This window comes from Heterodontus francisci, chromosome 1, assembly GCF_036365525.1.
Source record: "Heterodontus francisci isolate sHetFra1 chromosome 1, sHetFra1.hap1, whole genome shotgun sequence".
NCBI classification, from domain to species: Eukaryota; Metazoa; Chordata; class Chondrichthyes; order Heterodontiformes; family Heterodontidae; genus Heterodontus; species Heterodontus francisci.
The window spans coordinates 54049063-54279575 of NC_090371.1; the positions used below are offsets into that span (position 1 = coordinate 54049063).

The window sequence follows — 230513 nt, forward strand, 5'->3', positions numbered from 1 at the left end:
ATATCTCCCCAAACTGCTTCTCCAGTGTGGTTTCCTGAACTTAGGTCATCCCTCCCTATTGGGCTAATACCATCCTTAATTAACAGATCCACCTCTGGTATACAAAATTATGAGGGGCATTGATAGGATAGATAGGAAGAAACTTTTTCCCATAGCGGAAGGATCAATAACCAGGGGGCATAGATCTAAGGTAAGGGGCAGGAGGTTTAGAGGGGATTTCAGAAAAATATTTTTCACCCAGAGGGTGGTTGGAATTTGGAACACACTGCCTGAAGGGATGGTAGAGGCAGGAACCCTCACAACATTTAAGAAGTATTTAGATATGCACTTGAAACGCCATAGCATACAAGGCTACAGGCCAAGTGCTGGAAAATGGGATTAGAATTAGGTGCTTGATGGCCGGCATTGACACGGTGGGCCGAAGGGCCTGTGTCTGTGCTGTATAACTTTATGACTCTATGACTCTCCAACTTTGCCTAGCTTCCTTTCCTTCCTAAATGTTATGTACCCTTCAATATTCAGGTCCCAATCTATGTCATCTTGCAGCCATGTCTCTGTAATGGCTGTCAGATCACATTTATTTATTTCTATTTGCACTATCAGTTTATCTGTTTTGTTTTGAATGCCTCATGCACTCAGATACAGAGCCTTTAGTTTGTCCTTTTATTATTTTTGTAACCCCTAGCCTTATCTGCTGAGTTACTCTTAGATTTATACTGTGTCCCTTCCTGTCACAGTCTGTTTATCATTTCCCATATTAATACTTTTCTCTCCTGTTTGTAAAGCCTGGCTACTCGACCCGAACCTGACTAGACTCGACTACATGAGTCGGGTTTGGGTCGGTTCAGGTCGAAATTCCTAGCCCAGCATTCAGGGTCGGGTCGGGCTGCAGTCTACTTCTGGGAAGTCACGGGATCAGGCTTACCCATGATTCCCCACAACTCCAGTTGCAGGAATAGCCTGCTGCCGGAACAGATGAAGGAGATTCGTGTCGGGTTGGCTTGGGCATGAAAAAAATTAAAGGGCTCGGGCTCGGTTCGGGTTCAGGTTGGCTGTGGTCGGGCCGGGCCTGGGTCGAATTTTAATTTTATACCCGAGCCAGACTCTACCTGCTTGTCTCTACTCTTTCATTTACCACATCTTCCCAAATTTGATCCCTTGCCCCCACTATTGGGATTAAAACCCGTTCTATTTCCCTCGTTATGTGGCTTACTAGAACACCGGTCCCAGCATGGTTCAGGTGAAGACCATCCCAACTGTATAGCCCCCACTTTTCCCGGTACTGGTGCTAGTGCCCCATGATCCAGAACCCACTTCTACTACACCAGGCTTTCAGCCACGTATTCATTTCTCTAATCTTTATTTGCCCTATGCCAATTTGCACGTGGCTCAGGTAATAATCCAGAGATTATTATCTTTGAGGATCTGCTTCTTACTTTAGTGCTTAGCTGCTCATACTGACTAAGCAGAACCTTTTTCCTTGTCCTGCCTATGTCATTGGTACCTACATGGACCATGATGACTGGATCCTCCCCCTCCCACTGTAAGTTCCTCTCCAGATGGCCCAAACCCTGGCACCAGGCAGGCAACACAGCCTTCTGGACGCTCGCTCTTTGCTGCAAAGAACAGTGTCAATCCCCCTCACTATACTGTCCCCTACTACCATTACTTTCCTTTTTGCTGCCCCACTTGAACGGCTTCCTGTATCATGGTGTCATGGTGAGTTTGCTCATCCATCCTGCAGACCTCGCTTTCGTCCACACAAGTTGCAAGCACCTCAAACCTGTTTGACAATTGCAAAGGCTGAGGCTCCTCCACTACTGTCTGCTCAGTCCCTTTACCTGCCTCACTCACAGCTGGCCAAAACAGATGACCCTATTCTAAGCGGTGTGACCGTCTTCTGGTACAAAGTGTCAGGTATCTCTCCCCCTCCCTGATGTTGCACTGTTTGGCTTCTAGATCAATAATCCTGATGCGGAAGGCAGTCTGAAATAAAAGCAGAAAGTGCTGGAAATACTCAGCAGGTCTAGCAGCATCTATGGAGAGAGAAGCAGAGTTAACATTTCAGACCTGAAATGATAACTCTGGTGATTTTTAAAATATGTTCCTAGGATGTGGGCTATGCTGGTTAGGCCAGCATTTATTGCCCATCCCTAATCGCCCTTGAGAAGTTGGTGTTGAGCTGCCTTCTTGAACCACTTCAGTCCATGTGGGGTAGGTACACCCACAGTGCGATTAGGAAGGACGTTCAAGAATTTTGACCCTGTGACAGTGAAGGAACTGCGATATAGTTCCAAGTCAGGATGGTGTGTGGCTTGGAGGGGAACTTGCAGGTAGTGATGTTCCCATGCATCTGCTACCCTTGTCCTTCCAGGTGGTAGAAGTCGCAGGTTTGGAAGATGCTGTCTAAGCAGCCTTGGTGCGTTGCTGCAGTGCATCTCTCCACAGATGCTGTCAGACCTGTTGTGTATTTCCAGCACTTGATTTTAATTTCAGATTTCCAGCATCTGCAGTATTTTGCTTTTATTTAAAGGCAATCTGTTCCTCTTAATGAAAGGAGGTTATTGCTGACTGTCACTGCTGCAATTGGAGAGAAAGGAAATGGAGAACCAGAAAAGAGAGAGGGCTGCATGGTTCACAGATGCAGCACTGAAGGTGAATAGGAGCAGAGACACCATGTTTCTGCAGGGTGCCAGGAAGCCCTCGAGGCAAACCCACAGAAGAGAATGGGAACGGGAAGTCAGGGAGTCTGGCCCCAAGGACGTAGCAGCAGTGCTACAAGACGTTTAATGACTTCACCTGAGTGTTCAAGGACAGTGAATGCATCTCCACAGGTCGTCTCATACCCACTGTACCACCAACCTCTCAAGCTGCTCAATGCACCACAACCCTCACTCACTCACAAGCAGTCCCTGGCACTCAGGACTCATGCCTAACATTCATATACTCCAACTCACCCTCACACACATTTCAATGATGCCAGCTTCATGGCAACCTCTCGCTGCCGTCACATACCTCCAGCTATTCAACTGTGGCAGGCACATCAACCACGGTGCAACACAATCACTGACATTCTGCCCTCTCTCTTGCTGGACTCGATAGCATTCATCACCAACTTCTCAAGAGCAATTAGGGCTAGGCAATAAATGCTGGTCTTTCCATCAACGCCCACTCCCTGAGAATGAATTAAAGGTCCCAACGCTCAACATGTCCAGTCAATGTACAGCAACAAACAAAGCCAAAAGTTCTTTGAGGCAGTTACATGTGCTGTGGATAGTTCTTTGAGGGAGTTACATGTGCTGTGGATAAAGGGAAACTGGTGGATGTATTGTACTTAGATTTCCAGAAGGCATTTGATAAGGTGCCACATCAAAGGTTATTGCAGAAAATAAAAGCTTATGGTGTAGTGGGTAACATATTGGCATGGATAGAAGATTGGTTAGCTAACAGGAAACAGAGTAGGCATAAATGGGTAATTTTCTGGTTGGCAAGATGTAACGAGTGGTGTGCCACAGAGATCTGTGCTGGGGCCTCAACTTTTTACAATTTATATAAATAACTTAGAAGAAGGGACCAAAGGTATGGTTGCTAAATTTGCTGATGACACAAAGATATGTAGGAAAGTAACTTGTGAAAAGGATATAAGGAGGGTACAAAGGGATATAGATAGGTTAAGTGAGTGGCAAAGATCTGGCAAATGGAGTACAATGCGGGAAAATGGGAAATTGTCCACTTTGGCAGGAAGAATAAAAAAGAATATTATCTAAATGGTGAGACATTACAGAGCTCTGAGGTGCAGAGGGATCTGGGTGTGCTAGTGCATGAATTGCAAAAGGTTAGTATGCAGTACAACACGTAATTAGGAAAGCTAATAAAATGTTATCGTTTATCACGAGGGGAATTGAATACAAAAGTAGGGAGGTTATGGTTCAGCTATACAGGGTATTGGTGAGACCACATCTGGAGTACTATGTACTGTACTGGTCATCTTATTTAAGGAAGGATGTAAATGCGTGGGAGGCAGTACAGAGAAGGTTTACTAGACTAATACCTGGAATGGGTGGGCTGTCTTATGAGGAAAGATTGGACAGGCTAGGCTAGTATCCGCTGGAATTTAGAAGAGTAAGAGGCCACTTGATTGAAACATATAAGATCCTGAGGGGATAAAAGCAAAATACTGCAGATGCTGGAAATCTGAAATAAAAACAAGAAATGCTGGAAATACTCAGCAGGTCTGGCAGCATCTGTGGAGAAAGAAGCAGAGCTAACGTGACCCTTCATCAGAACTGCTGAGGCGTCCTGAGTGGTCTTGACAGGGTGGATGTGGAAAGGATGTTACCTCCTGTGGGAGAATCCCGAACTAGGGGTCACTGTTTAAAAATTTAAGACAGAGATGAGAAGAAATGTTTTCTCTCAGAGGGTCGTGAGTCTTTGGAATTCTCTTCCACAAAAGGCAGTGGAAGCAGGGTCCTTGAATATTTTTAAGACAGAGGTAGATAGATTCTTGATAAGCAAGGGGGTAGAAGGTTATCAGGGGTAGGCGGAAATGTGGAGCAATCAGTTCAGCCATGAACTTATTGAATGGCGGAGGAGGCTCGAGAGGTCGAGTGGCCTACTCCTGCTCCTAATTTGTATGTTCGTATATATGTTCGTAACATTGAGTTAAATAGACAGTAGAATACAGGTCCAGGGAAGTCTGTGCAGTGCTCTGGCCTAATGCAGGCAGAAGCAGGCTTGATTGCATTTCTTGGTGAATTATTAGCGTCCATTAACCTGTGCAAAAGTTTGCCCTGAGACTTTGGCCAGAATGGATCAGGATAGTTGTGAGGTGATAATGTTTTGAAAAGGAGTAGGATTGAGGGCAGGGAGAAAGCCAGGAGTAGATCTGTAGAGAAGACTCAAGTCAATTGTATGATGGAATATTCACCAATTGCTTGGATTGCTGCAGCTGCAACAGCATTTAAGTACATCAATGCTATTCATTTCACTTGATAAGTGCTCCTGCCATTGGACTCAATATCCACCTCCTCCAGCAGTTGTATGTTGTAGGCAGGATGTTAAAATCTACAGGGCTATTGTAGGAACTCTCCAAACTTACATTGACAGCCCTTCCCAGTCCTATGGTCTCTACCAACAAAAGGACAGGAGCTGTAAGATCATGGGAATACCATCATCTCCATTTTCCCCTCTAAGTAATGCACCATTCCGACCAGGACACATATCACCGTTCTTTCATTGTCACAAAGTCAAAATCCTCAAATTCCCTACCTAGCACCATTATGAATGCACTATCAGTACAAGGAATGCAGTGGTTCAAGAGGACTCCAGCAGAAATGCGCTGGGGTTGCAACGGTTGGCCTGCAATACCTACAACCATCTTCCTTTGTGCCAAGCATGAATCCAGCTTACCATAACTGGGTTGCAAAGAAGCAAACATTTGCTGTTTAAAGTGCACGTTATTTGATGGTCCATGTCCAAGCTGGGGGCAAAAGCTTGATGTGCATTCATATTATGGTGAGGTATGTTGCTTTTAAGAATATTTGCTTCCCACAGTTATTAGTTGCCTAATGAGCAAAAGATGTCAAATAATCTCCTGGGGCAATAGTGAAAAGTTAGTAGCAATACTTTGGAGGTTTCATGGCTCCAAGGTGACGTGCCCGATGATGGATCATTTCAATAAATGTGGTTACCTATTAACAGAATACGTTCACAGTAGTTCAGGGTAAAGGCCTGCTCGATTCTGCAATTTAAACCCGGCCCAAGCCTGACAAAACCACATCCGACCCCGCCCGAGTCCTTTTTTTCCCGTGCCTGACCCGACCACCGGAATGAAGTTGATTATATTAAAGAGGTGGTGCTCTACCATGGATGGAATCGCTCAATGCAGACTAGTGCGGAGTCCGGATGCACATTTCCCGCCTTAAAGTCCTGGCTGTCGCTGTGTCCGATCCAGCCCGACCCGAGCTCGAATGTCAGACCCGGAAGAGCGACGTGACCCGAACCTGACATATGTCGTCGGGCCTGGTCAGGTAGCTGTGCTGTAGTTCAGTGCACTATTAACTAACTAAACAGCCTGGCTTGTTAATGGGACTTGAAGACGTAGATCTGTCCTCAAATTGGGATTCTTTCCACTTGGCTTAATAACCTTGCAAGCCAATGGCTGAATATGCAAGGGTGGGATGGTGAAGGGAACCTCCTATCTGGACAAGCAGTAGTAATCCTCCCAGTTCTCTGTACTGGTAAACCCCACAGATTTAGCTGGTTAAACTTCTTCAGTACTCCAGTGCACATTTCGGATCTCTAAGCCTTGGCTGTTACCAACATATGCAAAGTCTCTCTGAACTTAGGTAAGCAGGATGTGTTCCTCCAGGGCGAAGGAATGCATACTCTATTGGACAATCGGAAATATTATCTGCGTAGATTTCGCAGTAGCTTGATTTGAAGACTAAGTACGGTCGTAAGCTTCTGCTGTGAGTCAGACTGTTAAACAAAATAAAATGTTGCCAAAGGGTCAATGTATTCTATTTTCAATAACTCAAGATTGTTATTCACTTTAAAATTAACACAAATTAATGAAAATGAAACAACTCAACCGGCCCCTCCACTCCACACCCCCTCCACCATTCAAATCACAGCTACAATGGCCCTGACAATAGGTCATTGTCCTGAAATACTAACTGTTTCTCTCTCCACAGATGCTGCCAGATCTACTTCCAGCATGTTTATATTGCAAATTTCCAGCTTCCTTAGTATTTTGCTTTTGTAGTTAGCTACGATGCTTTGGAAAATTATCTTTTAATTTGAGAAAGCTAGATGAATTGTCAAGTGGGAGGACACCACGAAGGTTAAAATCAGTAGGAGAGATAAATCTAGTAATAGTTTGGTGATGCCAAGCTTTAGTTTTAGAAGGCTGAAAGATTTTAGGAAGAAGCAAAGATGGAGGAAATAACTTTTTTTTCTTATTCTTTCTTGAGATAGAAGCATTGCTGGCAAGGCCAGTATTTATTGCCCATTCCTAATTGCCCTTGAACTGAGTGGCTAGCTAAGACATTTCAGAGGGCAGTTAAGAGTCAACCACATTGCTGTGGTCTGGAGTCACATGTAGGGCATACCAGGTAAGGACGGCAGATTTCATCCCCTGAAGGACATTAGTGAATGAGTTTTTACAACATGACCACCATTACTGAGGCTAACTTTTTAATTCAGATTTATTAATTAATTGAATTTAAATTCCCCAAGCTGTCATGGTGGGATGTGAACCTATGCCTCCAAAGCATTAATCCAGGCCTCTGGATTACTATTCAAGTAACATTACCACTATGCTACCATCTCCCTTGAGTTCCAACTTTTGAAGTGCTCTGACGGATCATCGGCCCAAAATGTTAACACCGTTTCCCTTCACAGATGCTGCCAGACTTGATGAGTATTTCTAGCATTTTCTATTTTTATTTCAGTTTTCTATCATCTGCAGTATTTTGATTTTGTTCCAACTCTTGAGGTCCAGATAAAAAATGAGATAGGACACAGCACAATGAGCTATGATGTGAAATGCAGTCAACATGAAGAGGAAGAACATATTTTTACCTCAGTAAGTGCAAGAGCTTAAGTTTAGAGGAGCACTCATCATAATATGATTTATAAAAAGAGAAACACACAAGACTGTGAAGAAGAAAGCATGCTTGAAGGCTACAAACTGTTCAGGAGCGCCATCAAGAATTTATGATAAAGAACTACTTAGATGTATGCATGTCCAACATTCTCTGCAGAATGGGAAACAAAGCAGTTTTCCATTAACAGCAAACTATATAAGTAAACTCCCAAGTGTAAACTAAATTTCTTTATTTTATGGTAATAGATTGTTCAGGTGCTTTCAGTAAATAATTATAAAAAATCTGTTTAAATATATATCTTTTTAGCTTTACTCTCAGTAATAAAGCCATAGGTTATTGAATCCTAGGCCACATGATAAACAAGCAAATCATTTATGTACAGCACAAAAAAATAGTTTTTTAAATCTAGTAGAGAATATTACATTGCAGTGTCACAGAATGTGATTATTTTTACAAAGATATTAATGACTGAAGAAAAACAGCTTTTTAAAAATATATTTAACACATATTTGAAAACAAACAAAATCTGGTGCCCCAAAGTGTTGTTGAACTAAATTCAACCTGCTAACTTTGAAACTTTTCCACCTTTCGAGATCCCTTTGCCGTCGTTTATGAAATACACAGTATTGTGTGCCTGTCCATGCTGTGGTCCTAAGAATTATTCATTGAGTTGTGCTGCTCACCAGTTCATTTATAACAATATGCTAATCTGTTGTCCTCACACTGACCAACTTGCAGCTAATTCTCTTGGTAGGAGAAAAGGGGGGGGAGGGGGGGCGCGGCGGCACCAGAGAGAAAGGGAGGGCGGCGCCAGAGAGAAAGGGAGGGCAGTCAAAGATATAGGGAGGGGGGGGTCCAAAGATATAGGGAGGGGGGGGGGGTCCAAAGATATAGGGAGGGGGGGGGTCCAAAGATATAGGGAGGGGGGGGGTCCAAAGATATAGGGAGTGGGGGTCAAAGATATAGGGAGTGGGGGGTCAAAGATATAGGGAGTGGGGGGTCAAAGATATAGGGAGTGGGGGGTCAAAGATATAGGGAGTGGGGGGTCAAAGATATAGGGAGTGGGGGGTCAAAGATATAGGGAGTGGGGGGTCAAAGATATAGGGAGGGGGGGTCAGGGAGTAAGGGAGGGCAAAGCTGAATGAGAATGTAATTCAGAAGGAGGCTCTGATTACATATTGAAACCACTTTTTTCTTTAAAAGAAAATGCGGCTGCTTAAACTGTTTGATTCGAGCAGTATTTAACAAAAATAAGATTTCCTATATTTGACATATCTGCATTGTTTAGACAATCTCAACATTTTCTGGTAAACTTTACTGCTCTGTAGAAGCACAATCCTTTCTAAGTGCAAATATTCTGCCCTCTCCAACAGGATGGTCAAAGTGAAAAAGATTTTGGTACAGGCTGGATTTGTCCACAACATATTTCAATGAAATCAACAACTAAGCGGATACACGAGTATTACTGCCCTTTTGCCCCTTTCCCCCCCATTTAAAAATCCGATAAAAGATCAAGTTATACACTGATGCTTTCTCAGCACTATCATTGAAGTCTTTGCCCATGTTGGACTGATTTCTTTTCGATCCTATGTGCTAGGTCGTAGTCTTCCATTTTATGGGTTTGGGATTATCAAGTGCGAAACTGAATACAATTACCTGTAAAGGTAGAAAAAGAAATTAGCAATCGTAAAGAACAACTTATTACAAAACATAACAGTGAAGTAGTGGAAAGAAAATTGTTGATATTGTTAAAACAGTGAAATAGGATTCTTAACAATACCAACAATTTTCTTTCCACTATCCCCAATGAACAAGCATCTTTTTCTTAACTGTATCCCGACTGTAAATCATTGATTTGCAGTAGTGTCCAATTATGGGCATCACACCTTAGGAAAGATGTCAAAGTCTTAGAGAGGGTGCAGAGGATACTTACTAGAGTAGAATTGAATGAGGGACTTCAGTTACGTGGAGAGACCAGAGAAATGGGTTCTCCTTCGAGCAGAAAAGATTAAGAGGTGATTTAATAGAGGCTTTCAAAATCATGAAGAGTTTTGATTAAGTAAATAAGGAGAAACTGTTTCTACTAGCAAACGGGTCAGTAACCAGAGAACACAGATTCAAGATGATTGGCAAAAGAGCCTGGGTGAGAGGAGGAGAACTTTTTAATGCAGCCAATTATGATCTGGAATGCCCTGCCTAAAAGGGTAGTGGAAGCAGAATCAATAACAACTTGCAAAAGAGAACTGGATAAACACCTGAAGAGCAGGAAGTTATGCGGAAAGAGAAGGGGAGTAGGAATAATTGGACAACTCTTGCAAAGAGCTGGCACAGGCATGATGAGCCAAATGGCCTCCTCCTATGCTGCAAGATTTTATGATTCCACGACTTATTCACAAGAAATGAGAATTTTTGGAATGTCACTAAGCATCTTGAGTTAAGTAACTTAACTTAAGTTACACTGAATGACGAAGCAAATACAACTGACCATAAATAATTCAGTATTTGGATATAGTAAGTTATTCCTGCCTTAACTCATATTGATGCACCCATCATCTGGTCTAATAGTATCTTAACTAGCATCCTATTGTAGAACTTGCCAAGAGACTTTAAGAGACTCTGTTAAAAAGGAAACTCAACAAATTATTCAATTTCTTTTTCTATTTCCTGCAGCTAGTGCTTTTGTCAAATGCAAAGCAATAAAAAAGAAATTCTAAATAACGGATTACTACTGCAAACAATCCCATCTGAAAGATTAGTCTGTTATGCTCTACTCCCCCATACATCACAGGCAAAATCCATTATTAGTGGATTCTGGAATCAAAAACTAAGTTTTATTTTGGCTCCCTACAGATTTACACAAAATATTTATAAGTTGCAAACTCCTTATTGTGGCAGACACTCAAGTAATGGGAGGAAGGAAAAATTACATCTAAAAGCTGCCTTTTCAAACTCACAGAATACCCAGTCTTAGTATTACAAATTAGTATGAGCAAAGAACTAATCCAACTTCTCAAGGGCAACTAGAAATGGGAAATAAATGCTGGCATTGCCAGTGGTGCCCAAATCCCATGAATGAAGAATTGATATTGCACACTCCTCTTCCTTAATGGCCCTCAAAAATTCTACTGTTAACTGGTATGATTCTGGCTCCTGTATATTTCAATGACTTTTATATTTATCAAGATTCGGACATTAAACAGAAATTTTTTTTATTGACTACCATGCACAACGTGCTAAACTGCACTCTTGAATCAGACAAGTGTTCAGATAGACAGATAAAATTACACAAGTACAGCACCAAAATGGCAGTTGGTTGAAAAGAGATAGACGATCCATTAGATCAGCATACATTTTCAAGGAGCTTGTCATTCAAAGATGCTTCCCAAATCGAGGGTGAATTTGAACCATTTCTTGGTTCTGATTCTAAACATGACCAAAAAATATTCTATACATTAGAGACTGCAATTCCAAGGCTGACTATTACCAGACCTAGAGTGATTGCTTTTAAAAAGCAGCATCAAGAGATTAAGTCTGTACCACCCCAGGGTATGAAAAGATACGAGAGAAAATTGCAGATGCATTAGTCATAATATGCCAAAGCTCTCTAGATTTCAAGAATTGTGCCTATGGATTCAAAAAGTAAAAATTGTTAAATTATTTAAGAAGTGGGGGTGTGGGGGGGGGCGAAATACTAGGTAACCACAAACTTGTCAATTTATAAATTGTGGGGAAGTTCTTGGAATCTGTAAGTGTGTGAGTGAGCATTTGGTCATGTGATCCGTTTTGAGAGAGTCGCTTTGGATGTCAAGGATAGGTGGTGCCTGACTAAATGTTAAACCCATTCTCTCAAAAGGTTGTGGATGTGGTGTCAATTAAAATTTTCAAGACAGAACGGCAGGTTTGTGTTAGAAAACATATGGAACAAAGGCAGGTAAATGTAGTTGAGGTACAGAAAGGCCATGATCTGGTTGAATGACGGAACAAACTTGATAGGCTGAATGCCCTGCTCCTGTTCCTAAATTTTTCATGTTTTAAAAGTTTCATCATTCTGCGGTTGAAGGCAGCAGGGGTCGTGGGGGGGGGGGGGGGCGAATGAGAAAAGAGAAGGATGGGAGAATGCACTAGAAAATGTCATCACTAGCAACTATACAATTAGTTTGTATACAAGATTAAGAGAAAAAAAATGAAAAGTGTCACCTAGGTAATTTAATTCCTCAATTTATCATGGTAGAAAAACATTAACAAAGAAATTGAGACACACCTCGGAAATTAAATGGAGTTTAATTTCTATTTGATTGCAAACGTGTGAAAGCAACCTAAGATATTATTATAGTGTTGCTGAATAAGTAAAAGTAGTTTTCCTTTAATGAATAGCAAACCTGTTGACATACAGGTTCCAGTACATGTTTGCAGTTTTGTTTTGTTAGTTTTAAAAGAAAGTAATCACAGGTAAGCTTTCTTAGATCATCCTATTAAAACAAAAACATGGTGTTAAGACTATGTTGACTTGGAAATGTCAGGTCCCTGAGGCTCTGACATTAAAGGTTAGCAATAGCAGATTTCCCAGTATGTGTTGTAACTGGATAAATTGCATTAATTTGCCACAATCCTTTCAGTGACAAAACCCCAATTTATGACGACAATGGTGCCTTTCTTCAGCCAGTTCGACCATCTTTCAGCCTTTTGTGCAGAATGTGCCAGTTTATGAGGGACTTCAGTTATGAGGATAGATTGGGGAAGCTGGGTTGTTCTTAGAGAAAATTGAGAGGAGATTTGATAGTGGCGTTCAAAATCATGAGGAATCTAGACCAAGTAGTTAGAGAGAAACCGTTCCCAATGGCAAAGGGTCAAGAACCAGAGGACACTGATATAAGGTGAATGGTAAAAGAACTAACAGCGATAAGAAGGGAAACTTCCTTGTGCAGCAAGTCATTAGGATCTGGAATGTATTGTGTGTGTGTAGTGGAAGCAGATTCCATCTTACAAAAGGGAATTGTATAAGTATCTGAAGAGAAAAAATTTGAAAAGTTATGGGGGAAGGACAGGGAATGGGACTAGCTGAGTTGCAGACAGCCAGCAAGGACACCATGGTCCGAATGGCCTCCTTCTGTACTGTAACCGTTCCATAATTTGTTTGCTAGTTACAAAGCTAACCAAAGAGTCATTAACACCTGATTTCAACCCCTCATTCCTATAACAATGGAAGGTAAAATTTCTCAACCTTACCTAAACTAACACTCTTTAGCTGCTTTGCAAATGAAGTGCCCTGCAAGCAGATCATCAGTGCTGCTTTTAAGAAGAAAAATCTTAGCAAATCACAGAATGGGCTTAATAACTATCACCATGTTACAAGTGTCTGAAAGAACCACCACTGTAGCTTGAGAAGATGGTAGCATCTACAAACACACCCCGTTAACCAGAAAGTAGCTTCAGTGCATTACGAGAAGGAAATAATGAGTAATGGGAAATCAAACTTCCAGAAAAAGACAATTCATTTTCAATTCCAACTATGCTTAATTTTTGTTCCAGATAGAATAAACCTAATTTTCCACACTCAGTGAGCCAATGTCATGTTTGAGAATTTTTTTTTAAAGGAAGGATAAAATTGTGTTTCTTCACTTTTGTAAATGTTGTGATCGAGGTGAGATTTAGTAGTGCTTTTTGCTGTTAACATACAGTACCTCCTGGTCAAATGTATTAAAATTGGATTGTGAGCAAAGCCGCCAATATAATGCTCCAACAATATGCCTCATGTCTGCTGCATCAGTCTGATATTTTGATTTGGGAGGAGTTAGAAGAAAAATCAAAGCACAGAATTTATAGTAATTGAATAAAAGCTTCAAGGTTAAATTCCCCCTCCGATGTTTTACAGAATTAGACAAAGATGATAAAACGAGTCTTCGACAAAAATTACATATATTCCAAGAGAGAATATTTGGGAGTCCCTGATCTCTGGACAACCCACTGTGCTTTGCTGATTTCCTCTGTTGTGAACATACAATAGGAATGAACTTTCTCCGAGTACGACCACAGCAGGAGACTAAGACTTCCCACAATGATATGATGAAGCAGGTTTCTTAAAAGGAGTTTTAAAGACCACTCACAAAAATAATTTACAAGGAAGGAAAGCGATTAAAACATAACGTTTCCAACATTCTTTTCTCTACCAGGTCAAATATACAGTACTTGCCATGTCCATTTTCACACACAACCCAACAGGAGTTAGGATTCTTTGTTTAAGTTTAGAGGGATTACTAGATTTGCTGCTAATTAAAATGCTCCTTGTATTTCAGATTTTCCATAGTGCCAGTTAGATGGTCTTGAACTCCTGCTGAGCAGTAATTTCTATTGATCATCATGAGGAATAAATGTACTTTATGCCTTCTACTTCTAGCAGCTATTTAACCATTAAACTGGATATTGGCAGAGAGATTCAGGTTAAATAATGAGGGTTTATTAAATCCCCAGTGGCAGGAACATTTACACTTGGTGCTTGGCCACAAAGCAGGTGCGAATATCTGAACAACGTACACAGTGATTCAGAGTTAATAGCCACTGATGTTATGCAGTGCAACAGAGGTATCACAAAATCATGACATATATAATCACCTCAATTTTAAATTATTAAAATTTTCATACCTTTGCTTAGTGCCGCGCCAGCAAAATAATCAATTTACCTCTGGCTGTAACAGATATGTGGTGTCATGCACCTGCCAAATATGAGCCACATTGGTTTTGTCATATGAACATTAATCTTTAGCTGTTGCTGGAGTGAGGAAATGACTTGTTAAACAGATCAGACAGTGCTTGGAAGGACAAAAGACCATTCCCTGACACATTCAACCCACAATGGACCTTGATCACCAGGTATTGTGTGCAAGAGGAGCATTCCAAAGACTTCTAAGCAGGATACAATCCACAAGGGCCAGGACTGGTTAGCCCTGCTGGTCACATGACTAAGTGGCTGTTCCAGGGTTTTCTTTTGAACTGGCCACAGAGAGTTTGAACTCAAAGACTGTCTGCTCCTGAACTGAGAAGATCTCTCCTGTCTGCTCCCATCTCTTTCTCACAAGCCTCTGAATCGACTGAAGACACAAAGCCCAAAACAGAAAAGTCTCCTAAAGTGAACAAAGTTTAAGAATACTGGGCCCCAACAAAAATCATGATCTACCTACAATTAAGGACTCTACAGTGAGCTGGAAGAACCATAACAAAAACTCTTCAGATATTGACAAATGTTTCCACTTCATTTTCCTTCTGCTCTTTTTTGTCTCTATTTGCATGTGTGTATCATGTATGCGTGCTAGCGTGGGCATGTCGTGTATCCATAAGCATCAAACGGATTAGGGTTTACGTTCAAGTTTAATAAATTTCAACTTTTCTTCTTTAAACCTAAGAAAACCTGTTTGTGCTGGTTTCTTTGTCTTATAATTGAATGAGGATTCACCAAAAAACATGGTGTGTCTAAAGTTAAACCCTGTTACGGTAAGACCAGGTGAAGGCTGAGAGGGATCCCTAGACACCTTTCTCACCTGGTTACAGTGGTTTAACCCAATTTATAATACTGCGTGTCTGGAAAAAAACCGGAAATCTCATCACATGACCATCAGTACTAGACTAGTTTTTAAAAACATTTTTAAAAATTCTTTTTAGAATTTATGGCAGAAATTGTAACTCAAAGCAAAGCATGATGTTATAACTGAGTAACTATAAATATCACTTTATGATACTTGTAAGGAGTACCTTCAAAATTCACTCGGAATAAAGAACCATGAGAAAAGCCATTTAGTCATGCAGTGGAAGAAGAGGACAGCCAGGAGGAGAAAGTTTGCTGTAAAAGGCATGGGCATAACTGCAGATTGTGCAGTTGATTGCCAACCACTCTGTTACATTATTATAACACCTTCCTTCATTTCTACTGAACCAAATTACAGAATCACAGAACTGTTACAGCACAGAAGGAGGCCATTCAGCCCATCATGTCTGCACCGGCTCTCTGAATGAGCAATTCACCTGGTGCCACTCCCACACCTTCTCCCTGTAACCCTGAACATTCTTCCTTTTGAGATAACAGTCTAATTCCCTTTTGAATGCCTCAATTTAATCTGCCTGCACCACACACTCAGGCAGTGCATTACTAATTATTAAATTTTATGAAGCAATCCATATTTAGACTAAAGGTTCTAAGGATAGAATGAAGCAATGAAGGGGAGCATTGTGGAGCTAATGGTGTGCAGATTTCAATTGCATCAATCAACTTAGAACTCTCATTGGTGCTCACCTGAAGGATCCTGTGTAGCAGATATGAAACTATACTGTGCAACAAGTAATTTGTGGACTGAGCCAAACAAAAACAAAAGAGGCATGCACAATGTGAAATTTCCAAAAAGTGGCAGAGTCAAACACAAGAATGAGACAGATTTTGAGACAGCACACAAGTGATGGTAAGCGTGAGAGACCCACAGATCTATCTGGATGTTCCAAGAAAGAGCGAAACAGAATGGAACAATAAATGTGAAAGGTTAGGCAGAAGACAAAAAAGTGAGAAGACAAAACAGAAGTACATCAGGCATCAGCAATAAAGCCTTAACAGAAATAAAATGGCAGTACTTTATAATGAGTGCACCATATAATGAGCTCCATTGATTTCATATACAAATGTCATCCATTTATTATACATTCACAGAATTAGTGAGAATTCAAGCCTTATCCCCATCACTATCTGAAGAATTTCTTTTACTTTTTAAAGATTAAAAATCTATTGACTCTCATGTTGCAATGACAGATAATTTTACCGACGGGTAACACTTTTGTTTTGGAGTCAGAAGGTTCCAGGTTCATGTCCTAGTCCACAACCTGAGCACACAATGTAGACTAACACTTCACTGCAGTACTGAAGCAGTGTGGCACTGAGTGTTACTCTTTTGCATAAAACATTAAACGGAGGTCCTGCCTGCCTATTCACTAGCTTAAAAACGATCCTGCAGCACTACCTGAAGAACAGGAAGTGCTCTTATAACCATGATTACCAAAAACAGATCAACAGCCAATTCATCTCAACAGTTTGAGATGCTCTGAGGTGGTGATCAAACACCATGTAATTACAATTTTTTTCTTTATATCTTAGGCAAGTGTTTAGTAACAGTATGCTAAGATGAACAAACACTGAGCTCAGAATATTGTAAGCATTATTAAGGTAGGCAGAGGGGAAAAACTGACTAGGCGAAAAAAGGCAAAGTAAGTACACTGACAAAAATGAAAACTAAAAAGCAGATAGATGTGTGTGGGGGTGAGGGAGGGAGTGAGAAAAACAAATTAATGAGCAGATATGGGGGAAAAAATGAAAGTTGAAAGATTGAAAGAACTGCATGAGGTCACCTGCCAGAATGGAGGAGAGTGCATTATGGAACAAATAAAAGGAAAGCAGAGAGCAAAACAAAATGTAAATCACCGAAGAGACTGAGGAAAAAACAGAAAAAAAGAAAATAAAACCAAGAAAGTAAATTCATTTTATGCAAAGTGCTGATATTTTTAAAATTTGAAATGCAGTCAAGATTAGGCCCGGTAGCAAGAGGAAAGTAGAAACTGGAGCACTTCAACATTTTTTCGTCGCTGCATCAAAGAGTTCAAATTAATATTGGAGCAATTATTCCCGCACATTACAATGTGAGGTCCACAAGTAAACATCTAAATGCACAGTTTAATAACATGCTTACAAGGCACAAAGACACTTGACAATTTACAATGTTGATGTATGCATAGTCTATGAATAGGATCCAAAAGGATGGCCAACATATTCTTAAAAACAAAACACACAATCTAATATAATTCATAAAACAGCACATTAGCAGTGTGATGTGCTGCATCATACAGTGGCAAGGCCCTAGTTCTTGCCTGTTATTTCCCACATAGCACGTTATCGATCTTAGCTGGAGGCAATGTCAACCCCCCACCAAGCTCACTTATCCTCTGACAGCTGATTCTGGTAGAGCCAGTCTGATCATCCACTAAGCTCCATAAATCTAGCTATGCATTAGCATTCACCTTCTGGTTGGCAGGATGGGGGTGAGTGGGGTGGGAGAGAGAATGAGAGGAAAAATGAACTAAATTAAGGGGGAACTGGATAAAATTTTCAAAATGGCACAGTATATTCACTTCTACTAAAAGAATCCATCTTTCTAATTTACAATGTAATAACAGCACCTGGAAAGTGAAAGCAAGTATCCCCTAAGTAGAAGTTTAAAGGCCACACAGAAGTAATTACGGTGACTTTATGGCATGTCTGAATGTGTGACATTAAGATATGAAAATAATCAAGCTGAGAGCAGAAGTTTTAAATCTGTGGCGGCTTTGTTACATGGCAGAAAAACCAACCGAGGTCCTGAGCTGTCAGCTGTGGCTCAGTGGAGCCTTCTCGCCTCTGAGTCAGAAGGCCGTGGGCTTAAGCCCCGTTCAACAGATTGGAGTATGTACTCTAGGCAGACACCAGTACACTACTGAGGGAATGCTGCACTGTTGGAGATGCCGTCTTTCGGATGAGATGCTAAACCAAGGCCCTGTCTGCCCCCTCAGGTGGACACGCAACACTACGGCACTACTTCAAAGAAGAGCAGGGAAGTCTCCTGGTTTTCAGGTCAACATTTAGCCCTCAACCAACACTGCTAAGGACACATCATCTCGCCATTATCGCACTGCTGTTTGTAGAACCTTGCTGCGTGCAAATAGGCTGCCGCATTTCTGACATTATAACAGTGACGGCACTTCAAAAAGTACTTCATTGGCTGTAAAGCAAATGGGAATTGCCCTGAGACCATGAATGGTGCCATATAAATGCAAATTCTTTTTTACTTTAGGCACATGAACATGTCAAGGAATGGAAAAGGGAACTCAGCACATTACAGCAAAGACAGAACTATAGACAGAGCCAATTGTACAGGTCTAAAAAGAAACGGCGACAGAACTGGCATTGCATTACAGAAAAGTAGTTCGAAATCAGAGTCCTTCCTAAATGTGACCTCTAATTTGAGAGTACAAACTGCAGTTGTCCCACAACTATTAAACCATTAGCGGCGGTCTCACACCACTTGAGTATGCATTTTATTACAAATATAAATGCAGACTGGGCTGTGAGTAATACAGCAACTCTGTAATTTACTTTAGAGGATCACCTACCAACAAAATAAAACTAGTTTATGGACTTCACAACTGGCCCAAGTAAAATATGGCTTTTACTATTTTTAATGTACATTATGTACACCAGAAAGGGGAGGCAGTGGCATATTGGTAATGTCACTGCACTAGTAATCCAGAGGCCCAGGCTAATGTCTGGTGGAATTTAAATTCATTTAATTAATAAATAAAAATCTGGAATTGAAAGCGAGTCTCAGTAACAGGAACATAGGAGCAGGAGTAGGCCATTCAGCCCATCGAGCCTGCTCCGCCATTCAATACAATCATGGCTGATCAACCACTTCAATGCCTTTTTCCCCACACTATCCTCATATCCCCTTATGTCATTTCTATTTAGAAATCTGTCAATCTCTGCTTTAAACATACTCAATGACTGAGCTTCCACAGCTCTCTGGGCTAGAGAATTCCAAAGATTCACAACCCTCTGAGCAAAGAAATTTCTCCTCATCTCTGTCCTAAGTGGATTCCCCCTTATTTTGAAATTGTGTCCCCTAGTTCTCGACTCCCCAACCAGGGGAAACATCTTAGCTGCATCCACCCTGTCCATCCCTTTAAGTATTTTGTAGTTTTCAATGAGATCACCTTTGATTCTTCGAAACTCTAGAGAATACAGGCCCAGTTTCCCCAATCTCTCTTCATAGGACAGTCCTGCCATCCTGGAAACAAGTCTGGTAAACCATCATGCACTCCCTCTATGGCAATATTATCCTTCTGAAGGTAAGGGGACCAAAACTGCACACAGTACTTCAGGTGCAATCTAACCAAGGTTCTATACAATTGAAGCAAAACTTCACTACTCCTGTACTCAAATCCTCTTGTGATAAAGGCTAACATACCATTAGCCTTCTTAACTGCTTGCTGTACCTGCATGTTAGCTTTCAGTGACTTATTGACAAGGACACCCAGGTCCCTTTGTACATCTACATTTTCTAATCTCTTACCATTTAAGAAATACTCTGCACATCCATTCCTCCTACCAAAGTGGATAACCTCACATTTTTCCACATTATATACCATCTACCACATTCTTGCCCAATCACCAAGTCAGTTCAAATCCCCTTGAAGCCGCTTTACATGTTCCTCACAACACACATTCCCACCTAGTTTTGTGTCATCCACGAACTTGGAAATACTACATTTGGTCCCCACATCCAAATCATTGATATATATTGTAGCAGCTGGGGCCCAAGCACTAATCCATACAGTACCCCACTAGTCACAGCCTGCCAACGCAAGAACGACCCGTTTATTCCTACTCTGTTTTCTGTCCATTAACGGTACGGGCGGCACAGTGGCGCAGTGGTTAGCACCGCAGCCTCACAGCTCCAGCAACCCGGGTTCAATTCTGGGCACTGCCTGTGTGGAGTTTGCAAGTTCTCCCTGTGTCTGCGTGGGTTTCCTCCGGGTGCTCCGGTTTCCTCCCACATGCCAAAGACTTGCAGGTTGGTAGGTTAATTGGCCATTATAAATTGCCCCTAGTATAGGTAGGTGGTAGGGAAATATAGGGACAGGTGGGGATGTGGTAGGAATATGGGATTAGTGTAGGATTAGTATAAATGGGTGGTTGATGGTCGGCACAGACTCGGTGGGCCAAAGGGCCTGTTTCAGTGCTGTATCTCTAAACTAAACTAAACTAACCAATCCTTAATCCATGCCAGTATATTACCACCTATCCCATGTGCTTTAATTTTGCTAACCAACTTCCTGTGGGGGACTTTATCAAGGACTTTATCAAAGACTTTATAAAACCCAAGTATACCCCTTTATCAATTCTGTTAGCAGCATCCTCAAAAAACTCCAACAGGTTCATCAAACATGATTTCCCATTCATAAATCCATGTTAACCATGCCCAATCAGATTATTATCCAAGTGTCCATTCATCACATCCTTTAGAATAGATTCTAGCATTTTCCCAACGACTGATGCAAGGTTAACAGGTCTGTAATTCTCTGTTTTCTCTCTCCCTCCCTTCTTAAATAGTGGGGTGACATTTGCGAGCTTCCAATCTGCAGAAACCGCTCCAAAATCTATAGAATTTTGGAAGATGATCACCAATGCATCCACCATCTCCATAGCTACCTCTTTCAACACTCTGGGATGTAAAATATCAGGTCCTGGGGACTGATCAACCTTCAGCCCCCATTAGTTTCTCCAATACAACCTTCTTACTAAAACTAATTTCCTTCAATTCCTCATTCTCCCTAATCCCTTGGATCTCTAATTCTGGGATATTTCTTTTATCTTCCTCAGTGAAGACAGACACAGAGTAATAATTTAGCTTCTCTGCCATTTCTCTATTCCCCATTATAAATTCTCCCAACTCTGCCTGTAATGGACCCACATTTGTCTTAGTCAAACATTTCCTTTTTACATACCTATAGAAGCTTTTACAGTCTGTTTTTATATTTTTTGCTAGCTTATTCTATTCTCCCTTTATCAGTTTCTTCATCCTCCTTTGCTGTATTCTAAAATCCTCCCAATCCTCAGGTTTACTACTATTTCTGCCAACTTTATAGGCCTTTTCTTTTAATCTTATACAATCCTTAACTTCCTTTGTTATCCACGGTCGACTGCCTTTACTTTTGGGGTTTTTGTGCCTTGAAGGAATGTATAGTTACTGTAAACTATGTAATATTTCTTAAAAGACTATCCATTGCCTATGTACTGTCATACTTTTTAAACATATTTTCCCAATCCCCTTCAGCCAATTTGCCCCTCATACCTTCATAATTTCCTTCGTTCAAATTCAACACCCTGGCTTCAGATTGAACTACCTCACTTTCAAACATAATGTAAAATTGCATCATATTATGGTCACTCATCCCTAAAGGTTCTTTTACAACAAGATTAATTAGCCCTTTCTCATTACATATTAGATCTAAAATAGCCTGCTGTCCAGTCGGTTCCTCAACATACTGCTCTAGAAAACCATCCCTAACACACTCCAGAAACTCGTCCTCCACAGCATTAGTGCTCATTACGTTTACCCAGTCTATATACAGACTGAAGTCACCCATGATTACAATTATTACTCATGCCACATACTTCTCTAATTTCCTGATTTAATGCCATGCCCCACATTACCACTACTGTTTGGTGGCCTATAAACAACTTCTACCAATGTTTGCTGCTCCTTGTTATTTCTTAGCTCCACCCAAACAGATTCCACATTTTGTTCTTCCGATCTAAGATCCTCCCTTACTAATGTACTGATCCCATCCCCTATAATCAGCGCAACACCACCTCCTTTTCCTTTTTGCCCGTCCTTCCTAAATGTCGGATATCCTTGAATATTCAGTTCCCAGTCTTGGTCATCCTGTAGCCACGTTTCTGTTCGGGCAATTAGATCATACCCATTTATTTCTATTTGGGCCTTTAAGACATCTACCTTGTTGCAAATGCTGAGTGCATTCAGGTAGAGTGCCCTTAATCTTGTCTTCTTGACATTCTGCATTCTAAGCCTAGTTGATGCTCGCCTTTGTTTCGCCTGCCTTGTAATGTCACTTGCTATTTTTCTACCTCCTGTTACCAGCTTTACTTCCTTCCAATTTGAGGTACCCTTCAAGTTTCCATCCCCCTGACAAGCTAGTTAAACCCTCCCCAACAGCACTAGCAAATCGCTCTGCGAGGATGTTAGTTCCGGACTTAAGGTGTAGCCCGTCCACCTTGACAAGGTCCCACCTGCTCCAAAACTAGTCCCAATGCTCAGAAATCTGATGCCCTCCCTCCTACACCAATTCTCCAGCCATGTGCTCAACCGATCAATCCTCCTATTCCTATGCTCACTAGCACTTGGCACTGGGAGTAATCCTGAGATTACTGCTTTGGAGGTCCTGCTTTTTAATTTCCTCCGTAACTCCCTAAAATCTGCTTTCAGCACCTCATCCCTCTTCCTACCTATGTCATTGGTACAAATATGGACCATGACCTCTGGCTGTTCACACTCCCCCAGAAGGATGTCCTGCAGCCGCTTCGTGACATCCTTGACCCTGGCACCAAGGAAGGCAACACACCATCCTGCAGTCATGCTTACTGCCACAGAAATGCCTGTTTGATCCCTAACTAACGTATCCCCTATCACTATTGCTCTTCCACTCTTCTTCCTCCTCTCTCGTGCAGCAGAGCCACCTGTGGTGCCACGGACTTTGCTCTAGCTGCACTCTCCCAAGGAACAAGCTCTCACCAGTGTCCAAAATGGAAAATCGATTAGCAAGCAAGATAGACTCAGGGAACTGCTGCACTGCCTGTTTGGTTCTCTTAGACTGCCTAGTGGTCACCTCTCTGCCTGCATGCTCCTGACTTGTGCTGTGACCACCTCCCTAAATGTGCTATTCACGTAGTCCTCTACTTCGCGGATGCACTACAGTGACTCCAGCTGCCGCTTGAGTTCCGAAACCCAGAGCTCAAGCTTCTGCAGCCGGTGTCACTTCCTGCAGATGTGTTCGTCTAGAACACATGTTGCATCCATGACTTCCCACATACCCCAGGATGTACATTCCACTTGGCCGAGCTGACCTGCCATAACGTAACTATAAAAACTTATTACAATGAGAAGTAAAACAACTTACCAGTTACTCACCAATCAACTTCTTTCCCTGTACCGAAGAGAGGGGCAGTTACTGGAGGCTGAAAAAAGGTAGAAGAAAGAAAGGAGCCCCTCCGTCACGCACCAAAGTCCGACTTTACACTCTGTGCACTCAAATTTATTTTCTTCTTAATTTATAGCTCCCCTCCTTACCAAACTCTCGTCTTCGCACTCTGTGCCCTCCAGCTGCACTCAATGCAGACAAGCAGCACTGAGTCTCTCCTGAATTTATACTCTGAAAACAATACTGTCAGCTCTGCTAGAGCTCTGCTGAAACTCAGAAGCCAGTTTAAGCTAGTTACCTAATTAATTAGCTGCAGCTACTCTTGGTGTTAGTATACCCCTGTTTAAAACTGCAAGAAACCTAACTTACCTCTTAACTGAAACAGGAATTTCAATTAATTGCTAGATGTGAACAAAACAAAAACTAGTCTCGAGAAACTAACACTTTAAATTCACTCACTTACCAAACTCCCTTCTTTACACTCAGTGCAGAATGGTGCCATGAGGCTATCCCTGATTGTTGTAAAAACTCATCTGGTTCACTAATGCCCATAGAACATAGAACAGTACAGCACAGTATAGGCCCTTCGGCCCACGATGTTGTGCCGAACCTTTAACCTACTCTAAGATCAAACTAACTACCTACCCTTCATTCTACTATCATCCATGTACCTATCCAAGAGTCGCTTAAATGCCCCTAACGTATCTGCTTCTACTACCACCGCTGGCAGCACATTCCACGCACCCACCACTCTCTGTGTAAAGAACCTACCTCTGACATCTCCCCGAAACCTTCCTCCAATCACCTTAAAATTATGCCCCCTGGTGATAGCCCTTTCCACCCTGGGAAAAAGTCTCTGACTATCCACTCTATCTATGCCTCTCATCATCTTGTACCCCTCTATCAAGTCACCTCTCATCCTTCTGCGCTCCAATGAGAAAAGCCCTAGCTCCCTCAATCTTTCTTCGTAGGACATGCCCTCCAGTCCAGGCAGCATCCTGGTAAATCTCCTCTGCACCCTCTCTAAAGCTTCCACATCCTTCCTATAATGAGGCGACCAGAACTGAACACAATATTCCAAGTGTGGTCGAACCAGGGCCTTATAGAGCTGCAGCATAACCTCGCGGCTCTTAAACCCAATCCCCCATTCGGGAAGGAAATCTGCCATCCTCTTTGGTCTGGCCGACATGTGACTCCAGACCCACAGCAATGTGCTTGACTCAACTGCTCACTGAAATGGCCTAGAAAAAAATTTCAGCTGTCAAGGGATATTAGGGACTGGCAACAGATGCTGGCCTTGCCAACAACACCCAAATCCAATGCAAGAATTTTTAAAAATTCAGTCATGCTGTCAGAAACACACCTCAAACTACACGATTGAGAAAGACTATTCTGATGCACAATAATGTGGTTCCTTGATTTGCAGCAGCATCTCGTAAGCTATTTCGTACCAGCAAAGTAAAATTATAACTAAGAAACAAATGAATATTGCATAGATTCAAGACTTCATTACCAGTGAGAGGAGAGCCTGAAAATTCATAATATGCTTTTCAGATAGATGGTCTAATTCCTAAATTAAAAAGCATAGAAATTGACATATTAATTTTGGAACCATCTTTTACTGAAAATATAACTTTTGAACATGGTTTTCCAATTTATTTCATAAACTATATGGCCTTGAAAAACAAGGCTTGGTAAAGTGCAGTTACACTTGAGCCTAACAGAGTGAATAAAAAATGAAGATAAAACACCTTCAAGTTGCCTGCAAAGTTTATTACAACTTGAACTTGCACAATTTAAATGCATTACAATATGCCACATGTGCTGCACATGAAGCTGCCAAGTGACGCTGAGAGTTTTTTTTTGACATTGGCGCCTGTTGCAAATTGCTGTATCCACTGGTCATCATGGTAGTGCACACCAGTCCACAGGACGTGTCGCCATTTCCCTCTTTCGCCAGCTTGTGACTCCCAGGTGTGACAGTCGACATTTAGGGCCTTCATGTCACGCTTGCAAGCATCCTTGTAGTGGAGCAAATTATTGAGTTTCTTCTCCTGGTAGCTCTAAGTCGCCCATGTTTCACAGCCATACAGCAAGGTGCTGAGAACACAGGTCTTATAAACCATCAGCTTGGTCCGAAGGGTCATTTTGGTGTTATCCTATGTGCATTTTGTGAGTTGAGCTCTGCATCTAGGGACAGGTTGTCACCATGGACCCAAGGTAGCAGAATTTACTAACCACTTCCAGTGGGGTGCTATTTAGTGTGATCAGGGGAGGAGATGTAACACCACGTCCCATGATCACAATTTTCTTGGCACTTATAGTCAAGGAGAACAAGTTATAGGCATGTGAGGGACAGTCCATGAGTTTTTGTAGCTGTGTTGCTGTGTGAGTGACAGGCGCAGCATCATCAGCATAGAGGAGTTCTGTGAGCAGGATGCAATGTGTTTTTGTCTTCGCTTTCAACCTCAATAGATTGCAGATTTTGCGGTCTGACCTTGTGTGTGAGTGGACTCCTCCCATATCTACACCAAGGCGATGGTCAGGAGCATGGTGAAGAAGATGCCAAACAGAGTGGGGGCTAGGACACAACCCTGTTTCACTCCATCTTCACTCCAAAACGGTCAGAAGTGCAGCCATCAAACTGTACAGTGAAGTGCATGTTGTCCTGGTAGGAGCAGATGAGACTGAGGAGCTTCGGTGGACAGCCAATTTTCTCAAAATGCATTACTATATTCAGTGATTAGTACAAAATATATGTGCTAAAACTAAACAGATTGTAGAGTAATGCTGGAAAATACAGTATTTATGACAGTGTCACAGCAGGCTAAGAAATGTCAAAATTCCATTTCAATTTATTTTAGCTTTACTTATAAAGAAGCAAGTGTGTGTTTTTTTTTTAATTCTCTGATTTTCAGCTCTCACCCTCTCTCCTAAAGGTTCATTATGTGGTATGGCAGTCTCAACAGTACCACAGTCACTGATCCTGCGAGACCCTCGAGTGTCAGTCAGCAATTATCCAACTGTAGGGACCATCACAGCAAAGCCTAGTCTCATCTCCACATGCAAATTGCTACAGTCACTGAATAGTGATCTGAACCAAAAATCCTGACCGGCTTTGCATCCCACTAACCCAAGTAGAGGGAACTGTTATACCTCCAAATACAACAGAACCTGGAAAATATATTTACTAATTTATATTTTAATAGCACAAATGAAAACTAAGACAAAATTTAATGACAAGTAAAAGACCATACACACAATTTTAAAAGGCAAGATGGTGAGAGTGCGGGCGCGAGAGAGCGGGGGGGGGGGGGGTGGAAAAGGAGAGAGAGCAGGGGGGGGCGGGGAAAGGAGAGAGAGCAGGGGGGGGGTGGAAAAGGAGAGAGAGCAGGGGGGGGGGGAGAAAAGGAGAGAGAGCAGGGGGGGGGGGGGGAAAAGGAGAGAGAGCAGGGGGGGGGGGAAAAGGAGAGAGAGAGAGCAGGGGGGGGGGAAAAGGAGAGAGAGAGAGCAGGGGGGGGGGAAAAGGAGAGAGAGAGAGCAGGGGGGGGGGAAAAGGAGAGAGAGAGAGCAGGGGGGGGGGAAAAGGAGAGAGAGAGAGCAGGGGGGGGGGAAAAGGAGAGAGAGAGAGCAGGGGGGGGGGAAAAGGAGAGAGAGAGAGCAGGGGGGGGGGAAAAGGAGAGAGAGAGAGCAGGGGGGGGGGAAAAGGAGAGAGAGAGAGCAGGGGGGGGGGAAAAGGAGAGAGAGAGAGCAGGGGGGGGGGAAAAGGAGAGAGAGAGAGCGGGGGGAAAAGGAGAGAGAGAGAGCGGGGGGAAAAGGAGAGAGAGAGAGCGGGGGGAAAAGGAGAGAGAGAGAGCGGGGGGAAAAGGAGAGAGAGAGAGCGGGGGGAAAAGGAGAGAGAGAGAGCGGGGGGAAAAGGAGAGAGAGAGAGCGGGGGGAAAAGGAGAGAGAGAGAGCGGGGGGAAAAGGAGAGAGAGAGAGCGGGGGGAAAAGGAGAGAGAGAGAGCGGGGGGAAAAGGAGAGAGAGAGAGCGGGGGGAAAAGGAGAGAGAGAGAGCGGGGGGAAAAGGAGAGAGAGAGAGCGGGGGGAAAAGGAGAGAGAGAGAGCGGGGGGAAAAGGAGAGAGAGAGAGCGGGGGGAAAAGGAGAGAGAGAGAGCGGGGGGAAAAGGAGAGAGAGAGAGCGGGGGGAAAAGGAGAGAGAGAGAGCGGGGGGAAAAGGAGAGAGAGAGAGCGGGGGGAAAAGGAGAGAGAGAGAGCGGGGGGAAAAGGAGAGAGAGAGAGCGGGGGGAAAAGGAGAGAGAGAGAGCGGGGGGAAAAGGAGAGAGAGAGAGCGGGGGGAAAAGGAGAGAGAGAGAGCGGGGGGAAAAGGAGAGAGAGAGAGCGGGGGGAAAAGGAGAGAGAGAGAGCGGGGGGAAAAGGAGAGAGAGAGAGCGGGGGGAAAAGGAGAGAGAGAGAGCGGGGGGAAAAGGAGAGAGAGAGAGCGGGGGGAAAAGGAGAGAGAGAGAGCGGGGGGAAAAGGAGAGAGAGAGAGCGGGGGGAAAAGGAGAGAGAGAGAGCGGGGGGAAAAGGAGAGAGAGAGAGCGGGGGGAAAAGGAGAGAGAGAGAGCGGGGGGAAAAGGAGAGAGAGAGAGCGGGGGGAAAAGGAGAGAGAGAGAGCGGGGGGAAAAGGAGAGAGAGAGAGCGGGGGGAAAAGGAGAGAGAGAGAGCGGGGGGAAAAGGAGAGAGAGAGAGCGGGGGGAAAAGGAGAGAGAGAGAGCGGGGGGAAAAGGAGAGAGAGAGAGCGGGGGGAAAAGGAGAGAGAGAGAGCGGGGGGAAAAGGAGAGAGAGAGAGCGGGGGGAAAAGGAGAGAGAGAGAGCGGGGGGAAAAGGAGAGAGAGAGAGCGGGGGGAAAAGGAGAGAGAGAGAGCGGGGGGAAAAGGAGAGAGAGAGAGCGGGGGGAAAAGGAGAGAGAGAGAGCGGGGGGAAAAGGAGAGAGAGAGAGCGGGGGGAAAAGGAGAGAGAGAGAGCGGGGGGAAAAGGAGAGAGAGAGAGCGGGGGGAAAAGGAGAGAGAGAGAGCGGGGGGAAAAGGAGAGAGAGAGAGCGGGGGGAAAAGGAGAGAGAGAGAGCGGGGGGAAAAGGAGAGAGAGAGAGCGGGGGGAAAAGGAGAGAGAGAGCGCGGGGGGAAAAGGAGAGAGAGAGCGGGGGGAAAAGGAGATAGAGAGCGCGGGGGGAAAAGGAGATAGAGAGAGCGGGGGGAAAAGGAGATAGAGAGAGCGGGGGGAAAAGGAGATAGAGAGAGCGGGGGGAAAAGGAGATAGAGAGAGCGGGGGGAAAAGGAGATAGAGAGAGCGGGGGAAAAAGGAGAGCGCAAGAGACAAGGGGGAAAGGCGAGCGAGAGAGAGAAGGGGGAAAGGCGAGCGAGAGAGAGAAGGGGGAAAGGCGAGCGAGAGAGAGAAGGGGGAAAGGCAGGCGAGAGAGAGAAGGGGGAAAAGGCAGGCGAGAGAGAGAAGGGGGAAAAGGCAGGCAATAGAAAAGGGAATAGAAGGGGATGGAGAGAGAGACAGAGAAAAGGGGAAGGAGAGAGCAAGAAAGGGAGGAGAGCGCGAAAGAGAAATAACATAAGATCATAAAAAAAAGCAGGCGGCCATTTGGCACTTCGGGCGTGTTCAGACAATCAGTAAGGTCATGGCTGACCTGATTGTGGCCTTAACTCTACTTTCCTGCCTGCCCCCAATAACCCTCGACTACCTTGTAAATCAAAAATCTGTCCAACTCAGCCTTGAATATATTCAATGACCCAGTATCCACTGCTCGCTGGGGAGGAGAATTCTAAGCACTAACAAACCTGAGAAGAAATTCCTTATCTTCGTCTGAAATGGATGACCCCCTTAATTTGAAACTGTGCCCCCTAGTTCTAGATTCTGCCACAAAGGGGAACATCCTCTCAGCATCTACCCTGTCAAGCCCCCACTAAATCTTATAGTTTCAATAAGATCACCTCTCAACCTTCTAAACTCCAATGAGCATAGACCCAACCTGCTCAAGCTTTCCCAATAAGACCTTATCCTAGGAATCCGCCTAGTGAACCTTATCTGAACTGCTGCCAATGCAATTATATCCCTCCTTCAATAAGGTGACCTAAATCGTACACAGTACTCTAAGTGCAGTCTCATCAATGCCCTTGAAAGTTTTAGCAAGACTTCCCTACTTTTATACTCCATTCCCATTGTAATAAAGGTCATCATTCCATTTGCCTTCCTAACTCCCTGCTGTGACTGCATGTTAACTTTTGTGATTCATGTACAAGGACACCCAGGACCCTGTGTATTGCAGCATTCTACAAGGAAGGTGGGGGGGGGGGGAAGGAGAGAGAGAGAGAGAGAAATGGAAGGGGGGGGGGCGAGGAGGGAGAGAGAGAAAGGGGGGGGGAAACAGAGAGAGAGAGAGAAAGGGGGGAAGAGAAAGAGAGAGAGAGAGACAAAGGGGAAGAGGAGGGAGAGAGAGACAAAGGGGAAGAGGAGGGAGAGAGAGACAAAGGGGAAGAGGAGGGAGAGAGAGACAAAGGGGAAGAGGAGGGAGAGAGAGACAAAGGGGAAGAGGAGGGAGAGAGAGACAAGGGGAAGAGGAGGGAGAGAGAGACAAGGGGAAGAGGAGAGAGACAGAGACAAGGGGAAGAGGAGAGAGAGAGAGACAAGGGGAAGAGGAGAGAGAGAGAGACAAGGGGAAGAGGAGAGAGAGAGAGACAAGGGGAAAAGGAGAGCGCGCGAAAGGGGGAAGAAGGGAGAGAGAGAACGAAAGGGGGACGGAGAGAGAGAGAGAGAGAGAGAGAGAGAGAACGAAAGGGGGACGGAGAGAGAGAGAGAGAGAGAGAACGAAAGGGGGACGGAGAGAGAGAGAGAGAACGAAAGGGGGACAGGGAGAGAGAGTGAGACAGAGAGAGAGAGAGAGAGAACGAAAGGGGGACGGAGAGAGAGAGAGAGAGAGAACGAAAGGAGGACGGAGAGAGAGAGAGAGAACGAAAGGGGGACAGGGAGAGAGAGTGAGAGAGAGAGAGAGAGAACGAAAGGGGGACGGAGAGAGAGAGAGAGAGAACGAAAGGGGGACGGAGAGAGAGAGAGAGAGAACGAAAGGGGGACGGAGAGAGAGAGAGAGAGAGAGAACGAAAGGGGGACGGAGAGAGAGAGAGAGAGAGAGAACGAAAGGGGGACGGAGAGAGAGAGAGAGAGAGAGAACGAAAGGGGGACGGAGAGAGAGAGAGAGAGAGAGAACGAAAGGGGGACGGAGAGAGAGAGAGAGAGAGAGAACGAAAGGGGGACGGAGAGAGAGAGAGAGAGAGAGAGAACGAAAGGGGGACGGAGAGAGAGAGAGAGAGAGAACGAAAGGGGGACGGAGAGAGAGAGAGAGAGAACGAAAGGGGGACGGAGAGAGAGAGAGAGAGAACGAAAGGGGGACGGAGAGAGAGAGAGAGAACGAAAGGGGGACGGAGAGAGAGAGAGAACGAAAGGGGGACGGAGAGAGAGAGAGAACGAAAGGGGGACGGAGAGAGAGAGAGAACGAAAGGGGGACGGAGAGAGAGAGAGAACGAAAGGGGGACGGAGAGAGAGAGAGAACGAAAGGGGGACGGAGAGAGAGAGAGAACGAAAGGGGGACGGGGAGAGAGAGGAGAGAAAGGGGTCGAGAGAGAGGAGAGAAAGGGGTCGAGAGAGAGGAGAGAAAGGGGTCGAGAGAGAGAGAGCGGGGAGCAAGGAAGAGAGATTTCAACTAAGTGGATCTCTATCTGCTAGAACATTATTTTCATTTATTTAATTTTAATTTACTTTTTTTCTGCAAGGAGGAGGAAATTTTGTAGCTTTACATCATAGTGGGCAGCAATAGTTTTATACATTGTACAGACTACCACACTAGTTTACAACCTAACAGAAAAGTCTACACATTTTTAAATTAAGCTATGAATTGTTTTTTAAACTGTTGGATCTTGCCTTGGTTTTCCTTTGTACAATGAACATATTTAAACAAAGTGAAAGATAATTTTTAACGTTAGTATTGAATCTAAAAATAGGTCTAAGCATAAAATGCACATATCCCACTGATTTAATAATCCAATGGAGAAGATATTCAAAGACACATTTATTTTTAAATTAGTGAGAATGTCAGAAATTTCATTGCATTTTGTGACTATAACACAAATCGTGGTTATGACCTTTATAATTACAGACCAGCTCATTATCATGATAGACCAAGGATTAATCTTCAAGCCAATGTACAAATTTGAACAGTCCTGCTGCATTTTCACAAACTCAATCACACAAAAATTTAAAATAATATTTATAATTCTTTTCCCTCTATTATATGATTCAATCTTATTTAAATATTGATGAGACCACCGCAGGGAAACTATTCGAAGTGATGTGCCACATTTGTTCTCAAGGCTGAAGCTTAAATATAGCTTTGAAGGCAACAACTCTTGAAGGTGTAATAGCTAGGGGAGAAAACCACAGCTGTCAGCTTCTCATAGCAACCCTGTTTTCCTTCTTCAGTTTTAATCAATCTTACCTTAAGCTATCCTTTCCTTTTAGTCATTTTAAAATGTGTAAAAAGTTCATACAATGTGCAATATGCATATGAACTCAGCTGGCAAAGTTTAAAATGCAAACACAATATTTCTCATAAATATATCTCTTAGTTTAGTTTAGTTTAGAGATACAGCACTGAAACAGGCCCTTCGGCCCACCGAGTCTGTGCCGACCATCAACCACCCATTTATACTAATCCTACACTAATCCCATATTCCTACCACATCCCCACCTGTCCCTATATTTCCCTACCACCTACCTATACTAGGGGCAATTTATAATGGCCAATTTACCTACCAACCTGCAAGTCTTTTGGCTGTGGGAGGAAACCGGAGCACCCGTAGAAAACCCATGCAGACACAGGGAGAACTTGCAAACTCCACACAGGCAGTACCCAGAATTGAACCCAGGTCGCTGGAGCTGTGAGGCTGCGGTGCTAACCACTGCGCCGCCCTAAGCCCCGAATGGCAAATTCCTTTTCAGAATCAATGAAAACAGACATGGTAAACAAAAAAGTTAATGAAAACACTGTGTACCTGTTCAGCTTTTCTTATAAGTAGTGATAATACTTCCTTTTTAAGAGGTACTGACATGCCTGCAGATCAGTCCAGAGGGATTTGATTCTATGGACCTGGTGATATAGCCAAGCTGCCCTAACCAACTGCTTTTATTTGGTCCAATCAGGTGATAATCCTAAAATAACTGTCAGATGGTCCCTTCCTATTCCACTCAATTGTGTTACCCAGACTGCAATGAAATCTCACCCCTGTGCATCATACTGCTCTCGATCCACACGTCTTTCTTTGGTGGCTTCCTCTGCTCGTGCTAACTCATCTGCCATTAGGGCTTCCTCCAGTTTCTTCCGCACTTGCCGGACTCGCTCTTCCTGCTTCCTGCAACATAGAATACAATTTTACATTTGTTTTAGAGATGGTTTGCTATTTTGCATTTAACAGTACAGAGACTTAGCAGCAGCAAAATCAATTTTAACCTGTGCAATGTGTATTAGAAGTTACATCTAAAATTAATTTTAAAAAGTTCAGTACGTTGTTTTTGTATGCTGCTAAAATGCAGGTTGCACTCCTAAAATTAAGAGGTTATAAGAGCCCCATGAAAGTTCAATCAACACATTGAATTTTATGATAGTTCAAGACAGGCACATGATGATAAACCTAGTGATTGCAGCTACTGAGCATATGGTCAGATTCCAGACTATATATAATAGTGCTGAGGACAAGTTAAGAAAGATTCCTCACTTCCAATGTTCTGAGGAAAATGGTAATGGAGCTCTGTAGGAATCTGTTATAAGTGCTCTGCTGATTATACTATTTACAAATAATGAGTAGGTTATTAATCGTATTTAAACCAGGCACAAGTCAGGAGTGTGATGGAATACTCTCCACTTGCCTGGATGGCTGAAGTTCCAACAACACTCAAGAAGCTCGACACTATCCAGGACAAAGCAGTTCGCGTGATTGGCACCCCATCCACTACCTTCAACATTCACTCCCATCACCACTGATGCACAGTGGCAGCAGTGTCTATCAACTACAAGATGCACTGCAGCAACTCATCAGGACTCCAACAACACCTCCCAAACCCGCGACCTCTACCACCTAGAAGGACAAGGGCAGCAAATGCATGGGAACACCACCACCTGCAACCTCCCTGCCAAGCCACACACCATCCTGACTTGGCACTATATCGCCACTCCTTCACTGTCGCTGGGTCAAAATCCTGGAACTCTCTTCCTAACAGCACTGTGGGTGTACCTACCCATATCTCACCAGTTTCTCAAGGGCAATTCGGGATGGGAAATAAATGCTGGCCTAGCCAGTGACACCCATAATCCCAAGAACAAATAAAAAAGATACACAGCAAAACTGCTGCACCAAGCACAGAACATACAGGAGGAAAATCTGCAGGCAGATACATAATAGACCAGTGGCACACAGCTACTCGACATTTTCTTGCCACCACACAAAATCTTTGGACATCTGAACTAGTCTGAATGCTAGTAGGCAATCTCTGACACAAAGTAAAACGTACCTAACCAGAGAAAACTGCTCATTATTCCAGGATCACCCGCAATAAAAATAACCCCTGGCTTCTTTGCTCCACTACCAAATGTTTCCTTAAACCCCTCTCCATCCCTACCTCTAACGAGCATTAGGAGTTCATGGACTTGTCACTAAGATTGATTCCATCTTTTCAGCTGCTTCCCTCCCTTCCCCTCACCCATCAATATAAACTTCCCAATGTTCCACCATGCCCTAGCCAGGAACTCACATCTTTCATTCAGAGATCAGGAAGTTATTTTTCTATCCTCTTTACATTTCTCTGAAAGGTCACAATTGCAAGCAAATGTCCCTTCCATAACTATTTAAACCACAATCACTATCACCCAGTTGTTCTTCCACTGAAACACACTCCATTTGCCCAAAACTAGATCCAGCACCACCACCTTCCTCATTGGGCGAGAAACACACTGATTAAAAAGCAACAATGATTAAGAATCATATCCTACTTATCTACAGAAGCAGATTATGAACACACTAACCTGCTGTGTCAATTAACGTCTCACCAAAAAAAGCAAAGCTGACTCAGGTCATGCAATAGGTGCTGTAGACAGCTTTATTTAATTAAATACACAATTTAAATGCTCAATAGGTCTGCAATTTAATATATATTGAAGTGAACAGCTTCTTACTTTTTAAAACAAGATTTAGAAGTAAATGAGTCTGCGAAGTTATTAAAAAGACAGCAAGATTGAAAATCAGCAGCCTCGCCTATAGTAAAACTTCTTAGCAGATGCTCCATAACATTAACAGCTTTCAACAAATTGTATGTGTATTTTCTGCTCAATGCAAGGGTGTTCCTTTCATTCCCAGTGTCAGTAAAAAGCAATCCCAAGAGGCATACATTATCAATACATGCAAACCAGAGTTCCATTAACTCCACTTTAAGAATATGCCGAAACCCAACTCTAATTTAACAATGCGCCAGAATTTGCTATCTAAATAACAGTCAGGCTAATCCTGACTTGGAACTATATCGCCCGTTCCTTCACTGTCGCTGGGTCAAAATCCTGGAACTCGCTCCCCAACTGCACTGTGGGTATACCTACACCATATGGACTGCAGCTGTTTAAACTTCTCAAGGGCAATTAGGGATGGGCAATAAATGCTGGCCTTGGCAGCAATGTGCATATCGTATGAACGAATAAAAGAAAGTAAATTTAAACATAATGGGCCCACGTCGAACGGCAGACACCATTAGATGCCCTGCTACAGACAAGTATGGTCCATTGTGGCTAAACCCAACTTCAGAAGACCTGACCTACAGATGAAGGAAAAAGGACTCAGCAGAAAAACAGTAAAGGAAAGAAGGAATTTTTTTTTTAATTTGTTTTTGGGATGTAGCCGACAGTGACGGCAGTATTTATTGCCCATCGCTAGTTGTCCTCAGGGCATTGTGAGTCAAAGACATCAGGAGGAATTTTATGCTCTCCCATGTGGTGGCTTTGGAGGTGGGGAAAGCATATAATTGGGCGGGATGGTGGGGGCCCTGCCACCTTCCCACCTCCGCCAAAAATTAACACTGTGTGGGAAGGCTGGTGAACAGACTTCCTGCCCCACCACCAATTGAGGCCCTTAACCGGGCAATTAATGCCCAATTAAGGGCCTCATCCCTCTGCTGCAATTAGCTGAAAAATTGTACGGGCTGCTTGCTGGCTCAGGGAGTGGGGGGGGGGGGGGGGGGGCATTGTTTAAAGGCACTTAACCTGAATGAGGGACCTCGCATTGGGAAGGGTGGAAAAAGCCAACCCCCGCCCTTGCTACTGACCCACCCTCCCCTCCCCGTGATTCCTCCCGCCCTGACCTGACCTACCCGTGACCTGGGTCCAGCGACGTTCCTGGGCCTCAGGTAGGTGCTCCACCAGTAGAAGCCACTGCCTTTGTGGTGGTGCTGCTCAGTTAAAGAGGTGGCAGCCTCTGATTGGCCATCAGCTCTCAGTGGGTGGGACTTGTCACCAGGGTCCTTGATCCTGTGGAAAGCCCGCCACTGTCCACTTAAATGCCTTATTGGCAATAGATTTGGCAGGCTTCCCACAGAAGAGGCAACAGAAGGTTCATGGCACCACTTTTTCCAGATGTCGAGACCCCTGTCATACGGATAAAATCCCGACCATAGTGTCTGGAGTCAAATGTAGTCCATACCATACAAGGGTATCAGGTTCTCTCCTGCAAACTCCCATCTCCCTCACCCTGCCCAAGGACACTAGTGAACCAGTTGGAGATTTTATAACAATTTAGAACATAGAACATAGAAAATACAGCACAGAACAGGCCCTTCGGCCCACGATGTTGTGCCGATCCTTTGTCCTCTGTCAAGGACAATTTAATCTATACCCCATCATTCTCCTTTATCCATATACCTATCTAAAAGCCGTTTGAAAGTCCCTAAAGTTTCTGACTCAACAACTTCCCCAGGCAAGGCATTCCATGCCCCGACCACTCTCTGGGTAAAGAACCTTCCCCTGACATCCCCCTTATATCTCCCACCCTTCACCTTAAATTTATGACCCCTTGTAACGCTTTGCTCCACCCGGGGAAAAAGTTTCTGACTGTCTACCCTATCTATTCCCCTGATCATCTTATAAACCTCTATCATGTCACCCCTCATCCTTCTCCGTTCTAATGAGAAGAGGCCTAGAATGTTCAGCCTTTCCTCGTAAGACTTATTCTCCATTCCAGGCAACATCCTGGTAAATCTCCTCTGCACCCTCTCCAAGGCTTCCACATCCTTCCTAAAATGAGGCGACCAGAACTGCACACAGTACTCCAAATGAGGCCTTACCAAGGTCCTGTACAGCTGCATCATCACCTCACGGCTCTTAAATTCAATCCCTCTGCTAATGAACGCTAACACCCCATATGCCTTCTTCACAGCCCTATCCACTTGAGTTGCAACTTTCAACGATCTATGCACATAGACCCCAAGGTCTCTCTGCTCCTCCACATGCCCAAGAACCCTACCGTTAACCCAGTATTTTGCATTCGTGTTTGTCCTTCCAAAATGGACGACCTCACACTTTTCAGGGTTAAACTCCATCTGCCACTTTTCAGCCCAGCACTGCAACCTATCCAAGTCCCTTTGCAGACGACAATAGCCCTCCTCGGTATCCACAACTCCACCAACCTTTGTATCATCTGCAAATTTACTGACCCACCCTTCGACTTCCTCATCCAAGTCGTTAATAAAAATCACAAACAGGAGAGGACCCAGAACTGATCCCTGTGGCACGCCACTGGTAACTGGGCTCCAGGCTGAGTATTTACCATCTAAGACCACTCTCTGCCTTCTATCAGTTAGCCAATTCTTAATCCAACTGGCCACATTCCCCACTATCCCATGCCTCCTGACTTTCTCCATAAGTCTACCATGGGGGACCTTATCAAATGCCTTACTAAAATCCATGTACACCACATCCACTGGTTTACCCTCATCCACTTGCTTGGTCACCTGCTCAAAGAATTCAATCAGGCTTGTGAGGCAAGACCTACCCCTCACAAAACCGTGCTGACTGTCCCGAATCAAGCAGTGTCTTTCCAGATGCTCAGAAATCCTATCCCTCAGCACCTTTTCCATCAACTTGCCTACCACCGAAGTAAGACTAACTGGCCTGTAATTCCCAGGGTTGTTCCTATTCCCTTTCTTGAACAGGGGCACAACATTTGCCACCCTCCAATCACCTGGTACCACCCCCGTCAACAGAGAAGATGAAAAGATCATTGCCAGCGGCTCTGCAATTTCATCCCTTGCTTCCCATAACATCCTTGGATATACCCCGTCAGGCCCGGGAGACTTGTCTATCTTCAAGTTATTTGACTGCTTTCATGGCGATTTTCCTGGTGCCAGCCCACAAATTGCTAGAATACTAGACTACCAAACTAATGGGAAAGAATGGTGGAAGACTGGAGAGAGGGAGGGTTGACAGAAGGTTGGTCAATTGGGAGAGTAGCAATTGAGGAAAAACAGGAGCAAGGGAAAAGAGAGCTGGAAACAAGGACATTGAGTTAGTTTGGGTTAAAGACAACAGAGAGAAGAGTGAAGGGCACAGGGAAGGTAATAGTGGGGAATAACAAGTGAAGTGGTAGGATTAGTGGATAGGGCGAAAGTGGATCAAGACAGAGAGAAGGTGGAGGAGGGAAGGGATCGTAGAAAAGGTGAAGGAGGGCAAGTGTGGATAGGGGAGGTCACTTGAAGCAGTGTTGGAGGAGGTGGGGGTGGGAAGTAAATTGGGCACAGATATAGCTCAAGTTTGAGTCACCTCACTTTCTCAGTATCTTCATGCTGCACTGCAGAAGCTTATTGGGTGCAGAACTTTCACTCCCTAACCACAGAACATTGCATAATTTTCTAGAAGGAATGGTGAAGTAGGACCTGGATTTTATGGTGGTAATAACAGTAAAACTGTCAGCACACATCGTCATTACTCTACTGCAACTGGAGTCCACACATGCGCAGAATAATGTGGAAATGCAGAAGCTGTTGTCAGTGATTCTACACTCCTCCAGAAGACACGCTGTTGAGACCCCACCCACCACCACCCACCTCTCCTCCCCACCCCCAATGCAATCCTGAGAAAATCAGTGAGTTAGCAAAAACTTCCACTTTTATGCTATTATTTCACTGTAAAACCCCTTTAAAAAGTTACAACTTGTTGAGTGAGGTATAACTGGGTTTTTAAACAGCGTTCCAACTTCATAATTACTGCTGAACACCCTCGCTGACCGGGTAAAGCAAATTTTTATATTTGTGGAATGTCAAATTTCTCGATAATAAAATTACAAATATTTTTGATTTTATGGTTTTTTTTTATATTTCCAGCTTCTATCTTAAATCAATTAAATTTACATTTTCAGATAGTGAAATCAAAGTGAAGGGATTCAGTGCTTTTAACTTCCTAGTTTGCCATCTTTGAGAATACCTCAATGTGATTGGCTGCTTACTCTGCTTGCTGACATCACTGCTAGACATCCGGAGATCCCTTGACTTGGTGCTAGATTTAAATTGCCATCAGGGAAAAGGGAATTCTGCGCCACAGAGATCACTAGATCTTTATGGACCACTTTCTTTGAGGTCAGCGGCGAATGTCATTGCTTCGCTACTGACTGTAAAATCCAACCCAAGGGCAAAAGATCTTGTCATTGGAGAGAAACTGAGATTACTATGCTTCATTCAGCAAGATATATTGAAACATACATAAAATGTCTAGTGTTGTGAAATGTTAAAAGTAATCATAGTAGGAAATGTCATGTTGCCGCCTGCTTACATCAATCACGCAAAATATGAAGTCTGGCTGGTGACTCCTTTCTTTTAACCTTTTAGTACCTAGTAAAATATGATTTATTGACCTTTAAGCATTGCTCAGATACCGAGAATGGAATGGCATTACTGATTTTGAATTCCTTCCTTCTCTCCTCATTCTTCAGCCTTTTCCTTCTTACACTTTGTCTGCACATGTTTTTAATATATTTCCCAAAGAAGCTCTTCAGTCTGAGAAAACTGGAGAGCAGTCTGAGCAATCTATAGGCACAGCCCTATTAATGCACGATTTTCATACTGAAAAACTTTTTTTTTTACAATGCCCATGTATTTCTAAGTGATGTATTTTCAACAATTGACATTTTAAAAAGTAGCCTGTGCTTTTAAACTAATGCAGTGTTATTCTACTACAAAACTGACAAAACAAGCAGAAAAGAAACAAGATCTCACGCTACAATCTTGTCATAGCAAAAATAATGATTAAATGTGGAAAAAAGAGGGAAGATAGCAGTATGATTTTTCATGTATTTAAAAATATATACATCAATTTACTCAACATCACTGTCTTGATAACTTGGATCAAACAGAAACCTTACATATAAACCTTTGCAAACTTATAGTGCTGATGTCCATGATAAAGAACAGACTCATGAATCAGCTGTGAATATGTGGTCAAAAATTGAAGGGCATATTTCGTTTTTAGTCTCAAGTCCTTTATCAAAAGTTTTTTTGCCCCATTTTCCCCAAACAGTCCTTGTATGGACAGAGCTGTACTGGGATTAAGCTTTGAGAACAGAAATGAATACCACAGTTTTTTTTTCTCCATTCCTTATGAAAGAAACATGAACTAGTAACAAAGCCAACTGAATTCCCCACACATATGCACTTTAAGCAAGGAGTATTGTAGGAAAGCTTCCACGACATATATGGAAGTAGCTAGTTATCAATAGACTTTAGTTTGGAATTAAATCAATTGCTACCAAAGCTTTTTGTTTATAGTTGACATACAGTGATTTTATTGCCCTGCAATGTTACAGGAGTTTTAAGGATTCATTAGATTAACTTTCTCGCATTTGAATGCCCAAGCACTTCAAAGTACAAATGGTCTGTTTCCTACAGTTGACAGTCCAGAACAAGGGGACATAGACATAATATATGAGATGAGAGAGATTTAGGAGTCAGAGCAGGAAAAACCTTTCTTTTTTAAAAAGCAGATGATTGTGAAGCTGTGGAATGCACAAATAGCATTAATGATTGAAGCAGAAACCATGTCAATATTTAGGAACAGGTTAGATAGATGCCTATGGGATTAAACATGCAGCAGCAAACTGGATATGAAATTAGCTGAGACACATAAAACAGAGTGTAATAGTGAACAGTTCCTTTCCCATACTGGAGGGAAGTGTATACTGAAGTCCTCCAGGGGTCAGCATTGAGGCCACTGTTCTTTTTGATATATATTAATAACCCTGGGCTTGGGTATATAGAGTTCATAATTTCAAATTTTGCAGATGACACAGGCTTGGAAATGTAGTAAACGGGAGAGATCGATAGATTGACGAAATGGGCAGACACCAGACAGATGAAATTTAATGCAGATAAGTATGAAGCGATATTATCTTGGAAAGAAAATTGAGGAGAAGCAATGTAAACCAAATGGTACAATTTTAAGGGTGGCGCAGAAACAGAGTGACTTGAGGGTTCACATACACAAATCTTTGACGGTGGTCACATATTTTTAGGACTACTGCTAATGTGGAGGATAAACAGCAACACTGACAGCCTGCTTCTGTGTTGTAATTTCTCTAACAGATTCAGAGACAAAAGGCACATCATAGCTACCATACATGGGTAATTGCACAATAATTGTGAGAAATCAATTAATGGCTGTGTTTAGAACATAGAACAGTACAGCACAGGACAGGCCCTTCGGCCCACGATGTTGTGCCGAACCTTTAACCTACTCTAAGATCTAAGTAACTACCTACCCTTCATTCTACTATCATCCATGTACCTATCCAAGAGTTGCTTAAATGCCCCTAATGTATCTGCTTCTACTACCACCGCTGGCAGCGCATTTCACGCACCCACCACTCTCTGTGTAAAGAACCTACCTCTGACATCTCCCCGAAACCTTCCTCCAATCACCCTAAAATTATGCCCCCTGGTGATAGCCCTTTCCACCCTGGGAAAGAGTCTCTGACTATCCACTCTATCTATGCCTCTCATCATCTTGTACCCCTCTATCAAGTCACCTCTCATCCCTCTTCGCTCCAATGAGAAAAGCCCCAGCTCCCTCAATCTTTCTTCGTAGGACATGCCCTCCAGTCCAGGCAGCATCCTGGTAAATCTCCTCTGCACCCTCTCTAAAGCTTCCACATCCTTCCTATAATGAGGCGACGAGAACTGAACACAATATTCCAAATGTGGTTGAACCAGGGCCTTATAGAGCTGCAGCATAACCTCATGGCTCTTAAACTCAATCCCCCTGTTAATGAAAGCCAACACACCATACGCCTTCTTAACAACCCTATCAACTTGGGTGGTAACTTTGAGCGATCTATGGACATGGACCCCAAGATCCCTCTGTTCCTCCACACTACCAAGAATCCTGTCTTTAAGCCTGTATTCCGCATTCAAATTCGACCTTCCAAAATGAATCACTTCACACTTGTCCAGGTTGAACTCCATCTGCCACTTATCAGCCCAGCTCTGCATCCTGTCAATGTCCCGTTGAAACCTACAACAGCCTTGCACACTATCCACAACTCCAGCAACCTTCATGTCATCGGCAAACTTGCTAACCCAGCCTTCCACTTCCTCATCCAAGTCATTTATAAAAATCACAAAGAGCAGAGGTCCCAGAACAGATCCTTGTGGAACACCACTGGTCACCGAGCTCCATGCTGAATACTTTCCATCTACTACCACCCTCTGACTTCTATGGGCCAGCCAATTTTGTATCCAGACAGCCAACTTCCCCTGTATCCCATGCCTCCTTACTTTCTGAATGAGCCTACCATGGGGAACCTTATCAAACGCCTTGCTAAAATCCATATACACCACATCCACTGCTCTTCCTTCATCAATGTGTTTTGTCACATCTACAAAGAATTCAATAAGGCTTGTGAGGCATGACCTGCCCCTCACAAAGCCATGCTGACGGTCTCTAATCAAACCATGCTTTACCAAGTAATCATAAATCCTGTCTCTCAGAATCCTCTCCAATAATTTGCCCACTACCGACGTAAGACTGACTGGTCTATAATTCTCAGGGTTATCCCTATTCCCTTTCTTGAACAAGGGAACAACATTTGCCACCCTCCAATCATCTGGTACTACTCCAGTGGACAGTGAAGACGCAAAGATCATCGCCAAAGGCGCGGCAATCTCTTCCCCCGCTTCCCGTAATATCCTTGGGTATATCCCGTCTGACCCCGGGGACTTATCTGTCCTCATATCATTCAAAATTTCCAGCACATCCTCCCTCTTAACCTCAACCTGTTCGAGTATATCAGCCTGTTCCACGCTGTCCTCACAAATGACCTGGTCCCTCTCACTAGTGAATACTGAAGCAAAGTAGTCATTTAGGACCTCCCCTACCTCCTCCGACTCCAGGCACAAGTTCCCTCCACTATCCCTGATCAGCCCTACCCTCATTCTGGCCATCCTCTTGTTCCTCACATAAGTGTAGAACGCCTTGGGATTTTCCTTAATCCTACCCGCCAAGACTTTTTCATGTCCCCTTCTAGCTCTCCTAAGTCCATTCTTCAGTTCCTTCCTGGCTACCTTGTAACCCTCTAGAGCCTTGTCTGATCCTCGCTTCCTCAACCTTAAGTAAGCTTCCTTCTTCCTCTTGACTAGCTGTTCCACATCTCTTTTCATCTAAGGTTCCTTCACCCTACCATCCCTTCCTTGCCTCATCAGGACAAACCTATCCAGCGGTCGCAGCAAGTGCTCCCTAAACAACCTCCACATTTCTGTCGTGCATTTCCCTGAGAACATCTGTTCCCAATTTATGCTCCCCAGTGCCTGCCTAATAGCATTGTAATTCCCCCTCCCCCAATTAAATATTTTCCCATCCCGTCTGCTCCCGTCCCTCTCCATGACTATAGTAAAGGTCAGGGAGTTGTGATCACTATCACCGAAATGCTCTCCCACCGAGAGATCTGCCACCTGGCCTGGTTTGTTGCCAAGCACCAAGTCCAACATAGTCTCCCCTCTAGTCAGCCTATCTACATATTGAGTCAGGAAACCTTCCTGGACACACCTGACAAAAACTGCTCCATCCAAACTATTTGTACTAAGGAGGTTCCAATCAATAGTAGGGAAGTTGAAGTCACCCATGACAACAACCCTGTTACTTCTGCACCTTTCCAAAATCTGCCTCCCAATCTGTTCCTCCATGTCTCTGCTGCTATTGGGGGGTCTATAGAAAACTCCCAACAAAGAGACTGCTCCTTTCCTGTTTCTGACTTCTGTTTGTCAAGCAAAATTTCTGGTCACTTTCCTGTTCTTACATTGAGGTAAGGTATATGATGACAATGGCACCATGTAGCTTGTTGACCTCTATAAGCAATGAACAGAACCAACTTGTGATGTGGTGATGTTCTACACCCCTGGATGCGTATATGGTGCCTCCAATGACAGGACTGTGGTAATACTAGTCCAAACTTAAGGACCTATTTCCTCCTGCAGTGCCATGCCTTCATGCTGATTAGGTCCCAGAACCAATATCCAGGGCTTATCAAACCTCACCATTAGTGCATGGGAATAACACTGTGCTAGGCCAGGCCGGGCCGGGGGGGAAGGGGAGGGCGGGGCGGCCGTTGGTGAATTTAACCCCTTGTGCCCTTATGTGTGAACAAAAAGATGTTTGTAATTTGATATTGGCAATGATATTGATCGGATTGCACAGAAGTTAAGTCAAATTCCTAATTATTCTGGAAAAATGATCAGAAAACAGGCTACCTATTGAGAGGGCACATCAACTATCACTACAGGTCATCACATAATGGCCAAAAAAGTCTTCAATTCACAGACAGCACAGTTAGATACCACAGAAAAACACAGCAGCATAGATGTATAAGTTCTTTACGAGTCTCTTGAGGGAGCTTAAAGTAGTGCTGCTACATGAATATTTAATTTCTCTTCATTATTATACTCTACTGTTGAAAAAACACACTCCAAGCAAATGTCATTATTAAGGAAAGGTAAAGTAAATAATGCTATGGTCATAGAGTGCTCAAATAGAACACTGGTTATATGTTGCCATCATAGTACACTGGGAGACAATCAGTACTCTAGGTAGCATCTGTACTATGAGAACTTGTACACGTGGTCAGCCTAGATAATACAGTCAATCCAGTAAAAGGTCAAGGAGTTAAAGTGCTACTTTGTCAATTGCATTCCAATACCAATTATTCATATGAAACAGGAACTATAACTAAACTTATAATAGACTGTCTACATAACTGAATATAAGAGAAAAGATTGGTCAGCTGTAATATCCTTGATTACTGAACAACCTGAAGGCTTATATGTGAGAATAGCCTGATATATGAGGTGTCAGAAGGCTAGTGGTGCTACGTCACTGTTCTCCACAAAGGAGGGGTGATGGAGAAAACTGGTTGGAAGTAAAAGTCAGTATTAGAAACTTTGTTCCCCATTTAATATAAACATTTCAAGACTAGATGTTATTTATAGTCTTATCTGGTGAAATTGTCAAACTAAAATGGCACATGTTGAAAATGAAACTTTCTTGCTGTTTTAAAAGAAGTCAGAAGTTTTTAATCTTCACCTGATATCCTTATCTGTGACGACAAATGCTCTGCACAGTGGCTGGTAAGTATTGAGCCAAACTGCTGGGTTCTTCTCCACAGCTGCAGACAGTTGCCCTGTAATGGGTCCAGAACTGGTATGTAAAGCGCTTGCTATTGCAGATAATAGTGCCTCATTTGTGTTACCAGGACCAATACCTTTTTAAAAAGAAAAGGAAGATATTACTGTTTTCATAAACATAAGAGTCATTTTTCCCAATAACTTAGATTCTGACAGCCAAATTGCTTTAATGTACACATAAGTACTTGACATTAACACTATCTTCATCATTTTCCTGCAAGATGGTCCTAGTAATGCAGCAGAAATGCCTCAATCCTGCTCGTTTGATAAATTTGACATAGATTTGACCAGTTCAGGAAGGGGTGGGGAAAATGCTGATGGCAAGTATTTTCATTTTGTTTGGATAACTACTTATTTTTTATGATAATTTAAGTTTTAACCGAAGCTTAAGGTTATTCGTCCTGCCAGGTACAAAGGGTATCGTTCCGATTTCTCTGTTAACTAGCCTTGCCAAATAATGTTACTCATGCAATATGCTCAAATCGCCTCCTGCAGGTGCAATACTGTTGGAACATCGAGACCACTCACCACTTATATGTGTAAAACAGTTAATGGGGTGCTCTTGTGAGTTGTGCACGCTTTTGAGTGCGGCTGGCGGGGGTGGGGGTTGTGGTCACCGAGAGGGTGAGTGAAGAGGAGTGTATCTTGTCTACTGAGGAGACTTTACAATAGAAACATAGAAAATAGGAGCAGGAGTAGGCCATTCGGCCCTTCGAACCTGCACCGCCATTCATTATGATCATGGCTGATCATCCAACTCAGTAGGTCTGTTCCCACTTTCACCCCATACCCTTTGATCCCTTTAGACCCAAGAGCTATATCTAACTCCTTCTTGAAAACATACAATGTTTTGGCTTCATCTGCTTTCTGTGGTAGCAAATTCCACAGGTTCACCACTCTCTGGGTGAAGAAATTTCTCCTCATCTCAGTCCTGAAAGGTTTGCCCCGTATCCTTAGACTACGACCCCTCGTTCTGGACTCTCCCACCATCAGGAACATCCTTCCTGCATCTACCCTGTCAAGTCCTGTTAGAATTTTATAAGTTTCTATGAGATCCCCCCTCACTCTTCTGAATTCCAGTGAATATTAATCCTAACCGACTCAATCTCGCCTCATATGTCAGACCCACCATCCCAGCAATCAGTCTGGTAAACCTTCGCTGCACTCCCTCTATAGCAAAAACATCCTTCCTCAGATAAGGAGACCAAAACTGCATACAATATTGCAGCTGTGGCCTCACCAAGGCCCTGTATAAGTGCAGCAAGACATCCCTGCTCCTGTATTTGAATCCTCTCGCTATGAAGGCCAACGCATCATTTGCCTTTTTTTAACGCCTGTTGCACCTGCATGCTTACCTTCAGCAACTGATGTACGAGAACACCCAGGTCTTGCTGCATATTCCCCTCTCTCAGTTTATAGCCATTCAGATAATAATCTGCCTTCCTGTTTTTGCTACCGAAGTGGATAACCTCACATTTATCCACATTATACTGCATCTGTCATGCATTAGCCCACTCACTCAACTTGTCCAAATGATCCTGAAGCCTCTCTGCATCCTCCTCACAACTCACCCTCCCACCCAGTTTGGTGTCATCTGCAAATTTGGAGATATTTCATTTAGTTCCCACATCTAAATCATTAATATATATTGTGAATAGCTGGGGTCCTAGCACCGATCCCTGCGGTACCCCACTAGTCACTGCCTGCCATTCGGAAAAAGACCCATTTATCCCTACTCTTTGTTTCCTGTCTGCCAACCAATTTTCTATCCATCGCAATACACTACCCCCAATCCCATGCGCTTTAATTTTACATGCTAATCTCTTATGTGGGACTTTGTCGAAAACCTTCTGAAAGTCCAAATCAACCACACTGGCTCCCCTCATCAACTCTACTAGTTACATCCTCGAAGAATTCTAGTAGATTTGTCAAGCATGATTTCCCTTTCGTAAATCCATGCTGACTCTGCCCGATTCTACCACTGTTCTCTAAGTGCTCTGCTATAAAGTCTTTGATAATGGACTCCAGAATTTTCCCCACTACCGACGTCAGGCTGAAAGGTCTATAATTCCCTGCTTTCTCTCTACCTCCCTTTTTAAATAGTGGGGTTACATTAGCTACCCTCCAATCTGCTGGAACTGTTCCAGAGTCTATATAATCTTGGAAGATGACCACCAAAGCATCCACTATTTCTAGGGCCACTTCCGTAAGTACTCTGGGATGCATACCATCAGGCCCTGGGGATTTATTGGCCTTCAATCCCATCAATTTCCCCAACGCCATTTCTCTACTAATACTGATTTCTTTCAGTTCTTCTCTCTCACGAAGCCTTGTGTTCCCCAACATTTCTGGTATGATATTTGTGTCCTCCTTTCTGAAGACAGAACCAAAGTATGCATTTAGTTGGACAGCCATTTCTTTGTTCCCCATAATAAATTCCCCTGTTTCTGACTGTAAGGGACTTACATTTGTCTTCACCAATCTTTTTCTCTTCACATACCTATAGAAACTCTTCCAGACAGTTTTTATGTTCCCCAAAGCTTGCTCTCGTACTCTATTTCCCCCTTCTTAATCAATCCCTTGGTCCTCCTTTGCTGAATTCTAAACTGCTCCCAATCCTCAAGTCTGTTGTTTCTCCTGGCAAATTTATATGCCTCTTCCTTAGATCTAATGCGATCTCTAATTTCCCTTGTAAGCCATGGTTTGGCTACCTTTCCTATTTTACTTTTGCGCCAGATAGGGATAAACAACTGTTGCAGTTCATCCATGCACTCTTGAAATGTTTGCCATTGCCTATCCACCGTCATCCCTTTAAGTAACATTTCCCAATCAGTCATGGCCAACTCGCGCCACATACCTTTGTAGTTTCCTTTTCTAAGATTCAGGACCCTTGTCTCAGAATCAACTACGTCACTCTCCAGCTTGATGAAGAATTCTATCATATTATGGTCGCTCGTCCCCAAGGGGTCTCGCACCACTAGATTGTCAATTAGTCCTCTCTCATTACACAATACCTAGTCTAGGATGGCCTGTTCTCTAGTTGGTTCCTCAACGTATTGGTCCAGAAAACCATCCCGTATACACTCCAAGAATTCCTCCTCTACAGTATTGTGACTAATTTGATTTGCCCAATCTATATGCAGATGAAAGTCACCCATAATTACAGATGTTCCTTTATCGCATGCATCTCCAACTTCCTGTTTAATGCTATTGCCAACATCACCACTACAGTTTGGGGGTCTATATACAACCCCCACTAAAGTTTTTTGCCCGTTAGTGTTTCTCCTGGGCTCACTTGTATTGATCTTGTGAATGGAGACAACAGCAAGAACAGTATCAGGTTTGCCAGTGATGTTTCTAAGTGTTGCTGCCTACCAACACTCAATATCTAAGCTGGATCAGGATGTCTGCACCTGTAGAAACATATGCTCAGGTTAACTACTTTCAGAAGACACAAAGGGGAAAAAAAGCAATTTACTGCCAACTGAGCAGAAAATAGCTTCCACCACAGTTCACTTTTAGAAATCCAGTGCCCGAGACAGATTACCTTAGAAGTTAATATAGAATTTAAAAGAACTCAACTTATTGATGTCTCAAATCAAGATTTCTAGGCATTTATAGTATATTGTCAATCTCAGTTTTAAGACTAAATCTGCATTGGGCACAACTGCGAATGCATGATAGTAACAGCAGCCAAGAGTTTGTAATGGTTGGTAAGGATCCATTAAAAACCAGATAGTGTGCCAAGATCAGAAACTATGCATAAAAGTAATAGGCAATCCTGGGACAAACTGTTTACTTGCATTGCTTTATCCTATTATTTGGTTACCATATCATCAGCAGAACATACCTTGCAATCCTTTGGGAAGTTCCATTGATTTAATAATTTGTTCGGCTATGTCACAGGCACTCAAACCTTGCAGTCGTTTCTCCCAAAACAGCTGTTTAGAAAAAAAGTGCAATTAAAATGCTTTAAAATAAATGGACCTTTCTCCTCCTCTACCAGGGTAACAAAAGGGTAAATGTGAAACACTGTGGGGACACAATGCCAATTAGATGGATTTTAAATACTTGGAAAGGAAGATTTTTTGTAAATAGAGGGGGAAAAAAAGTAATTTAACTGAACCAGCCTGATCCTTTTTGATCGATCTTAAGCCCACCTTCACGCCTTTACTATCACTCAATTCCCTTGCACTCTCTAAACAAAAACAAACTAACTCATCTCTTAAACCCATTTCTAGGGGGTGGATTTTCCTCCATTTTGCAAGACAGATTGCATTAGATTACGATTGTCAGACTGCAGGCAGAACATGACAGCAGGTGTGGCAGTGGACCAAGTTATTTCTGTGAAGCCAGGACAAGCACCTCTACACTTATTGAATGGACAGACCGTCTGGATCCCTCCACAGCTGAATCACCAGCTAAAACTGTACAAAGCAGTTCAGGGAGAAAACTGGATCCCAGGGAGGGAGAAATAAAGAAAAGAGCAGAGGGGAGAAGCGTAAGGTGGCAGGACACGGGCCGGGCAATGGGATAGGGGCAAGGAGGCAAATTTTGAATACGGTCAGTGAATGGCGGCCAGAGTTGGAGGGGAGAATCTCTGCTTGCCTAACACCCAGGCCCTGATTTGCTTCTCAGTTTGTGTGTTGTGGTGAGCTCCAGTCTTTGGCTCGAGTTTCAGACTGCATTTCACAAACCCGAGATCTGCAATTTGATTTAGGGTGGGTGGGGGGGATAAGAGAGAGCCATGGTTTGTTCGGTGCAGAGGGTGTTACAGTCTGAAGAAGTTGCCAGTCCATTGTGTTGGCTGCTCTTCATTATGATTAGATTAGGTTTTATGATTAGAGATACAGCACTGAAACAGGCCCTTCGGCCCACCGAGTCTGTGCCGAACATCAACCACCCATTTATACTAATCCTACACTAATCCCATATTCCTACCAAACATCCCCACCTGTCCCTATATTTCCCTACCACCTACCTATACTAGTGACAATTTATAATGGCCTATTTACCTATCAACCTGCAAGTCTTTTGGCTTGTGGGAGGAAACCGGAGCACCCGGAGAAAACCCACGCAGACACAGGGAGAACTTGCAAACTCCACACAGGCAGTACCCGGAATCGAACCCAGGTCCCTGGAGCTGTGAGGCTGCGGTGCTAACCACTGCGTCACTGTGCCGCCCTAATGTTAAGTAATCATGGCATACAAGTACATGCAGACATGCTTAAAAAAATGCAACATTAGTTGCTCCACAGCTAACATTTAGCATTGAGAAATAGCACAAATTGGTGTAACAATGAATAAATGTGCCAAGTATTAATCTACTCAAAGATTAAGGTGTCATCGTTAAAATGAAGGGTTGCTGGAAGGAAAGCTCACGGGAAAGGCTTTGATAAATAACAGGCATTAAAACAGAAAAAGCTGGAAATACTCGGCAGCTCTCGGTCTGGCAGCATCTGTGGATCTCTCCAGACCTGATGAGTATTTTCAGCATTTTCTGTCTTTATTTCAGATTCCCAGCATCTGCAGTATTTTGCTTTTGTCGGAAAGAGGGAGCAAAGATCATGAAGGCCAGGGATCACAGCAGAATGAAGGATCAGAGTCACCGACAAAAGAATCCACTATACCATAAGGGCAACAATACCTCCAGTGAAAGCTAGGATTTGACAGGATCCTTTTTTTTATTTTTATGTGCACGTCATATAAACAAAATAATTCCCAGGGTCCGCATGTCACTCATTATGCACTGATGTAGGTTCTCACTTGGCTTGTTTAACCCTTGATTCAGCCTTGATTTGTGAAGAGTACAATGTTATCTTTTCTTTCTGTAGCAACATCCCAACTACATTTTTTAAGAACAATTTTAATTTACCTTAATCATTAACATTAAACAAACATAAGCACTATCATTTAAATTGATGGAGTGTTTAAAATCAGATATCTATTGTGAATTGCTTTTTGTATAGTCAATTTATTCCCAATGGTTATAAAGTCTTTTAAATTTTCTTCTCTATATAGTGCCATTAACAATGAGCTTGTATAGGTCTAGCTACCTCACATCACTTGTTTTACAAAAATGATACTCTGCGTATACAAAGATTTCAACACAAAGGACAAAATTACATTTGGTAAAAATGAAAATTGCTTCCCAAACTGTCTGCCACGTTTGCCTATAAAACATCAGTGACCATACTTCAAAAGTAATTTATTAGCTGTGAAGCACTCTGGGATATCCTGAAGCTGTGAAAGGTGCTATATAAATGCAAGTTTTTAAAAAAATACCTTTGTGGAGGAACCACTAGTACAAGTACTGTAGCAATTCAAGATGACCTACCATCACCTGATCAGGGCAACTGAGGGTAGATAATAAATGCAGCTTTGCCCATATCAAAAAATGTTTAAAAATGATAAATGCAATCAGCGCTTTATGTAAGGCTATGTGCCTCCTTCCTAAAGTTATCGCATTTAATCCAGGGCATCAAAAAAGGGTGTAAAGATAAGCCCAACAACTACAGGTCTGTCAGTTTAACTTCAGTGGTGGGAAAGCTTCTAGAAAAAATAATTCAGGACAAAATCAATAGTCACATGGACAAATGAGAGTTAATTAAGGAAAGCCAGCATGGATTTCTTAAGTGAAAATCATATCCAACTAACTTGAAGTTTTTTTTTGAGGAGGTAACAGAGGGTTGATGAGGACAAGGCTGTTGATGTGGTGTACATAGATTTTCAAAAGGCATCTAATACAGTGCCACACAACAGATTTGTGAACAAATTTGTAGCTTATGGAATAAAAGGGATGGTAGCAACATGGATATGAAATTGGCTGAGTGACAGGAAACAAAGAGTAGCGGTTAATGGATGTTTTTTGGGCTGGAGGAAGGTTTGTAGTGGAGTTCCCCAGGGATCAGTGTTGGGACCCTTGCTTTCCCTGATATATATTAGTGACCTAGACCTTGGTGTTCAGGGCACAATTTCAAAGTTTGCAGATGATACGAAACTTAGAAGCATTGTGAACTGTGAGGAGGATAGTGTAGAACTTCAGAAGGACATAGACAAGTTGGTGGAATGGGCAGACAGGTGGCAGATGACGTTCAATGCGGAGAAATGTGAAGCGATTCATTCTGGTAGGAAGGACATGGAGCGACAATACAGAATAAAGGGTACAATTCTAAAGGTGTAGGAGGAGCAGAGGAACCTAGGTGTATATGTGCATAAGTTATTAAAGGTGGTAGGACAGGTTGAGAGAGTGGTTAATAAAGCATACAGTATCCTGGGCTTTATTAATAGGGGCATAGAGTACAAAAGCAAGGAAGTTGTATAAGACACTAGTGCAGCCTCAGCTGGAGTACTGTGCCCAATTCTGGGCGCCAAACTTGAGCAAAGACATGAGGGCTTTGGACAGAGTACAGAAAAGATTCACAAGAATGGTTCCAGGGATGAGGAATTTCAGTTATGAAGATAGATTGGAGATGTTGGGACTGTTTTCCTTGAAGAGAAGGCTGAGAGGTGATTTGGTAGAGGTATTCAAAATCATGAGGGGTCTGGACAGAGTAGACAGAGAGAAACTGTTCCCACTCGTGAAAGGATCGAGAATGAGAGGGCACAGATTTAAAGTATTTGGTAAGAGAAGCAAAAGTGACATGAGGAAAAACCTTTCCACGCAGCGAGTTGTTAAGGTCTGGAATGTACTGCCTGAGAACATGGTGGAGGCAGGCTCAACTGAAGCATTCAAAAGGGAATTAGACAGTTATATGAAAAGAAAGAATGTGCAGGGTTATAGGGAGAAGGCAGGAGAATGGTACTGAGGAAATTGCTCTTTCAGAGAGCCAGTGCGGACACGATGAGCCGAATGGCCTCCTTCTGCACTGCAACAATTCTGTGATTCTGTGAACAACTGAAACACTGCAATTGGTCTCAGTGTCCATGGGCTAAGGAGGCAGGAAACAAAATTAGCCTACCCAAGTTCTTGCTCCTGACCTATATCCAGTGACTTCTCCTGGAAGTATATGTGCAGATGTTGGGTAAGGCTAGGATCAAGCTGAGCTGTTGTTGACTCAAGATGAAAGGCTCTGGGTACCAAAGCATTACAGATATGCCTGAATCCCACCATAGTACAAGTTAAGCACCTGCAGGAGAGAAGAAAACTAGAGGGTCGGGGAGAAAAAGTGTAGGATCAATTAACAAAATGTTGCTGAACAACAGATCATTGTAGACCCAGAGTACAGCATGTTACAGGTTACCACAATGTATTACTTATATGGAATATTCGATGTGTGAGTTACCAATCTTAGAGTTATAAAATGCATTAAATGCATCACTTGGCAAGAGGGCTGGGGACAGTGTAAGCGTGGAGATTATTTCACATGATGATTTCATGCAGTTTGCTCTACTTGCAAGTTGTTGTAATTCTGCAATAGAGAGAACTGCAAAATCGTTTATATTCGGTTAGTGTCATGCAGGCCCCCACCTGCCAAGAATAAGGCATACATTATTTCGTCACATGAACATTAAAACTTAAAATTGGTGCTGGGACGAAAACAGGGCCTATCACAAGGAATTGCCCGGCCCCTCACCAGAAAGACCTTTTTTGCATGCTAGCAGACGGTGTTGGAACACTGAACCCAGTCCTTGCTTCTCCAATACACAGAAGACCTGGTCAGACCAGTTTAGTCAAATGACTGTTTGAATTTGAACTTGCTACAGTGTGTCTGAAACTCAGAAAGCTCTTTGCTCCTGGACTGAGAACATCTCTCTCCTGTCTGCTTTCATCTCTTTCTCACAGAACTGAAGATCCATTGAAGACACATGAACCCCAAGAGAGAAAAGTCTCCTACAGTGAACAAGGTTCAAGAATAATACTGGACCCCAACAAAAAGCAAGACTACTTACTAAAAGGACTACAGTGAGCTTGAAGCACAGTAAATAAGAAACTCTTCTGATATTGCCTCAAACCTCTCTATTTTATTTTTCTTCTCTTTTCTGTCCCTATTTGCATGTATCGCGTGTGCAAGCTAGCGTGGGCACGTCATATATCTGTAGGCGTTGACCAAGTTAGAGTTTAAGTTTGAGTTTTAATAAATTCCACTTTTCTTCTTTAAACCTAAGCAGGCCTGTTTATGCTCATTTCTTTGCCTTATAATTGGAAAGTGGTGAACAAGGATTCACCAAGAGGGAGCTGAAAACAGTGTGTTTAAAATTAAACCCTGTTACAATAAGACCAGGTGAAGACAGTAAAAGACCCCTCGACACCTTTCTCACCTGGTCGTAACAGGTATAAGCAACATTTTAAAATATAATCAGGCAGACGACAATTTCATTCTGTTGCACAGTATGGTGTAGTACATGTGGAATTTCTACCTGGATTTCAACACTTCACCCTAACATTTACTGTCATCAGTCATGGAACATTTGAAAGAAAACTAATGGACACGGTCAGGTAGGCACATAAAATTCACAATCTAATCAAACATTTGGCCAATCTTTCCAACAGCAATGCCAGAATTTCATATATGCCTCTATTGTGCACCAGTCTAAAATTACATCAGCTGGTAGCTGAAAACTCTCAGAATTTGAGGTGTTTTGGTACAGAAAGTAGCCATTGTGTCTGTGCCAATTCAGTGCTTCCACCAGACATTACTACTGCAATTCCATTTCCCTGATCTTCCCTGATAGCCTATAATATCATCACATATTCATCTAATTCTTAATTGATCTGATCGGCTTGCCTTCAATAGCCATTTATTGTAAAGTGTTCCTAATAACATTTTGGAAAAAAATAACCCTTCTCATATTTTGTAATAATCCTGAGTTTCTAACCCTTTGTTATTGATCTCCAACCACTGATCGAAGTTTATTACCAAAAGCTTCTACTCTATGAGCAGCCAAACATATATTTAAAAACATTCTTCCCTTAGTAATGACCCGGAGCAGACTGTGCCTTTGCTTCATCAGCTTGTAATTCTCTAAGCATCAGGGTTATTAACAAAAAATGGCAAAAACCCTGTTTCATTTATGAAATGCAAATCTGGGAATACCTGAATGCCAGAGATAATTAAAGCTAACAGATTTAACTTTTGTTCTATATACTGAAAAGGCGCAATTACATTTTTCTTCAATTTCACAACCTAAGTGGCTGTTAGAGCTATTGCAACATGGCAGGGAGTTGGAAGCAAACCAAGTTCATTCTTGTGTAATTTCAGCTTCCTACAGCTTGCTGCTCAACTGCAAAGCTTATATCTTGTACTTGATCTTATTTCCAACTTCTGTTCCTCCAGTTTACAATTAAACCTTTCTTCTTGCACATCTTTTGTTCAGCTGGGACCACTTTTGTTTTAAGACTCAGGTGGTGATGGGTTCAAGCCCCATACCAGAACTTATGTACATATACTAACCTGACCCTTCAATGCTGTACTGAGGGACTGGTGCATCATTGGAGGCATTATCCTTTAGCTAAAACTTAAGTTGAGACCCAAACTGCATGTTCTAGTGTTTTAAGGGAACAAGAAAGAACTTAGAGTATTAACCAAAGAAGAGCAAGGAGTTCTGTGTCATGGTTAATTTTCCTCCCTTATCCATCCATCCCCAAAAACTTGTCATTTCACCACTGCTTTTGGGACCTCATCAAATGCAAGATGTTGGCAAACAACAGCCACTGCATATCAAAGCACTGGCCAGGATTTTTTGGTTGTTAATGACAGCGAAACTATCAGCAATCAGTGTTATTACTGTGAAACTGACAAAAACTTCTGGAGTTCATACATGAACAGTTAAATGTGGAAATCCAGAAGTTGCTATCAATGATTCCTTGCTACTCCACAGGATGCATTATTGAAGTCCTCACAGACAGAAATCTTATAAATCACTTCATTTGACATGAATTTCCACCTTTTACGTTATTGGTCTCGCTATAAAATCCTTTGAAAAGTTACACGTTGTTGAAAGAGGTGTAACTGGGTTTTTAAATGGCCTTCTGAGTCACAAATTACTGAACAACTTGTTATGCCAAGGTGTTCTGTTGAATGATCATTTTCTTTAATCCACTGACTGGAGATCGAATTTACATTTTTTTTTTAAAAGACATTTTTGAAAGACATTTATAACAGAATGACTGCTAGCAGCTTAAGATGATCACCTAGTTTGCTACACTGTATCCTACATTGCATAGGAAGGTGAGGAGGGAGACGAAATGTCTGTGCATTTCCCAGCAAGAACCAAGACCCAAGATGTTTAAAGGAACTACCTGTTCTTTTCAGTAAGCAGAGAAATATTGCTAACTATGTTTGAATCACTGAGTGGTTGTCATGTATCTGTGGTTTTTATTTTATTTATTTATTTATTATTTAGCGATACAGCACTGAAACAGGCCTTCGGCCCACCAAGTCTGTGCCGACCATCAACCACCCATTTACACTAATCCTACATTAACCCCATATTCCTACCACATTCCCACCTTCCCTCAATTCCCCTACCACCTACCTATACTAGGGGCAATTTATAATGGCCAATTTACCTATCAACCTGCAAGTCTTTGGCTGTGGGCGGAAACCGGAGCACCCGGCGAAAACCCACGCGGTCACAAGGAGAACTTGCAAACTCCGCACAGGCAGTACCCAGAATTGAACCCGGGTCACTGGAGCTGTGAGGCTGCGGTGCTAACTACTGCGTCACTGTGCCGCCCAAGCTGGTGTTTTTCTCTGCAGCAGTGGAGAAGCAACGGACTCTGACATGAGCAGACCCGAAGTGGGGGTTTCTCTCTCTCTCTCTCTTTTTCTCTCCCTTCCAGTTTGAAAGCTTTCATATGCTGCTGTTAACTGACCACCTTTGCATACTCCAGCTACAATTAGAAACCCCATTGGAGGAAATCATCTGCATTGCTATCTCCACTCACCAAACCAGTCATCTACCTCTTCAAACTAAAAGCTTCAGGGACCACTGAATTCAGCTGGAAGTCAGCTGAACCACCAAACTCCAAGACTGTATACCATTTTTATGGACTCTAACTCAACCAATCTACCTTTCCCTACTCTGTAACCTATTTGTGTGTGTAAACCTCTAGTGTGTGTGAGAGAGTGAAAGTTGGCACGTTGTTTATTATTCTATTTGTTTGGTTTAGGTACAATAAAGTTAACCTCTTTTTGTTAACTCTCACAATCTTTGAGCCACACGTTTAACTCTCTCTTATTTACCCTCTGCCAATTTGCTCATGGTTCAGGTAATAATCCAGAGATTACCACCTCTAAGGTTCTTAGACCCTAGCTGCCCCATACTCCCTTAGCAGAACCTCTTTCCTAGTTCTACCTGTGTCATTGGTTACTACGTGGACCACGATCATTGCACCCATCCCCTCCCACTGCAAGTGCCTCTCCAGCCCAGAGCAGATGTCAGGAACCCTGGCACCAGGCAGGCAACACAGCTGTCTAGACTCTCACTCTCACTGTGAGAACTGTGTCTATCACTCTGACTATGCTATCCCTACTACCACCACATTCCTATTAACTCTCCCCCGCTTGAATGACTTCCTGTACCAAGGTGCCATGGTCAGTTCACTCACCCACCTTGCAGCCCCTGCTTTCATCCATACAGGCTGTAAGAACCTCAAACCTGTTAGAAAACTGCAAAGGCTAAGGCTCCTCCACTAATATGTTCTGGGTTCCCTTACCTGCCTCACTCGCAGTCACACACTCCTATCCCTGACCATGGGCCAAATCAGAAGACCCTATCCTAAGGGGTGTTACTGCCTCCTGGTACAAAGTGTCCAGGTAATTTCCCGCTTCCTGATGTAACGCAGTGTCTGCAGCTCGGCCGCCAGCTCAAACTTTATGATATTTCAGCTTCTAACTTGATCCCAATGCATATATCCCAATCATTATTTCGCTCTCTGTAAAATAATTAAAAAGTAAAGCATAATCAGTGCGAATTCTTTAATGTGGCTGACTGCTTAGCCTGCTTTATGATTTCACTGCTGCTGCCCCTTTAGATGACACGGATATGAAATCAACATCAGGAAAAATGAAATCCACACCACAGAGTTCGCTAGATCGTGCTACTGGGGGTATTCTATAGACCTCCAAACAGCGAGAGGGAGGAGTAAATCTGCAACAAAATAACAGATGTGCAAGAACTATAGAATGGCGATTTAAAAAAAAACAGAAAATGCAGGTCTGGCAGCATCTGTGGAGAGAGAAACAGGGTTAACGTTTCAGGTTCATGATCCTTCATCAGAACTGGGAAAAGTTAGAAATGTAATAGGTTTTAAGTAGGTCAAATAGGGAAGGGTGTAAAAAGAACAAAAGGGAAGTTCAGTGATGGGGCAAAAGTTGAGGGTCATTAAATGGCTGGTGGGGAAGAGCCAAAGACACATGATAATGGAACAATTAAGTAGATAAAAGATGTGTCCAGGAGGAGGTGTGAATGGCAGAATAACGAACAGCTCCTATCCAAAAGCAAAACAGAGAAAACAAGATTAAGACCGAAACACACAAAGAACAGGAAACAACACGGGCTGAAATTGTTGAGCTCAATGTTGAGTCCAGAAGACTGTAAAATGCCTAACTGAAAGATGAAGCGCTGTTACTTGAGCTTCATTGGAACACTGCAGTAGGCTGAGGAAAGAGATGGCAGCGTGACAGCTAGGTGGACAATTAAAAACTCAGGATTATGCTTGCAGACTGAAGAGAGATGTTCTGCAAAGCGGTCACCCGTGCATTTAGTTTTCCCAAAAGTAGAGCAGACTGCATTGTGAGCAGCAAACACAGTATATTAAAATTGAGAAAGGTACACGTACATCGCTGTTTCACCTGGAAGGAGTGTTTGGGACCTTGGATAGAGGTGTACAAGATTATGACAGGTTTAGATAAGGTAGACAAAGAAAAACTGTTCCAATTAACTGATGGTACAAAGATTAGGGGGCACAGATTTAAGGTTTGGGCAAGGCATACAGGGGGATGCGAGGGTGAACTTTTTTTTTAAACTTTTTTTTAAAAAACACAGCAAGTGCTAATGACCTGGAACTCTCTGCCTACGAGGGTGGTGGAAGAGAAGAGTATCAATGATTTCAAATGGAAATTCCATAGGCACTTGAGGGAAATAAACTTGCAGGGCTAGAGATAGCATGGGGGAGTGGGACTGACTGGATTGCTCGATAGACAGCCTATCCAATTTCCTTTTTTAATTTCCAACATCTTGATCCAAGTAACTCGTTCCAGCTGTCTAAGAAATCCTTCCTGGCATTGAACCTAAACTTGCCCTCGTGATTGGCCAGGAAGGTTTTTGGTTTGTTTTGCTACCTCAATATTCAGTGCAGTCCATATAGTCTTCAGAGTCCCTAGTTGGTAGCTGAGAGGGGATGCTATCTAGTGGCCTTGGTAGAAGTGTGTGAATGTAGATATCAGGTGATGGTAGGATTGGGCTCAGCTCTGATGCCACCACAGTTAGATTGCCTGCCACTAATCTCCGTCAAGGCACGTACATAAATACTGGCTATTTGATGAGATATTGAAGGATGACCAAACCTCATGAAACTACCCAATAAAGACTCAACATCTTGACAGAGAGGGAATTAGTGAATAAAACTAAAATTATGTAGCCAAAATGAACTGGTTATCTATTTACTCTCGCAAAGGACTAGAATGATGCTGTGTAACGCTCTTTTGAAGGATTTAAGACATTTCAGTTTACGTCCCAAAAAATAAGAGGCAACTGAGACAATCGTGAGCAATTGCCTTGGAAGAGATAACAGAACAGAGCTTTGTTTGCACCAGTAAACCACAAAGATTTACCAGGCATTTAACAGCAGAACATTTGATTTCCTGCTTTAGAGACCAACTTCTTTCTCCAATAGAATATTTAAAAAATTACATGATAAAAATCACACTTGTGGTTACAGTTAAACATAAATGTTACCCTCCATTACAGAAGGAAAAAAAACACAATTAGTTTTGAATGATCAAAGCAACAGCAGATGCACTTTCTTTCATGGTGCATAATGCAATGCCGTCAAGCCCACAAATATGGAATTCTGACGTACATTGATCGACTAAATTCCAATTCCTGAAACAGTCTACACTAGAATGTTCAATCCGAGAGCACAGCCTCTGATAATAGTTTTCAACACGATAGATGTTTTCATATTCATTCATGATCACCTGTTTCATATAAGTATACATGTCCCAAGTATATATTTCCACAATAAATGGATGAGGAAGTTGAGTTTTTCCACTTTGATAAGAAGAAAATATTATGGAAATTCATAAAGCTGATTCAGAAAAATTGTTCATAGAATCACAGAATAGTACAGCATAAGAGAAGGCCATTCAACCCATTGATTCTAAGCTGGCTTTTTCGAAAAGTAATCCAGTTTTTTTAAAATTTATTCATTGGATGTGGATGCCGCTGGCTAGGCCAGCATATTAGTGCCCATCCCTAATTGCCCTCGAGAAGGTGGTGGTGAGCTGCCTTCTTGAACCGCTGCAGTCCTTGAGGTGTAGGTACAGAGTTCCAGGATTTTGAGCCAGCGACAGTGAAGGAACAGCGATATAGTTCCAAGTTAGGATGGTGTGTGACTTGCAGAGGAACCTGCAGGTGGTGGTGTTCCCATACATCTACTGCCTTTGTCCTTCTAGGTGGAAGAGGCCACGGGTATGGAAGGTGCTGTTGAAGAAACCTTGGTGAGTTGCTGCAGTGCATCTTGTAGATAGTACACACTGCTGCCACTGTGCGTCGGTGGTGAAGGGAGAGAATGTTGAAGGTGGTGGATAGGGTGTCAATCAAGCAGGCTGCTGTGTCCTGGATGGTGTTGAGCTTTTTGTGTGCTGTTGGAAGTGCACCCATCCAGGCAAGTGGGAGAGTATTTCTTCACACTCCTGACTTGTGCCTTGTAGATGGTGGACAAGCATTAGGGAGTCAGGAGGTGAATTACTCACCGCAGAATTCCTAGCCTCTGACGTGCTCTTGTAGCCACAGTATTTATGTGGCTGGTCCAATTCAGTTTCTGATGTTGCTAGTGGGGGATTCAGCGATAGTAATGCCATTGAACATCAAGGGCAGATGGCTGAATTCTCTCTGGTTTGGGATGGACATTACCTGGCACTTGTGTGGCACAATGTCACTTGCCATTTATCAGCCCAAGCTTGGATGTTGTCCAGGTCTTGCTGCATCTGGACATGGACTTCTTCAGTATCTGAGGAGTCATGAATGGTGCTGAACATTGTGCAATCATCAGCAAACATCCCCACTTCTGACCTTATGATGGAGCAGATGAAGATGGTTGGGCCTAGGACACTACCCTGAGGAACTCCTGCAGTGATGTCCTGGAACTGAGATGATTGACCTCCAACCATCTTCCTTTGCGCTAGGTATGATTCCAGCCAGCAGAGTGTTTCCCCTGATTCCCATTGACTCCAGTTTTACTAGGACTCCTTGATGCCATACTCAAGTCAAATGCTGCCTTGATGTCAAGGGCAGTCACTCTCACCTCACCTAGAGTTCAGTTCTTTTGTCCATGTTTCGACAAAGGCTGTAATGAGTTCAGGAGCTGAGTGGCCCTGACGGAACCCAAACTGAGCGTCACTGAGCAGCTTATTGCTGAGCAAGTGCCACCTGATCACACTATCGACGACCCCTTCCATCACCAGTCAGTGCCACTCCTCCATCCTTTTCCCATAGTAATGCAGTATTTCAAGTATTTATCCAATTAATTTGTGGCTACTATTGAGTCTGTATTCACCACCCTTTCAGGCAGTGCATTTCAAATCCTAACCACTCGTTTTTCTCATGTCACCTCTGGTTCTTTTGCCAATCACCTTAAATCTGTTATCTGGTATTGTCCCACAAGCCACTGGAAACAGCTTCTATTTGTTTAGGGTCTAAACCTTTCATGATATTAAACACCTCTATCAAATCTCCTCTTTGCCTTCTCTGCTCCAAGAACAAACCCAGCTTCACCAGTCTATCCACATAACTAATCCTTCATTCCGGAAACCATTGCAGTCTCTCCTGTACCCTCTCCAAAAACCTTTACGTCCTTGAAGGGAAGTTCAAAAACCAGAGACAAACATATTAAGGGAGCTTACTCGATTTGCACAGTGGCAATTTATTACTTTTGGGATCTAACATCAAATCCACCCCAGATTTAGAGGATGAAGAGTTCAATATAAAATCACACTTGAACATGCTTGGGAGGAACAGGATCCATGGTTCCCAAAGCTTTTCACCACCAAGGTTTTCCTTGTCTCATGCCTGGGTCTTTTGCAGACTAATTCATAGAGACTGACTGCTATGATTAGGCAACAACTCCTATTATATTATGTGACTACCAGGATGGTGGAAGGCAAATTAGATGGACCTTGGTCTTTTTCATAAGAAATTCATATGTTCCCAGCTTATTATACATTTTAACTTGGTCATTACCCATTTCTAGCATGCGACTGAGAGAAACTGCTGATGGGATGTACAGTGGTAGAACATTTATCAACATCACTGTCAGTTTAAAGAGGTTTCCTGCAAGGGAAATGGTGCGTCCAGTACATATTAATAGTGAATGTATTCTGAGACATAATTGAATTTGTGTGCTATTCTAAATGTATTTTTTTTGTGGTAGAACCATCAGAAACAACGTAATGAATGGGAACAAAAACAAGAAATGCTGGAATCACTCAGCAGGTCTGGCAGCATCTGTGGAAAGAGAAGCAGAGTTAACGTTTCGGGTCAGTGATCCTTCTTCGGAATGGGAAAACTGGGAAATGAAATTCCTTTCCACTTTTAACTGTTAGAATTTCTAGGTCAGCTATGGTCCAGATGTGAGGCTAAAGATCCTTCTGCTCTGCCCTAACACACCTTATTTCCAAACTTAGATTATCACTACTTAACCACTTATGAACGTTTCCAGTTCTCATGTCAAACATTTTTTTTTATTCAGCCATTGCTCATTTAACGTCAATTATTGCTAAATTATGCAGTTTCATCCTTTGGGATAGCGGCTGTTGGAAACCAGATTGTGAATGAAAATGATTTTGTTTGCGCCTCCTGCAATTATGAAAGGATTGGTCCAAGTTCAATTAACCAACCATATAAATACTGTGGCTACAAGAGCAGGTCAAAGGCTGGGAATTCTGTGGTGAGTAACTCACCTCCTGACTCCCCAAAGGCTGTCCACCATCTACAAGGCACAAGGCAGGAGCGTGATGGAATACTCCACACGTGTCTGGAAAAGTGCAGCTCCAACTCTCAAGAAGCTCAACACCATCCAAGACAAAGCGGCCAGCTTGATCAGCACCCCATCCACCGCCTTCAACATTCATTCCCTCCACCATCAGCACACTGTGGCTGCAGTGCGCACCAGCTACAAGATGCACTACGACATGCCAAGGGTCCTCAGACAACACCTTCCAAATCAACGGCCTCTATCACCGAGAAGAACAGGGGTAGAAAACTACCATCACTGATAAGGCCAGCACTTATTGCCAATCCCTAATTGCCCCAAGGTGGTGGTGAGCCACCTTCTTGAACTGCTGCAATCCACGTGATTTAGGTACACTCACAGTGCTATTAGGGAGAGTTCCAAGATTTCTATCCCGCAACAATGAAGGAATGGCAATATAGTTCCAAGTCAGGATGGTGTGTTACTTGGAGGGGAAATTGCAGGTGATGATGTTCCGATGCGCCTACTGTCATTATTGTTCTAGGTGGCAGAGGTCGCGGATTTGGAAGGTGCTGTTGAAGGAGTCTTGGCGAGTTGCTGCAGTCAATCTTAAAGATGGTACATACTGCTGCCACTGTGTGCTAGTGGTGAATTGGGTGCCAATCAAATTGGCTGTTTTGTTCTGGATGGTGTCGAGCTTCTTGAGTGTTGTTGAAACTGCACTCATCCAGGCAGGTGGACAGTATTCCATCACTCTCTGGACTTGGACCTTGCAGATGGTCGACAGCATTTGGGGAGTCAGGGAGAGAGTTATTTGCTGCAGAATTTCCAGTCTCAGACCTGCTCTTGTAGCTACAGTATTTATATGGCTGGTCCAGTTAACTTTCTGGTCAATGGTAACCCCCAGGATATTGAGAAACTGTTCCCACTCGTCAAAGGATTGAGAACGAGAAAGGTAAGAGAAGCAAAAGAGACATGTGGAAAAGCCTTTTCATGCAGCAAGTGTTTAAGGTCTGGAAGGCACTGCCTGAGAGTGTGGTGGAGGCAGGTTCAATTGAAGCATTCAAAAGGGAATTAGACTGTTCTATGAGAAGGAAGAAAGTGTCATTCCCTATAACTCTGCACAAAGTAAATTGCTCTTTCAGAGAGCCGGTGCAGCCACATGGGCCGAATAACCTCCTTCAACACTAACAATTCTGTGATTCTGTGATGGTGGAAGATTCAGCAAAACAAATGCCATTGAATGTCAAGGGGAGATGGTTAGATTCTCTCTAATTAGAGACAGCCATTGCCTAGAATTTGTGTGGCATCAATGTTACTTGCCACAAATCAGCACCATCCTGAATGTTGTCCAGGTCCCGCTGCATGCAGCCACAGATTGCTGCATTATCTGAGGAGTTGCGATTGTAACTGAACACTCTGCAATCAGTGAACGCTCCCACTTCTGATCTTATAATGGAGGAAGGTTAAACAGCTGAAGAAAGTTGGGCCTACGACACTATCCTGAAGAACTTCTGTCTTGGGGCTGAGATGATTGGCCTCCAACAATCAAAACTATCTTTTGTGCTAGATACAACTTCAACTAGTGTCCCCCTGATTTCAATTTTACTTGGGTCCTTGATGTCATACTTTGTCAAGAGCAGTCACTCTCACCTCACCTCTGGAATTCAGCTCTTTTGTCCATGTTTGAACCAAGGCTGTAATGAGGCCTGGAGCCGAGTGGTCCTGACAGAATTTAGTAACCAAGTAATGGAGCCGTCAGGTGGATAGACCCAAGCAAACACGTGGCCAGCAAGTCTGGCACGTTGATGAATTCGGAGAACACAGGCCGATTATTGATGACTGGGATTCTTGTTATTCAGTTATTCTTGTTATTCTGAGAGACAATGTCCCAGACACTGCCATCACCATCCCTGGGTATGTCCTGTCCCACCGGCAGGACAGACCCACCAGAAGTGGCGGCACAGTGGTATACAGTAGGGAGGGAGTTGCCCTGGGAGTCCTCAACATCGACTCTGGACACCATGAAGTCTCATGGCATCAGATCAAACATGGACAAGGAAACATCCTGCTGATTACCACCTACCGCCCTCCCTCAGCTGATGACTCAGTACTCCTCCATGTTGAACAGCACGAGGGCACAGAATGTACTCTGGGTGGAGGATTTCAACGTCCATCACCAAGACTGGCTCGGTAGCACCACTACTGACCGAGCTGGCCAAGTCCTAAAGGACATATCTGCTAGACTGGGTCTGCGGCAGGTGGTGATGGAACCAAGAGGGGAAAACATACCTGACTTCGTCCTCACCAATCTGCCTGCTGCAGATGCATCTGTCCATGACAGCATTGGTAGGAGTGACCACCGCACAGTCCTTGTGGAGACAAAGTCCCGCCTTCACATTGAGGATACCCTCCATCGTGTTTGTGGCACTACCACCGTGCTAAATGGGATAGATTTCGAACAGATGCAAAACTGGGCATCCACGAGGTGCTGTGGGCCATCAGCAGCAGCAGAATTGTACTCAACCACAATCTAGAACTTCATGGCCCGGCATATCCCCCACTCTACCATTACCATCAAGCCAGGAGACCAACCCTGGTTCAATGAAGAGTGCAGCAGGGCATGCCAAGAGCAGCACCAGGTATACCTCAAAATGAGGTGTCAACCTGGTGAAGCTACAACACAGGACTATCTGCGTGCCAAACTGTGTAAGCAGCGTGCAATAGACAGAGCTAAGTGATCCCATAACCAATGTATCAGATCTAAGCTCTGCAGTCCTGCCGCATCCAGCCATGAATGGTGGTGAACAATTAAACAACTAACTGGAGGAGGTGGCTCCACAAATATCCCTATCCTCAATGATGGTGGAGCCCAGTACATCAGTGTGAAAGATAAGGCTGAAGCATTTGCAACAATCTTCATCCACCTCGGCCTCCTCCTGAGGTCCCCAGCATCACAGATGCCAGACTTCAGACAATTCAATTCACTCCGCGTGATATCAAGAAATGACTGAAGGCACTGGATACTGCAAAGGCTATGGGACCTAACAATATTCCGGCAATAGAGTCAGAGTCATAGAGAGATACAGCACTGAAACAGGCCCTTCGGCCCACCAAATCTATGCCGAACAACAACCACCCATTTATACTAAACCTATATTAATCCCATGTTCCCTACCACATCCCCACCTTCCCTTAATTCTCCTACCACCTACCGACACTAGGGGCAATTTACAATGGCCAATTTACCTATCAACCTGCAAGTCTTCGGCTGTGGGAGGAAACCGGAGCACCCGGCAGAAACCCACGCTGTCACAGGGAGAACTTGCAAACTCCGCACAGGCAGTACCCAGAACTGAACCCGGGTCGCTGGAACTGTGAGGCTGCGGTGCTAACCACTGTCCCATGCAAGAGTACTGAAGACCTGTGCTTCAGAACTTGCCGCGCCCCTAGCCAAGCTGTTCCAGTACAGCTACAACACTGGCATCTACCCTGCAATGTGGAAAATTGCCCAGGTATGTCCTGTCTACAAAAAGCAGGGCAAGTCCAATCCGGCCAATTACCGACCCATCAGCCTACTCTCAATCGTCATTAAAGTGATGGAAGGTGTCATTCACAGTGCTATCAAGCGTGACTTGCTTCGCAATAACCTGCTCAGTGACACTCAGTTTGGGTTCCGCCAGGGCCACTCAGCTCTTGACCTCATTACAGCCTTGGTTCAAACATGAACAAAAGAGCTGAACTCAAGAGGTGAGGGGAAAGTGACTGCCCTTGACATCAAGGGAGCATTTGACTGAGTATGGCATCAAGGAGCCCTAACAAAACTAAGGTCAATGGGAATTAGGGGGAAAACCCTCCGCTGCCTGGAGTCATACCTAGCGCAAAGGAAGACGGTTGTGGTTGTTGGAGGTCAATCATCTGAGCTCCAGGACATCACTGCAGGAGTTCCTCAGGGTAGTGTCCGAGGCACAACCATCTTCAGCTGCTTCATCAATGACCTTCTTTGAAACATAAGGTCAGAAGTGGGGATGTTCGCTGATGATTGCACAATGTTCAGCACCATTCGTGACTCCTCAGATACTGAAGCAGTCCGTGTAGAAATGCAGCAAGACCTGGACAAACTTGGGCTGATAAGTGGCAAATAACATTTGCGCCACACAAGTGGCGGGCAATGACCATGTCCAACAAGAGAGAATCTAACCATCTCCCCTTGACATTCAATGGCATTACCATCGCTGAATCCCCCACTATCATCCTCGGGATTACCATTGACCAGAAACTGAACTGGAGTAGCCATATAAATACCATGGCTACAAGAGCAGGTCAGAGGCTAGGAATCCTGTGGTGAGTAACTCACCTTCTGACTCCCCAAAGCCTGTCCACCATCTACAAGGCACAAGTCAGGAGTGTGATGGAATACTACCACTTGCCTATTTGGGTGCAGCTCCAACAACACTCACAAAGCTCGACACCACCCAGGACAAAGCAGCCCACTTGACTGGCACCCCATCTACAAACATTCACTCCCTCCACCACCGACGCACAACGGTAGCAGTGTGTACCATCTACAAGATGCACTGCAGCAATGCACCAAAGCTCCTTAGACAGCACCTTCCAAACCCGGGACTTCTACTAACTAGAAGGACAAGGGCAGCAAACGCATGGGAACACCACCACCTGCCAGTTCCCCTCCATGTCACACACCATCCTGACTTGGAACTCTATCGCCATTCCTTCACTGTCGCTGGGTCAAAATCCTGGAACTCCCTTCCTAACAGCACTGTGGGTGTACCTACCCCACATGGATTGCAGCGGTTCAAGAAGGCAGCTCACCACCACCTTCTCAAGGGCAATTAGGGATGGGCAATAAAATTCTGGCCTGGCCAGCGATGCCCACATCCCATGAATGAATAAAAAAAAAAGTTTTGGCTCATCCAGACCAGCAATGGAAAGCCTACAAGTGCTCTATGATGACAAGTTAAATTCCAACAATATTCTTGTTACTTATTTATTTAGAGATACAGCACTGAAACAGGCCCTTCGGCCCACCGAGTCTGTGCCGACCATCAACCACCCATTTATACTAATCCTACATTAATCCCATATTCCTACCACATCCCCTCAATTCCGCTACCACCTACCTACACTACGGGCAATTTACAATGGCCAATCTACCGATCAACCTGCAAGTCTTTGGCTGTGGAAGGAAACCGCAGCACCCGGCGGAAACCCACGCGATCACAGGGAGAACTTGCAAACTCCACACAGGCAATACCCAGAATCGAACCCAGGTTGCTGGAGCTGCTAACCACCGCGCTGCCCCATTTTAATTACTCCACTATTGGCAGCAGTGCCTTCAGCTGCATGGACCCGAAGCTCTCGAATTTCCTCCTAATATTCTCCACCTTTTTTCTCCACCTTTAAAATCTACCTCTTTTGATCAAGTCTTTGGTCATCTGTCCTAATATCTCCTTATGTGGCTTGGTATCAAACTTTGTTGAATAATGATCCTGTGAAGCAACTTGGGACATTTTACTACAAAAAGATGCTACATTAATGCAAGTTGCTGCTGTTATAAAAACTTGTTGTCCCTAAGCTAAAGTTCTGACTATCTTGTATCTGTGTTTTTCTGGATTTAGGCAACTGGAGTGCACCTTGGTAAAGTGAGTGCACTTTTTCAGGCAGAAAGAAACTGTGTGAATTTCGCAGTAGCTTGTAGACTCAAGCACGGTAATGGTTTGCTGCATGTATTACCCCGCTCACCAAAAGACATGGGAATAAAAAGATTGTGTCATTAGTCTTCACACCGGTAAATATTTTGGGAGAACAAAAATACAAGAAACTAATCTGAGGAGTATTTGATTTCTATTTCTAACAAAGTGGATTCAATCTAAACTGGAATTTAAATGAAACATCCTACAGAAGCAGTCACGACTTTCCATTTCTACAATAAATTAAATTTACAAACTGCTGCAAAATAAGTAACTGCTCTGACATTACTACTACTTGCTCATATAACACTATTTATGAGCGTGCTCAGGACGTTCTGGGATTCTTGTTAAAATGAACTGCATTGTGTATAAAAGTATGAAATTAAATTTAGTTGCATAATGAGGAACTATATTTTAATCAGTACATTATTGATAACATTCATATTAGAAAGCACCATACAGTAAACGTTTCTTTTTCAATCATGTTAATAACACCTTGCCATATGCAATAAGGTTTACCTTTTACTGATGCTTCTCCCCTTCCACCCCACTGTCCCTAACCCAATACCATAGCATTTTTAAAGTTGTAAGGCAGCGTTGTCCATTACATTAGCCACATATCGCATTGGCAATTCAGATGTGGTTTATTATATTTTTGATTAGTAAACAAGATTGAATAGACTGTCAGCCACGTGATCCCAGTGCTCATTTACACACAGTGTGCATGTGTACTTTAACTTTTTTGTTGGTAAAATGAAAAGGCAAAAAGCAGTGTGTCTAAGTGTTTGTTGGTTTTGTGTTCTTTACCTCCTTGGTTAAACATTAATTATCTTCTAAAATGGTGTGCAACACAGGTGAAAACACTGGACCTTCTAGCGCCATGGAAACACGAGCAACAGTACATGGAAAGAGGCTCTGTCACCAGGATCAGTATGACCAATCGAGTTAACCCCTTCAGATCAGAAGAAAGCAAATAAAACCAATAACAAGCAGTTTTAACAGCGCACGTCATGGCAAAGGGCAAGCAGCATCCAATCATGTTCTGGATGGAGTGCAGGGGCAGGTCTTGCACATCTCTGTGCGAAGCAACATTCTCAGCAAGTGCACCAATGAAGTCAAGGTATTGTTCACAACTGAGGAATAAAAACCTAGAAGCTACACTCTGCTTTGACGCTTTTTACTGGTTTAAACTTGTATTATATGATGCAGTAGCTACGTTACAGTCTCCCACTATGTAATACAGTAACTGAACAATTAGAACACAACCGGTATGTTAAAAAGTATATAATGAACAGGTGGAAGAAAACAGCTACAAAGCATCCCGGTTATAAAAAAAAATACCATTTGGCCAGCGGCATACTCAAAATGGAGAGAATATGGCCTTTGTATGAAAGGGAATGAGCATAATTCAGGGATAAGGGCATCACTGAATAAATTGAAGCTAAAATAATGCTACTATGGCAGCGCTGCCTTGACCATATCACAATTTAAACAAGGGAGATATCAATCTTTGGGTAATCCTTTTCTGTAAGAAAGGAAGTATCTGCCACTGTATTAAATCAGGTAGGTGAGCATCCGGTTCAGACAAAAATTAATAATGAAAATTAGAGCTTTAAATGAACTGAAAATCTAGTATCTATTTTCCACAAAGCAAGCAGATAAAACTACATGGCATGCACAAGGCAACAGACGTTTGAAGCTGCAGATGGTCAGATTCAAGACAGGGCAAATTTTATTCAGATTTTGCTTCTATTTAGAAATTTTTAGAAACGTAAGCAGTACAGACTGGAAATAATTAAGTTTAACTGTAATTAGAATAGAAAATTGAAGTAGATTGCAATCATACCAGAAGTATCAGTATGCAGATAATTTCCATGTACACAAAAGTATTAAAAAGCAGTTTATGATTTTGTTTTGGTCGTGTACGTCCTGAGTGCAAACACAACGATGACATCAACATCACCTCACACCTCTTTGCTCAGCATTTTAAATTAAAAGAAAACTTTCTCCTAAAAAAACAGAATATATTAAGTAGAGTGGCAGGAAAAAAAATAAGCTTTTTACTGAGGGGCTTGATAAAGATTTAAAAAGCTTAACAGAGTTTAGCTCCTCTATTAAATTAACTAGTGCTTTGATTGAGCCCAAGGAAACTCATTTCAAAATCTATTCTGGAACTTTTTGTTTTTAAGTTATATAGAGATAAGACTTACCCAATTACACAAATCAGAGCTACAACAGAATCAGAGAATCATAATGGCACAGGAGGCCGCCATTCAGCCCATCGGGTCCATGCTGGTTTTCTGTACAGCAATCCAATCAGTCCCATTCCCCTGCTCTATCCCCGTAGTCCTGCAAGTTTATTTCCCTTAAGTGCCCATCCAATTTCTTTTTGAAATCATTCATTGTCTCTGCTTTCTCCACTCTCTTAGGCAGTGAGTTCCAGGTCATTACCACTCGCTGTCTAAAAATGTTCTTCCTCACATACCCCATGCACTTCTTGCCCAAAACCTTCAATCTGTGTCCCCTCGTCCTTGTACCACCAGCTGCAAATAACTTTTCTTTGTCTACCTTATATAAGCCTGTCATAATCTTGTACACCTCTATCAAATCTCCCCTCAATCTCCTTGGTTCCAAGGGGAACACCACCAGCTTTTCCAACCTAACCTTGTAACTAAAATCCCTCATCCCTGGAACCATTCTAGTAAATCTCTTTGGTACCCTCTCAAGTTCCCTCACATCCTTCCTGAAGTGTGGTGACCAGAACTGGATGCAATACTCCAGTTGTGGCCTAACAAGAGCTTTATATAGGTTCAGCATAACTTCCCTGTTTCTGTACTCAAAACCTTTATTTATGAATCCCAAGATCACATATGCTTTGCTAACCACTCTCTTGATATGTCCTGCCATCTTCAAAGATCCATACACATGAACCCACAGGTCCTTCTGTCCCTGTACACAGTTTAGAACTGTGCCATTAAGTCCATATTGCCTCTCCCTATAACTTTTGCCAAAATGCATCATCTCACATTTCTGTTTTAAATTCCATCTGCCACTTGACTGCCTTTTTTCCTCGTCTATGTCCAGTTGATAGGTATCATCCTCACTGTCTGATGACACACCTCCAAGTTTGGTATCATCGGCACATTTTAAAATTTTACTCTGTACTCCAAGATCCAAGTCATTGATATAATCGCAAAAAAAGCAGTGGTCCTAGCTCTGACCCTTGGGGGACACCACTGTCTACCATCCTCCAGTCTGAAAAACAACCATTCACTACAACTCACTGCTTTCTGTCCTTAAGCCAAATTTTTATCCAAGCTGACACTAGTCCTCATATTCCATGAGCCTCAATTTTCTTAACCAGCCTTTTATGAGTGTTCACTATGGAGAAGGACGATGTAGGTGTAGAGATCAGGGAGGGGGATTGCGATATACTTGAACATATTAGCATTGAAAGGGAGGAAGTATTTGATGTTTTAGCGGGCTTAAAAGTGGATAAATCCCCAGGCCCAGGTGAGATGTATCCCAGGCTGTTATGTGAGGCAAGGGAGGAGATAGCAGGGGCTCTGACACAAATTTTCAGATCCTCTCTGGCCACAGGAGAGGTGCCAGAGGATTGGAGGATAGCGAATGTGATACCATTATTCAAGAAGGGTAGCAGGGATAAACCAGGTAATTACAGGATGGTAGCTATCGACTGCAACTGGACATAGACAAGGAAAAAAGGCAGACAAGTGGCAGATGGAATTTAAAACAGAAATGAGTCTATCAGTGGTTGGGAAAATATTGGAAAAAATTCTGAGGGACAGGATTAGTGCCCACTTGGACAGGCAGGGATCAATCAGGGATAGTCAGCACAGCTTTGTCAGGGGGAGATCATGTCTAACTAACTTGGTTGTATTTTTCAAGGAGATGACTAGATGTGTAGATGAGGGTAAAGCAGTTGATGTAGTTTACCTTGACTTCAGTAAGGCTTTTGATAAGGTCCCACATGGGAGATTGGTTAAGGTGGTAAGAGCCCATGGGATCCAGGGAAATTTGGCAAATTGGATCCAAAATTGGCTCAGTGCCAGGAGGCAGAGGGTAATGGTCAAGGGTTGTTTTTGCAAGTGGAAGCCTGTGACCAGTGATGTACCACAGGGATCAGTGCTGGGGCCCTTGCTGTTTGTAGTGTACATTAATGATTTAGACGTGAATATAGGAGGAATGATAAGTAAGTTCGCAGATGACATGAAAATTGGTGGTGTCATAGTGAGGAGGAAAGCCTTAGATTACAAGACGATATAGATGGGCTGGTAAGATGGGTGGAACAGTAGCAAATGGAATTTAATCCCGAGAAGTGTGAGGTGATGCATTTTGGGAGGACTAACCAGGCAAGGGAACATACAATGGATGATAGGACCCTAGGGAGTAGAGAAGGTCAGAGGGACATTGGTGTACTTGCCCATAGATCACTGAAGGCAGCAGTACAGGTAGATAAAGGTGGTTAGGAAGGCATATGGGATAATTTCCTTTATTAACCGAGGCATAGAATATAAAAGCAGGGAGGTTATGATGGAGCTGTATAAAATGCTAGTTAGGCCACAACTGGAGTACTGTGTACAGTTCTGGGCACCACACTATAGGAAGGATGTGATTGCACTGGAGAGGGTGCAGAGGAGATTCACCAGGATGTTGCCTGGGCTGGATCATTTCAGCTATGAAGAGAGACTGAAAAGGCTAGGGTTGTTTTGCATAGAGCAGAGAAGGCTGAGGGGGGACATGATTGAGGTATACAAAATTATGAGGGGCATTGACAGGTTAGAAAGGAAGTGACTTTTTCCCCATAGTGGAGGGATCAATAACCAGGGAGCGTAGATTTAAGGTAAGGGGCAGGAGGTTTAGAGGGGACTTGAGGAAAAAAAAAATTCACCCAGAGGGTGGTTGGAATCTGGAACGCACTGCCTGAAGGGTGGTAGAGGCAGGAACCCTCACAACATTTAAGAAGTATTTAGATGAGCACTTGAAATGTCATAGCATACGGGCCAAGTGCTGGAAAATGTGATTAGAATAGTTAGGTGCTTGATGGTCGGCATAGACACGATGGGCCGAAGGGCCTGTTTCTGTGCTGCATAACTCTATGTGTTATTGTCGAAGGCAAAGGCTTTCATAAAATCCATTGCTTTCCCTTCATCAACCTTCTCTGTTACTTCATTAAAAAAATTAGTCAAGCACAATCTGTCTTTTACAAATCCATGCTGGCTCTCCCTAATTAATTCTAACCTCTCAAAGTGCCTGTTGATCTTTGCCCCTGATTATTGTTTCTAAAACCTTACCCACCACTGATGGCATGTAGTTGCTTGGACTGTCCTCACACCCTTTCTTGAATAAGGGTGTCACATTTTCCACCCCTATATCTAGGGAAGATTGGAAGACTATGGCAAGTCCTTCCGCTATCTTTACTCCCAATTCCTTTAGCAACCTGTGATGCAAGCCATCTGGACCAGGCAACTTATCCACTCTAAGCATAACTAGCCTTTCCAGTACATCCTGCCTATCAATTTTCACCTCACCCATTATCTCTACCATCTCTGCTTCTACCTATATTTTGTCAGCATCCTCTTACTTAGTAAACACTCATACAAAATATTAATTCAGCAATCTAGCCTTGCCCTGCACCTCCAAGCACATATCACCCTCTTTGTCTCTAATAGGCCCCACCTCACCACTTTCTACCCGCTTACTGTTTATATGCCAGTAGAAGATTTTTGGGTTCCTCTTTATGTTAACTGCCATTCTATTCTAATATTCTCTCTTTGCCAGTCTTATTTTCCTCTTCACTTCCCCTTTCAACTGATATTTTTTTTCAAGTGAGAACCTGGCCAAATATAATCACCGAACATGCATCAAACACCCTCATTTGTTGTTTCATCACATTCTCTCACTCATCATCCAAAGAGCGCTGACTTTGGTTCTTTTACCTTTCGCCTTTGTTGGAATGTTCCTAGCTTGTACCTGAAACATCTCTTCCTTAAAGATAACCTATTGCTCTGTTACAGTTTTCCTGTCAATCTTTGGTTTCATTTCTGTTTTGGGACGATTTTTTTGATAAAGATGTTGAGCAAAGAGATATGTGGGAATGTGGATATCATAGCAACGTAGGAACAGGTGTAGGTCATTCAGTCCTTTTGAGCCTGCTCCTCCATGCAATGAGATCATGGCTGACCTAACTCCATATGCCCAACTTTGTCCCATATCCCTTAATACTGTCGAACAAAAATCTATTAAACAATTGATTGAGCATCAATTGCTGTTTGTGAAAGTGAGTTCTGAAGTTCTACTGCCATTTGCATGAAGTGTTTCCTAATTTCACTCCTGAAAGCTCCAGCTCTAATTTTCAGAATATGGCCCCCTTGTCCTAGACTCCCCAACCAGCAGAAACTGTCCCTATCTACCCTATCTGTTCCCCTTCATATCTTGAAAACTTTGATCAAATTTCCCCCTTAACCTTCTAAATTCAAGGGAATACAACCCTAGTTTGTTTCATCTCTCCTCATAGCTTAACCCTTGGGACCCAGCTATCATTCTGGTAGATCTACTCTGCATTCCCTCCAAGGCCAATATATCCTTCCTAAGGTGTAGTGCTGAGAACTATTCACAGTACTCCAGGTGTGGGCTAACCAGGGCTTTCTGTAGCTTAATCATGACTTTTATCCCCTTCAATCTTGTGACAGAAAATTAAACTAATGAATTTCCTGGAAAACTCTGCCTGCAGGGGTGGTGGAGGCAGAGATGACCAATGATTTCAAAAGGAAATTGGATGGGTGCTTAAAGGAAATAAACTTGTAGGGCTATGGGAATAGAGCAGGGGAACGGGGCTGACTGGATTGCTCTACAGAAAGCTGGCATGGACTCAATTGGCCTCCTTCTGTGCCATAAATGGCTATGACTAATGGCCAGTCATAGCAGGAAAGGTTTTTTTTAAAAAATAAAAGCCTATTACCAGAGCACCCTGTGAATTTACAGTAGTTTGTCTAATTCTTTTTAAAATCTATCGTACAAAAAACACGATGAGAAACAGATTTTGATGCAGATCGTGACTATTGACTATCGAGTGTGCAACAGAATTTGTTAACTATCATAAACTACAGCCACAGTGATCTATTGTGAAGATATGTGCTCTAGTACCATTTGTTCATCATTCCCAAAAACAGAAGAGAATGATCCTGGAAGATAAAAATGAGCTTCCACTTTGACAGTGCCTTACAATTTGAGGGTTTACCTTATGTCAGAAGAAATCCCATAATTTCAACAAAGAAAATAATGCTGAGAAAGATGCCAAAGTGGAAGAGAGTGCTGTAGTGCAGCCACAAAATATGACATCTCTCAAATCCCCTGATCACCCTGAAATGCGACTGAGAAGTTGAGGTACCTAATGTAAAAGCTTAAGAGACATTTTCTACCTGAAAACAATTCAGAAAGTCCACCTGTCCAAACTGCACCAAGTAACAATAGCTGGGTCCTGGGCTGGCACAGTGCAAAATTCTTTTAACTCCCGCAGAAGGAAGGCAACTTAAATTATAGCTTCAGCTTCAACAAGATTGATTTGTAAGGTTAAAAACAAGTATCAGACCATCTTTCAACACGAAGTAATTGCTAAAGGGGTTGATATGAGACTATCTGGACTCAGTGAGCAGGAAGAATCAATTTGCAGGCAAATTATCTACGTTAGATTTGATTACGATGCGCCGCATGACGGATGCTACATTCTTCAACACAGAGGAAGCCTTAGGCAAGGTGGAATGGAACTGTATGTCCCAGGTCCTTCAGATGTTATCTCTCTACAAAAAAGGACTTCTATTTTATATACTGACTTCATATCAGCAACGCTTGCATCAACAAGCCTTCCACACCAAGAATAGAGCAAAGCTCACCAAGTCACAATAGCTCAGAGGGAAGACAATTACTCTAGGTTTCTCCAAGCAAAGACAGTTCCATTCAGCCACAACTACAATAATTTGCTTCTAAGTTAGTTCTCTTTCACAATTGTATCATACAAGATCATCCCCTAATCTTCTAATAAGTAAGAAGATAGTCTATTATATTTTACGAGGAAGGTGACTTCAGATAGCTAGTTAACATCTTTGATAACGTAAATCAAATTTAATATAGGTAAGTAGACCATGTGACAACAGCCCATCAGGTCACTATAAAGCTCTTCGGAGGACACAATAGGGAGTTGTATAAAATACAATCTCTCTTTTCTTGATGAAAGTGCCTTCCACTTTGCATATGTTTCAAAACCTATTGTGGCACTGATTTTCAATGTAGGCAAATGTGAGGTCATCCACTTTGGATCTAAAAAAGATAGAGTACTTTCTAAATAGCGAAAAGCTAGAAATAGTGGAGTCTAGGACTGGGAGAATAGTCTAAAATTTAGAGCCAGATCGTTCATGATTTAGGAAACACTTCCACAAAGAAAAGGTGATGAAAGTTTGGAACTCTCTTCTGCAAACAGTAACTGAATGGTAGATCAATTGTTAATTTGAAATTCCTGTTAACCAAAGATATTAAGGGATATGGGACAAAGGTGGGTGTAAAGTTAGGTCACAGATCAGCTATGATTTTCATTCAATGGCAGAACTGGCTTGAAATGGCCTACTCCTGTTCCCAAGTTCAGACAGATCAAATCCATCAATTTTCGAAACAAATTTACCAACAGTGACAAAAATTTGAAAATAACTATTGAAATGCATTTTTGAAGAATAAAAGGAATTTTCAAATTCCTACCTATCCCTGTGCTAAGAGAAGTACCAACCAAAACAGGCACAGACTAGTGCAGAGGTGTCGCAAGGCTCTTTAATGTCAAATAAAGCTGAAAAATACCTCCAGCAGGAAATCCAGACCGGATCCAAGTTTTGGCTCTTTTTTACCAAATGACAATAATTGCATTATGTTAAACACATGATAACTTGGCTTAGTTGTTTGCAATCTCCTGAATCAGAGTTCTGGCTTCAAGCCCCACTCCAAGCCTTGAGCAAAGAAATCTAAACCAACACTGCAGTGTAGTACTGAGAGAATGCTCATGTCATTCAATCCTTGCAAGTGCTGTCTATCAGAGATGTCGAACCAAGAACCCATCTGTCAGTTCAATAAGACATAAAAGATCCAAAATAAATATCAAAGCAAACAGATTAATTGGTCATACATCACGTTGATCGTGGGATCATGCTATACATAAATAGGCTGCCACAACTGAAAAAGCAGTGACTTTACTTCTAACAATCCACTGGCACATTTGAGAGGCACATGCTAATGTACTACATAAATGCAAGTGAATTTCAAATTTAAATAATCTGAAAATCATTAACATAAAGTTTAAGCTTCACCAGTATTTGATTTTATTCTGAGGGCACTTTTTTTAAACAAATCTTTGACTCTGATAAACACTTGGTCTTCTTGGGCTGCTTCAGTATCTGAGGAATCGTGTCCAGATACAAGAAGTACTGGACAACACCCAGGCTTGAGCTGATAAGTGGCAAGTAACATTCATGCCACACAAGTGCTGGGCAATTACCATCTCAAACAAGAGAGAACCCAAGCATCTCCCCTTGATATTCAATGGCACTACCATCACTGAATCCCCCACTATCAACATCCTGGGGGTCACCATTAACCATACCCTGAACTGGACCAGACACAAAAATACTGTGGCTACAAGAGCAGGTCAGAGGTTGGGAATTCTGCAGCGAGTAACTCACCTCCTGACCCCCCCAATGTCTGCCCACCATCTACAAGGCACAAGTCAGGAGTGTGAAGGAATACTACAATTGCCTGGATGGGTCCAACACTCACGAAGCTCAACACCATCCAGGACAAAGCAGCCTGCTTGATTGGTACCCAATCCACTACATTCAACATTCACTCCCTTCACCACCAATGCACAGTGATAGCAATGTGTACCATCTACAAGATGCACTGCAGGAGCTCACCAAGACTCCTTCGAAAGCATCTTCCAAACCCGTGACCTGAACAACTAGAAGGTCAAGGGTAGCTCTCTTCTTCTTCTTTGGCCTCCTTGTCTCAAGAGACAATGGGTAAGTGCCTAGAGGTGGTCAGTGATTTGTGAAGCAGTGTCTGGAGTGGCTATAAAGGCCAATTCTAGAGTGACAGACTCTTCCACAGGTGCTGCAGATAAAATTGGTTGACAGGGCTGTTGCACAGTTGGCTCTCCCCTTGCGATTGTCTTTTTTCCTGCCAACTGCTAAGTCTCTTCGACTCGCCACTCTTTAGCCCCGCCTTTATGGCTGCCCGCCAGCTCTGGCGATCCTGCAACTGACTCCCGCGACTTGTGATCAATGTCACAGAACTTCATGTCGCATTTGCAGACATCTTTAAAGTGGAGACATGGACGGCCGGTGGGTTTGATACCAGTGACGAGTTCGCTGTACAATGTGTCCTTGGGGATCCTGCCATCTGCCATGTGGCTCACATGGCCAAGCCATCTCAAGCGCCACTGGCTCAGTAGGGTGTATATGCTGGGAATGTTGGCCGCCTCGAGGACTTCTGTGTTGGAGATACGGTCCTGCCACCTGATGCCAAGGATTCTCCGGAGACAGCGAAGATGAAATGAATTGAGACGTCACTCTTGGCTGACATATGTTGTCCAGGCCTTGCTGCCGTAGAGCAAGGTACTGAGGACACAGGCTTGATACACTCGGACTTTTGTGTTCCGTGGCAGTGCGCCATTTTCCCACACTCTCTTGGCCAGTCTGGACATAGCAGTGGAAGCCTTTTCCCATGCGCTTGTTGATTTCTGCATTGAGAGACAGGTTACTGGTGATAGTTGAGCCTAGGTAGGTGAACTCTTGAACAACTTCCAGAGCGTGGTCGCTGATATTGATGGATGGAGTATTTCTGACATCCTGTCCCATGATGTTCGTTTTCTTGAGGCTGATGGTTAGGCCAAATTCGTTGCAAGTAGCTGCAATCCTGTCAATGAGTCTCTGCAGACACTCTTCAATGTGAGATGTTAATGCAGCATTGTCAGCAAAGAGGAGTTCCCTGATGAGGACTTTCCGTACTTTGGTCTTCGCTCTTAGATGGGCAAGGTTGAACCTGCCACCTGATCCTGTGTGGAGGAAAATTCCCTCTTCTGAAGGCTTGAACGCATGTGAGAGCAACAGGGAGAAGATCATCCCAAACAGTGTGGGTGCGAGAACACAGACCTGCTTCACGCCACTCAGGATAGGAAAGGGGTATGATGAGGCTCCGCTATGCTGAATTGTGTCTTTCATATTGTCATGGAATGAGGTGATGATACATAGTAGCTTTGGTGGACATCCGATCTTTTCTTGTAGTCTGAAGAGACCACGTCTGCTGACGAGGTCAAAGGCTTTGGTGAGATCAATGAAAGCAACGTAGAGGGGCATCTGTTGTTCACGGCATTTCTCCTGTAGCTGGCGAAGGGAGAACAGCATGTCAATGGTGGATCTCTCAGCTCGAAAGCCACACTGTGCCTCAGGGTAGACACGCTCAGCCAGCTTCTGCAGCCTGTTTAAAGCGACTCGAGCGAAGACTTTACCCACTATGCCGAGCAGGGAGATTCCACGATAGTTGTTGCAGTCACCACGGTCACCCTTGTTCTTACAGAGGGTGATGATACTGGCATCGCGCATATCCTGTGGTACTGCTCCCTCGTCCCAGCACAGGCAAAGCAGTTCGTAGAATGCTGAAAGTACAGCAGGCTTGGCACTCTTGATTATTTTGGGGGTAATGCCGTCCTTCCCAGGGGCTTTTCCACTGGCTAGAGAATCAATGGCATCACTGAGTTCCGATTTTGTTGGCTGTACGTCCAGCTCATCCATGACTGGCAGAGACTGGGCTGCATTGAGGGCGGTCTCAGTGACAACATTTTCCCTGGAGTACAGTTCTAGGTAGTGCTCCACCAAGCAGTCCATTTGCTTGCATTGGTCAGTGATTGTGTCCCCTGATTTAGACTTGAGTGGGGGGGGGGGGGGGGGGCCACTTGGTCTCTGCATCCCCTGTGGGAGTGTTTTGAAGGGCTTTTTCAAGTGAATTTAGAAACTTATGTAACAGCTGAGGATAAGAAATTCTGCTAGTGTTGATGCACGGGTGGCCCTACTGCTTGGAGTGATGCAGCTTTTTTGGTTTGAGTCTGACCTTGCTGCATACCAGGGAGTGGTCGGTGTCGCAGTCCGCACTGTGGAAGCTGTATGTGATTTGAACACTGTTTAAAGAGGCTCGCCTTGTGACGATGAGGTCCAGCTGGTGCCAACGACGTGATCTTGGGTGCCTCCAAGAAACCTGGTGACAGGGTTTAGTATGAAAGAACGAGCTGGTGATGCAGAGGTTATGATAGGTACACAACTCAAGCAGTCTCTGTCTATTCTCATTCATCCTTCCAATGCCATAGCGCCCAAGGCAGGAGGGCCATGAGTCATGGTCAGCCCCAACCCTGGCATTGAAGTCCCCCAGCAGGAACAGATGTTCGGTATTGGGGATGTTACTAATGATATTATGGAGTTCCTCGTAGAACTGGTCTTTAGCTTCAGGTGGGGAGCAGAGCGTTGGAGCATAGATGCTGAGTAGGTGTACTGGACCAGAGACGGTGAGCAGTCGGATGGACAGTATGCGTTCCGAGCCATTTGAGGGTGGCTCTATCATGCTGAGCAAGGAGTTTCTGATGGCGAAGCCCACTCCATACTGCCTTGGTTCTTTAGGATCCCTACCCTGCCAGAAGAAGGTGTAGTCTTGCTCTCTTAGAGATCCACTCGCAGGGAGGCAGGTCTCCTGAAGTGCTGCAATGTCCACATTGAGGCTACTGAGCTCTTTGTTAATGATGGCGGTCTTCTGAGAATCGTTGATTTGTGTAAGGTCATCCAACAGGCCAGGACACATAGCTCTGATGTTCCAGCTTGCAAAACGAAGGGCTGGCACCTTCTTTCCTTTTTTGGTCGTGCTGTTTGGTGCGGTGTTGCAGTCCACTTTTCGGGCAATGATCCTGAGCTCCAAGCACCCATTGAAGCAGGTGGACTGTGGCGGGACAGAACCTTACTGACTGGGGGCTGCCTGGTTTGAGGTGGGCGGTAGCTGTCCAGCGAGATGCGATGACCTCTCCCACCGACAAAGGCAACCCGTGGCGCCCAATCTCTACGCCAATTGAGCTGGACTTATAACCCATCACTGCTGCCTTCAGTGTTGTTTTGGTCGCTGTGAGGCAACTATGAAGTGACTTCTCCATGGCACATGCCTGGGCGGATGTATGGAGGTTGTGAGTTGCCCAAGTGTCAAAACCCCCCTCTCGGCCTTCCTAGTGGGGTCCAAAGGAGTGCAGAGTACAATGTTTGGCACCGGTATGGCTGCAGGAATTGCCGGAAACATGCCAAAGGTGACACATGACCGCCTTCGGGGTTCCGCTCCGGATTTTCTATTAGGGTTTACTCCCTTAGCCTTGGTCTCTCCCAAGACGCCCACAAGGCAGTGGGGATGTTAGAGCCCCTGCTCAGAAATAGGTGGATGCCTGTGGGAGAAGGTGGGGGGAAGCGGGTGTGATGGGGGGAGGGGGGGGGGGGTGGGGGGAAGAGGGGGAGCTGGGAAGGGGACGCGAGGGGAAGATGGTGCGAGGGGGGAGCTGGGAAGGGGGTGGGGGGGAAGAGGTTACTTGGGGCTGAGCTGGAAGGGGGGCGCGAGGGGGGAGCTGGGAAGCGTGAGCGGGGTGGGAGGAATGGGGTGCAGGTAATAAAACATTTCATCAGCTCCCACCATTGTCCTCTAGTGATCTGAATGCTGGTGGGGTACCTTCATTAACTGGTTAGTAGTAATGCACTTAAGAACGGACCTCATCAGGTAAATCAGTCTCTCGGTGAACCTGTTCGCTTCCATCTGCATGGTCTTCGTCAACGTGGATCGCGAGCCTGCCGAGCAGGCCAGCCCAGAGCCTGCACGGCCTCCTCGATATCAGCGTCCCCCAGTGTACAGCATGGAAGGAGACCTCGCCTTTGCTGTACCTGACTTCGTTCAGGTACTCTGATGCGGCTTGAAGCGCATCTGCAGTGCAATGTCGGCAAATTTCTGCTGGTACTGGCGCGTGAAGCTGTCGCCCACATTCCAGAGGACACGGTGAGCTTTCTCGGCGGCGGCGGAGGCTCGTTCGAGGTTTTCAGCGGTCAGATAATCGAGCACAGCAGCCAGATAGACCGGGACTCCGGCACCCAAGGGTAGCAGCTGCATGGAAATACCACCACCTGCAATCTCCCCTCCAAGCCACACACCAGCCTGACTTGGAACTATATCGCCGTTCCTTGCGAGGTCAAAATCCTGGAACTCCCTTCCTAACAGCATTGTGGGTGTACCGACACCTCGAGGACTGCAGCGGTTCAGAAAGGGCAATTAAGGAAGGGCAATAAATGCTGGCCTAGCCAGTGACGCCCACATCCCATGAACAAATAAAAACATCAGGAGGATTGGTACAATTGAACAGCTCCCTGATCTGAAGTACACTGTCACAGCTCAGATTTCATGGACTGGTCTCAGCTGGTAAATCTCCCAAGAGGAGTTGTATTTTCAAATACTATACTATGACACAAAACTGGGTGGGAGGTTGAGTTGTGAGGAGGATGCAGAGAGGCTTCAGGGTGATTTGGACAAGTTGAGTGAGTGGGCAAATGCATGGCAGATGCAGTATAATGTGGATAAATGTGAGGTTATCCACTTTGGCAGCAAAAACAGAGAAGGCAGATTATCTGAATTGCTAGAAATTGAGAGAGAGGATATGCAACGAGACCTGGATGTTCTCGTACACCGGTCGCTGAAGGTAAGCATGCAGGTCCAAGAGGCGGTAAAAAAGGCAAATGGTATGTTGGCCCTCATAGCGAGAGGATTCGAGCACAGGAGCAGGGATGTCTTTCTGCAATTATACAGGGCCTTGGTGAAGCCACACCTGGAATAGTGTGTGCAGTTTTGGTCTCCTTATTGGAGGAGGGATGTTCTTGCTATCGAGGGAGTGCAGCGAAGGTTCACCAGACTGATTCCTCGGATGGTGGGACTGACGTGTGAGGAGAGATTGAGTCGGTTAGGATTATATTCGCTGGCATTCAGAAGAGTGAGGGGCAGTGGGGAGGGGGGGGGTGGGGTCTCATAGAAACCTATAGAAATCTAACAGGACTTGACTGGGTAGATGCAGGAAGGATGCTCCCGATGGTGGGGGAGTCCAGAACCAGGTCTAAGGATACAGGGTAAACCATTCAGGACTGAGATGAGGAGAAATTTCTTCACCCAGAGAGTGGTGAACCTGTGGAATTCACTACAACAGAAAGCAGTTGAGGCCAAAACATTGTACATTTTCAAGAAAGAGTTAGATATAGCTCTTGGGTTTAAAGGGATCAAAGGATATGGGGCGAAAGCGGGAACAGGTTACTGAGTTGGATGATTAGCCATGATCATAATGAATGGCGGAACAGGCTCGAAGGGCCGAATGGCTTACTCCTGCTCCTATTTTCTATGTTTCTATGTAGCTCAGATTTCATGGACTGGTCTCGGCTGGTAAATCTTCCAAGAGGAGTTGCATTTTCAAATACTATACTTCCAATAATGCACCTTTGGAGACACCTATTGGTGATTTGCTGCTACTCCAACAATGACCTTTTACAAAACTGAATGTACAATAAGCTCTCCTAGTGGAACACAAAGTCTCACTTTTAAACCGCATATTTAAATTTCCTATTAACTATTCAGAATAGGGTAAATTTCATATCGCCACAATGCACAAGAACTGGCTTTGCAATAAATTAAGCTAATCTAAAGAGCACCTGCAATGTTGATTCTAACCTCTACTACTTCCCTGCTAATAGTATTCCTCATGAATATTCAACCCATTTATGCACATATAGTTAACAGTTAAAATTACATTGAAATTAGACATATAACAAGAAAATATAAAGTAGTAATTTAAAGGGAAAATTGCCTTCAGGGATGCAGTCAGTAAATGCCAACTGTTGAATTATTTTACACAATGTTGGAAATACACAGAAGATTGATCAGAATTTGCAAAGATAATGTTCCTTCAGCAACTTCTAGTGAAAAGTCTCACCTCTGAACTTAAAAGCATCTTCCGTGCACCATAGGCATTTGGCCTTCTTTGATGCATTCCTAGAAACAATGCTTCACTTAACTTTAAAAAAAACATTGCTATGCTATCTGTACCATTGATGACGCAACCTGCTGCTATCACTCTGTTAAAGATGAGCGCAATGATTGTAGATCAGTTTGTTTTGACTTAAGTTGCAGAAACAAACCAGCTGATAATTTCCTAGCCTGAAGATGGTTTAATATTCAGCCAGACCTTTAGGTGGCAACAATGCTTTCACTCAAAGAATGAACAACAACTTAATGAGAAAGGTAATAAAATCTCATCTTCCTCCTCCTGCACATTCTCAACACAACAGGAAAGACAACAAAGTAGTACCTGGGCAGAGGGCTATAAAGTGGAGTTTTGACATCAGTTGACAGGACATTTGTGGTAGGGAATATGGGATTACTGTAGGGTTAGTATAAATGGCTTGGCCATGTGAGCCGCATGGAAGATGGCAGGATCCCCAAAGACACATTGTACAGCGAGCTCGCCACTGGTATCAGACCCACCGGCCGTCCATGTCTCCGTTATAAAGACGTCTGCAAACGCGACATGAAATCGTGTGACATTGATCACAAGTCGTGGGAGTCAGTTGCCAGCATTCGCCAGAGCTGGCGGGCAGCCATAAAGACAGGGCTAAATTGTGGCGAGTCGAAGAGACTTAGTAGTTGGCAGGAAAAAAGACAGAGGCGCAAGGGGAGAGCCAACTGTGCAACAGCCCCAACAAACAAATTTCTCTGCAGCACCTGTGGAAGAGCCCGTCACTCCAGAATTGGCCTTTATAGCCACTCCAGGCGCTGCTTCACAAACCACTGACCACCTCCAGGCGCGTATCCATTGTCTCTCGAGATAAGGAGGCCCAAAAGAAAGAAGAAAAGAAAGTATAAATGGGTGGTTGTTGGTCGGCACAGACTCGGTGGGTCAAAGGGCCTGTTTCAGTGCTGTATCTCTAAATAAATAAATAAATTTCAAGCAACCATCCTGTGCAATCTCCAGCTCCAACAAGGAACGCTTAATGAAGGAGTGAGGATTACTTCACTTGGCAGCCCTGCAAATGTCACCAATCTGCCTAAAACCATAAGAATTACACCAAGGAATCTATCGTTTGGCCATCACATCTTTCCCATCTCTTCACCTCGATTTAGTCTAAACCCACTCCTTCTATATCTCTACTTTTCACTTGTTTAATAATTCATTACAAATTAAGTATTCAACCCAGAATCCTATTTGCCTCTTTGTAGCCTTTTCAATCTGCATTACCAGTTTTTAAGATCTACACTTGCACCTTAGAGCTCAGTTTCTCCATTCTAGTTAAGAACCTTACCATTTTTTAAGTTGTTCCTTTTACTATTGCACCAAAATGTACTACTTCACATTTCTTTGCACTGAACTCCGTCTGCTACGTAACTGTAAACTTGGCTAATCTATGTCCTACAAATCTTCTTCACAGATTGTCACACTTGCTGATTTGGTATTAACAAACTTTAATACCCTTCCTTTAACGCCCCTGTCCAAGTCATTTATATAAATAGAAAATAAAGAGGTCCTAGTACAGATCCCTAGGATACCAGTATCTACATTCTGTCAATCTTAAAAACATTCATTTAAGCTTAGCTTTCTGTCACCTAGCCATCTCACTCTTCATGTGGCTGTGGCATGAGAGGAATATGTTCCTAATATAAAAAGTTTGCGACAGAAAAATGGTTAGGATGGCCAACGGTGAAGAAACTGTGATTTAGGAGCATGTAGACTGTTTAGCAGATTGAAAAAATGTCAGATGAAATTTGAGAGAGATATGCAAGGTAATTCATTCTTCCTCCCAAAATGTGAGAAATATACTGAGTACAGATACCTTGAAGTTCTAAAGTTCTAAAATGCACATCTTTAAATGTAGAACAAGTTGTGAAAAAAGCATACGAGATTTTCGGTTTTATTAAGAGGACCATAGATTACAATAATGAAAAGCAATGCTAAAGTAATTTAGTCATTTGGTAGTACAGAACTTGAGTATTGCTGAAAATAGAGACATGTTGTCGAAGCTTTTCGCCTTGCACTCATCATGACAATCCGCAACAACCAATATAAGGGAGAACAATGACTTTATACTGCATGAGGAGATAGTGCTGATTGGTTGGCAAGTGAACTCTGATTGGTAGAGGCGTTACCAGGGAGAATGCACCACTTTACAATGACTAATAGTTAACTGCCAAGCTTGTTTGAAATTTAAACCAGGCAGCTTGACTCTGATTGGTCAAGGCATTGCCCTGAGGAATGAAGCAGTGAATGGCTGTCACTTATTTTGTTTAGCTGGAACAGGCGCAATATTTGTACATGTTCTTTCTGTCTGCAAAGAACAGGGCCCTGCGTATTAATATATGTAGCTTCCAGTACGCGCAAATGTGCCACACTGCGAGCCCTACTGAATCTTAAATTGGTTATCAGCATATTTCTTAACACACTGAGGATTACTTAGCAAATGTTGTCCAATCGCAGAATCACATCTAATGTTGGACACTGAGATTTCAGTTTTGCAAGAACGGGCTGGTTGGGTACGGCCTGTACCTTGCCTGTTGCAAACAGCGGAAGGGACATGTCATTTGATACAATCTGCCAGTCTTTGGGACGTACGGCCTATATACCTAGCATCACACTGGCATTGAAATTCATATATCATATTACTCATTTGTGTGACAGGCAGGACATCTTTTTGGCTCGACGGCAGCATCCGGTTGGTAGTGAACACCACATGTGTTGCTAAGGCATATTATGCAACTTATGAACGGGCCTAAGGCTGTCATTTTCGGCCCTGAAAAGTGCCCAGTTTACCTCAAATTATCCTGGAAGGGTAATGTATCCCAAAACATTTGAACAACAGGTGAAGCTAGCTGTTTCACGCTGCTACTATGCAGTAGCAAAAAGTATGATGTTCGCCACTAACAGGATGCTGCCGTGAGCCAAAATGATGTTCTGCCAATCACACAATTGAGTAATGTGATATACGAATTTCAATGCCAGTGTGATGCTAGGTATGCAGGCCGTACGTCCCAAAGTCTGGTGGATAGTATCGAACAGCAGGTCCCTTCCACTGTTCGCAATGGGCAAGGTACAGGCCGTACCATGCTTGCAAAACTCAAAACAGTGTCCAACATTAGATGTGATTCTGCGATTGGACAACATTTGCTAAATAATCCTCAGTGTGTTAAGAATTATGCTGATAACCAGTTTAAGATTATCAGTAGGGCTCGTAGAGTGGCGCAATTGCCTGTACTGGAAGCTACACATATTAATACACAGGGCCCTGTTCTTCGCAGACAGAAAGAACGTGTACAAACATTGCGCCTGTTCCAGCTAAACAAAATAAGTGACAGCCATTCACTTATTCATTCCTCAGGGCAATGCCTTGACCTATCAGAGTCAAGCTGCCTGGTTTAAATTTCAAACAAGCTTGGCAGTTAACGTTCAGTCACCGTAAACTGGTGCATTCTCCATGGCAAGAGTCTACTTGAGTTCACTTGTGAACCAATCAGCACTCCTTTCTCAGACAGTATAAAGTCTTTTCCCTTACATTGGAATTCTTGAGGATTGTCCTGATGAGTGCAAGATGAAAAGCTTCGACAACATGTCTCTATTTTCAGCAATACTAAAATCATTAGTTAGGCTGCAATTAGAAATTTGCATCCAGTTTTGGATGTCAAGATACTATGGGGCTCTTTTCCAAATATACAGAGGTTCAGGAGTTGAGGACTAATCTAGGCTGACACTTCAGTGCAGTAAGCTGGGCAGTCCTGCAATATCAGAGGTGCTGTCTTTCAGCTGAGATGTTCAACTAGACAAAAAAGGTGCCATGACATTAGATAAAATACTAGAAAGAAATGAAGTAAGGACAGCTTCCACGGATTCACAAAAGACAAGTCCAAGCTGACAAAGGTTCTTTCAGGAACTAACCATATTGGCAGAGGAAATGTAATGCATGCTGTCTTTATATGGCTTTTCAATGGACAGTTGACAAGATGAATACATTTGTTGATAAAATAAAAGCACATGCTATTAAAAGAGGGCTGACATTGTGGATACTCTCCCTCTGTTGTCTGAGCAATGTTTTGCCAGACAGGTCAGCACTGGAACCATTTTGTTTTTAACTATATACTACACAGAAATATATAATTTTTATGAAAACTTTTCTAAATTTTTAAATACATCTACCTAGGTACTTAATTCTTATACATTTTATTACAATATGGATTTTATTTTAACCTCGGTCTCAACTGGAACAAAATTTAAATGTTTTAAAATTAGTGCATTTTGCTTAATCCTGTAGTTAACAAATCCTTATTTGTGTGGTTGTGATAACAGAATTTTTAAGAACAAATTAATATGGGGACATTTAAGATGAAATAATTAATCAATCATGTATTGCTAACAAGCTAGCTTCACAGCTGCAGAGACAGCTCATCAGTAATGACTTCATAGCTTTAGAGCTTCTGCAGACCGCTTATCAGAAATTCATAGTAGCCTATTCAGTGTTGCAGGGAGGGACAGTTTATCAGAATAAGCTTCGTAGCTGTAGGGATGCACAGACAGCTTAACAGTAAAAATAGACTAACCAGCTAAGGCTAGTAGGACAGCTGCAGATATTGAAGACTAACCCTTTGTCTGACAAATCAGCCCGACATTCCCATGAGATAGGGGAATAAGAAACTGCTTGAGGGAGAGGTGACAAGGCAGTGCCCCAATCAGACCGTAACACCAAGAAACTGCAGAGTTTGTAAACCAATTGGGAACATAAAGGGGGTGTCACTGATTTGTAAGAAGAACTATAAGAAAGGCTTGAATTCCCTCCTCCAGCACGGAGGAAGAGGGAGGAAAGCCCAGGTGTTGTTGTTGTACGCTTTGCTGATGATGTAACCACTAAGTACTTCAATAAAGTTTCTTAAAGCTACAGTCGGACTTCGTCTCTTTTTGGTGGAACCAATGAGAACAGGAAAATTGAGATCCAACAACTTGGCGTAGTCGGCAGGATCGCTGGAGGATAGAGACCAAAACACTGGACATCGGACTGTTATCGGGCTCCAGAGGTAAGGACTCCTTGTTTTAAAAGTCCTTGGCCGTTGTCTAAGCTCGGTACTCCACCACGCGATCCCGAACCTTTTTCAGTAACTCGAGTCCATTCGGGGGGAGTACGAAGGACGGAAACCTCATATTTAGGCACCTGTTTCGGTGGTATTGGGCGTAATACCGGCCCAAGGGCTTTGACGGAAGCTCCATCGGCTTGAGTTTATCTGTAGAAATATCTGGTTATACCGACCCTACGACATTGATAAAATGACCAACGAAGACAACCGACAGTTACCAACTACTGTCAAAGGTGGGTGGGCCCCACCTGACGTTCCCGAAGATGAAATACTTCGGCAGTTAAAAGAATATGTAGAGCAACGGTTTAATTTGGCTAAAGCATACACAGACATTGGGCAAAAATATGGTACCACAATGGGACAGTGGTCCCTTGATGATAGAGAGTGTGTCTGGGGGAAAACAACCCGTTTAAAGGATAAAGAACGGACCCAACGGTCCCTAGTCGTCATGGGACAGATTCAACAGCGTAATGAAATTACCCAACAAGCTCAACGCAACCGCGACCTAAATAATGCGAAGGACCAATTAAAGGCGGTCTACGAACAATTGGAAAAGGAAAAGTGTAAAGTAGAACGGCTAGAAGCTGCCTATAAAAAGCTAGAAATTGGAAATAAAGAACTTAAAAGACAATTACAGGACGAACGAGCGATCCAACCGCTTTACGGACCCCCCCAACCACCGCCACTGACTAACATATATCCGAGTTTGGAGACGTTACAAAAAGAACAACACCTACTGCAACTGCGTGATGCAGGTCTACCGGAGGACGAATCCTCCATGGAAGAAAGTGATACTGATGATGGTGTGCGACTAGCTCCCCTCAAACAGAAACGCATTAAGGTAAAGCAGGAAAAGAAGATTGTGGACGGTAACGAGGTCACAACGGCCCAGCACAACACCTACAATAAAAGCAAAATACTGCGGATGCTGGAAATCTGAAACAAAAACAAGAAATGCTGGATTCACTCAGCAGGTCTGGCAGCATCTGTGGAAAGAGAAGCAGAGTTAACGTTTCGGGTCAGTGACCCTTCTTCGGAACTGACAAATATTAGAAAAGTCACAGATTATAAACAAGTGAGGTGGGGGTTGGGCAAGAGATAACAAAGGAGAAGGTGCAGATTGGACCAGGCCACATAGCTGACCAAAAGGTCACGGAGCAAAGGCAACACCTACTGGTCGCATATCCTGGCAGATCCTGAGAAGATTGATAAGTGGTCCAAAGAATTGCCTGACCCAAAGAAAGGGGGTCAGAAGACGTGGGAACAACTGGAACGTCTGAAGGGAATTTACCACCTCCACCCGTGGGATGGGGTACAGATTCTGACTGTGATGGTGCCCGGGAGAGCAACGAAAAAACTGAACAGAGAGGTCAAAGCTGCTTTGGGCGAGGACGAACAGAAACTAGATGTCGGAGGGATTGCGATTAGCCAGTGGTTGCAAGCATTCTGTCCTGCAAAGACGGATTGGAATAAAATCACAGCCTGTCAGCAAAAAGGTACCGAAGAAGTACGGGAGTACGAAGAGAGATTTCGATCTGTTTGGCTGGAACACTCGGGGATAGGAGCCATTGCTCCAGAGGATCTGGACGATATCAGTTTTTTGCCCTTGAAGTCTGCCTTTATTACCGGACTAAAACCAGAGTTATTCAAGATGTTGAAGGTAACCTTACCAGAGTGGGAAGGCACAGGAGTAAGTTATGCGCAGTTAATTGATCGATGCAGTCAGCTGAACAGGGACATAGGAGCAAAACTCCGAGTTATGCAGACAGGTCAGATACCAAAAGAGCCTGACAAAGGGCGAGGTCAGCGATCCAGCAAATGTTACTGTTGTGGGAAGGAAGGCCATTGGGCGAAGACGTGTAAAGCGAAAGGACGAGGCAGAGGACACCCAGGACATAACCCGGAACCCAAACCAGGTCCATCTCAAGATGATAACGAAATCTTAGAGAAGCTTAAACAGTTTATTCAGTTAACACCCCATCAAAGAAGGAGTTATCATCTTTCCTTAGTGTGACAAAAAACTAGAGGAGCCTCCCCTCACCGTTTCGGTGCCTCTCCAGGCGCTATTGAAGGATATAAAAGATGGATCGTATATAACTGCGAGGGTGGGCGACCAAGACACTGACTTTTTATTGGATACCGGAGCCGAATTAACATGCATACCCCAAAAATACGGAAACTCCCTTCTAATGGACGGCAAGACTAAAACAGCTCACGGAGCAGGGGGCAATAAGTTAGTAATCAGAAAGACTCAGCCCGTACGTATTAGTTTTGGTCCGCACGAACTGATAACACCAATTTGGATAGGTCCGGTGGACCAAGCCTTTCTCGGTATGGACATTCTTACCCAACTGGACTCTTCGTTACATTTTAAAGGCGGTCAGGTAATTTGGTCTATCAGAAGCTTGAAGAAAGAGGAGCTAAGGGAACACCCAATATGGGCCCAGGATAAGAACGATAGTGGGCTACTTCAAATGGCAACATTTACAGGATCTGCTCCGTCCTGTACCAAACAATATCCCATTAGTCTAACCTCCGTTGCGGGAATCCTACCCATAATCGAACAGTTAGAAGAGCGAGGCGTGCTAGTTAAAACACACAGTCCGTCCAACAGCCCTGTGTGGCCAGTGCTGAAACCAAACGGGACTTGGAGGCTTACTGTAGACTATAGGAAAGCCAACCAGTGTATTGACCAAAAGGCCCCTTTGGTAGCTGACCCCTCTACGATATTCAATGCCCTGAAGCCGGAACAGGAATGGTTTTCTGTTATCGATATGGCCAACGGATTCTGGTCGGTGCCACTGGCACCCGAGGTCCAACCGTGGTTTGCCTTTACTGTACAACAGCAACAGTACACATGGACACGATTGCCACAGGGTTTCCACAACAGCCCTACGGTATTTCATATGGCCCTACAAAACCATTTGAGGGAGTTACCTTCCATGTACTCCACGGTCATCCAGTACGTGGACGATATTCTGCTGGCCTCTGAAGAAGAAGAACAGCACGAACAAGATCTACGTACCCTATTAGACCACCTTCATCAGAGAGGACACAAAGCCAGTATCGACAAAGCACAAATAACTCAAGGGGAGGTTGTGTACCTGGGACAAAAGATTTCGAAGGGAAAGAGAGAACTCACCCAGGACAGGACTGCCGCTATTCGAGCTGCCAAACAGCCAACTACTATTCAAGAACTTAGGTCTTTTTTGGGTTTGTGTAACTTCAACAGAAATTGGATCGACTCCTACACACAGCTGGCTCAACCGTTAACTGATCTCTTGAAGGGAAAGCGAGCCTCTAAAGAATCAGTGACTCTAACCAAAGAACAACAAGAAGCTTTTGAAAATTTAAAGAGGGCTCTGTGCTCGGCGACAGCCCTGGGAATCCCCGGCAATGGGAAACCGTTCACCCTGTTTGTACACGAAAAAGAGGGATATATGACTGCCATACTAACGCAGGAGCACGGGGACAAACAGAGACCTATTGGATACTATTAGAAAAAACTGGAGACTGTCACCCTAGGATGGGGCAGTTGTTTAAGAGCTATGGAAGCTACATGTCAAGCAGTAATGGCTACTGCAGGTCTGGTGTTAGATCAAAAGTTAACCGTTAAGTGTCCGCACACAGTCCACACTTTGCTATCCATGAACAGAGTATCCCAAGTGACTGCAGCTAGATGGACCCGACGGACAACAGTCCTAGAGGCTACTAATCTCCACATCATCCGGGCCAGCCCGGTAAATCCAGCAACTATGCTCCCGTGCTCTGAGGAGATAGAGGAGGAAGAACATGATTGTGTAGAGATTATGGAGGAAATAGAGGAGACAGCCCTAGCAGCAGAAGAAGCATTGCTCAACCCAGATTTAATCCTATTCACAGATAGATCCTCCTTTGTTGACAACGGTATACGGAAAGCAGGATGGGCAGTTACTACTCAACATGAAGTTGTGAAAGTGGGATGCCTGCCTCCAGGAACGTCGGCCCAACAAGCCGAACTGCGAGCCCTGTCGGAAGCATGTCGAATAGCAGAAGGAAAAACAGCTAATATCTACACAGACTCACGGTATGTTTTTGGAGTCGCTCACGACTTTGGTCAGTTGTGGCGTAAAAGAGGATTTCTCACCGCAGCTGGTACACCTATTCGAAATGGGAAAGAAGTTCGAGACTTGCTAGAGGCGATGCAATTGCCACAAAAGGTATCTATTTTAAAATGTAAAGCCCATACGAAAGACAGCACTATAGAAGCAAAAGGGAATGCCCTAGCCGACAAGGCTGCCAAGGAAGCCGCCTCGCAGGGTGATCCCCCGGACGCACGGACGCAAATATGTGAACTGAACGCATCCCGTCTGACACAAGACCTACAAGTGATGCAGAGTGAATGTTCCAAAGATGAAAAATGGACCTGGATGGAAGCAGGGATTAAGTTATGTGACGATGACATCTGGAGGCAAAGGGACACCGAGAAACCTGTCGCACCACAGGCGCTGATGCCCTTTTCAGCCCAACAAATTCACTCCTGGGGACACCTGGCCCCGCAACAGATGACTGCACGGTTCCAGAAAAGCTGGTGGGGTCGAGGGTTTAAAAAACACGCACAGCTGTGTAGTCTGTCAGAAAAACAATCCAGGACCCACCACCACAATAATGCCTCAACTAAGAGCCCCTGCTCCAGAAGTAACAGGAAGACCCATGTCTTTACCGGAACAATTGACCTACATAAAGCGCATTGTCACTTGATGAGTGACGCTTTACTAGAATATTGCAAGAACTTAACAAATGCTGTCAGTTCTGCGTCCCCACAGGTATCGGCAGCTTGGGGTGACCCACCAGAAGGAGGGCATGACATCGTCCCGGGAATCTGGGTCTACGTGAAGAAAATACACAAAGAACCTTTGGGCGCCAAGTGGGAGGGACCTCTCCAAGTGCTACTGACCACCCAGTCAGCAGTTAAAGTCGAAGGAAAGAAAGCCTGGATACATGCCTCTCACCTAAAACGAGCGACCCATGATTAAACGCTGAATTATTATTTGCTGCCATGTTTAAAATTTGTATTATCTTCTTTGCATGTATTTTAATTAGTTGCTCATTTTTGTCTAACCAAACCTGTCCACATGGGGAAACTAATCGAGTGTCCAGAGAATGACATGTTAACTCTTTCCTTTACATGACCTATACTTATGCCAAAGAAGCTAACCTCTCCCACTGTTGGATATGTGCACACGTGCCTATCCACTCCAGGGGAGGCATCCCCTTACGTCCCATTCCGTTTAATGCATCAGAGTCGGCGGAATGGATTGCAAGAGGGTCTCGTAACAGACGAGCCTTCATGGGGTGGTACCGGCCCCATTACAATCGGACCCGAGAACCTCCGTTTTTGGTCCTTACTAACACCTCAGGCGTGGGAAGACCACAGGGATTCATATGCCTGGTAAGAGACCAAAAGGGTGGACGAAAAATGGGACGAAGTAACTGCTCCTACTATTTGAATGTAACTCCAGGAGCTAAATCTATTCTCCTGCGGGACCTTGAAGAACAAAAGGATCGGGACGCCACCTGGCGGGTGGACCCCGAAACAGCTAGAAATCCCATTGCCTACAACGGTACTTATTTTATTTGCGGCAACAAAGCCTATCCCTGATTACTTAAATTCTGGACAGAATCATGTTACTTACCTTATGTCCATCATTTGACCTCCCTGTATAAGCCACCTCAGGGACAAAGAAAGAAACGAGCTATCACAGAGTCTGAGAGATTTTACTCAATCATGTTCCCGTGGTACGGGACCAGCAAGTTAGCCAGGGAATCCATCAATGTCGCTTCGGTCCTAGAAAAAGTGGCCAATGACACCGCCGAAGCCCTTGATAAAATAAATGCAGAAACGGTAGCTATCCGCACCGTAGCACTCCAAAACCGAATGGCCTTAGATTTTGTCCTAGCAGAAAAGGGGGGTACATGTGCCCTGATAGGACCCGAGTGCTGGACCTACATTCCAGATCTTATTTCTAGTTATAGTTGTAATTCTGTATTTGATGTTTTTGCTTATTAAGTACTGTTGTAAACAAGTAACTGAAGCCCCTGCAAAACTTATGATTTTACAGAGTTCTCGTGGGCCCCTTCTGTGGCACAAGCAGGCAACGTATTGAATGTGACTCCTCCGGGTGTTGAAGGCTGTTTCTAAACAAGTAGAGACCATCAAAGGCACCTAGGTGGGATCAAGGAAATGATTCTTAAAAGTGTTTTGAAGAATCAAAGGGGGTGACTGTGAGAACAGAATTTTTAAGAACAAATTAATATGGGAACATTTAAGATGAAATAATTAATCAATCATGTATTGCTAACAAGCTAGCTTCACAGCTGCAGAGACAGCTCATCAGTAATGACTTCATAGCTTTAGAGCTTCTGCAGACCGCTTATCAGAAATTCATAGTAGCCTATTCAGTGTTGCAGGGAGGGACAGTTTATCAGAATAAGCTTCATAGCTGTAGGGATGCACAGACAGCTTATCAGTAGAAATAGACTAACCAGCTAAGGCTAGTAGGACAGCTGCAGATATTGAAGACTAACCCTTTGTATGACAAATCAGCCCGACATTCCCATGAGAATAAGAAACTGCTTGAGGGAGAGGTGACAAGGCAGTGCCCCAATCAGACCGTAACACCAAGAAACTGCAGAGTTTGTAAACCAATTGGGAACATAAAGGGGGTGTCACTGATTTGTAAGAAGAACTATAAGAAAGGCTTGAATTCCCTCCTCCAGCACGGAGGAAGAGGGAGGAAAGCCCAGGTGTTGTTGTTGTACGCTTTGCTGATGATGTAACCACTAAGTACTTCAATAAAGTTTCTTAAAACTACAGTCGGACTTCGTCTCTTTTTGGTGGAACCAATGAGAACAGGAAAATTGAGATCCAACAGTGGTCAAAGGGATTTTGGGAAAAAAACTTGAACAATGATTGGTTCCAGGTCTGTTTTACTTCAAGTAATTTTTGTTGCTTTTCTTAGCTACTGAGTTGTGGTTTTCAAATGTGAAACTTGACTGAATCAAAATGTGCAAGACTGAAGTGAAATATCAGAGGTCCACAGTATCAAAACCACACATAGGGCATCAGTGGTGGAGAGATTGGATGTTTAACACAGTGGCAGATGAGGTCATCAAGTGGTTTGCTCTGTCCTGGAATGGTATCAAGCTCTTTTGTATTGTTGCAGCTGCACTTATCCAAGTCATGATGAGCCTTCTATCCCACTACTAACTTGGGCCCAGTAGATGGCAATAAGCCAAGCATCACAGCCTTTGCCCTGTCTTTATAGCCACATTATATATGACTGCTCGTTAAGCTGCTGGTCAGTAATGACCCCAAGGATTTTGATAGTTGGGTGGCTCAGTGATAGTACTGCTGCTGAAGGTCAGGGAGGGGCAATTGGTTCTATCATTGGACAATATCCAGGCTTGGGCTGATAAGTGGCAAGTAACTTTCGCGCCACACAAGTGCCAGGCAATGACCATCTCCAACAAGAGAGAATCTAACCATCTCCCCATGACATTCAATAGCATTACCATTGCTGAATCCCCCACTATCAACATCCTAGGGGCTACCATTGACCAGAAATTGAACTGGAGTAGCCATATAAAAATACCGTGGCTACAAGAGCAGGTCAGAGGCTAGGAATCCTGCGGCGAGTAACTCACCTCCTGACTCCCCAAAGCCTGTCCACCATCTACAAGGCACAAGTCAGGAGTGTGATGGAATACTCTCCACTTGCCTGGATGGGTGCAGCTCCAACAACACTCAAGAAGCTCGACACCATCCAGGACAAAGCATCCCGCTTGATTGGCACCCCATCTACAAACATTCACTCCCTCCACCATCGACGCACAGTGGCAGCAGTGTGTACTATCTACAAGATGCACTGCAACAACACACCCAGGCTCCTTAGACAGCACCTTCCAAACCCGCGACCTCTATCAACTAGAAGGACAAGGACAGCAAAAGCATGGGAACACCACCTCCTGCAAGTTCCCCTCCATGTCACACACCATCCTGACTTGGAATTATATCGCCATTCCTTCACTGTCGCTGGGTCAAAATCCTGGAACTCCCTTCCTAACAGCACTGTGGGTGTACCTACCCCACATGGGCTTCAGCGGTTCAAGAAGGCAGCTCACCACCACCTTCTCAAGGGCAATTAGGGATGGGCAATAAATTCAGGCCTGGCCAGCGACGCCCACATCCCATGAATGAAAAAAAAAAATCATCCTTGAAGATGGTCATTGCCTAGAACTTGGGTGGTGCAAATCACATCTGAACCATTGCTACCCTAGAAATTCTAATAGTTAAAAGTAGAAAGGCATTTAATTCCCCAATTTTTCCACTCTCCCATTCCTTGCCTTACATGTGAAGATGAAACCACAAAAAATTACATCTAGAAAAGCACACAAACTCTATCATGTTACAGAATACATTCACTTCTCTGTGTATTGGACTTACCATTTCTTTTGCAGGCAATTTCTTAATAAACTGACAGTGATGTTGATAAATGAAAGAGGGTAGAACTAAAATTCAGAGCCACCAGATATCAAGGGGTTTAAAGGAGAGGATAAAGGAAAAAAAAAAGGGAAGCTTATGACACATACCAGTGCTCATTACTGCAGTAAACCTAGATGAGTTTAAAGAGCGTAGGGGTGATATTTAAAAGGAAGTTACGAAAGCAAAGAGAGGGCATGAAAAAATATTGCCAATTAAAATCAAAGAAAACCCAGCTTTTTAATAAATACATAAAGAGCAAGAGGATAACTAATGAAAGAGTAGGGCCTATTAGGAACCGTAAGTGTAAGCTGTGCATGGATGTGGAAGCAGTGTGTATCGTTTTTAATGAATACTTTGCGTCTGTTTTCACAAAAGAGAGGGATGATACTGACATTGCAATCAGGGAGGAGGAGTGTGAAATATTAAATTAAACTAAAATAGTGAGAGATGAAGTATAAAGAGCTAACATTTTTGAAAGTGATAAATCCCCATGCCCAGATGAAATGTATCCTAGGCTGTTAAGGGAAGCAAGGAAAGTAATAGTGGAGGCTCTGACAATCATTTTCCAATCCTCTCTGGCTACAGGTGTGGCGCCAGAGGACTGGACAGTTAAAGTTATACCATTGCTTAAAAAAGGGAGCAAGGGATAGACCGTGTAACTACAGGATAGTCAGCCTAACCTTGGTGGTGGGAAAATTATTGGAAAAAATTCTGAGGGACAGGATAAATTTTCATTCAGAAAGGCACAGATTAATCAAAGACAGTCAGCACAGATTTGTTAAGGGAAGGTCGTGTCTGACCAGTATGATTGAATTTTTTGAGGATGTAACAAGGAAGGTCGATCAGGATTTTGCATTTGATGTAGTCTACATGGATTTTAGCAAGACCTTTTATTGACAAGGTCCCACATGGCAAACTGGTCACGAAGGCAAAAGCCTATGGGATCCAAGACAAAGTGGCAAGTTGGATCCAAAACTGGTTCAAAAGGCAGGAAGCAAAGGGTGATGGGTGTTTTTGTGACTGGAAGACTGTTTCCAGTGGGGATCAGCAGGGCTCAGCACTAGGTTCTTTGCTTTTTGTGGTATATATCAATAATTTGGACTTGAATGTAGGGGTATGATTAAGAAGTTTGCAGACGATACAAAATTGACTGTGTAGTTCATAATAAAGAAGAAAGCTGTAGACTGCAGGAAGATAATCGATGAACTAGTCAGGTGGACAGAAAAGTGGCAAATGGAGTAAAATCTAGAGAAGTGAGAAAGCTAACAAGGCATGGGAATACACAACAAATGGCAGGATTCTGACAAGTGTAGACGACCTTGGAATGCATGTTCACAGATCCCTGAAAGTAACTGGACAAGTAGATAAGGTGTTCAAGAAGACAACTGGGATACTTGTCAAGGCGTAGAATACAAGAGCTGGGAGGTTATGCTGGAACTGGATAAAATACTACTTAGGCCACAGCTGGAGAACGGCATGCAGTCCTGGTCACTGCACTATAGGAAGGATGTGACTGCACTAGAAGGGGTTCAGAGGAGATTTATGAGGATGTTAACTGAAATTCTCCAGAACAGGCATCAGGAAAAATTGGATAGGCTAGCATCGTTTTCTTTGGAACAGAGGCGGCTGAAGGGAGGCCTAACTCAAGTGTATAAAATTGAGGGGTGTTGATAGAATGGATAGAAAGGCCCTATTCCCCTTAGTTGAGGGGTCTATAACCAGGGGGTATAGATTTAAGGCAAGAGGTAGAAGGTTTAGAGGGGATTTGAGGGTGGTGGGGATCTGGAACTCTCTGTTTGAAAGGGAGGTAGAGGCAGAAACCCTCATGACATGTAAACAGTACTTGGATATGCACATGAAGTGTAGTAACCTATAAGGCTACAGACCAAGAGCTGGAAACAGCTGGAAACAGCTGGGATTAGGCAGGATGGCTACTTGCTGAATGGCGACCTTCCATGCTGTAAATTTCTAATGATTCTGTGATTAATCATGACCAGTAAATTCCATTTTGTGATTTGGGGAACGGGAGCTAGAATTGGGGATCTTGCCTCTCAAGCCTTCTGTCTCTTCGACCTAGAACGGTATATTTAAAAATAAGATCTGCTACAAAATATCTATGAGTGCACCACTTGGGAAATCAGCTGATGTCAATCCATATGCCAATAAGTTTGTGCAGGTGCTTAAATTTCTCAGCTTCCACTCGACTACATTTGGTGCCAACAGTGACAGGTAATGCTCTGCTGGCTGTGTAACAGAACAGTCAGAAGTGACAATACAAAGCTGAGTAGGACAGTAAGTTGTGAGGGGGACACAAAGAGACTGCAAAGGGATATAGACAAGTTAAGCAAGTAGACAATAAAGTGGCAGATGGAATAAGTTAGAAAATTTGAGGTTATTCACTTTGGTAGGAAGAATAGAAAAGCAGAATTTTTTTAAATGGTGAGAATCTTTTAAATATTGATGCTCAGGAGAGATTTCGGTGCCCTCACACAAGAAACACAGAAAGTTAGCATGCAGATACAGCAAGCAATTAGGAAAGCAAATGGCATGTTGGCCTTTATTACAAGGGGTCTGGAGTACAGGCATAAAGAAGTCTTGCTACATTTGTACAGGGGTTTGCTAAGACCAGACCTGTAGCACTGCACAGTTTTGGTCTCCTTATCATGCTACCACATGAAGTAATTGAAGTGAATAGTATAGATGCCTTTAAAGGGAGGCTAGCCAAGCATATGAGGGAGAAGGGAATAAAGGGTTATGCTGATAGAATTAGACAAGGAAAGACAGGAAGAGGCTCGAGTGGAGCATAAACAGCGGCATGGAGAAGCTGGGCTGAATGGCCTGTTTCTGTACTGTATATCCTATACAATCTAAGGAAGGATATACTTGCCTTGGAGTCAGTGCAGCAAAGGTTCACTAGATTGATTCCTGGAATGACAGCGTTGTTCTATGATGAGATGTTGAGAAGATTGGGCCTATATGCTCTGGAGTTTAGAAGAATGAGAGGTGATCTCAATGAAACTTATAAGATTCTGAGAGGACTTGACAGCGTAGATGCTGAGAGGTTGCTTCACCTGGCTGGAGAATCTAGAACTATAGGGCATAGTCTCAGGATAAAAGGCTGATCATTTAAGACCGAGATGAGGAGGAAGTTCTTCACGCAGAGAGTTGTGAACTTTGGAATTCTCTACCCCAGAGGGCTATGGATGCTCAGTCATTGAGTATATTCAAGGCTGCGATAGATAGATTTTTGGATTCTAGAGGAATAGAGGAGTATGGGAATCGGGCAAAAAAGTGGAATAGAGGTCGAAGATCAGCCATGATCTTGTGGAATAATGGAGCAGGCTCGAGAAGCCATATGGCCTACCCCTGCTCCTTATGTTTTTATGCCCTTAGAAAAGTTTACCTGTATAATTGCTACCATCTGGTTGCCTAAAGTGACTTCTATTGAAAATGTTGAAATCACCTTTTATTTCAGTAGTGTTGCATGTCAAGCACTGCAACTCATTTGAAGAATAAATAACTAGACTCATTTGGAAACCAAGTCATATTGAAGTTTCAGAAACCTATAAATGAGGAACTGTTAAACAAGGTTGCTTTTTTTCATAAAATGCAAATACTGGCTGCTAGGAAAATATACATAATCTGCTAAATTTACCTGTCGTGGTTGTTCTGTTACTCTCTGCAGCTCTGATTTTACTTTGTTGTCAGGGTGATCTGTTACCTTAGTTACTGGTTGCTTGAAAATGGATGCAGTCTGTCTTATTGGCAGGGTTGTGTTCAAATCTAGTTTGCCCTGCAAGTTTAAAAAGCAAAATAAATGGTTAAAATAGGATTGCTGTTCGCTCTTCATACAAAATAAATTCCCTGTGCAGGATTTCAGACTCGTGTTTAATAGAGAGGGCAGTGCTCTTCCCTTGGGTACCAGTAATGCCACTAACAGGTTGATGGGGTGCATGATAAGTAAGTCAGCTCTCCAGTCTTTTTTTTCCTTAGGAGGAAGTCAATCAGTTTTGTTATCATCCTCCCAAGGTGGAATCAGCAAACATTAGGCATTCAGTGTGCTCAAGAAGAATCATTCCACTCTACGACAATGCCATAATAAATAGGAATGTTTCAATGGCAATCTACTCGTTGAACTCATTCTCCTTGGGGTCTGCAAGAGTTACAGTTCTCACAAGAAACCTTAAGGGCTGCAGAAATGCCGTAGGACCACGATTAAAAACACTTACCTTTGAAAAGACAAAGTCACTAAACTTTATATTAACCTGCTGTACCATTTCAGTTTGATTCCAGAGATGGAAGACTTGTCTTATGAAGAGAGATTGAGCAGTTTAGGCCTTTACTCTCTGGAGTTTGGAAGAATGAGAGGAGATCTAATTGAGGTATATAAGATGATTAAGGGGATTGACAAAGGAGACATAGAGAGGATGTTTCCTCTTGTGGGGCAATCTAGAACGAGAGGTCATAGTTTTAGGATAAGGGGTGGCAGATTTAAAAGAGAGATGAGGAGAAATTACTTCTCTCAAAGGGTCGTGAATCTGTGGAATTCACCAGCCCACAGTGCGGTGGATGCCGGGACACTGGGTAAATTTGAGGAGATAAACAGATTTTTAATTAGAAATGGGTTGAAGGGTTATGGAGAACGGGCAGGAAAGTGGAGTTGAGGCCAAGAGGAGATCAGCCATGATCGTATTGAATGGAGGAGCAGGCTCGAGGGGCTGTATTGCCTCCTCCTGGTCCTAGTTCTTATGTACCAAAACCCCCTGTAACTTTAATAAAAACAGGAACTGCTGGAAATACTCAGCAGATCAGGCAGCATCTGTGGAGAGAGAAGCAGAGTTAATGTTTCAGGTCTGTGATCTTTCATCAGAACTGGCAAAGGTTAGAAAAGAATTAAGTTTTAAGCAAGTGAAGTGGGGCGGGGAAGGGTGGTTGGTGAGGAAGAAAACAAAAGGGAAGGTGCATGATAGGGCAGGAGAGATTAAATAACAAAGCTGTCATGGACAAAGGCAAAGAGTGTGTTAATGCTTGTGGTGAAAGGCAAAGCCTTAGTCCCTGTAACTTTCCCTGAACTATAAGGCTAGTATACAATTCTACATAACAAAAATACACATGGAGATCATCTTTATACAAAAGCACTCAATATCAAAGAGACAATAACTTAAGTTGTTCCTTTTAGATTTCCTATCTAACCTAGAAAAATATATTTTTCTATATTATCACGTTATTGCACACAGACAGAACAACTCCATATATTGCTCTGCTCTTTTTCCCTCGTTCCAATTAATTGTGATATGAAAGAGACATTGAAATTTGCCTTGAATGTTCCCATTTGACCATTAAACTTAATGCTCAGTCCCCTGAACTGAAAACTTGTCAGTGGGTCTTAGATCCAGAGCACAGCAAAGGAGAACTTTATGATTTTAAGATATATTGAGACAAAAATAAAATAAATTTAAACTAGTTCACTGAATTATACAGGTCAGGGTGTATAGAATAAATTCAGTTAAACTGAATTAGAAAAAGTGTAAAAAACATAAGCTGTTTTTAGAAAAGTAATTTATCAACATTGGTGCAGTGGTTAGCACTGCAGCCTCACAGCTCCAGGGACCCGGGTTCGATTCTGGGTACTGCCTGTGTGGAGTTTGCAAGTTCTCCCTGTGTCTGCGTGGGTTTTCTCCGGGTGCTCCGGTTTCCTCCCACAAGCCAAAAGACTTGCAGGTTGATAGGTAAATTGGCCATTATAAATTGTCACTAGTATAGGTAGGTGGTAGGGAAATATAGGGACAGGTGGGGATGTTTGGTAGGAATATGGGATTAGTGTAGGATTAGTATAAATGGGTGGTTGATGTTCGGCACAGACTCGGTGGGCCGAAGGGCCTGTTTCAGTGCTGTATCTCTAATCTAATCTAAAAAAAGATATGTTTATATTACTTCATTTGTGAACCAATAAGTCCAATGGTACAGAAGCGCCATCCTGGTTACCTCATCAAAAAAATTCAATCTAATTAGTTAAATACAATTTACCCCTAACAAATCCATGCTGGCTTTCATTAATTAATCCACACGACCAATTTTGTCCCGAATTATCATTTCGAAAAGCCATGAAGATTAAACTGACTGACTGACTGACCTGTAGCCGCTGGGTTTATCCTTACAAACTTTTCTGAACAAGGGTGTAGCATTTGCAATTCTCCAGTCCTCTGGCACCACCTTTGCATCTAAGGAGGATTTGAAGATTATGGCCAATGCCTCAGCAATTTCCACCCTTACTTCCCTCAGTATCCTTGGATGTATCTGATCTGGTCCTGGTGAGCTTTCAACTTCAAGTACAGCCAGCCTTTCCAATACCTCCTCTTTTGCAATTTTTAGCCTATCCAGTGTCTCAACTACCTCCTCTTTCACTACAACTTTGGCAGCATCTTCTTCCTTGGTAAAGATAGATACAAAGTACTCATTTAGTACCTCAGCTATGCCCTTTGCCTCCACGCGTAAATCCCTTTCTGGTCCCTAATCAGCCCTACTCCTCCTTCGACCACCATTTTATTATTTATATGCCTATCAAAGGCTTTTGGATTCTGTTTTATGTTGGCTGCCAGTCTCTTGTCATATTCTCTCTGCACTGCTCTTACTTTTTTTTCACATCCCCTCTGTACTTTCTGGGCTGGATTTTAAGGAGCCCTCGATGTCGGGATCCGTGGCGGGGGGGGGGGGGCCTGAAGATGGCCCCGGATGAGGCCCGCCACTGCTCGGCGACGGAACCACAATCACCATATGCAAAAGAATACAGTTAATAGATTTGCACATACTTATCCTTAATGGCCCACTGTGATCTTCAGCCCAGTGACCGGCACTCCCGTGCCTTCGGATCCCCGTCAGGGGAAACAAGACGCCATACTGGTGGGGAGGTGGGAGGAGGTAGGTTTATCAGCGTGGGGGTGGGGGGGTCAAATAAATGTCATGGGTGTAGGGAATGGTGAGAAGGGTGTACTTTAAACTTTTTGCAGTTTGGGGGGGTGTGGTGGAAGGTCAGATGTTACAGGTTTTGGGGACTGGGAAGGGCAAATAGTTTATTAGTTATTTCGGGGGGGTGGAAGAGGGACAAAAGAATTTTATTTATTTAATTTTATTCTATGTGTCTTTAAATATTTAAAGAAGCCAGTAGGGTTGACAGCCCTATAAAAATGGCGTCAGCGCCTGTGCACAGGCAGCTGATGCCATTGCTGGGGTCAGACAGCCCGCCCCCTCCACGTGATTGGGAGGGGGGGGGAATATCATCCTGCCCTGTCTATTAAAATGAGCTGCCGCACTTGAGATTGTGGTGGCTCTTTAGCGTGCGACCCGCCATATTCAACCTGGTTTCCATTCGTTTTATCACCGTGCCATCTGTCATATACAGATCTCTCTAGGTTTCTCGGTTTTCTCCCTTCGAACCAGTGTCTAATTTACTCCCTTCTCCTGAATTCCATTTACTCAATACAAAAGTCTTAGCTTTTGTCAAAGTAACATTCTAAAACTTCACATAAGGAAATGTAGTTATGCTTTAATTACATGTTCTCTATCTGCTTAAATTTTAATTAAACTACGTTGCTCCCCCTTCCCCCTCTGCCTCTGATTCCCACTCTAACAAAATCCCATTTTAGAAGGACTGTTTCCACATCACTGTGGTGTGCTCTCAGCTTCAACACTAAGTATTCGCAAGAGAAGTCATGAGCAACATGCTCTCTGCAAGCAAAGATAACCTAAGCAAAATCAATGACTGATATAAATGAAACAGGAGCCCCAATCAAGCTCAACACAAATGAGTCCCAGGATAGATGATACTTATCCCACAGTGCTGCTAGAAACTAGCAAGATTTGCAAGGCAATGACGATTATGGAATTTCTTGGAACTGCCTGCAGCTAATTTTGGTCAGGGTTAGTCATGGCCTCGGGAATCTTAAACTGAAATTTGCAGTTTGAAAACCTAGATCCTACAATTCCAGGAACTATTTTCCATGTAAAAAATGGCCAAATAATCTCAAATGTTGACAGGGACATAATTTTAAAACAGTAAAAAGTTAACTTAGGCCTGGTGTTGGATAAAGAAAATATTTCTAAACAGTGATTAATGCATGCGTTAGATCTCCAAGAAACATCAGAGCAGTGAAAATCCTTGAAACTTTTAAGAAACAACTGAATGTTAAAATGGAAAGATTGTGGGATCTTTCTGGGTGGATGAACTCAAATCGCCTTCGTGATCCATAACTCTCTGGGGAACTGAAACCACAAAAAAGCACTAGCAGCCCAATAATACAGAATTCCTCAGAATTAGCAAAAGCTCATTTTAGCAAGGGTTAAGCATTATCTAAGTATTCGTAAAATATAATGTTATTGAAACAGCTACATACATCATTCAAGTTTAAAAACTGTGACAAGCCTGGGGTTGTAACTTGGACAGTTAAGGATAGATTAGGTCAAATAAAAACAAGCTGCAGTTAAATTACCGTCTCAGATCTCGACAGCATAATTGCTAAAGAAATTTTAGTTATGTCACTGCACTCTGCTCTTAATTGAAGTTGCTCAATTCAAATTTTGATAATTCAGATTTTAAGCATCAAACCTCCAGTTAGCTACGTCATTTACACTGGTTGGTTCAAACTAATAAATATTTCAACTTTTTAAACTTCATCTCAGTAGTAGACTGTGGCTAGATGGACTATAAATCTTCACAAAGTGTAAAAATTCTGTTTCCTGTGGTATTACATGTGTCAACATTTACAATCATCACTTAAACCTTTAGGAGGAAGATCTTGGCTTCAAAAAACCTGAAAGCTAATTAAAGCTTGGCCCTACAACATTAAATTAACATGGCATGAGAGAGACACACACACACATCGAGAGAGATACAAATGTGAATGCTAAGGTTTGTGTTATCTACAACATGCAGAACAAATTTAACCCAGTTAATTACTGCTTTCTCAGCCTCCTCCCAATCAACAGAAAAGCAGGTTAAGCCAAAAACATTCTACTCCATACCTCATCACAGCCTTGACTCAAATATGGCCAAAAGAGCTAAATGCAATAGGAGGCAAGAGTAATTGGCCTCGGCAGTATTTGATATTTTGGCACCAAGGATCCAGAATAAAATTGACATCAAGGAAATTATACATAAAAACCCTCCAGTGATTGGAGCCATACCTGACGCATGGAAACATGGTCATGGTTGTCAAAGGCCAATCACCGTAGCTCCAGGACATTTCTGCCAGAGTTCCACAAAGCAACATCAGAAGTGGGGTTGTTTGCTGATCATTCTGCACTGTTAAGTTCTACAACTCCTCCAATAATGACACAATCCACGCCAGCCTATAAGCCGTATCTAGACAACATTTATGATATTGCAATTACCACCTCCAAAATGCCCAGCTTCTCTAGACCTTCAACATCACCATCATCGATTCCCCTATGAACATTCCCCCTATGAAGCTTAACTGGATCAGACATATCAATACAACAGCAGAGCAAAGGCTGGACACACAAGTGCATCCTTCTGACTCCTCAAAGCAGTTCCAATGGTCTACAAGATATAAATCAGGAACATGATGTATCTTGCACATTTCTAAGGGAATCCATGACCAAGCTGCGAGCTGAACTTGTGTCAAGTACATAGGAATTGCGAGATGAAAAATGACCACAGTCCATGTCGATCATCTTTTACCATCCTGGTCATCAGATGATGCAATGATAGTGGAGTTGTTGGCTAATCATTGCAACCAATCCCTGTCAGTTTTCCTTTATTCATTCGTGGGATTTGGATATTGCTGGTAAGGCTAGCATTTATTACCCACTCCCAACAGCCATCAAGGAGGTGGTGGTGAGATGCCTTCTTGAACACAACTGAGTGGCTTGCTAGGCTATTTCAGCAGGCAGATAAGAGTCAAACACATTGATTTGGGTCGAGAGTCACACGTAGGCCAGATCAGGTAAAGATGGCAGATTTCCTTCCCTAAAAGGACGTTAGCAAGCCAGATGGGTTTTTACGACAATCTGGTAGTTTCATGGTCATCATTACTGATACTAGCTTTCTATTCCAGATTTTTTTTTTAATTAATTGTATTTAAATGCCCCAGCTGCCATGGTGGGATTGAGACTTATAGGTCAGGATCATTAGACCAGACCTCTGAATTACTAACCATTACAATAACATAAACCCCTGGTAGCTAACAACAGGCCCAGACATGACACAAGGAAAACTTCAGTGGTGGAAAGCTTTCGGAACCATGGCTCAGAAATTCGGGCATGCTCATTCTTTGAGTATGTGTGCGGCACAGAGATCCCCCTTCCATCCAAACTTCCCTCCAACGAGATCTGTAAACTTGGAAGCTTCCACTCCTTAAAGTTGATGGGGCTGGAGAATTTAGCAAAGCTGCTACCCGATTGACCAAAAATTAAATCAGCCTTTTCCAGTCGCATTAAAGACCTGAAGTCATAAGAACATAAATAGGAACAGGAGTAGGCCTTGAGCCTGCTCCGCCATTCAATAAGATCATGGCTAATCTGATCTTGGCTTCAACTCCTCTTTACTGCTGTTCCCCAAAACCCTTGACTCCCTTGTAGTTCAACAATCTGTCTATAATCAGCCTCCACAGCTCTCTGGGGTACAGAATTCCAAAGATTCATAACCCTAAGAGAAGCAATTCCTCCTCATCACCATCTTAAATGGAGAACCCTTATTCTGAAACTATGCTGTCTAGTTCTAGATTCTCTCCCGCAGGGAAACATCTCTCAGCATCTACCCTGTCAAGCCCCCTCAGAATCTTATATGTTTCAAGATCACCTCTCATTTTGCCAAACTCCAACGAGTATAGGCCCACCCTGGTCAACCTTTTCCCGTAAGACAATTCCTTCATCCCAGGAATCAACCTAAGGACCCTTCTCGGAACTGCCTCCAATGCAAGTATATCCCTCCTTAAGGAGACCGAAATTGTACACAGTACTCTAGGTGCAGTCTCACCAATGCACTGTACAACTTCCCTACTTTTATAATGCATCCCCCTTGCAATAAAGGCCAACATCCCATTTGCCTTCCCAATTATTTGCTGTCCCTGCATGCTAGCTTTTTGTGTTTCATGCATGAGGACACCCAGTTCCCTCTGTACTGCAACATTCTGTAGTTTCTCTAATACTTTGCTTTTCTATTCTTCCCAGCAAAGTGGGCAACCTCACATTTTCCCACAATATACTCCATCTGCCAAATTTTTGCCCACTCACTTAACCTATCTATATTCTTTTGCAGACTCTGTGTCCTCAAAACTTGCTTTCCCATGTATCTTTATATTGTCAGCAAATTTGGCTACAATAGACTTGGTCCCTTCATCCAAGACATTGTTACAACCGAAGCAGGAGGAGTGCACTGTTTATTCTCGTTCCACTTCTCCACAGATCACAATATATATTTAAATTTTCCCACTTACCGATAGTCAATCATATACTCTATTTTTACTCCAGAATAAAAAACACCAAGTTTCTTTGATAAACAGCAAAATTATCAGTTTACTATAAAACCAGTAATGAAGTAAAGTATAAACACACAGATTGAAATATTAAAGCACCCTTTTTACCTTCACCCCTCATACACACACACATATACCGGTTAACCAGAAAAATAAAAGGGATTTTGGTTTTAGAGCTCTGTTACAAAAAAAAACAAAAAAACCCACTAAGGCTGAATACTTGCTCGTTCTTGGAAAAAAAAAAGACATGGAAAGATGTCCTTTATTTTGGTTTGGCAACCCAAATGCATACAGACGGCTGTCACTGGAATCTTCCTAAAACAGCTCTTTCCAGGCAATCTTGAAGATCAGTTTGAGTTGGCTTTCCAAGAAATGCAGCAACAGAGGTTTCAGACAGGCCTTACAGCAGAAATGCGGCAACAGGGGTTTCAGTCCCATACATTCGATACGCAGGGTTTCTTCAAATATATAGTTGAATTATGGATATTGATTAATCTGGAAGCTTGAAGAGATACTGAACTTTGTGTTTCTTTAAAAGAGGTCACCAGAAGGCTTCCTGGACTTGGCTTGTAAACAAACCCTTATTGGAAGGCACCTGTTTTCAGATAAAGGCCCAGCAGGAGACTGACATGCTGAATACGCAGGGTTTCGGAGAGAGGGATGAGCTGGGTTTCCTTGGCAGGCAAAACCCAACCGTCTTCCAAGCAGTTTACACTCCAACTCACTATCCAAAATGAAACCAAAAGTAATGTCACAAGGGTCAAGCATCCTCACCTCTATAAATCTTCACCTGTCACTTCTCTGTAAACATCTTTGCCAAGTCGAAACAACAAGCTCCCCGCTGGGCATTCATCTGAAAACAGGTGCCTTCCAATAAGGGTTTGTTTACAAGCCAAGTCCAGGAAGCCTTCTGGTGACCTCTTTTAAAGAAACACAAAGTTCAGCATCTCTTTAAGCTTCCAGATGAATCAATATCCATAATTCAACTATAAGTCCTTAAAAACATATTTTACAAAAAATAGAAGCATTCTCATAACATTAATATAGAATGTGAATAGTTGAGGTCCCAGCACTGATCCCTGTGGCACCCAAGTCAGTTCTGTGCATAAACATCAAAAAGAGGGGAACATGTAGGAGTTTCCCTCTTCAGATCAAAAGACCTCACAGGTCACATGTGACCTTGAGACTACCTCATGGACCAGGTGGCTGGCACATTGAAAAATGTCTGGCATAGGTGCATCCACTACATTGAGAGCAGCTGTCAGTAGTATAGCTGGTAAGGAAATGTTGGGGAATTACCTGGACATTAGATATGGGAACAACTGTTCATATATCACAAAAGCAAAATACTGCAGATGCTGGAAATCTGAAATAAAAACAGAAAGTGCTGGAAATACTCAGCAGTCAGGCAGCATCTGTGGAGAGAGTAGCAGAGTTAACGTTTCGAGTCTGAGACCTTTCATCAGAACTGATGTTCATATATCATATATGTTTAGTGCCCATCATGACTGGGATACAATTAAACACAGCAACTGCTAAAGCTTTGCATCTTCAAGGATGGAATCAGTGTTCTATAGATAGGAGGATGGCAACAATGCACTCAATGAGGAAAAGAAACAAAAGCAGAAAGGCATGCAGAGTCTTCTTGAAGATTTAGATGACTCCAAAATGATCCACCCAATAATGAGACCCTGTAGCAAATTCAACTCTCTGGTAATCCAATAACAAAGCCAGGTCCTTGAGTACCCCAAGATATTGCTGATGATTAACCACCTACCTAGATCATTAATGGGGCTTGGAACCAAAGCCTGTAATGGAGAGTTAAGATTCTTCCTACTGAGTACCAGATTGCCTTGCACACCTATAGCCTAATAGTAAGAGGTCCGAATTACTTAGACACAGGTTGCCAACACCAAAGGCTTAAGAAGCCCCAGTTGTGCACAGGAGTATTTCTGGAATTCATTTAAGACCGCATATCTATCAGCAGAGCACCGAGAAGCTACACACTACTTGACCAACCAAAGCCTCCCTAGCCAGTAGAGAATTGGTTTGCAGGCACACCGCACCAGAAAACAAACTATCCACATTAGAAATTCTGCTTATGAGGATTTCTCTGCTTAATTTCAAGACTATCAAGTTGATAGGTTTCTTTAACATAGTGATGGGTATCTGCTTGTGTCTTACATCAGCATGGACAGAGTGTACAGTCAGAAGCTTTTTCCCAGGGTGGAAGAGTCAGTTACTAGGGGACATAGGTTTAAGGTGCGAGGGGCAAAGTTTAGAGGGGATGTGCGAGGAAAGTTTTTTTTACACAGAGGGTGGTGAGTGCCTGGAACTTGCTGCCAGGGAAGGTGGTGGAAGCAGATATGATAGCGACGTTTAAGAGACATCTTGACAAATACATGAATAGGAAGGGAATAGAGGGATATGGGCCCCGGAAGTGCAGAAGGTGTTAGTTTAGGCAGGCATCAAGATTGGCGCAGGCTTGGAGGGCCGAATGGCCTGTTTCTGTGCTGTACTGTTCTTTGTACACCCAGTTGACTAAAAGTAGGGAAAAGGCCATCACAGCCAGTTGTGTGTTAGGAACATAGAAATGCTGGAAAAGACCACACTGTCCACTGCATTTGTCCCAGTGAACTCTTTATACAATGGGTTCTAATTGTCTACCAAACGTGTATTCTAAAGTTTGAAAACAATGAACAGGACATCATTCCAACAGCAGGCAAAAGAAATTAGCAACTTGTATTCACTCGTAAGAATAAGGGGCAGGCCATTTAATACTGAGATGATGAGGAATTTCTTTACTCAGAGGGTGGTGAATCTTTGGAATGGTCTACCCAGAGAGCTGGGGAAGTTCAATCATTGAGCATGTTCAAGACAAAAATCAATAGATATCTAGATACCAATGACATCAAGGGATATGGGGATAGAATGGGAAAGTGGCATTCAGGTAGATCATCAACCATGATCTAATTGAATGGCGGAGCACACTCAATGGGCTGAATGACCTACTCCTGTTCCTATGTTCCTAATCAGTGTTTTCAACCAATGTGTATGAAAGAAAATTAATGAATCCATTTTGTTCATCTTCTCAACCCAAAAACACAATCGTAATTAAAAGAATACAGAAAAGGGTTAGATAAATATAGCTATGCTTGGGAAGAAGAAATTACATATGCAAATCAAATAGGCTACGGCACAAATGAGTGAAAATACTATTAAAACCAGCATTGGCAAAACTAATATATTCACACTGAAATTGGATTTGAATTCTGATACAATATGTAATAATTTTAATAGTCAATATAGCCAGGAGCTAAATGGTCAGTTCTTCATTCTCTCTTCCCCTCAGGTTTTAATGCAAGACCTCATCATCCCAGACTATGCACTATTCCTCAGGCAAAAGCACGAGCAGGGAATATTTACGGAGGCTTCTGCTTAGCTGGCAATTGGGGGAGCAAGAAAGGTCCAATTCAACTCTAACTTTAATCTTATATCTCTCCCCCAAGGAGAAACATTTGACCTCTGCCCGTCGCCATCGCTATACAGTTGGCAGGCAAGAACTCACTTTGTAAGGCTCTAATCTGTACCCGCCAATCCATGGATGCACCAAAGCTAATATTCATAAAAATACTTAGTGCTATTAAAATTTCATATCTGAAACACACCCAGAGCAGAATACTGAAAAGATACGATACCTTTGTTTGATTTATTGCTTCATTCCGAAGGCGTTGTTTATTCCTCTGTAATTTATTGGGCATCATCGTCCCGGTCCGAAAGTCAAAGCTAGTGAGATCGATACTATTTCCCAGGTATCGAGCCAGCTGAGGTTTACTCCTGAACTTCTTACCACTTGGGCTGAAAGGCGGAAGAGAAAATAAAAATAGCTGGTCTAGTACCAGTTGATAAGGGAGACTTGCATGCCACTATTGTGGTCCTAACAATACACACTGGAGCTTAATCAAGAAAGTGTGCAACAGACAGAAATGCCATATATGCAGCATGTTGAATGCGTGTTTATTTTCTACAATGGTTACGTCATCCCCAATTTTTCACTACAGGAAATCTAAGGTAAAAACTGTGATGCTTTACTTGGTTCCAGAAGTGGAGTTAAATCTTAAAATTAATACATAAATGCCATACATCATAACTATTTGGCATGTAAATGTCTCAAAAATTAGTGCATAAGAGTTTCAGATGCAGTTTTATAATGACGTTGTTTGGATCAACGGGTTTTAGACAGCCAGCAGTGGCTTTGGAAATGGTAGAAGCAGGACCAGTCGCATCACCAAGTACGCAGCAAAGCTGATGAGAGCATTCAGTTTCCTGTAGGGAGAACAAGCACTGGAGACAAGAACAGATACGAGGAGGCCACAGTATAGTCCAAGTAAGATTTCCCGAACTGTACTGCCACTTCCCCACTCTAACCAGAGTGCATAATAAATAACTTGCTACTTCACAAATCTGTAATGAGATTTGGCCATAATGTAAATTTTGAAAACGTTGACTTCACTGGCAATTTCAATCACTACATGCATAAAGTTGCAACAATACAGTCTGCATTCTGTACATTCTCACTATGTTTGCTCTTTTTATATTTTTCTCCCATTCAATCTTGCTGCATCAATTTGGGAATGTGCATGGTTAAGATTTCACAGACAAACTTCATATGGCACAGAAATGAATTTATGGTAAATAGCTTCTGGTGAAGAGCTGGTACTGGCAATGGACCAAATGGGCACCTACTGTTGCTGTAATTTCTATGACTAAGATCATCTACCATGGCGGGATCGGATTTCAGCAATTAATAAGAAAAGCATTGGCAGAATATGCCATTGAAGTGATCGACAACTCCAAAGCATAAGAACCATGAGAAAAAGCTTAAGAACTGACCTTAAGCAGCTTGCCCAAGTGCAATTTTGATGCCCATTTACAGTATGCATAAGGAATACTCAGCAAGCCTGCAAATTGCAACATTAAACTCCTTGAGGCCTGCACTGCAAACACTAATTGTGTGTGAATGAAAGAACACTTGCTCAACACATTTTAAATCCGAAGGCTGTTATTTAAAGTAGTTAGTTGCTGAATCATAAATGAGTGCGACCGACAGTGCCATAAAACTCATTCCTGCACTTCCCCAGATTTTTGTACGAGGTGTCCACCTTGCACAGAACTCCTCACTTGTACCACCACCGTGTAGAAGTCTATAAATAATTGAAACATAAAATTGCACCACCATTGGCTCTTCAGAGCAAGGAACGTGGAAACAATAGAATTCTTACTAGGGGTGTAATGGCCTGGAATTTAGAGGCAGTGGCAAAGAAACAGCTGTTCACCATGCTGACAGCTGCCCACAGACGTTTGGTGGGCTTTTCAGCGGCAACTTGCAGTATTTATAGATCCTTTCCAGTGCAGTGCCGTCTACATGGGATCCACAGCATGTGAGGGCAAGGCAAGCACCAGCACAGCTCTTCAACCAAATCAGATTAAAGAATCCTCACCAAGAAGCAGAACTTCTAAACCAAGAAGTACAAATTAGATTTAATTCATTGTCACAGAAAGCTAAATAAAGAGAGGGAAAGAAAGATGGGATTGAAAAAGAGAGACAAGAGACATTAGATTGGTTCCTGGGATGAGAGGGATGATGAATAATTTGGGCCTATATTCTCAGGAGTTTAGAACAATGAGAGGTGATCGCATTGAAACATACAAGATTCTGAAGGGGCTCGACAGGGTAGACACAGAGGTTGTTTCCCCAGGCTGAGGAATCTAGAGCACAGTCTCAGGATAAGAAGTCAATCATCTAGAACTGAGATGAGGAGAAATGTCTTCACTCAGTAGGTTGTGAATCTTTGGAATTCTCTACCCCAGAGAGTTATCTGTGCTTCATCGTTGACTATATTCAAGGCTGAGATTGACAGATTTTTCAAAAAAAATCTTTTAGGGAATTAGGGATATGGAGAGTGGACAGCAAAGTGGAGTTGAAGCAGATGATCAGCCATGTTTGAACTGAATGGCACGGCAGGCTCGAGGGGCTATATGATCGACTCCTGCTCCTATTTCTTATGTTCTTAGAAAAAGTAAAACTTTATTTTAGTGTTCAAAATCTCCAATACTAATTACATTCTGAAGGAATGAGACTCCACACTTGTAAAAGTTAATTTTCAGTACTAGAGAGGTTATTTGGCTGTAATTATGATTTATCACATCATTAAAAATTCACTTACATCTGAATGCAACAGCCCTAACTTTATCTGGCATGTTTAGTGGCTAACGTGTCTTTATATGGATTTCAATGTTGAGTTTATTGGCAAAGTACTATACAGTCACAGCCTGTGGAGGAGCAGGGATACGTGGACAGCAATTTGGCGTACCCACACAAGTACATACTCCAGAAGTTGCCATCCGATTTACTCCATAATAAACAGTGAGTGCTAATAGTCTTGCCATTATTCTCAATGCAAAATCTGGGTCATTCGTATATCACACACATCAAATGCCATAAATTAGACTAAATGCTTATTTATGCAGTCTGGATGCCAAAAGTGAAAGGCGGCAATACTTCACCTCCCCCGACGCCCCACCAAAGCACTATCCACATCGTAACAAATGCTCTCCTTGCCAGGCATCATCATACATAAACTCTAGCGCATCCTCAGAACTTTTTGGATGCTAAATTACTCACACCTTTTCTTACTGACCTCCACTGCCACCCACCCCATGTGTCAATAGATTGATTTCAAAGATCCATGCCGTAGTTTTTAAATTGCTCCACAGTCTTAATGCACCATCCAGTCTTGCTTCCCAACTTGCCCCCTCCAATCTGATTCTGTATTACTGTCCATTCCCCTCACCTCACTCTATTAACAGTAGCACAACCGTAAGCCATCATGGCCCAATTATCTAAAATTCTTTTCCAAAAGCCCTTCAAGTCTATTATGTACTATTGGAGACTTACTACATTAAAGGTTCTACATTCATGCCAGATTTCGTCCTCAATTGCAGCTCAGCTTTGCCACCTAAGGGCGGCACAGTGGTGCAGTGGTTAGCACTGCAGCCTCACAGCTCCAGCGACCCGGGTTCAATTCCGGGTACTGCCTGTGTGGAGTTTGCAAGTTCTCCCTGTGTCTGCGTGGGTTTCCTCCGGGTGCTCCGGTTTCCTCCCACAAGCCAAAAGACTTGTAGGTTGGTAGGTAAATTGGCCATTATAAATTGCCCCTAGTATAGGTAGGTGGTAGGGAAGTATAGGGATAGGTGGGGATGTGGTAGGAATATGGGATTAGTGTAGGATTAGTATAAATGGGTGGTTGATGGTCGGCACAGATTCGGTGGGCCGAAGGGCCTGTTTCAGTGCTGTATCTCTAATCAAAAAAAAAATCTAATCTAATCTACCTGTAGCCAAAAAGGAACACAAATCCCACCTAATAGAACACACATTCTTTAAACCACTACATTTTCCTAAGTGGCTGAAAATAAAACAGCAAATCAGAACTGAAGATGTAGAAAAGTATTAAAAGCAACGAAAGTGGCTAACCAGTTGAATAGGGCACGAAAAAATTGATTATTCTTAAATGTGTTGATGCCTCCCAAATCTCTGCATATCTTTCCTGCAACACCATATTTAAATCTCTCCAATCAGGTTTTGCCCTAGCTGGAACACTAAACCAGTCCTAACCAGTTGTGACTGTGACAATGGTGCATTATCCTTCCACGACTGTTCGTGGCCTCCATCAAACCATCTTTCTCTAATGCCTCTGCTCATTTTTTTTTATTTGTTCGGGGGATATGGGCGTTGCTGGCTAGGCCAGCATTTATTTCCCATTGCTAATTGCTTTGAGAAGGTGGTGGTGAGCTGCCTTTATGAACTGCAGCAGTCCTTGGGGTGTAGGTTCATCCTCAGTGCTGTTCGGAAGGGGGTTCTAGGATCTTGACCCCAGTGACAGCGAAGGAACGCCGATATAGTTCCAAGTCAGGATGGTGTGTGGCTTGGAGAGGAACTTGCAGGTGATGGTGTCCCCATTCATCTGTTGCCCTTGTCCTTCTAGGTGATAGAGGTCGCTGGTTTGGAAGGTGCTGTCGAAGGAGTCTTGATTAGTTGCTGCAGTGCATCTTGTAAATGGTACACAGTGCTGCCATTGTGCATCAGTAGTGAATGTTGAAGGTGGCAGATGGGGGTGCCAATCAAGTGGGCTGCTTTGTCCTGGATAGTGTTGAGCTTCTTGAGTGTTGTTGGAGCTGCACCCATCCAGGCAAGTGGAGAGTATTCCCACACACTCCTGACTGGAGTCTTGTAGATGGTGGACAGGCATTGAGGAGTCAGGAGGTGAGTTACTCACTGCAGAATTCCCAGCCTCTGACCTACTCTTGTAGCCACGGCATTTATATGGCTACTCCAGTTCAGTTTCTGGTCAACGGTGACCCCTAGGATGTTGATAGTGGGGAATTCAGCAATGGTAATGCCATTGACCGTCAAGGGGAGATGGTTAGTTTCTCTCTTATTTGTGATGATCATTGCCTGGCACTTAGTTGTTGGCAAATGTTACTTGCCACTTATCAGCCCAAGCCTGGATGTTGTCCAGGTCTTGCTGCAAATGGACATGGGTTGCTTCAGTAGCTGAGAAGTCACAAATGGTGAACATTTTGCAATCATCAACGAACATCTTGACTTCTGACCTTATGATGGATGGAAGTTCATTATGAAGCAGCTGAAGATGGTTGGGCCTCAGACACTACCCTGAGGAACTCCTGCAGTGATGTCCCGGAACTCAGATGATTGACTTCCAACAACCACAACTACATTCCTTTGTGCTAAGTATGACTCCAACCAGTGGAGAGTTTTCCCCCGATTCCCATTGACTCCAGTTTTGCTAGGGCTACTTGATGCCATACTCGGTCAAATGCTGCCTTGATGTCAAGGGCAGTCACTCTCACCTCACCAGTTTAGCTCTTTTATCCATGTTTGGACCAAGGCTTTAATGAGGTCAGGAGCTGAGTGGCCTTGGCGGAACCCAAATTGAGCGTCAGTGAGGTTGTCCAGTGGGACTGTTTTTGTTTGCTTCAACTCTTACCTGTCCAATCGCAGCCACAGCATCTCCAGCAATAGCTTCTCTTTCCACCCCACACCATTACCTCCAGAGTCCCCCAGGGATTTATCCGTGGTCGCCCTTCCTCCTTTACATATTGCCTACATCCACCTCTAACAATTCCCACCTACGGCCAGCTGCTGCTGATACAGTCACCTATGCCTTGGCCGTCTCTAGACTTGACTCTCCTGGCCGACCTCCCAAACCTCCACCTTCAATAAAATTCAGCTGCCTATACTCCTCCACCTCTTTCAAGACCGTTCTCAATGTTAGCTTCTCTGAACAAGCTTATAGTCACCCCTTCTAATATCTCCTTCAAGGGTAAATGCACACTTGATAATCTTTTAAGATACTGCTAACCAAACAGAACAGTGGAGTGGACGCCAGATCAGCTAACCAATGCTTAAATTCTGATGTCAAAGCTGCACAAGTCTCCATGCTCACACTGCAGAAGGAGCTTGAAGGAATAGTCAGAGCTCAAAGCACGTGGGAGGTGTAAAGTAATTGGGGGAAGGGAGGGAGAGATAAGACTGGCACACCATGGTGAGAGAGGCAACACGCAATCACTGGAAAGGAGAGATGAGGGAGAGAAACAGAAAAAAAGGAGAGGTTAAAGAGGAGAGTGAAGGAGAGAAAAGTGGCAGCGAAGGAATAAGGAAGTACTAGAGAGGGAAAAAGGAAGTCAAAAAAGGAAAATAAAAGGATTTTTTTTTTTTTTTTTAAAAGGGACAGATATGTAAGTAAGAGAAGAGAATTAGTCCTGCGATGCATTTTTCAATGAAGGCAAGAAAGTGACAGCAAGCAGAAGCATGGCTGTAATTGCTTGGAAAAGGTAGGGCCTGCAACATTACAGCAGCCTAATGGTATGCCGGTGAGTGATTTGCAGAGAACTGAGACCTGTTGCTTTTTATTATTATTAGTGGCAAGCCCAAAACTACACACCGTCACCAAGAGGATGAAATACTCTGGAACTTGGAGGTCAGCTGTTGACTTTTCAGTGTGGGATCAGTTCACAAAAGAAACATAGGAAAGTGCATTAGATCCCAGGAATACTGAATCCATTTTTTTGTATCTATGAGGAACACCGTAGAACATCAACTAGCTCTTATTTTTTTCAGATGAAGTTTAGTGACTTAAAAAAAATTAATGAAAAGACATGCTAGTTTTTAAAAATCTGAATTCCATGTGCACTAAGCACTAATTTGTGGAGGAGAAAACAGTGCAACACACTGCCAGATATTGGCACTGACTCAGCAAGAAGTAATACTTTTGGGGTGGGGAGAAGCATTAAGCAGCATTGCACAATCATGAGAACAATATGGTGCAGTGAGAATGACAGGAAGTTATAAATGAGCATTTCGGAAACTTGATAACCAAGACGCTGAAAAAGTAATTGCTACTGTATATTCTCCACATATATCATTTGGGGCATGGGACAGGTAATCTTGCTGAATCACGAACACTTGTACTGAGAATAGGAAGGAGATCATTGAGTGCTTGAGACACAGAGGACCACAGAATTCCTCCATCGTGTACCACACCTCACCCTGAAGCATGACAAGTTACTGCTACAGTACCGTGGCTAGAGATCACTGGAGTTACGACACCATGACTCACCAGTGATTCACCTAGCAGTTCCACACTGACAGTCTGTAGCAGTACGATTATCAAAAATACTATACAGTACGTGCAGAATTATAGGGTACTGAAATGTAGATAATGAATGTACAATTCTGCCAAGGCTGGCTGACTTGCACAATCAAGCTACCCAAGAACCACAAAGAACAAAGAACAGTACAGCACAGGAACAGGCCATTTGGCCCTCCAAGCCTGTGCCGATCTTGATGCCTGCCTAAACTAACACCTTCTGCACTTCCGGGGCCCTCTATTCCCTTCCTATTCATGTATTTGTCAAGATGCCTCTGAAACGTCGCTATCGTATCTGCTTCCACCACCTCCCCTGGCAGCAAGTTCCAGGCACTCACCACCCTCTGTGTAAAAAAAACTTGCCTCGCACATCCCCTCTAAACTTTGCCGCTCGCACCTTAAACCTATGCCCCCTAGTAACTGACTCTTCCACCCTGGGAAAAAGCTTCTGACTATCCACTCTGTCCATGCAGCTCATAACTTTGTAAACCTCTATCATGTCGCCCCTCCACCTCCATCGTTCCAGTGAAAACAATCCGAGTTTTTCCAACCTCTCCTCATAGCTAATGCCCTCCAGACCAGGCAACATCCTGGTAAACCTCCTCTGTACCCTCTCCAAAGCCTCCACGTCCTTCTGGTAGTGTAGCGACCAGAATTGCACGCAATATTCTAAGTGTGGCCTAACTAAAGTTCTGTACAGCTGCAACATGACTTGCCAATTTTTATACTCTATGCCCCGACCGATGAAGGCAAGCATGCCGAATGCCTTCTTGACTACCTTATCCAACTGCGTTGCCACTTTGTGACCTGTGGACCTGTACGCCCAGATCTTTCTGCCCGTCAATACTCCTAAGGGTTCTGCCATTTACTGTATACCTCCCACCTGCATTAGACCTTCCAAAATGCATTACCTCACATTTGTCAGGATTAAACTCCATCTGCCATTTCTCCGCCCAAGTCTCCAACCGATCTATATCCTGCTGTATCCTCTGACAATCCTGATCATTATCCGCAACTCCACCAACCTTTGTGTCGTCCGCAAACATACTAATCAGACCAGCTATATTTTCCTCCAAATCATTTATATATACTACAAACAGCAAAGGTCCCAGCACTGATCCCTGCGGAACACCACTAGTCACATCCCTCCATTCAGAAAAACACCCTTCTACTGATACCCTCTGTCTTCTGTGACCGAGCCAGTTCTGTATCCATCTTGCCAGCTCACCTCTGATCCCGTGTGATTTCACCTTTTGTACCAGTCTGCCATGCGGGACCTTGTCAAAGGCTTTACTAAAGTCCATATAGATAACATCCACTGCCCTCCTTCATCAATCATCTTCGTCACTTCCTCAAAAAACTCAATCAAATTAGTAAGACACGACCTCCCCTTCACAAAACCATGCTGTCTTTCGCTAATAAGTTCATTTGTTTCCAAATGGGAGTAAATCCTGTCCCGAATAATCCTCTCTAATAGTTTCCCTACCACTGACGTATGGCTCACTGGCCTATAATTTGCTGGATTATCCTTGCCACCCTTCTTAAACAAAGGCACAACATTGGCTATTCTCCAGTCCTCTGGGACCTCACCTGTTGCCAATGAGGATGCAACGATTTCTGTCAAGGCCCCAGCAATTTCTTCCCTTGCCTCCCTCAGCATTCTAGGGTAGATCCCATCAGGCCCTGGGGACTTATCTACCTTAATGCTTTGCAAGACACCCAACACCTCCTCCTTTTTGATAATGAGATGACTGAGACTATCTGCACTCCCTTCCCTAGGCTCATCATCCACCAAGTTCTTCTCTTTGGTACTCATTTAGCACTTCACCCATTTCCTCTGGCTCCACACATAGATTCCCATCTCTGTCCTTGAGTGGGCCAACTCTTTCCCTGGTTACCCTCTTGCTCTTTATATATGTATAAAAAGCCTTGGGATTTTCCTTAATCCTGTTTGCCAATGACTTTTCATGACCCCTTTTAGCCCTCCTAATTCCTTGCTTAAGTTGACCACATTTGAATATAATGCAAAAAATACAGATCGCTGGGAGGTGCTACAAGAGTGTAATTCAGTGCAGTACATCTGGGAATATCAAACTGCACGAGTGATGCTTGAACAATTTGGGGACCAGCAACACCCTAGATTTAATTGCTGCCTTGAAATCAAGGCTACCTTTTTTTTTAATTAATGGTTTTCTTATTTTGCAGCGAGCACAAGTGTAGGGGCAGCGTTACCAACTTAATGCAGAGTACTTAATGTAAGAAATATCAAAAGGCACCTGATGAGATAGAGAAAAAAACAGGTAGAAATGGATTCTGAACCATGGTGGGGAGGGGAGCAGTGGTTGGAAAATGAAATTAAGAGTGATCACCAAAAACTTGGCCAGAAATAGGTTTAAGAAAGTGGAAAAGAAGTAGAAAGGTGGAGGGGTTGAGAAAGTTTCAGGACAACGACAGTCAAAAGCTCTTAAACCAGTGCTGATACAAAGGAGTTAGAGTGCACAAAAGTACAAGTCAGAGGACTAAAGGGTGGGAGAGGTTGCAGAGAAAGGGTGCAGTGAGGCCATGGGGAGAGCTGAAGATGAGGACTTGAAATCTAATGTGTTGCGAGCCAGACAGTGTGGATAGGTGAGATGGGCAACTGGGACATAGTGAAGGAAAATATACAGTCAGCTGAATCTTTGCAAGGCCAGCAAGAAATGACAAGTATAGGTAAGGGATTTGATGCCAAAGAGTATGAGATTGGGGCAGAGATGGGCAATGTTGCTGGGGTAGAGTGATCTTGGCGATCAATAGGGCATAGGGTTTAAGGTCAGCTCTGGATCAAACAGGACATTAAGGTTTTGTAGTTTGGTTTAGCCTGACCGAATGGCTTGGGTGAGACATGTTGCCACTGGCAAGGGATTGGAGTTTAAGGCTGGGGCATACAACAAGGTCTTTGGTATTTCTGATGATTAGATGGAGGACATTTTGACAAAGCCATAATTTAATCAAATAGCAGTCTGACAGCAAAGCTGTGTCAAGGGAAGTAGAAGAGGTAGCACTGGATGTCAACCCCACACTTATGGAAGGTGTTACTTGCCCTGCAGATGAGGAGACCAAGTTTCAACAGTCAGACATCAGATCCAAGCAGCAGTAGAAGAGGAACTGGGGGAGGTAACCTTCTTGAACTGCTGCAGTCCATGTGGGGTAGGGACACCCACTGTGCTGTTAGGAAGTGAGTTCCAGGATTTTGACCCAGTGATCATGAAGGAATGGCAATATAGTTCCAAGTCATGAGGGTGTGTGATTTGGAGGGGAATTTGCAGGTGGTGGTGTTCCCATGCATCTGCTTCCCTTGTCCTTCCAGGGTTTGGAAGGTGCTGTTGAAGCAGTCTTGATGAGTTGCTGCAGTGCACCTTGTCGATGGTACAAACTGCTGCCACTGTGCATCGGTGGTGGAGGGAGTGAATGTTTGTAAATGGGGTGCCAATCAAGCAGGCTATTTTGTCTTAGATGGTGTCGAGCTTCTTGAGTGTTGTTGGAGCTGCACCCATCCAGGCAAGCGGACAGTATTCCATCACACTCCTGACTTGTGCCTTATAGATAGTGGAGAGGCATTGGGGAGTCAGGAGGTGAGCTACTCGCCACAGGATTCCTAGCCTCTGACCTGCTGTTGTAGCCACGTTATTCATAAGGCTACTTCAGTTCAGTTTCTGGTCAATGGTAAATCCAGGATGTTGATAGTGGGGGATTCAGTGATTGCAATGCCAGTGAATGTCAAGGGGAGATGATTAGGTTCTCTCTTGGTGGAGATGGTCATTGCCTGGCACTTGTGTGGCGTGAATGTTACTTGCCACTTATCAGCCCAAGCCTGGATATTGTCCAGGTCTTGCTGCATTTCGACACGGACTGCTTCAGTATCTGAGGAGTCGCGACTAGTGCTGAACATTGTGCAATCATCAGTGAACATCCCCACTTCTGACCTTATGATTGAACGAAGGTCATTGATGAAGCAGCTGAAGATGGTTGGGTCTAGGACACTACCCTGAGGAACTCCTGCAGTGCTGTCCTGGAGCTGAGGTGATTGACCTCCAACAACCACAACCATTTTCCTTTATAAAAGCAAAATACTGCGGATGCTGGAAATCTGAAATAAAAACAAGAAATGCTGGAACCACTCAGCAGGTCTGGCAGCATCTGTGAAAAGAGAAGCAGAGTTAACGTTTCGGGTCAGTTCCGAAGAAGGGTCACTGACCCGAAACGTTAACTCTGCTTCTCTTTTCACAGATGCTGCCAGACCTGCTGAGTGGTTCCAGCATTTCTTGTTTCCATTTTCCTTTATGCTAGGTACGACTCCAACCAGCGGAGAGTTTTGCTCCTGATTCCCATTGACTCCAGTTTTGCTCAAGTTCCTTGATGCCATACTCGGTCAAATGCTGCCTTGAGATCAAGGGCAGCCACTCTCACCTCACTTCTTGAGTCCAGGTCTTTTTTCCATGTTTGAACCAAGGCTATAATGAGGTTTGGAGCTGAGTGGCCCTGGCGGAACCCAAACTGAGCGCCACTGAGCAGGTTATTGCTAAACAAGTGCCACTTGATAGCACTGTCGACGATACGTTCCATCACTTAACTGATGATTGAGAGTAGGCCGATGGGGCGGTAATTGGCTGGGTTGGTCTTGTCCTGCTTTTTGTGTACAGGACATACCTGGTCAATTTCCCACATTGCCGGGTAGATGCTAGTGTCGCAGCTGTACTGGAACAGCTTGGCTACGGACACAGCAAGTTCTGGAGCACAGATCTTCAGTACTATTGCCAGAACGTTGTCAGGGCCCATAGCCTTTGCAGTATCCACTGCCTTCAGCCGTTTCTTGATGTCACGGGGAAAGAAGCGATTTGGCTGAAGTCTGGCATCTGTGATGCTGGGGACCTCAGAAGGAGGCCAAGATGGATTGTCCACTTGGTACTTCTGGCTTAAGATTGTTGCCAATGCTTCAGCCTTATCTTTTGCACTGATGTGCTGGGCTCCCCCATCATTGAGGATGGAGATATTTGTGGAGCCACCTCCTTCAGTTAGTTGTCTGAAGGAGCAGAAAGACGTAGGATTTAGAAGAAAGGAAATTTAGGAAGGGAAGTCCAGAATGTGGCAGCAAGAAGCTGAAAGCTCTGCTACCAAAGGTGATACAGAAGGAGAGGAAGGGCTGGAAATGAGTAGGTCAATTCAAAAACTGGGGGGTATGGGCAGGAAATTTGGGCTGGAGCAAGATGCAAAGGTGGCAAGGGCAGGGAAGGATTTGAAGCCAAGGACAAAGATCTGCAAATCAACGCACTGGAAAACAAGGAGCCAGTGAAGGTGACCTGGATGTGGAATCTGAAACTTAGCAGAGGGTTAAGCAGGACACCAAGTTGACATACCATCACATTGAGCTGGTGACTGCATCTGGGAAGGGAAAGGGATTAATTCAGGAGCTGAGGTAGAGTTTGAACAGGACAGGTTCAGACTTGCCACTGGCTCATCCACAGCTGGATATCAGCCACTACTGAGCTGAAAGCCAATCTGGCTCACCTAGAGCTAGATAAGAGACAATGCAACACACAGAGACAACGGATCAAGCATGGTAGTGGAGAGGTAAAGATGGGTATCATATGCATACATACAAAAGATGAATTCTTGTTTGCAGAAAATTTTCACAAAAATGGGAGCGCGTGGAATTGGAGGCAACCTATTAGCTTAGATAGGGAATTGGTTAGGAGGAATGAGACAGAGATAATGGGTAAATACCCAAAATTGACAGGGATGTGATCAGTGGTATCCCCCAGGAATCTGTACTGGGGCTGCAGCTTTTCATTATAGTTATGAATGACTTGGATGAAAGGCTAGAAAGCTGCATATCTAAGTTTGTAGCAGACACTAAGTTAGCGGGCACCATAATTAGCGTAGATGGGAGCAAAAATTTTCAAAGGGACACTGAGATTAAGTGAGTGGGCAAAAATGTGTCAAACAGAGTTCAATGTGGGAAAGTGTGAGGTCATCCACTTTGGAGTCAAGAAAGATAGACTAGAGTATTTTCTAAACGGTGAGATGCTAGGAATGAACAGAGGGTTCTAAGTACAGAAATCTTTAACAGTAAGTGGAGAGGTGAAGAAAAAGGTGAATGGAATGTTGGCCTTAATCTCAAGAGAGCTGCAATACAAAAGGATGGCAGTTAGGTTACAGCTGCAGAGAGCCCTGAGTAGACCCCATCAGGAATCCTGCATTCAGTTCTGGACAGTGCACCTCAGGAAGGATATATTTTTCTTGGAGTAAATGCAGCGAAGGTTTACCAGAATTATACCTGAACTAAAAGAGTTATGAGGGAAGGTTGCAGGGACTAGGCTTTTATTTCCCTTGAACATAGAAGATTAAAAGGTGATCTAATTGCATTGTTTAAGATGATTAAAGTCAAACATGGCTTAACTGCTGGCACTCTTGCCTCCGAATCAGAAGGCTGTGGGTTCAAATCCCACTATCGGACCTGAGTGCAGTACTGAGGGAGTACTGCACTGTAGGAGGTGCTGTCTTTCAGATGAAACATTAAAACAAGGCCTGTCTGCTCTCTCAGGTGTACGTAAAAGATCCTGCAATATTTTGAACATAAGCGGGAGCATTTTCCGAGGAGTCCTGGCCAATATTTATCCCTCAATCAACATCACTGAAAAGAGAGATTATCTGGTCATCACATTGCTGTTTGTGGGAGCTTACTGTGCACTAATTGGCTGCCACATTTCCTACATTACAATGGGTACGTTGTGTGGGGATCATGTTACTAGTCTAGTATGCCTAGACACCTGGATTAATTCTCTGGAAACAGGAGTTCAAATCCAAACACTTCAGCTGGGGAATTTAAATTCAGTTAATTAAATAAATCTGGAATGAGAAAGAAAGCTAGTCTCAGTAATGGTGACCTCGAAACTACCAGATTGTCATAAAAACCCATCAGGTTCACTCATGTCCTTTAGGAAAAGAAATCTGCCATCCTTTTCTGGTCTCACCAGTAATTCCAGACCCACAACAATGTGGTTGACTCTGAACTGCCTCTGAAATGGCCTAGCAAGCCACTCAGTTGTACCAAACCTCTATGGCAAAACATAAGAATAAAACTGGATCGACCATCTGCCATCGAGCTGGGCAAGATATTCAGACATGACAAAGACACACTCAGCCCAACTGACCCTGCAAAATCCTCCTTACTAACATCTGGAGACTTGTGCCAACATTGGTAGAGCTGTCCTACAGACTCGCCATATTCCAGAATCAAACCATTCAGCCAATGTCTCAGACTCCTCCATCACTATCCCTGGGTATTTCCTGTCCCGCCAACAGGACAGGCCCACCAGAAGTGGCAGTGCAGTGGTATTCAGTCAGGAGGGAGTGGCCCTGGGTGTCCTCACTGTTGACTCTGGACCCCATGAGTCTCATGGCATCAGGCCAAACATGGGCAAGGAAACCGCCTGATTACCACCTACTGCCCTCCCTCAGCTGATGAATCAGTACTTCGCCACGATCAACACTAGCTGGACGAAGCATTGAGGGTAGCAAGGGCACAGAATGTACTCTGAATGGTCGGGGGGGCTACAATGTCCATCACCAGGGAAGACAGTAGTGTAGTGGTTATGTCACTGGACTAGTAATCTAGAAGCCCATGCAATTGTCCTGTGGACACGGGTTCAAATCCCACCAGGGCAGCTGGTGGAATTTAAATTCAATCAATCAATAAAAATCTGGAACTGAAAGCTAGTCTCAGTAAAGGTACCATGAAGCTATCATCGATTGTTGTAAAAACCCATCTGGTTCACTAATGTCCTTTAGGGAAGGAAATCTGCCATCCTTACATGGTCTGGCCTACATGTGACTCCAGGCCCATTACAATGTGGTTGACTTTTAAAATGTCCACTGAAATGGCCAGCAAGTCACTCAGTTCAAGGGCAATTTGGGATGGGCAACAAATCAAATGCTGGCCTTGCCAGTGACACCCACATCCCATGGCTTATAGCACCGCCACTGACTGAGCTTACTGAGTCCTGAAGGACATATCTGCCAGACTGGGCTTGCGACAGGCAGTGCTTAAATATGGAAGCTACGCACCTCTCTGACATGATTCGACTCGAGAGGTTGTCGATCAGGAACTTGATCCGGACTTCACCTAATGTCTATACACATGCATTTTTAAGCATGTGTTACGAAACAGTAACCTGGAGCAGGAATGTAGCTGATCTCCCATCCCTACAACTATCTGAAGGGAATCAAATTCAAGTATTGCAACCCTAGCACCTTTTCGAATTTGTGATGAACAACTCTTACTATTGCTTTCAACAATCTACCTTGTCTGTAGCACTAAGGTGACTTGCTAAGTTTCCAGTGTGGCACCTCAAGCTTATTTAAGCACTTTCTGTTAGTTTCTGTCATGGAAGATTTACTAAAGTATGTGAATTTAATAATCTTAATCTATTGACAGCAAAACATGGGGTCAAAAGACTAGTATGGGAAGTAACCTTTCACATTTAAAAGTGTATTCCAAATTAACTCAGTGGAAGAATTCACCATCTCTCCTCTGATCCCAATGTTATTTCTGAATTAAATGACAGCTTACCTTGAAATCAGTCCCACCCTCTCAGTAATCAGTTCTCTACCCTATATCCAGACAATATTTCCCAGCACCTCTCTGCAAGTAACCATCAGAATGTAACAATTTGGGGCAAAAAAAACTTTACATCCTCTGCTATTCTCCTCTATATCCGAACCAAAGCCTACCTGACCGAGATCCCATCCACCACCAGAAACATCCACTCCCTCCATCACCAGAATACTGTAGCTGTAATATGTACCCCAGTACCTGCAGCAATATCACTTCCCCCCCCCCCAACCCCAGCACACCAGTACCTGTAGTAATATCACTCTCCATCCCCCTGCCACCCCAGTACCTGTGATAATATCACTGTCCTCTGTAGTAATATTTCTCCCCCCACCCTAGTACCTGTAGTAACATTTGGCACTCACCCCGGCACCTCTCGTAATATTCCCCCCCTCCCCGGTACCTGTCGGAATATTTCCTTTCCACCACACCCCCCCCCCAGTACCTGGAGTAATATTCTCCCCCCCCCCCGTACCTGTAGTAATATTTCCACCCCGCTGCCCAGTACCTGTAGTAATATTCCTCCACCACCCCCCCGCCCCGCCACCGAGTACCTGGAGTAACATTTCCCCAGCTCCTCAGTCCCTGTACTAATATTTCCCCCTTGACCCCTGGGTACTTGTCGTATTATTTCCACCCCACCCCCAGCCTCTGAACCTGTAGTAACATTCCCCCCCCACATGATATCTGTAGTAATATTCCCCCCAACCCAGTATCTGTAGTAATATTGTAATATTTCCCCTGCCGCCACCCCTCCCTCCAGTACGTGTAGTAATATTTCCCCCCTTAACCTGGTAATATTTAGCCCTCCCCCAGTACCTGTAGTAATATTTCCCCCTGTGCCCCACCTGACCTCAACTGCGAGAGTAATATTTTCCCCAACCTCTGGTACAAGTAGTAATATTTCCCCCCGCCCCTCCCTCAGTTCCTGGAGTAATATTTCCCCCACTCCCCTCCTGGTACATGTAGTAATAATTCCCCCCACCTCTCCCCCCGGTACCTGTAGTAATAATTCCCCCCACCCCTCCCCCCGGTACCTGTAGTAATATTTCCCCCCGTAGCTGTAGTAATATTTCACCCTGCGGCCCACCCCACCCCGATCTCAATAGTAATATTTCCCCCATCCCCTGGTACCTGTAGTAATAGTTCACCCATACCCCTCCCCCCACTACCGATAGTAATAGTTCACCCATACCCCTCCCCCCAGTACCTGTAGTAATATTCCCCCCGTACCTGTAGTAATAGCTCACCCCTTCCACCTGCAATAATAGTTCACCCCGTCCCCGCCCCAACCCCCAGAACCTGTAATAATATTTCCCCCTGGTACCTGTAATAATAGTTTACCCCACCCCCACCACCTGTAGTAATATTTTCCCCAACCTCTGGTACCTGTAGTAATATTTCCCCCGCTCCAATTCTGGTACAAGTAGTAATATTTCCCCCCGCCCCTCCCTCGGTTCCTGTAGTAATATTTCCCCCACTCCCCTCCTGGTACATGTAGTAATATTCCACCCTGCGTCCCACCCCACCCTGATCTCAATAGTAATATTTCCCCCATCCCCTGGTACCTGTAGTAATAGCTCATCCCTGCCACCTGTAATAATAGTTCACCCCGCCCCCAGAACCTGTAGTAATATATCCCCCTGGTACTTGTAGTAATAGTTCACCCCCTTTACCTGTAATAATAGTTCACCCCACCCCCAGAACCTGCAGTAATATTTTCCCCTGCGCCTCGATCGCTATAGTAATATTCCCCCCGTACCTCTAGTAATAGTTCACCCGCGCCCCTCCCCCCAGTACCTCTAGTAATATTCCCCCCACCCACCGTACCTGTAGTAATAAACATCGCTCTTGCCGGCGCTCAGCCCCGATTTCCGGATCACCTCTTCCTTTTTCCAGCCGGGGGGCAGACACGGACAGTCAGTGCGCTTCCTCTCCATGGCGAGGGGCTGCAGGCAGCGGCGCTCACACAGAAACAGGCAGCAGGACTAACCGGGCCGGCTCGGCTCTACCGGACTAGACTGGGCTGTACCGGGCCGGGCCCGCCCTCTGCTCCCTCTCCCGGCGCCAGAGCTCCGCCCTCTCAGCTCCGCGCCGGAGCTCCGCCCCGGGGACTATCCCTCTCCTCCGCCCTGGGGCCCCTCCGCCCGGGGACCATCCCTCTCCTCCGCCCGGGGGGCTCGCCCTTTTCCTCTCTGCTGGGTCCTGCCTCCCTCCGGGCTTTCCGGAGCCGGCGCCACAGCAGCACCCCTGACAACCGCCGCCGACTCCTCCGCCAGCCGTGCTAAAGAGTGCCAGGGGCCCTGGGGTAGTCTACGCAGCAACTCTGCAAACAGCGGCGATATTTCTAAAACATTACGTTGTCGGATAAACTTTTTCACCAGGGGTTTTTGTTTTAAATGTTTGAATGAAAATTCTTCCGCGGGACCCATTCACCAGTCATGGTGGCCAACCACAGTTTTCCCAGAATTAATGTATTTTTCACATTTGCTGCCCTTAGTCTTTGACCCACCACTTAAATCTTTAACATCGTGATGACAGACAGTTGCATCTCATTTGGCTCTAAGCCATATCGTCCTTTTTATTTGAACAGGCTCACTCCAGAGGTTTATAAAATTTAAACCAAGGCACCAAAAGTCCAGTAAGTTCTTAAAAGAATATTTTTATTTGCTTTCACACCCTGTGATTTTTGAACCACTAGTTACTAATGTTATTGATTTCTTTATCGGTGCGACTGTATCCAATAAATATACAGCACCAATTAAAAAAAAATGAACCCAATCCCATCCCTGGCCTTAACTTCTGACTCTGCACTCTGTATAATATTGGAATAGGGAAAACATTGTAAAATTTTTGGAGAGATTGGAGCCTGGGAACATTAGAGATTCGACCATCTTGCCATCTGACCTCAATGTAATCAAAGGAGAGAGTCTTGTTTTTCCAAAACAGCCTGAGCTGAAATGTTTCGGGCAAAGTGACCTGTTTTATTCCAGGCCAAGTGCCAGCAAAACAACCACAAGTGCACCCCTCCCCCACAGGAGGAGGCATGTAGTTGTTCTGATCGCATTCAGCCTGGATCAACACTGAAAGCCTGGTCCAATTGAAGACATGCACGAATAACTTTAGCTGGTAATTTGGAGATTTGTGTCCATAGAACAATCAATGTGCCACCAGCCACAGAAAACTTCAGTCGAACCTATGGATACCAAAATGTGGATAAGTAGTCAAAAAGATCCTCCCTAGTGATCCTATATATCTGGATTTGTAATGACAGAGTGGTCAGGCTTAGGAGCAGATCCACCAAGAGATCCTGCCATTGTTTATCCTATACAATGGCCAAAGATGAACAATCTTAGGGAAAATTGTAATCTGAGGTTGAGGAGGAGCCAGTTCAGGTAGTAAAATAAATGCTGCAACCTCTGGCACAGTGATCAGTGGTCACCCTGGTCTCTGATTGAACGAGTGGCTAAGATATCGACATACAGTTCAGATACAGTTGAGTTCATACAGGTCCCCAGCAGCTCACCCACGCCATTTGGCAAAATGTTCCACTAGGGCATATCTTGACAATGGACCAATGTGAGGAAACAAATAGTACCCAACAGCCCAATAGTATATTTAGGAAACCTAATATACAGGATGGGATGGCATGGAATGAATTTCTGTAAACCCGTTATGCTGTGTAGTGGGTGGAGGGGGAAGTTCACAGTAACCATCTGTTCTGTCCAAAAGAAGGTGAGTTTTGATGGAACTCTTCCCTGCCCCAGAGCCATCTCAATACACCCAACAAAGTCAGAGCTAAGCGCAGATTTTATTTCCAAGGACATATGGGTGGCTAACACTCTGATGACATCCATCCTGCTCTGACACCATGCAGCACATCCCTGAAGCTGGTGATTCTCACAGCAAGGGATGACTCTTATTTAGGGGCACAGTGTCCGTGAATCTTTACATACTGTTGCAGACAGTTGACACTGTATATCCTACTGCACAAACATTTGCAGTGTTGTTTTCAAAATATATTAAAAGTAAGAAAATCTTATACTGAGGACATTACTGCAGAGAAGTTGCCACTTTAATAGTTACAATTTGGCAACTCTTAACCTCCATAATTCTTCTCACCCTCAGTCTGTAAAAAGTAACTCCAATGTAAATGTTGATGTTATTTTTTAATGAGCTGTAGATGAGAGCTTTATGACTTGTAATGATATTTTACAAAGTTGTCAATAAGAAAAAAATATTGAGAATGTAGAATGAGAAATTTTGCAAACCCATTTAAACACATGAGATTAAAATCAGAAACTGCTGGAGATGAGCAGTGGGTCAGTCAACATCTGTAAAAAGAAAAGACATTTTGGGTGCGTACACTTCATCAGATGCTGCTTTCACTTTCTTTTTAAAAAAATATATGTTCATGGATATGGCCGTCACTGGCAAGGCCGGCATTTATTGCCCATCCCTGATTTCCCTTAAGAAGATGGCCTTGAACCACTGCAGTTCATGTTGTAATGTGGTGGGGACAGGATCTAGCTCAGCTGCGATATTTTCCCCTCATTCAAGCAGTCTGCCAGCACACAGCATCTAGACACCTACATGTAGAATCGGCAGTTAAAGATCAACGGGTGGGCATTGCCTATGGAACCACACCCCAGCATGCGTCAGAGCTTTCCAAGAAGAGGGAAGAAAACTTGAAAAAAAGAATGATAAGAAAGTGATTGGCAACACCCAGTGTCATGGAGTGGCAAGAAATGAAACATCTACACCTGCTATCAGTCCTAATCTGAGCCACATCAAACAGATGGGTGTCAAATGGGGTCTACAGCTATTCCCAGTAAAGGAATGAAATTTATTAGAGACAGTGCACCTGATCTCTGGCATGCCCTGCAAGGATCATTTGCAACAGAGATCAGACCAGGTGGGTAAAGAAACAAAACACAAAAAAGAAATCAAAACCTACTTTTTAAAAAACTCCCATTAAATAAAGTTTTAAAATTGACCTTTTTTAAACTATGTGCTTAAATAAAAAGGAAAAAAGATTTTGGTATCTGAAATAAACGGTACCTTTCAAACATGCACTTTGCTGAAAGCAAGACTGAATAACAAGCAAGAGCTTGAACTTGATGAAAGGTGAAATGTTAATTCTGTTTCTTTCTCCACAGATGCTGGTTGACCTGCTGAGTGTTTGCCAACATTATCTGTTTTTGTTACAGCATCCACAGTATTTTGCTTTAGTTTCAGAGCAGGATATCCAGCAGATTCCCCACCCCTATTGTTCAGGGTAAAGCCTGGCTACCCGACCCGAACCCGACTACACGTGTTGGGTTCGTATTCCGACTCCAGCACTGGGGCTCGGCTCGGGCTGGACAGTGCTGCTTCCGGGAAGTCATGGGATCAGGCTTACCCACGATTCCCCACAACTCCAACTGCAGGAATAGCCTGCTGCCGAAATGGATGAAGGATATTCGTGACAGGTCGGGTCGGGCACGAAAAAAATTAAAGGGCTCAGGCCCCAGTCAGGTTCAGGTTGGCTGTGGTCAGGTCGGGCCTGGGTCAGGTTTTAATTTTATACCAGAGCCAGGCTTTAGTTCAGGGCACCATGACAAATTGTAATATCCCACTGCTGGCCTGACTGAGATCAACTAACTCAGGACAGATTGAGGTTTGACCGATTTTTTGACAGGTCGTTGAGTGCACTCCCAATACAACAGTCGATTTAAAATAACAACACAATCCACAAATCTGTAGCATCATGATTTGGAGTACGTCAAACAGAATAAAGCATTGTTTAAAGTATTGGGATAAAGTATGAACTGCAGGAGACTATCGCTGCTGTGGATACAACTCTTTAGTGGCTATTACCGCTGCATTTCACAGCAGGCTTATCGTGTCTGTTCCGAGAACTGGATTATTTAGAGGAAATACCTCAATACAATAGCCCAACCCCTTTAATCAAAGAGACTAATTAGTAAACTGAAAAAAAGTCCCACAGTGGAAAAAAGGTCTGAATGTTTCCATTAGTTATCATTTCCTAACTTATTACCATGGAGGCTACATTCGCTTGATGTTGTCTCGAATGGTCAGGCCTACTTAATGAAGTCAAAGGTAGTACTGGATAATCCTGATATAGAACACACTGACAGCTACTGCTGGTACAAAATGGACTAAAATCCCAGTTTAAATTTAAAACAGGATTCACTCTAAGGATTATAGGTATGTGTTTCTGCTTCAGGAGATTGAGCTTTGTCTTTATAGCATATTATCATGTCTCCAGAGCACCCAAAAATGCTTAGCATACAACTACAAACCCCTTAAACTATGTTCTAGTGGTTTACGGTGTCACTTGAAGCCCTTGGCTGCACATTAATTACTCCTTGGCTATGAGTCATACCCATGGGGTGGGAGAACAGCACAATAGCCATGCTTCAGATTTTGTCACAATGCAAACAGAAGGCCTCGATGTGTTATGGATAGGTCACTTTGTTGAATCTAAGTATTTGTTTGAAAAAAATCAATAAAAGGTGTCCAACATCTTCAAATCTGTCCATTCTCATTCATTTGAAAATGTAACTGCAGTTTTGCTGCATGTCACTCAAGCAGTGTTTCAATCCCTTTCTGATGATTGATCTAATTTCCAACATTTCCATGAGTTTGAAGTAATGCATTTTCTGATAAAGACCATGCATCCGCCTTTATGCCTGTAACCAAACCATCATTACAGATTACAGTAATGTGCGTCATGGATTGCAATGGTTAGGGCATATTTTGGTTGTCCATCTTCTGTGGTTTGCTGGTTTATTTATTGTGAAGTCGGGTTCCTGCAATGTCCGAAGCTCTTTGCTAATGATGGAGTTTAATGACCCTCAGTATAGTTTACAGGAGGAGGAGGAGGAGGAAGAGGATGAAAGAGAATGGTGTTGTACAGTTGATTGCAATACCAGCAGCCCTCTTACTCCTGCTGCAGCAAGCGGTGAACTGACAGGTACGAGTGAAACTGAAAGCCAGCATCTATCTCTCTGTCAAACTGGAGGCGCGGAATAGCTTTTAATAAGTCAGTAACATAGTGCATTTCATTTGGCTTATCACTTTTAGCCAAGTGTAAAACCAATCAAGTTGCAGCTTACAGGGCGGGTTCATAGCTTGAATTCAGGCGTTTGCATTGCTTTTGCTGAATAAACTGTTGTTGAAAACTTGAAAATAACAAGTTGCCCTGTATCATAACAGACGGAAATATATGTAGAAAATGAATGGGTATCTACCTTTTTTCACAAAAAGTAACGTTTGATGTCTAATTTAGATTTTTTTTTTAGAAATTTCTGCTTATCCCCACTCAAAATTGATAGGTTTAATCACACAACCTTGATCAATTTGTACAAAAAAAGCTGCAAGTAAACAGGGACGTTTCATTATTGATCGTTAAAAGAGGAAGTGCCCCGGTCATAGAAGTAAAAGGCAGTATCAAGCTCCTCAACAAAGATATAAGTGGAACTGAATCCATACACCTTATAAAGTTGCTGGAAGCAATTCCTGAGATATCCTGACATAGATGCACGATACGCAGCTTGTTAGGGAAGTAGTACTCCTGCCCGCGCGGAGCTTTAAAGGACTACCTCCTTGGTTGATTCGTGGTTCCTCCAGCAACTGCACTGCCTCATTAATATTACAGTGCTACTGCCAATGTTCAGGCTTGTGTCATGCGAGGCCCTATAAAGGCTGTAGTTAGAACTGCTCGACCAAATACTGTGGAATTTCTTTTAAAGTCTTGTTAAGATGCTACGTTAGCCAGCACTGCAAAATTAATAGATGAATAACCCAGTATTGTACTGTTTTCAAAAATGCCATTTGATACCCAGGCCTGTATCATGTGTTTACTTCCCTCAGATACTTATAAAATGCACATTTTTGTACGACCACATGCCACTTCTGCCTACATAGACATTCTCTCATTGGTGCAGCACATTGTTACCCACTGATGGGAGCTGCAGTGCAGGTAAAATATAAAGGTTGGGCACCCAGTGTTATATTTTTCTGACAGACCCAACTATATAACATAGCAATGACATGGTCACAAGTCTGTTGTGATATTGGATCTGCCACCTGAATAAACATCATGTCTGAATTCCAGTGGCATTCCTTCTTATGTCACGCATAATACAAGCGACAAAAATGATAAAACTTAGTACTGCATTGGATTTTTTTTTTAATGGCTCAAGTCTACTGCTGCTCACTATTCCTCTTACTCCTGCAATCCCTCCTTTGGTTAAGGGACTTGTTTTAAAATCCTGTATGATCCTACATAATGGGTGTCATCAGGCTATTGACCAGATGTATTGCAGCACAAGTCTGATCTCTTCCTCATGGGATATCTGCAGCAGTTTTTTAAAAATTCATTTCATGGGATGTGTGTGTCGCTGGCCAGGCCAGCAATTATTGCCCATCTCTAATTGCCCATGAGAAGGTGGTGAGTTGCCTTTTTGAACCACTGCAGTTCATGTGGGGTAGGTACACCCACCGTGCTGTTAGGAAAGGAGTTCCAGGATTTTGACCCAGCGATAGTGAAGGAATGGCGATAATAGTTCCAAGTCAGGATGGTGAGTGGAGGGGAACTTGCAGGTGGTGGTGTTCCCATGCATCTGCTGCCCTTGGCCTTCTAGTTGGTAGAGGTCGCGGGTTTGGAAGGTGCTGTCTAAGGAGTCTTGGTGCGTTGCTGCAGTGCATCTTGTAGATGGTACACACTGCTGCCACTGTGCTTCGGTGGTGGAGGGAGTGAGCGTTTGTGGACGGGATGCCAGTCAAGCAACCTGCTTTGTCCTGGATGGTGTCAAGGTTCTTGAGTGTTGTTGGAGCTGCACCCATCCAAACAAGTGGAGAGTATTCCATCACACTCCTGACTTGTGCCTTGTAGATGGTGACAGACTTTGGGGATCCAGGAGGTGAGTTACTCGCTGCAGAATTCCTAGCCTCTGACCTGCTCTTGTAGTCACTCTATTTATATGGCTACTCCAGTTCAGTTTCTGGTCAATGGTAACCCCCAAGATGTTGAGAGTGGGGGATTCAGTGATCGTAATGCCGTTGAATGTCAAGGGGAGATGGTTAGATTCCCTCTTGTTGGAGATGGTCATTGCCTGGCACTTGTGTGGCGCAAATGTTACTTGCCACTTATCAGCCCAAGCCTGGATATTGTTCAGGTCTTGCTGCATTTCTACATGGACTGCTTCAGTATCTGAGGAGTCGCGAATGGTGCTGAACATTGTGCAATCATCAGCGAACATCCCCACTTCTGACCTTATGATTGAAGGAAGGTCATCGATGAAACAGCTGAAGATGGTTGGGCTTCGCACACTACCCTGAGGAACTCCTGCAGTGATGTCCTGGAGCTGCAACCACAACCATCTTCCTTTGCACTAGGTACAATTCCAACCAGCTGAGAGTTTTCCCCCTGATTCCCATTGACTCCAGTTTTGCTAGGGCTCCTTGATGCCATACTCGGTCAAATGCTGCCTTGATATCAAGGGCAGTCACTCTCACCTCACTTCTTGAGTTCAGCTCTTTTGTCCATGTTTGAACCAAGGCTGTAATGAGGTCAGGAGCTGAGTGGCCCTGGCAGAACCCAAACTGAGCGTCACTGGACAGCCATCAAGGATGGGAGCCCTGATTTATGTGCAACCTAGATTGAGGTAGATAGCGAGGAGGATAGCTGTAGGCTGCAGGAAGATATTGATGGTCTGGTCAAATGCGCAGAAAAGTGGCAAATGGAATTAAACCTGGAGAAGTGTGAGGTGATTCATTTGGGGAGGTCAAACAAGGCAAAGGAATACACGATTAATGGGAAAATACTGAGAAGTGTTGAGGAACTTAGAGTGAATGTCCACAGATCCCTGAAGGTAGCAGGACAGGTCGATAAGGTGGTTAAGAAGGCATATGGAATCCTTTCCTTTGCGAGCTGAGGTATGGAATATAAGAGCAAGGAGTTATGCTGGAACTGTCTAACTCATTGGTTAGGCCACAACTTGAATACTGTGTGCAGTTCTGGTCATCTCAATACAGAAAGGAGGTAATTGCACTCGAGAGGGTACAGAGGAGATTTATGAGGATGTTGCTAGGACTGGAAAAAAGCAACTATAAGGAAAGATTGGACAGACTGGGGTTGTTCTCCTTGGAACATAGAAGACTGGGGGGAGATCTGTTTGAAATGTACAAAATTTGAGGCGCCTGGATACAGTGGAGTTGAAGGGTCTATTCACCTTAGCAGAGAGGTCAGTGACGAGGGGGCATAGATTCTAAGTGATTGGTAGAAAAATTAGAGGGGAGATGAGGAAAAACTTTTTTACCCAGAGGGTGGTGATGGTCTGGAACTCACTGCTTGAAAGGGTAGTTGAGGCAGAAACCCTCAACTCATTCAAAAGGTGTCTGGATATGCACCTCAAGTGCTGTAATCTGCTGGGCTACGGACCAAATGCTGGAAGGTGGGATTAGAATAGGTGGATCATTTTTTCAGACACAATGGGCCAAGTGGCCTCTTTCTGTGCCTTAAACTTTCTGTGATTCTATGAGACTACTGTGGTCAATTATAATGCCTATATTAAGCGGACGGATTACTCTGCACAATCATAGGTTCAGTAACATGCCATTTACCAACAGAGCCATCAAAGCTACCTTTTCTCCCTTAAATTTTGATTGACCTTTCTGAAGAACAACTGACTTCTTTAAGAAGTATCGAACTTGCAGGCAAAGTCATTTTTAATGTTTTTTTATTGTTGCAAAGTCAAAATGAATGTCCAAGACCTATACTGCAGGACACCATCAAGGTTGAAAAGAGATGAAGAGGAGGTAATTAAGGAAATTGTGGCTGTTGTGGTTGTAAGATCTGTCACAATTCAAATTGCAAAATAGTTTCTGTAATTTTAATATCCATCTATGGGATATGAGTGGTTAATTTAACTTTGTGCTACTGTGGGCTTAATCTCTCTAGTTTGAGGTACAATCCACATTCTTTAAGTGGGGCTGCAAATTGCAGTATCAGGATCACAGATAACTCCATTGTCTATTACTGCAATGACGCTAGCTGATATGTTAACGCTTTTAATTGCAAAGTGTTCAGCTTACCGGAAGCACTTCCTGATAATTATCTATATAGTTGGTAGTCTGTTGACTCCAGCAGATTGATTGTCACTTTGTCTGACAGGAGATAAACTTCTGGGAGACCCATTCCTTTGAACCTCTTGAGGGTATAAAACACCCTTTTCATTTCTTTTATCTGAGTTCATCTTTACATCAAAGAAAGGTGACAGAGGTCTTGAGACAGTTTTCTGAGGGGGTATGCCCTGACACATTCAAGTCTACGGATAGACAGCTCAGTAGTCAGAAGCTATGATGAGCAATTTTGGTGTTCAGTCAAAATTGATTTAGCCGCCAACATTCTGCGTTTTCAATTTTAACCTGCTCTTGTGAGCATTTGGCAAGAGAACCCACCCTAAAGCCACAGGGGTCTTTAAATATATAGATCAGGGTCCGCTGACATCATCAAGCCTCAACAGCTTTTATAAGGGTCAGCTGACCGACTGCGCTCCAGTGAGGCCTGGGAATTAAATCCACCTGCGTCTCGTGCTGATGAGGCCTGGTGTGGTTTGACCCCTCAAAAACAAATTGAAAACATACATTTTTTGGGCTCTTCTTCACCAGCTGAAACTGGGCAGGGTATGCATGCTGCTCATTGACATTTTAGGGTCGAATGTGGGGGTGGGGGGTGCAATCAGGACCTTACATACATCACTTGATCCTAATTTGCATATTAAAATGGTCTACCGCCTGAACAGTTGCGCGCTTCAGCCACCCAGTGGCAGTGATGTCCAGAAAGCTGGCATAAACAGGGCAGTTAGCCAATTATGAGCAGCTAATACCCCGTTTACACCCTGTGGCCAAAGTTAAAATTTATCCCCTTTTTTTGCATGTGATACTAAAATGTTTCAGGGAACAGGCGCTTTCATGAGACAAGACCAGAGACAAAACATTATGCTGCTTAATTTTCCAGCCACTAAGTGCACGTACAGGATAAGGACTTAATCCAACTAACTTCAGTTCGCTCCTTGTGAAGAAGAAAAATATTCACTTTTCTCGGACAGTCTTTTCCTCAGCTAAGCCATGGACAGCATTCTTCTCAACGATGATGCCCTGGATATCAATGGCCTCCTTCTCACCAATTGATTGATCTTAAAAAAGATTTTTCTCCCCCTTTTGTTATTTTCGAATGCAGGAAGTTGGGGGCTGCTACCCTTCAACTTCCTCCCTATTCACTGATCCACCAGTAGGCCTGTCAACAAACTGTTTACCCCCCACACAAGAATGGATTCTTTTGCGACACCCCGTCCTGAGCACAAATGAATCATCTGCCTAATTATGTTAGGCATGAATGTTTGTAGCAAGTATGAAACAAGGTAATAAATTACTTATTGGAGGTTAAATTCTGGAAGGTCTCAGTTTTGTGTATGCAAATGGCCTAATGCCTCTTGTTTTCCCTTCCCCAATATGGTGAGTGGCACACTTCCTGTGCGAAATATGGGCATGCTTCCTGCCTGCCTTAGGAGGCCGCGTAAAACAGTTGTTGCAGAACTCATCTTCAGTGCCTTGTTCATTAACATATAAACTCCTCTTCATGCTGGCAGCTGTACCATGTGACTGTAAGCAGAATATTGATCCCATGTGAATGCCCTGTAATTCACTTACAAAATCTTTGTGAAAAAAGGGTCAAAAAACCTAAAATATGACCCTTTCGCTTAGTCGGGACCATTCCTTTGTGAGAATCAGTATTGGCTGACCGCCTTCTTGCTCTGTTCTGTTCCTGGCAGCTCTAGGGAGCTATGTAATTCTATTCATTGGTTGAATCTAAAATTTAGAAAGTTGTTTTTCTTTGAAAAATATTGTTGGAATTTCTTTCAATGTTGAAATGCAACACTGGAAGCTTATAAGCGTTGTCCGTGAAAACAAAACACTTTTGGATTGGAAGTACATGTCACTTTGCACTTGGATGATGGTCAATGATGTTTCATAAGTGACATGACAATTTACTTTGGCATTAGTGAACTGGAAAGGAAAGCTTTGCAGGGCAATGGGGAAAGTGCAGGGGAGTGGGACTAATTTGATAGCCGTTTCAAAGAACCGCCACAGGCATGGTAGGCCGAATGGCTTCTGTGCTGAAAGAAAAACAGAAAGTGCTGGAAATATTCAGTAGGCCAGGCAGCATCTATGGATAGAGAAGCAGAGTTAACTGGGGTTCTGATGAAAGGTCACAGACCTGAAGCGTTACCTCTGACTTCTCTCTCCACAGATGCTGCCTGACCCGCTGAGTATTTCCAGCACTTTCTGTTTTTATTTCAGATTTCCAGCATCTGCAGTATTTTGCTTTTATTTATCACCTCTGTGCTGTATGGTTTTATGATCTCAGCATTATTCTTTTCACTCCAACCATTATGTTTTTCCACTCTTCTGCTTTTTGCTTAATGTGACCCTTTTAAGTCATGTGGTTGTTTTTTTGACCTTATTGCAGCTGTTCATCATGCCATAAACCAGTTCCTCATCCACATTCACAATTGTGACGTTAATTTCTTCAAGTTATAAAATTTCCTTTTGGTGATTTGACTAATTTAGTTACCCTCCCTCCACCCTTACTTGATTCTAAATTAATGATACCTTCTGCAACCCTCCTGAAATAGAAAACATCCTCGCCAAGAAGTGAGTAATTTAATAATAGTTTTCTTAGAATTGCCTGATACGTTGCTGAAAACCCTCAGATATTTGAAACAGCCTAGACATCTGATTCACCACTGAATACAACACTTCTGTTGCACGAAAAAAAACCGCAAAAATCTTTTTATTTCTCAGAATTGCTAATTTGTTTACCCCTGGAGTCAATGTCATCTCAACCATGGAGCCAGAACGTCCAATCCAGTCCAGACAGATTGTGATTCATTATAGTGCAGGTCTGCTCTTTCTGAAAGAGATTTATTTTTCTCTGCAGCCAATTTTTTTCTTGTTTGAAGGTATACACTGCTCATACTGTGTTAAAGTTCCATGGGTGTCAGCTGCCCTCCAGTATCTCACTCAATTGAGTACAGGCAGTGCATGTCAGTGGTTTTTTTTTTGACTGTGATGGGGTGGAAGACCCTGGTCTTGACATCATCAGACGTTCACACACTTTTGCATAGATCTTGACTTTGTGCGATAGTGTAGAACAGGTGATTGTGAGTCAGCAACCCATTCTCATTTCTATTTCCATTGACTTCAGTTCATTTTACACTGCTATGCAAATTCAAGATCGAGACAATAATTTGTGATACTGGTCACCAGACGGGGACAGCTCTGGCCCCTTTTTGTCTCACTCTTAGCCAAGGAGTGCTGCGGAAAATTGTGGCACCCACTGCCACCATGGCTGAGGTCAGCTAACTCAGCACAGATCACAAATTGAATCTGGGACCTTTCTGGTCACTGAGCAATGCATTTACCAAGTGAGCCCTCTGAGATTAAATATTCCAAATGAAATATAGCTGAACAGCTATAGTACTCAACCCTATAGTCCTGAGTGTAACATTTTAACAATAGTCAACAAACACACTATTTCAGGAAGGTTGCTGAAGATACCATTAGTTTAGTAAGGGTAGGGGGAGGGTAATTAAATTAATGCAGTGATACATTGGGGCTGTGTAAGCCAAGGCATCTCTCCCTGATAATTGGTTTGATGTAGTTCATCAGGGTAAATTAAGTGGGAATTCTGGATTGTAGTTGCTACCGTATCTAGTGCCCTGACCTAAACTGTGGCTGGGCACCAAAGTGGAGAGTTGTTCCATCTGTTACCTTAGTGAGCACATTCACACAGGAACATTCATCTCTAGCCCCATGGTGGTACCATTGTAATGAATGCATTAGACAGGTTGCAGTGTATCACACAAGGACGGTCTTCAGAACAACAACAACTTGTATTTATATAGAGTCTTTGACATAGTAAAACGTCCCTAGGCATGTCACTGGAGCACGAGCAAACAAGATTTGATACCGAGCCACATAAAGAGATATTAAGACAGGTAGGTTTTAAGGAACATCTTAAAGAAGGAGAGAGCGATAGAGAGGCGCAGGGGTTTAGGGAGAGAATTCCAGAGCTTGGGATGCAGGCAAGCTGAAGGGTTGGCCGGCGGTGGTGGAGAGATAAAAATTGGGGATGCATAAGAGGCCAGAATATCTTGGAGTGTTGTAGGGCTGGAAGAGATTACAGAGATAGGGAGGGGTGAAACCATAGAGGAATTTGAAAATAAAGCTGAGAATTTTTAAATCATGGTATTGCTGGACTGGGAGACAAGTAGGTCAACAAGCATAAGGGGCAATGGGTGAACTAGAAGTAACAAAGGCATGGATTCAGCAGCAGATAAGCTGAGGCAGGGGCGGAGACAGATGATGAAATGGATATGTGGTCGGAAGCTCACCTCAAGTTCAAATATGATGGCAAGTTTGCAGACAGCCCCAGGTAGTTGCCAGGGAGATGGATAGAGTTTGTGGCTAGGGAACGGATTTTGTAGTGGGGCCTGAAGACAATGGCTTCAGTGTTCCCAATATTTAGTTGGAGGAAATTTCTGCATATCCAGGTCTGGGGTGTTGGCAAGCAGTATGGAAATGGAGGGGTTGAGCGAGGTAGTGGCGGGACAGAGCTGGGTGTCGTCTGCGTACATGTGAAACTTGACATGTTTCAAATGATGTTGCCGAGGGGCAGCATGCAGATAATAGGAGGGGGCTAAGGATAGATCCTTGGGGGCTCCAGAGCTAATGGTGTGAGAGTGGGAAGAGAACCCATTGCAGGTGATTCTCTGGCTACGGTGAGATAGATAAAATGGAACTAGGCAAGGATGGTCCTACTCAGTTGGATGATGGAGAAGAGGTGTTGGAGGAGGATGGTATGGTATGTCAAAAGCTGCAGACAGATTAAGAAGGATCAGGAGGGATAGTGTACCAAGATCACAATCACATAGAATATCATTTGTCACTTTGATAAAGGTTGGTTCAATGCAATGGCAGAGGTGTAAACCTGATAGGAGGGGTTCAAGCATGGACTTCTGTGAAAGATGGGCATGGATTTGGGAGGCAACACCAAAAACTTGCACTTATATATTGTCTTTAATGTAGTAAAATTAATCCCATTCCCCAGGTCTTTCCCCATCGCCCTGCAATTTTCCTTTTCAAGTATATATTTGATATTTTCTTGCAAGTTGCGATTGAATCGGCTTCCATGACCTTTTCAGGCAATACATTCCAGATTGTAACAACTTGTTCTTAGTTATTCTGCAGGCAGCAGTCCTACTGTATTTATATTACAGCACAGCTGGGGCTGCTGCTGGCAGCAGTGTTACTGTGAAAGAGGATATTAAACTGAGAATTTTCATTTGAACTTCATGATTACACTAGTATCTTTAATTCCCTCTTTTTATTTTATTTTAAAGGAGTGCTGTTTCTGTTTTTATTTGAGATAGTTGAGGAGTGCTGATGGCTTAGCAACTTAATTCTGCCTCAGATCCCCCGCCGTGAAAAACATGACTAAGGTTGTTGACTGAAGTAATGTCAATGAGTGAACGTTACCAGCAATATGATACCAAATTAACACATGATACTTTGTCAAGTGATTGGAACTAAGATGTAAGTGAGGTTCTGCATATCTGCTACTTTGTAAGGTATAGGGGTGATTCCTTAATCCAGCATTCCCAAAGGGAAGCTGCACTTGCAGAAAGCATAGATTGGATGATAGTGTTATCGCCCTACCACCGACCCACGATACAGTTTTGCTGCCCTACCTCTTACTTATGCCAAAGTGTTTCGGGCTTGGCCCTGATATTTACAGGAAGGCAGGGAGTTGGGGAGGGAGCAGGGCCGGGGCTTGTAGCATTGGAAAACCTAGAAGGACAGGTTCCCCAATGTCCTGAATTTAACGGCAGTACCTCTTTTTTTTTTATGGCATTTCCCAGCTGCCCCCAGCCAGATTGAGAGGCTAGCTGGTTATCAGGCTGAAAGGCAAAAATTGCAGGGCTGTGGGGAAAGAGCAGGACAGTGGAACTATTTGCACAGCTCTTTCAAAGAGCTGGCACAGGCACAGATATTTTAACTCATATTGTTAACGGTTCCCTCTCCTCAGGTGCTGCCCCATCTGGTTCATTTCTGCTATCATCACCCACGCTTCCTAAAAACCCACCCTTGACTACAGCCTTGGAGTGGAGAGATTGTGGGTGGGGTGCGCAGTGAACAGGACATCATGGAAAGCTGGAGAAGACATTAGTGGGGCCGGGGAGAAGTTCGGGGAGGGGAGGGGCCATGATTACATGGGGGCAGCTGGAGAAAACATGGGTGGTAGGGGCCGAGTTTATATATAGGAGCTGGAGAAGGCATCCTGGGGGTTGGAGAAGAGATGGGGCCAAAAGGCCATGAGTAGATCAGGAGATCCAATCATAGGGAGGCAGGAGGCAGGTAAGCTTGGTGGGTAGGGGAAGCAGTTCTGCTCCTCTTGGCCCATAAGCAAAAGGCACTTACCTGAGTGAATCGGTCCTTCACAACTCTCTTAGCTGCCAGGTTTCCTGAGCTCTGGGAAACTTGGCCTGTAGGTGTTAAAAATAAAACTCTGGTTAATTTTCAGGCAAGCAGCCTCATTAAAATATTTTAATCATGGACCTGCCTCTGAATAGCAGGTTAGTCACCCAGCCAAACCCCCCACCTGCCTCTGTTAGAGGAGATATATTGGGGTTGAGTTTTCATTTTTATCCCTCATCCCTCTTCTATTACCTATCCTGAGGGGGGGAGGAGTGTTAAAATTTAAAGGTGTCCAACCAAAGCTGTGAGAACAGCTTTCCCACAGGGAGTTCAGGAATGTGGGATCACTCTTTACTTCCAACACTGTCAGATTAGGAGGTCTGCAATGAATATTGTGTTTTTCACTCCAGGTGATAGTCATAAATATGCCATCCAAGACACTGATGTCCCAGGATACAGGGTGATTGTGCACATTGATCTGGATTGCTTCTACGCTCAGGTGGAAATGATACGAAACCCTGAATTTAAAGGAATGCCTTTAGGTAATCAGACATTATCTCTCTCTTTTTGCATAGAATGATAATCATACAATATATTTTCTTTGTGTTGTACTGAATTGTAACAAGCTCGCCCGATGTCTGTTAGTAAGTGCATCACTGGTGTGGAACTGAGCATGCAGACTAAGAAGGTCCCAGGTTCAGTCCCTGTTCACTCCTTTTCTGAACTGGCTTGTGCAAATGTCCAAATACACTCTTCTTTTTCACTGCTGATAACCTAGTTCACTCTGCCATTTTCTACTATAACTTAAGGGTGAATTTTAACTCCTGGTGGAAAGCAGGAGGGATGCCAGTGATGAGATGCATTGGGAGGCCCCGGTCCCTTTTAACGCCTGGGCCTCATTAACATTTCACCGGCCTGCTTCTCTCTCAAAACAGGTGTCCAAACACACAAGGGTGCCAGGTTAGCATTCATGTAAGTCGATGTGGGATTGGTAAGGCATTGTTTAGGAGGGTTGGAAGGGGGAGGGAGCACAGAGCCTGTGCTGGCAGTGGTGTGAACTTTCATTTTGGGACTAGAGTAGCAGGAGTACTCATCCTGGCCACATGTCTTACTGGGTGTCCTCTGAGTGGAGCATCTAATCGCATCACATATTCACGAGGCTTCTTCCTGAATTGGGCAGGTGCCTCAACTGTCTGCGAAAACAGGGATGTTAAAATGGCTGTGGTACCAGGAAGAAGTGTAATCAAGAGTTTTTAAATTTTGAAGGGCTTTGATAAAGTGAATCGGGAAAGACTATTTCCTCTGGGGAATCAGTAAACAGGGGGTCATCGATTTTAAATTGTCACAAAGTGAGAGTGTATCGGATAAATTTCTTAGTGCAGAGGATTGTTAAAGTATGGAATGTTTTGCCACAGTGAGTGATTGAGGCAGAGCCTCAAAGCATTTCTTAAACGAACACTGAGTTTGAAGCAGAGAAAGATGTAGTTCTACAGTCAGTCCAGTTAGTCTTGATTTGCTCTAGCTAAGAGCAAGCCTCAATGCAATGGGTGTAAACACCTACTGTTCTATTTACAGTCAGATCCTCGGAGTGTTCCTGGCAGCATTCACCCTGCCAGCCTTGCTGGGCTACTGTTTGCAAGGGAAGGTGTTCTTTAGTGACAAAGGGCAGGAATTTCCCTGTGAGCTTCTGAATCCGCCATCAGGCCCACATTGCGGGTGACAAACCCGCACTGTGTGGGAAATCAGTCACTCATTGTGATTTTCCCCGGAGCGGACAATTAGGCCAGTGTGTGGGCTTGCTGTCCAATTGAGGATAGCGTGTGGGCTCTCGAAGGCCTTCCAGCTTGAAAGCAACAGCACGATGCAATGGAAGGTAAGTGAGGGAGAGGGCGTTTCAAAATGGAAGTGCCCTCTCTCCAACATTTTTAAAGCTTAAATAAAAAATGGCTTTTGCAGATCGGCTGGCATCACTGGATAGTGACCAAGAACAGGACTTTGGTTGATTTTGTTCCTCCTTCCAAGTTCAGGGATATTGAGACCAATTGTAAAATGTGCTTACTTCTGTGGAGTGGGGTGAATCCCCTTCTACAGGGCGGCCTGCAGCTGCTGCTGCACCCAGGCAGATGGGGAGGACCTCTAGGTCTGCCTGGAACACGACCCCACACCCGCACCCTGCCACCAGTCTACTGCTGGGAGGCCACCTCCAGGCACTTAAACTGGCTCCCGGTGCCTACAGAAACCTGGAGGCCAACTGGAAAATCCCAGTCGGCCTCAATTTATAGGCCTTTATAGGCAGTTATTTACTTTAATCGGCTACCTGCCATGTACAGGTGGGTAGCTCTGCTGGCCCCATCCCACCTCCAGGAAAATGGCCCGGGAGTGAGGTGGAGCTGGGGAACTGGCACACAGGCCGGTGGCACTAAATTTTAATGTCTGCCCACCTGCATTCCTGGCCCCTGCGAGGCCTAAAATTCAGAGTCAAGCCCTCTTTTGCTTCACTTCATTCAGCAAGACTTCAAGCACAGCGTTGTGAATCTGGGCATGTGTAGATGAGAGCCCTGTATTATGCAGATATATTGCTGTTCTAAACCTCTTCCCCTGAAGTCAATAATGCTGCCCTTTACTTTCTTTTCAACTATCCAAGTCTTTCCTCAGGCTACCCTTCCATACAGGTGCCAGGCTAAGCAGATTGGAAAATATATGTCAATTGTGAACAGGCTCAGTCAGAAGGATTGTTCAGAAGTAAGAATTTCTACCGTGATCTCTGAATAATGCCATCTATATTATTTTTTTCTTTTAGCCGTTCATCAAAAGCATCTGGTGGTCACTTGTAATTATGAAGCCAGAAAGTATGGGCTTCATAAAGTAATGTCTGTCAGTGAAGCCATAGACAAGTACCCAGAAGTGATCCTAATCAGTGGAGAAGATTTGACACCCTACAGAGAAATATCATACAAAATCACAGGTATCTGCAGCCTCTATTTCAATTAACTATAGATTTTTCATATTTCCTTTTTGTTTTCACCTTCATATTATCCATGTTTACAAGATTTCTTTCCTTCCCTTTGCTCCACTTTCAATTTTATTCCCTTCTTCTGAAGGCTGAGATTCATGTACAGTTTCACAGGCACCAACAGTCCTCTGGTATTTCACTCAAATGGCTGTTTTCATCTTGGAACTCAGACAGCTTGTGTTGGCAGATTACAGAACCTCAACGGGCATTAAAGCTGAGCTTTCTCCTGTGCTCAACTGGCATGTACGCACATACATTACACGGCTGGCATCACTGGATAGTGATCAAGGACAGGACCCTGGTTGATTTTGTTCCTCCTTCCAAGTTCAGGGATATTGAGACCAATTGTAAAATGTGCTTACTTCTGCACTGTCTAAAATCAGCAAATTCAGCGCATACTGGAGATCAAATTGAAGGCTGTAAGATTGAAATTTTGTTTTTTTGGACCCTAGGCTGAGACAATAATGGGGACTGATATTAATCAAAGGCTGATATATTAGTTAAGCCAACTGTGGAGCAGGGTCCAGAATGCAGGGTGATCCAGCCATTGTCCGGGGAAAACCAGCATGACTATCTTGGTATGCCTCTTCTTCTTCGTGATGCTAGTCAATAGTTCTCAGCCCTTGGTGGTTAGCTATACTATTGCAGGGCCCTTTCCTTCTCTTCTCAAACTTGTAATATCGTTCTTTTATACATCCCAGTGAGTTGTGTGTCATGCCAGATATGAATCCTCCTTCTGACTAGGTAAGGTCATCAGTTGATATGATTAACAGAGATCAGCTGTTGATTGATACAATTAAGACAATTCCATTGTCTCAGCATTTTAGCTGGTCCTGAGCAGTAAACAAGCCCATCAGGGTCTGCAACAGCCATTCTGTGCTACTGCAGAGCATTCTGCTTCTTACGGAACCAGGACTGTAGTTCCACACTGAGGGGTTGATGTATTTATCCATTGAATCGAAACATGTGCCAAGATTCTGCAGCAATGTCAGCAATAGGCTATTATAATTGGCATTATAATTGGCTATCCCTCACAGCCAAGGATGATTGTTCTCTGTGAGTCCGAACATGGCTGATGAGTCCAATTCAGGATATATAGACTTTATGACATGTAGGGTATTTGTTGTCATGGGGGATGTCTGCTTGCATATTATTAGCTCGGGTCATGGCTTGTTCTTTTCGCCGCTCTTGCTTTTCCTCTTCATTTTGTTGTCATTGGGCCTCAAAATGCTGGGATCCTTCCCACAGAGTCTGCCTCCAACTGGTTCAGTCTAGGGCAATGGTATTCCAGAAGTTGATGTCAATACCTGGAAAATGTGGAATACTTCCAGTATCTTGGAAGTTATCTTTCACAGAAGGCTGATATTGGCATCGCCTCTTGATAGTATGATTCCTTTCTGTCCACTGGACCCTGCACACCACGCCCCCCCACCCCCCCCCCCCCCCCAACCCCCGATAGCTGGGGAATCTGTACAGACCAGCAAGTGGAAAACACATCACTAGTTTGTATGGGAGGACTTATCACTGTGCCCATCAGTGGCCATAAAATGGTGGTTGGTAATGTTGGGGGAAGCATTTAGAATTGTTGATTCCACATTACCAGCCCTGGAGGAGCCTGAGGAAAATTGTCTGTTGAGGTGGGTCTTGACATTGCTGCCTTACTTACCTTAAACACTGCTACTGCATTTGGTGCTGTTGGTGACAGCTGTCTTTGATAAGCTGAGTATATTCTGTTCATTACCGTGCTATTCAGCATTACAAATGTTGCCTCGAGTACTGCAGGTAGAATCACAGAAAGTTTTTGGCACAGAAAGAGGCCACTTGGCCCATCGTGTCTGTGCCGGCTGAGATTTTTCTCACAGCGTTCACCCCTTCCCTGCCCCCCACCCATCAGAGTGCAGAGCTCCCCCCTTCCACCACTCCACCTCCCCCCCCCCCCCCACAGGTGTTAAATGGTGTTAAATGGTTGTGAGGGTCATGTGGGATTAAAAATGTGAAGGGGTCGAAATCTTCCTTTGCTGCTGTCAACGTGGCTGAACATAGTTGAAAAACACAGGTGAAAGAAATATTGATTGTCTCTGACTAGCCTCAAACTGTCTCAAACTGTCTATTGCCAGCATTCAATAAACACTGCACTGAAAAGGACTGTTTCACCCAACAAAAAGGGAACTGTTGAAGTGAGAAAGCACACATTTGGCTTTCCATATTGTAGCAGATAGAAAATCAGTAATTTTGCTTCATTTGACACACACTGTGCATGTAATCGATAAAGTCTCCCTACACAGATTAACAAAATATCCGCTGTTTGATGTACTATAAGATACTGTTGTGTAATATAAATCTGTTCAAAAAAGGGATGTCAATCTAACCTCTGGTGAGAACAGTACTAGAGACCATTGTCAAGGACTTTGTAAATAGAGGTGTTGAATACAAAAACAAATCATTGGTTAGGCCTCAGTTGCAGTATGGCGTACAATTCTGGGCACTACACTTTAGGAATAGGGAGGATAAAGAGGAGGTTTACTGGGATAATACCAGGGATGAGGGATGTCAATTAAGTGGAGCGATGGGAGAAGCTAGGGTTGTCCTCCTGAGACCAAAGAAGGTTAAGGTTATGAGAGGTTTTGATAGGGTAAGCAAGGGGAATTTTTTCCTCTGTTATGGGTGTTGGTAGCCAGAGGCCATAGATTTAAAAGAAATGGTAATAGATCTAGAGGGGAAATTAGGAACTTTTTGTCAGAGGCTTGTTAAGATATGGAACATACTACCTGAAAGGGTGGTGGAATCAGATTCCATACGAACATTCAAAAAGACATGTCTTGAAGAGGACTAATTTGCATGGTTATGGGGAAAAAGCTGAGGTGTGGGACTAAATTGGACCTTTTCCTTCAAACAGCTGACACAAGCACCGCTGGCTGAACATCCTGTTTCTGTGCTGTAAGATTCCATGATACTATGAACTCTCTGTACCAGAAAATCTGCACTCATTCAGAGCAAAATATTGTGGGATGATTGGTCTCATGACTTTGACTCCTACCCCCAACCCTCCATTTTACTCTAAGTGTGAGCGTGGCTCAGTTGGTAACACTCTCGCCTCGAGTCAGAAGGTTCTGGGTTCGAATCCTACTCCAGGACTTGACCTCGAACATCAAGGCTAACTGATGGAGTGCTGCACTGTTTGAGGTGCTGTTTTTTGGATACGACATTAAACTGAGGCCCATCTACCCTTTCAGGTGGACATCAAAGATCCCATGGCACTATTTTGAAGAGGAGCAGTGGAATTATCCCCAGTGCTCTGGCCAATATTTATTCCTCAACCAACATTACAAAGACAGATTATTTGTTCATTATCACATTGCTATTTGTGGGAGTTTTCTGGGTGCAAACTGGCTGCCACGTTTCCTACATTACAACAGTGACTATACTTTAAAAATACTTAATTAGTTGTAAAGCACTTTGAGACATCCTGTGGTTGTGAAAGGTGCGACATAAATGCAAGTCTTTCTTTCATCCTTTCTTTTCTCTTCCTGCTCAGCATTTATTGCTTTATCCTCCTATTGTTAAATATCTTGCATGTAAAGAGCACTATAGAAATAGGAGTTGTATATTGATCTTTATTCTCTTGCCATAATTGAACTCTATTTAAATTATCAAAGAATGGTGACAGCACAGAAGACAGCCATTTGTGTTCTGTTCCAGAAAGCTGCTTGTTGAAGGGTGATGCTGGAGCCAATCTTTATTCAGTCTTCATTTATTTTACAGAGTAATAGGATCACAAACATGTAGTTTCTTAATCAAACCTCCACCAGTCTCACTAAGTGTCTCCTTATATGTGCTTAAATAAGACCCCAATTAGCATCTGCCACCTGCATATAATTAAACAGTTGATATACAATTAACAATTCGGCCTGTCGTGTCCGTGCCAGATCTCTGCAAGAGCAGTTCACCTAGTCCCGTTCCCCTGCCTCTTACCTGTAGCCCTGCAAATATTTTCTCTTCAGATAATTATCCAGTTGTCTTTTGAAGGCCTCGATTGAATCTGTCTCCACCACACTCTCAGGCAGTGCATTCCAGATCCTAAACACATGTTGCTTAAAAAGATTTATCCTCAAGTTGCTGTTGCTTCTTTTTCTAATCACCTTAAATTGGTGTCCTCTGGTTCTGGATCCTTTGGCCAATGGGAATAGTTTCTCCCTATCCACTCTGTCCAAACCCCTCATGGTTTTGAAGGCCTCTGTCAAATCTCCTCATCTTATGTGACCTGGAGGGGAACTTGTTCCCATGTATCTGCTGTCCTGTCCTTCTAGGTGGAAGAATTGTGGGTTCCCTTGTATTTCTGGGAGATTTTCTGTATCTTCGTATCTTCCTCTGTGAAGACAGACACAAAGTAATTGTTTAGTTTCTCCGCCATTTCCCTATTCTCATTATAAATTCCCCAGTCCTTGCCTGTAATGGACCCACATTTGTTCTTGCTAATTTTTTCCTCACAGACCTAAAGAAGCTTGTACTTTGTGTTTCTCGCTAGCTTGCATTCATATTTTCTTTTCCTTTTCTTTCTCAGTTTCTTGGTAATGCTTTGTTGGATTCTAAATTGCTCCCAATCCTCGGACTTACCTCTTTTTCTGGAAACCTTATAAGCTACTTCCTTTTATCTAATGCAGCCTTTAACTTCTTTTGTTAGACAAGAATGATTCATCTTTCCTGTTGGGTTTTTGTGTCTTACAGGAATGTATATTTGTTGTAAACCATGTAATACTTCTCTAAATATAAGCCATTGCCTGTCTACTGTCAAATCTTTTAGTGTATTTTCCCAATCCACCATAGCCAACTTGCCCCTCATACCTTCATAGTTTCCTTTGTTCAGATTTAAGACCCTAGTTTCAGAATGAACTGTATCACTTTCAAAGTTAATGTAAAATTCTATCAAATTATGGTCACTATTTCCTATAGGCTCCGATACAGCAAGGTTATTAATTAGTCCTTTCTAATTACATAATGCTAAATCTAAAATAGCCCGATCCCTAGTTGGTTCTTCAACGTACAACTCCAGAAACCCATCTCGTACACACTCCAGGAAATCATTCTCCACAGCATTAATGCTAATTAGATTTGCCCAGTCTGTATGTAAATTGAGGTTACCCATTATTACTGTATTACCCTTGGTATATGCACCTCTAATTTCCTGATTTATACCATGCCCAACATTACCACTACTGTTTGGTGGCCTATGAACAACTCCCACCAATGTTTGCTGCCCCATGCTGTTTCTTAGCTCCACCCAAACTGATTCTACATCTTGATGCTTTCACCTAATATCCTTTCTCACTAATGTACTGATCTCATCCTTTATTAAGAGCTTACCCCACCTCCTTTTCCATTTTGCCTGTCCTTCCTAAATGACGAATATTCTTGAATATTCAGTTCCCTGTCTTGGTCATCCTGTATCCATGTCAGTATAATGGTAGTTAAATTATACCCATTTACCTCTATTTGGGCCTTCAAATCATCTACCTTGTTGCAAATGCTGTGAGCATTCAGATAGATTGCCCTTAACTTTGTCTTTTTAACATTATTCCACATTCATCCAAGGGGAGGCGGTGGCACAGTGGTATTGTCACACAGCTAGTAACCCAGAGACCCAGGGTATTGTGCTGGGGACATGGATTCGAATTCAACCATGGCAGAAGGTGGAATTTGAATTCAATTAATAAATCTGGAATTAAAAGCTAATCTAGTAATGGTCATGAAACCATTGTCAATTGTTGTTAAAAACCCATCTGGTTCACAAATGTCCTTTAGGGAAGGAAATCTGCTGTCCTTACCTGGTCTGGCCTACATGTGATTCCAGACCCACAGCAATGTGGTTGACTCTTCAATGCCCTCTGAAATAGCTTAGCAAGCAACTCAGTTGTATCAAACCGCTACAAAGTCAATAAGGAATTAAACCGAATGGACTACCCGGCATCGACCTAGGCACCGGAAATGACAATGGCAAACCCAGCCCTGTTGCCCCTGCAAAGTCCTCCTTACTAACATCTGGGGGCTTGTTGGGTGCCAAAGTTGGAAGAGCTGTTCCACAGACTAGTCAAGCAACAGCCTGACATAGACTCACGGAACCATACCTTACAATGTCCCAGACACCGCCATCACCATGCCCGGGTACGTCCTGTTCCACCAGCAGGATTAACCCAGCAGAGGTGGCGACGCAGTGGTATACAGTCGGGAGGGAGTTGGCCTGGGAGTCCTCAACATCGACTCCAGACCCTATGAAGTCTCATGGCATCAGATCAAACATGGGTATAGAGACCTCCTGCTGATTACCACCTACTGCCTACCCTCAGCTGATGAATCAGTACTTCTCCATGTTGAACACCACTTGGAGGAAGCACTGACGGTGGCAAGGGAGCAGAATGTACTTTGGGTGGGGGACTTCAATGTCCATCACTAAGAGTGGCTCGGTAGCACCACTACTGACCAAGCTGGCTGAGTCCTAAAGGACATAGCCGCTAGACTCATCTGTGGCAGGTGATGAAGGAACCAACAAGAGGGAAAAACATACTTGACCCCGTCCTCACCAATCTGCCTACTGTAGATGCATCTGTCCATGACAGTATTGGTAGGAATGACCACCGCACAGTCCTTGTGGGGACAACGTCCTGTCTTCACATTGAGGACACCCGCCATCCTGTTGTATTGCGCTACCACCGTTCTATTTGGGATAGATTTCGAACAGATCTAGCAACGCAAATCTTGGCTTCCGTGAAGCGCTGTGGGCTATCAGCAGCAGCAGAATTGCATTCAACTACAATCCGTAAGCTCATGGCCCGGCATATCCCCCACTCTACCATTACCATCAAGCCAGGGGATCAACACTGGTTCAATGAAGAGTTCAGGAGGACATGCCAGGAGCAGCACCAGGCATACCTCAAAATGAGGTATCAACCTGGTGAAGCTACAACCTAGGACTACTTGCGCCAAACAGCGTAAGCAGCATGTAATAGACAGAGCTAAGCGATCCCACAACCAACGGATCAGATCCAAGCTCTGCATTCCTGCTCCATCCAGTCGTGAATGGTGGTGGACAATTAAACAACTAACTGCAGGAGGTGGCTCCACAAATATCCTCAATGATGGGGGAGCCCAGCACATCAGTCCAAAGGTAAGGCTGAAGCATTTGCAACAATCTTCAGCCAGAAGTGCCGAGTGGATGATCCATCTCGGCCTCCTCCTGAAGTCCCCAGCATCACAGATGACAGTCGATAGCCAATTCGATTCACTCCGTGTGATATCAAGAAATGACCGAAGGCACTGGATACTACAAAGGCTATGGGCCCTGACAACATTCCAGTAATAGTACTGAAACTCCAGAACTTGCCGTGCCCCTAGCCAAGCTGTTCCAGTACAGCTACAACACTGGCATCTACCCTGTAATGTGGAAAATTGCCCAGGTATGTCCTGTACACAAAAAGCAGGACAAATCCAACCCGGCCAGTTACTGCCCCATCAGTCTACTCTCGATCATTAATAAGGTGATGGAAGGTGACGTCAAGCAGTGCTAACAAGCAGCACTTTCTGAGTTATAACCTTCTCAGTGATGCTCAGTTTTGGTTCTGCCAGCGCCTGACCTCATTACAGCCTTGTAACAGCCTTGGTTCAAACATGAACAAAAGAGCTGAACTCAATAGGAGATGAGATTGACTGCCCTTGACATCAAGGCAGCATTTGACCAAGTATGGCATCAAGGAGCCCTAGCAAAACTGGAGTCGATAGGAATTAGGGGGAAAACTCTCCGCAGGTTGGAGTCATACCTAGTGCAAAGGAAAATGGTTGTGGTTGTTGAAGGTCAATCATCTCAGCTCCAAGACATCACTGCAGGAGTTCCTCAGGGTAATGTCCTAGGCCCAACCATCTTCAGCTGCTTCATCAATTACCTTTCTTCAATCATATGGTCAGAAGTGGGGATATTCGCTGATGATTGCACAATGTCCAGCACCATTCGCGACTCCTCAGATACTGAAGCAGTCCGTGTAGAAATGCAGCAAGACCTGGACAATATCCAGGCTTGCACTGATAATTGGCAAGTAACGTTCGCGCCACACAAGTGCTAATCAATGACCGTCTCAAACAAGAGAGAATCTAACCATCTCCCTTTGACATTCAATGGCATTACCATTGCTGAATCCCCCACTATCAACATCCTAGGGGCTACCATTGACCAGAAATTGAACTGGACTGGAGTAGCCATATAAATACCGTGGCTACAAGAGCAGGTCAGAGGCTAGGAATCCTGCGGTGAGTAACTCACCTCCTGACTCCCCATCTACAAGGCACAAGTTAGGAGTGTGATGGAATACTCTCCATTTGCCTGGATGGATGCAGCTCCAACAACACTCACGAAGCTCGACGCCATCCGGGACAAAGCAGCCCGCTTGATTGGCACACCATCTACAAACATTCACTCCCTCCACCACCGACGCACAGTGGCAGCAGTGTGTACCATCTACAATATGCACTGTCGCAACACACCAAGACTCCTTAGACAGCACCTTCCAAACCTGTGACCTCTACCACCTAGAAGGACAAGGGCAGCAAATGCATGCGACCACCACCACCTACAAGTTTCCCTCCAAGCCACACACCATCCTGACTTGGAACTATATCGCCGTTCCTTCACTGTTGCTGAGTCAAAATCCTGGAACTGTCTTCCTAACAGCACAGTCGGTGTACTTAACCCGCATGGACTGGAGTAGCCGTTCAAGAAGGCAGCTCACCACCATCTTCTCAAGGGCAATTAGGGATGGGCAATAAATGCTGGCTTTGCCAGCGATGCCCACATCCCATGAAACGAATAAAAAGAAAATTCTGATCCTATTTGATTCTTGCCTTCGCTTCACCTGTCTTCTAATTTCACTTACTGCTTTTCTACTTCCCGTTACCAGTTTTGCTTCCTTCCAATCTGAGCTCTCTCTCAGGTTCTTATCCTCCTGCCAATCTACTTTAAACCCCTCCCCAACAGCACAAGCATGCTTCACACTTTTCTGCATTAAATTTCATCTGCCACAAGTCTGCCCATTCCACCAGCCTATGTCCTCTTGAAGTTTATCACTATCCTCCTCACAGTTCACAATACTTCCAAGTTTTTCTATTTTATTTATTTATTTAGAGATACAGCACTGAAACAGGCCCTTTGGCCCACCGAGTCTGTGCTGACCAGCAACCACCCATTTATACTAACCTTACAGTAATCCCATATTCCCTATCATCTCCCTACACTAGGGGCAATTTACAACGGCCAATTTACCTATCACCTGCAAGTCTTTTGGATGTGGGAGGAAACCGGAGCACCTGGCGAAAACCCATGCAGACACAGGGAGAACTTGCAAACTCCGCACAGGCAGTACCTAGAATCAAACCCGGGTCCTTGGAGCTGTGAGGCTGCGGTGCTAACCACTGCGCCACTGTGTCATCTGAGAATTTTGAAATTGTGCCCTGTACTCCCAAGTCTAGGTCATTAATATAAATCAAGAAAGGCAGGGATCCCAACACCGACCCCTGAGGAACCCCACTATATACCTTCCTGCAGTCCGAAAAACAATCGTTCACCACTACTCTTTGTTTCCTGTCACTCAGCCAATTTTGTATCCATGCTGCCATTGTTCCTTTTATTCCATGGGCTGTAACTTGGCTGACAAATTGAAGAACCATTTTTGTTAGAAATGCTTCCACAATGTGTATTGGTCCTTGATGTTCTGAATTTGCCTCTTTTGCACTGCAAGGTAAAATTCAGAGCACTGGTAAAAAAAAATGAAAAGCAACTACACATTTCTCATTTGCATGCTGGTTCTTGTGCAGGGGACAGGCATATAATGCAACCATCAACTGGGGAGCAGATTGGAAAAGATGAAGGACAATGTTCGAGGAACAAAGGGTGCACGTGGGAACTTAAAAGAAATGTAAGGGGATCACCGATGAAGGGTGGAGCCAAAGCCATGGAGGAATTTAAAAGCAAGGACAAGAATTTTGATGTCAGAATTCTAGGACAGAAGGAGCTGTGGCACTTGGGAAGAATAAGAATAATGGGAACAGTAGCATATTGGTTATGTTACTGAACCAAGTTATCATTCAGATCCCAACATCGCTGCTAAGGAATCTAAATTTAGTTACAAATACATCTGGAATAAATAGCTGGTATCAGTAATAACTTGTAAAAACCCATCTGGGTCACCAGTGGCCTTTAAGGAAGGAAATCTACCAACCTTACCCAGTCTGGCCTATATGTGACTCCAGACACACAGCAATGCCCTCTGAAATGGCCTAACAAGCCACTCAATTAAGGAATGGGCAATGACATCCACATCCCGTGAATTAAAATAAAGAATTTGTACTGACAAGGAATCAGGCATTTTGAATGATTTGAAGCTCGAGGCTCGTTACGAGAGCATTACAGGGGTTGAACCTTGAAGTGACAAAGGCATGGAGTACAGCTCTATTAACAGGGAGAGAGGTAACAGAGGAGATGTAGGTTTGAAAAAAACAGCCTTGATACACTTTAAGCAGAATGTCTGGGTTTGCTGATACCACAAAGATATTCCAAACTGATGAATGTAGATTGAGTAAGAAATTGAGATTATAAACAGAAAGGGCATAAGTATTGGGAATTCTAGTACACATTGTTCTAAAAACGAGCATTATGATTAAAAAGTGCAGGGCTCCCCACGAAATAATATGCAACAGAGCAAAGCTTTTGGTATGATGGTTAATTCAGTACCATTTGGTACAATTAGGGCAAGTGATTTGGCACAGCAAAATACAGTGAAAATCACAGGGTACTTGTGGAGGAAATCGGAATCTTAGGGCTGAATTTTATGGGCCCCCGAGGTGGGGTCAAGGGTGGAGGGGGGTCCATCGAATCACGACGGGTGGCTGGGGCGGAGGACCTGTCACCGCCTCATCGCCAAGCGATTTTACCAGAGTGGGATAGGCTGACGATGGCCTTCCTGCCCAGTGGCCAGTTGAGGCCCTTAATTGACACTAAAATCGGTGGGATAGTAAGTTTCAATAAAGAAATAAGAAATTTACAAATGGATATGAATAGGTTAGGTGAATGGGCCTAAATTTGGCAGATGGAGCTTAACGTGAATAAGTGTGAGGTTATTCACTTTGGTCGGAAGAATAGAAAAACAAATTATTATCTAAATGGAGAGAAACTTCAGAATGCTTCGGTGCAGAGGGATCTGGTTGTCCTCGTGCATGAATTGCAGAAAACTAGTATGCAGGTATAGCAGGTAATAAGAAAGGCAAATGGAATTTTGGCATTTATTGCTAAAGGAATAGAATATAAAAGTAGGGAAGTGTTGCTGCAAATGTACAAGGCATTAGTGAGACGGCACCTGGAGTATTGCGTACTGTTTTGGTCCCCTTACTTGAGGAGGGATGTAGTTGCATTGGAGGCAGCTCAGAGGAGATTCACTAGATTGATTCCAGAGGTAAGGGGTTTGTCTTATGAACAGAGATTGAGCAGTTTATGCCTTTACTCTCTAGTCTTTTGAAGAATGAGAGGAGATCTAATTGAGGTATATAAGATGATTAAGGGGATTGACAAAGTAGACATAGAGAGGATGTTTCCTCTTGTTGGCCAATCTAGAACGAGAGGTCATAGTTTTAGGATAAGGGGTAGCAGATTTAAAACAGATGAGGAGAAATTACTTCTCTCAAAAGGTCATGAATCTGTGGAATTCACTACCCAAGAGTGCGGTGGATGACGGGACATTGAGTAAATTTAAGGAGGAGATAGCCAGATTTTTAATTAGTAATGGGTTGAAGGGTTATGGAGAACGGGCAGTTGAGGCCGAGATGAGATCAGCTAAGTTCGTATTGAATAGGCTCGAGGGGCTGAATTGCCTACTCCTGCTCCTAATTCTTATGCTCTTATGTTCGTAAGGGCCTCTTCCCACCACTGCTGGGATCTAACTAGCAGCACGGGGTGTCTCTGCCACACGGGGAGGGTGTCTTGTTGTACCTGGCAGGCTTTGGAGGGGGTTCCTCCACAGTGGGCAATCTGTGGCTCACGGTGGACCCCCGCCAGAAAAACCTACAACTCCATGGCTCCCCCTCCCCCCACACTTCACACCCACCCCCACCCCACTCCTCACCGCGACCTTCTGGACTGACCGCACCAATCCCGCCTCACTTACCTGAGGTCTGGGGTTCCGGTGCTGGGCCTGGGTCCAAGGCCTCTGTAGTACCGACAGTAGCCACCACTGCCGGTGGTGCTGCCAATACTGCTGAGCTGCCAGCCCTGTGACTGGTTGGCAGCTCTTGGTGGCGGGATCCCCGTCCTTAAAGGGGCGAGGATCCCGGTGTGGAACACTTAGGCTTGAAAACATCGGAGGATTGTTCCGGGGATTAGGGGTGGGAGGGGGGCACAAAAAGGCCAAGACGGGGTTCCCTCCACCTTTTTGGCCTGCACTGGGAGCTCCACCTCCTCCACAAAATCCAGCCCTTAGTGTGAGGAATTTCCTATCTCTCGAAATGACTTTAGTGAGGTATTATCATTGATGTAATTCACATGGTTGCATGTTGACATCTAGTACAGTGCAAAACATTTACCATATTTTGATATATTTCTCTCTGTACTTTAACACTACTGGGTTACACCTTGCATGATGTGGACTTTTTTCATAGGTTGATATTAAAAGAAGAATGTATCACATTATATTCTCTAGATGCAGGCTGTGTTCGCTATTTGTATCAAACTCAGGCAGGCACTGCGCATATTCAGGAATAAATCTTAGACTTTTACCAGATAACTGTGTTGCAGCAAACTCTTAACCTGCTAAAAGGTTACTACAATTTGCTAGATTTGTTGCTAATTTTATTCAGCTTACTTCTGTAGAGTGCTCAAAATGTAAGCCACGGTGATGCTCATCCATGGCCTGTAAAATGCTTGCACTCCAAATCCCAGTGCCCCTGCTTAAAATTAATCTGGTGCGATTTTATGGCTTGAATTAGAGCTCATAGGAGTGACCTGTGGTGGTGGGAATGGTGCATATACAGCATGAATCATGAGCCAGTCAGGGAGCAGAGATCAAAGAGCGGCCAGAGCCTGCAACTGTCATTTTCACTAGCTGCAGGGTTTCTACAGAAAATTGTGGTACTCGTGAAGAAAATCATGCAGCATGAGGTAAGTGCTGGAAATGAAGGAAATTGTTGGAGGATATCACGTCATAACAAATCACTTACCCTAGGTGTAGTGGCAATTGCTAATACAAATGGAACATTAAGGTGTGTAAATGGATCTGTAAGAATCTAAGTCCAGGTTCTGGTAAGTGGAATTAATGGGACAATTCTTTTCATTCCTGAGATAACCAGGTGAAGGGTCAAGTGCAGAATGTTACCAAGGATGAAAATCAATGAGAGAAAACTAGATAAATTAAGAATGAGTGATTAATGGCTGCAAGCTTGGAGTTTTAAAAGCTACTGGATTGTAGGAGGAATGGAAAACTGAAGAAGTTGAGGAATTTCATTGGTTTGAGATCCCAGAAGCCATGAGTCTGAGTTAGAGTCAATATAAAAAAAGAATATGCAAAGCATAAGTTCATTGTCTTGTATCAGGAGTGGAGAACTAATGGAATGTGATTACAAGTTAATAAACCTCAAGTTAAATGTAACCAAAAAGAGATGCAGTTAAGAGATGTTAACTTATAACAGCTACCCAAGCTTCATGAATGCAGAGGGTAATTGCAACATTCTTAGCAGAAAAGACTTGAGGAAGATCAAGTATTTTGAATAGTGTTCCAGGATTAATCCTGGTGTCACTAAATGAGCTAATTCTGATGGAATAGCAGTTGCGAGATTACAATTGGCTGATGACATTTTGGTCTATGCAGTGAAAAAGCTCAATATGTTCCCACCTGATCACTAAACAAGGTCTCCTGAATAACATGCAAATATGAACACCAGGCAAGGACAGAATTGGGCATGGCTGAGTTTCCCTCCACCATCAAATAGCTGGCTGAGATTCACGATGAAGGTCACATTGAAGAATGGCCACTAGGACATGGTACCCTGAGGGAGCTAGTGATTTTGGAACAGCACCTCAGCAGCCATCAACTACTTCAGGAGAAGAAGGGAGAAATGTGGAAGGACACAAAAACTGGTATGAATCGTAGATAAATTTCAACCTTCTCAGATTGAAATTAAATGAGTGAAAGTTGAAACACATATAGAATTTCTACCTGACTGCTGAGGGGTGTTGCAACTTTTTCTAAACTAGATAATGTCTCAAGGCCTGGAAGGCTCTCCTGCTAATAAAGATAAATGTCATCATATATTATGTGCATTGTGTATCCCACAATAATTAGAAAGTAATTATCTCTTGTCTTCCCTGGCTTTGTTTGTAGAATTACTGGAGGAGTTCAGTCCGCTAGTGGAAAGACTGGGCCTTGACGAGAATTTTGTCGATGTAACTAAATTGGTGGAGGAGAGACTGCAACGGTTTGGAACTAGTGGTCACCGTGCAAACTTGTTTGTGTCTGGTCATGTGTATGATAACCAGGGTAGGTACAATTTCCGCAACAAATTTCAACCTCTGCCCAATAGCGGTCATACCTTTAGCTGTCTAGACCCTAAGCACTGGAATTGCCTTTCTAAGCCTTTCTGTCTCTCCACTTCTCTACCTCTCTCTTCTCCTTTGAGATGTTCCTTGAAAAATATCTCTTTGACCTTGCTTTTGGTCCCCTGTTCTAATATCTCCTTATGTGGCTGTGCCATTATTTTGTCTGATAACCCTCCTGTGATGCGCCTTAGGACATTTTTCTGTGTTAAAGGTGCTATATAAATGCAGGTTGCTGTTGTTGTAGGCACTGTAGTAACATGATCATTCAACTATAAAATCTAGGGCCTGGTTATCTTAGTTTGTAATAAATCTAAACGTAATTTTAACACACTGATTCCTCCAGCTGTTGCACTGAAGTATTGAACAGAATAATATGCTATACAGCACATATTTTGAGTAAATGTTAATTTTTTTGTGTCTCCCTTGACCCCACACAGTTTTTTATTCTTTTTTTATTCCTGCTCCCACATTTTGTGCCTCCTCTTCTGAAGGTAGGGCTACAAATCCACAGATATTGGCCACCCTCTGGTAAGTCATTCAATGGTCCACTCTTTAGATGTGAGTGGCTGTATGCTATTCTGCATGGAGGGGGTGAGGGGAGGAGACAGTCATCACAGCTGCACTTAACCTCGTCCTGATGTGGTATCCACACGTCTGTACCTTTCAGCAGGAGTTACTGGGTAATGAGCAGAGGCAGGACCTCTGCATGATTTTTAAAAAATATATTACTCAGCCCTCCACTAATGCAAGAGACCCTGTGGTCAATTGTAGCACATTCCGTCATGCTGATTACTAAGGTGACTCAGCACAGAACAGATATCTTCTTGACAATGTAGAGTGCAATACCACAGGGATCACACCACCTGGGAATTTACACATTTACTGCATCATAAATACACCAACATTAAAAGGGTTCATTAATATTTCCTCAATGTGCCAATCCCAAGACGTGCTCAATCTTATTTTCATCTAATGACAATCAATCTATACAATATACTATAAAAGGCTCTGTCTGCATGCACTTCCTGTCATTTCTGCATCACACTTCCTGTGCCACTCTCAGGCAAATCTCTTGACAGTCATTTCAAAAGTACAGAAAAACTCTGAAAGAACTTAAAGTGCTGGTGTCACAATGCTTGCAGTGCATTATTTAACCTAACAAACTGATCTCCAATGTGAATAGCAAGTGATGTTTGAATGAACACACCCACTATTTACCTAACATTAAGTAAATTTTGTACCCTAAGCTGGAAAGCGCTGCACCTTAGATGAAGAATAAGTTATGCATTACATAATATAATGCACTTCTCTGTATAAAATGTGTATCATCTGACTTTTCGCGACGAGTGATGTGCCTTAGTATATTAAATACTGGTTTTAGCTTTCAGATGCAGCACAATCCTATTCTAGTTTGCACTGCTATAAGACCTGCCAGAATCCCAAGTGCTAATAGCACTCAATTTTCATGCCTAACCTTATTTCCATATTGGTTAACAAATTCAGACGTAAACTATGCTGTGTCGAGGTAAGAGGCAAAAACTGCAGGTAAGTCAGATGGAAAGGGATGGGGACAATCAAAGAGGAGTAAAGAGAAAAGACTTGCATTTATATAGCACCTTTCACAACCTCAAGATGTCCCAAAGCACTTTACAGCCAATTAAGGACTTTTAACATGCAATCACTGTTGTACTGTATCAAAAAGATGGGGGATGAAAGTTTAAAACAAAAACAGCTGAAGAACATTAAAAGGCATTTCAACCCATCAGGCCAGAATAAAGGGAAAAAAAATCTGTAGATGCAGGCATGAGTCTGCAGATAATTGACTTTACAGGCCAATGCTTAGCCTCCGTTTTGCTGAAGTCAAGGTGATGTATCACATGGTTACAAGGGAGGTTTGTCTTTGGCCACTCTGCAACACCATCCCATAGGTCAGCACTGTGGCATGCTGCCTGCATATTTCAGGCCACAGCTTACTGTTAGTGTCCCTGCACATGTGTTATTGCTGGGATGCATATGCTAGCCATTGGTGTCTTTGCATCAAATGGCAAAGCTCGGTACCCTCCCCACTTCTGGTCTAGACTCTGAGAAGACAGAATTTTTCTTTTCAGTTAAGAAAAAATGTTCCATCTTTCTGAAAGCTGAACAGGGTGGGGACCCAACCTGCCTGTGCTCTGTACTCCGTTCCTAAGTTCGCAGTCCCGCACCGCCCCCCCCGCCCCCCCACACAGTCCCAATCCCCAAATAGATCCAGTCTCAACACTACCTTTCACTCACTTCCTTCCTCCCTGTAGCAACTTCAGGCCCTGACTTCTTGCTATCCCTGCCTAGATGGAGACGACTGGAGTGCTGGAGCTCTGTTCCCAAGTAGATTCTTGAGCTAACAAAGAATTTGAAAGAAACAAGATGTTAAGGGAGCCATGTGTAGGGGACTCTCTCCCACAAACAGGTGATCAGCCTACTCCTCTTTCTTGCTGTTTCCAACATTTGATCAATATACTACTCCTTCCATTGGAATCTTGTATTTCTGCCAACATCCAGTATCCCATGGAGAGCTGTACCAAAGTCAAAGCTCCTACAACACGCAAGAAGCTAGACGCCATCCAGGACAAAGCAGCCTGCTTAATTGGCATTCCACCCATCACCTTCAACATTCACTCCCTTCACCACTGACGCACAGTGGCAGCAGTGAGTAACATCTACAAGATGCACTGCAGCAACTCACCAAGGCTCTTTCGATAGCACCTCCCAAACCCATGACTTCTACTGCCTCGGAGGACAAGGGCAGCAGATGCATGGGAACTCCACCCCTCCAAACCACACAACATCCTGACTTGGAACTCTATCGCCGTTCTTTCATTGTCGCTGGGTTAAAATCCTGTAACTCCCTTCCTAACAGCACAGTGGGTGTACCAACACCCCAAGGACTGCAGTGGTTTAAGAAGGCAGCTCACCACCACCTTCTCAAGGGGAATTAGGGTTGGGCAACAAATGCTGGCCTAGCCAGCGACACCCACATCCGCAAACGAAGGAGCTATCGAAGGAGCCTCGGTGAGTTGCTGCAGTGCATCTTGTAGATGTTACTCACTGCTGCCACTGTGCGTCGGTGGTGAAGGGAGTGAATGTTGAAGGTGGTGGGTGGGGTGCCAATTAAGCAGGCTGCTTTGTCCTGGATGGCGTCTAGCTTCTTGCATGTTGTAGGAGCTTTGACTTTGGTACAGCTTTCCATGGGATACTGGATGTTGGCAGAAATACAAGATTCCATTGGAAGGAGTAGTACATTGATCAAATGTTGGAAACAGCAAGAAAGAGGAGTAGGCAGACGAAAAAAAAAATGTCCCAGCTCCAATGACATCCTGCAGTTGATCGACTGTAATTTGAAGCCAAAGTAAAGAACCTCACATGACCAGAAAGTTGGCTGCAAGTGACCCCAGGCCACATATTTCAAGTCCCATGTCTCTGTTATAGTCAAAAACATCCTCCTTTCATTTACAATGAGAAGCTTCATATGTATTTTGCAAACCTTCAGAGTATTCTGCCACAAGGAATGTAAATAACACAATTATCCACAGAGTTATGTAGCTAAGTAAGGAAAAATGACATTTGTTCTCTGCTCAACAAGTTATTTCTCTACAGAATTAAACACTGCTGATGCAAGACACGTTCGATTGGCTCTTGGATCCCATATTGCAGTAGAAATGCGAACGGCAATATACAACAAAGTAGGCCTCACCGGTGGTGCAGGAATTGCACCCAATAAATTGTTGGCCAAGCTGGTGTCAGGAACATTCAAACCCAACCAACAAACAACATTGCTTCCAGAAAGCATTCGAGACTGCATGGGGAGCCTCATGCATCCCATACAAGTGCCCGGTAAGAATCCCTGACTGTACAATTTACTTGTTCTCTCAGCATGTTTCACATACATTGGACCACTTTACAAATGCAATTGCTTTAATTTTGTTACAAATTATTATGGTAAAAGAGGCTCACGATGTGTATTGTGACTGTAACCTCCTACTAACTATTTTATATCAGCACCTTTTGATATTCCTGCCAATTGCTACACCCTGATGAGAATTGTCTTTTTTTTTAATGTAAAAATGAAAAGCCTGGTGTAATACTGAGCTATACAGAACAGAAAGTCCAGCTTTGATTCCCCAGAGTGCTGAATTGGATGATCATACAGCAATTATAGGGACGTTACACTTTTCATTGTCTGTGCTAGGGAAGGTAAATTTTGAATTTTTGTTTTTTTTTTAATAAAATGTGGGCATCACTGCCAATCCCAGCATTTTTTGCCCATCACTGAATAGCTTACTAGGCCATTTCGGAGAGCATTTAAGAGTCAACCACATTGCTGTGGGTCTGGAGTCACATATAGGCCAGACCAGGTAAGGACAGCAGATTTTAGAAACATAGAAAAATAGGAACATTCGGCCCTTCAAGCCTGCTCTGCCATTCAATACGATCATGGCTGATCATCCAAACTCAGTACCCTGTTCCCGCCGTCTCCCCATATCCCTTGATCCCATTAGCCCTAAGAACTATATCTAACTCTTCCTTGAATATATTTAATGATTTGAGCTCAACTGCTTTCTGTGGTAGAGAATTCCACAGGTTCACCACTCTCTTGGTGAAGAAATCTCTCCTCATCTCAGTCCTAAATGGCTTATCCCTTATCCTTAGACTGTGACCCCCTAGTCCTGGACTCCCCCGCCATCGGGAACATCCTTTCTGCATCTAGTCTGCCCAGTCCTGTTAGAATTTTGTAGGTTTCTATGAGATCGCCTTTCATTCTTCTAAACTTTAGTGAATACAAGCCTAATCGACCCAATCTCTCTTCATACGTCCTGCCATCCCAGGAATCAGTCTGGTGAAACTTTGCTGCACTGCCTCTATAGCAAGAACATCCTTCCTCAGATAAGGAGACCAAAACTGCACACAATACTCCAGATGTGGTCTCACTCTTTGTTTCCTGTCTGCCAACCAGTTCTCTATCCATGTCAGTACCTTACCCCCAATCCCATATGTTTTAATTTTGCACACTAATCTGTTATGTGGGACCTTATCGAAAGCCTTCTGAAAGTCCAAATACAGCACATCCACTGGTTCTCCCTTATCTATTCTACTAGTTACATCCTCAAAAAATTCCTGTAGATTTGTTAAGTATGATTTTCCTTTCGTAAATCCATATTGACTTTGTCCGATCCTGTCACTGTTTTCCAAGTGCTCTGCTATTACATCTTTTATAATGGACTCCAGCATTTTCCCCACTACTGATGACAGGCTAACTGGTCTATAATTCCCTACTTTCTCTCTACCTCCTTTTTTAAATAGTGGGGTTACATTAGCTACCCTCCAATCCGTTGGAACTGTTCCAGAGTTTATAGAATTTTGAAAAATGACCAGCAATGCATCTACTAATTCTAGGGCCACTAAGTACTCTGGGATGTAGATTATTAGGCCCTGGGGATTTATCGGCCTTCAATCCCGTCATTTTCCCTAACACCATTTCCCTACTAATACTGATTTCATACAGTTCCTCCTTCTTACTAGACCCCATGTTCCCCAGCATTTCTGGGAAGTAATTTGTGTCCTCCTTTGTGAAGACAGAACCAAAGTATGTATTTAATTGGTCTGCCATTTCTTAGTTCCCCATTATAGATTCCTCCATTTCTGACTGTAAGGGACCCACATTTGTCTTCACTAATCTTTTTCTCTTCACATATCTATAGAAGCTTTTATAGTCAGTTTTTATGTTCTCTGTAAGCTTACTCTCATACTCTATTTTCCCCTTCTTAATCAATTCCTTTGTCCTTCTTTGCTAAATTCTAAACTGCTCCTAATCCTCAGGTTTGCTGCTTGTTCTGGCCATTTTATATTTATTTTATTTCGAGATACAGTACTGAAACAGGCCCTTCAGCCCACCGAGTCTGTGCTGACGAACAACCACCCATTTATACTAATCCTACATTAATCCCATATTCCCTACCACATCCCCACCATTTTCCGACCTACACTAGGGGCAATTTACAATGGCCAATTTACCTATCAACCTGTAAGTCTTTGGCTGTGGGAAGAAACCAGAGCACCCGGCAGAAACCACGCGGTCACAGGGAGAACATGCAAACTCTGCACAGGCAGTACCCAGAATTGAACCTGGGTCGCTGGAGCTGTGAGGCTGCGGTGCTAACCACTGCGCCGCTGTGCCGCCTCCTTGGATCTAATACTATCCCTAATTTCTTTTGTCAGCCAAGGTTGAGCCACCCTTCCTGTTTTATTTTTGTGCCAGACAGCAATGAATAATTGTTGTAATTCATCCATGCGCTCTTTAAATGCTAGCCATTGCCTATCTACTGTCAACCCTTTAAGTAACCTTCCCCAGTCTATCATAGCCAATTCATACCTTCATAGTTTCCTTTATTTTGATTCAGGACCCTAGTCTCGGAATCAACTCTCTCACTCTCCATCTTAATGAAGAATTCTGTCATGTTATGTTCGCTCTTCCCCAAGGGACCCTGCACAACAAGATTGTTAACTAATCCTTTCTCATTATACAATACCCAGTCTAGGATGGCCTGTTCTCTAGTTGATTCCTCAACGTATTGGTCCATTAATTTCCTGTTTAATGCCATCTTCTACATCACCACTGCTGTTTGGGTGTCTATATATAACCCCCACCAACGTTTTCTGCCACTTGGTGTTTCTTAGCTCCACCCATACAAATTCCACATCAGGATTCTCCTGAGTTAATATCCTTCCTTACTATTGTATTGATTTCCTCTTTTACTAACAACGCTACTCCACTTCCTTTCCTTTTTTTCCTGTCCTTCCTAAATATTGAATACCCCTGGATGTTCAGTTCCTCAAAGGAGATTCTTCCTTAAAGGAGATTAATGAGATGACTAGAGTCTAGAGAACCAGGATTTTACCAAAATTTGGTAGTTTCATAGTGACCGTTACTGATGCCAGCTTTTTAATTGCAGATTTAAATTTTGTAAATTTAAATTTCCCAGTTACCTGGTCGGGATCATTATGATCTGGAGCATTAGTCGATGCTTCTAGATTGTTAGGCGAGTAAAATAACCGCTATGCTACCATTCGCTATAGCTAGCTGAACCCAAGCTCTGTGGTACAGCATAAAATGATGGCAACTCATTTTGGAGGAACAACAATGTCCTTCACTCCAGACAGCCATCAATATTTTCCAGAAATTGTTGGTAGAAAGTGAGGCTGAGTGGCTTTGCGTAACTTGGTGATTTTCTATCCCCCTTCTCTCCCTTGAGGAAAGCATCTGATCTTCCCAGATGACCAGTCTAAAACTGGAAACTCATCTGTATAAAGTTATCATTTTAATAAATCAGTTGATATGTTCTTGAATGAAGGACACTATAGGCTTAGCCTTGATCTTGCTAAGATTAACATATTGCAACGTCTAAGTGAAACACATTGTATGCTAGTGCTCTCTGTAATTGAACTTTCTTTGTAATTTCATCTGTTTTATTTTAATGTGGTATTCCAGGAATTGGCCCTAGAACTGCTAGGCGTCTTGAGTTTCTCGGAATTAGCACTATTCATGATCTACAGACATTTCCTTTGGATCTGCTGGAGAAGGTCCTGGGAATATTTGCAGCTCAACGAATACACAGGCTCAGCTTTGGGGAAGATGTCTCCTCTGTGATTTCTAGAGGACCACCCCAGGTAACTTCTTTCACATAAAATTACAGCGAATGAAAATTCTTGGTGAAAAACTTTGGGTAGAAAATGGGCACAACAGAACCTAATCTCTGTACACAAGGCTCTGAGTCCAATTTGTGCCAATGGCATGTGGGCAGCCATGTTGTTCCTGACTGTTTTCAGGAGTCCCAAAGTCTGCCTGAAAGCAGCATGGCCAAATTTTTTTTTTAATTCATTCATGGGATGTGGGCGTCGTTGGCCAGGCCAGCATTTATTGCCCATCCCGTATTGCTCTTGAGAAGGTGGTGGTAAGCTGCCTTCTTGAACCGCTGTAGTCCATGTGCAGTAGGTATACCCACAGTACTGTTAGGAAGGGAGTTCCAGGATTTTGACCCAGCGACAGTGAAGTTACGACAATATAGTTCCAAGTCAGGATGGTGTGTGACTTGGAGGGGAACTTGCAGGTGGTGGTGTTCCCATGCATTTGCTGCCCTTGTCCTTCTAGTTGGTAGAGGTCGTGGGTTTGGAGGGTGCTGTCTAAGGAGCCTTGGTGCATTGCTGCAGTGCATCTTGTAGATGGTACCCACTGCTGCCACTGTACGTCAGTGGTAGAGGGAGTGAATGCTTGTAGATGGGGTGCCAATCAAGCGGGCTGCTTTGTCCTGGATGGTGTCGAGCTTCTTGAGTGTTGTTGGAGCTGCACCCATCCAGGCAAGTGGAGAATATTCCATCACACTCCTGACTTGTGCCTTGTAGATGGTGGACAGGCTTTGGAGAGTCAGGAGGTGAGTTACTCGCCGCACGATTCCTAGCCTTTGACCCGCTCTTGTAGCCATGGTATTTATATGGCTACTCCAGTTCAGTTTCTGGTCAATGGTAGCCCCAAGGATGTTGATATTGGGGGATTCAGCGATGGTAATGCCACTGAATGTCAAGAGGAGATGGTTAGATTCTCTCTTGTTGGAGATGGTCATTGCTTGGCACTTGTGTGGCGCGAATGTTACTTGCCACTTATCAGCCCAAGCCTGGATATTGTGCAGGTCTTGCTGCATTTCTACACGGACTGCTTCAGTATCTGAGGAGTCACGAATGGTGCTGAACATTGTGCAATCATCAGCGAACATCCCCACTTCTGCCCTTATGATTGAAGGAAGGTCATTGATGAAGCAGCTGAAGATGGTTGGGCCTAGGACACTACCCTGAGGAACTCCTGCAGTGATGTCCTGGAGCTCAGATGATTGACTTCCAACAACCACAAACATCTTCCTTTGCACTAGGTATGACTCCAGCCAGTAGAGAGTGTTTGCCCCTGATTCCCATTGACCTCAGTTTTGCTAGGGCTCCTTGATGCCATACTCAGTCAAATGCTGCCTTGATGTCAAGGGCAGTCACTCTCACCTCACCTCTTGAGTTCAGCTTTTTTGGCCATGTTTGAACCAAGGCTGTAATGAGGTCAGGAGCTGAGTGGCCCTGGCGGAACCCAAACTGAGCATCACTGAGCAGGTTATTGCTAAGCAAGTGCCGCTTGAAGGCACTGTTGATGACACCTTCCATCACTTTACTGATGATTGAGAGTAGACTGATGGGGCGGTAATTGGCCAGGTTGGACTTGTCCTGCTATTTGTGTACAGGACATACCTGGGCAATTTTCCACATTGCAGGATAGATGCCAGTGTTGTAGCTGTACTGGTGCAGCTTGGCTAGGGGCGCGGCAAGTTCTGGAGCACAGGTCTTCAGTACTATTGCCGGAATATTGTCAGGGCCCATAGCCTTTGCAGTATCCAGTGCCTTCAGTCATTTCTTGGTATCATGTGGAGTGAATCGAATTGGCTGAAATCTGGCATCTGTGATGCTGGGGACTTCAGGAGGGGGCCGAGATGGATCATCAACTTGGCACTTCTGGCTGAAGATTGTTGCAAATGCTTCAGCCTTATCTTTCGGTAAGTGTGCTGGGCTCCCCCATCATTGAGGATGGGGATATTTGTGGAGCCAACTCCTCCAGTTAATTGTTTAATTGTCCACCACCATTCACGTCTGGATGTGGCAGGACTGCAGAGCTTAGATCTGATCCGTTGGTTATGGGATCGCTTAGTTCTGTCTATCGCATGCTGATTACACAGTTTGGCACGCAGATAGTCCTGTGTTGTAGCTTCACCAGGTTGACACCTCATTTTGAAGTATGCCTGGTGCTGCTCCTGGCATGCCCTCCTGCACTCTTCATTGAACCAGGGTTGGTCCCCTGGCTTGATGGTGATGATAGAGTGGGGGATATGCCAGCCATGAGGTTACAGATTGTGGTTGAGTACAGTTTTGCTGCTGCTGATGGCCCACAGCATCTCATGAATGCCCAGTTTTGCATTGCTAGATCTGTTCGAAATCGATCACATTTAGCATGGTGGTCGTGCCACACAACACGAAGGAGGGTATCATCAATGTGTAGGCAGGACTTCGTCTCCACAACGACTGTGCGGTAGTGACTCCTACCAGTACTGTTATGGACAGACGTATCTGCGGCAGGCAGATTGGTGAGGATGAGGTCGAGTATGTTTTGCCCTCTTGTTGGTTCCCTCACCACCTGCCGCATACCCAATCTAGCAGATATGTCCTTTAGGACTCGGCAAGCTCAGTCAGTAGTGGTGCTACCGAGCCACTCTTGGTGATGGACATTGAAGTCCCCCACCCAGAGTACATTCTGTGCCCTTGCCACTCTCAGTGCTTCCTCCAAGTGGTGTTCAACTTGGAGGAGTACTGACTTATCAGCTGAGGGAGGGCGGTAGGTGGTAATCAGCAGGAGGTTTCCTTGTCCATGTTTGATCTGATGCCATGAGACTTCATGGGGTCTGATGTCGATGTTGAGGATTCCTAGGGCAATTCCCTCCCTACTGTATACCACTGGGGCGCCACCTCTGGTGGGTCTGTCCTGCCGGTGGGACAGGACATACCCGGCGATGGTGATGGCAGTGTCTGGGACATTGTCTGTCAGGTATGATTCCGTGAGTATGACTATGTCAGGCTGTTGCTTGACTAGTCTGTGGGACAGCTCTCCCAACTTTGGCACAAGCCCCCAGATGTTGGTAAAGATGACTTTGCAAGTTCGACAGGGCTGGGTTTGCCGTTGTCCTTTCCAGGTGGTCCATCCGGTTTCATTCCTTTTTATTGACTTTGTAGCGGTTAGATACAACTGAGTGGCTTGCTAGGCCATTTCAGAGAGCATCCAAGAGTCAACCACATTGCTGTGGGTCTGGAGTCACATGTAGGCCAGAACAGGTAAGGACAGCAGATTTCTTTCCCTAAAGGACATTAGTGAACTGATGCATTAAAGGTGCAAAGAAGGATCCTGTGAATATTTCAGGAACCTTCTGCAATCCTTGTGAAAAAGTAGGTGGAGCATGCACAGCGCATTCTCAATTAGTCTTTCCAGTTCTACAGTGGCATAACCAGCAGTCCTTAAAGCATTGACTGGAGGCCATGGCAACAAATGGCAAGTTTTTTTTAGTTTTTACTTACTCCGATGTGGAGCCAGGAACAACAAGAATGTTTTTCTTGGCTCAGCAGCAAAACTGTGGACCACTGCTGGTCTGCGCTCATCCCCGCCCACCCATTTTCCTCCTTCCCTCCTTTCTAGACTTACCTGCAGGCTAGTTTGGCATCTGAACCAGTATGGAATTGAAAAGTCCCAGATCAGTTGCTTTGAGGACCAATTTCTCGCGATTCTCAAGCCTCCATTTTCTGACACAGGGAGCTTTTCTTGCATGCATTTGGTGCCAGGAAGCTGGTACAAACCAATTTCTACCCCCCTAGAGCCCTTGAGTGGAAAGTTACCGTACCCCCTCTAGTGCAGATTTATATTACAACAATTCCCCTGGCTCTTTAAATCAGTTCATTTTAGCCCTATCTAAAGGCTAACAGTTAGTTTAGTGTATGTTACCTGGGCCCACTGCCCTCCCCCAGCCACACCTGCTCTTTGTTTTCTCAATGAAATTGATCCGGATGAAACTGACGAGCACAGCTGCCGATACTTCAATCTCTCATCCTGCTGTCTTCACAGTCCAGAGTGTCTGCAGCCACGGCATGCGGTAAGTCCATTGAGGTGAAGAAGGAGCTGCGGGACCCGAGAGAAGTCCTGAGAAAAGGTGCCCCGAACACCCAAAAAATCCACGAACGGCCCCCCCGGCCGCAACTTCAAAGCGCCCGCGGGAGATGGCTCGGAGAGCATCTGCAGCGCACTGTCGGCAATGCTGCATGCCTTTATTTAAACCACTGCAAAAAAAAAACCCTTAGCAAATGTAATCACCTCTAAGTCTGCCAAATGATGCTTCTGCTCCCGAAGGACGTGGATGAGCTTTCCGGACGTCGATGGTGGGCACTGAGGAAATGGCTTATTACCTGCACCAGCTTCCCCCCCCCTTCCCCCCCCCCACCCCCGTCCCCTTCCCTGCTCCACCCTCTCAGCTCACCCCCTCACAACCCCGTCCCAGCCCGCCCCCCCCTCGCACCATCTTCACCCCGCACCCCCTTCCCCTGCACCCCCCCCCCCACCCCCTCCCTCTACCCCTCCCCCTTGCATCCCCTCCTCCCACCGGCACCATCCTACACCTGTGTAGGGGCCCCAACAACCCCACTGCCTTGTGGGCGTCTCGGGAGAGACCAAGGCTAAGGGAGTAAACCCTAACAGAAAATCCGGAGCGGAACCCCGTAGGCGGTCATGTGTCACCTTTGGCATGTTTCCGGCAGTTCCTGCAGCCATACTGGTGCCAAACGTCGTGTCCTGCACTCCTTTGGACCCCACCAGAAAGGCCGGGAGGGGGGTTTTGACGACTGGGCAACTCTCAACTTCCATAAATTTGCCCAGGCATGCGCCATGGAGAGGTCACTCTATAGTTGCCTCACAGCGACTAAAACAACACGGAAGGCAGCAGTTACGGGTTATAAGTCCAGATAAATTGGCGTAGAAACTGGGCGCCACGGATTGCCTTTGTCGGTGGGAGAGGTCATTGCACCTCACTGGACAGCTACCGCCCGCCTCAAACCGGGCAGCCCCCGGTCAATAAGGTTCTGTCCCGCCACAGTCTGCCTGCTTCAATGGGTGCTTGGAGCTCAGGGTCATTGCCCGAAAGGTGGACTGATACACCGCACCAAACAACATGAAAAAAGGAAAGAAGGTACCAGCCCTTCGCTTTGCAAGCTGGAACGTCAGAACTATGTGTCCTGGCCTGTCGGAAGCCCTCACACAAATCAACGATTCTCGGAAGACCGCCATCATTAACAACGAGCTCAGTAGATTCAATGTGGACATTGCAGCACTTCAGGAGACTCGCCTCCCCGCGAGTGGCTCTCTAGCAGAGCAAGACTACACCTTCTTCTGGCAGGGCAGGGATCCTGAAGAACCAAGACAGCATGGAGTGGGCTTCGCCATCAGAAACTCCTTGCTCAGCATGATAGAGCCTCCCTCAAATGGCTCGGAACGCATACTGTCCATCCGCCTGCTCACCACCTCTGGTCCAGTACACCTACTCAGCATCTATGCTCCAATACTCTGCTCCCCACCTGAAGCTAAAGACCAGTTCTATGAACAACTCCATAACATCATTAGCAGCATCCCCAACACCGAACACCTATTCCTGCTGGAGGACTTTAATGCCAGGGTTGGGGCCGACCATGACTCATGGCCCTCCTGCCTTGGGCGCTATGGCGTTGGAAGGATGAATGAGAACGGGCAGAGACTGCTTGAGTTGTGTACCTATCATAACCTCTGCATCACCAACTCGTTCTTTCACACTAAACCCTGTCACCAGGTTTCATGGAGGCACCCAAGATCACGTCGTTGGCACCAGCTAGACCTCATTGTCACAAGGCGAGCCGCCTTAAACAGTTCAAATCACACGCAGCTTCCACAGTGCGGACTGCGACACCGACCACTCCCTGGTGTGCAGCAAGGTTAGACTCAGACCAAAGAAGTTGCATCATTCCAAGCAGAAGGGCCACCCGCGCATCAACACGAGCAGAATTTCTCATCCACAGCTGTTACAAAAATTTCTAAATTCACTTGTAACAGCCCTTCAAAACACTCCCACAGGGGATGCTGAGACCAAGTGGGCCCACATCAGAGACGCCATCTATGAGTCAGCTTTGACCACCTACGGCAAAAGTGCGAAGAGAAATGCAGACTGGTTTCAATCTCATAATGAAGAGCTGGAACCTGTCATAGCCGCTAAGCGCATTGCCCTGTTGAACTACAAGAAAGCCCCCAGCGATTTAACATCCGCAGCACTTAAAGCAGCCAGAAGTACTGCACAAAGAACTGCTAGGCGTTGCGCAAACGACTACTGGCAACACCTATGCAGTCATATTCAGCTGGCCTCAGACACCGGAAACATCAGAGGAATGTATGATGGCATGAAGAGAGCTCTTGGGCCAACCATCAAGAAGATCGCCCCCCTCAAATCGAAATCGGGGGACATAATCACTGACCAACGCAAACAGATGGACCGCTGGGTTGAGCACTACCTAGAACTGTACTCCAGGGAGAATGCTGTCACTGAGACTGCCCTCAATGCAGCCCAGCCTCTACCAGTCATGGATGAGCTGGACATACAGCCAACCAAATCGGAACTCAGTGATGCCATTGATTCCCTAGCCAGCGGAAAAGCCCCTGGGAAGGACAGCATTACCCCTGAAATAATCAAGAGTGCCAAGCCTGCTATACTCTCAGCACTACATGAACTGCTATGCCTGTGCTGGGACGAGGGAGCAGTACCCCAGGACATGCGCGATGCCAACATCATCACCCTCTATAAAAACAAAGGTGACCGCGGTGACTGCAACAACTACCGTGGAATCTCCCTGCTCAGCATAGTGGGGAAAGTCTTTGCTCGAGTCGCTCTGAACAGGCTCCAGAAGCTGGCTGAGCGCGTCTACCCTGAGGCACAGTGTGGCTTTCGTGCAGAGAGATCGACCATTGACATGCTGTTCTCCCTTCGTCAGATACAGGAGAAATGCCGTGATCAACATATGCCCCTCTACATTGCTTTCATTGATCTCACCAAAGCCTTTGACCTCGTCAGCAGACGTGGTCTCTTCAGACTACTAGAAAAGATCGGATGTCCACCAAAGCTACTAAGTATCATCACCTCATTCCATGACAATATGAAAGGCACAATTCAACATGGTGGCTCCTCATCAGAGCCCTTTCCTATCCTGAGTGGTGTGAAACAGGGCTGTGTTCTCGCACCCACACTTTTTGGGATTTTCTTCTCCCTGCTGCTTTCACATGCGTTCAAATCCTCTGAAGAAGGAATTTTCCTCCACACAAGATCAGGGGGCAGGTTGTTCAACCTTGCCCGTCTAAGAGCGAAGTCCAAAGTACGGAAAGTCCTCATCAGAGAACTCCTCTTTGCTGACGATGCTGCTTTAACATCTCACACTGAAGAGTGCCTGCAGAGTCTCATCGACAGGTTTGCGTCTGCCTGCAATGAATTTGGCCTAACCATCAGCCTCAAGAAAACGAACATCATGGGGCAGGATGTCAGAAATGCTCCATCCATCAATACTGGCGACCACGCTCTGGAAGTGGTTCAAGAGTTCACCTACCTAGGCTCAACTATCACCAGTAACCTGTCTCTAGATGCAGAAATCAACAAGCGCATGGGTAAGGCTTCCACTGCTATGTCCAGACTGGCCAAGAGAGTGTGGGAAAATGGCGCACTGACACGGAACACAAAAGTCCGAGTGTATCAGGCCTGTGTCCTCAGTACCTTGCTCTACGGCAGCGAGGCCTGGACAACGTATGCCAGCCAAGAGCGACGTCTCAATTCATTCCATCTTCGCTGCCTTCGGAGAATACTTGGCATCAGGTGGCAGGACTATATCTCCAACACAGAAGTCCTTGAAGCGGCCAACACCCCCAGCTTATACACACTACTGAGTCAGCGGCGCTTGAGATGGCTTGGCCATGTGAGCCGCATGGAAGATGGCAGGATCCCCAAAGACACATTGTACAGCGAGCTCACCACTGGTATCAGACCCACCGGCCGTCCATGTCTCCGCTATAAAGACGTCTGCAAACGCGACATGAAATCGTGTGACATTGATCACAAGTCGTGGGAGTCAGTTGCCAGCATTCGCCAGAGCTGGCGGGCAGCCATAATAACAGGGCTAAATTGTGGCGAGGCGAAGAGACTTAGTAGTTGGCAGGAAAAAAGACAGAGGCGCAAGGGGAGAGCCAACTGTGCAACAGCCCCGACAAACAAATTTCTCTGCAGCACCTGTGGAAGAGCCTGTCACTCCAGAATTGGCCTTTATAGCCACTCCAGGCGCTGCTTCACAAACCACTGACCACCTCCAGGCGCATATCCATTGTCTCTCGAGATAAGGAGGCCCAAAAGAAAGAATATTACAACAATATATAACATTTACATTTCTATTGTGCCTGGTCACATTTTGTCAAGAGATCGCAAAGCCAATATTAATTATCTTTATGGAATGCAGTGACTGTTATATAGGCGCAAACATCAGCAATGTGCCAGAAACAGCAAGGAGATGCATGACTTTTTTTGTGTGTTTGCTGTTGGTTGAGGGAAGAATGTTGAACAGAACAGAGAGAGAAATCTCATTTTTTGCAGAAGAAATCTGAGCTCAGGGTTACAGAGGTTTAAGTTGTATGCTTGAAAACATCTAAATATGTTCCTAGCTTCCCCTCACTCCCTCACCAGTGAGGTCCACTCATCTCCAGTATTTTCTCCCTTGGAGGTCCAGTCAGTCAGACACACAGTCTTTATGTTTTCCAAGTTTTTGCCTCAAGGTGACGACTCCTGCTGGGTTAGATTGCACCACATTAGCACCCCTTCAGTGCCTTGCCCAAAAGGTCATTGTTCATGTGTGAGTGTAGAAAGTGAGAGTTGGCAGGCTCTTCAACAGGGGGCGTTGCAGAGGGGGTTGGGTTGGGGAGGGAGAACTTTGTACTTCAAGCCCAATCTTGGCCTCACTTGACATCCACGCACATGCATATTCCAGCAGGCATCACTGTGACACGACCAGGAGCAGGAGACCTGGTTGATTTTTTTTTTTAAACACCTCTGCAGCACAGGGCATTGAGACCAATTGGTCCTCATGCTGACTTTTTCCTGGAGACCAGCATGAATCACTTGCATGAATTTAAAACAATTTGTTATTTACTTGCATGTTTTACTCAGTCCATCAGTGATGAAGATACCTTCAGGAGGTGCTCCTCATTAGACGAAATTAGAATGAAAATCAAAGCACTGCTGATCAATCTGCTAATCAGGTTTGTGAGCCATATTTAGATGATCTTCTAAAAATATTTTTAGATGTTGACATTTACATCATGCCATTATACCATGTTTATACAAAGAGAATATAACTTTCACAAAGGAAAAGTTTGTATATTAGTTTGTAAAAAAAAATTAATCTTGAGGCTCCAAGCCCTAATCTCATTGAGTATTCCGGTGTCAGCTAAACACTGATATCTCTTAAATAGTCCAGGTTGCGAGAACGTTGAACATTTGGCTTTGTCAGCTCCACCTCCCCTCCTGTCGATGGTCTTGTGTGGAATAGGTAGAAGCTCTGCCCTCACAAGGATATCCAGCAAACTCGAGCACGAGGTTGGGACCTAAATCAACTGGATCCTGGCCTAGTTTCGAGCAGACTCCTGCCAAAATCTGTCAGAACACCTGTGCATTTTGGGCCCAGCTATTTTTATCTCAATTTTAATAAAAACTAAGGTTAAAAGAACTGAAAAACATCATACTGATGCAATGGGATTCTTCTGAAGTGAGTGTTGAGACAGAATAGCTTGAGTCTGCATCGAATCACAAATCATGCAGATTCATCAACCATCCTTCCATGAAAACCTATCATAACATGAACAACTTGCATTTATGTAGCACCTTTAACATCGTTAAACATACTAAGATGCTTCACTCTCTTTTTAATTCAGTTATACTCTGGCCTATGAGTGGTTGATGCTGACACTGGCTATTTATAGTAAGTTGTGGCATTTCCCATCATTAACATCCCTCACCTTGTAGAATATGAAATTGACGAAAAAAATCCAAAATGTATTTGTAAAATGAAACGGTTATACGCTGCTATTTATTATGGCAGTTGCATGGCATATTCTTTGCAAAGCTTCTTCAAGATGTTTTGGCAAACTATACCAAACCACTCCAAAATACCATGATGTGACCTTCTTTAATTATGAAAATGTACAGCTCTGTGTTTCAATGAACAAAGTATATTTGCCTTGAAGACATTGCACATGTTGTTGCAGATTGCAGAAAGATGGACGTGTATCACGGACCATACGACTAACAATTAGACGATCTTCAGCAGCTAACAGGTGGTTCAATCGGGAGAGTCGACAGTGTCCTGTTCCAAACCAACTAATGCAGAAAATGAACACAGGTGATGTTTACATCATAGAATCCTGTGATACAATTTGCGTAGACTCCTTTGCATAACTTAAAGTATTGAGAATTATTGTAGCATACTAATATATACCTCAAGAGTAAGGGACATCTTTCATTAATACTGCTCGTAAATGAAAACAGTGAAAGATTTGGGAAGGCCATTGACCCACCAACACTAGTTCACTCATTTTCCCAACTACATTCAATTACATTGTGAATGCCCTTAATGACCTTAACTCTACTACCTTTTCTCGCCCTTTGAGTGAAGAACATGTTCCCAATGCAATGGATCTCCTGTTGCTTTTCCCAGGGAAAGTCAGGAAGAAGTGAATTTACTTTGAAATGTATCAATGCTGCTGTAGATGTAAGTATGGAGGTGTGCAGCTTCTGGACCTTAAGGGCTATATCTCATGGTGGAAGTTTGCAGCTGCAGGCCCGATTGTGTGTCAATGATGATAATGCCTAAATCAGAACCACTGACATGGCAATTTAATATATTACTAGTCGGTCTAGTACAGTGGGACCAAATGCAGTATTCAGGTCAAGCAGGGTTAATGAGTGACAGGATAACTGAACCCAGGCAGGGGTTGAGAGAGAGGTAAGGAAGGGGAGAGTAGGGAGAATATCAAGTGAAGGGAGAACAGAGGTTATCGAAGGTAGAGAAGTAACTTACTGGGATGAGAGGGTGGGTGTGGATCTACACTTTCAAATCATTGGAGGGGGAGGCTATTGATGGATTGTCCTGCTGTCATCCCCAGCCCTAACCTTTTCCGTTGGGTCTCTCCAATGCTCATTTTTGTCTCTGTAGAGGAGAGTGTGTGAGGGATTATCTACCTTTCCACCAGGCCCTGATTTGCTCTCTTTGAAGGTGGCGGGATTGTAGCAATCCTTGGGCGGCACAGTGGTGCAGTGGTTAGCACCGCAGCCTCACAGCTCCAGCGACCCGGGTTCAATTCTGGGTACTGCCTGTGTGGAGTTTGCAAGTTCTCCCTGTGTCTGCGTGGGTTTTCTCCGGGTGCTCCGGTTTCCTCCCACAGTCAAAAGACTTGCAGGTTGGTAGGTAAATTGGCCATTATAAATTGCCCCTAGTATAGATAGGTGGTACGGAAATATAGGGACAGGTGTGGATGTGGTAGGAATATGGGATTAGTGTAGGATTAGTATAAATGGGTGGTTGATGGTCGGCACAGACTTGGTGGGCCGAAGGGCCTGTTTCTGTGCTGTATCTCTAAACTAAACTAAACTTACATTCCTGTCTCCAGGCGCTCATGTTTCACTCCATGATCTGAGGGAGGGAACAAACCTTTCTTTTCCTCCCGCCCCTGATTTTATTCTTAGTGAAGGGAGAGAGAATATGCTTCTCTTCACCCCCCATCATTTTCTGTAAACTGGGGGGATGGGTCGTTGAGCTCAAATCTCCTACCCCCATCTCACAATCTTGCCTTATTGAAGGGGTTTTCTTCTCTTCTCCCCAGCAATACAATTTCGTTCTCAATGGGGATGGTGGGCAAATGGGGCGTGGGAAATAAACTAACTCTTTTTCCCTATCAGCATCTGATTTTTCTGGGGGCGCTGGGCTGGTGGTGGGAGAGAGGCAATAACTTTGACTCACCAATACAGTCAGGCCCAAACATTCTCAAGGAGAGATGGATTGGTTTCTGATCCAGGACAGGCTGCAGTTTTAACCCCAGGATCGCGTCATCATACCCAGTAAAGCCAAAGGCTTTGTGTCAGTGATGTGAGGGGTGGGGGGGGTGGTTGCGGGGAGGTGGGGTTTACAGTGGGGGTGGGGGTATCCTAATCCACATAGGCTCCAGATTAAAATCCAAATACCAATACAACACTCATATGGACAAGCTGCAGATTCACCAGAAAAAAATGGGCAGAAGAAAGGGAAGCAATGCAAACACAGAATGGGCCAAGATTGGCTGCAGAGAAAGTCACTCTGAATGGTCCGCTGTACGATAGTCAAGTCAGGAACCCAGATGAATGAAAATATATCCAGCGGCTCGATGATTTATTGCAATTCTTTAAGCATTATTTAAAATTGGAATCAGTGCTTTCCTTAGTCCTTGAGTATTAGGTACATTTTTCCTCCTAATCTTTCTTCTTTATTAGAAGTGCTGACTCCTCCTGCGCTATAGTTCTAGTGCAAGTTGCCATTATCTGTGTATAAACCAGATGCCAGCAGACTGTTTGATTCTGAGGAACATCACATCCAAGCTCCTTCCTGTCTTCATTTGGCACCCACACACATCCATGTTCCAACAAGGATCAATGAATATTGATCAGTAGCAGAAATTCTAGTTGATTTAGGCATGGTTGTGATTCTGCTGCTGTCAGATAGTCTTCCAGTACTCACTATCAAGGCTAACATATGAATAATGGCCACAAATGAAACCATACCCGAAGATAGAGTGAGTGCCTTCAGCAGCAGAGAGGTGAAAACCTGTGAGAGAGTTTAAACAATGATAACAATAGGTATGAGCAGAGATTAATGCAGAATATAATAACTCCTGTGTTGCTATGATCAAGGATATTTCATCTGTGAAAAGCAGTTAGCCAGGGTTGAACAGTTGAAGAAGTAGAGTTGGATATTCTAGAGTTTTAGTTGATTCATTTTGCAGATCGGGGAGTATTTACCCAGACATTTCCCACGTGAAAGAGTGGATTATGTACGATCTGTGGAAGTCGCTGGCTGGTTGGGACGGGTGGCCTTTACTTTTTCCTTGCTTTATTATGTGCTTTCTTCCTAAATGTATGTACCTCACTTTTATTCACTAGTTGCTGATGACACCGTGACCCCACTGGTTGATATCCTAATGAAGCTGTTTCAAAAGATGGTGGACATAAGGTTTCAGTTCTATGTAAGCCTTCTGAACGTGTGTTTTTCGAATCTTGTTCAGCCCACACTATCTTCCCCCGTCAGAGGATCAATTGGATTCTATTTAACACAGAAATCCCCAGGAAAAGTAGACGGGAGCCCAAATGGGAAAGTACGAAGACAACTTCTCAGACAGTGGAAAGGGTCAGATGACGCTGATTTAGGAGAAGATGCCGCAGGCCCCTTGCAAGACACAGGAAATTATCGAGAATCTATATCAGAAATGTCAGACAGTGTTAGTCCTGCTAATTCTAGCCTGACATTCCCAAACTTTAACCTACCACCTGAGATTGACCTTGATGTATTTAAAGAACTCCCAACGAATATCCAGAAGGAAATTATTGCAGGTGCCAGCCCTTCAAAGGATCATCTGAAATGTAACATTAATAAAGAGCAGTCTATCGAGAAAGCACTTTGCAAAGGCAGCTTTATGTTCAGATCACTAACAGAAGATCAGAGGAAACTTCTGGTACCCTCGGACACCGATTGTAATCCGACCATTTCTCATTCAGATACTTATCATCATTTAGATTTTCACAGCAGTACACAAGATAATCCTGAAACCCAGCAAGAGCAGAAAGTTGTTAATGACAAAGCAGCCTCCATGCAAGACTATCAACCTCCTTGTGATACCTTGCAATCCAGTAATGTGGATCCTAAGAGGTCCACGGATCAGAGCTCAGCGCCCATCCCTTCCAATGTGGATCCAAAGGTGTTTTCAGAATTGCCTGCTGAGCTTCAGAATGAACTGCTGACAGACTGGAAGCAAAAGATGACAGTGTCTAAGGTAAATGTTGCTAAACAAGCCAGCAAAGTAAGACCCAACACAAAAGCAAAACACCCAAAAAAGACTTCTAAGTCCAACAGTATTCTGAAGTATTTTAACAAGAGTTAAAACTCAGGCATTATTGAAAATTGATGTGCGACACCACAAACAGGAAGAACCTCTTCTTATAAAAATGTAACGTGCAGAAATGACAGCACTGGTGCTGGAAATTCAGATAGGCCACAAGAACTACTGGTGTGCTGAAGGGGAATTCCCATATCAGTGTAGTAGGGAGTATTCTTCTAAAGCTTGAAGTTAAAAGAGTAAAGGGATTTTACCCTTTTGTGTAGCTGATACCTGATCCTGGAGTACTTGATACTGATACTATGTGGCAAAGTGTTCAAACCAAAGCCATCTCAGTATTTTATTTTCTAAAAAGTTATGTTTTTTGTGTGTGATTATTTTCTCCCCTTTCCCACCTTAATCTCCCCTTGTCCATCACTACATTCCAATAGAGAGAACAGACAGGCAGCTAGCCCCAAGTATTAACAAAGCTGCTCTCAATCTGGGCAAAAAATACCTAGGAACGCTTTTCTAATAATAGAAAGGAGTGGACAACAGAAGAAAAAACTGTCTATTCGTACTGTGAAAATAGTGCCCAGATCAGGAATGGTATTCTTAAAGCCTAGAAGGAGGTGACTCCTAAAAGCAGCAATATGAAATCCTGAACAAAGAGATTATTGCATAGTAAAGCTAAGTATTTTCATCTTAAAAATGAAGTTGTTTCATTGTGCACTGGGGGTATTCATACATAACAGTGGAACAATATGACTGAAAGTAAAATCCTTGAAAGCAGTATTCCTAGGCATGTGTTCAATATGTTGAGCACTGTAATTTGATGATGTGTTTCACAAGAAAAATTTTATCTGTACCAGAGTGTGTGTGGTTTGTGTTGCTTTGCATTCCTTTATAGCTGCTTGTATCTGTGATTCTGCAAGAGTATTGTGTTGCAGTGGTATTGTGATAACTGAATTCACTGAATTAAATAAAAAGAATTGACTGGCTAAATTGTTTCCTTATTAAAAATGCCAACATGGAAGTGCATGGAAAGCCAAGGATTTCACCATTTTGTAGAACTGCATTAAATTAAAATTGATTCTCAATATATTGTATCTGGATCAAACAGTTAAGCCTTAAAAGGGTGCTCATTGCAAATGAGAAATGATGTGAACTCTCCTTCACATAAATGTTTTTTTTTATTGCTTGTGGATCTCCTGTGGCCTTGCAATAGTGAGTCAAGCCAAAGTACACTTTTGCAAAATGGAGTTAGCAGGTAATAGATAACTAGACCAGGGCCGCGGGAAGACTGGGGCATTGGAGGCCGAAAGAGACCAGAACGGGAAGGTAGAATGAGGTTAGAAGCTGTTGGGAGGAAGATAAAGGAGGGTTGGGGGATGTGGGAGGTAGAACATAGTTAGAGGCCAGGGAAATGGAGAGGAGGCACTGCAGGGTTAGAGCATTGGGAGAGAGGGAAGGTAGAAATGAGTTAGAATCTGGGGAAAAGAAGATTACAATTAAAGGAGAAAGATAAAGCAGGGGTAGAGACTGTAAGAGAGGGGACTACCATCAAATAAATAGAATTGTTCATGCATCAGGGTAACTTGTGATCGTTTTAAATGTTTTTAAAGTGAAGACCAGCAGGTTTTGTGGCGTTGGCCGGGATGGTCACAAAGGTGGAGCACGGGCATGGAGATAAACTTTATGACAAATCTGTAAATGGAGAGAAAAAAGTAAAGCAGAGCCACTGGAGAGGGGATAGGTAGGGTGGGGCTGCCAGTGCCAGAATGGGGAGGAGAGAGGTAGAGCAGGAGGGCCCAGAGTGGAATCCTCAATACATGCGGAGAAGAATACAGGGGCAGGAACCCTAAAGGAAAGCCTGAAAGTACTTTTTCTATTCATTCATGAGATGTGAGTGCCACTGTCAAGGCCAGCAATTGTTGCCCATTCCTAATTGCCCTTGAGAAGGTGATGGCCTTCTTGAACTGCTGCAGATCTTGTGGTGCAGGTACACCCACAATGCTGTTATGTCGGGAGTTCCAGGATTTTGACCCGACGACAGTGAAGGAACGACAATATATTTCCAAGTCAGGATGGTGTGTGGCTTGGAGGGGAACTTGCAGGTGGTGGTGTACCCATGTGTCTGCTGCCCTTGTCCTTCTAGGTGGTAGAGGTCGTGGGTATGGAAGGTGCTGACGAAGCAATTTTAATTAAATTAATTATTAAAAGTAATTATTTTTTAAATATATAGTGAAGCAAAAGTGGAATTATTTTTTAATTAACTTTAAAAATGTCAAGGTAGCACAGAGATATAGGACAAAGGTGAGAAATTTGCTCTGCAGCACTACCTGGTGGCTAGAGCCTGTAGCAGTCACTGAACATCTCAGAATGTCACATCACACTTGAAAATCCTACTTTAGGAATAGTATCTACAGGCAGTACAAGAAAGAGTTATGTGGGGCTGTGCCAGGACATGCCGATTCTATTTTAACTTTTCAGGGTTGTATGTAGAAACTTTACAAACACTCTGATGTCAGCTATGCGGCATGGTTACATGACACCGTGATCTGTTCTGTGTCACATCAACCCACCTGCTTCGTTCAAACACATGTAACTACGTAGGAACCTTGTATTATGACAAAAGCAATGGTGAGGGAAGAGAAAAAAATCCAACAAATGTGTCCAATAAATTAAGCCATATTTGTCAACTGAATCAAATACAAAGTGGGGAGGGGGGGAATTTTTAATGTCCTCACTGGGCAGGAATTGAGTGGGCGAGCAGTTAAAATAGAGCAGCTCCATTTCTGCTTTGATCCCAATTATTTTAATGTAACTGGTTTTGATGGATGAGCCATCTGCTAAACTCAAGATGAAGCCCCATGCTAAATGCTAATTGAGGGTCCTACTAAGTCGAGGACCCCAATGGCAGTTTAACAGGGGTCTGAGCGAGGAAACTGCCATGGCTGTCCTACCAGACTGAAGCAGGTCAGCAACTGGTGGGAAGGATGAAGAGGCCCTGTAGGGAAGCCAAAACATTTCCCTTTTGGGGACAAAAGGAGCAGGAGTGACCAACCCCGCCCCCAACCCCGCCTTGCCACTCAAAACTCCCTCCCCACCACTTACCTGGAAGATGGCAGCCAGGGAAGAGCTGCCCAAATATTCCCTGCCGACAGCCACTCTGCAGCTTCTTCTTGCCCGTTCCAGGCAGGAAATAGAACAGTCAGTATTTAACTGAGGCCTAGAAGTTAAAATACTGCAGGCCTGAAATTTAGGCCAGCGTATCAACTTGGCACTTGCCCTGCCCCTCGCCTGTTTGAAATCAGCTCCAGGTTAAACTTAAAGTCCCAAAGGAGTGCTAAAGTGATTAATTTCAGAACAAACACATTGCACTTTTTTTACTTTGCTGCTATATTTACTTGCCCTTTTAAAAAAAAAAAATCAAAAGGAAAAGCAACCAAACACTTTTCACATTAAAAAAGCCTGTATCAGAAGGTTTGAGTTGAAAGCAGCAAAGAGGAAATTATTTTTGCCAAAGGCAGAGAGTTACATAAGGATTCGTCGTCCCTTTGATCTGCTCAAAGAAATTAGAAGTAAAAAGCAGCTCATTACATGGGATGTGTGTTTGATAAAGAAATAGTTTGTCAGCAACACTATGTATCTATGACTCTCTACGACTATCACAAGAACCAACTTAAAAGGAGAGTGAAGCAAGAAGATAGAGAGACAGCAGTGAGATAAGTTGCATTAACACTTAAAATAGGAAATGGTAGAAGTGCAGATCAAGATTATTAGCATCTGATAGTTTCACCTTTTGGGTTTTGCCGGCCCCCCACTCCCCGTCCCTCGCCTTCACCCCCCCCCCCCCCCCCCCCCCACATTTACGGATTTTTTACCCCCAGTGTAGATAGGATGTTTGCTATTGGTGTGTGCATTTGCTCATACTGGGATTTCATTATCTGATAGATCAAATTCAGATCATTGAATCAGACTGCTCTATGTGAAGCACATCCTGTATTAAAATCAATCAAGTAAACAGTAAAATGCATTTTTTTTATATGTATAAAAGTACGAGTGCAGTGAATGTCATGGCAATTGGAAGAGCAATTGCATAAAATTACATATGATATACAGCACAGAAACAAGCCATTTGGCCCAGCCAGTCCATGCTGTTCCATTTGAGCCTCCACACATCCTTCCTTCCTTTATCTCTGTCAGCATAGCACTCTATTCCCTTCTCCCTCATATGCTTTTCGAGCTTTCACTTAAATGCATCCATACTATTTGCTTCAACTTCTTCCTGTGGTAATGAGGTCTGCATTCTCACCACTCTGTGGATAAAGAAGCGTCTTCTGAATTTTCTGTTTGATTTCTTGGTGACTATCTTACCTATCTTACCTGACTAAGAGACTTAGTAGTTGGCAGGAAAAAAGACAGAGGCGCAAGGGGAGAGCCAACTGTGCAACAGCCCCAACAAACAAATTTCTCTGCAGCACCTGTGGAAGAGCCTGTCACTCCAGAATTGGCCTTTATAGCCACTCCAGGCGCTGCTTCACAAACCACTGACCACCTCCAGGCGCGTATCCATTGTCTCTCGAGATAAGGAGGCCCAAAAGAAAGAAATCTTACCTCGATGACCTCTAGTTTTGCTCTACCCCACGTGGAAAAAACTCCCTGGATATTTACAGGGCAGGCTACGTTAGCAGGGACACAGAATTTTGGACAGGAAATCCGGAAATCCAGCTTTCCCTGCATGCTGTTTTAACTCCACAGCATCAGCATGTATAGATTTATAGGAGAGGCAGTGGCATCGTGGTAATGACACAACTGGTAATCCAGAGGCCCAGGCTAATTCTCTAGCTAAATGGGTTCAAATCCCACCATGGCAGCTGGTGGAATTTAAATTCAATTAATTATTTAAAAAAAAACTGGAATTAAAAGCTAGTCTCAGTAATGGTGCCGTGAAACTATCATTGATTTGTTTGTAAAAACCCATCTGGTTCAATAATGTCCTTTAGGTCTGGCCTATATATGGTTCTATAAACTTTTTCACCCAGAGGGTGGTGAGTGTCTGGAATTCACTGCCAGGAATGGTGGTGGAGGCAGAAACTCTCAATTCTTTTAAAAGGTACCTGGACATGCACCTGAAGTTCTGTAACCGCCAAGGCTATGGACCACGTGCTGGAAGGTGGGATTAGATTGGGTGGCTAGTTTTTTCAGCTGGCACAGACACGATGGGATGAATGGCCTCCTTCTGTGCTGCAATTTTGCTATGGTTCTACATGTGACTCCAGACTCAGCAATTTTGACTCTCGCTTGACTCTTAACTGCCCTCTGAAAAAGCCGAGCAAGTCATTCAGTTGTCAAATTCAATTAGGGATGGGCAACAAATGCTGGCTTTGACAGCGATGCCCAGATCCCATGAAAGAATAAAAAAAATGGATCTTTTGCCCTCAAAGATTCCCAGCACAGAAGTCAGACTAATTGACAGGTGGGGAGGATGCGGAAGCAGGTCCCAGGACCAGTTAGGTCCAATCCCAGAACTCAGTAGATCCAGTACCTGACCCAGGGAGGGGTGGGGGAGTATGTCCGATCTCAGGGTGGTTTAATCCCCACGCCTGGGGTGGAGTCCAATCCTGGGGGGTGGGGCTGGGGGTGGGGGTGCAGTCCCCAATTCCAAACTGGCATTCAATCTTTAGGATTCAAAATCTGACCTGCGGGGAAGGAATTGTGGGTCACATCCCACACTTTGAGCTGAATTTATTGTCCTCCTGACGGCGGGTTCCGTGGCGGTGGGAGGGACCAGAGAATTGGAGCAGCAGAGGCCGCCACCGAGCCTGACACCAGGATTTCTGGACCCGATCTTGCCGGGGGCGGGATAGGCTGACTTTGGCTTCCTGCCCAGAGGCCAATTCAGGCCCTTAAGTGGCCTATTGATGGCCAAATAAGGGCCTCTTCCCACCATCGCTGGGATCTTACCAGCTGCAGGGAGAACATCTTGCAAAACAAGGTGCCCTCCCTGCAGGCTTTGGCGGGGGCAGGTCCCTTCTTCGTGGGCAACTCATGACCCATGAAGGACCTGCCACACCGGAACTGTTGTACCACCCTGGGACACCCCGTACCCCTGTGATTGGCTGGCAGCTTTTGGGGGCGTGATCCCCATCCCTATTGTGTTTAAAGTGACAGGGATCCCACCCCCTTAAACTATCACCTCAAAGGATGTGACTGTCGTTCCGAGGGACTGAAAAAATGCAGAGGCGGGGGTCCCCCCACCTTTTCGGCCCAGTGCCGGGAGCCCCACCTCCTGCATAAAATCCAGCCCTTCAAAGGGGACTCCAGGGTTTTTTGTATGAAGAGGAGTCTGATGGGCAGGGAGGTGGGGGTAGCTCGGGGAGCTGGAGGGAAACTCTCTAGCTTCTGCTGACCTCCCAAGCAATGCTGTCGAGGCAGTTCTGATGAAAGGTCACAGACCTGAAACGTTAACTCTGCTTCTCTCTCCACAGATGCTGCCTGACCTGCTGAGTATTTCCAGCACTTCCTGTTTTTATTTCAGATTTCCAGCACCTGCAGTATTTTGCTTTTATTGTAGCAGCACATACCTGCTCCTTGAAGCTGTCCTCACCTCCCTTCAGCTGTTAAGTTTCCCAAGGCCTGGGAAACTCAGCAGGCTACAGTTAAACCTGTAAAGCAGGCTAAATCTGAGGCTGCCAGTCTCATTAAAATATTCCTGGGAGTGTGTTGGCTGCCTGCCCTTTATTCCACTCTGTTAAACCCGGATTGGGTGGGTTGGAGTTGGGTATGGGATTTTTAAAATTTTAACTTCTGACCCAACCCCAACCCCAACCCACTCATTTCTGGGTATTAAATCCAGCCCAATGACCTGAAACAAAATAGGTTACACGTTGGGATATAATTAAATGTAAGTTAAATGCCAACAGGGGATCACTGAGTGGTTTACAAACTCGAGCAAAGTCATGGAGGTATATAGGTGTTTGTGATTGGGTACGTTTTATGCAGGGAAGGCCAGTGGTACAATCAATAAAATGCCAATTTTGAAAACAAAGAGATACATTCAAAAGAAATACATGAATATGGTGAGTTTTTAAAAACTCATTCTTGGGATATGAACATTTATAGCAAGGCCAACAATTATTGTTCATCTCTAATTGCCCTTGAGAAGCCGTCACCTTGAACTTTTGCAGTCCTTGCAATTTCATGGCATCTCTCTGCATCAGTTTGAGTCTGATCCACCCAACAAGGACATCATGATGCACAGTCACTTATCCTACCTCCATTGGTACCTTTTATAACTGAGGGACAATCATGTCAAACAGACTTTGTAGAGCAGATGATTTTATTTGAGACAATAATGTCCCTGGGTTCGGATTAGATTTAACTTCAAAGTTAGCTTGAGGTTGACTTAAACCTTATTTAATTGAGGCAGAGAGTTTATTTTGAAGCTGGAAATTTTGCACTGGATGGTTTTGCCAGAGGCAGATCTATTATTGAACATGAATACGTTGTGAGATACCAGCTACCGATATACACACCCAATCATGATGTAGTCACCTCATGGAACCTCAAGCGAAGGAAACTGTGCGGCAAGAGCAATGCCTGGAAAAGGAGGGTACCTTAATTTGCTAACTTTACATGTATTAAAATATATCCAGTGTTACGGCCACGTGGTGAGGGGTTTGGTTGTTTCCCACTGTTCAACTCCCACCTGACCGCAGAAAGTGTTTTTTGTTATTAGGGTTTAACCCTTTTACGTTTTATTTGTCAAATAAACAGACTGCGACAGGTTTTCTTGCAGGTGTAAAACAGAAAATCAATTATTTATTGATCAATATGCTTTATCCCAAAATTGTCGGAACTGCATCCACTGACATATTCACTTGTGCACGCGCACACACACACACACACACAAGAGACAGACAGAGAGGAAAAAAGTAAAGAACAAAGAACAGTACAGCACAGGAACAGGCCATTCGGCCCTCCAAGCCTGCGCCGATCTTGATGCCTGCCTAAACTAAAACCTTCTGCACTTCCTAGGACCGTATCCCTATATTCCCATCCTTTCATGTATTTGTCAAGATGCCTCTTAAACGTCGCTATCATACCTGCTTCCACCACCTCCCCCGGCAGCAAGTTCCAGGCACTCCCCACCCTCTGTGTAAAGAACTTGCCTCGCACATCCCCTCTAAACTTTGCCCCTCTCACCTTAAACCTATGTCCCCTAGTAACTGACTCTTCCACCCTGGGAAAAAGCTTCTGACTATCCACTCTGTCCATGCCGCTCATAACTTTGTAAACCTCTATCATGTCGCCCCTCCACCTCCGTCGTTCCAGTGAAAACAATCCGAGTTTATCCAACCTCTCCTCATAGCTAACGCCCTCCAGACCAGGCAACATCCTAGTAAACCTCTTCAGTGCTGTATCTCTAATCTATACCCTCTCCAAAGCCTCCACGTCCTTCTGGTAGTGTGGCAACCAGAATTGCATGCAATATTCTAAGTGTGGCCTAACTAAGGTTCTGTACAGCTGCAGCATGACTTGCCAATTTTTATACTCTATGCCCCGACCGATGAAGGCAAGCATGCCGCATGCCTTCTTGACTACCTTATCCACCTGTGCTGCCACTTTCAGTGACCTGTACGTCCAGATCTCTCTGCCTGTCAATACTCCTAAGGGTTCTGCCATTTACTGTATACTTCCCACCTGCATTAGACCTTCCAAAATGCATTACCTCACATTTGTCCGGATTAAACTCCATCTGCCATTTCTCAGCCCAAGTCTTCAACCGATCTATATCCTGCTGTATCCTCTGACAATCCTCATTACTATCCACAACTCCACCAACCTTTGTGTCGTCCACAAACTTACTAATCAGACCAGCTACATTTTCCTCCAAATCATTTATATATACTACAAACAGCAAGGGTCCCAGCACTGATCCCTGCGGAACACCACTAGTCACATCCCTCCATTCAGAAAAGCACCCTTCCACTGCTACCCTCTGTCTTCTATAATCGAGCCAGTTCTGTATCCATCTTGCCAGCTCACCTCTGATCCCGTGTGACTTCACCTTTTGTAACAGTCTGCCATGAGGGACCTTGTCAAAGGCTTTACTGAAGTCCATATAGATAACATCCACTGTCCTTCCTTCATCAATCATCTTCGTCACTTCCTCAAAAAACTCAATCAAATTACTGAGACACGACCTCCCCTTCACAAAACCATGCTGCCTCTCGCTAATAAGTTCGTTTGTTTCCAAGTGGTTGTTAGTAGGGTAGGATTTGGTGAATTCTCTCAAATTGAAGTTCTCATTGGTTGCAGGCCTGAGACATTTGTAGGTTTCTTCTCTTGGTTGAAAGTTCAGTTGAAGACAGTGCATCACTTCCTCCCAGCCCCTTAGCTGGAAACAAGCTTCCTGGATGTTACTTTCAGGCTGTTTCTCTCTCTTTAGGGCAGACTGTTTAAGGTAAAAATTTGTTATATCTCACCTCTGGTGGGACAGAGGTATTTTCTTCTCCGTAGTGACCAATAATGGTCCAGAATGTGGCTACTTTGCACCTTCTTTGTTTCAGAAGAACCCATTCAATTTAGGAATGTTTCAGGATGGGTTTAAGATGCGTGCAATTGACACCTCTTAGCTTTCAAGGTATCCTTTGTTCTACGCAGACATTGTGGCAATATTCAAATACACATGTGGCCATCTTTTGCAGCATTGTCAATTTTCTTGAAAAGGCAAAGTCAATTTTTATAATTCGCCAGTTTTAGTTTTTTTATTGCCGCACTTCACGTAAGTGTGACAACAGGTGGAAATAGCCACTCTCCCTAGCACCAGCATTCTGTGGTTGTAGTATGTACTATCTATGGGATGCACTGCTAGAAATGATCAAGTTTACTTTGACAGAACGTGTTAACCCTGTGATCTCTACCACCAAGAAAGACAAGAGCAAAATGATCATGGGAACTCTGTTACCTCCTTGTTTCTTTCAAAGTTATACATCATGCTTTCATGGACCTATATTGCCATTTCACTATAGTTTGCTTAAGCCCTTGAATTCTATTCAAACACCATCATTTGTGCTATTATTAAAACAGTTGGAGTGGTCCAGTTTAATTCTCATTTGCAATGAGAATGCCAGCCAGTAGTTGGCAGGGCAACAGATATCGATCTAAGACTCCTGTGACCAAATCATGTGGTTTGAATGAAAGTAGTTTTGCAATGTAATTTGAACCGCTGTAAATAATAGCATATGTTTTATTTCTATTTCCTAAACCCAGCCACAAATCATGTGCAGTACAAAACAAGAATTGGCCATTTTCAGCGCTATTTAAAGGGGCATTCACCTGCACTCATTTAAATTACTACATTAGTTTGGCAGACATTTTGCTGTTAGTTCACAATTGATTTTTGTACAGAATCACCTTTTATGCTCATTGTGTTTGGACAACAAAGCTTAAGGATGTACTGGTGATGCTCTTTTTCTGAAAATGGGCATCTTGCGATTATTCCCTTCTGACTGGAGCAAGAGGAGCAGCAGCAACAGGTGAAAGAATCACCTAGAGCTGCAGCTGCAGGGAGACGACAGAGAAAGCAAAGACCTCACAGGAATCCTTACCCTCTCAACAGGTTGTACAGGTCCAGAGTTGCATATCTGCACTTTTCAGAGGAGCAATACGCAAGAAGGCTGCACTTTACCAGGGGGCTGAAACAGATCTGCATTGCCTCGTGCAAGAAGACTTGAAACCCACTGCCAGGGTTAGCACTGCAATTTATTTGCTGCAGGTTCCTTCCAGGCTGCCACTGGGGGATGTCAACATCAGTCGGTCTGTCACTCATGCTATCATTAAGCAGCTGACTGATACCATGTTTGGTAAAGCAAAGAACTTCATCACATTCTTCATGGGCAACCTGAAACAGCAGGTTAGGGCTCTGGGGTTTGTGCAGATTGCAGTTTATCTACAAGTTCAAGAGATCAAGAACAACACACACACACACACACACACACACACTGCTGTGCTGTCTCCTACAGATGAACCTCTGCTTTCATGAATTGCAAGGCCTTCAGCAAGTGAAGGGCTATCTTCTTGGGGACAAGGGCTATCCCATGCTCAATTAGCTCACGTCTCCCCATGGAAACACACACTGACTGTTTCCGGAGAGAGAGAGAGAGAGAGGGGGTTTGGATTTTCCCTCCGGGGGCAGGAAAGAGAGGTCGGGACTGTTTCCAAGTCCTGAACCCAAACCTGGGGCTTGGGGTGGGGAATGGGGTGGAGGAAAATAAACAAATAGTCACTCACCAGTGATTATCCCCTAGCCGGACATTTAATGGCCAGAGGGCCGGTTTGCCATCAATTAAGGATGTGAGCAGGCTCTCGAAGCTGAAGGGTCAATTAGAGGCCTTCCAGCTTGAGAGGAGCAGCAGGCTGCAATGGAAGGTAAGCAAGAGAGAGGGCACAAGATGGAGGCACCCGCTCTCCAACTTATTTAAAATCTTTAATTAAAAAATAGATTCAGCAGCCAGGCCACCAATGCGGGTGGGGATAGCCCAGAGATAGAGAGACTAGTCTCTAACTCTTTCTTGCCACAGCTCTGCATTTCCTTGAACAAAATGGCACTCCTCCCTGATACAGTAGTTCATAGCATCAATATGGGGGGGGGGGGGGGAGGGGTACCACTCAACAGGGCTGTCTGTGGCTGTCCTTGGACCCAGACAGGTATGCAGGGAGGGAGGGCCTCTAGGCCTGCCTAAAGCACTGGCCTCCAGGCCTTGCCGGCCGACTACCAGGTGCCCATATCCAGGCACCTAAACTGACACCTGCTGCCTGTGGAAACCTGGAGGCCAACTGGAAAATTCCAGTTGGCCTCCTTTAATAGGCCTCAATTAGGCTCTTGATGAGCCTGATCGGTTACCTGCCGCGTATGGGCAGGTAGCCCTGCTGACCGGAGAAAGGATGGGGCTGAGGAACTGGGATACCGGCTGGGGGGGGGCTAATTCCAACTCCCGCCTGCCCCGATCATGGCCCCAGTGAGGGCTGAAAATCCAGCCCAGAGATAGAGAGACTAGCCTCTAACTCTTTCTTGCCACAGCTCTGCATTTCCTTGAACAAAATGGCACCCTTCCTTGATACAGTAGTTCATAGCATCAATATTATCTGTTCAGCTTACCTCCCTGCTGGGATATAATGGATGAAAACCATCCATGGACTAAGAATGTACTATGGAATAGCACCTATTCACCACTTTAAGCATTCACTCTCTCCACCACTGGCACACAGTGGCAGCAGTGTGTACCATCTACAAGATGCACTGCAGCAACTCGTCATGGCTTTTTCAAAAGCACCTTCCAAACCTGTGACCTCTACTGCCTAGAAGGACAAGAGCAGCAGGAAGCCCACCACCTGCAAGTTCTGCTCCAAGCCACACACCATCCTGACTTGGAAATATATTGTCATTCCTTCGCTGTTGCTGGGTCAAAATCCTGAAACTGACTCCCCAACAGTACTGTGGGTGTACCATCAACACATGGACTGCAGCAGTTCAAGAAGACAGCTCACCACCATCTTCTCAAGCACAATTAGGAATGAGCAATAAATGCTGGCCTAGCCAGCGATTCTCACATCCCCTGAACAAATTATATGACATTTTATTGTCTCAAAGCTGATATAAGATGCAAAGGGGCACAATTTGATCAATATTCTGTCTGGATCCCACTGATTGGCCTGAATCAACATTTTAAATGGCTTGTTATTTCTGGGAGTCAACCTTTTGCAAGCTGAGTCTGTTCGTACATTAATAACATAACCTAAATTAAAGTAAAATCTCTTTTTGCCTAAATAAGTAAAAGTCCCAGAATGTACATAGACTTAGAGTTATTTGTACATTTACTTTGGCTTTGGGCTGGATTTTTTATTGGCTGTTTAGAGTTTACTCTCTCAGATTGAGAAAAGAAAGACTTGTGTTTATTTAATGCCTTACACAACCTCATAACGTCCCAAACTACTTTACAGCCGATGAAGATCTTCCGAAGTGTAGTCATCGTCGTAGGAAACAGCAGCCAATTTGCACACAGTAAAGTCCAACAAGCAGCAATGTGATAATGATCAGATAATCTATTTTAGTGATGTAGGTTGAGGAATATTGGCCAGGACACTTGGGGGGTGGGGCGGGGGCAGTGAGGGGGGGTGGGGGTGGAATGATCTCCCTGCTCTTCTTCAAAACAGTGCCAAGCAATCTTTTACAGCCACCTGAAAGTGAAGAAGCGTCCTTGTGTCATCCTAAAGATAGTACATTTAGCAGTGCAGCACTCCCTCAGCACTGCACTGAAGTGTCAAGCTAGATTTTATGCTCAAGTCTGTAGAGTGCTAATTGAAATCACAACTTTCTAAGAGGTGAGCATGCTACCACAGAGCCATGGCTGACAACTGATTGAGACCAGGAGGCACTCAATCAGACAACAGATTAAACAACTCAGGAAACTCCGGAGTTTGTGTTCTTTTACTTATGCACGCCATCAACGAGAAAAAGTTAATGCCAAATGCCTTTGAACTGTAACTGCGGAATTAAATGTAGAATTAAAGGAAATGGACTCAAAATTAAAACGCCAAATGTGATGAGAAATTAGTAAATTTTCCCCATGCACGTAGTTCTCATAAAAATTAGTTCATATTATGTTTTATTAACTGCTAAAAAGAAGTTGGATGAAATGAGACTAAGACTAATAGGTAATGACAGATCAAATAGTCTGTTCAATGATATAAACCCTATACTGTTGAGACCCTGGAAATGTCATCTGTGGAATCTATTCAGTCAGGATTAAATAAAGCAGATTCTAATATTAGAATGAGAGTTTGGCATTTCACTTAATTGCCTTTGGAAGACAGAATTTTCACAAGGCTTGCAAGTTTTACCTGCAGTTATTCTCCTTCCTCAAGAGATTAGTTTGACGTAATGCCCATGACAGTGCTTTTTGTACATACAAAGTTCAATTTGAAGGAACAGGTTTCATGTTCCAAGTGATACTTTTCCAGGTCCTTACTATTTTTTCTTCAGGAAAGATGATGTATGGTTGTAAAGTACTATTCACGATTGAACTCAGTTTCTTTCCTCCAATATTGGTTTGGATAAGCATTGCTAAATTGGAGAAGGCTGGATTTCTGTCAGTGCAGGGACAAGGAATGAGCAGAAAGCTTTTCAGATAACTTGTAAGCAAATAGCAACTCAAAAATCATCAATGTCCTTTGAAGTTAGAAATATTCACTGAATTGAACAAATGAGTCTAACTTGCAAGTCTGACCCAAAGTACAGCATTTTAAACTGAATATTCAAGGATATTCAACATTTAGGAAGGACAGGCAAAAAGAAAAAGGAGGTGGTGTTGCACTAATAATAAGGGATGAGATCAGTACATTAGTAAGGGAGGATCTCAGATCAGAAGAACAAAATGTGGAATCTGCTTGGGTGGAGCTAGGAAACAGCAAGGGGCAGCAAACATTGGTAAGAGTTGATTATAGGCCACCAAACAGTAGTGGTAGTGTGGGCATGGTATTAATCAGGAGATTAGAGAAGCATGTAGCATGGGTGACTTCAATCTACACATAGAGTGGGTAAACCTAATGACACTAATCCTGTGAAGGACGAGTTTCTGGAGTGTGTTAGGGATGGTTTTCAAGAGCAGTATGTTGAGGAACTGACTGTAGAAAAGGCTATTTTAGATCTGATATTATGTAATGAAAAAGGGTTAATTAATAATCTTCCTTTCCAAACACTCCTTTCAGGTGAAGCAGCGATTTACTTGTACTTCTTTCAATGTAGTATACTGTATTCGCTGCTCACAGTGTGGTCTCCTCTACATTGGGGAGACCAAGCGCAGACTGGGTGACCGCTTTGCGGAACATCTCCGCTCAGTCCGCAAGCAGGACCCTGAGCTTCCGGTTGCTTGCCATTTCAACACTCCCCCCTGCTCTCATGCTCACATCTCTGTCCTGGGATTGCTGCAGTGTTCCAGTGAACATCAACGCAAGCTCGAGGAACAGCATCTCATCTACCGATTAGGCACACTACAGCCTGCCGGACTGAACATTGAGTTCAATAATTTCAGAGCATGACAGCCCCCCACTTTACTTTCATTTTTAGTCATTTTTAGTTATTTTTTCTTCCCTTTTTTTTTGCATTCCTTTTTACATTTTTTACAATCTTTTTTTGCATTTATTTCATTTCATCTTAGTTTGTTCAGTTTGCTTACCCACTGTTTTTTTCAGGTTGTTTTTCTTCAGGTTTGCACTTGCTGATGTTCAATATTCAGTATATTCACACCTATTCTGTACTAATGCTTTGTCTTTCAACACACCATTAACATATTGTTTGCCTTTGCTCCGTGACCTTTTGGTCAGCTATGTGGCCTGGTCCAATCTGCACCTTCTCCTTTGTTATCTCTTGCCCAACCCCCACCTCACTTGTTTATAATCTGTGACTTTTCTAATATTTGTCAGTTCCGAAGAAGGGTCACTGACCCGAAACGTTAACTCTGCTTCTCTTTCCACAGATGCTGCCAGACCTGCTGAGTGAATCCAGCATTTCTTGTTTTTGTTTCAGATTTCCAGCATCCGCAGTATTTTGCTTTTATTAATTAATAATCTTGTTGTAAAAGAAAGTTTAGGGATGAGTGACCATAATATTTGAAAGTGAGGTAGTTCAATCTGAAGCCAGAGTGTTAAATTTGAACAAAGGAAATTATGAAGGTATGAGGGGCAAATTGACTGAGGTGGATTGGGAAAATACATTAAAAGTTATGACAGTACATAGGCAAAGAATTATTATTTAGTTTACAGCAACTATACATTCCTTCAGGGCACAAAAACCAAAAAAGAAAAGGCAGCCAACTGTGGATATCAAAGGAAGTTAAGGATTTTATAAGATTGAAAGAAAAGGCCTATAAAGTTGCCAGAAATAGTAGTTAACCTGAGGATTGGGAGGATTTTAGAATACAGCAAAGGAGGACCAAGAAATTGATAAAGAAAGGGCGAATAGAATATGAATGTAAACTAGCAAGAATCATAAAAATGGACTGTAAAAATTTCGACAGGTACATAAACAGGAAATGTTTGGCTAAGACAAACGTGGGTTCATTGCAGGCAGAGTCAGGAGAATTTATAACGGGGAATAGGGAAATGGCAGAGAAGCTAAATGATTAATTTGTGTCTGTCTTCACTGAGGAAGAAATCTCCCAGATCTAGACATCCAAGGGACTAGGAGCTACGGATCAGTGGATGGGGTAGCTGTTGAACAGGCAGATACCGAGTGCAGAAAGTCTGTGAGGAAGGTTAGACAATTGACACGACAAAGTTGCAGCCAATATGATGGGTTGAAGTGTGTCTATTTTAACGCAAGAAGTGTCAGAAATAAGGGTGACGAACTTAGAGCATGGATCAGTACTTGGAGCTACGATGTTGTGGCCATTACGGAGATGTGGATATCACAGGGGCAGGAATGGATGTTGGATGTTCCGGGGTTTAGATGTTTCAAAAGGAATAGAGAGGGAAGTAAAAGAGGTGGGGGAGTGGCATTGCTAATCAGGGATAGTATCACAGCTGCAGAAAGGGAGGTCGTCGAGGAGGGTTTGTCTACTGAGTCATTAGGGTGGAAATCAGAAACAGGAAAGGAGCAGTCACTTTGTTGGGAGTTTTCTATAGACCCCCCCAATAGCAACAGAGACACGGAGGAACAGATTGGGTGGCAGATTTTGGAAAGGTGCAGAAGTAACAGGGTTGTTGTCATGGGTGACTTCAACTTCCCTAATATTGATTGGAACCTCCTTAGTGCAAATAGTTTGGATGGAGCAGTTTTTGTCAGGTGTGTCCAGGAAGCTTCCTGACTCAATATGTAGATAGGCCGACTCGAGGGGAGGCTATGTTGGACTTGGTGCTTGGCAACGAACCAGGCCAGGTGGCAGATCTCTCGGTGGGAGAGCATTTCGGTGATAGTGATCACAACTCCCTGACCTTTACTATAGTCATGGAGAGGGACAGGAGCAGACGGGATGGGAAAATATTTAATTGGGGGAGGGGGAATTACAATGCTATTAGGCAGGAACTGGGGAGCATAAACTGGGAACTGATGTTCTCAGGGAAATGCACGACAGAAATGTGGAGGTTGTTTAGGGAGCACTTGCTGCGACTGCTGGATAGGTTTGTCCCAATGAGGCAACGAAGGGATGGTAGGGTGAAGGAACCTTTGATGACAAGAGATGTGGAACAGCTAGTCAAGAGGAAGAAGGAAGCTTACTTAAGGTTGAGGAAGCAAGGATCAGACAGGGCTCTAGAGGGTTACAAGGTAGCCAGGAAGGAACTGAAGAATGGACTTAGGAGAGCTAGAAGGGGACACGAAAAAGTCTTGGCGGGTAGGATTAAGGAAAATCCCAAGGCGTTCTACACTTATGTGAGGAACAAGAGAATGGCCAGAGTGAGGGTAGGGCCGATCAGGGATAGTGGAGGGAACTTGTGCCTGGAGTCGGAGGAGGTAGGGGAGGTCCTAAATTAATACTTTTCTTCAGTATTCACTAGTGAGAGGGACCTGGTCGTTTGTGAGGACAGCGTGGAACAGGCTGATATGCTCGAACAGGTTGATGTTAAGAGGGAGGATGTACTGGAAATTTTGAATGATATGAGGACAGATAAGTCCCCAGGGCCAGACGGGATATACCCAAGGATATTACGGGAAGTGAGGGAAGAGATTGCTGCACCTTTGGCGATGATCTTTGCGTCCTCACTGTCCACTGGAGTAGTACTGGATGATTGGAGGGTGGCAAATGTTGTTCCCTTGTTCAAGAAAGGGAATAGGGATAACCCTGGGAATTATAGACCAGTCAGTCTTACGTCGGTAGTGGGCAAATTATTGGAGAGGATTCTGAGAGACAGGATTTATGATTATTTGGAAAAGCATGGTTTGATTAGAGACAGTCAGCATGGCTTTGTGAGGGGCTGGTCATGCCCCACAAGCCTTATTGAATTCTTTGAAGATGTGACAAAACACATTGATGAAGGAAGAGCAGTGGATGTGGTGTATAAGGATTTTAGCAAGGCGTTTGATAAGGTTCCCCATGGTAGGCTCATTCAGAAAGTGAGGAGGCATGGGATACAGGGGAAGTTGGCTGTCTGGATACAAAATTGGCTAGCCCATAGAAGACAGAGGGTGGTAGTAGCTGGAAAGTATTCAACCTGGAGCTCGGTGACCAGTGGTGTTCCACAAGGATCTGTTCTGGGACCTCTGCTCTTTGTGATTTTTATAAATGACTTGGATGAGGAAGTGGAAGGCTGGGTTAGCAAGTTTGCCGATGACACGAAGGTTGCTGGAGTTGTGGATGGTGTGGAAGGCTGTTGTAGGTTGCAACGGGACATTGACAGGATGCAGAGCTGGGCTGAGAAGTGGCAGATGGAGTTCAACCTGGAAATGTGTGAAGTGATTCATTTTGGAAGGTTGAATTTGAATGCAGAATACAGACTTAAAGACAGGATTCTTGGTAGAGTGGAGGAACAGAGGGATCTGGGGTCCATGTCCATAGATCGCTCAAAGTTACCACCCAAGTTGATAGGGTTGTTAAGAAGGCGTATGGTGTGTTGGCTTTCATTAACAGGGGGATTGAGTTTAAGAGCCGCAAGGTTATGCTGCAGCTCTATAAGGCCCTGGTTAGACCACACTTGGAATATTGTGTTCAGTTCTGGTCGCCTCATTATAGGAAGGATGTGGAAGCTTTAGAGAGGGTGCAGAGGAGATTTACCAGGATGCTGCCTGGACTGGAGGGCACGTCCTACGAAGAAAGATTGAGGGAGCTAGGGCTTTTCTCATTGGAGCGAAGAAGGATGAGAGGTGACTTGATAGAGGGGTACAAGATGATGAGAGGCATAGATAGAGTGGATAGCCAGAGACTTTTTCCCAGGGTGGAAAGGGCTATCACCAGGGGGCATACTTTTAAGGTGATTGGAGGAAGGTTTCGGGGAGATGTCAGAGGTAGGTTCTTTACACAGAGAGTGGTGGGTGCATGGAATGCGCTGCCAGCGGTGGTGGTTGAAGCAGATACATTAGGGACATTTAAGTGACTCTTGGATAGGTAAATGGATGATAGTAGAATGAAGGGTAGGTAGTTAGTTTGATCTTCGAGTAGGTTAAAGGTTCGGCACAACATCGTGGGCCGAAGGGCCTGTACTGTGCTGTACTGTTCTATGTCCTAGGGAGAATGAGGAATTGAAGGAAATTAATATTAGTAAGAAGGTTGTATTGGAGAAATTAATGGGGCTGAAGGTTGCTAAGTCCTCAGGACCTGATATTTGACATCCCAGAGTTAAAAGAGGTAGCTATGGAGATAGTGGATGCATTGGTGATCAACTTCCAAAATTCTATAAATTCTCGAGCAGATCCTGCAGATTGGAAGATAGTAAATGTCACCCCACTATTTAAGAAGGGAAGGTGAGAGAAAACAGGAAACTACAAACCTGTTAGCCTTACTTCAGTAGGAGGTAAAATGTTAGAATCTTTTCTAAAGGATGTGATAAATGGACAATTGGATAATAATGATCTGATTGGGCATAGTGAACATGGACTTATGAATGGGAAATTATGTTTGAAGAACCTGTTGGAGTTTTTTGAGTATGTTACAAACAGAATTGATAAAGGGAACTCAGTGGATGTAGTATACTTGGATTTTCAGAAGGCTTTTAATAAAGTCCCCCACAGGAGATTGGTTAGCAAAATTAAAGCACATGGGATAGGAGGTAATATACTCTCATGGATTAAGGATTGGTTAATGGGCAGAAAACAGAGTAGGAATAAATGGGTCATTCTTGCATTGGCAGGCTGTGACTATGGGGTACTGCAGAGATCAGTGTTTGGGCCCCAGCTGTTCACAATATATATCAATGATTTGGATGTGGGGACCAATTGTAATATTTCCAAGTTCGCGGATGACTCAAAACTAGGTGGGAATGTGTGTTGTGGGGAAGATGCAAAGTGGCTTCAAGGGGATTTGGCCAGACATAGTGAGTGGGCAAGAATGTGGCAGATGGATTACAATGTGAAAAAATGAGAGGTTATCCACTTTGGTAGGAGGAATAGATGTGCAGAGTATTTCTTAAATGGTAAGAAATTAGAAAGTGTCGATGTGCAAAGGAACTTGGGTGTCATTGTCAATAAGTCACTGAAAGCTAACATGTAGGTGCAGCAAGCAATTAGGAAGGCTAATGGTATGTTAGCCTTTATCACAAGAGGATTTGAGTACAGGAGTAGTGGAGTCTTGCTTCAATTGTATAGAACCTTGGTTAGACCGCACCTGGAGTACTATGTGCAGTTTTGGTCCCCTTACCTTAGGAAGGATATTATTGCCAGAGAGGGATGCAACGAAAGTTCGGCAGACTTGTTTCCAGGATGGTGGGACTGTCCCATGAAGAGAGATTAGAGAAACTGGGCCTGTATTTTCTAGACTTTCGAAGAATGAGAGGTGATTTCATTGAAACCTACAAAATACTTAAAGGGATAGACAGGGTAGATGCAGCTAAGATGTTTCCCCTGATTGGGGAGTCTAGAACCAGGGGCCACAATTTCAAAACAAGGGGAAGCCACTTAGGACAGAGATGACAAGACATTTCTTTACTCAGAGGGTTGTGAATCTTTGGAATTCTCTACCCCAGAGGGTTGTGGAAGCTCAGTCATTGAGTATGTTTAAAGCAGAGATTGACAGATTTCTAAATACCAATGACAGAAAGGGATATGGGGATAGTGTGGGTAAAAGGCATTTAAGGAAATGATCAGCCACGATCGTATTGAATGGCAGAGCAGGCTCGATGGGCTAAATAGCCTACTTCTGCTCCTATGTTCCTATGTTCCAATTGTTTAAAATAATTTACTATCCCACTGTGTAAAGTCGCTGCTCAGGATGAAACTGAACCATCCAATGCAGGAAGGTTCCAGGTTCCATGTGATGCCCCCTTCAGTTGAACAATCTGATGATACTCACTTTCTACACTCACACCACTGCTTTCTTTTGATATATGTATTCCAATATCCGAGTAAAATTTCAAACTTTGTTGATGATACCAAACTTGGAGGTATGGCAGACAGTGAGGATGATGCCAATCGACTGCAACAGGACATAAATAGGTGAGCAGAATGGGTAGACAAGTGGCAGATGGAATTCAATACAGAGATGATGCATTTTGGCAGAAGGGATAGTGTGAAGCAATATAGGCTTAATTGCATAGTTCTAAACAGTGTTCAGGGACAAAGGAACCTGGACGTTCATGTACATAGATCTTTGAAAGTGGCAGGACATAATTGAGAGAGTAATTAACAAAGCATTTGGGATCTTGGGCTTCATAAATAGAGGTATTGAGTACAAAAGCAGAGAAGTTATGCTGAAGCTTTACAAAGCTCTGGTTAGGCCACAACTAGAGTATTGCATCCAGTTCTGGTCACTGAGGTGTATCTGCAAGGCTGAGAGTTTCGTGGCTCATACACTTATAGATGTGGTCACCCCGCAGCTTAAGAGTATGCAGGCAGAGAGGGAATGGGTGACTTCCAGGCAGTCAAGAACAACAAGGCAGGTAGTGCAGGAGTTCCCTGAGTACATCTCAGTCACCAACCAGTATTCCGTTCTGAATAATGGTGAGAGCGATGGATCCTCTCAGGGGTGCAGCCAGAGTCTAGACCACGGCACCATGGCTGGCTCAGCTGTACAGTGGGGCAGGAGAAAGATTGGAAAAGCAATAGTGATAGGGGATTTGATAGTTAGGGGAACAGACAGGCATTTCCGTGGTCGCAGACATGAATTCGGGATGGTATATTGCCTCCCTGGTGCCAGGTTCAAGGATGTCACAGAGCAGTTGCAGAGCACTCTGAGGGAGAGAGAGTGAGGAGCCAGCAGTCATATTGGTAACAATGACTTAGGTAGAAAGAGGGATGAGGTCCTGCTGGCAGAGTTTAGGGAGCTAGGAAAGAAACTAGCAAGCAGGACCTCAAAGGTAGTAATCTCCAGATTATCTCCCAGTACCACAGGCAAGTGAGTATAGAAACAGGAGGATAGAGCAGATGAATGCATGGCTGGAGAGATAGTGCAGGAGAGCTTCAAATTTCTAGGACATTGGGATCAGTTCTAGGGGAGATGGGGCCTGTACAGACCGGACGGGTTGTACCTGAACAGAGCCAGGACCAATGTCCTTGCGCTGTGATTTATAGTGCTATTGGGGAGGGTTTAAAATAACTTGGCAGACGTGTAGGAACCAGGAAGTAAATTGAGAGAGGAAATCCAAGAATTTGGAGAGACAGATAGCACTGGAGTGCTGGAGATGGGGTCAGTGTTAGAAAGAATCTGATAAGGTCTAAATTAGGTTTACTGTGTATGAATATTAATGTGCGAAGTGTGGTAAATAAGGTTGCTGAGCTGCAGGCGCAGATAGCCAAGTGGAAATATGATGTTGTGGCGATAACAGAGACCTAGCTCAAAAAAGGGCAGGATTGGATACTAAGTATTCCTGGATATAAGGTGTTTAGGAAAAATAGGGAATGAAGGAAAGGAGGAAGGATAGCTGTTTTGATTAAGGAGAACATTACAGTGCTGGAGAGAGGATGTCCTAGTGGGGTCAAGGACAGAATCTATTTGGTTCGAGCTAAGAAACAATCGAGGTATCATGTAAGGATAAGCCCAGGCCAGTCAGTTTAACATTGGGGGTGGGAAAGCTTTTAGAAACGATAAATCGAGACAAAATTAATAGTCACTTGGACAAATATGGATTAATTCAGCAAAGCCAATATGGATTGATAAGGGCAAATGGCGTTTAACTAACTTTCTGGAGTTTTTTGATGAGGTGACAGAGAGGGTTGATGAGGGTATTGTTGTTGATGTGGTGTAGATGGATTTCCAAGAGGCTTTTGATAATGTGCCATGTGAGAGGCTTGTCAGCAAAGTTAGAGCCTGTTATGACCAGGTGAGAAATGTGTCTGGGAGTCTTTTGCTGTCTTTACCTGGTCTTATTGTAACAGAGTTTTATTTTTAAACACACTGTATTCTGAGCTCCCCCTTTTGTGAATCCTTATTCACAGCTTTCCAATTATCAGGCAAAAAAACCAACACACCAGGTTTTCTCAGGTTTAAAGAAGAAAGTGTGAAATTTATTCATCAAACCTAAACTATAATATGGTTAATGACAATGGTTATACGACATGCCTACACCAGTATGCACACGCGATATATACATGCAAATAGGGACAGAAAAGTGGAGAGGAAAATATAGTAGAGAGGGGTTTGAGGCAATATCAGAAGAGTTTCTTGTTTACTGTGCTTCAAGCTCACGTGATTGTAGGTAGTCTTGTTGATCGTTGGGGCCCAGTGCTCTTCTTAAACCTTGTTCACATAGGAGACGTTTCTCTGTTGGGGGTTCACATGTTTTCAATGGATTCCAAAGCTGGTGAGAAATGAGATGAGAGCAGACAGGAGAGAGGTCTTCTCAAACTAGGAGCCAGGAAGTTTCTGTGTTCTTTTCCTTGTTGGAAGTTCAAATTCTGATTTAGCAATTTAAAACTCCTCTAGTTGGCCAGCAGGTGGTCATGTGGCCAACTGGTTTGACCAGGTCTCTTCTGTGTATTGGGGCAGGGACTGGTCCCTTTGTTCCAACACTGTTATTTACTATACAAATGTTTATCCAGTCAGGGATTTGCAATTTTAAGTTTTAATGTTCATGTGGCAAAATCGTGTGTGCTTCAGTCTTGGCAGGTGGGGGGTTTGCCTGACAAAGCACGTAGGACAAAAGGGATGGTAGCAGCATGGACACAAAATTGGCTGATTGACAGGAAACAGAGAGTAGTTATGAATAGGGGATGCAGTGGCGTAGTGGTATTATCACAGGTCTAGTAACCCAGACACCCAGGGTATTTCTCTGGGGACATGGGTTCGAATCCCACAGCAGAAGGTGGAATTTGAATTTAACGAAGAAATCTGGAATTAAAAAGCTAGTCTAATGATGGCCATGAAACCATTGTCAATTGTTGTAAAAACCCATCTGGTTCACTAATGTCCTTTAGGGAAGGAAATCTGCTGTCCTTACCTGGCCAGCAACGCCCACATCCCTGAATGAATAAAAAAAAATAGTTATTTTTTGGACTAGAAGAAGGCATATAGTGGGGTTCCTCATGGGTTGGTGTTGAGAGCACTGCTTTCACATACAAACATACGAACATACGAATTGGGAGCAGAAGTAGGCCATTTGACCCTTCGAACCTGCTCTGCCATTCAATAAGATCATGGATGATCTGTTTGTGTCTCGAATTCCACACACCCATCTACCCCCAATAACCTTTGATTCCCTTGCCTAACAAGAATCCATCTACCTGCAACTTAAAAATATTCAATGACCACCTCCACCACCTTCTGAGGCAGAGAGTTCCAAAGTCGCACAACCCTCTGAGAGAAAAAGATTCTCCTCATCTCTGTCCCAAAAGATCGACCCCCTAATTTTAAAACAGTGGCCCCTAGTTCTGGACTCACCCACAAGAGGAATAATCCTTTCCACATCCACCTTGTCAAGACCATTCAGGATCTTATATACTTTAATCAAGTCTTCCCTCACTCTTCTAAACTCCAGTGAAAACAAGCCCAGTCTGTCCAACCTTTCCTTATAAGACAACCCACACATTCCAGGTTTCAATCTAGCAAACCTCGTCTGAACCGCCTCCAACTCATTTACATCCTTCCTTAAATAAGGAGACCAAAACTGCACACAGTATTCTAGATGTGGTCTCACCAATGCCCTGTATAACTGAGGCATAATATCCTTACTTTTATTTTGAATTTCTCTCATAATAAAGGATAGAATTCCATTTTCCTTCTTCATTACTGCTATACCTGCATACTATCTTGTTGTGACTCATGCACTAAACACCTAGATCCCTCTGCACCTCGAAATTATGCAGTCATTCGCCGTTTAAGTAATACTCTGCTTTTTTATTCTTCCTGCCAAAGTGAACAACTTCACATTTTCCCACATTATACTCCATCTGCCAGACTTTTGTCCACTCACTCAACCAATCTATTTTGGTCTTCAAACTCCTTATGTCTTCTTCACAACATACTTTCCTAATGATCTTTGTGTCATCTGCAAATTTGGCTACCATGCCATCGCGCCCCTCATCTAAGTCATTGATATTGTCACGGTCCTGTAGTTTTCATTCGGAATATATGGTTTGCCTCTAAGGCTTGCAAGGGATTAGTATTGCTTTAAGAACCAGCAAGCCTTAGGAGTTATAGGAAGGTGCATTTTCATTGCCTTAGAAACAGCCACTTGGAGACTGGCATTCAAAAGGTGCATTCTTGATACCTTGGAAACATGGTACCATGGGAGTGAATCTCATGCGATACATTTGTTACAATTCAGTTTTGAGCTGGCTTATTAGTTGAAGACTATTTGTTCTAACAGACACAGACAGAAGACACAGCTGTGATGACAGCACCTGGAAAAAGAGCTCTCAACCATTTAAACTGAAGGAATCGGAATTTATTCTGTTTAATTATTATCTCTCAAAATTCTAAAAAAAAAGTCAAGCCAAAAGAGAGATCTCTGGCAATATAAACTGAAGAAAGGGAAGTTAGACTGTGACCATCTTTTATCCCTCAAAAACTCTAAAATCAGATTGATTCTGTTGAAAGTGTTTGCAAGTTATTAATTATTGAAATTCGCTGGAGAAGGAAAGCAACATTCTGTGAGGACTTCGAGCAACATCCTGTGAGGACTTCAAGCAATATTGGACTGTAAATTTGCAAGGAATCTAATTTTTTCTATTTTAAATGTTGTTTATATCTTTATAGTGTTTAAGAATTTAGTTCTTCTAATTAAAGAGTTAATTTATTGATTTAAAGACACCTGGTTTGGTTAGCCTCATTCGGGTGGCAAATAGATGGTACAATTTGGTTGGATCTTTCTTCAATTTGGAAAGTTTTAAATGATATATTATCCCATCTGTGGAGCGACAGGATTGAATTAACAGTATGTTGGTCCCACCACAATCAGAATCGTATATTTTGATTGGGGCCTGTGACAGGAGCGGTCGGTCGTAACATATTTATTGGGGGCTCGTCAGGATTTGAATAACATATTAATTGGGGGCTCACTCAAGATTTGAATCACATATTAATTGGGTTTCTAGATTTGAATCATATTTTAATTGGGGGCTCACTCGCAGTTGAATCAAGTTTAATTCGGTGGCTCGCGTCTGGGATCAGAATCCGACAAATTTGGAAGGCTTACATTTGGAGTCATAGTAATTACTCATCTCTGGGATAACATATTTAAATTGGGGTCTTGTGTTTGGTATCAGATTAATTGCTGTCGAGTCTGAGACCTTATCAATTGGAAACTTGATTTTTGGGATCTAAATCTGATATCAATTACAAAGAAATTAAAAGAACCAGGTCTCTTGTATAAGAAGGTACAATCTATACCATTGTAATGCATTAGTGGCTGTAGCAGAGTTTTTGGGAAAGCAGAATGTTTCCCTAAGTGACTTGATAATTTTAACTAGGAACAAATTAAAAGAATTGGTCGCGAAATTGGGGTTGGAATTGAAATCAGGTGCCAAGAAAGCAGAGATAATTGACATAATAGCCGAACATCTGGAATTGGTAGAAGAAGATGATGATGGTAATACAGATGTACAGATGAAGGGCAATACGAGGAACAAGAAAGCGAATACGAAAGACATGAAGGTAGTAGGTCCGAGAGTGATGCAATGGAATTGGCTAGGATTCAGTTAGAAATGAAAAAACTGGAGCTTCAGCAGGAAAAAGACATAAGAATACTTGAGGCAGAAAAAGAATTAAAAACACTTGAATTGGAAAAAGAGGAAAGGGAAAAAAAGAAAGCAATAGCTATAAGAAAACTTGAATTGGAGGAAAGGGAGAATGAGAGAGCATTTCAGAGAGAAAGTGAAAGAGAAGAGAGGGAATTTAGGTAAAAAAAGAGATGGAACTAAGACAAAGGGGCAGTCTTAAATCCAGGGAAAATTCGGGTCAGGGAGAATCTGAGTTTAGATCAAGACCCAGCGAGAAGTTGTTTAAATTTATACAGGCTCTTCCTAAGTTTGAGGAAAGAGACGTAGAGGCACTTTTCATATCTTTTGAAAACATAGCCAAACAGATGAAATGGCCGAAAGAAAGCTGGACATTGCTCATGCAGGGTAGGCTGGTAGGCAGAGCTCATGAAGCTTATGCCATGCTTTCTGAAGAGGCTTCTGTAGATTATGAGATGGCAAAAAACGATATTCTCGCTGCGTATGAGTTTAATTCCTGAAGCTTACCGTCAGAAGTTTAGGAACTTACGGAGATTGACTGGGCAGACATATTTAGAATTTGAGAGGGTGAAGCAAATAGAGTCATAGAGTTATAGAGCACAGAAACAGGCCCTTCAGCCCATCGTGTCTGTGCCAGCCATCCAGCACCCAACTATTCTAATCCCATATTCCTGCACTTGGCCTGTAGCCTTGTATCAATAAAATTGAGTAAAGTTTGACCAAATAATCCAATGTCCTTGATTTCCTCGAACACTAAACCATTCTGCAACTCTCCCAACAGTGAAACAGGTTTGTCACTCGTGATAATTGTGGTAGAAGCAGTAATTCCTTAAGAGTAATGTCAATAAAGACTGAAATTAGCGCAAAATAATTCTAAAGCTATGACTCACTCTACAGTTTGTTTATTACATCTGGATTCACATTGCATTGTAATCGTCTGTTCCTGGACTAGTTACCTCGAGAACGTGTGTTCAAATTTTACCATTGCAGTTTGAGAATTTGAATTTTGACTGTTGCATACGGGCATTAAAGATAGAAACCACATGTGAGAACCTTTGAGAATTGATTCTCTTAGAAGAGTTTAAAAACTCCATTCCTTCAGTTTTAAGAACTCATATAGATAACCCCCCTGAAAGTATTGAAAGCTAGGCAAGCAGCAGAGATTGCTGATGATTTTGAGCTTGTGGGTAAGCTCACCTATTTTGTCCATCACCCCCATAAACCTGAGAAGGATACAAAGTAGGGGAGTGAAAGGAAGGCAAATAGCCGGGGACAAGAAGGAACAGATGGGAATGCCCCAGGATCACCTCCTCAGGTCAGAAAGGAAGGTGCTGAGGGTAGAAGTGAGGTTTGCAAGCCAAAGTGTTATCATTGCAACAAAACGGGTCATCTTCATTCAGACTGCTGGAAATTGCGAGGTAAACCCATAGGACTTGTTGGGGTACGCAAAGTTAGTGCAGAGGAAAAGACTCTCACAGAGAATAGAAGACCAGGCTATAGCTTTAATGACAGCTGTGAATGTGAAACCAGATACTAAAACTAAAAGGAGTATAGAGGTTAAGAATAAAGTACCTGAGAGTTACAATGATTTTTTGTCAAAGGGGAAAGTAACTCTGTATCTTGTAAGTGAGGCAGGAAAACCTATCATTATACTCAGGGATACAGGAGCAACCCAAACACTCTTGCTGGGGAAAGATATGACGATTCCACCAGAGAGTGCCTTGAACGCTAACGTTTTAATAAATGGAATTGGCGGGGTGTGTACCTTTGTATAAAGTACGCCTAGAGAGTGACTTAATAACTGGGGTAGTAACTGTAGCTGTTAGAGTCATAGAGTCATAGAGAGATACACCACTGAAACAGGTCCTTTGGCCCACCGAGTCTGTGCCGACCATCAACCACCCATTTATACTAATACTACATTAATCCCATATTCCCTACCACATCCCCACCTTCCCTCAATTCTCCTACCATCTACCTACACTAGGGGAAATTTACAATGGCCAATGTACCTATCAACCTGCAAGTCTTTGGCAACAGTTTACCAGTAAGCGGAATTGATCTACTCCTAGGAAACGATTTGGTTGGATCAAAAATATCAGTTTCTCCTATGGTTACAGAGGAACCATGTGAAATTAAGGAAATGGAGCAATTACAGGAGCAAGTTCTAAGAATATTTCCTGCATGTGTAGTTACCCGAGCAATGGCTAAACAGGATCCATTGTCGGAGGTAAAAGGGACACCACAAATAGATAATCAGGCATCTGAAACCTTATTTGGGAATTTAGATAATCCAAATGAGATGTTTAACAGATCATCTATCATTGCAGCACTGCAAGCTGATCCAGAGATCTACCAAATAGCACAGACGGTTCTGTCAGAAGCTGAGGTAAAAGGAGTTCCTGAAAGCTATTCTTTCCAAACGCGGTTTTGAGGAGGAAATGGAGACTGCCTCATAGACCAGCCGACAAAGACTGGACAGTTGTTGAACAGATAGTGGTACCACCTAAATATCGCCAAGGATTATTAAGGTTAGCACACGACATTCCCTTTTCAGGACATAGGGGAATTCAGAAGACCAAATCACTCATAAGCAAACATTATTACTGCCAGGTCTTACAAAGGATGTGAGACAATTTTGTAGGGCATGCCACACCTGTCAAACGGTGGGAAAACCACAACCCACCATATAACCCGGGGATGAGGTATTAGTGTTGTTACTGTCACAGGGAGAACCAGCGAAAGCACGGTTCAGTGGCCCATATAGAGTGATCAAAAGAGTGGGTAAGGTAGATTACTTGATTGACACCCCTGATCGCCGGATGAAGAACCGGTTGTGTCACATTAAAATGTTCAAACCGTATTATCGCAGGGAGGAGGATAAGCCAGTACAAGTATGTCAGGTAATTGGGACTGTGGAGAAGGGAAAGGATAGTGAGGACGAGGCAGAAGCAGGCCTAGGAAATTCTCAGATTGAACCTCCAGCTATCTAATCAGCGAATGCAGACTGGGTAGGAAAATTAAACAATAGGCTTTTACACTTAGAGGCAAAACAGCGTGAAGTCCGAACCAGGGTTTTCACATGTTTCAAAAAGTTTGTAGGGATAAGCCAGGATGTACAACCTTAGCCACACATGATGTGGGTATAGGGGGAACCATTCCTTTAAAACGACATCCTTGTTGCTTTGTTCCAGACAGGCCCAAGTGGAAGCAGAGATACAATGCATGCTGAACCTTCAACATTTTACAGCAGAAAAAGGATGCAGAATCTTTCCATGTCTCCTTTATTTATCCTTCAGTTTCTGATGTTTGCTATTTAGCCTCATTTGAAAGAAAGTCAGTAATATGTGTCTTTAGTTTGATTTTTCTAGCAGTGTTTTGAAAAGTTCTAATTAGATTTCTGCCAGACTTCTGCTTCAAGGCTGAAGTTTTATTTCTCACAAGGCAAACCAATGCTTTTGCTAAAGTTACTCCTTAATGGACAACACTCGCATTTCAAATTAAAAATGCTCTTGTAATTCTGTTTTAATATTTTGACTGACTCAACCATCAACTTCACACTGTTTCCCACAAAGATATACACGTGCTTTTATACATAAATAGAATTTTGAGATAGATATATTTCTTAATGCCAAAGGGATCAAGGGATATGGGGAGAAAGCGGGAACAGGGTACTGAATTAGACGATCAGCTATGATCTTTTTTGAACGGCGGAGCAGGCCCGAAGTGCGGAATGGCCGACTCCTGCTCCTATTTTCTATATTTCTATGAAGGGGAGCCTAGATGAACCTAGTCAGGACAGCTGTAATTCGTAGATGATCTTGATGACTAAACCTGGTGGGACAGCTCAAACTTGCATAGACTCTAGAAAGTTCACTGTGGTAAAGAAGGCAGACTCACACCCAAATTTTCATTTAAAGAACTGGAAGGACAGAGTGGGCAATACAATGTGCCTTAAAGAGACAGATGTGTTGGAAGGACACTGTCAAATTCCTTTGACATCCCAGGGTAAGAAAATATCAGCTTCTGTTACACCGGACAGGGTTTTCCAGTGTCAAGTGATGCCACATAGGTTAAGGGGTACTCAGAGAATAGTAAACCCAGTAATGGTCAGTGCTCCTAGCTGTGCAGCTCACCTGGCTGAGGTGATGAACAATAGGGACATTTGGAAGGAAAACACAAAACAATTGGAAGACTATGCTTGGAAATTTAAAATGGGTTAATTGGAACAACCTTCTGAAAATTTAAAGCCAAAATGTTCTGGTGGAACTTGTTGCTATAGTCTAAACATTATTTTTTTAGAAATGTGTATATCTGTAAATGCGTGAAAAAAAATGTTAGTGTTTTCTCACTTTGTATTTTTTTACCCATTGTAATGAAATGCATTTCAGGAATGGCATTTCATTCCGCTAGGGGCGGAGGTGGCATGGTCCTGTAGTTTTCATTCAGAATATGCGGTTTGTCTCTAAGGCTTGCAAGGGATGAGTATTGCTTTAAGAACCAGCAAGCCTTCGGAGTTATAGGAAGGTGCATTTTCGTTGCCTTAGAAACAGCCATTTGGAGACTGCGATTCAAAGGGTGCATTCTCGATACCATGGAAACAGCCACTGGGAGTGAGTCTCATGCGATACATTTGTTACAATTCTGTTTCCTACTGGCTTATTAGTTGAAGACTGTTTGTTCTAACAGACACAGACAGAAGATATAGCTGTGATGACAGCACCTGGAAAAAGAGCTCTCAACCATTTAAACTGAAGGAATAGGAATTTAGTCTGTTTAATTACCTCTCAAAATTCTAAAAAAAAAGTCAAGTCAAAACAGAAATCTCTGGCAATTTAAATTGAAGAAAGGGAAGTTAGACTGTGACAATCTTTTATCCCTCAAAAACTCTAAAGTCAGATTGATTCTGTTGAAAGTGCTTGCAAGTCATTAGGGCGGCACAGTGGCGCAGTGGTTAGCACTGCAGCCTCACAGCTCCAGCGACCTGTGTTCAATTCTGGGTACTGCCTGTGTGGAGTTTGCAAGTTCTCCCTGTGTCTGCGTGGGTTTTCTCCGGGTGCTCCGGTTTCCTCCCACAAGCCAAAAGACTTGTTGGTAGGTAAATTGGCCATTATAAATTGCCCCTAGTTTAGGTAGGTGGTAGGGAAATATAGGGACAGGTGGGGATGTGGTAGGAATATGGGATTAGTGTAGGATTAGTATAAATGGGTGGTTGATGGTCAGCACAGACTTGGTGGGCTGAAGGGCCTGTTTCAGTGCAGTATCTCTTAAACAAAAATTGTTGAAATTCGCTGGAGAAGGAAAGCAACATTCTGTGAGGACTTCGAGCAACATCCTGTGAGGATTTTTTATTTTATTTTTTAAAATTTTTATTTTATTTAGAGATACAGCACTGAAACAGGCCATTCGGCCCACCGAGTTTGTGCTGACCATCAACCACCCATTTATACTAATCCTACATTACCCTCTCACATCCCTACCTTCCCTCAATTCTCCTACTACCTACCTATACTAGGGGCAATTTATTATGGCCAATTTACCTATCAACCTGCAAGTCTTTGGCTGTGGGAGGAAACCGGAGCACCCGGCGAAAACCCACGCAGTCACAGGGAGAACTTGCAAACTCCGCACAGGCAGTACTCAGAATCGAACCTGGGTCGCTGGTGCTGTGAGGCTGCGGTGCTAGCCACCGTGCCGCGCCAAAGCAACATTGGACTTCAAGCAACATTGGACTGTAAATTTGCAAGGACTCTATTTTTTTCTATTTTAAATGTTGTTTATATCTTTATAGTGTTTAAGAATTTAGTTCTTCTAATTAAAGAGTTTTTTTATTGATTTAAAGACATCTGGTTTGGTTAGCCTCATTCAGGGGTTTAATAGATGATCCAATTTGGTTGGGTCTTTCTTTAATTTGGAAAGTTTTAAATGATATGTTAGCCCATCTGTGGAGCGACGGGATTGAATTAACAGTGTGTTGGTCCCACCACAATCAGAATCGTATATTTTGATTGACGGCTTTGACAGGAGCGGTCGGTCGTAACAATATTAATTGTAAAAAGTTGAGGCCCCAGCACAGATCCCGATGGGACTCCACTCATCACTTCCTGCCAATCAGAAAAGGACCTATTTATGCATACTCTCTGTTTTCTGCCAGCCAGCCAATCTTCTATCCATGCTAATATGTTACCCCCTACACCATGAGCTCCTACTTTGTGCAATAACCTTTCATGCAGCACCTTGTCAAGTGCCTTCTGGAAATCCAAGTACAGTACATCAATGTGCTCCCCTCTATCCACAGCACATGTTAGTCCTTCAAAGAACTCCAATAAATTGGTTAATCTTGATTTTCCTTTCATAAAACCATGCTGACTATTCCCGATTACCTTGAGTTTTTCTAAGTGCCCAGCTATAGGCTCCTTAATGATCAATTCTAACACCTTCCCCACAACAGACGTCAAGCTAGAGTTACTGGCCTAGAGTTACCTGTTTTCTGCGTCCCAGCCTTCTTGAATAGAGGGCTTACATTTGCCACATTCCAGTATGATGGAAGCTTTCCAAAATCTAAGGAATGTTGAAAAATTAACACCAATGCATCTACTACCCACAGGGATCCATGTTTCGGCCCCAGCTGTTCACAATATATATATCAATGTTTTGGACATGGGGACCAAATGTAGTATTTCCAAGTTCACAGATGACACAAAACTAGATGGGAATGTGTGTTGTGAGGAAGATGCAAAGCAGCTTCAAGGGGATTTGGACAGACTTAGTGAGTGGGCAAGAATGTGGCAGATGGAATATAATGTGGAAAATTGTGAGGTTATCCACTTCAGTAGGAGGAATCAATGTGCAGAATATTTCTTAAATGGTAAGAGATTAGAAAGTGTAGATGTACAAAGGGACCTGGGTGTCCTTGTCAATAAGTCGCAGAAAACTAACATGCAGGTGCAGCAATCAATTAAGAAGGCTAATGGTATGTTAGCCTTTATCGCAAGAGGATTTGAGTACAGGAGTAGTGAAGTCTTGCTTCAATTGTATAGAACCTTGGTTAGACTGCACCTGGAGTACTGTGTGCAGTTTTGGTCCCCTTACCTTAGGAAGGATATTATTGCCATAGAGGGAGTGCAATAAAGGTTCAGCAGACTTGTTCCGGGATGGCGGAAGAGAGATTGGGGAAACTGGGCCTGTATTCTCTAGAGCTTCCAAGAATGAGAGATGATCTCATTGAAACCTACAAAATACTTAAAGGAATAGACAGGGTAGATGCAGCTAAGATGTTTCCCCTGGTTGGGGATTCCAGGGGACACAATTTTAAAATGAGGGGGAAGCCACTTAGGACAGAGATAAGGAGAAATGTCTTTAGTTAGAGGGTTGTGAATCTTTGGAATTCTCTACTCCAGAGGGCTGTGGAAGCTCAGTCATTGAGTATGTTTAAATCAGAGATTGACAGATTTCTAAATACAAATGACATAAGGGCATATGGGGATAGTGTGGGTAAAAGGCATTTAAGTGGAAGATCAGCCATGAGCATATTGAATGGTGGGGCAGGCTCGACTGGCTGAATGGTCTACTCTTGTTCCTAGGTTCCATTAGCCACCTCTTTTAAGACCCTAGGATGAAGCTCATCAGGACCCAGGGACTTGTCAGCCCACAGCTCCATCAGTTTGGTCAGTACTGCTTCCTTGATGATTGTAATTTCACCAAGTTCCTCTCTTCCTTCCACTGCCTGATTTACAGCTATCACTGGAATGTTTTTTGTATCCTCTATAGTGAAGTCAGAAGCAAAATATTTGTTCATTTCATCTGCCATTTCCTTATTATCTTCTATTAACTCCCCATTCTAACTCTGTAGAGGACCAACACTCACTCTGCTTACTCTTTTCCTTTTTAAATACCTGCAGAAACTCTTGCTATCTGTTTTTACATTTTTAGCCAGCTACTTCTCAAACTCTAATTTCTTTCTGCTGATTAATATTTTCTTTATTTCTAATATTTTCTTGACATATATTAATGACCTAGACTTGGATGCAAAGGGCACAATTTCAAAATTTGCTGATGACACAAAACTTGGGATCAGATGAAATTTAGTGCAGAGAAGCGTGAAGGGATTCATTTTGGTGAGAAGAATGAAGAGAGGCAATATAAAATAAAGGTACAATTCTAAAGGGGGTTCAGGAGCAGAGGGACCTGCGAGTATAAGTGCACAAATCATTGAAGGTTGCAGGGCAGGTTGAGAAAGTGGGTAATAGAAAGCCCAGGATCCCATATGCTTTAAATAGGGACATAGAGTACAAAAACAAGGAAGTTATGATAAACCTGTATGAAACATTTGTCCGACTCAAGTGGAGTATTGTGTACCATTCTGGGCACCACACGTTCGGAAGGATATTAAGGCATTAGAAAGGGTGCAGGAAAGATTCACGAGAATGCTTCCGGGGATGAGGAAGTTCAGTAACATGGATAGGTTGCAGAAGCTGGGTCTGTTCTCCAAAGAGAAGAGAATATTAAGAGATTTGATAAAGGTGCTCTAAATCATGAAGGGTCTGGATAGAGTAGATAGGGAGAAACTGTTCCCATTGGCTGAAGGAGCCAGAACCGGAAGACACCAATTTAAGGTGATTGGCAAAAGAAGCAACAGCGACATGAGGAAAAACGTTTTTTACGCAGCAATTGCTCAGGATCTGGAATGCACTGCCTGAGATTGTGGTGGAGGCAGATTCAATCAATGTCTTCAAAAGAAAACTGGATAATTATCCAAAGAGAAAAAATTTGCAGGGCTACAGGGAAAAGGCAGGGGAGTGGGACGAGGTGAGTTGCTCTTACAGCGAGCTGGCATGGACACAACGGGCGGAATAGCCTCCTTCTGTGCTGTAACCATTCTATGATTTTTGGAAGGATGTGAGGATCCTTGAGAGTGTGCAGAGGAGACAGAGAAGGGAATCCATGTGTGGAGCCAGAGGAAATGGGCGAGGTACTAAATGAGTACTTTGCATCAGTATTCACCAAAGAGAAGGACTTGGTGGATGATGAGCCTAGGGAAGGGAGTGTAGGTAGTCTCAGTCATCTCATTATCAAAAAGGAGGAGGTGTTGGGTGTCTTGCAAAGCATTAAGGCAGATAAGTCCCCAGGGCCTGATGGGATCTACCCCAGAATACTGAGGGAGGCAAGGGAAGAAATTGCTGGGGCTTTGACAGAAATCTTTGCATCCTCATTGGCTACAGGTGAGGTCCCAGAGGACTGGAGAATAGCCAATGTTGTTCCTTTGTTTAAGAAGGGTGGCAAGGATAATCCAGGAAATTATAGGCCGGTGAGCCTTACGTCAGTGGTAGGGAAATTATTAGAGAGTATTCTTCAGGACAGGATTTACTCCCATTTGGAAACAAATGAACTTATTAGCGAGAGGCAGCATGGTTTTGTGAAGGGGAGGTCGTATCTCACTAATTTGATTGAGTTTTTTGAGGAAGTGACGAAGATGATTGATGAAGGAAGGGCAGTGGATGTTATCTATATGGATTTCAGTAAAGCCTTTGACAAGGTCCCTCATGGCAGACTGGTACAAAAGGTGAAGTCACACGGGATCAGAGATGAGCTGGCAAGATGGATACAGAACTGGCTGAGTCACAGAAGACAGAGGGTAGCAGTGGAAGGGTGATTTTCTGAATGGAGGGATGTGACTAGTGGTGTTCCGCAGGTATCAGTGCTGGGACCTTTGCTGTTTGTAGTATATATAAATGATTTGGAGGAAAATGTAGCTGGTCTGATTAGTAAGTTTGCGGACGACACAAAGGTTGGTGGAGTTGCGGATAATGATGAGGATTGTCAGAGGATACAGCAGGATATAGATCATTTGGAGACTTGGACGGAGAAATGGCAGATGGAGTTTAATCCGGACAAATGTGAGGTAATACATTTTGGAAGGTCTAATGCAGCTGGGAAGTATACAGTAAATGGCAGAACCCTTAGGAGTATTGACAGGCAGAGAGATCTGGGCATACAGGTCCACAGGTCACTGAAAGTGGCAACGCAGGTGGATAAGGTAGTCAAGAAGGCATACGGCATGCTTGCCTTCATCGGTCGGGGCATAGAGTATAAAAATTGGCAAGTCATGTTACAGCTGTACAGAACCTTAGTTAGGCCACACTTAGAATATTGCCTGCAATTCTGGTCGCCACACTACCAGAAGGACGTGGAGGCTTTGGAGAGGGTACAGAAGAGGTTTACTAGGATGTTGCCTGGTCTGGAGGGCATTAGCTATGAGGAGAGGTTGGATAAACTCGGATTGTTTTCACTGGAACGACGGAGGTGGAGGAGCGACATGATAGAGGTTTACAAAGTTATGAGCGACATGGACAGAGTGGATAGTCAGAAGCTTTTTCCCAGTGTGGAAGAGTCAGTTACTAGGGGACATAGGTTTAAGGTGAGAGGGGCAAAGTTTAGAGGGGATGTGCGAGGCAAGTTCTTTACACAGAGGGTGGTGAGTGCCTGGAACTTGCTGCCGGGGGAGGTGGTGGAAGCAGGTACGACAGCGATGTTTAAGAGGCATCTTGACAAATACATGAATAGGATGGGAATAGAGGGATACAGTCCCCGGAAGTGCAGAAGGTTTTAGTTTCGGCAGACTTGGAGGGCCGAATGGCCTGTTCCTGTGCTGTACTGTTCTTTGTTCTTTGTTCTTTGAGATTTACCAGAATGGTTCCAGGTGTCATGAACGTGCTATGATTTTTAATTAATTGGTTGGAAACCTAAATTAAACTTTTAAAAAGAAAGCAGCTAAGATGGCCACCACAATTTGCCTTCAAATGCCTCACATTCCAAAGTATCAAGTTCTTTATGCAGAGGGTGGTGGGTGCCTGGAACGCGTTGCCAGCAGAGGTGGTAGACACGGGCACGATAGCGTCTTTTAAGATGTATCTAGACAGATACATGAATGGGCAGGAAGCAAAGAGGTACAGACCCTTAGAAAATAGGCGACATGTTTAGATAGAGGATATGGATCGGCGCAGGCTTGGAGGGCCGAAGGGCCTGTTCCTGTGCTGTAATTTTCTTTGTTCTTTGTGGAGATACATGTCTGACTAGCTCTCATCCAGAACAATGGCTTCAACCTGGTATCGCCTTCATTATCAAGACATTTAAATCCATCTTGGAACATTAACACAAGTGGAGATGAACCTCAAGGGGTAAACACTGAAACAGTAAGACCTGAGAGAGATTGGAATGCTTAGACTTGGATCTCACTAAAGTGCAAAACGGAATAAACTGGGACAATCATGTGACCGTCTCTCCATCTGTGTGAATACCTGGAGTTTCTTTTGGCTACATCAGACAAGCATCTGAATTTTAACCAGTGCTGGGCTCAACTGGGCCTGTCTCTCGTTCTCTCTCTCTCAAGGTAACACTGTAAGTTTCGATCCCTGCCTGCGGGTTACAAAACATCCAAGTCTATCATTACTGTAGACAGATGGTCCAGAGAGAAAACCATCTACATCACTGTCTCCAAGAAAACCCTGAAGCAAGTGGCTACCTCTACCAGCCAGAAATTTCAGGACCATGAGTTCAACCGGAAGACAACTGAATTACCAGACTCCACAGACTGTATATTCTTTTATTTGTTCTGGACTCTAATCCAATCAATCTATTCTTCATCATTGTGTAACTTATGTGATTCTCATGTGTATGTTTGTGTGAAAGTTGGAGTGTAGTTTATTATTTTTACTTCGATCAGGTTTTGATTTTAAGTACAATAAATTAGCCTCTTGTTTAAACTCAAGAAAACCTGTCTGATTGGTTATTTTATGATCATAGTACATAAAGGGTTAAGCACTCACTCAATTGTAAGCACATCCACTGTTTAAAAATGAATAAATCCTGTTGCGGTCAAACAAGGTGAGGGACAAGAGGGGAGCATTTCAATCCCTCCTCACCTGATCACAACACAGGGGTGAGGGATTTAAGCTACAAGGTTAGGTTGGAGAAGGTGGAGTCGTTCTCCTTGGAGCAAAGGAAATTGAGAGGAGATTTGATAAAGGTGTGCAAGATTATGACTGGTTTGAATAAGGTAGACAAAGAAAAGCTGTTCCCATTAGTTTATGGTACAAGGGCTAGGGAACACAGATTTAAAGTTTTAGGCAGCAGATGCAGGGTGAATGTGAGGAAGAACTTTTTTAACGCAGCTAGTGGTAATAACCTGGAATCAAAGAACAAAGAACAAAGAAAATTACAGCACAGGAACAGGCCCTTCGGCCCTCCAAGCCTGCGCCGATCCATATCCTCTATCTAAACATGTCGCCTATTTTCTAAGGGTCTGTATCTCTTTGCTTCCTGCCCATTCATGTATCTGTCTAGATACATCTTAAAAGACGCTATCGTGCCCGCGTCTACCACCTCCACTGGCAACGCGTTCCAGGCACCCACCACCCTCTGCGTAAAGAACTTTCCACGCATATCCCCCCTAAACTTTGCCCCTCTCACTTTGAACTCGTGACCCCTAGTAATTGAATCCCCCACTCTGGGAAAAAGCTTCTTGCTATCCACCCTATCTATACCTCTCATGATTTTGTACACCTCAATCAGGTCCCCCCTCAACCTCCGTCTTTCTAATGAAAATAATCCTAATCTGCTCAACCTCTCTTCATAGCCAGCGCCCTCCATACCAGGCAACATCCTGGTCCAGAATCGCTGTCCATTAGAATGGTGGAAGTGGAGACAAATGATTTCATAAGGAAATTGGATGGGCACTGAGGGAAATAAAGATACAGGGGTATGAGGAATGAGCAGGGGCATGGTACTGATTGGATTGCTCTACAGAGAGCTGGCATGGACTCTATGGGCCAAATGGCCTCCTTCTGTGCCGTTATGACACTATGATTTTATGACATAAAGAATGGTTATGCAGGCAGGTCTGCTCAAGGCTCATGAAACCATCAATCCATCATCAGGAATTATGAAGGCGGATGGAATGACTTTTTGTCCAGGATTCTGCCATTTCCCTGTCCTCCCAAGTTGTTTGCAGCTTCAAAACAAATAGTGAGGCAGATGTTTCTTCTGTTTAATTATTTTTACTTGGAAAGTCTGAGTAACAGTGTAGATTTTGAGATGGAACAAGAGAAGTGCAGTTACATTTTTCATTAAACAAATTTCCTGAGCTGGGCGGCACAGTGGCGCAGTGGTTAGCACCGCAGCCTCACAGCTCCAGTGACCCAGGTTCGGTTCTGGGTACTGCCTGTGTGGAATTTGCAAGTTCGCCCTGTGACCGTGTGGGTTTTTGCCGTGTGCTCTGGTTTCCTCCCACAGCCAAAAACTTGCAGGTTGATAGGTAAATTGGCCATTGTAAATTGCCTCTAGTGTAGGTAGGAGAATGGTGGGGATGTGGTAGGAAATATGGGATTAATGTAGGATTAGTATAAATGGGTGGTTGTTGGTCAGCACAGACTCGGTGGGTTGAAGGGCCTGTTTCAGTACTGTATCTCTCTCTCTCTCTAATTAATAGATTTCTGATACTAATGCACAATCCTCACTGCTAGCAATTAGCATCCTAGAAACTGCATTCTGCCTCTTTTTCAGAAAATTAATACTGATAGTTTTAAGTAAGAGGAATTCTGTCTCACTTGCCTATTAGCACATTGTAATTCATATGTTGTATTTGAAAAATATTTTTTCTTCTCTAGGGTTAAAAAACTAAGAATGGGTTTTATTTATGAAGCAATATGGCAGCATTAATATAGAAAATATTACAAGGGGCTTCACAGAGGCATAATGAAAAAATAGACATCAAGCCAAAGAAGGAGAGGTGGCCAAAAGCTTATTCGAAGAGGTGGATTTTAAGAAGGACAGCAAGCCTGCCCTCTGGCCATTAATTGGCCGCCCTGGGGAAAATTACAATGAGTAACTGTTTCCCACACGGTGCAGGTTGCTGACCCACATTTCAGCCTGACGGCAGAGTTCAGAAGCCCACAGGGAAAATTCTGCCCCTGCTGTCCAACAGGACATCAAAGATGAACACGGTAAGGTCACCCTTGTTTTCATATCCCTCCCTGCCCTCACCCCTCCATCTCTGTAACCTCCTACAACCCTCCAAGATATCTGCGTCCTCCAATTCTGGTTCTAGCTCTTGCACATCCCCAATTTTAATCGTTCCTCCATTGGTGGCCATGCCTTCAGTTGTAGAGGCCCTAAGCATTGGAACTCCCTCCCTAAACCTCTCCTCCTCTACCTTTCTTTCCTCTTTTAAAGGTGCTCCTTCAAACTTACCTCTTTGACCAAGCTTTGGTCACCTACCCTATCTCGTTATGTGATTTGGTGTCAATTTTAGTTTAATAACACACCTATGAAGTGCCTTGAGATGTTTTACTATGTTAAAAGAGCTACATAAGCGCAAAATGTTGTTATAAAAGTTTGAAACTTTTTTCCTCAAATGGCAGTTTACGTTGGATCAATTGTTAGTTTTTAATCTGAGACTGATAGATTTCCAAACCAAAAGTATTAAGGGCAATGGGGCAAAGTCGGGTAAATGGAGTTAGGTCACAGATCAGCCATGATCGCATTGAATCGCACAATAGGCTCAAAGGGCTAAATGGCCTACTCCTGTTCCTATGATCCTGCTAGCTGTCAATGAAAACTAATGATATTTATTTAACGATACAAAGCCATAATACTACATTTTGCATACACCACTGAATCCCATTTGATCATCCATTGTTTATGGTGGATGGTCGAGTGCACTAAGTCCTCAGGGACTCTGTCAGAAACACAAGTTTACTCTCATACTCTATTTTCCCCTGCTTAATCAACTCTTTGTCCTCCTTTGCTGAATTCTAAACTGCTTCCAATCCTCAGAATTGCTGCCTTTTCTGGCAATTTTATCTGCCTCCTCTTTGGATCTAATACTATCCCTAATTTCTTTTGTAAGCCACAGCTGAGCCACCTTTCTGGTTTTATTTTTGCAGCAGACAGGAATGAATAATTGTTGTAGTTTATGCACACGTTCTTTAAATATTATCCATTGCCTATCCACCATCGACTCTTTTAGTAAAGTTCCCCGATCTACCATAGCCAACTCGCGGCTCATACCTTCGTAGTTTCCTTTATTTAGTTTCAGGACCCTAGTTTCGGATTCAACTACTTCACTCTCCACCTTAATGAAGAATTCTATCATGTTATGGTCACTCCTCCTCAAGGGACCGTGCACAACAAGATTGTTAATTAATCCTTTCTCATTGCACAATATCATACACACTCCAGGAAATCCTCCTCCACAGTATTATTGCTAATTTGATTTGAGTAATCTATATGTAGATTAAACTCACCCATGATTACAGTTGTACCCTTATTGCATGCATCTCTGATTTGCTGTTTAATGTCATGACCTTACATCTGCACTACTGTTTGGGGCCTATAGACAACCCCCACCAATGTTTTCTGCCCCTTGGTGTTTCTTAGCTCCACCCATACAAATTCCATATCATGATTTTCAGATCCTTCCTCACTATTGCATTGATTTCCTCATTTACTAACAATGCTACCCCACCTCCTTTCCCTTTTTGTCTCTCCTTCCTAAATATTGAATACCCCTGGATGTTCAGTTCCCATCCTTGGTCACCCTGCAGCCATGTCTCCGTAATCGCAACTATATCATAACCGTTTATATCTATTTGCGTTGTTAATTCATCTACCTTATTGCGAATGCTCCGCGCATTAAGACACAATGCCTTTAGACCTGTCTTTTTAACATTGTTAGTCACCTTAGCTTTATTTTGCACTATAGCCCCATTTGTTTCTCACCCTTATTTTCTCTGCCTGCCACTTTTGCTTCTTACCTTTCTGTCTTTCTATTTTACCTGTCTTACCTTTCTGTTTCCCCCTCCTCTGTTTCCCTGCTCAGATTCCCATCCCCCTGCTATTCTAGTTTAAACCCACCCCGACAGCACCGGCAAACACCTCCTCGAGGAAATTGGTCCCAGTCCTGCCCAGATGCAACCCGTCCATCTTGTACTGGTCCCACCTTCCCCAGAACTGCTCCCAATGCCCCAGAAATCTGAATCCCTCCCCCCTACACCATTTCTCCAGCCACGTATCCATCTGATATATCCTGCTATTTCTGCTCTTGCTAGCACGTAGCACTGGTAGTAATCCTGAGATTACTACTTTTGAGGTCCTACTTTTTAATTTACGTCTCAACTCACTATATTCAGCTTGTAGGACCTCATCCCTTTTTTTACCTATGTCGTTGCTACCGATATGTACCATGACAATTGGCTGCCCGCCCTCCCCCCTCAGAATGCCCTGCAGCCGTTCAGACACATCCTTGACCCTAGCACCAGGGAGGCAACATACCATCCTGGAGTCTCTTTTACGGCCGCAGAAACGCCTGTCTGTTCCCCTTACAATTGAATCCCCTATCACTATAGCCCTGCCACTCTTCTTCCTCCACTCCTGTGCAGCAGAGCCACCCTTGGTGCCAGGAACTTGGCTCTTGCTGCTTTCCCCTGAGTTATCTCCCCAACAGTATCCAAAGCAGTATATCTCTTAACGAGGGGGATGGCCACAGGGGACTCCTACACTACCTGCCTTCTTCTACTCTGCCTGGTAGTCACCCATTCTCTTTCTGCCTTTGCAGCATTTGCCTGCAGTGTGACCATCTTGCTAAACATGCTATCCACGACGATGTCAGCATCACGGATGGTCCACAGTGAATCCACCCGCAGCTCCAGCTCCATAATGTGGGTAGCCAGTAGTTGCAGATGGATACACTTCCTGCACACATGGTCATCAGGGACACTGGAAGCATCCCTGATTTCCCACATAGCGCAGGAGGAGCATATCACAGGTGCGAGATCTCCTGCCATGACTTACCTTTAGATTACTTAGTTACTCCCTTTAATTAAAAAATACCAATTACGCTAGGGACCTTGTTCTACTCCAAACACTACCCACTACAATCTAAAGTCCATACCTTTACTTTTGAAGCTACTGATAAATCCTACCAAAAATCAATACAGTTCACAAAATAA

The 230513-nt window shown here is 43.7% G+C and overlaps 2 protein-coding genes across 3 annotated transcripts; one reads left to right on the forward strand and one right to left on the reverse strand.

Moving 5' to 3' along the window:
• Positions 1-7824: 7824 nt before the first annotated feature.
• Positions 7825-132116, reverse strand: mbd2 (methyl-CpG binding domain protein 2). The gene is made up of 7 exons (XM_068030632.1): positions 131517-132116; positions 114005-114164; positions 102470-102607; positions 49027-49117; positions 45076-45253; positions 32708-32836; positions 7825-9266 (listed from the first exon to the last, which is right to left on the reverse strand). The coding sequence occupies exons 1-7, from the start codon at positions 131624-131626 to the stop codon at positions 9263-9265; spliced, it is 810 nt and encodes a 269-aa protein (XP_067886733.1). The 5' UTR covers positions 131627-132116; the 3' UTR covers positions 7825-9262.
• A 4363-nt stretch (positions 132117-136479) lies between these two features.
• poli (polymerase (DNA directed) iota) lies at positions 136480-187679 on the forward strand. 2 transcript variants are annotated; one of them, XM_068030645.1, is made up of 9 exons: positions 136480-136665; positions 147647-147778; positions 150037-150201; positions 164652-164807; positions 168500-168736; positions 172389-172567; positions 181735-181826; positions 182832-182965; positions 185755-187679. In XM_068030645.1, the coding sequence occupies exons 1-9, from the start codon at positions 136527-136529 to the stop codon at positions 186747-186749; spliced, it is 2229 nt and encodes a 742-aa protein (XP_067886746.1). In that variant the 5' UTR covers positions 136480-136526; the 3' UTR covers positions 186750-187679. The 2 variants fall into 2 exon arrangements, with proteins under 2 accessions (XP_067886746.1, XP_067886756.1); XM_068030655.1 differs by lacking the exon at positions 136480-136665 and adding an exon at positions 146337-146354.
• Positions 187680-230513: the final 42834 nt, after the last annotated feature.

Coding starts and splice junctions, on each gene's coding strand:
- poli (XM_068030645.1), top strand. CDS start 136,527: ATGATGGAGTTTAATGACCCTCAGTATAGTTTACAGGAGGAGGAGGAG. Junction 150,202..164,651: donor AATATCATACAAAATCACAG/GTATCTGCAGCC, acceptor CTTTGTTTGTAG/AATTACTGGAGGAGTTCAGT. Junction 164,808..168,499: donor TCATGTGTATGATAACCAGG/GTAGGTACAATT, acceptor ATTTCTCTACAG/AATTAAACACTGCTGATGCA.
- mbd2 (XM_068030632.1), bottom strand. CDS start 131,626: ATGGAGAGGAAGCGCACTGACTGTCCGTGTCTGCCCCCCGGCTGGAAA. Junction 102,608..114,004: donor AAGCAATAAATCAAACAAAG/GTATCGTATCTT, acceptor TTAAACTTGCAG/GGCAAACTAGATTTGAACAC. Junction 32,837..45,075: donor GTCACAGATAAGGATATCAG/GTGAAGATTAAA, acceptor TCTATGTTGCAG/GAAGCAGGAAGAGCGAGTCC.